The sequence below is a fragment of the Oncorhynchus gorbuscha genome, linkage group LG06 (assembly GCF_021184085.1).
Source record: "Oncorhynchus gorbuscha isolate QuinsamMale2020 ecotype Even-year linkage group LG06, OgorEven_v1.0, whole genome shotgun sequence".
In the NCBI taxonomy this organism is placed as follows: Eukaryota; Metazoa; Chordata; class Actinopteri; order Salmoniformes; family Salmonidae; genus Oncorhynchus; species Oncorhynchus gorbuscha.
Genome location: NC_060178.1, coordinates 67,722,232 through 67,982,419, shown reverse-complemented (window position 1 = coordinate 67,982,419; position 260,188 = coordinate 67,722,232). Strand labels below are relative to the sequence as shown.

General features: G+C 42.6%; 4 protein-coding genes and 1 pseudogene across 5 annotated transcripts; 2 read left to right on the top strand and 3 right to left on the bottom strand.

Annotated features, from left to right (window-relative positions):
* Positions 1 to 17,068: 17,068 nt before the first annotated feature.
* On the top strand, positions 17,069 to 76,314 carry LOC124038259 (E3 ubiquitin-protein ligase NEURL1-like). Its single transcript, XM_046353892.1, has 6 exons — positions 17,069 to 17,560; positions 26,901 to 27,148; positions 27,649 to 27,970; positions 62,078 to 62,779; positions 72,825 to 72,992; positions 73,470 to 76,314. Exons 1-6 carry the CDS (start codon positions 17,446 to 17,448, stop codon positions 73,712 to 73,714), a joined length of 1,800 nt encoding a protein of 599 aa, XP_046209848.1. The 5' UTR covers positions 17,069 to 17,445; the 3' UTR covers positions 73,715 to 76,314.
* A 10,757-nt stretch (positions 76,315 to 87,071) lies between these two features.
* LOC124038258 (SH3 and PX domain-containing protein 2A-like) lies at positions 87,072 to 185,020 on the bottom strand. Its single transcript, XM_046353891.1, has 14 exons — positions 184,598 to 185,020; positions 180,248 to 180,328; positions 168,729 to 168,804; positions 167,800 to 167,876; positions 166,255 to 166,346; positions 157,844 to 157,875; positions 116,065 to 116,193; positions 100,897 to 101,010; positions 98,642 to 98,725; positions 96,617 to 96,734; positions 96,133 to 96,485; positions 95,986 to 96,035; positions 90,475 to 90,594; positions 87,072 to 89,833 (listed from the first exon to the last, which is right to left on the bottom strand). Exons 1-14 carry the CDS (start codon positions 184,667 to 184,669, stop codon positions 87,932 to 87,934), a joined length of 3,300 nt encoding a protein of 1,099 aa, XP_046209847.1. The 5' UTR covers positions 184,670 to 185,020; the 3' UTR covers positions 87,072 to 87,931.
* An 11,313-nt stretch (positions 185,021 to 196,333) lies between these two features.
* Positions 196,334 to 204,756, top strand: LOC124038257 (glutathione S-transferase omega-1-like). The gene is made up of 7 exons (XM_046353890.1): positions 196,334 to 196,488; positions 196,586 to 196,637; positions 197,340 to 197,448; positions 197,569 to 197,791; positions 199,037 to 199,138; positions 203,666 to 203,772; positions 204,212 to 204,756. The coding sequence occupies exons 2-7, from the start codon at positions 196,610 to 196,612 to the stop codon at positions 204,360 to 204,362; spliced, it is 720 nt and encodes a 239-aa protein (XP_046209846.1). The 5' UTR covers positions 196,334 to 196,488; positions 196,586 to 196,609; the 3' UTR covers positions 204,363 to 204,756.
* Positions 204,757 to 205,891: 1,135 nt separating this feature from the next.
* Positions 205,892 to 208,883, bottom strand: LOC124038729 (annotated as a pseudogene).
* A 4,891-nt stretch (positions 208,884 to 213,774) lies between these two features.
* Positions 213,775 to 228,623, bottom strand: LOC124037228 (tumor necrosis factor receptor superfamily member 6-like). Of its 2 annotated transcripts, none has more exons than XM_046351894.1 (9): positions 228,476 to 228,623; positions 226,659 to 226,803; positions 226,280 to 226,414; positions 223,434 to 223,551; positions 215,610 to 215,683; positions 215,382 to 215,477; positions 215,139 to 215,182; positions 214,377 to 214,395; positions 213,775 to 214,270 (listed from the first exon to the last, which is right to left on the bottom strand). In XM_046351894.1, the coding sequence occupies exons 1-9, from the start codon at positions 228,512 to 228,514 to the stop codon at positions 213,951 to 213,953; spliced, it is 990 nt and encodes a 329-aa protein (XP_046207850.1). In that variant the 5' UTR covers positions 228,515 to 228,623; the 3' UTR covers positions 213,775 to 213,950. The 2 variants fall into 2 exon arrangements, with proteins under 2 accessions (XP_046207850.1, XP_046207851.1); XM_046351895.1 differs by having other exon boundaries at positions 226,659 to 226,772.
* Positions 228,624 to 260,188: the final 31,565 nt, after the last annotated feature.

The following is a 260,188-nucleotide window of genomic DNA, read 5'->3' as shown; positions in this document are numbered from 1 at the left end:
TGTCCTACACAAATAATATTTTGGGAAAAACTGAACATTTGCTATCTAACTGAGTCTCCTCATTGAAAACATCTGAAGTTCTTCAAAGGTAAATGATTTTATTTGAATGCTTTTCTTGTTTTTGTGAAAATGTTGCCTGCTGAATTCTAGGCTTAATGCTATGCTAGCTATCAATACTCTTACAGAAATGCTTGTTTAGCTATGGTTCAAAAGCATATTTTGAAAATCTGAGATGACAGTGTTGTTAACAAAAGGCTAAGCTTGAGAGCAAATATATTTATTTCATTTCATTTGCGATTTTCATGAATAGTTAACGTTGCGTTATGGTAATGAGCTTGAGGCTATAAATAGGATCCCGGATACGGGATTACTCGTCGCAAGAGGTTAACTTAACCAGGAACTGACTTGGAATAGACTCCTGAGCCATCCCAGCCTCCAACTGGGCTACCTGCGCTACCAGTCTAAGGTTTTGTTGGCGCTGCTCCACAAGTGCTTGCTCCTGGAGAGCCTGTTGCTTCTGCTGGCTGATGATAAACCACCAGATAATCCATGGTATTCTCTGCACGTTCAACCCCACGGCACCCAAAGCTACTGAGATGCCCACATTCTCCACCATATGTGGTAAACTGCGGGGTGTTGGGTTGAGCGTGCAAAGATTAACCCTGAGACAGGGAGGTTCTAGTCAGAAAACACAACTTTACTAGGCAACAAAATAAACATAAAATAACGTACTGTAGATTTGGCTAGGTCCTTATTCTCAGGTTCTGCTCCGTGTCTGTCTCACTGTTCCCTCTGACAGTGTGCCATGGTGCTCGCTTTATGTGGCTGCACAGCTGGTTGGCACTCTCCCCTAAATACTTTGACTTGGAGCCATCAGTGTCAGGGTGCCCAGCAAGTGTACTCCCAGAAGTGGGAGCCAACGTCGCGGCACGTACCTCACCTCTATCACCAACCTCCGGGGTAGACCTCCCGGGATACCACAAGAGAAAAAAAACATAAGCATGCCTATGTTAGTGCAAGGTGAGCTACATACAGTGGACTTCCTATCAGGGCGCTACGTCTCAGTGCTAACAGTATCACTGGTTCATAGGCACATGATTACTGTATACAATAGCTGTGGTATCAGCAGAGGCATTCAGGGCAGTAAGAGTGACATAAATTAGGTTACTTACATTGTGTCTTCCAACGCACCTGGGATAATGTACATTTGCTGAAGCATTATGACAACTCAGCGACACAATGGTATGGATTAAATGAGCTGTGCTTGGGTCATTGATAAGTCATTGTCTCAACAAAGCATTATAATGCTATGAAAGAACCCAGGAACCCAAATGATTTGGTTGGATCACATCCTCCTTATAATACTAGCCTTGTTACAATCACAGAGGTGCATAGTATACATTTTGCAACAAAACCCATATTAATACACATCTAAAATCTGAGAGCAATATTTTACACACACGCTGGACGTAATTAAGTTCAACACAACCTACAGTTGTAATAAATAGGCCTGCATGTCCTTCATAAGTCTCTCCATCTTTCTCTCTCCGATGTATGATGGAGTGGAAAGATTGCAATGTCGTAATTGTGTTCTCTGTAGATGTCACCCGAGCACTAGCATACATCCACGCTGACAGTAAAAGTAGACACTAAGTCTTGTTTTTTTTATTGTTATCATAACATCAGAGATGAATTTTTTTTAGGATTTAAATGAATGACCTGTCAAACAACAGGCTACTGTACCACTTATTCACTGGAACAGTAGCCTACAATTGAAAATGATCACTAGAATAAAAATATGCTATTCCTTTTTGTTTTTCTTAATATGTGGGATATTTTAAACGAAGACACACATACCCCCACTCCCCTGACTTTAAAGGTCTACCCCTATGTATACTTTGTGTGAGAGTGCCAAAATATGACATTGTAGTGACTTTGGTCTTGGCACATGATGATATTACATAACCATTACTATATTACCTGAAGAGCAGCTGTTGACACTAGAGATCAACCGATTAATCGGAATGGCCGTTTAAGTTTTCATAACAATCGGAAATTGGTATTTTTGGGCGCTGATTTTTTTTATATACCTTTATTTAACTAGGCAAGTCAGTTAAAGAAAACATTCTTATTTTCAATGACGGTGTCACGCCTTGGTCATTGTATTTTGTGTTTTTGTTATATGTTTCGGTAGGCCAGGGTGTGACATGGGTTTATATGTGGTATTCGTATTGGGGTTTGTAGTAATTGGGATTGTGCATGATTAGGGGTGTGTCTAGTTAGGCTTGGCTGCCTGGGGCGATTCTCAATCAGAGTCAGGTGCTTGTCGTTGTCTCTGATTGAGAACCGTATTTAGACAGCCTGACTTTCGCGTTGTATTTTGTGGGTGTTTGTTCCTGTCTTAGTGTTGTAGTCACCAGATAGGCTGTAATAGGCTTCACGTTTCGTTTGTTGTTTTCATATACAGTTATTTCATGTACCGCGATTATTTTCATTAAAGTCATGAGTAACCTACACGCTGCATTTCGGTCTGACTCTCTTCATACAACAGACGAACGTCGTTACAGACGGCATAGGAACGGTGGGTTAACTGCCTTGTTCAGGGGCAGACCGACAGATTTTCACCTTGTCAGCTCTTACAGTTAACTAGTCCAACGCTATATCCACCTGCCTCTCGTTGCACTCCACAAGGAGACTGCCTGTTACGCGAATGCCGTACAAGCCAAGGTAAGTTGCCAGCTAGCATTAAACTGCTTATAAAAAACAATCATAATCACTAGTTATAACTACACATGGTTGATGATATTACTAGTTTATCTAGCGTGTTTTGCGTTGCATATAATCGATGCAACGCTGGGGGATGATTTACATTTAAAAAAAGCATTTGTGAAAAAAGCAATCGTTGGACGACTGTACCTAACTATAAACACTAATGTCTTTCTTAAAATCAATACACAGAAATATATATTTTTAAACCTGCATATTTAGCTAAAAGAAATCCAGGTTAGCAGGCGATATTAACCAGGTGAAATTGTGTCACTTCTCGTGTTCACTGCACGCAGAGTCATGGTATATGCAACAGTTTGGGCAGCCTGGCTCATTGCGAACTAATTTGCCAGAATTTTACGTAATTATGACATAACATTGAAGGTTGTGCAATGTAACAAGAATATTTAGACTATGGAATGCCACCCGTTAGATGAAATACCGAACGGTTCCGTATTTCACTGAAATAAACTTTTTGTTTTCGAAATGATAGTTTCCGGATTCGACCATATTAATGACCAAAGGCTCGTATTTCTGTGTGTTATAATTAAGTCTATGATTTTATAGAGCAGTCTGACTGAGCGATGGTAGGCAGCAGCAGGCTCGTACGCATTCATTCATGCATTTTGCCAGCAGCTCTTCGCAAGCACAGCTCTGTTTATGACTTCAAGCCTATCAGCCTAATGGCTGGTGTAACCGATGTGAAATGGCTTTCTAGTTAGCAGGGTGCGTGCTAATAGCGTTTCAAACGTCACTCACTCTGAGACTTGGAGTAGTTTCCCCTTGCTCTCCAAGGGCCGCGGCTTTTGTGGAGCGATGGGTAATGCTGCTTCGAGTGTGGCTGTTGTCGATGTGTTCCTGGTTTGAGCCCAGGTAGGGGTGAGGAGAGGGACGGAAGCTATAATGTTACACTGGCAATACTAAAGTGCTTATAAGAACATCCAATAGTCAAAGGTACATGAAATACAAATTTTATATAGAAAAATAGTTATATAAATACTGTATTAACTACAACCTAAATCCTCTTACCTTGGAATATTGAAGTTTCATGTAAAAGGAACCACCAACTTTCATATGTTCTCATGTTCTGAGCAAGGAACTCAAACGTTTGCTTTTTTACATGGCACATATTGCACTTTTACTTCTCCAACACATTGTTTTTGCATTATTTAAACCAAATTGAACATGTTTCAGTATTTATTTGAGGCTAAATTGATTTTTTATTCATGTATTATATTAAGTTAAAATACATGTTCCTTCAGTATTGTTGTGATTGTCATTATTACAAATAAATAAAAATCGGCATCAGCTTTTTTTGGTCCTCCAAAAAAAAAATCATGATCGGTCGACCTCTAGTTGACACTGCCAGCACTGTTGACACTTCTTGGTGACCCGTAAACCAAGCTGTGTGTAGCCTCAATGAACATGTTCTGGAACTCTCCTGTTCCTCAATGGCTCCCAGGCAGTCAGTGACAGTAATTAGTCTTTATTACTATGTAATAACTAATGTGTCCACTTCAATCAAGCAGTTAACATGTACAGTCAGAGTAGGACTCATTAGTAAATTGATTACCTCAAGCGACTTGCCTGAGATACTAAGGCTGATTTTATACAGGCAGCTCAATTATATTTCTTCCACTAATTGGTCTTATGACCAATTAGATTTTCTCCCGTGAGATATTTTTCAGAGATGATCTGATTGACCAAAAAGGCAATTACTGAAGAAACGATCAGAATTGGGCTGCCTGTCTAAAGCAGCCTATTAGAAAGTAACAGTTCTGGTTGTGACTTAGTCATGTGTGCATACAATCCCTATAGCTATTACATTTACATTATGAGATTACCTATAGTACTTTAATTCTGCAATAACATGGTTCTATCTAGCCTGGTTTAAGTATTTATTGATTGTAAATGTTATTTCATTATGAACTCCACCTAATTCCTTACCTTTATACTTTAGCTGTGGAGATGAGCTTTAAGACATTTGTTTCGACATATTTTAAAATCAACAAATTGGCGCGAAACAACACAAATCGCCAATGACACATTCTCAGAATGCCAAAATATGTTTTATAGTATGTACATTTTACATTTTTAATTTATGGATTGTTTTAGTTTTGTAAGCTAGGCCTATTGAATTATTTCCTTTATGACTCAAACCTTAGCAGTCATATTGATATTGTTCCTAATGATCAGTGCTTTAGTTCTTATGTTGGGGTGGCAGGGTAGTTTAGTGGTTAGAGCGTTGGACTAGTAACCAGAAGGTTGCAAGTTCAAACCCCCGAGCTGACAAGGTACAAATCTGTCGTTCTGCCCCTGAACAGGCAGTTAACCCACTGTTCCTAGGCCATCATTGAAAATAAGAATTTGTTCTTAACTGACTTGCCTAGTTAAATAAAAGATGGAAATAAAATGTTGCTGTCCAACAGTTCTGAATTTGGATGCACCCATCTGTCCACGTTTGTCTGTGCAATAACCTTTTGTATTTAAAAGTTTTGGTGTGTGTACTAGGCTAATTGATTTAATGTTACAGCACTTTGGTTTCACTAATAAATATTTTGAAATGGAACCAATTGATCCGTTTCTGTCTTGAGTCCTTTTTAAACAGGACAAATGGCCTGTATAGGCTATAGGCCAGCTAATATGAAAACTATTTTACACAGTGATCCTTCAGCACCAGGATTGGGTGATTACCATCAGGTTTTGGGTAAACTGGAATGTGCTTTTTTGGCAGGATGCTGTCCATGGTGGGCTTTATTACCTATTCTCTCTCATTCACTTCTCCTTTGGCTGAGTGGATCTAGCTATTTACTGTATGGGGGAAGCGGAGGTTGTGCTCTTACCATCTGGCTTGTTGTCCTACTTTGAGTGAATGGAAACATCTGCAGAGTGGATGGCACACAAGCTAAATTGCACTGAACCATCGTATCTCTTAGGAGTTCACTTTCTGACAGCCTCACACTTGAACACATTCTCAAAACAGAAGAGACCAAAGGAGTGCTGAACATAATGTATTTTGTTCTTAAGATTTTTTTAAATCATAATTTGGACCAGGAGTCAGTCAATATTTTGTCTTACTTTTTGTCATTCAGAACTGGTTCAAAACCTAAGAATGTCAAAAATGATCTGCATTCAAATGAATATGATGTGAAAAAAATTACACCTTGTGACACCTATTTAAATCATGGACAAAAGTTCAAGGAGTCAGGATTTGGCCAGGGTTGTTCCGGTTTTTGGTCACTAGATGCCCCCATTGTGCCTTTTGACCTTTTGTTTTCCCTTGATCCCCATTATTATTTGCACCTGTACCTCGTTTCCCCTGATTGTATTTAAACCCTTTGTTTTCCTCTGTTCTTTGCTCTGTGTTTGTATGTTAGCACCCAGCCCTAGTACTCTTGTTGATCCCGGTGGACTCTCTTGTGGAATTCTGTTTTTTGTTCTTGTTTATTTGTTTTTTGAGTATCTTTTGAGGCTTTTTGTGCTTTACCTTCCACCTTGTGGATTTACCTTTTTTGTCTTGGAGGATTACCTTTGTTCTTGTAGGATTCCTTTTGAGGTTGTGGAGTTACATGTTTTCCTGAAGTACTTCACTTTTTACTTCATTAAATACACCGTCTCAAGTACTGCTGTGTCTGCCTCATCTTCTGGGTTCTGCCGACTATTCGTGGCTCAGTTGGTTAAGTGACTGTTTCTCACTCCGGAGGCCTGGGTTCGTAACCGGGTCCTGACACAAGGACTGTTTTTCAGGGGACTATCTGTTGGGTTCGAGACATATGGTACACACAGCTATTTAAATGCAAGCAAATCACTTTTGGGGAAGAATATGCAGCCATTCCAAAATTGCTCTGACATTAACGAACTGAATACAAATAAGATACAGTTTCCACAGGGTCAGCACTGCATTGTACAGGGCATATAGTTAACTATTGTAACGGCGTTCGTCTGTTGAACGAGGAGCGGACCAAAATGCGCCGTGTTGGTTACTCATGTTCTTTAATGAAAAATGAACGATACATGAAATAACAATAATATACAAAACAACAAACGAAACGTGAAAACCTATACAGCCTATCTTGTGACAACACAGAGACAGGAACAATCACCCACAAAACACACAGTGAAACCTAGGCTACCTAAATATGGTTCCCAATCAGAGACAACGAGATCACCTGACTCTGATTGAGAACCGCCTCAGGCAGCCAAGCCTTTGCGAGACACCTCTACTCAGCCGCAATCCCAATGACTACTAAAACCCCAATACGAAAACACAACAAAAATAAACCCGTGTCACACCCTGGCCTGACCAAATAAATAACGAAAACACAAAATACTAAGACCAAGGCGTGACAGAACCCCATAGGGGAGGGTCCGGGTGAGAGTCTGTCCACGGTGGCGGCTCCGGCTCGGGACGTGGACCCCACTCCAAGTCTTAGTCCCCCTGTAACGTGTCCTTTGATTGGCGACCCTCGCCGCCGACCTAGGCCTAATAACCCTCACCAAGGACCCCACTGGACTGAGGGGCAGCTCGGGACTGAGGTGGAAGCTCGGGACTGAGGGGAAGCTCGGGACTGAGGGGAAGCTCCGGCAGGTAGTTGGCTCCGGCAGATCCTGGCTGGCTGGCGGATCTGGAAGAGTCTGGCTGAAACGTGAAAACCTATACAGCCTATCTTGTGACAAACACAGAGACAGGAACAATCACCCACAAAACACACAGTGAAACCTAGGCTACCTAAATATGGTTCCCAATCAGAGACAACGAGAATCACCTGACTCTGATTGAGAACAAGCCTCAGGCAGCCAAGCCTATGCTAGACACCCCTACTCAGCTGCAATCCCAATGCCTACTAAAACCCCAATACGAAAACACAACAAAAATAAACCCATGTCACATCCCGGCCTGACCAAATAAATAACGAAAACACAAAATACTAAGACCAAGGCGTGACAACTATGTGCTTCCTAGTTATCACTTTGACACTATGCTATCTCAAAGATGCGAAATGGAGACAATGTGGTCCTTGAAGAGTGGATTTGGGCAGATTCTAAAACGAATTCACCATGCATTTTAAAACCATATCAAGAATTTCTGAATATTTCTGGGGGGCGATTCATCCATCTAAGCAACAGAAGCTTGTGACGAGATGACATATGATGTCGGCCCTTCAGGTGAGATATGACATATGATGATAGCCCTGCAGGTGCTGACAACCAATTTCTGAAAACATTTCATGTAGCTGAACATAGCTGCCATAACAAATGAGCACCAAATTCCTCACTTAAGAACCTCTCCTGAAAGTCACATTACTTGCTCTGAAAAACAGAGCCACAGCGAAACCTAAACCATATGCTGCTTGTGTGGTGTGTACTGTACAGCGCCTCATAGCTTATAATGGGAGCCGTGCTGGACGTCTTCTGGACGTGAACAACAAAGACATGATAGAACAGGAGGGCAGTCTGCAAAAAGCCTTGGTGAGAAATTAAGTCACCATGGATTGTGTGTCTAATAAGCGTCCCATTCCAGCTCCAGGGATGGGATATTTTGATATGGCGTCCCAATATGCTCTTACGAGTAATAGCATTGAAAAACATTGGCATAAATGAAAAGCCGTGTCCTTACGGTACAATACTGACAATGACCTGACAACAAGTGATTGCTAAATGACAAAATGGTCAACTGAATTAGGAAAAGGTTGCCCGTGCCAGTTTGGTAACAGAATGAAGGTTTGTGCTGTTTGTCATTCTGGTACCAAAATCTGCATCTGCACTGTTCAAGTAAATGTGTTTTGTACAATGTTCTGTGGGAATTGTTCAAAGTAGTCTTTGTTCTTAGAGTTGTATGGCTTGTTTAACGTTTTTGTTTGACATACATTTTAAAGTGAAAAATCTGAGTCTCAGCGTTACTCTGTTACAGTGCCCCTATCAAATACTCGGTTGCTTGTCTTCTGTCTAAATATTTTGACTTTGCAACATAGATCAACTGTCTGGCCCTGGGTTCCAGTTACCTTACAAGGAATGCCTCAATCCTGGCCCAGAAGGGAGCGTTTGTAAGCCACGTTTACTGACCTTTGTCATATGTGAACTGTAATAAGTCTCATGGCTGTTTACAGTGGCTACAGGAGAGATGTCTTACTGTACAGGAGAGATTCTAGGCAGTGATGTTAGTGATTAGGCACATTAAAGCAATACAGCACCTTCCCACCAATCACACTGGTTGCAAACTTAAACTGTTCATTGTTCTTGAATGTAACCTAATCCTAGTTCCTTTTCCACCCCTGCATTTCTAGTTTGGCTTTCAAACAATACAAGACACCTAGGATATATTTAGGAAATATCTAGTGTCAATCTTGCCTGCCTCCTCTCTTTTATATTTAATAGGATGGAAAGAGATGGGCCTCCCCAAGTGCATGAGTCACGCCACAGTCCCTCAGTTACCCACATCCAAATTCCATTGATGATTCATTTTTCCTACATTGCCTGGCTCACTGCAAGCCATCAGAGGCCAGACTAGATGAAGCCTAAAGTGATTAGTCTTGGGTTATAGACAGTCCATAGTGTCAAAATATTTAAAACTTTACAACTGAACTAAGGTGAAAAAACTAGATGTATGAGCGCTCAGTGAGTGAGAATTTAATGTAAGCAAGTTCAAATGTTCAGTGCAATTGACACACCGAAACAAAGATCAACACGACTTGTAAAAAGGGCAGTTAGTCACATCACAATTAAGCTAATGTTGAGCAAAATATAATCTTTGGACAGCAATGACACAGCCCTATTTCAACTTGAATGTGCCTCAGCATAATACCACAAGTATCAAACGGTTCTTGCAAACTTGTGAGCATTTGGCTTTTTATTTGTGACTGTCAACACATATTTTATGCCCTCTATTTCACCTCATAATTTGGCTGGAGGGCTGGGGTGAAAATTCACTGTCTCCCTGTTGAAGATCATATGATGCTCGTGTTGCTTTGTATTTTTTCACACATCTCCACAGAGCCGGGGGTTTCAAACCCTTGGCTGAATAGTGTGTTTGTTCATCCTGGTCCCTGCAAAACAGGGGCACGGCTTTCTCAGACAACACTGTCAAGAAGTCCAAGGGAGGCCCCATGCCAGCACACCCTACTTCGCAGCTGCTGCCAACAAATAATTTACAGGAGAGGGAAGTGTCAGTCAGTGCTGTATTAACAGTCCTAACCCTGAGAAAAAGAAGACATGAACCCAAACATCTAGGGGCATATATAGACCTCATTTTACTGGAACGTGGCTGATGAATATTGGCACTCAGGTTTTTCCTTGATGGGAAGAACAATCACAACTCAGGATACGACCCAGACAGCTAGAGTCACATATGTTTATTGACCCAAACAGGGGGCAGGCAAAAGACAGGTCAAAGGCAGGCAGAGGTCTGTAATCCTGGGCAGAGTCAATAAGGTACAGAACAGCAGACAGGCAGAATGGTCAGAACCAGGAAAACTAGGAAACAGAACTTGAGAAAGCAGGGAGACAGAAAAACACACTGACAAGACAAACTGGCAACAGACAGAACACAGGTATACAAACACTGGGGATAATGAGGAAGATGGGTGACACCTGGAGGGGGGTGGAGACAAGCACAATGACAGGTGAAACAGATCAGGGTGTGACAAAACAGAACATTTAGCTTCAAATGTTGATACATTTTTATTTCTTCACATTTTAGGCACAGCAATGTACACACGACGATAGGCCTACATGCAAATGTTCCAAATCAAATCACATTTTATTGGGCACATACATGGGTTTAGCAGATGTTATTGCGGGTGTGGCGATTTTGCTTGTGTTTCTAGCTCTGACAGTGCAGTTGTCATGTTTACTCCCGTTCGACGACATACTAACCACCGGTCCTGGCATCCATCATTACATGCACCTGCAGATCATCATGATACTCCCCTGGACTCCATTACCGTCCTGATGACCTTCCCTATATATCGGTCACTCCCTTGGGTCCCCTCCTCAGTCAGTACTGTTCCTGTGTTCATGTGTAAATGCCACTGTTATGTTGTCTCGTTTGTTGTTTTATTAAATTTGTCACCCGCTTCTTGACTCACAGCATCTTCGTTACAGCAGTAAAATCTAACAACTTCACAACACCTACCCAATAGACACAAATCTATGTAAAGGAATGGATTTAATAATATATGGACGAGCAATGTCAGAGCAGCATAGACTAAGATACAGTAGCATAGTAAAAAAATACAGTATATACATGTATTTTTATTTAACCTTTGTTTTACTACATAACAGTTTACTTACTCAGCTGACATCTTCACCCAGTTTACGCTCTCATTTACAATGCAAACCATAACGAATTACTATGGGAATAAATGGAAGAGGCAAGTGGAAGGTGGTGGAAAGTAAGGAACTTCTCTGTCGGCCCTGGAGGCCATTTGAAAACATGTTTTCACAAGGGCTATTAGCAGGACAATAGACATGATGTGGTCACAAAAACCCCTCTGACATTGGGTCCAGCATATCTCTTGATGATGACTGGGCTCGGGCCAACACGGGCTGCTTTATATAATTAACATGTATTTTTCCATATTTTCTAATTGTGTAGCCTACAGTGATACCTCTTGCACATCTCAGTGCAAGAGGCATCACTACAGTCCCTGGTTCGAATCCAGGCTGTATCATATGCGACCATTATTGGGAGTCCCATAGGGCGGCAAACAATTATCCCAGCGTCAACTAGGTTTAGCTGGGGTAGGCTGTATTTATTTTTAACTGACTTGCATGGTTAAATAAATGGTTATATTTACATTTTAAAAACCTCATCCAGCGAGGGTATTGTTGTCTTAGCAAGGGAGGAGAATTCTCCACCAGGGCGGACTGTGAGAGGATCACGTACAAAACGCAATGATATCCTTGGGCATGCTGTAGTCTTCAAATCTGGTGGATAAATTGTCTCTCAGCTGCTTAAAGAAATCTTCCATCACCTCTCTGACAATGCTCCGGCCTGGTCCCTCTTCCTGTCGTTTCTTCAGTGTGCTGAAGTGCAGTAGCCTTCCAGATGACAAGTCCAAATCAAACAGCTCAAGCTCCTAGTAAATGCTTCAAATTTCTCCATCATGTCCACAACTGTTTCCCTCTTCCTTGTAACTGCAAAGTTAATCCGTTTAAATGACAGAATATGTACGCAAAAAAATAAAAAATAAAAAAATAAAAATAAAGTGCAGCTTGGAGTTGACAATTCAATGTTTTTTTGTAGGGCCTCTATATGGGACGGGAAGGCCACTGCAGTTCTATGCTTAGATTCAGAATTAGTCAGATTGCAAATAATTCAAACAGCAATATTTTCATTGCAAATAAGACACTGGCTTGGCATTGGGAAAAGATGGAGATGAACATTCTCTGAAACTTAGATTTTCATTATCCACCTTTATTCTTGATATTTAATGAGAGCGACATTTTATCTTGCTATCAAGCAAATTGTTCTGAACAAATGTTGACGTTAAAAAAGTAGTGTAGCCTACAGCAGGCTACGTAGACCTGTTTTTTCTCACCAATCAACGCACAGAGAAATAGACTAAAATAACAATTGAATAGAGACAGTGATTTTATGTGCGTAATCAGATCAAAATTATCTTATTGTCACTGAATTTATTAGGTACTAATCATGTGTGTTAAACATGTTACATTTGTAGTGTAGGCCAATTAATTGTGCTAATATTATATACTTATGTTCTGGCCGGCCATCATCCAATTGTTATAATAGGATTTGAAGCAATAGCCTACCCGGTGTCAACTATTTCATCACCGTTTTGCTCTGTTCTGAGACATGCATGGGAACTGGTCTTGATAAATCAATTTGATTTTTCTTCCACTGAATCTCTGTTTGGGTATTGGTTAGCCTACAATTAGGGTGTGGAAATGGTCACGTTGTACAACGCCATATTTTCCTAATGGAAATGCTAAGGGTTTCCTTTATCATGGAATTGAAACACCGTAATATTAATCAAATTAATTAAGCTACATTTTAAAATCAATACTCATACTATGTTCTCACAAAAAAAAAATCTCTCGTATAGCCAATATTGAAGACTGTCAAATGATTCTCAAACTGCCCTTTGGTGGTCAAACTAGCACTAACTAGCATTAATGGCAACAATGGCTGACAAATAACGTGCCATAAAATTTTGCAGCAGCCCACCTGGTGGGCAGTAGGACACACATTTTAAAGGAAGAAGCACTGTATGAGATGAGTAATGCAAGATATGTAAACATTATTAAAGTGATTAGAGTTCCATTTATTAAAGTGGCAAGTGATTTCAAATCTAATTTGCAGGAAAACACATAAAATGCACACTGCACAGAGATGGAAATATCCATTAGAAATTTAGAAATAGGGGATTTCAATAACTATCATGGGTTGCTAATATGACTAGGATAATGCATTTGGCTGCTAGAAAATGAATGTTTACTTGAAAACAAATAGAACAGGAAAGCGCATAAGAAAAGGTCATTATAAAATAATTGCCTCCACGTTTCTATGGTGGGATTTTGGTTATTGGCTACTTTGAAGCAAGGTAAAACAAGCCTCATAATATGAAGTCCAGGTTTCAAACAATTAAGGAACAGAAAAAAACAGTGATGCTAATGATAGGCCAAACCCTCTTCTGGTAGATGAAAGGCTTCTTCTGCAATGGTATTATGGCAGTGCCCAAACATGCGTTAGAGGTGCATGCCACCACCTACTGTGTGGACTGTGTGTCAGCCTAGGGTTCTGGAGTGTGAATTCATTACACTTTGTAACAAAAAGGGGAGGGGAAAAGGACGGTGAAAAGAGATGAATGCCCTAACAACTAACCCTACACCCATTAAAAGCTCACCACTGTTCAACTACTTTGGCTCCATCTGATCCTAGGTCAGCCCGGCAGCCTGGGAGGACAGGACACTATCGCTCAACACACATTGTAACTCTTCTGCAGTAAAATTTCATACAGCCAAGTATTTCTTTGCAGCTTCCACCATAACATCTATTTTCTGTGATTTTACATTCCATTTCTGCGGTACAGTTGATTTCTATGGCTATGAACGCAAGTTACTCCTACCACTCTCTATTGGCCTCGACCTACTCACAGGGATTCTCTTAGGATCCCTTGCCCTGGACACATCTTCCTCTGCTGCGCTCTTCACTGCCTCAGCATACAACACCATCTGTACTACTTACATCCTGGCCAACCTCAACCTGCCTTTTTCCCCTCACTGGACAATTCTGATCTCCCGCACCATGAATTAACACAAATCTTTTCCCAGCGATACTACACATTCCTTAGTCTCATGTCCTCCTGCACACGTCTCACAAATAGGAGTCTCCTTCCTACACACTGCTGTTTGTCATAAAATTGGACATGTTTGTCATAAAATTGGACATGTATGGCACAAGAGTATACCCACTTCAGGCACCACTACACCACTGGTAATGTCGTATTATTATTCCATGCTAGTTTTAAGGGTATCCATTCAATTATCTTCAAAAGCGTGCCTAAACTGCATGCAGTGCAGATACATTTATTCCACTCCAGGCCATGTTGTTCTACATGTTTACAATGCTCATCCTATGATCAGAAAATGCCCAATCATATTTTCAAAGTCAAGTGATCAGGTGGCCTGTCAGCTATCACACTGTGTCAACAATAAATGTCATAGCCACAGGGGTCTCCATCCCACGTGAAAACATCCTCCAAGTGCACTGAGCCAAGAGTGTTTTTTTTTAACTTTCTAATAAATAAACTGCACAATCCATCAGAGCTCAAGTAAACATATTGTCAAGTAAAGACTGGATACATTTTTCTCTGATTTCCATCATGTCATTGTGCTTTGGATGACTACTGACAACAACAGTTGACAACAACTGGGTCGGCAGAGATGGCTAATGATATGCTGTTTCTGACAAACTCGCCTGTCAGTCAAACACATGTCTAATTAACCAGTATGTCTTCAACCAGTTGTATTAATACCACCGCTGCTACTAGCCAAGCTATGTACAGTATCTGAAGGCTGGCTTGTTACATGCATTATGTAATGGCTGAGGTGATAAAGAAAAGTCAGAGAAGTGCCCAGTGATGATGTCAACTTGGCATGGTTGGACCCAGACACTGCAGACCTACACTGTAATAAGTGCCTGACTTTCTTTGTCAAATAACCAACAAATCAATCCCAATGGTAACCAGTGCTCATCACTCCTACATTTAATGATTCAAGTCTACAAAAGCATGCGTGTGCAGCCTACCTGACTTGATTACTGGTGTTCACAACACAGCTCTGCTGTCTTGGTATCTTCAATAATTTTCTTCAGCTCCAGCCCGCAGCTAGCGGTATATGGGCATCGTAGTTGCTATACAGTCAAACCTGTCAAAATGCATCAGTGTTAAAAATGGGCTCACGTGAGCATAATAAATCCCAAAGTTGTGCACCAGTGTTCAGTCTGGATCATTTCTACTAGGCTACATATAGCTTAGCCTGGTATATACCTGACACAGTGAAAGTGCAACCCGAATTAGAGCTTGTGCGGAGGCCTTTTTCCATATATAGGCACACCCTATGATTGAATAAAATAAACTATATCTAGGCTACTGAGTTTGTTTGATGCTTTCAGCACTGGGATTAAAAATTAACCCACACTAATTATTAGAGGGAGCCAAAGATCAGTATAGCCTAACAAGAAAAATAAAAAAGTTCCCGAACCTCCAACTGCCCTAGGCCTACTTTGATGCGTAATCAGGTGATTGTCCTTACTCAAATATTGACAGGAGCGCTCCAAACAAAAGACAATTAAAAAATTAACAACTCGTAAATGGAAAGAAAGAGAAAAAAAAAAGTGTAGCCTAGGTTGTGCGCTCTGTAAACAACGTTTCTATTCCTACAATGACAACGGTAAGACTGTAATAATAATAAATATATTGAATGCATTAACTGAAATGACCGTAACCACACAAACATTGTATATTAGAAATTATGGGAATTAACAGTAAATTTGATACTGGGAATTAACCACTAAATGCGTGAATCAGACGGGTGTCTCGTGTGCCATACATTTGTTTTATATATTTGCCACTGCTCCAATAAAACAGTCTTGGTCGACCAACAGCCTATCAATCAACCAGTCGACTAAATGGGGTCAGCCCTATTAACACCGGATGCAGTTTTATATTTACACTGTTCATAAACACATGAATTAATGTCTTCATTAATATCAACCTAAAAATGTAGGCTGCGCGAGGCAATTGACATGCATTGTGGCTGGTTTTATCCATTCAACTTGTGCAGTAGCCCAACCAGTCGCAAGATGGCGGTATTATTCCTTTTACTGTAGTCTTACGTCCGACTTAAAATGTGCACAGTCGGGTATACACTCGTGTACACCTTGAACTGGCTCTTACATTAAACATCCTCCATTCAGGCTGTAAATGCTTCAGTTTCCTCCTCAACTCGATTGAATGGCTCGTTGGTGGAAAAAAAACCTGGCAAAATACGTGTACTGTCTTAATAAAACACCATTTTCCACCACCATGCCAGGGTGGCTAATTCTACTTCCTGATGTTGACCACTATGTTCAGCCAGGGGTAAGCAACAGTCACGCACCATCCGGAAGTTGTCTGAAAATCCGAAAATTGTGATGGAAAATTGTATTTTATTAACAGTATGAATATTTTGGCAGTTGTTTCCACAGATGAGCCATTAAAGCTAAGGAGGAAACTGACGCATTAGCAGCTTGAAAGGACGACACACTGGGCACATACATCAGTTCAATGTTTAGATTTTAATTTGGTTAAGATGTCAAATAACGTGAATTCAAGGTGAAATAAAAAACAAATGACCATGTCATCGGATTTAGGTGAAAGTAATACGAAATTCCATTGTGTTGATTACTTTTTGCAAATCCAAATCCAATCAGTTTTCCATGGTAATTCAACGTCATCACATTGATTACCTGTACTGGCATCCACCTGTACATATTTTTTTTTTACTGTTGCTCTTTAATTACTTCTTACTTTTATCTCTTATTCTTATCCATATTTTTTTAACTGCACTGTTGGTGAGGGGCTTGTAAGTAAGCATTTCACTGTAAAGTCTACCTGTTGCATTCGGCGCATGCGACTAATACAATTTGATGAGATTATTTTGGTTGAAGTGACGTTGAAAAAACTCAACCAGTTTTTGCGCAGTGGGTATGATTTATGATGCCGGCCAATGGGGGACAGGAGTGTATTGCTGGCTGTGCACGTTAGTCAGCCGTAAAATGACAAAATAATAATAGGGCCATCTTGCGGCCGTTTGGGCTACTTGCGCTGTAGATAAAAGTAACTTGGCGGACTTTTTCTGCATTTGCCAAAGCTGTGTAGGTCATCCATATTTCTTATAGGCTGTTTCCTTCCTCTCAATGCATAACTTGTTTTTGGTCGGGCTAGGTTTGTTCATACGCTCATTTTTCGGGGACCACAAAAGGTGTTGGAATTCTCCTTCGTTGAAGATATCGATAGCGCTAATTACTGAATATTCACTTTATGTGATTCTACGCTGCGGTGCTGCTATTTGAATCCGATGTGAATCGGCTGGGACAGCCACTACTCTCACGGAGGGTTAAGTGTTAGGACGTCTGTGAATCGGAGAGAACGAAATCGTGAATTATCCGATTATGTTATGTTGACAGCCAAGGAGCGCATGCCTCTGAATATTTTGTCTAACAAACCCAGAGAAGAGGAACTTGCCTTGTATTTAAACATGGGAGGTCAGATAACAAGAAATACCTTGTACGGTAAGGAGATTTTACATTTGAGGTGGAGGAATATTCGACTATAGATTGCATATATTTAGTAATCAAATCGTTGTTGTCAGAGCTACAACGAAAACCTTGTAGCAGAAATGGCAAATCGAGGATGGTTATACATTGAGAGTTAAGGGTCAGTAATGCACACATTTGGAGTCTGCAAGACAATTAGCGTAAGTTATGAATACTCAAGCTATGACTTCATGTGTAAATTGTATGTAAAAATGCATGCAAACGTTATCACACTTATAGCAATGCAATATTTTGTTAGCGCAGAAACGTGCATGTAGTCTAGATCAAGAATGAACTTCGTATTTGCAATTTGGCTGATGGTATTTATACATTCGGGAATAACACTCGACTTTGTTTCCCCATTAGGCATACTAGCTCTGACAGATAGTTACATACTTCGAGAAGAAAATGTACTTACTATGACTGATGTGGTTGTCCCTAGCTATCTTAAAATGAATGCACTAAATGTAAATCGCTCTGGATAAGTGTCTAAATGACAAATGTACATTATCTTTGGTTGACAAGTTGTTGTAATTATACAGCAACTGCCCCTTAAAACCAACTTCTCGTTTGGAAAACAGCCTATGTGGCATAGATGAGTCAAACATTTATTCTACCGATAAATTTACTGCGAAGTGTAAATAGGATAATTTGGTCGTTTTGAGACTTGTTTGTGATCGCATCACAACGTAAATGAAGGGTGTTATTATTATTATTTTTTGCCTATAGCTGGCAGCACACAATGAATAATACATTCGGAGTGCAGCTGCACGTGATCTGATCATATTGCCTGTGTTACATTTGGGTTGACTTGGAATATCCCTATGGGGCTAGTTAGGGACCATCGCCGTGACTTCAAACCAATTAAAATTGTGTGTGTATGTACATATCTCGCAACAATTTTACTGAGTTACAGTAAATCAATCAATTGAAATAAATTAATTAGGCCCTAATCTATTGATTTCACATGACTGGGCAGGGGTGCAGTCATGGGTAGGCCTTGAAGCGCATAGGCACACTCACTGGGCAGCCAGGGCCAGCCAACCAGAATATTTTGTTTCCCCACAAAAGGGCATTATTACAGTAAGAAATACTCCTCGGTTTCATCCAGCTGTCCAGGTGGCTGTTCTCAGAAGGTCCCGCAGGTGAAGATGCCTGATGTGGAGGTTCTGGGCTTGCGTGGTTAGGTGGTTGTGAGGCCAGTTGGATGTACTGCCGAATTCTCTAAAATGACATTGGAGTTGGCTTTTAGTAGATACATTAACTTTAAGGTCTCTGAAACAGCTCTGGTGGACATTCCTGCATTCAGCATGCCAATTTCACACTCCCTCAACTTGAGACATCTGTGGTATTGTGTTGTGACAAACCTGCACATTTTAGTGGCCTTTTGTCTCCAGCTCAAGGTGCACCTGTGTAATGATCATGCTGTTTAATCAGCTTCTTGATCTGCCACACCTGCCATGAGGATGGATTATCTTGGCAAAGGAGAAATGCTCACTACCAGATATGTAAACAAATGTGTACAACATTTGAGTAAAATAAGGTTTTTGTGCATATGGGAAATGTCAATCTTATTTCAACTCATGAAACATGGGACCAACACTATTTGCGTTTCTGTTTATGTTCAGTGTACAAATATTGAAACAATTTAATGAGATCCAAAGGTGTACAACATGAAAATATTATCTCATTTATATTGTTTAATTTATTGACAGTCCCTAACTATCCCCTGAGATAGGCTGTCTAAAGTCAAACCAATTTTGCCGTGGTTGCACACCAGCTGGCTGAAGCTAATTGGTGAAATAATTTGTCTAACTCTTCCCACCTGCGAACACAGACAACCAACTCACAATTGAATTCAGTCAGTTCTTGATGGAGCAAATCTAACCCTTTTATTCAGGCTACTTTTGGCTAATGTCCAGGATTAAAAAATATGCACTTGTGATGCTGCAAAACCAGTCTTCATTAAGGGGAGGCTATGCTTGTTTTTTTTTATTAAATAAAATTTGGGTAGATGCCAATTGTTTGTTTTTATGTTTCTAAATACGAGATTCACCTGCAAAAAAGGAACATCTCTTCTTCCATGGGCATTGTGCGCGGCACTTCCGCTCTCAAAATCTATGCTATTATCAACTGTGTTACCATTAAGACCTACTTTTTGTGGGTCTTGACCTCTCTGGGATCGTTCGGGATGCTAGCGTCCCACCTTGCCAACAGCCAGTGAAATTGCAGGGCGCCAAATTCAAACAGCAATCTCATAATGAAAATTCCTCAAATATACAAGTATTTCAAATCAAAATCAAATCAAAATCAAATCAAATTGTATTTGTCACATACACATGGTTAGCAGATGTTAAATGCGAGTGTAGCGAAATGCTTGTGCTTCTAGTTCTGACAATGCAGTGATAACCAACAAGTAATCTAACTAACAATTCCAAAAGTCTTATACACAGTGTAAGGGGATAAGGAACATGTTGGTCCCATTATAAAGATAAACTTCTTGTTAATCCAGCCACAGTGTTTGATTTCAAAAAGGCTTTACAGTGAAAGCACACAATGTGATTATGTTAGGGCAGCGCCTAGCCACAGAGAACCATACAGCCATTTTCCAGCCAAGGAGAGGTGTCACAAGTCAGAAATAGCATTCAAATGAATCACTAACCTTTGATCACCGGATGGCACTCCAAGGACTCCATGATAGACAAATGTGTGTTTTGTTCGATAAAGTTAATCTTTATTTCCAAAAACCTCATTTGAAATTGGTGTGTTATGTTCAGAAATGCATTGTCTCAAACATCTGATGAAATTACAGAAAAACATTGATGAAAGATAGTGTTATACGTAGGATTAAAGAAACTTCTTGTTAATCCAGCCACTGAGTCCGATTTCAAAAAGGCTTTACGGAGAAAGCACACCATGCGATTATGTTAGGTCAGCACCTAGCCACAGAGAACCATACAGCCATTTTCCAACCAAGGAGAGGTGTCAGAAATGGCATTAAAATTCATCACTAACCTTTTATCTTCATCTGATGGCACTCCCAGGTCTCCATGTTTAGACAAATGTTTGTTTTGTTTGATAAAGTTCATCTTTGTCCAAATACCTCTCTTGTTCGCGCTTTTAGTCCAGTAATCCAAATGCAGACAAAGTCAAAAAAAGTTTGCAGAAACATGTCAAACGATGTATATAATCAATCTGTAGGATTGTTTTTTTCATACATCTTCAATTATATTCCAACCGGACAATTCCGTTGTCATTAGAAAGGAAAGAGAATGAGCGTCACGCTCACGGCCACACGACTAAACTAAAGGCTTTCAGCCTGGCCACTTGTTGAAACGGCTCTTATTGGATCCCCTTTCACAATAAAAGCCTGAAACAACTTTTAAAGACTGTTGACATCTACTGGAAGCCTTATGAAGTGCAATCTGACCCCATAGACACAGGATATTGGATAGGCAATCACTTTTTTTTAAACCTTTTTTTCTGAGTTTTTTGCCTATCATGTGAGTTCTGTTATACTCACAGACATTTATTTTAACAATTTTGGAAACCTTCAAGTGTTTTCTATCCAAATCTATATGCATATCCTAGCTTCTGGGCCTGAGTAACAGGCAATTTACTCTAGGCACGCTTTTCATCCAAACTTCCCAATGCTGCTACCTATTCCAATGAAGTTAAAACCGCTCACACTTGTTTTTAAGGACACATCTCAGATATTGCTACTCATCCCACCTCAGCACAAGCGAGCTGATGATACAGGTAAATTGCCGAACCTGTCATCAGGGCTGGGAAATGCCAGTGCGACAGTTTTTACATTGATACTTGCGCCACCTTAGCACCAGCTGAATGTAAAGCCCATAATTTGTCATTAAATACAATATGGTTAATTTATTTGTTCTGACTTAATTTAAGATCATTGGTGTATATAGAGAACAATTCAACATTGTTAAAGTAGCCCAGGGATAGACATTTGAATTAGGCTTAGGCTGTATACTGTATACCGGGGTATGTGGAAAAAGCCACGGAATGGTTTTTCAATACCATCGATACCATGAACTATTTATTTTATTTTATATTTGTCACTACTTTAAGTAAATACTTTAAGTAAATACCTGCAGTCAATTTGTACAATACGTTCACATTATTATGAATTGTATGGTAGTTTGTTTACAAGCACACAACGAAAGTCACTCACTGTTGTGCAGCATGCGCCAGGGTGATCTAATTACAGTATCTAATTCACAACTAGATAACTGTCTAAATGCTCTGCAGCTGTGCATTTGGTTTGCTAATCTAGTAGCTATCTAGCTAAGTGGTTAGCTTCTTACAAAATCAAGCATTTGCTTGGTAACAGCAGAGAATCCCTTTCTGGATCAAGAGCCTTGCGGGCTAATATTTGTTTTGTGCGTGCAGCAAACTGTGAGTAGCATTTTTGAGTTGCTTGTATAGTTTAGGTCAGAAACTGTACAAAATGTTTGAAATGCACTCGTTAGCATTCTCTATGGGATTTTACATGTACTTGTTAGCATTGCTAACCTTCGGATTACAGTTTGAAAACGGCACCCCTTTTGTCCAGTGCAAGTATTACTGAAATATCCTGGTATGGCACAAGTTTGGTATGAAGGTATGCCAAGCTGCATACTGCCCAAGCCTAATTTGAATACCTCAAGGCACAAGTGTATACTATAACAAATAAGCATCATATGACAGTTCAGCTCAAACAATTCATTGGAGTTCTATTGGCAGCCACAACTTAAAAGAGATTCACAAATAAACAAACTATGTAAAAGCACATTTGGTTAATTTGCTGATGTCCTCTTCAAATTATGCTATATTTACATTCATGGATCAGGATATGGGAGTGTTTTCCCACTGCACAATATTTCTGCCTTGAAATTGAAGCAGCTGCAAATAGCCTGTGGTCTTAAATGCCTCATGATGCTCTGTTGCCAATATTAACACAGGAGATTGCTGAGGGAAGGAAGGCTCATAATACCGTTTGAAATGGTGTGAATGGAACCATGTTTGATGTGTAAGATACCATTCAATTTATTCCGTTCCAGCCATTACTCTGAGCCATTCGTCCCCAATTTAATGTGCCACTGGCTGCCTCTGCTGCCTAATTGATTTGTTTCCTGGGTAGTCTGAAAAGTTCTTGACCCCTAGAAGATATGAGCTGATGAGCAAGAATAACTTTCTGTTCCTAAGGGCATGTCTAGATTAGGCTATGGACACACACACACACACACGTTCACACACGCGTATCTTTTATTAGGCATGCAAACATTCTCTATTTGTTGATCCTTAGACATTTTGCTTTTCAGTTTAGTGTTGACCTGCTCCCTCACAATTACTAATTAATACTGTCTGTAGGTTGGTAAAGGACTGCTACCTGTGACTGATATGTTAATTTGACAATCAGCTAAATGAAAGTCAAAAAAGAACATGAGCTACATATGCCTCATTCCCACAAATGTGTCAAAAATGCATTATTTGGGATGACCTAACCAGAAATATCACCATGATAACTCTGTGTCCTTGGCATTGTAATGATTTGATGAGAGATGGGGGGGGGTTAACCAATGGGAGTAGCCTAACTGTTGATTTAGCGCTTAGTGTTTTACAAAATGCCAGATGTAAGAAGTAGATTGAGTCAATTACAGCGGCATTGAAGTATGTATGTGTCAGAGCCGTTTATTACCCATGATGCATTCTTTAATTTACTACAAGTCAGATACGCCCCGCAGTAGCTTTGTAGTAGTTTTTCATTTTTTATACACATTTGTGTTTCTGCTTGTTCAGGGAAAGGTATACAATATGTTTTTGGGATTTCTATTTGCTACTTCCTCTTAACATGTCCAAAGCTTTGAATAACACCTTGAATGGCAATCCTATTTTCTTGCTCTTAGTCATTGACTTTGTTTTTCCTGATGACTGCCTGCAACATGGTCATAAAGACAGTCATTCATGCAGCCTTCATGCAATCAATTTAACATTAGGCACATCCAGATATGTTGGGTTACACTTAAAGCTAACTGCTAGTCATCCTCATCATCACTACTGTGTCGCTTTCACCATCTCTCTGATGAGTATTTTAGCAGTCTTACGGTTCATCACCAAAGTTAATATCCTGGCTACCTATTCTTGGTAACTACCTTCTCAAGGGCCTTTGGAATCATGCATTTCACATTAATGACTCATTAATTTCCTCCCACTTGTAACTATTGTAGGATGAAAACGTAACATCATGACTATAACTTACTGTTCACTGAAAGAGCGAAACGAGGTGCAACATACTTGGTTTAAGGATCTACAATCACGCCTTACAAGGCCAATTAAATTTGCGCCTTGCTGGAAGCCCCACCTTCCGCAGGTGATAAGCATGAGGCTCGGATTAATTCCTTCATTTTAATACCGCTCTTCACCGATCACAGGAACGGGCAGGGGCTAAACAGGTGTTGTACCTCGTTTCCCTCTTTCAGGGAACAGTAGTTATAGTCATAACGTTACCTTCCAGTCAGTTAACTTTGGTACAACATACCATGGGGAAATAGTATCACGCCCTAAGCCAACGAATACTAAATGAAATGGCCCATGCCAGACCACCCAGACCTGACCCTGCAAGATTGTGGAGGTCTGGGTATTACACACAAGGTGCACTGCCTAGTGAATTTCTCCTGTTCCAGCTGGAGAGACGCTGCGAAGAGAGTGCCTGCCACGAGCTGGATTAGCTGAGGGATGCATCTTTCATGATCATCCTGCAGGGTACAACTGACACCATGGGAGCCTCCTGACAATAGGGTGTCTCACCCCTTGACCAGGGTCTGTAGGCTCAACAGAGACACTCGACATGACCGATTAGGCTGTGAGATGCGTGGAAGTTGCGCGACTAGCACTCAGTACTGGAAAGGCCACAACAACAATAGCCCCAGGGGAACGTTTTCTATCACAGAAGTCATCATGCCCTGTAGGCGTAGGCACTGGTGAAAACACACTGCGTGACACAGATGAAATTGGGTTAATCAGAGGCAGAACCTGGACACCCCCTATAGGGATAGAAAAGCGTGATTCACTGACTCGAGACCCAGAAACGGAATGTTCTGAGATGGAGTCGGGAAAGTTTTTTCCCAGTTTCCTATGAAGCCTTCAGACTGAGTATGGGACACCAGCATGTATGTGTGTAACACTGCTTGCCACCAGCCTGTTGACTGTAATAGCCGGTGGCTCGTGAGCATTCTGAGTTCATAGCCTGAGATGCTTACTAGGGACACAGGTTTGGAGCGGGGCGTAAAGTCTTGACCCATTTCCAGATCCAGGAAATACCACCTGTACCAGCCGTCCTGTATCTGACATAGAAATCACTCGGATTGCCTGCGTCTGAAGACTGGATGATATCCCCCCTCTCAAAATGGGCACTGAGGGCTTGAACAGTCAGTGTGATGACGCTGTAGAAACGCGGGGGACGCGCAACAAATTTCAGATGGTACCCCGACATCACTATACGCATAATCCAGAGCAACACTGCGCATGTGTGCCATTTGGTTTGAGCAGTCAAGTGCCATCTGAAGGGGTGCCACATTGTGGACTGGGAGAGATTTGGTTATTTTTCCCTTTACATCACTCTCTAGCACCATGTGTCTGAATGTGGAGAAGGGACACTTCATTGATCCCACATGTGGAAGACCCAACACTTCTGACACCTGTAAATACTTTGGAACTTTGGGTTGACACAACTGTGTTTATGCACCAAGGTTTGCCTGAAGCCTGGTCTAAGCTGGTTTCGGGGGGCTCCGGCAATCAGTGATGAACTCTGATTGGCAGTGCCTCTTGGGTTATTCTGTCACAACGAGCCTCACCCGGTTTAGGCAGTAAGATGGATCCAGTGGAAAACCTTAATTATAGCGGTACCAGTGTCACAGCACCTTTTAACCCAGCTGGAAAGGGATGGACTGCTCTGAAAAACTGACCCCCTTCTGTGATAACAGACGGGTGATTTGCAATTTAATCCTATTCCTAGTAATGGGGGGGGGGGGGGATATTAAGCTCTATTAGCCGGAAGTTATGCATGATTAAGCTTCTAAACTAGGCTAGCTAGCCTCTGACCACAGCACGGTCTGTTTAGAATAACCAAGCGACTTAACACTAGAAACGCATACTAAACAAATTAACTACCCAAACAATTCACCTTTAGGAAGCTGGAATAGCCAGCAGTAGCTAGCTCACCTCTGCGAGTTAGCTAACTTGGCTAGCACGCTATGCAGGGCATGTTAGCTATCCTGGTCTCAAGTCTACATAGGACCGGATCACTGAGAAGGGACCAGGACCCTTCTGAGAAGATACCTTGCTTAACCAAGGCAGACACATGCGGTGAGAAGATATCCACAGAACCTTGTCACCCTCTCTCCTTTGAGTAGTCTCCCATAACCGGAAACAGAGCACACAGGAGCCTGGAGACATAAGACTCCGCTGAGGTGCAGGCACCCGGGAGAGGAAGTCACTATCGGAAACACCAAGCCCCCTAAAGAATGCTACACTATTGTCAAGAGAACTTGTGCCGAGGACAAGTAGGAGAACAGTGCCTCACACTTATCACCTGTGGAAGGCGCGTCTCCAGTGAGGTGTGGATTTCATTGGCCTTATCAGGCGTGATTGTAGATCCTTAAACCGAAGTCGGGAGAGTGCTACTCCCCATAGTGTGTTGTACTGAAGTTGTCTGACTGAAAGGGAACATCTGCCTGTTTTCCAAATGTTGACTGTTCTTGCCAGAGTATTATCATCCGTGCTAACTGCTGCTCTCAAAATCTGTTATTTTCTCATGTAGATATATTCAAGACTCATGACCAAACCAGTGTCAAATTGGCAAGATGTGGAATAGCAAAAAATATAGGTGTTACAGGAAATTGCCTATTACAGAAATGACCTAATTTTGTACGAGTTTCTCGCAGCTACACAATTCTTTCTGCTTACCAAGCAGCTCTTATCCTTGTGTTTTTATCTGAGAAAATCGAGATGACTAACATAACTATATTTCATTTTGTTTGCACTCCTTGATATGATTTCTGAAAATGGAGCTTGAGTTAAATGCTTACTAAAGGCACATACACCCAGTCATCACCAATTGAAAAAAGGAAGTTTTGATTGTGTGTGTACTGCTGATGCATTGCTATATTGACGTTGTGCATATTTATACAGTGGATGCCAGACAACAGCTGGAAGTATTTAGGTTCCTATATTTTGTTCAGTAATACTTTTCTGATCTCTTAAGTAATGCTCTTAGTTATATCTACAAACTCCCCCTATGCTTCCTGCTTTTCAGATTCTTTGGGTGGCCCCTTCCCCACCACGTCTCACCGCTGCAACCATAAGCCCACCAAGAGATGTCTGCCTATCCAGCAGTGTGGAGGCAGCAGGTCCTCCTTTCCACTGCTCTTCCACCCTAGTGCCAAGGGCTCCCAGATCATCATGGACATGGCCCAGAGGACCGTCAAGAGACAGGCCAGTTTCTGCAACGCCATCACCTTCAGCAACCGGCCCATTGCCCTGTTCGAGCAGGTCCGCCTCAAGGTATGGACAGACTGGGAGGTGGACCATGTTTATAAGCAGAAACTCCTTTATCTCTTTCTTTTAGTCTAACTGTTTTCCATAAATGTTTTTGTTTGTCTCTCTCACTATGTATATGTTGCCTTTATTACCCTGATTCTGTGTGGGCCAAAGCAGCATTGCAAACGTTTCCACTTCACCTATCAGTCCATCTATGTCTCGAAAGTGAACGCATGGGAAGCATTGCCATGTGAGCCGTACTGTTATCTTACACGGTGAAAGCAGTGTAAATGGAGGTTTTAAATGAGGTGAGACAAGAATAGCCAGATGATAAACAGACATGTCTATTTTTGTTGTTGTTTACCATTTTGTTTGTCAAAGTTTTAACATATGGCCAACCAGAATGTGGAGTGATAAATCTTAGACAACCACGACTAATGGAATGGTTTTTAGGTTATTCACCAGCTTAACTCTATTTGATCATGTTTTAAATGGTACAAAACCCTTTACCTGTTCTCCTCCAGATCACTAAGAAGCAGTGCTGCTGGAGCGGAGCCCTGCGTCTGGGCTTCACCTCCAAGGACCCGTCCCGCATCAACCCAGACAACCTGCCTAAGTACGCCTGCCCAGACCTTGTCTCACAGAATGGATTCTGGGCCAAGGCCCTGCCCGAGGAGCTGTCCAACGAGGGCAACATCATCTCATTCTGGGTGGACAAGAAGGGCCGGGTCTTCTACCGTATCATTGACTCTAGCCCCATACTGTTCTTCTGCGGGGTCCATGCCTCCGAGCCACTCTGGGCTCTCATAGACGTCTACGGCCTGACCCGAGGGGTCCAGCTACTGGGTGAGTTTCACAAGGAGAAAGGACAGTGTAATGGTGGCTTATGATGCTCCTGGCCATACATTGTTCTGTCTGATTTGAGATTGGTTAACAATTCAAATTCATTTTGATGAATTTCCCATATTGATTTGTGATGGCAAGTGGTGGTTAAATGTTAAAATGCAATGTGCCTGGTGTGTTTAAGTGCAGTTGGTTGTTTGGTGATGTCACTTTTTGTAATACTGCTCTACTTTTCCCATACACAATCAAATCAAAATGGTCCATTGGAAAAAAAGATAGGTTGCACAGATGTTAGCATAAAATAAATGGCACCATAGTGGGAATTAACGGAAATATATGCAAATTAATATAGCATTTAAATGTAGATGTTTTTTTGCATTGGATATGGTGGCGAGGCACTGTAGTAATGACACCATAGGCCTTGTTAATCTCTGCACCAGACAGGATTCTCTTACCACCATACTTGGGGTCCAACATGTATGCTGTGTATATGGGCTTCAGGCAGAAGTCTTCATGTTTTTTGATGTATTTCAGAACTGCAGTTTTCTCTGCTTGGAGCAACCATGAAATGGGTAGGGCACTACAAATTTCTTCTCTTACATCTGCAAGCAGAGTCTGAACATCAGACAGGATGTCATTGTCGCCCTCAATCTGTGCAACTTCTACTGCTATATGTTTTAGGCTGCTTACCGCTCTCTCCCAAAATACATCATCCAGGAGGATCCTCTTGATGGGGCTGTCCATCTCGGCAGACCGTGATATGGCAATTTCTTGGAGAGACTCCTTCCCCTCCAGGAGACTGTCAAACATGATGACAACACCAGCTTCAATGTGGTGTTCTTATTCTACTCACTTTGCTTGGTGAGATTGCTGCAATAACTTGATGACCCTTCACATACCTAACCATTTCCTTGGCTCTCTTGTAGAGTGTTTTCAGTGCCATGATGTCCTTGAGGAGCAGATTCAATGCATGAGCAGCGCAGCCAATGGGGTGATGTGAGGGTAGGACTCCTCTACTTTAGACCAAGCAGCCTTCATGTTCGCAGCATTGTCTGTCACCAGTGCCATTACCTTCTGTGGTCCAAGGTCATTGATGACTGCCTTCATCTCATCTGCAATGTAGAGACCAATGTGTCTGTGTCTGTGCTCTTGTAGAATACTGGTTGAGGGGTGGAGATGATGTAGTATGTTATTCCTTTCCCACAAACATTCGACCACCCATCAGAGATGATTGCAATACAGTCTGCTTTCTCTATAATTTGCTCGACCTTCACTTGAACTCCATGGGACTCTGCACCAGCAAATGAGTAGATAAACCATGTCTGGTTGTAAGGGTGTATGCTGGGTGACGAACATTCAGAAATCTCTTCCAATACACATTGCCTGTGAGCATCAGAGGTGAACCAGTTGCATTCACAGCTCGAGCAAGACATTCATCAGCATTTCTCTGACTACGTTCCTCCATTGAGTCAAAAAAAACTTCAGATTCCAGGCGGAACATGATCTGTTGCTATCGATAAGGTGTCTGATTCATAATTCTCACCTCAAATAGAAGTAGTGGGACTTTTGTCAGATATTGCTTGTTGCGAGCGCCAAAGGAACATTATGCACTTGGCCAGATGATTCTGAATCTTTGTTGCTTCTTCACATATGATTTGGCACAGTATTTGCAAATGTACACTGCTTTTCCTCCTACATTAGCTGCAGTGAAATGTCTCCACACAGATGGTGCCTGAGACATTTTCCTGTAAAAATGAGGGAGGAGGGGGGAACAAATACAATTCCATGTGCAGATAAATAGTTAGTTGGATTAACCTTTCTGGTGCATGCGTTCTGATAGCGACCCACCTTGACAACATCCGGTGACATTGCAGAGCGCCAAATTCAAACTACAGAAATAGTCATAATAAACATTCATAAAAAATACAAGCGTTATACATCGGTTTAAAGATGCAGTTATTTTTAATCCAGCCGCTTTGTCAGATTTCAAAAAGGCTTTACTGCGAAAGCATACCATGCGATTATCTGAGGACAAAAGCATGAAAAGCATGAAAAACATTTTCCAACCAAACAGATGCATCACGAAAGTCAAAAATAGCGATAAAATTAATTGTTTACCTTTGAAGATCTTCATCCTTTTGCAATCCCAAAGGTCTCAGTTACACAATGAATGGTCGTTTTGTTCGATAAAATCCTTTATATCCCAAAAATTCAGAAATATACCTGTTCCAACTCGCCCAATATGCCTACAAAGGATCTAATAAGTTACCTGTAAACTTGGTCCAAACGTTTTGTAAAATCCAACTTCCAGGTACCCTAAAATGTAAAGAATCGATAAAAGTTAAGATGGAATAAACTGTTTCCAATACCGGAGAAAAACCACGCGGAGCGCGCTCTCATTCACACGCACCAAAAGTGCGTGACACTTAGAAAGAATACGACTACTTCTTAATTTTTCAACAAAAAAAATCGAACAATTTCAAGACTGTTGACATCAAGTGGAAGCCATGGGAACTGCAATCTGGGTCCTAATAATTTGGCTTCCCCATAGAAAAGCATTGGAAAAGCCATTGACGTAAAAAAAATAATCCTGGATGGATTGTCCTTGGGTTATACTCAGACATTATTTTAACAGTTTTAGAAACTTTTGTGTTTTCTATCCAATACTACCATGCATATCCTAGCTTCTGGGCCCGAGTAACAGGCAGTTTACGTTGGGCACCTCAGTCATCCAAACTTCCGAATACTGCCCCCTATCCCTAAGAAGTTTTAAACAACTCCTTTGTAAGATAAATGTTTGAAAATGAAACGCGTATGGAAACAGGTGAATTAACAATCTTCAGTTAGCAGGCTCAAGCAAGCTTAAACCCACATGGTAGTAAAAACAAACGAGTAGAAATTGTTAACAAGTTTGAAATGATTTGCCGTAGGCTACTATTTACTAGTTAACAAAAAAGCATCTATGTCATATCAAATATATTCACCCAACCCACTATTGTAATCAAAACTTACCAGAAAGCATTGGCTCACAGTGTAGTAGTGTGGGCTCAATAGCATCTCATTAGTGTGCAAGCTCTTGAGAATCCGCCGTACATGTGTTGAAGAGTGCACTGCACATGTGATGAAAGAATGCACTTTGCATGCAGAGGATTGCAATTCCATTGAATGGGAGATACTTTAACCAAAATATGCCACAAGACCCAGATTTGCCTTGTGTATCCCACAAAAAAAGGTTCACTGTTATAAGTTAAACTTTTTAATGAATTTAAGCAAAATTCCCCAAATTCCAGGGCTTATTCCCATGGGAAATTTTCTGTAAATTTCCCAGAAAGTTTCCGACCCTTTGCAACCCTACCTGGGAAACGAGGCATCTATTCCGAAATGTTAACCATTCTGTTTGATGGGTTTACCGCAAACAGTTTAAACTCATTTCAAGAAAACTTTTCCCAGCCAACAGATTATTATTTTTCTGAAAATATTTCAAGTTGAAGAGATATTTGTTAAGTAGAGATTTGTAGTTGGCCTCCCGAGTGGTGCTGCGGTCTAAGGCAGTGCTAGAGGCATCCTTATAGATCCGTGTTCAATCGCAGGCTGTGTCACAGACCCATGAGGCGGTGCACAATTTGGCTCCGCGTCGTCCGGGATAGGGGATGGTTTGACCAGCTGAGATGTGCTTGTACCATGGTGCTCTAGCGACTCATTATGGTGGCCAGCTGTACAGCGTTTCCTCTGACACATTGGTGAGGCTGGCTTCCGGGTTAAGCGATCAGTACGGCTTGGCAGGGTTGTGTTTCGGAGGACACATGGCTCTCGATCTTCACCTCCCCTAAGTCCTTACAGGAGTTGCAGCGATGAGACAAGACTGTAACTACCAATTGGCTATCACGAAATTTGGGAGGAAAAGGGGTTAAAGGTACCATTAAAAAAGAGACTTGTAGTTAATGTTATTACCAGTATCTGAAGTTTTAACCAGCTCTCAAACTGAGTGTCTGAGTAGCCCTTTCTACTCACAGCTCTTGTCATCCCGTTTACGGTTTAGAAATGGAAGATTTTTTTTCAATGATATGCACCTAAATTGGAACGCAGTGGCTGTACAGTAACATGCTATACATGACGTCAGAGCTCTGGTTCTCCACTTCTGCTGTATGGGTTTTGACTGACAGCCGTTATAAACCTGAGTACCGCACGCAACAAAAAGATGCCCCCATCCCTCCCACTAATTAGGCTACTTTTGCTGTAAATCGAGGAGTATTATTATTATTTTTCTGAAAGATGAGATATTGAGGATTATAAAAAATACTGCTTTGATGTCATTCAAGCAAATCACACACCCGGGGGTCCAAATGTTCACTTTTCAATATTTTGTAACTGGCTAATATTGGCTAGCTTGTTAGCTACTTCCATACACATAATGAGAGAACACCTCACTCTGACCATTTTACCCGCCCTAGCAGAGCTGGTTATCTAGAGCGTTGGTGACTAACTGCTGCTGGCAACAATTTAATTACGCTTTTTTTGCCGACCATTTACTGACACCGGCCATATTAAACAGGTGTTTTTGTAAATTCATCAGTTATTCTGCGCTCTCTGGCACCCTCTGAGAGTGCTCTGAAATCGGTAGGTGGCCAGACTAAATTTAAGAAAGCACTGAAAAGATGACTTGCGTAATCACAAGTCATGATGTTAATTCCCTGCATGAATCTGCAGGTAGCTAACCAACCAAGATCAATGTTAGTCAGTTAACATTAGGTTTTAGCTAGTCAATCAAATGGCTCTTTCTGTCAAAATTAGAAACGTGTAATATCAGAAAATGTAGCTTGCTAGACTATTACCCGTATACATCATTCGTGGTTGGATGCGTCAGATGCCATGGTTGCCCTTAGTTTGAAGATGTAATCTGGAGATGGGTGCTTTCTCTATCTCCTTAGCTATCATACTCAACTCAGTTCTCCACAAAGTGGAGAACAACACTTATGCAGTTTTAATATACACACAAACAAACACAAAGCTGTGCTAAACAGGATTACCTACACATACTGACCAGCTCAACTAGACAGAAGCGTGCTATATGGCAGACCAATCCACACTCTTCTCTCGGCATGTCCAGGCCACCCATCAGCCAATCATGGCTAGCGGGAAGGTTGCTGTCTTTCTGTGGACAAACCAACTAGGCTCGTAATTTAACAATTTTATTTTATTAGTATTTGCAAATAGTTATTAAGGCATGTGAAAGTTCACATGTTCCAGAAGGCATTTCTGCCCAAAAACGCGTTTTGATTTTAAAAGCATTACGTTCAAACAGCTCTCCTGTGAAGTAGTGACCCACGACATATGCCTAGTTTCCTGAAACGAGTCACAATTAATGTAAAATGCACATAAAATCAACAGTGTAATGTTTGGATTCAGTCTTGTCAGGTGAACTGTTGTCCTAACCTTTTGGTCTGATAATTTCACCTCCAAAGAGTTATTTTCTTAATTGCTACTATGGGCATCCATTTAGTTCTTCTGTTAGAAACATTTCACTTTGGCCCTATCCATATACACTAATGGAAATGAGTCTAAGGGGTTAACATTGATAGGAGTGCAGTCTGATATTTGGAGCTGAAAATAGCCATATTACTGTCAAATAGTGCTAGTATACCTTCCTAGATTTTGCTTAATCCTTTTTGCTCTTGTTAGAGTACAATTCTGTTATTCACCCCTTGAGAAAATTCAAACAAAGTTAAGATGGAAATAAAACAACTTTCAAATTCCCGAAAACTTTAATCAACATGGGGTTGTTTTCAAGAATCGTTACCCTTAATAAAAATAAAACAAGCTCCCATATAGTGTAGATTAGTACCATTTAACCTAATTTCTGGTTGCATTAAGCTGACAACAAGAAGTGTGCTATCCTATTTTGGGCTGTTTGGTATCCAGCGCTAGAGTGCGACTCTCTGGAGTTCAGTGGCCTTGCTGTGAGCTGTGATGACACAAGGCACAAAGCTCTTGTTCCTCAACAGACGGAGTAGATGTGATGTCAGGAAAATGGCGTGACTGAAGTCATTTTCCCCGACGTGAAAAATGTAATGTTTTCCCTGGGCTAAGAAAGTGTAGGTTGTGTTTGTATTGTGGAAATCACTGCATTGGATCCCCTCTGGGCTTTGACTTTACCGAAACATGATCATATGCAATCAGGATTCTTTACAGTAATCTACAAAAAACTACATTTGAATTTATGTATTTGTATATATTTTTATGTCGAATGTAGATTCTGCCTACTGTAGGTTTCCAGAATAGCAGCTATCATAGCACTTAAAGGGATATTTTGAGTTATGTCTGACTTTACCATAGTCAGGCAAACACACGGATACCATTTTTATGTATCGACGTGCAGTTTGAAAGACTTAACTGTTTTACTTTCCCCGAGACCACCACAATAGTTTCCTTGGCCACATATTCCCAGATTTTCATAAAACAGCCACATGTGGTCCCTTGATCCTTCATCACCCAATTTTGCATGAGGCAAAAGAGTAGGCTAGGTGCGCTTCAATTAACTCGTTAGGTGTAGGGGTGTAGTGCTGCCGGAATGCACCGGAGCATCAAGCCGCCACTTCTCACAATGTTGCTCATTTGTGACTCGTTTCAGGAAACTAGGCGTGTGTCATCACTTCACAGGCATGAATGTAAACTTTTTTAAATTTATTTTTTAATCAAAATGAGTTTTATGGGAGAGATGCCTTCTGGAACGTGAACTTTCATGTGCCTTAGTAACTAACTTGTGTGCCATCGGTAAATAATAATAAAATTGTTAAATTACGAGCCTAGTTGGTTTAGCTACGGAAAAAGCCTGCAACCTTCCCGCTAGCCTGATTGGCTGAGATAATGAGTGGACTGGACTTCCCGAGAGATGAGTTCGGATTGGTCTGCCATGTAGCACGCTTCTGTCAATAACATGAGCTGGTCAGTATGTGTAGGTAATCCTTTCTAACACTGCTTTTTTTAAAGATATCACGTAGTAGAACTGCATAAGTGTTTGCGCTTTCTTTCTGGGGGCCACGTTTTGAAATCTGTGCAATTAGAGTATGATCGCTAAGGAGATGGAGTAATTTCTGGATTTTTATTTATTATTTTTTATTTTTTTACATTTATTTAACTAGGCAAGTCAGTTTAAGAACAAATAAATATTTTCAATGACGGCCTAGGAACAGTGGTTAACTGCCTGTTCAGGGGCAGAACGACAGATCTATACCTTGTCAGCTCGGGGATTTGAACTTGCAACCGTCCGGTTACTAGTCCAACGCTCTAAACACTAGGCTACCCTGCCGCCCAGGGTGATTGCAAATGGGGTCGAAAAGAGAAGAGAACATAAAGGTTGTTGTATAAAACACCTGTCTCCAGATTACGTCTTGGGCAACCATGGCATCCATGACAGAGATGGAGAAGGGTCCACCCATGTAACGGTTACTAACTCACTTGTGTACATCATTCTGGTCTGTACAATATACCTTATTTTAGCGCCCAAAACACATAATACTTCCAGATCAACTGTAGTATCAATACCATTGTAAAGCACAATTTCTCCCCTTTCCAACAAAAGCAATGACGAGACCTTCATGATGCCCATCTCTGTATGATTCAAGAAGGCAATGAGCTCTATCTGGTTTTTTAAAAAATGGCGGGTGGGGAAGCGAAACCTATTGCGTGATAGTGAAAGGGAGAGATGTCGTGTGGGGAAACAACTTTTTTCAGCTTTTTTTCACCCAATCTGTCCAATTTATCACCTCTAAAATGTAAATAAAATAGAGTTTATATAATGTCATTACATACCTATTTGAATCGTGTTGTTCGGGCAACGCTAAAGTTATCTTCAGGAGTAAACAGCGGCTGTCGCTGCTTTTGAGAGTCTTGATGGCTTGCAGTGATGATGCAAAAAATGACTAGCTATCCCCCCTTACCCTGTCCCTTTCTTATTTTTAAATGGCGAGAGAAGTGCTACACCTGGTGGAGAGTGGCTGTAAGACACAGATTGCGTTGCTTTATGTGTGCTGTACGTAGTAGTCACCAACACTCTGGATAACATAAAAATATTCTAACCAGCTCTGCTAGGGCGAGTAAAATGGCCAGAGTGAGATGTTCTCTCATTTGTGTCTGGAAGTAGCTAGCCAATGTTAGCCAGTTAGCTTGGGTGCTTAACTGCTGTTAGGCCAGAATGCTCGGATCAACCCTACTCCCCGACCAGAGCGTACAGAGCGAAACATCCGTTCGTAAATTCAGCGCAATCTGACAGCGCTGAGTTTTACAAACGCCTATAGCACACTCTGGCACTCCAGATTAAATTTCCAAACTCACCCCGTAGTATAAACCAGCATTTATTCTTGAAAGCTTTGGTTATTTAGGTCATGGCCTCCCATGTGAATCCTTACAGAGATGGGTGGGAGAGAGGGTTTGAACGATGCTGAATGGGTGTGGACAAAGAAGAGCACTCCAGTAGGTGTACCAAAAAATTCAAGGGCCATTTTCTCAAAAGTGAGGTTAAAAGTTCATCAACTTTCACAGCAGAATGACTTTCCCATTGTTCCTTAACTGTAGTGTATGATATACAATTTTCTAGCTCGGAGTCTCTACTTTTATCCCATGGAAAAAACATAATTTAAAATGTTGCTGCAAAAGACCGAATCAAGCCGGTCGGTCAAGTTTAGTCAACGTCTTAGAAGATCACATTGATTTAATTAATGTTCTGCATAACAGAACCAAATATAATAGCATAGGATAACGTTACCGTCTCATTTTTGGTTGGTCAGCTGAATAGTCCCCCAAACTTTTATGTAGCCAAAACTGCAAATGTCTTTAAAATATCATCCTCTTCTCCCACATTTGGGTATATTTCATGTGGTCACCCTAAATGGATAGCCTATCCATGACAAATTAACAGGCTTATCTAATTTTATCATGAGAGCAGCTAACTACAATTCAATCAAATAATGTAAGATCATCACATTTAACCACATTCCATTTTGTTCTGGTGTGCGTACAGTCTCCACTGATGGGACTTCTGTATATCCCTCAGGAAACGTCTCATCTTGACTTGTCAGTTCCATCCTCTCAACAGACCCTCTATAAAAAATATCACATCAAACTACTAACTTTCTGAGGTCTTTGGTTGAAATGTTTTCTATATTCAGGGAACTAGCCTTTGTTTCAATTGGTCCGGATCATTCAATTGAAGTTTGGAAGATAATAGCCGACCAGTAACTTGGTTTGTTATTGCAAATTTTGTGGTGATGGTAGAACGTCGATTTAACACAAGTTTCACCACACTTAGCTGCTAGCTAATAGCTTGAAAATACTTCCAATGGTGTCAACAATCTTCAGTCATGGCTGCGAGGTAAAAATATTGCCATTGATGAGCAATGTCAGTCTGTTGATGTACTCCTTCTTCTGTTGGGTTTGTCGTTGATGTACTGTTCTCACACTTACTTAATATCTAGCAAACATGTTCAAAACTGGCCAGCTGTGTAGACACTCATGCACAGCCAATCCTTGTTTGCACCGTCTCAGTGGATTAATTAAATGTATAGTTCAGAGAATTTTAAAAAAAGGAAATGTTTTTCAAACAACTATAATCAAAATATTAATTGTGAAGAATACTTTACAAAGTGCCCAGCTTTGGAGTAGTTAGGTCTATTTCCCTGCTTTGAGAGGAGCTGACTAGTAGATACCCAGAGTCCTCCAGTAGTTGCGCTAAGCTAACAATATGCTACCTTTTAACTTCCTTCAAACTGCATGCAAATATAAAATGGTATCCATGAGTTTGCCTGACTCTGGGTAAGTACAGTAGGAAAATACCCTAAATAAAGTATCCCTTTAAGCCTAGGTACTCTCATACTTGTCTACACTGACTACCCTGCTGCCCTTTCACAGCAGCCTTTAGCCCTAAGTCAACTTAAGGGTCCCTTCTCTATCCGTCTTCGTCTATAGCCTAAACATCACCATTTGAAGAGCATATATATATCTCAAAGTGTTAGTATTGCCCCGGCAGTTGGCCACAGTTCGAGCAACCCGTATTCCCTTAGATATAGGTCGGCCATATCAAAGTCTGCCCCAGTGATCTGGCACGTGCTCAGTTTCCTAACAAAGGGGACATTTTAATACTTAATGATGCCAAAATTCACCTGTTGTGCGTCAAGCTATTATCATACAATCTGTCAGGAGGTTGGTCCTGTAGGATAGGGGTGAGTTTAGTGAAAAAACAATGCTTTGGAGTACGTGATTTTGAGAGATGACCTTTTATTTGGTTGTTTAAGTAAACGTGAAAGAAATGGAACATTTGAGAAAAGAATGAGGACCATTTTCACATTGATCTCAAGGTTTATAGTTTATGGTGACTGTAAGGGATCTAAATCAAGAAATGTAAAGTTTTTGCGTGACATGGTGTGTAATTTGAACTAGTGTGACCAGTTCAATATCCTAAATCTTGTCCACCACTGAGGCGTAACCATCTTCCATATGCGTGACAATATCTTGACTAGTTTTCAACTAGTTTTCATCTTTCAACTTCAATCCAACTTTCACTCTGTATTCCAGTCAGAGATGTGCGCGGTCTTGGTGCATACAGTTGAAGTCGGAAGTTTACATGCACTTAGGTTGGAGTCATTAAAACTCAACCACTCCACAGATTTCTCGTTTACAAACTATAGTTTTGGCAAGTCGGTTAGGACATCTACTTTGTGCATGACACAAGTCATTTGTCCAACAATTGTTTACAGGCAGATTATTTCACTTATAATTCACTGTATCACAATTCCATTGGGTCAGACGTTTACATGCACTAAGTTGACTGCGTTTAAACAGCTTGGAAAATTCCAGAAAATGTCATGGCTTTAGAAGCTTCTGACAGGCTAATTTACATAATTTGCATCAATTGCAGATGTACCTGTGGATGTATTTCAATGCCTACTACCTTCAAACTCAGTGCCTCTTTGCTTGACATCATGGGAAAATCAAAAGAAATCAGCCAATACCTCAAACAAATTGTAGACCTCCACAAGTCTGGTTCACCCTTGGGAGCAACTTCCAAATGCCTGAAGTTACCACGTTCATCTGTACAAACAATAGTACGCAAGTATACCATGGGACCACATAGCCGTCATACCGCCTAGGAAGGAGGCGCGTTCTGTATCCTAGAGATGAACGTACATTGTTGCGAAAAGTGCAAATCAATCCCAGAACAACAGCAAAGGACCTTGTGAAGATGCTGGAGGAAACGGGTACAAAAGTATCTATATCCGCAGTAACACGAGTTCCATATCAACATAACCTGAAAGGCCGCTCAACAAGGAAGAAACCACTGCTCCAAAACTGCCATAAAGTAGCGGAATACTGTTTGCAGCTGCACATGGGGACAAAGATCATACTTTTTGGAGAAATGTCCTCTGGTCTGAGGAAACAAAAAATAGAACTGTTTGGCCATAATGACCCTTATATGTTTTGGAAGAAAAAGGGGGTGGCTTACAAGCCAAGGAACACCATCCCAACTTCGAAGCACGGGGGTGGCAGCATCATGTTGTGGGGGTGCTTTGCTGCCGGAGGGACTGGTGCACTTCACAAAATAGATGGCATCATGACGCAACATCTCAAAACATTAGTCAGGAAGTTCAAGCTTGGTCGCAAATTGGTCTTCCAAATGGACAATGACCCCAAGCATACTTCCAAAGTTGTGGCAAATGGCTTAAGGACAACAAAGTCAAGGTATTGGAGTGGCCATCAAGTCCTGACCTCAATCCCATAGAACATTTGTAGGCAGAACTGAAAAAGTGTGCGCGACTAAGGAGGCCTACAAACCTGACTCAGTTACACCAGCTCTGTTAGGAGGAATGGGCCAAAATTCACCCATTTTATTGTGTGCCGCTTGTGGAATGCTACCCAAAACGTTTGACCAAAGTTAAACATTTTAAAGGCAATGCTACCAAATACTAATTGAGTGTATGTAAACTTCTGACCCACTGGGAATGTGATGAAATAAATAACTGCTGAAGTAAATCATTCTCTCTCCTATTATTCTGACATTTCACCTTCGTAAAATAAAGTGGTGATCCTAACTGACCTATGACAGGGAATTGCTACTCTGATTTAAATGTCAGGAATTGTGAAAAACTGAGTTAAAATGTATTTGGTTAAGGTGTATGTAAACTTCTGACTTCAACTGTAAATGTAGCTGCATGTGTCTTCTCTTTGAGTAATCTGGTGCCTAGTCTTTCACGTTTGATGGATTGATTTTATGTCAGTTACATTAGTGTAACTGAAGCAGTTCCTCAGTACCAGCTGTAAGGAGACTGCTCTGTGCTATACATTCATTTCCCCTCATATTTGTTGTGAGGCAAGATTTGAGTGACATGGATAATAAATAGTAGGTAGTGGCACAATGCTATATACAGTATATAGTATGTGTAAGTAAATGCAGCACAGTAGAGAAGGGGTGGAATGTAGAGTTTAAATCACTGCCTGTTTAATTCTACATATTCGGTCACCATTTCCTCTAGGGACATGTGGTGATCTGTGACTTCGCTTTAAAATGTCACATAGAGAAACATTTCTGGTCAAATGTACAGCACAGTAGTGATTTATGTTGGATTAACCAATGATTTCAGACTTTTAATTTCATAACTTAACAAGATCTTGTTATCTGTTTTTATTACCAATGGTGGTGGTAATGTTTGCATTCCTGGGGTGTTATTACTCAGATCTCTGAGGACCTCTTTCTCTGTTTCATCTCAAGCTGCTACAGTATCAGGGGAGTGTAGCTCAGTAGCTATGGCCACCCATGTGATGAGTCAAAGGTGATCCAGAGGCTGGTCCGACTGCTTGAAAGCCGAGATGGTGTTGCATAACCAAGGAAGCTAAATGAATCTGCCGGAATCAAACTGAGCCTCGGGGTCCTCTAGACCAACAATGCTGCCCCTGCAATTTAAGTAAGATCTGTTACATCACTAGGCCCTCTTCCTACTCACAAATATCAATACAGACAGGCTTGGTTATTATACCGTTATGAGCCAGTGACGTTAAGTATACACTTAGCTAAGGCTAATCCAAAGCCCTATAAAAAGATTAAGAAAAGGTATCCTCTAATACAGTACATTATAAAACTGGTGGTTTAAACCCTGGATGCTGCTTGGACGAGCAGTGTTCCAAGCCGTGTTGTATTGGCCGTCACAGACACACCTATGGCTGCTAACCGTTCTATCTGAAAATTATCACTGCACTTCCATAAGATTATCATGTTCATGTTGTTGAATCATCTCTTGCATTTATCTCAAGTCGCACATTATTTCCTTTTGCCTGGAATTTTGTCTGGTACAGCCTGTCTGACCTCGGAAACAGTGTTGTACATATAAGTAGTGCCCAGACAAGACAACTTTTTCTGAGCCAGGCGAAATCACCCATCAACAACATTATCATGACATATCCCAGTAGAAAAAAAAGCTCAAACGAAAATGCTGCAGGTTTAATGTGTGACGTGACTGAGTTTGCTGAAGTTGGCTAGCTAGCAAATGACAAGAATGTTATACAGCGTGCATAAATGTACACGTGGTGTAACCTTTCTGAATTATACTAAACAAAGTGAAAGCCTAACTGTGTGTTTTGAGTGGAACTGCTTATGTATATTCACCGATACCAACTTGGGTGTTTCATACTATATCCAGATACATTAGGTTCTCGTCACTCTCCATGAGGTGAAATGCTGTATGTTCCGCAAAACTAAGCTCCTTTGCTAAGTGTCTCCACATTAACATTCACACTCATTCACTGCGCTTCAATTTTTGCCATATTACAATCATGAATTTTTGTACAGCCCCTATACACACTCAGTCTCTAATCACATTTTAAACGCTCAATCACTGAAACAGCAGGACATTTGCACATGATGTATTAGTGTGATCAGCAATTACAATTTTGTTCTTAGACCTCTCGAGGTTAAGATGTGTATTTGGGAAGATGTTGTTGCCTTTTTGTGGTAAATGTGTTCTTTGTTCAGGTTTTCTTTTAATTAAATGGAGTGTGTTGATTACTGTGAATAATATAGTCCATTATTCAAATATCAAAGCTTGATAAACCATAGACTAGAGTACAATATAAGCGCACTCCCTTAGAAATGCTTTAGTCCCCATGACATTGTTGCCCAGGATAATCTGCCGTTGTAACGAGATCAATCATTTTGACACAGTTTTTGGCCTATGCTGCTGGGATGCTACTCCTCACAACCAAACATTTCACACTGGACCTCCAACTGGACTAAGAGGACAAGTAGAATCTAGAATGTGGTATAGCCTTTCATCAACATCATACTATACACCAGGGATCCCTAACTAGCATCCCGCTGGTGATTTTATTTAGCATGAAAAAAATACTCATGTCATGCAATAAAATGCGAATTAATTACTTAAAAATCATGTTATTTTCTGGATTTTTGTTTTAGATTCCGTCTCTCCCAGTTGAAGTGTACATATGATAAAAAATTACAGACCTCTACATGCTTTGTAAGTAGGAAAACCTGCAAAATTGGCTGTGTATCAAAATTATTATTATTATTATTACTTGTTCTCCCCACTGTACCTTTGACTATTGGATGTTCTTATAGGCACTTTAGTATTGCCAGTGTAATAGTATAGCTTCCATCCCTCTCCTCGCTCCTACCTGGGCTCGAACCAGGAACACGTTGTCGTGTCTTTGGCTATGCCGTATTAAGTGATATGACATGCTATTCTATAAAACACTTTCTCTGTAATTAATATTACCTGATTGAGCTAATCATGTAAATGTAATTAACTAGAAAGTCGGGGCACCACGAAATAAGATTTATAGTGCTTTTATCTTCCGAATAAACTCTTAAAGAACTAGTAATGTTTTACATCAATAGCAGTCAATATTAATTGTCACCCTTTATTTCAATCTCATCTAAAAGTTGTAATTTCTTCGTTATCTTCACGAACCCTGGCTAACAATTTGAATCAGCAATAAAATATTGGGGTAATTATTTATTTACTAAATACCTAACTAATCACACAGAATTACATATACACAGAATGAATCATACCTTGATTACAAATTATATCATGAAGGAAAACGTCCCTAGAGGAGGGAACTTATATGACAGCTGGTTACACGAAGAAAAAGGGCTGGGTTTGAGTGAAAGAGCAGGAAGACTGAGGAACAAAGGGAGAAGCGACGTCTATATCATATCTTGTGCATTTTAAAATACCGCCCATTTCGAAAAGGAAAATGCAATAAATATTGGTGGTAGATGGAAGGCCGTGTTGCCCAACCGAGTCCTTTGAAGAATGTCTCAGGTGGTAAATTGGGTATGTTGTAGTAACGTTGTTGTGTGGTAGACTGGATACACTGTCTGTTCTTTCCTAGCCCACGCTTGCAGCTGATGTTGCTAACTCAAATGCTAGGAGGTATCACTTCTGTAGTGAATAAGAGGTCAAATTTCATACCATTCGCAACCACAGCTCACGCGGAGGTTGGCTTAGTTCTGTAGTTGACATGTTAGTCCTTTTAACGTATGGACCGTCATCCTCGGAACAGGAGGATACATTTTCGTCAAGGCTTTATATAGTGTGAGTATAACAGAACTGATATTGCAGGCAAAAGAATGAGAAAAATCCAATCAGGAACGCAGCGGTTTCTAAATGAGTCCCTTCCTACGCTTCCCTATTGAGTAGTGAATGGGATATCAACGAGATTCCTTTTTCTATGGCTTCCTTAATGTGTCTAGTATCACAAGACATAGTTTCAGGCATTTATTTTGAAAAAAAGAGTGTGTACAACAACATTGCGTCAGTGTCCACCTGATGGCTCTTTGTGTATTTCTTGCGCAAAAGACAAGAGGTAGCCATTTTTCCACCCGGTCTGTCCCGGTTGATATATTATCGAATAGATATTTGAAAAACACATTGAGGATTGATTATAAACAACGTTTGCCATGTCTGTCGCTATTATGGAGCTAATTTGGAATATTTTTCGGCGTTTGTGGTGACCGCAATTTCCGGTCGTTTTCTGAGCCAAACGTGAAGAACTAACGGAGCTAATTTTTGCCTACAAAAATTACTTCTCTGGAAAAAAGGAACATTTGCTATCTAACTGGGAGTCTCGTGAGTGAACATCCGAAGCTCATCAAAGGTAAACGATTTAATTTGATTGCTTTTCTGATTTTTCGTGACCAGATTGCCTGCTGCTAGCTAGGCATAATGCTATGCTAGGCTATCAATAAACTTACAAAAACTATTGTCTTGCTTTGGCTGTAAAGCATATTTTCAAAATCTGAGATGACAGGGTGATTAACAAAAGGCTAAGCTGTGTTTGAATATATTTCACTTGTGGTTTCATGAATATGAATATTTTCTAGTAAGATTTTTTTGTCCGTTGCGTTATGCTAATTAGTGTCAGTTGATGACAATTCTCCGGGATGGGTAGTTCCAACAAGTTAACACCCCGGCCGTCCTACAATCTAAGCAAGATGCCCTCAATCTTACACAAATTATCAATGAACCTACCAGGTACCACCCCAAATCCGTAAACACGGGCACCCTCATAGATATTATCCTGATCAACCTGCCCTCCAAATACACCTCTGCTGTTTCAACCAGGATCTCAGCGATCACTGCCTCATTGCGTTTATCCATAATGGGTCTTCGGTCAAACGACCACCCCTCATCAATGTCAAATGCTCCCTAAAACACTTTATAATCAACCTGGCCCGGGTATCCTTGAAGGATATTGACCTCATTCCGTCATTAGAGGATGCCTGGTTATTCTTTTAAAAGTGCTTTCCTCACCATCTTAAATAAGCATGCTCCATTCAAACAATTTACAACCAGGACAGATATAGCTCTTGATTCACTCCAGACCTGAATGCCCTTGACCAGCACAAAAACATCCTGTGGCGTACTGCATTAGGAAAGCAAAGAATAGCTTTTTCAAACAGAAAATTGCATCTTGTAGTACAAATTCCCAAATGTTCTGGGACACTGTAAAGTCTATGGAGAATAAGAGCACCCCCTCCCAGCTGCCCACTGCACTGAGGCCAGGAAACACTGTCACCACTTATAAATCCACAATATTTGAGATTGAGCATTTTTCTACAGCTGGCCATGCTTTCCACCTGGCAACCCCTACCCCGGTCAACAGCCCTGCACCCCCCACAGCAACTTGCCCAAGTGTCCGCCTTTTTTTTCACCCAAACTCCGATAGCTGATGTTCTTAAAGACCTGCAAAATCTGGACCCCTACAAATCAGCCGGGCTAGACGATCTGGAACCTCTTTCTAAAATTATCCACCGCCACTGTTGTTCAACGTCTTTCATATCGTCTGAGATCCCAGAAGATTGGAAAGCTGCGGCGGTCATCCCCCTCTTCAAAGGGGGAGACACTCTAGACCCAAACTGTTACAGATCTATATCTGCCCTGCCTTGCACATTCATACATCCCACTTAATAATATACATTGTATTTAATTGTTTCACTTGTACATTTTTTGTACTCTTTAATTTGCGTCTCTAGTCAGGTGCTAACTATATTTGGTTGTACTGTACTTGACAACGTTGAATCTAATCTAAAAGTATTCTCTTATTCTACAATGTAAATATATTGGAACTGAAATGTTTCCTGTATATAGTATGCTTATTTACTTGTTTATCATTTCTTATTTCATAATCATTGTCATTCATTATTGCATTGTTAGGTTTTGAGTTAGCAAGAAAGGTATTTCACTGTACTTGTGCATGTGACTAACTTGAATCTACTGAAGCACAAATTCGTATCACTCTTTTGGCCTAGACCTACTTCTCACTCTTGACCTATCATCCTCTGCTCTCTTCACTGCCTCAGCATACGACTGCTTCTGTTCTGCTCTGACTCTGGCAACCACAACCTGTCTCTCTTGCACTGGGCATTTCTGATCCCCAGCAACCAGTGGAGGCTCCTCGGAAGAGAAAGAGGAGGACCATCCTTAGTGAATTTCATAATTATAGTGAAACATTAAAGTTATCCATTTTAGGTAAAACTATGCTAAATATATTCACTTCACCAAATATTTGATTAAAACGCACTGTTTTGCAAAGAAGGGCTACAGTAGCTTCAACAGCACTCTGTAGGTTAGCACCATGGTGTAGCCAGAGGACAGCTGGTTTCTGTCCTCCTCTGGGTATTGACTTCAATACAAAACCTAGGAGGCTCATGGTTCTCACCCCCTTCCATGGACTTATACAGTAATGACACCTTCCTGAGGATGTCCTCTAACCTATCAGAGCTCTTGAACTGACATGTTGTTCCCCCCAATCTAAGGATCAGAGAATGAATATAGTACTGGAAGTATAAGCTACAGCTAGCTAGCACTACAGTGAATACAATGTGGTTAGTATTTGACTCTGAGACAATAGTTGAACAGTTTTTATCAATTTAATTTATTTTAAAATGGTGAGCGACTGTAGCTATTTTTTTTTCATTTAGCTAGCGAATGCAGCTAGCTAGTTTAGCCTACTATAACAGAGAGGGATGCTATTTTAGCTATCTGGCAATGTATAGTCAAAACTTGAACTCTTCCAAGTCAAGGTAAGCTTTTGGTTTTATTGCCACCGGGGCCTGCCAGTGTATGACACAAAGCGCCCGCTCCCTCTAAACGGAATCATGACAAGTCCACTTCGAGCTACCGTCACCGATTTTTAATAGTACCCAACTTCTTTTCTACCCAGCCTGAGACTACGTATGGATCAGCCAAAAGGCAAGGATCCACTTTGTCCAAAAATGTCACTCTCACTGGGCCCGAATCACCATCCTTTGCATGACCATCAGGTTGAGGCTCGACGGTTTTCACCACCCCTGCCACTACAGGTAATTAATCTTCACTCTCATCAGGTTCAATTTCTGAGCCATCGGAGAAGGCAGAATACGGTTTGTACTTGGTGCCATTCTTCCTCAACACACATCTTTCCTCTTCACTCTGCTCTTCTCCTTTTTCGCTGTCCATAACCATGTCTATCAGGGAAACTTTGGTTCCTTGCCTTTCACAGAATATTCTCCAGTTACACGATTGTCTGAGCCAGATAGTGGCTTGGTATGTAAAATCAGTAGTTTGATTTATTGATGATTTATACTGGTAAAGCTAAAAGAAACTGGAAGTTGGTTTTCAATGTTTGTACAGAATTCCCTGCTTGGTGACGTGGATGCGGGAGAGGGCACTCGTGGCAGATGTGCGCTCTACCCATATCTATGGTCATGTGAGGATGGCGGGCACTTGTGGCATGTGTGCCTTCTATATTTAACTCCATGGCAAGGTATTTTTCCCCTAGAGTCGATGTGCACACCCCTGTGAGATACTGGGGTGCAAAAATATAAAAACAATATGGAGATGAGGTAGTTGGGTGTGCTATTTACAGATTGGCTGTGTACAGGTATAGTGATCGGTAAGCTGCTCTGACTGCTGATGCTTGAAGATATGTCTCCAGCTTCAGTGATGCAAAAATGATTTTTATTTTTTATTCATTCCAGTCATTGGCAGCAGAACTTGAAGGAAAGGCAAACAAAGGAGTTTGCTTTGGGAGTGACCAGTGAAATATCCCTGCTGGAACGCGTATTACGGGTGGGTGTTGCTATGGTGACCAGTGAGCTGAGATAAGGTGGGAGTTTACCTAGCAAAGACGTATAGATGACCTGGAGTCAGTGGGTTTGGCAACAAATATGTAGCAAGGGCCAGCCAATGAGAGCGTACAGGTCGCAGTGGTGGGTAGTATATGAGACTTTGGTGACAAAACGGATGGCACTGTGATAGACTGCATCCAGTTTGCTGAGTAGAGTGTTGGAGGCTATTTTGTAAATGACATTGCCAAAGTCAAGGATCGGTAGGATAGTCAGTTTTACGAGGGCATGTTTGGCAGCATGAGTGAAGGAGGCTTTGTTGTGAAATAGGAAGCCATCTCTAGATTTAATTTTGGATTGGACATGCTTAATGTCAGTCGAAGGAGAATTTACAGTCTAACCAGACACCTAGGTATTTGTAGTTGTCCAAATATTCTAAGTCAGAACCATCCAGAGTAGTGTTGCTAGTCGGGCCGGCGGGTGCGGGCAGCAATCAGTTGAAGAGCATGCATTTAGTTTTACTAGCATTTAAAAGCAGTTGGAGGCCACGGAAGGAGTTTCGTATGGCATTGAAGCTCATTTGAATGTTAACAGTGTCCAAAGAAGGGCCAGATGTATACAGAATGGTGTCGTCTGCATAGAGGTGGATCAGAGAATCACCAGCAGCCAGAGCGACATCATTGATATATACAGAGAAAAGAGTCGGCCCGAGAATTGAACCCTATGGCACCCCTATAGAGACTGCCAGAGGTCCAGACAACAGACCCTCTGATTTGAAACACTGAACTCTATCGGATAAGTATTTGGTGAACCAGGCGAGGCAGTCATTTGAGAAACCAAGGCTATTGAGTCTACCGATAAGAATGCGGTGATTGACAGAGTCGAAAGCCTTGGCCAGACTGCTACAGAGTACTGTCTTTTATCGGTGGTGGTTATGATATTGTTTAGGAATATTACCCCTCTGTGGAAAGGTGAGACTCTTTAGTTCTAGGATGCAGACAGGCCTCACAGGACTTGTCTGAAGGTCCCCCTGTACCAGTTGAAAAAATGGATGGAAATAAGAGGTTAAATATCTTATCTCTCAGATATAGGACAGACACTTCAGAACAAACTTCATTTTATATTTTTTGGTGGGACTATCTGTTCTATGTAGTGAATCTGTATTTAAATGTGTTTCTATGGGCTAATAGCACTAAGGCCGTGTGTGTGTGTGTGTGTGTGTGTGTGTGTGTGTGTGTGTGTGTGTGTGCCCCCACTTGTCACAAACCGGCTCAAAGCCCGTAACAAAAGGGAGACAAGGAGTAATAAAATATATATTTATTAAGTAACTAAGTATAATATACAATGGTGTGTGTAAGTGAGTGTTTTGCATGCATGAATGTGATAATGCAGGGTGTTGAAAGGTGCCAAAGTAAACAACCAAAACGCCACCAAGAAACACAACAAAATCTAGAAAGGTGTCTGCATGGAGAGTCTCTTCCATGAATGTGGAAGAGGTCTATTTATCCTAGGACACACCTGTCCCAGGTGTTTCCCATGTAACTGACGACCCTCTCAACTCCGCCCACCGGAATCCTAATAAGGAAACAAGAACAAAGAGAGAATACGGCAGACAAAGTGGGAGGGTCGTCACAGCTAGCTAGTGGAAGTAACAGATCCAAGTCATTTTGGTGTACTCTTGTTAATGTGTTATTTATGTGTCAAACACGCTTTAATAAACTTTACTTGTTCTTTATATCTTACTCTGTATTGTTTCATTTTAATGGGCCTAGAACGTATATAACATTTAGATGTTAATTTAGACGTTAAGAATTTTCAATTTTTGCTAAGGTGTCTGTTCTGTTGCATTACTCAACTGTTGACCCAACACAATAGGTGACCTGTCACGAACCTGTGTTCTGGTTGAGTTGTTCCCCTCTTTAAACAGTAACTGACGTAGCCTGGTAGTGGACATTTTTGGCGAACCCTAGCCGGCAGGTGTTACTTCAATATACTAAGTTCATGTCCACAAAATCACTACAGTAAATACTACAGTCGTCTTCATAAACACTGAATAATGTAGTATACTTTTCATGTCAGCAAAGACACTACAGTGAAAACTATCGTATAGTAATACTACAGTCTTTAGAACATATACTAGAACCAAACCAAAATATTCTCGATTCACAATAACATTTTTTTTTTTACATTTCTTGTTAGCTGTAGAAGTGCAGTGACATGAATAAGTCACATTTTGCTCACACAATATGAGTAATGTTGGAGTAATCAAATAACCTTTTTTTTGTCCTCCTTGGTAATTAAATGATTAGCGGAAGGTGTGGGTCAGTATAGTGGTCTTCTTTCCAATATGGAATGAGTTCCAAGAATCTGAAACATCTGGCTTTGGGCCAGAGAATCCAACTTGATGCCCCAAGAATGATACGTACGCAGCTCCTCTTACATTTGACATTGAAACAGTTCATTGAAACACTCACCAGCCCGTTCACAAAAATGGAATGCTCCTATAGAGACAGTCACATGCCCATAGCTTGCTATTTAAAGCAGGCAGACCGGCATTGAGGCATTCAGTTACTGTTTGATTGAATGTTTGAATGGACCAATCTTTCCACTATTTTGTAGTTACTCTGTTTTCTGCCCGGTCCTTAAATGAAACGACACCAGTAAATTTGTCTAACTAGATTACTGATGCATTCATTCTATCGATGTAAGATATTCTTCTGTTGAGTGCTACTTTATTTAGTCTTCTTGTGCAATAAGTTATAACTGAAGAGAAGCTGCTTGTATCTAACTATAGTTGACAAACAAATGTTGGAAATTCTAAGTAGAAACTTCTATAATTTAGGGGTGAAAGTAGCCAGTTGTCTATACGGTCCAGTATGGAGTAGGCCTATCAGCAAAATTAATTCTGCTTGATCGAACTGCACAGGTAGCCTAATTTTTGAATTGATTTGACAATCGGATGAAAACCTCACGCAACACCCATGATGTGTGAAATAGAGCATCCACAGACCGTGAAAACAACAGTTTACAGGATAAGATGTTTACATGCCACAGTATCCTGTCTACGATCTGCATATCACAGGCATTTTATGCGGGTTTCTCATAACCGGGATACAAGCTTTTTCAAGTTATTTTATATGGGTTGAGAGATTTTATATTTGACCTGTTTCAAGAAGCTAGGTGTCTGTCGCACGTCACTACTTCACAGGAGAGGCATTTTGAATTTGATTATTATATTTTTGGGTGGCAGAAATGCCTTCTGTAATTTGAAAGTCACATGCCTTAATAACTTGTATGCCATCTGTAAATAAGAAATACAACCTTCCTGCTAGCAATGATTGGCTGAAATAATTGATGGGCTGGACATGCTGAGAGATGAGTTCGGATTGGTCTGCCATGTAGCATGCTTCTGACTATAATAGCCCACCCAATTTACCAACCTCATCCCCATACTGTTTTTATTTATTTATTATTCTGCTCTTTTGCACACTATCTCTACCTGCACATGACAATTTGATCATTTATCACTCCAGTGTTAATCTGCCAAATTGTAATTATTCGCCTACCTCCTCATGCCTTTTGCACACAATGTATATACTCTTTATTTTTCTTTCTACTTTGTTATTGACTTGTTTATTGTTTACTCCATGTGTAACTTTGTTGTTGTCTGTTCACACTGCTATGCTTTATCTTAGCCAGGTCGCAGTTGTAAATGAGAACTTGTTCTCAACTAGCCTACCTGGTTAAATAAAGGTGAAATAAATCAATAAAAAATAACATGAGCTGCTCAGTATGTGTGGATAATGCTTTCTACCACAACTTGTTTTGAAAGATATGAAGAACTGAAAAAAGTTTTGCTACTGCTCTCAACATAACACTATTCACTTCAGGGCAGCAATCGACAAAGATCAGTGGGATAAAGTTGAGGAAGACGATCGTGCCATGCTGATGCTCTCTGACTTGTCCGAAAATGAATCATACAATGAGGTAATCCGTGACTTAGGTAAAAACAGTTTAATTGAACCAGACATTGTAGAGTCTTCTGATGAAAGAGGTAGGGAAGAAACGGTGATCAACAGTGTCGTTGACAGAGTTTTGAAATCAGTGGAATGCTCGTTGAAAGCAGAGATTGTCAAATGCGGAGAGTTCAAAAAGAAAACGCAGAAGGCTGTTAAATAAAACACCTGTCTCAGGATTACATCTTCAAACCATCCTTGACAGAGGGAGAAGCATTCATCCATGTATATGGGTAAGTCTAGCTACATTTTGATGGTAGAGCATTGCGCTTGCAACGCCAGGGTTGTGGGTTCGGTTCCCACGTGGGACCAGTATGGGGGGAAAAGTATGGAAATGTATGCACTCACTACTGTTAAGTCACTCTGGATAAGAGTGTCTGCTAAATGACTAAAATGTAAGTTAAAGCGTACGGTTATTAGCAAGCTAGCTAACAATACGTGTATGATCTGTGTAGTAATATTATTGGTATCAGAAATGTATTTGCATTGCTAGTTATAGCCTAATATTAGCTAACGCGGAACCTAATTAGTTTGCTTTAGCTACCTGCAGATTCATGTATGGTAGTATTGCTGCATTCAAAACAACTGGGAACTCAGAAAAATACGAGGTGAAGTCATGACGTCAGTGATGATTTCAGGTCAGAAAGTCGAAGCTTTTGGAAGAGTTCTGCTGGCAGTGTTGTTGGAGAGCCAGTAGTCTCTGGTCTAAAAAGAATATGTGATTGGAGACATAGCCATGTGTAGGGTGCAGTCTTTCAGATGGGACGTTAAATTGAATCAATGGTCGCAAAAAAATCCCATGGCACTTATATGGTAAGAGTAGGTGTGTTAACCCCAGTGTCCTAGCTAAATTCCCAATCTCATACAATCATGGCCACCTATTCATCCCCAGCTTCCAATTGGCTCATTCATCCCCTCTCCTGTAACTATTCCCCAGGTTGTTACTGTAATTGAGAATGTGTTCTCAGTCAACCGACCTGGTAAAATAAGGGTTAAATCAAATAAATAAATGATCTCACTCTGGACGGAGCCGAGGCCCTCGAGTCATACATACGTACAGTTCACAAACACGTTTCCTTCACACGCTCTCTTTTGTACAATGAATGGGCTCTGCCTCTTATGTCAATCAACCCCTGGCCTGTGCCCAATTCTGCTCTTCTCACATATTCAATATGGCTAATTTTAGCCCAGGTTTAGAGGGCAGGTTAATTTTGTTCTGCTGCCTGTCCCTAAGCATGCTATGATGCAGATATTTTTGTATTAACCCAAGGTTTGTTTTCGCTGCTAAGGCTGTCTATGAGGCTGTCTCACTCAAGTTTGCAAATTTAGCTCAAGGGAGACTAGAGATGAAATGGTATGAAAATGTAATGTCACTATTATCAGTATTATCGCGGTATTGTTAAAATGTGCTGGAAATGTTCAAGAAGTACTGATACACACACTGAAATCATTTCACCAAGTTTTATATTGAAAACAACAAATACAATTAGCAGCACTATGTACTTTTTGTGTGCATAATATATCAAAATAAAAACATTAACATTAAAGATGGCACCATGTGGCCATGAGGTAAAAGTTTCCCTAGTGCAGGTTTTAATCAATACAACCTTAAGTAAGCAAATCAAATGTGCATATAAAGGCAACACAAGTCAGCAATGTGCATGTGAGAACAATACAACCATATGTAAACACATCCAATGTGCAGGTGTTGACATTAAAATAACACAAAATATGTCAACTAATCAAATGAACAGCACTGATTGTATGTCCGTTCTCTCCTTCATAAAGAAATGAGGTGCTGCTGGCCTAACATCCTGTATGTAGGCGTCTTTGTTCACTTGAGATTGAAATCTAAAAATGTCAGCATATTTACTTTGTCCAGTTTAAGTAGTGATCTGCGAGGGGAGACAAATGTGCCCACTGGCAATGAACACTCTTTCTGATGGCACGCTGGTTGCTGGGATGCACAAAAGCTTACTGGCAACCCTGGCAAGGTGAGGCAGCTCTGATGCATGGCCCCTCCACCACACCAGTGGATCCTCTTCTGCTGGAATGGGTGGCAGAGGCATTCCACTTTGTCTTTTGGGGTGGTCGGAATCTGAATCTTTACCTCAACAATGCAGCAGAGATGTGATCTTTCTCAGCAACCCAGAAAAGCCTTCTCCGATGCCGCTGTGGTGGTGGTGGTGGTGGTGGAGGTGCCTCTGGTGCTTTGTGGTTCTTCCCTGACTTGTGCAGCTGCCAGCTTCAAGGCTTCCTGGACACAGCTGTCAGTGTCAACTTTTGCAGCCTCAGGCTCATCTAAAAAGCTCATTTTTGAAGCGGGGGTCAATGAAACAAGCCATGTGCATGACTATCTTTGCCTTCTCTGTGGATCTGTTTGTTAAGGTCTTCTCTCATTACCCTTTTCATCTCCTTGGTCAGGGATGGCTCTGTATCCTTTTCTACCAGAACATCACAGGTGGTGTGGTCCAGGACAGGCTTGATGGCTGACAGTGTCGCTTGTGTGTCTGAAGCAAGCACATCTGTAAACTTGCTCAGAGGTTCAAGGAGCTGGCACAGTTGCTCCATGACACTTATGTCGGCATAAGATGCCATGTTCCTCTTTCTCCAGCCAGTGTCGCACAGACTGGCTGCTGTTGGCTGAGAAAACACTCAAGCATCCCATCGAGTCACCACATCATGGAACAGAGCGTTCTGTGGCATGTTGAGGGCACCTTGCTTTTCTCTCAGTTCTCTCCTTCTCTTCCAGCTCCGTGAGAAGCCTTGGACCAGATGACGGCAGGCCTTGACTGTTGCGTCAACTCTCTGAATTTTCAGGGCCTTTGAGATGGCCAGGTTCAAAATATGGCCGAAGCACCCAAGTCACAGATCTGGGAACTCTTCAAAAGCCTTGATCATGTTTGTTGCGTTGTCTATGGTTATGCAGACCAGGTCTTGTTTATCCCCCACTTTTCCAGCATATTATCAAAAAACTCTGTGAGCCGAGTGATCTGGGAAGAACTGTTTCCAGGCAGTTTGATTCCAGTTGCTTGTCTGGAGTGAGTTAATGGATAGTGAAGCTGATGTAGTGTTGACCACCCCCGCTTTCACTGGTCCAGAGGTCAGTAGTTGCAGCAAACCACCTTGAGACAAACTTTTTCCAACATCAGCTTTAACCTGGTTGTACAGGTTTGGGATTTGTCTTGGAAAATAATGTTCGTGATGGCACTTTGTAGTGAGGCACGGCAGCCTCAGAAAGCCAGGCCTCTCAACAATTTGAAATGGCATAGTGTCATTGGCAATGTAATATGAAAGGGCTGCAGTGAGGTCTTAAGCATTTTTTGATGTAGGTGTAAGCAGCCTGCCTTTTTTAAATACTTGCTCGGGTGTCTGTGTCACAACTGTAGAGGGACCCATAGCATCACTGGGTTTGCCTGCTGCACGCCCACTCTGTAAACAAGGGAATTGCAAATGTATTATTATTGGTGTTATAAGTATTATTCTCACACACACACACACACACACGGTCTATCTTCTGTGTTGCATTTGAGTGTATGCAATGACCCCATGCACAATTTACATAAATACAAATGAGTCTTAAGAAGGCAGTGATAGCAATGAGCCCAACAATTTACATTTACATTTAAGTCATTTAGCAGACGCTCTTATCCAGAGCGACTTACAAATTGGTGCATTCACCTTATGACATCCAGTGGAACAGTCACTTTACAATAGTGCATCTAAATCTTAAAGGGGGGGGGGGATACTTATCCTATCCTAGGTATTCCTTAGAGGTGGGGTTTCAGGTGTCTCCGGAAGGTGATGATTGACTCCGCTGTCCTGGCGTTGTGAGGGAGTTTGTTCCACCATTGGGGGGCCAGAGCAGCGAACAGTTTTGACTGTTGACATAAATGTAGGAGCCTTCTATAGGACTCTAGTGTTTCTCCTGTTGGAACACTTTTACAACCACTTTTACAACCAAGTCGACGACTGACGGATTTTAAATGAACAAAATCTGTTGGTTGAGTGACTAAACTACATAACGTGTTATCGTGTGCAATGGATGAATAGAGTCTGCAGACACATGACACATACAGCAGCAGAACAACGTGTAGTGTTTTTACAACAGTAGGTGACACTGAAAGCTTCAGTTTACATTATTGAGAAGCTATTAGCAAGTTAGACAGACAAACCGTGAGTTTTTCAAACCAAGGTAATCAAACACGGTTTTAATGATACTTACAATTTGAAATGCTAATAGTAACCATTGGGAATTTTCCCATGGAACGGTAACCGTTTCATCCCTAAGGGAGACTATGTATTGGTGTTGAGCACAGCCAAATCAAAGGGGAAATGGTTGGTGCTTCAGAATGTCTGTTCCTTCAGTTGCAGCATTGGCCATCTCTATACCACCCAAACACATCCCACATAAACAGATGTTTATCATATACTCTAGTATCCTTCAATCGTGTAGTGCTTCCTATAGACATTTGTGGAATACTGTACTAGTCCTGTAATTCTTACTTTCGAATGGTGTAGTATACTGGAGAATAGTATACTATACCATATATTGTATCCCTCAAACTTGTAGTGCTAACTATACACTTTTGTAGTATACTGTGTAGAATAGTATACTACACACTGTACTATCCCTCGACCACATAGTGGTCCACTTACTTTAGGATTTTAAGATCGATTTGACGCTAGCTTTATTTATGCTGATTTGATTCGAAAGTGCTGTCCTTGGGGAGCTCATGCTGGGGATTACCTCTGAGTTTCACCCTCGATCGAGTAGTCCTTAATATAGAATGTTATAGTATATTGTATAATATTATACTCCACACTGTACTATCCCTTGATTGACAGTTTAAAAAAAGAATACAACCACACTCGAATACAATTCATTTAGAAATGTTTCAAGAATAATACAAAGTTAATGTATTTCCTTTGTGGTCTTAGTTCAAACATGTTACCCATTTACAGCTAACACACATGAAACAATACTATTATATACTATGTTCTAAATACCACAGTATTCACTAGTGTTTTTTGCAGACTTTGTAGTATACTAGTGTTTACTTTAGTGTTTTTATAGAAATTACTAGTATACGATAGTATTCACTAGTGTATTGCAGTTATTGCTGTAGTATACTTTAATATCCACTGTAGTGTTTTGTGGACATGACTAGTATACTGTAGTAACACCTGTCAACTAGGGTTAGCTAAAATGTCTCAACTACCAGACAACCCCAGTTACTGTTTAATGAGGGGAACACCTCAACCAGACACAGGATCTTGACAGACCAACTATTGAGTTGGGTCAACAGTTTTGAGAAATGCAACGACCAGACAACACCTTTAGAAAAAATATCAAATGTTTATTAGAGTTGTAATAAGTTAACATTAGACACATTATAGCTAGGTCAATTAAAGGGAAACAGTACAGTGTCAGATATAAAGAACAAGTTACATTTGATTTAACCTTAGAGGATTAGGTTGACTTGTTTGACACACATAAATAACACGTTAACAAAAGTACACCAAAATTACTTAGATCTGTTTCTTGCAATAGATGGCTTTCTGATATACAACAGTGCTTTCACAGAGCTTTAGCTGACCAAGTTCACAAGATGACCAAAAACAGTGATAAACAATACTGTTCTACTGATGGTTAAAAAAAAATAAGTTAACCTGCCTGGTGTGTTCCTTGTTCTTCATGATGCTCTCTGCGCTTTTAACGGACCTTTGCGTCTATCACAGTGCAGGTGCATTTATACGGAGACTTGATTACACACAGGTGGATTGTATTTATCATCATTAGTCATTTAGGTCAACATTGGATCATTCAGAGATCCTCACTGAACTTCTGGAGAGAGTTTGCTGCACTGAAAGTAAAGGGGCTGAATAATTTTGCACGCCCAATTTTTCAGTTTTTGATTTGTTAAAAAAGTTTGAAATATCCAATAAATGTCATTCCACTTCATGATTGTGTCCCACTTGTTGTTGATTCTTCACAAAAAAATACAGTTCTATATCTTTATGTTTGAAGCCTGAAATGTGGCAAAAGGTCGCAAAGTTCAAGGGGGCCGAATACTTTCGCAAGGCACTGTACTATGGAATTCCAGGTAAAGAGCAGGCTGAGGCAGAAATGCAGTTCAGTTTAAGAGTCTTTATAGATGCAGGGAATGATTGACAGTTGGTCGGCTTTGTTTGGAGTATGGTTGATCTAAAGGGAAAGGTGGGAATAACAGCAATGAACATATACAGTGGGGCAAAAAAGTATTTAGTCAGCCACCAATTGTGCAAGTTCTCCCACTTAAAACGATGACAGAGGCCTGTAATTTTCATCATAGGTACACTTCAAATATGACAGACAAAATGAGAAAGAAAATCCAGAAAATCACATGAATTTATTTTCAAATTATGTTGGAAAATAAGTATGGAGAAGAACCTGCATTGAATGGAGGCACCCTCGAACCTGCCCGTATAAATGCCTTGCTATAGAGCTATATAGAGGGTACACCTGCCATAATTACCCTCCCCCACATCCACGTCACCTACTGTAGCAGGGAATTCTGTATAAAGCTTAGTCTTTTGGGGTATTATTAAGCTACAAGCTTGGCACACCTGTATTTGGTGAGTTTATCACATTCTTCTCTGCAGATCCTCTCAAGCTCTGTCAGGTTGGATGGGGAGCATTGCTGCACAGTTATTTTCAAGTCTCTCCTTGGTAGAGCATGGCGCTTGTAACGCCAGGGTAGTGGGTTCGATTCACGGGACCTCCCATACGTAGAATGTATACACACATGACTGTAAGTCGCTTTGGATAAAAGCGTCTGCTAAATGGCATATATTATATTATTATTATATTAGATCGGGTTCAAGTCCAGGCTCTGGCTGGGCCACTCAGACATTGAGACTTGTCCTGTAGTCACTCTTGTGTTGTTTTGGCTGTGTATTTAGGCTTGTTGTCCTGTTGTAGGTGAACCTTTACCTCAGTCTGAGGTCCTGAGCGCTCTGGAGCAGGTTTTCATCAAGGATCTCTCTTTCTCTTTGCGCTGTTCATCTTTCCTTCGATCCCGACTAGTTTCCCGGTCCCTGCCACTGAAAAACATTCCCACAGCATGATGCTGCCACCACCATGCTTCACCGTAGGGATGGTGCCAGGTTTCCTCCAGACATGACACATGTTATTCAGGCCAAAAATGTTCTGAGAGTCCTTTCGGTTCCTTTTGGCAAACCCCAAGCGGGCTTTTACTGAGGAGTGGCTCCCGTCTGTCCAATATACCATAAAGGCCTGATTGGTGGAGTGCTGCATTGATTGTTGTCCTTCTGGAAGATTTTACCATCTCCACAGAGGAACTCTGGAGCTCTGTCAGAGTGACCATCAGGTTCTTGGTCACCTCCCTGACTAAGGCCCTTCTCCCCCAATTGCCCAGTCTGGCTGGGCGGCCAGCTCTAGGAAGAGTCTTGGTTGTTCCAAACTTCTTTCATTTAAGAAAGATGGAGGCCACTGTGTTCTTAGACCATCAATGTTGCAGAAATGTTTTGGTACCCTTCCCCAGTTCTGTAACTTGACATAATCCTGTCTCGGAGCTCTATGGAAGGTTCCTTCGACCTCAATGGCTTGGTTTTTGCCCTGACATGAACTGTCAACTGTGGGACTTTATATAAACAGGTGTGTGCCTTTCCAAATCATGTCCAATCAATAGAATTGACCACAGGTGGACTCCAATCAACTTAAGTAAATACATTTATACAAAACAGTTTTTGCTTTGTCATTATGGGGTATTGTGTGTAGATTGAGGGATTTCAGAATGCTTTCAGAAGGCACTGTATATCATCAGACAGCCAATAATACACTGCTTAAAAAAATAAAGGGAACACTAAAATAACACATCCTAGATCTGAATTAATTAAATATTCTTATTAAATACTTTTTTCATTACATAGTTGAATGTGCTGACAACAAAATCACACAAAAATGATCAATGGAAATCAAATTTGTCAACCCATGGAGGTCTGGATTTGGAGTCACACAAAATTAAAATTCTGGGGAATGGGCGGGCCAGTCATAGCATCAATGCCTTCCTCTTGCAGGAACTGCTGACACACTCCAGCCACATGACATTGTCTTGCATTAGGAGGAACCCAGGGCTAACCGCACCAGCATATGGTCTCACAAGGGGTTTGAGGATCTCATCTCGGTACCTAATGGCAGTCAGGCTACCTCTGGCGAGCACATGGAGTTTTTTTTTTAGCAGTGTACATACCCATATATTGGCATGTGATACAGTATTCAGTCAATCATAAATACTTATGACTAAGTCACATATGATCAAAGAGGGTCATTTCAAATACTATATTTATGATTGTCTGATATGTACATTACCCCCCCAGCAATCTCCTTTCCAAATTTAACGCAGAAACATGCACATTTAGATGCATTTATGTGACAGTATGTTTCATAAGTTAGTAAAGTGGATCTTGAATTCCATCAGAAGTACAGTATTTGTCAGTGTTTTGGGGCATCTTGTGAACTTGGTCAGCTGAATCTCTGTGACACCAATTTTTTTTTCTCCAGAAAGCTATCATGAACCTGTGTATAACATTCAAAATTACAATTGGAATGAAAAATATAGAATTTCGTAAGATGTTGTCTGGTCTGTTGCATTGCTCAAACTGTTGACCCAACTCAATCAGTGGCCTGTCACGAACCTGTTGTGATTGAGGTGTTCTCCTCATTAAACAGTAGGCGTAGTCTGGTAGTTGTGCCATTTTGGCTAACCCTAGTCGGCAGGTGTTACTACAATATACTACTGTCATGTCTGCAAAAACACGACAGTAAATACTACAATATTCACTACTGTTTTTGCGGACTTCAGTCCTTAGCACTACAGTGAATGCTATAGTATTTAGACCACACTATAATATAGTATTTTTATATGGGATAGTTCAAATGGCTACAGAGGACATACTGTACTTAAGGTCAATGTTAATGTGACTTATGTAAAGTTGGGTCATGTTTATACACGTCACTGCACATACATAAACACACTCAGTGGCCAGTTTATAAGGTACACCAGCCCGTTTGCTCCTACAGACAGTGAGTCACGTGACCATGGCTTGCCATATAAAGCAGGCATCAAGGCATTCAGTTACTATTCGATTGAATGTTAGAATGGGCAAAGTGAATGACCTAATCCACTTTGAGGGTGGTATGATCGTTAGTGCTAGTTGTGCCGGTTCCTGTATCTCAGAAACGCCCAGCCTCCTGGACTTTTCATGCACGACAGTGTCTAGGGTTTAGTGAGAATGGTGCAACAAACAAAAAACACCCAGTGGGCAAAAACAGTTTGTTGATTTGGTCGAAGGATAACGGCGCAGTACAACAGTGGTGTGCGGAACGACATTTTGGAACACAGCAGACATCCACACCGGGTTCCACTCCTATCAGCTAAAAACAAGAATTTGCTCCAATGGGCACATGATCAACAACACTGGATAATTAAGGAGTGGAAAAACATTTATCTGATCCGTCGAATCCTGGTTCCTGTTGCGCCATGCTGACAGAGTCAGGATTTGGCGTAAGCAACATGAGGCCATAAACACATCCTGCCTGGTGGCAACGGTACAGGCTGAGGGTGTTATGGTGTAATGGTGTGGGTAATGTTTTCCTGGCATACAATAGGTCCCTTGATACCAATTGAGCAATGTGTCCATGCCCCAGAGAATTCAGGCTGTTCTAAGGGGGCAAAGGAGGGTCTGACTCTGTACTAGATGAGTGTACCTAATAAACTTTCCACTGAGTGTATAGCTTTTTGAAACATGTTTATGCATGTTGCTTAACTTGTAGTGGCATGAGAAGACACTGTACTAACCCAAAGACTTGCACATTAAAGCATTTTAGTTCCCCTACTTAATTCTGGGTGCACTAACATTCGATGAGAACTGTTTGAGATTGATAAATGCTTTCAACAGAATGGTGAGCTATATGGAGTCTGAAAGCCTAGTTAATGTTATCTGTGTAGTGTGTGGAACAGCTGGAATGTTTGGTCTCTGATATTGTGTAGAACTGTCCCGTCCAGGGCACAGCTGAGCTTTTTGGTCTTTGTAGTAGGGACAAGTGAACTGCTCATTCAGTCAATGTTATGTAACGCTATTATGTCTATTTAATTCTGATATGGACATTACCCCCCAGCAATGTCCCTTCCCACTTTAACGCTTCTATTTCTAAACACATAAACATGCACATTTAGCTATTTGTGCATTTGTGACTATGTTTCATAACAGTGAGTAAAGTAGATCTTGAATGCATAAGAAAGACAACTGAAAAGCTTTAGGCAAACAGCTCATAATACTTATATTCCAATGTTAAAAATAAAAAAAGACACTTCAGTGTACAAATTCGTGCATTGTACTAACATAGAAAGCTTTTTTTACACACCAAATTTATAAGATGATTAACCATTCTGCTTTTGTGTCTCTCTATCCCGACAGACAGTGAGATGTTGCCTCTCGATTGCCTGCATCCTCACTCCTTCACCGCGGCCCACCGGGCGTCCTTATGGCGGGACCCAGACGACCCTCGCCTTTCTATCAGACTGTGTGACCTTCGCCACCAGCACAAGGAGGAAGAGGAGCGCCTGCACCCCCTTAGCTCCACCTCCTGTTCCATCCCCCAGAACTCCCTCAACTCCCAGCAGTGCTCCCTGCTCCCCTCGCTCCTTGACAGCGATCTCCACTTCCACCCACTCCGAGGTGCCAACGTCAAAGCCCTCGATGAGAACACGGTGACCCGGGGCATGGAGCACCGCAGCGGTAACGAGAGGACCTTGGTGTTCACCAGCCGGCCTCTGTGTTGTGGAGAGAGTGTGTTTGTAAAAGTGACGAAGGCGGGTGGCACTCGTCTCGGGTCACTCTCCTACGGCGTGACGTCGTGCGACCCGGCCGGGCTTCGGCCCAATGACCTGCCATACAGCCCGGAGTCTCTGGTCGACCGCAAGGAATTCTGGGCGGTGTGTCGGGTAGGGACCCCCCTGCATAACAGTGATATCCTGTGTTTCGTGTTGAACGTGGAGGGAGAGGTATTTCTGAGCCTCAATGGGATCAACGTGGGGATGCAGGTGTGTGTGGACAACTCCAGACCTCTATGGATGTTCTTTGGTCTGCATGGAGACGTTACACAACTCAGGATCCTAGGTGAGTTCATTGGAGGGTTTGTGACACTGAACGGTTTTGTAAAATTGTTATGATAATTCAATACATAATTCTGTTAAACTCATGTCAGAGTTAAGGCATTGTGACAAGTGCATCAAGTGAAATTCCAGTATAAACTAAGGCTTCATTATGTGTTAATACAATGCTAATCTGTTTTCACAAAGTCAGCCTCATGTAATCGACTCTAGCAAATTCATCATATTAATCTTTGGTGAAAATCTTTATCTGAAAATCTTTATCTGAAAATGGTGAGACTTTTCAGATAAAGTATTTTTTCCCCATTTAAGAAACAACTTCAGTGTCTGATCCTTGAATGGCCTGTGGAGGATAGATTCCTATGTACCAAAGTAATTCAATTATAGGAAAGACGATAGTTTAGGTTTTGATTGGCCAACGCATTTTAAAAGGGAATTTTTTTTCCCCCTTTTCTCGTTCAATATCCATATTCTGGAAAGTCATTTTGGACCACCGCTGTGAACTCCATTCCCATTTTGTCACCAGATGTCACCGAGATCGGTCAGCTAGTTTTTTTTGCAAAAAAAGGGGGTTGCATTTATTTGCATTATCCAATAGGCACTTTTTGAAATGGCCTCTGAGAAATGGGGAATCCGATTAGTCTGGATAGAACGGTATTTCTTCATCCTTGTCCTGTGGACCCAAAGGGGTACACGTTAGCAATGGCTGAAGGTCTTCACTTGAATGGGAACTGCTATCTTTGGTTGCGGCTGTAAGTTTGGCTTTTGCAAATTTCAAAATACAATCACGTGAAAAAATGTACAGTTTGGAAAGTAAAATGCTGTCCTTACTAAATGTGTAATATTAACATTTGATGAATAAAATATTTAATCAGCCTTCCTCAAATGAAGGGGATGATGACACAATCTTTGTGAGAGGAAGGGTAACTGATTTAATTGGTATTCAACTCTTGGCTCAGTCATTTCATTCAGGGTAAGTGGAGTTAGCCTTGAGTTAGCCTGTCCAAGAGCAGGTTTGTTCTGAAGGATTACCTGGCTAAAAGGTGAGCTACTTTCATGGTACTGGTTAACCCAAGTTGAACTCAGAGCTGATCAAACTATTGGGCTCAGGACGAAATCCTCTCTCAGACCTGTCAACTTTGTTCAACTTTGTAGAGTACCAGACGCACGTTCATGCTCGCGCTGTTTGTGAGTCTATAGAAGCATTGCCACTATAGCTAATACTGGACACACATTCATTCTTCATCGCGCAGTCTCCTAAACTCCCGACTCCATTTAATGCCAAGATGTTTATTTATTTTGTATTATACTTTTGTAATGCTTTTTGTGCCGTGGATCATAATTAGTCTATCAGGTTGCTTGATCCTCGTAATGTTACGTGGAAAATACAACTAATGGGACGCAGAATTAAATGTATATCATACTCGCACAAAACCAGTTGTTTTTCGTATTTGCCATTTAATTTCTTTCACTAGCAAATGCGAGTGAACTGCAGGTACTTTACAGCCCACTGTATGTCCATCTTATGTTAGCTTGAAACAATTAGTATTTACCTTTCCACAACACAGAGTCGAAAAGGGATTTGTCCATGTGTTTGCGTACAGCTGACAGTAGGCAAACTCAGCATCACAACAAACAGGAGGGGCAGACACGGCTACGTCGAATTATGATGTATTAATCTCCATGTCCATTGGCACAAACTCCGTACATGTCTGTGTTGCAGCTCGAGAATCGGGATGTTAGATTGCTCAGTGGATTTATTTTTGATTTAAAAAATCAGGTCCTATTCATTTCTGCGTACTTTAACTCAGATCTTGTACCTGCGTACATGGGTAGAGAATTGCATAGTTGTTACTCAAAATGCGTGCATGTTGGCAGGTCTGCTCTCTGTCACCTTCTTCTCAGTCCCACCGCTACAGCACTGTGCACCCAGTCACCCCCAACAAGCTTATCTCTGTGTCATTCATTCACACACATACAGACACAGAGGAGACATAACACTATCTTCAAACAATTAATAAACCAATCAGTAATTAGGAATTGATGATTCACCATAATGAGATGGTGAGAACTGAATGACTCTTAAGTTCTTCAGGCCTTTGCAGGCTGCATGATTTAGCCAGGATGATAAGTGTGACGTGATAATGGTAAAACGCTGAATGTGACGTACAGGCAAAGGCCTTTAGCATCACTGAGATAGTTGTACTGTAGCGTGATGTCAAAAACAGATGGAGACATGCTCGCCTTTCTGTGCCTTGACAGTTTTCAATTGTATTTATTTTATTTTCTGGTGCCCGCAACAAGGCAGTCCAGTATATTACCCTCTAACAGTCTTGAATAATGGTTACATTAACTACATTCGCTTGTAACACTGTTCACTACATTCGACAAACTCGGACAATAACAAAGGGGCACAATTTTACATCATCCCATATTACAGTACACTCCATTAGGCCCCATTAACTTCCATTAGCCCGCTGTGTGTTGCACCTGGAACTGATGCCAGTCAGTGGGTATTCCCGGTCTGTGAGTGTTCTTCTACCAGTGCAGGTGGTCCTGTTCATTGATGGCCATGAGTGCTGTGGAACTCATTATACATAGCCTTCACACTGGGAGAGAGAAGGAGAGAGGAGGAAAGGGGGGGATAGAAAGGGGTGGGGGAATGAGAGATCAGGGCATGACAGAAATGATCAGTGAGAGATGAGCTATAAAAACAAAACATCCACTCACACTCCTGGTAACAGTCTGACTGCAGGTTGTAGCCTACCTCATTGTTGGTGATGTCTGATGCTTATCCTCTTCCTCTCCTCCTGTGATTGGTCAGATACCCAAACTCCTCCATGTAGCAAGGGATGTAGCGGGTCACCTCCTTCTCAAAGCGGGGATCACACATGGGGGTGTCACATTGGTGGGAGATGTACACATTATTACACACACCCACGTACATGGATACAAGTTTCCCGTATATATTGTTATTACAATATTGAGAAAAGCGTAAATGTACAAAAATAGATGGTTATTCTGTACTTACTTTGATTGGTGTTGTACTGTATTTTCAAATGATCTGTATATATATATATATATATATATATATATGCCTTGCAAAAGTATTCGGCCCCCTTGAACTTTGCGACCTTTTGCCACATTTCAGGCTTCAAACATAAAGATATAAAACTGTACTTTTTTGTGAAGAATCAACAACAAGTGGGACACAATCATGAAGTGGAACGACATTTATTGGATATTTCAAACTTTTTTAACAAATCAAAAACTGAAAAATTGAGCGTGCAAAATTATTCGGCCCCCTTAAGTTAATACTTTGTAGCGCCACCTTTTGCTGCGATTACAGCTGTAAGTCGCTTGGGGTATGTCTCTATCAGTTTTGCACATCGAGAGACTGAAATTCTTTCCCATTCCTCCTTGCAAAACAGCTCGAGCTCGGTGAGGTTGGATGGAGAGCATTTGTGAACAGCAGTTTTCAGTTCCTTGTCCTCTGCAAAACTCATCAGACTGATGCGAAATCTTCATACTGGCTGTATTTCTGCCTGATTGAACTGTGAATATGTCTGTGTGCATGCAGGAATACACAGGCACACACACACACCACAAATGACCGTACACACTCATTCCCTAGCTGTAAGTCCTCTCAGGTACAGACTAACACATCATGCCCAGTCTTTACACACCATGACAAGCTTAGATAGATGAGGAGGCCTTAGGGGGGAAAACCTGAATACAACTCCCACTTTTTGGTATTGAGGTGCCAGTCCCATGTATCAGAGGCAACAGGGTGATTATAGGACCAACCCATGATAAATAAACACTAGAATAACATGTCATAATTAATGACAAGATGCATGTGGAGATTTGCACTCATATTTGCAGTGATTCTCCTGTTTGTAAGTGGATTCTAGGGCCTGGAATTTAAGTAAACTACAATGTTCTACATTGTTAGGGGGGAAAAGTATTACTTTGAAGATGTTTTACAGGTTGAAACAAATCAGAACTCTTAAGATGTAGGCCTACATATTTGTCTGGTTTGCAAGCATGTTTAGTACTAGATGTTAATGGCTTTGATACTCTGTGGGAATACTTTTTTTTACAGAGCCTTGCATCTTTAGGCAATTTATTAGTTTGATATGAAGATTTCTATATAGCAGAAAACAGCTTGTAAGCACAGATGTGTGCTCTATTGTTTTATTAATAAGCTCTGTTGAGGCCAGGTTATTTGTCATAATGTCCTGAACCACCTGTTCCCCTGGTAGGCTTTGTTTTCTGACCAACTTGTTGTTGAGAATGATTGTGTTTCAATTTGTTTAACTATGTTAGCATAGTGTTTGAGAACAGGTCTTCAAAGACAAATGAAACAAGAAATGTGAAGGAACTAATGGAACTGCTTTGATATTGCGAGGTAATTTGTCTCCTATATTTTCCACTCTCCTCTCCTGGGTAGAGTGGGTTATTTCTGTTCTGCGTGGGCCCAGCAGCAGTGTCAGACAGTGTCATCATCCATCAGGGGGTGGAGGGGGGCTCCGCTAGCTGCTTATGATTCCTTCCATATGCATTATGAAAATATAATTGCATCTCGCATTGACATCACAGTTTCCATCCAGTTCTTACTCTCCTAACGGTGGCCGCCACTCACTATCTCCTCTCTCTTTCTCTTTCGCTACCTTCTTTCTTTCTTGCTCTCTCCACTCTTATCACTCTGACATCACCACCTCTGAAAGTGGCTCTTGTCCATGGTCGTGTGTTGTTGGATCTGTGAAATGAAGCAGATCACTTTTGCATGATCGTGGTGCGTGAATATCTTAATTTCTTCTTGTTTGTATGAGCTCCAAAAGAGTACTTATTTATCTTCATTCCCATTGCAGCTCCACACACACATGCTACAATACATTCATGATAATAAAATCATGGTGTACTGTAAGTACAGTGGCAAACTTCAGATAAGATATCATTTAATGCCATTTAGCACACACTATTATCCAATTGACTTAGTCATGCGCGTATAAATGTTTTACATATGGGTGGTCCCGGGAATCGAACCTACTATCCTGGCATTGTAAGAACCCTGCTCTACCAACTGAGGTCTGATAAGGTTGTGGTGAAAGGCGCTGTGCATACACTACATCATTGTTTCTCAACTCCAGTCCAAAAGCACATTTTTGTTGTTGCCCAAAACAAACTGACCTGACTCAACTCATTGAGGGCTTGAGGATTAGTTGACCAGTTGAAAAAGGTGTGCTTTCCCAGGGCTACAACAAAACTGTACTGTTGGGGGTACTCAAGGACTGCAGTTGGGAAACACTGAACCACAGTGGATTTAGCTGGGGCCGCATGCAGACATCCCAGGCTGCATTGCATACTCCTAGGCCCTCAGATGTTGTCCATTCCAGATAGAGGGGCCAGGAATCCATTCATATGATGGCAGGATCTGAACCCTGTCCTGGATGAAAGGGTTTAGGAATACACATGAAGGGTATCTTTCTGTATGATCTCCTATTAGAGGTGACCAGGATGTTACCAGACAGCTGTGCAGCCGGTCTGTCACACAGGTCACGTTAAGTAGATAATGATCATATGAGGACGCTTGCAAGCAAACTTGTGTAATTATAGTACTCTACCACAATGTCACTGAATGTGTTGCTAGTAATGCTAGTGATGTATGTGGTTCACACGTTTTAGAGAAGATACTGTATATCTGCAAACTTTACATTGATCCACTTGAAACCAAACATGTTTGAGTGTAACCTTGGTTGATACATAACAATAAACAAGTGCTTGACTTGAACTGAAATAGGTGCCGGTATTCTTGTTGGGTGCCGGTACTGTTTGTATTTAGGTGCAGGAGCTCCACAATAATTTTGATATAATATTCTATGTGGATTGAAACTGAGACCCCACCAGTAAGGGTGGTCCAACTAGATAGAGATGGGAACGTATAGGGGCGCCCCCTTGTCAAGGCTCTATTGTATCAGAGTCACTCAGTTTTAGACTCGATTATGTACATTATTGTCATAGCAATAGGGTTTACGAGAATGTGTTTCAAACTTTCTTTTAAAAAAAATGGCCGGTCTCGTTGAGTGAAGTACAGCTGTTGCGGTTCTTTTTCACCTTCGGGATTGAGGTCAGGTATCTATTCCATTTCAGGGAGACTTAGGGTACGGGATATAAAAATAGGGAACAAATGGGGTAATGTGTGGGTTGTGTATGCTTACTGCTTGCAAACTGACGGTGTTGTTTCATTTGGCACATAAGTGATACCAGTGTAAGAGGAGTTTTATGGCAGACATAATGTTTAAACAGGTTTCTAAATTAAAACATCTTATTGGTGGTACTGTTGCTCTCACCGTAAAGTTTAGGACCACCATGAAATTATATAATGTTTAAAAAAGTGATTGAGTCTATATTGGGCCTATATGGATTTCTAGCTCGTTTTGTGTCCTATAAACTCTGTTTATTATTTTTTTAAAACATGACAAAAACATGTCATTGAAATTACAGTCGTTTGTGGAATATTAAGTTTCTACATTGTGTAAAAGCACTACCTATTTAGATGCATTACATTGAACATTGTACACTGTCTCTTTAAGAGAGTTCAGTTCATTCCTATGATAAGGTCATTGATTTCCTGAAGAAGCTTTCCCCACACTGTTCATTCTGTACTGTCTTTGCTATCCCTTTTCCTTTCTTTCTTTCCCCCTAAACATTTGGTTATACTGGTACTTGAGTAACCAGGTTGTTAGTTAGCGAATAATGTTACATGACTGAACACGGTGTAAACAAATGCCTGTGAGTGGTTTTGGAACAGCCCCTGGAATGGTTTATGAACGTAAGAAAGAAAAAACCATTTCAACAGTTTGTGCTGGAAACAATCAGTTTTCGCTGTATTAATGGTGCAACCATGACAGTAATGAATCTGTACTTCACTTTTATATTTTTTTTATCTTTATAGGTCACTCAAAAACAATAGTACAATGAAGCCTAATCATTACAAAAATTATTACCTGGTTGATTATTTTTGTAGATGCACGGTGATCCCAAAATAAAATGTCGGGTCAGACAGTATAGTATTTCGTAGCATATGCAACCAAAATGGTTGCACTTTAGAGCCCTGTGTATAAACAACAACAAAAAATTGTGCCATTAAGATATAGCCCACTAGGTCTGTGGATTTGGAAATGTCATAGCTATTCTCCTCTGATGCCAATAGGAGGTCTGATGCCAAATAGGGCTGCTGGTGCTGCTGTTCAGAATGGATGGATATGGCACAGGACAGACACTGCCATGGCCAGAGGGATTGTAAATGTGGTGGGGGGAGGAGCACTTCTTGGTGAGACTACAATACCTCAAGGGCTCCTGATTCACTTATAGATGCACACAAATGCAACCATACATACTGTAGACTGGGGTCCGGGGACACAACTGATTGGCTCAAACTGACAACTCAACTGATTGGCTCAAACGCATAAAGAAGGGAAAAAAGTAAGTAACTTTTAAGGCACATCTGTTCATTGAAATGCATTCCAGGTGACTACCTCATGAAGCTGGTTGAGAGAATGCCAAGAGTGCAAAGCTGTCATCAAGGCAAAGGGTGGCTACTTTGAAGAATCTCAAATATAAAATATATTTGGATTTGTTGAATACTTTTGTGGTTACTACATGATTCCATGTGTGCTATTTCACTGTTTTGATGTCTTCACTGTTATTCTAAAATGTAGAAAATTGTGAATAAAGAAAAAACATATTTGACAGGTACTGTGTATATATAAACAAACAACTTTAGAGGGGGCCATACAATGTAATGTGTTATAATTAATCTGCAATATAGCCAACAGACTATCAGAGATTATCATGAAATAGACACAAATTACTTATTACTTATTCCAATTTGTGTCTACCACACAATTTCTTCATAACACATTTGTGTCCAGTACACGACTTTCTTGATGTGGCGAACGTTAGCTAGGCTAGGGGTTAAGGTTAGGGGCAAAGTTCTGTATGAGAGTCAGGGGTCAGTCTGATTTATGGAGATATACAGTTGATCTCGGAAGTTTAATAATAATTTTGCACGCCCAATTTTTTCAGTTTTTGATCTGTTAAAAAAGTTTGAAATATCCAATAAATGTAGTTCCACTTCATGATTGTGTCCCACTTGTTGTTGATTCTTCACAAAAAAATACAGTTTTATATCTTTATGTTTGAAGCCTGAAATGTGGCAAAAGGTCGCAAAGTTCAAGGGGGCCGAATACTTTCGCAAGGCACTGTATCAACATAACCTGAAAGGCCGCTCAGCAAGGAAGAAGCCACTGCTCCAAAACCGTCATAAAAAAGCCAGACTACGGTTTGCAACTGCACATGGGGACAAAGATCGTACTTTTTGGATAAATGTTCCCTGCTCTGATGAAACAAAAATATGGGGATGGCAGCATCATGTTGTGGGGGTGGTTTGCTGCAGGAGGGGATGGTGCATTTCATAAAATAGATAACATCATGAGGCAGGAAATTATGTGGATATATTGAAGCAACATCTCAAGACATCAGTCAGGAAGTTGAAGCTTAGTCGCGAATGGGTCTTCCAAATGGACAATGACCGCAAGCATACTTCCAAAGTTGTGGCAAAATGGCTTAAGGACAACAAAGTCAAGGTATTGGAGTGACCATCACAAAGCCCTGACCTCAATCAATCCTGTAGAACATTTGTTTACAGAACTGAAAAAGCGTGTGCAAGCAAGGAGGCCTACAAACCTGACTCTGTTACACCAGCTCTGGAATAGGCCAAAATTCACCCAACTTATTGTGGGAAGCATGTGGAAGGCTACGCAAAACATTTGACCCAAGTTAAACAATTTAAGGCAACGCTACCAAATACTAATTGAGTGTATGTAAACTTCTGACCCACTATGAATGTGATGAAATAAATATAATCTATAATAAATCATTCTCTCTACTATTATTTTGACATTTCACAGTCTTAAAATAAACTGGTGATCCTAACTGACCTAAAAAATGAATTTTTACTCTGATTCAATGTCAAGAGTTACGGAGCCTACGGAGCTGTGAGGGGAACGGCACCTCAGTACGTCCAGGCTCTGATCAGGCCCTACACCCAAATAAGGGCACTGCGTTCATCCACCTCTGGCCTGCTCGCCTCCCTACCACTGAGGAAGTACAGTTCCTGCTCAGCCCAGTCAAAACTGTTCGCTGCTCTGGCTCCCCAATGGTGGAACAACCTCCCTCACGACGCCAGGACAGCGGAGTCAATCACCACCTTCCGGAGACACCTGAAACCCCACCTCTTTAAGGAATACCTAGGATAGGATAAAGTAATCCTTCTCACCCCCCCCCCTTAAAATATTTAGATGCACTATTGTAAAGTGGTTGTTCCACTGGATGTCATAAGGTGAATGCACCAATTTGTAAGTCGCTCTGGATAAGAGCGTCTGCTAAATGACTTAAATGTAAATGTAAATGTAAGAATTGTGAAAAACTGAGTTTATATGTATTTGGCTTAGATGTATGTAAACTTCTGTCTTCAACTGTAAATAGAACATATAAAAAAGATAAATGGATAGCACACAAACATAGATCGTATGCTATCCATTTATCCATGTATCCTCTGACATGCACTGTCAACTGTGGGACCTTATTTAGATAGGTGTGTGCCTTTCCAAATCATGTCCCATCAATGGAACTTACCACCGATGGACTCCAATCAAGTTGTAGAAACATCGCACGGTTGATTAATGGAAACAGGATGCACCTGAGCTAAATGTTGAGTCTCATAGGAAAGGGGCGGAATACTAAAAAAAATATATATATACTGTTTTTGATTTTTAAGTATGCAAAAAAAGTCTAAAACTATTTTTACTTTGTCATTATGGGGTATTGTGTATAGATTGAGGATTTTTATTTATTGAATAAAACATTTTACAAGCCTGTAACGTAACAAAATGTGGAAAAAGGAAGGGGTCTGAATACTTTCCAAATGCACTGTACATGAGTTCAGAGCAGTTTGTATGTGACACAGTGCTTCTCTGTGCCCTCAGGCTCGTCTTTGAATGCAGACCCTCAGGTGCCATCAATTCCCAGCTCATCATCCTGCACCCCTAACACCCCAACACTGCGCTGCAGCGACAGCTCCGAGCCCAACCTGAACATCAACCTCAACACCATTCTCAATGCCAGCTTCCCACCAGCCTTCAGCAGCTCCACAGGTGAACCCTCTTTCCATTACTACCTTCTCACTCACCAGGTCAGATGTAATCCCGGTGTTTTATCTCTCTCTATTTTTCTCTTTTCTCTTCTTCCTCCTCTCTATCTCTTGCTGTATATCATTTCCCACCTTTGTTTATGGCAGCAATGTGACCAAGAAGGGCAACATTAGCTGCGTTTAACACATTTGTTGAGAGTTTCTTTTGACCGCGATAGGCAGGAAATGTGATATGTATACACAAAAGGTCACACAGCAAGCTGATACATGTTATTATAGTTTAGTCCCTCTCAAAAGGAACAACATGAGTTATATTGACTCAATATCCTGCAAAGTGTAAACATAGAAGATATCTTTTCAGAGAAGATGCAGTATAATTAGTCCGAAATTGAAAAACGCCTACTAGGAGAAGTACAGTTTCCAGGCTATACGGTATGACAATTATCCACCTAACACTAAAACCTATTCCATTGTCTCCCAGGTACGACTCCCAGCTCTCCATTCTCCAGCCACCCAGAATCCTCCACTTTCCAAGTGTGCTCGGGCTCTTGGAGTGACGAGTGCACCATCTGTTATGAGAACGTGGTGGACACGGTGCTGTACGCCTGTGGTCACATGTGTCTCTGCTACGCCTGTGGCCTCAAACTGAAGAAGATGGCCAACGCCTGCTGTCCGATCTGCAGGAGGACTATCAAAGACATTATAAAGACCTACCGGAGCACGTAGGTTCGGCCTGGCTGTGTAACACAGTGTCTTATTCACCGAGATCAAAGTAAACATTGAGGCCTATCAGTGCATGTAGGGCTGACCTGTCTGTGTCACCTATGGCTCAGCTACAGGAGGTTTTTCAAAGACCACCAGAGACATACTGTAATTCAGTCTTATTGGAGCATGTAGGTTTGGCCGGTCTCAGTATGGCTCAGCAACACTGAGATTCAGCATCATCCTGTTGACCCGTCAAAGATATCAGAAAAACATGTTGGGGCATAAAGGGCTGGCATTTCACCATTACCTGTCTACTGTACAGTGGAGGCTGCTGAGAGGCAGACTGCTTATACTAATGGCTGGAATGGAGTAAATGGAATGACATCAATTGGGGAGCATGGGCTTGTGGTAATGTTATGGAAACCATTTGTATGATGTATTTGATACCACTCCACCTATTCTGCTCCAGCCATTACCACCATCCTGTCCTCCCCAATTAAGTTGTCATCAACCTCCTGTTCTACTGTACCAGGTATGTGATAGACCATTAAAGATATTATAACAATACACAGGAAGAGGCCATGCTGGCTTCCACTGTGTCACTGTATCCCAGATACTGGATTGGACTATCATGGAGGTGGACTTAACCAGGAGGGATCTGGCTCACTCACTGCAAAACAATCATCTTTCACCCCACTGGTGGTGGACAGTGATGCATGTTTTGTTGTTTTGGCTCTGTACTCCAGGATTTTAAACGATACACTGACTGTTAGGTTTCTGGTGTAGACTTGTCAGCTTTAATTTGAGGGTATTTTCATCCATATCGGGTGAACTGTTTAGAAATTACAACACTTTTTGCACATAGTCCCCCCATTTTAGGGGACCAGTAAGTATAGGGACAAATTCACTTATGTGTATTGAAGTAGCAAAAATTCGGTGCCATATTCATAGAAAGCAATGACTACATCAAGCTTGTGACTCTACACATTTGTTGGATGCATTTTCTCTTTGTTCAGGTTGTTTCAGATTATTGTGTGCCCAATATAAATGAACGGTAAATCGTTTGTGTCATTTTGGAGTCCATTTTATTGTAAAAAAAAAACAATATAATGTTTCTTAACACTTAAAGGTAACCTTGTCCCGAGGATAATTGCTAGAGAACCAGCTGTTAGAGGAGATTATGATAAAGGAAACAGGATATCTTTGTCACATTTTGTCTCTTTAGTTAGAAAGTCTCTCTGATATTTTGCCTTCATACTGTGTTTTTGCTGTTTACACAGGAAACTGTATTCACACATGTGGAGGTCAAGGATCTAGCTACAGTAGCTGGTTATTGTTGCACAGTATGTGAGCTTTAGACTTGCATTGCAATCATTTAAAACAAGCTATTTATCTAATCATTAAGTTTTCATACTAATACAGTGTTTTTAATCTATAATGTTTCAAAGACAACAATGGTCAGGTACAAGCCACTTTTCAGGTTCATAAAACAAGGTTGAATTATATGTACATTTTCTTTAAATGTGTTTTTTCATGGTGTCAAAATGTGCCATCTGATCCCTCACTATGGGATAACTAACTATCTTAGTTTGAATATTATAGAAGAGTGTTCGTGTGTGCCTTTTGGAGAAGAGAACTTGTTACAACACTGAAATGTTCAGGCAAATGAATATTCAGGTGCATATTTATCCCAGTTCACTTTTACATAGGAATGAAGACTTGCATCCAATCACACATCCCATCTAGTGATGTAAAAAAAAGATGGTGTTTTAAAGCCAACGTTTGAGTATGTGTAATATGTACTCTATGTATGAAGTTATTCAGCGCTATTAATAGAAACTGTTTAACACAAGCCTCTGTCATTGTATTGTATAATAGTGGATTAGTCTTGCGCTTGAGAAGTGGTTTGCCTTGACTTTTCTACTGGTTCAGTTTTCTCTGACCAAATTAGGACATACAGAGAACAACCATGATACATGTTAACAGAGACAATTATAATAATGATTTTGTGTTGTACTGTATGATAATTATTTATTTTTTCAATCATATGAATTATCACTGTGTTTGTTCTTTTGACATTCTGTAGACAAGTATTTTTCTATTGTTTAATTTCCACTGATCTACTAGTGTGGGTTGAAATAGGATTTTCCATAGCCGAACATTACTTTTTATCCAAGTCGCACCCACAGACACTTAAATATCAATTTTTCATCCTCTCCAACTTTAGAAATGTTCAATCTTATATTGCAACATTGTGTTGTTTTACTGAAACACGCACATAACGCACCTCGCTTCATCCCATTCTTTTATTTTCAATATCTATAATCATAAAATGGGACCAAATATTTAAAGGTACAAACACACGAGACAGGGTAGAAGTATTGCTTTTTGAAGCAAAAATCAGGTCATCTTTCTTTACTACTTTTGATTTGTTATCATTTTGTCAAAACATCCCTCTGTGTAAAATAATGAATAATAAAATAATACTTTTCTGACTTGCAACATTATGTTCACTGTGTGAGTCAGATGGACGTGACACCTCAAACTTTAAGTTAAAGTAGTTCCAAGCAAATTCTAATGTGCCTACACATTACACATACAGTACGTATGAAATAATATGCATCATAAGATTCTATAGCTACAGTGGGGCAAAAAAGTATTTAGTCATCCACCAATTGTGCAAGTTCTCCCACTTAAAAAGATGAGAGCGGCCATAGTGGAGTTTGGAGTGTGACTGTTTGAGGTTGTGGACAGGTGTCTTTTATACTGATAACAAGTTCAAACAGGTGCCATTAATACAGGAAACGAGTGGAGGACAGAGGAGCCTCTTAAAGAAGAAGTTACAGATCTGTGCGAGCCAGTAATCTTGCTTGTTTGTAGGTGACCAAATACTTATTTTCCACCATAATTTGCAAATAAATTCATAAAAAATCCTACAATGTGATTTTCTGAATTTTTTTTCTCATTTTGCCTGTCATAGTTGAAGTGTACCTATGATGAAAATTACAGGCCTCTCATATTTTTAAGTGGGAGAACTTGCACAATTGGTGGCTGACTAAATACATTTTTGACCCACTGTATATTAGCAATGTCAGTTTGTCAACTTACTTTCATGGTTATTACATTTGCAGCGATGCTGAGGTTTGCTAATCCATTAGTAGACAAGTTAGATATGATTGTACCAAAGCCGAGTTTTCATAACTGCTGGTTACATCTCTAATGTAATGTGTTGAGTGCAATCTACAATGTAGAGTTTTGTTAATAGTGATTCATATCTACACCTTTCTTGCTTTTAAACATTAAAATAGATCCGCAACATTAGGGCAACACTCCAAAAATATAAATAACATCCATACACAATCATGCTGCACAGTAGTATTCTGGTCTTCAGTCTGTGCATGTGAAATACAAAGCAGAGGGCTACAGTAAACAGTCATAACTCACACAGAGACTGTTTAGAGGGGAGGCATGTAGACCTGGCCAGAGTGAACATCATCTGTTATTTACTACCATGCCTTAGCTAGGTTGGCTGCACTAGTGTTTTATACTGCAGTCTAATATGCATAAATAAAGCCTGTGATGGCTGGACATGAAACAAGCAGCGGCAACCATTTTTCATGGACCAAGTTTCTCAAAAGTGAGGGGAGACACAGCCACCGTGTGTAAAACTGACATGGACACAGTATATCTCTCTTTTCTACATACAGACTTTCCATTTAGACCTCTGAATGAACCTGGGCCTCATTCAAACATACCGGTAAGTTAATGGTTTTGGTGGCAGACATCTGAGTATTATTCCGATTTTTTTTAACCCACCCTTTGGGTGCGGTTGTTGGTGAATTAAAGTAAACTGAATTGAAATTGTCTCACTATCAAACACTTATCAAAGCTGTGCACTGTTGGTTCAGTGTAATTGTTGGACATTTGAGCTAAAAAATATATAGTAGTCTCCAAATGTGTATTTCATTAGCATGTCCTTGTCCAGTATGTAAAGCTGTTGTCAATTCCAGGTTCATAGCTGTCTTAAAATAGTTATGTTGATATCAAAATTCTGTATCAAACAAGTAAGCCATAATCTAATGGTATAGTGTTGAAACAAGGATTTGAGAGTTACATTTGGACTGAGCTGTTCTAGAGTGCTTATGCTGCCCCCTTGAGGATATAGGATTGTAACAATCAATCAAATGTATTTATAAAGCCCTTCTTACATCAGCTGATGTCACAAAGTGCTGTACAGAAACCCAGACTACAACCTCAAACAGCAAGCAATGCAGGTGTAGGAGCACGGTGGCTAGGAAAAACTCCCTAGAAAGGCCAGGACCAAGGAAGAAACCTAGAGAGGAACCAGGCTATGAGTGGTGGCCAGGCCTCTTCTGCCTGAGCCGGGTGGAGATTATAACAGAACATGGCCAAGATGTTCAAATGTTCATAGATGACCAGCAGGGTCAAATAATAATAATCACAGTGGTTGTCGAGGGTGCAACAGGTCAGCACCTCAGGATTAAATGTCAGTTGGCTTTTCATAGCCGATCATTCAGAGTATCTCCACCATTCTTGCTGTCTCTAGAGAGTTGAAAACAGCAGGTCTGGGGCAGGTAGAACGTCCAGTGAACAGGTCAGGGTTCCATAGCCGCAGGCAGAACAGTTGAAACTGGAGCAACAGCACTGCCTGGGGACAGCAAGGAGTCATCAGGCCATGTAGTCCTGAGGCATGATCCTACGGCTTATGTCCTCTGAGAGGAAGAGAGAAAGAAAGAGTGAGAGAGAATTAGAGAGAGCATACTTAAATTCACACAGGACACCGGATGAGACAGGAGAAATACTCCAGATATAACAGACTGACCCTAGCCCCCCGACACATAAACTACTGCAGCATAAATACTGGAGGCTGAGACGAGGGGTCAGAGACACTGTGGTCCCGTCCGACGATACCCCCAAACAGGGCCACCCAGACAGGGTATAACCCCACCCATTTTTCCAAAGCACAGCCCCCACACCACTAGAGGAATTTCTTCAACCACCAACTTACCATCCTGAGACAAGGCCGATTATAGCCCACAAATGTCTTCGCCACGGTACAACAAGCCACGCCAACCCAGACAGGAAGATCCGCCACACCAACCCGGACAGGAAGATCACGTCAGTGACTCAACCCACTCAAGTGACGCACCTCTCCGAGGGACGGCGTTGAAGAGTACCAGTAAGCCAGTGACTCAGCCCCTGTAATAGGGTTAGAGTCAAAGAATCCCAGTAGAGAGAGGGGAACCGGCCAGGCAGAGACAGGAAGGGTAGTTTGTTGCTCCAGTGCCTTTCCTTTCACCTTCACACTCTTGGGCTAGACTACACTCAATCATAGGACCTACTGAAGAGATTAGTATTCAATAAAGACAAAGGTTGAGACCGAGTCTGCGTCTCTCACATGGGTAGGCAGACCACACCATAAAAATGGAGCTCTATAGGAGAAAGCCCTGCCTCCAGCTGTTTGCTTAGATATTCTAGGGACAATTCGGAGGCCTACATGTAGGTATGTACGGCAGGACCAAATCGGAAAGATAGGTAGGAGCAAGCCCATGTAATGCTTTGTAGGTTAGCAGTAAAACCTTGAAATCAGTCCTTGCCATAACAGGAAGCCAGTGTAGAGAGGCTAGCACTGGAGTAATATGATCACATTTTTTGGTTCTAGTCAAGATTCTAGCAGCCGTATTTAGCACCAATTGAAGTTTATTTAGTGCTTTATCCGGGTAGCCGGAAAGTAGAGCATTGCAGTAGTCTAACCTAGAAGTGTCAAAAGCATGGAATCATTTTTCTACATCATTTTTGGGCAGAAAGTTTCTGATTTGCACAATGTTATGTAGATGTCCTTGAAAAAGTTTTGATATGTTTGTTAAAAGAGAGAGCAGTGTCCAGAGTAACACCGAGGTCCTTCACAGTTTTATTTGAGACGACTGTACAACCAGGATTAATTGTCAGATTCAACAGAAGATCTCTTTGTTTCTTTGGACCTAGAACAATCATCTCTGTTTTGTCCGAGTTTAAAAGTAGAACATTTGCTGCCATCCACTTCCTTATGTCTTAAACACAGGCTTCCAGAGAGGGCAATTTTGGGGCTTCACCATGTTTCAGCTGTGTGTAAAGCTGTGTGTCATCCGCATATCAGTGAAAATTTATATTATTATGACATCACCAAGAGGTCAAATATATAGTGAAAACAATAGTGGTCCTAAAACAGAGCCTTGCGGAACACCAACATTTACAGTTGATTTGTCAGAGCACAAACCATCCACAGAGACAAAATGATATCTTTCCCGACATATAAGATCTAAACAAGGCCAGAACTTGTCTGTGTAGACCAATTTGGGTTTCCAATCTTTCCAAAAGAATGTGGTGATCGACGGTATCAAAAACAGCACGAAGGTCTCGGAGCACGAGGACAGATGCAGAGCCTCGGTCTGACGCCATTAAAAGGTCATTTACCACCTTCACAAGTGCAGTCTCAGTGCTACGATGGGGTCTAAAACCAGACTGAAGCGTTTCGTATACATTGTTTGTCTTCAGGAACGCATTGAGTTGCTGCTCAACAACTTTTCTAACATTTTTGAGAGGTATGGGAGATTCGATATAGGCCGATAGTGTTTTAAAAATTTCTGGGTCAAGGTTTGACTTTTTCAAGAGAGGCTTTATTACTGCCACTTGTAGTGAGTTTGGTACACATCCGGTGGATTTAGATCCTTTTATTATCTTCGACATAGGAGGGCCAAGCACAGGAAGCAGCTCTTTCAGTAGTTTAGTTGGAATAGGGTCCAGTATGCAGCTTGAAGGTTTAGAGGCCATGGTTATTTTCATCAATGTGTCAAGAGATATTGTACTAAAAAACTTGAGTGTCTCCCTTGATCCTAGGTCCTGGCAGAGTTGAGTCCGTGATTTGCTTTCTAATAATCATGATATTTTCCTCAAAGAAGTTCATGAATGTATCACTGCTGAAGTGAAAACCATCCTCTCTTAGGGAATGCTGCTTTTTAGTTAAATTTGCGATAGTATCAAAAATAAATGTTGGATTGTTCTTATTTTCCTCAATTAAGTTGGAAAAATAGGATGATCGAGCAGCAGTGAGGGCTCTTCGATACTGCATGGTACTGTCTTTCCAAGCTAGTCATAAGACTTCCAGTTTGGTGTAGCGCTATTTCTGTTCCAATTTTCTGGAAGCTTGCTTCAGAGCTCCGGTATTTTCTGTATACCAGGGAGCTAGTTTCATATGTTTTTAGGGGTGCGACTGCGTCGAGGGTATGGCGTAAGGTTAAATTGAGTACCTCGGTTAGGTGATTAACTGATTTTTGTACTCTGACGTCCTTGGGTAGGAGGAGGGAGTCTGGAAGGGCATCTAGGAATCTTTGGGTTGTCAGAGAATTTATAGCACGACTTTTGATGATCCTTGGTTGGGGTCTGAGCAGATTATTTGTTGATATTGCAAACGTAATAAAATGATGGTTCGATAGTCCAGGATTATGAGGAAAAACATTAAGATCCGCAACATTTATTCCACAGGACAAAACTATGTCCAGAGTATGACTGTGGCAGTGAGTAGGTCGGGAGACATGTTGGACAAAAGCCACTGAGTCGATGATGGCTCCAAAAGCATTTTGGAGTGGGTCTGTGGACTTTTCCATTTGAATATTAAAGTCACCAAAAATGTGAATATTATCTGCCATGACTACAAGGTCCAATAGGAATTCAAGGATACATTGAGGAACGCTGTATATGGCCCAAGAGACTAGTAAACAGTAGCTATAAAAAGTGATTGAGTAGGCTTCATAGATTTTATGACTAGAAGACAAGACATAAACGTCATTTTATTTGTAAATTGAAATTTGCTATCATAATTGTTTGCAACACCTCCCCCTTTGCGGTATGCGCAGGGGATATGATCACTAGTGTAACCAGGAGGAGAGGCCTCATTTAACACAGTAAATTAATCAGGCTTAAGCCATGTTTCTATAAGGCCAATCACATCAAGATTGTGATCAGTGATTTGTTCATTGACGATAACTGCCTTGGAAGTAAGGGATCTAACATTAAGTAGCCCTATTTTGAGGTGTGAGATATCACAATCTCTTTCAATAATGGCAGGAATAGAGGAGGTCTTTATTCCAGTGAGATTGCTAAAGCGAACACCGCCATGTTTAGTTTTGCCCAATGGGGGTAGCTGAGCTGACTACACTGACTATGCTAGTGGCAGACTCCACTAAGCTGGCCGGCTGGCTAACAGCCTGCTGCCTGGCCTGCACCCTATCTCATTGTGGAGCTATGGGAGTTAGAGCCCTGTCTATGTTTGTAGAAAAGATGAGAGCACCCCTCCAGCTAGGATGGAGTCTGTCACTCCTCAACAGGCCAGGCTTGGTCCTGTTTGTGGGTGAGTCCCAGAAAGAGGGACAATTACCTACAAATTCTATATTTTGGGAGGGGCAGAAAACAGTTTCCAACCATGATTGAGTTGTCAGACTCTGCTGTAGAGCTCATCACTCCCCCTAACTGGGAGGGGGCCAGAGATAATTACTTGATACCGACACATCTTTTTAGCTGATTTACACGCTGAAACTATTTTGCGCTTGGTGACCTGTGACTGTTTCATCCTAACACCGTTGGAGCCGATGTGGATAACAATATCCCTATACTCTCTACACTCGCCAGTTTTAGCTTTAGCCAGCACCATCTTCAGATTAGCCTTAACGTTGGTAGCCGTGCCCCCTGGTAAACAGTGTATGATCGCTGGATGATTTGTTTTAAGTCTAATACTGCGGGTAATGGAATCACCAATGACTAGGGTTTTCAATTTGTCAGAGCTAATGGTGGGAGGCTCCACATGGTTTACTTGGTCTGTGGAGGCATTAGGTATCCTATTAGGTACGATTCTGATAACCTCAGTAAAAATGTTCTCAGTTTACAGCTAGTGACCGGGGAAAACATTTTGTAGCGCTAGTTGGCTGCACCTGCGCCAAAACTACTGTATTTCTTAGCTTGTGCTCAATCTTCTTTTTAAATAGTGAGCCAACATGTTTTCAGCACTTCTATTTCCATGACTGATTCAAAACATATTTTCTCATGGCTCTCTCTCATCTCTATGCAGCAGACATACTGCAGATTGAGCAACAGGTTTTGAACATTGAAATCGGCGAAACGTATCAGTGTCTTCGGAAAGCATTCAGGCCCCTTGACTTTTTCCACATTTCTTTATGTTACAGACTTATTCTAAAATGTATTAAATACTTTTTTGCCTCATCAATCTATACACAATACCCAAAAGCAAAAAAAGCAAAAATGTTTTATTTTATTTATTTTTTACAATTTTAGGAAATGTATTAAAATTAAAAAACTGAAATGACATTTACATAAGTATTCAGACCCTTTACTCAGTACTTTGTTGAGGCACCTTTGGTAGTGATTACAGCCTTGAATCTTCTTGGGTATGACGCTGCAAGCTTGGCACAACTGTATTTGGGGAGTTTATCTCATTCTTCTCTGCAGATCCTCTCAAGCGCTGTCAGGTTGGATGGGAGCATCGCTGCACAACTATTTTCAGGTCTCACCGGGCTCTGGCTGGACCACTCAAGGACATTCAGAGACTTGTCCCGAAGCCATTCCTGCATTGTCTTGGCTGTGTGCTTAGTGTTATTGTCCTGTTGGTAGGTGAACCTTTGCCCCAGTCTGAGGTCCTGAGCACTCTGGAGCAGGTTTTACTCAAGGATCTCTCTGTACTTAGCGCCATTCATTTTTCCTTCGATCAGGACTAGTCTCCCAGTCCCTTCCGCATAAAAATATCCCCACATCATGATGCTGTCAACACCATGCTTCACCGTAGGGATGGTCCCAGGTTTCCTCCAGACATGACGCTTGGAATTCAGGCCAAAAGTTCAATCTTGGTTTCATTAGACCAGCGAATCTTGTTGACTTTTACTGAAGAGTGGCTTCCGTCTGCCAACTCTATCATAAAGGCATGATTGGTGGAGGGTTGCAGAAATGGTTGTCCTCATCTTCACAGAGGAACTTTGGAGCTCTGTCAGAGTGACCATCGGGTTCTTGGTCACCTCCCTGACTAAGGCCGTTCTCCCCCGATCGCTCAATTTGGCCGGGCAGCCAGCTCAAGGATGAGTCTTGGTGATTCCAAACTTCTTCATTTTAAGAAATGGAGCCCACTGTGTTCTTGGGGATATTCAATGCTACATAAATGTTTGTTAATGTTAAATAAAAATATTGGCAAAAATTTCACACAGCCAGGACAAGTCTCTGAATGTCCATGAGTGGCGCAGACAAGAGCCAGGACTCTTCAAAACTTGATTGCTGACATTTTGGGACTATATCAACAATGGACTAATGAAACAAATACCAAAATGCTGTCATGTTGTTGCTAGCAGGCAGGTTAGGTTGTATCAACATCCAATCCAGTAGGGTCAATACGAAACTATAGTGAGCTTCGGCTGGTCAACAGCAATGCAATATTATGGAGTAAGCAACACAAATTCAGCTCAGAGAGTAATGCACAAGATCAGATTCTTGCAGAGAAATCCACTTAACTACTGAGAATCATAACAGCCTCATTACCTAAAATGAAGACAGCCAGTCAATCTGTTGCATCTCTTTTCTTCACTGCGTTGAATAGTACGATGCGTTAAGGTTTGAGGCACTTTAGTTTGCATTACCCCCAAGGTGTCTCATACCTTGAAACATACAGGATGAAGAAATTAAAATAATCATAATTCATTCTGTAAAAGAATGACATCTTTAAACAAAATGCACACTGAGGTAATGCAGAAAGTGCATTTATTCACAATTAATTCATTATTATTGTTCACATGTAATCATAAAATGAACGTTCTCTCTGCTGAATAATATAAATAACATTTCTGTAATGTAGCAAGCTCTACAACTAAAGTTCGATTCCATACTGTCCAGCAGACAATGACAAAGGACACTTGTATGTAAAATAAAACTGGCAGAATAGGATCATTCATTGGAACCATATTTCAGCAGTCTTGAACATCAGCCATAAGAGGGCCAGCTTCATTAAAATAAATTGAGAATTTTGTGCTTGGGCAAGAGAGTATGCAATGTGACCTATCCATTGATAAATCAGTTCTATTCCATTTTATGTAAAACAGGGTAAGATTATCTCAATGTAACTAGATGTTAGTTCAAAATAGGGAATTCATTACTTGAAATACTTTATTTAAAAAGTTATGTAGCTAGAATATATGTTCAAACATAAAACATTTATACTACACAGAATTATTAAGAGTACACCTTTTTAAATACTGTATGTGCCTCCTTTTCAAAGGGGCAAGAGTATCAAGTCTTTCCCCATATGAGTTATGAGTAGCACCAGGTGGGTCATTGTTTTATGCATTTGCACTGCTGCCTGCAAGCCCCTTGTGGTATGAATAAAGGATTTTAAATGTAATTGATTTGTTCCCTCTCAGATAAGATCACAATTTAGAATTGCTATTCAACACATCGCTGGGGTTTGGTTTTGAAAGCCAATGCAAAGCCTCAATTCCAATATTCAAGTGAAATATTCCTTGCTCTGGTAAATTAAATGGAATAATGGAAGTGCATAAGCAGCTCATCATTTATTTTTTATTTTTTTCAACCTAGCAAACACCTTAAAAGGTAGTTAATGAACATTTACGGTTTAATAGACGATTCTGAAGAGCGAAAAAAAATTGCTGATTTACCACTCCTTCTAATATACAGTAGGCTGACTTATTTTGTCACAAGACCAGAGCAGAAATACACTTCTAAGGTGGCGAATGATACATACTGTACGTATAAGACATTAGGTAGAGTGTCATCAAGAAAATCATGAAACATTGATAAAGAATTACATTAAAGCTACAGTCAGCAACTTGGGAATCTGTTTAATTGTTATTTCAATTCTTCATATTTTGATTCTGGAAGAAAATTCTTATAAATGCCTTCAGCACAACTGTCTGTCTTTGTCATAAACCAAAATTGTCCTAGCCCTATCCCTCAGCTGTTTATTTTTGTTTTTCAAATCTCCGACTGTAGCTTTTAAGAGGTTTCAAATGACTTACATGCTGTAATGAACTGATAGAACACATTCACAAAGCTCTACAACAATATGCCATACACACATTAGCCATATGAAACAATATTACATGAAATATACATTAAGCTTCATAACAAAGTGACTTAAAAACATGCACAAGACATTCTGCAGATGACATTTAACATATGAGAAGGTGTAGCAACAGACCTTTTAAATACAACATACAAAACATTTCAAGATAAATGTTTACAAAACATTTTAAACATGCAAAAAGCTTTAAAGGTCCAGTGCAGGCAAAAACTACATTTTTCTGTGTTATATATACAATGCATTCGGAAAGTATTCAGACCCCTTGACTTTTTCAACATTTTGTTGCATCATAAAAAAAAATCATTGTCAATCTACAAATTATACCCCATAGTGACAAAGCAACAAAAGGTTAAGATATTTTTGCAAATGTATTAAAAATAAAAAACAGAAATATTACATTTCCATAAGTATTCAGACCCTTTAGTCAGTACTTTGTTGAAAAACTTTTGGCAGGGATTACAGCCTTGAGTCTTCTTGGGTATGAAGCTACAAGCTTGGCACACCTGTATTTGGGGAGTTTGTTCCATTCTTCCCTGCAGATCCTCTTTAACTCTGTCATGTTGGAAGGGGAGTGTTGCTGCACAACTATTTTCAGGACCACTCAAGGACATTCAGAGACTTGTCCCAAAGGGTCGCGCGCTGGAGCAGGATTTTATCAAGGATCTCTCTGTACTTTGCTCTGTTCATCTTTCCCTCAATCCTGACTAGTCCCCCAGTCCCTGCCACTGAAAATCAACCTCACAGCATGCTGCTTCCACCCCCATGCTTCACCGTAGGGATGGTGCCAGGTTTCCTACAGACGTGACGCTTCACTTGGCATTCAGGCCAATGAGTTCAATCTTGGTTTCATCAGACCAGAGAATCTTGTTTCTCATGGTCTGAGAGACATTAAGGTGCATTTTGTCAAATTTCAAGCGGGCTGTCATCTGCATTTTACTGAGAAGTGGCTTCCGTCTGGCCACTCTACCATAAAGGCCTGATTGGTAGAGTGCTGCAGAGATGGTTGTCCTTCTGGAAGTTTCTCCAATCAAGGAACTCCAATCAAGTTGTAGAAACATCTCAAGGTTGATCAATGGAAACAGGATGCAGGTGAGCTTAATTTCGATTCTCATAGCATAGTGTCTGAATTCTTATGTAAATACGGTTTTAAAAACCTGTTTTTGCTTTGTCGTAATGGGGTATTGTGTGTAGATTGCTGAGGATTTCCTCCATTTTAGAATAAGGCTGTAACGTAACAAAATGTGGAAAAGGGGAAGGGGTCTGAATACTTTGCAAATGCACTGTATATATATTTACACACTATGATGTTGGAATAATACTGTGAAATTGTAAAATAATATGATAATGCCCTTTTAGAGTAAAAGCTATTTGAGTAAATGAGTTAATAAACCAATTGCTATTTGCTAACAAGCTATTTTTGTTTATTTTTGACTATTTTAATTGAAAACAATCACAGTAAGCTACTTATTTTTACCCAGAAATGATTTGATATTGATATAAAAAGGGCTGCGTTGGACCTTTAAAGAAGAAATCATTTTAAAAAACATTATATGATCAAATATCATTAGAAGTGAATAATTTGTAGCCCATTGGAGATCATTAAGTAATGTTATCATATCACAAAATCTCACCATGATCAGCCAAAGCTGTCCAAAGCTCTTCCAATGGTGTCCAAATCCCATTATTATTCCATTTTGGATTAAAAAGCACATTTCATCAAATCAACCACTTTGTTTAATTATTTTGTTAAATATTTGATTGATCTTTTGCTGATTTTAATGCCAAAGGTATTTGTTCCAACCCCCGGCTGTCTGTGAATAGATAAAATCCTGTCAAAAAAGTATACTTTGAAGTATTTTCTTTGTCACTTCAGATTATAATAATAAAATGTCAAGTAATTAATTATATGCAGGATTGGTTGGCCACCCTCAGTTTAGAAAACACAAAGTATACCACTTCAATGATACTATAAATGGTCTCTTCTGATTTCCATCTTTACACTGTAAAAAAACAGTGTCTTTCCATGTCCATTTCCACTGTCTTCCATGGTCTCTGACCTGATTGCACATGCACTGAATATTAGTGTGTCACTAGCTCTTCCTTTCCAGGTAATTTGAGGGGACCCAGCCTTTTCGAGGTCGACCTCCGTCTAGGATCTGGCAGTACCACCACCCATTAGGGTTCCTCTCTAGAACCTCCAGAGTCGTTCCTTCGGGGAACCCCATGGTCTCCTCATCACCATGGTAATCCGCTATGGAGACATACACCTCACGGAGGTTGTTGTGGATGAGGTGGGTTTTGGGTTTCACCGTGGAAATAGGTAGACCGTTCCTCTGAGTCCCCCGGCCCAGTGATTCGGAGCTTCCCGTGCCGGGTCTGTTCCGGTTTGCCATGTTACCATTCGACACTGGGCACCGTGGGGTAGTACCAAAGGAAGCGTTGCGGCGCAAGGTGGGACTAGAGCGTGGGTGGTCAGTGGAATTGAGTGACTCACCCCTCCTAAGGGAGCCTACTGGGTTTGGCCCGTCGATGATTGGCTTGGAGATAAAGACCGACTGAGGCCTGACCACCTGCTGCTGTTTCAAAACGTTCTTCTGAGAGCCATTGAACAGGCCAAAGGGCTTGGAGGGGATGGGTGGTATGCTCCTCTTTAGGCTCTGGTTGATGTTGTTCAAGGCCTGGACTCTCTGCTCATTCTTCTCCAGGCTGTTGGACTTGCTCAGGCTGCCCAGTTTGGTAGGGGTGCCATCGGACTCTGACCCAGCTTTGTCGTCTAGCTGCCTGACAGGCTCCAGGTAGAAGGTTGGAGCCCAGCCCTCAATGTCGCCCAAGCGGACGTACCACCAGCCGCTCTCCTGCTTCTCCAGCACCTCCACTTCCACCCCGGAAGGGAAGCTCATCTCTGAGTCCTGGACCTTCTCATAGGCCTCTGTGGTGCGGTAGAGACTGCAGCCCTCGTCTGAGTCTCCCCGGCTGCCTTTAGAATAGATGGAGGAGATGTCGGAGGTGCTGTGGGAGGACACAGAGTCCTCAGAGGAGATGACAGAGGCTGTTTCAAAGTCTTCTCCTCTGGAGCCCTTCTTCAGCTGGCCTGTAGGCCTAAGTTGTCTCCGGAGGCTGCCGATGTCCATTTTCTCTGCACTGGAGGCCTTGGCCAGCTGGGGCTTAGGCCTGACCAATGGCTTAGGTTTGGTGGAGGACTTGGTGGAGCCCATCTTGTGCTCCTCTTTGTCCTTCTTTGGCCTGGACTGCTTGGAGAGATCTGGTTTGGACTCTGTAGAGGCAGGTTTGGAGCTGGATGCCCCGGTCTCTGCTTTGGTTTGAGACAGGGACCGGCTGCCGTTCAGCTGGATAGTCTTCCCTTTTCTCCTTGCCCCAAACATGGAGTGAGAGTTTTCAGCTTTGCTAGTCTCCAACGGGGCACTAATCTTCAGGAAGTCTGAGTCGCCACTGGATTGTGTATAAGGCATCTCTCTGAAAGGCATGAAGCAGTCATTCTCATAGATACACTCCTCTCCCTCAGGCTCCTCCTCTTCCTGCCCCACGTCCTCGGACGACTCGCCCATCTTGAAGGAGGCGCTATGGAGAGAAGAGGACGGAGATGGCTTGGAGGAAAGGTGAGAGCCCTTCTCTGAGGAGCTATCCTCGTTCTTCCCATCCGCTGAGGACTCATCTGTCCTGAGGAACTCAAACTCTGACTCCAGATCAAACCCAATGGCAGGAATATCATATTCTGGCTCCTCGTACACAGGCCTTCCGGGAGATGCAGGGGATTCTGGAGCCTCGGATCCAGGAATGCTGGTAGGGACAGTCTCCTCAGAGTCCTGCTTCTTGACGGGTGGGGCTGGGGGTGGGACTTTGGGCCGGCTCAGAGTGCTGGTTCTGCGGTTTAGGTTGGGCTTCTTTCGTTTGTCGATGTAGGAGCAGGGAGCCCAGCCCTCTTTCTCACCAATCTGGATATACCACCAGCCACCAGAGTTCTTCTCGATTACCTACAAAACAGAACAGAGAGAATTTATTGGTAAGAATAGGCATCATCAGGACTCCCAGGTGGCGCAGTGGTTTAAGGCGCTGTACTGCAGCGCCAGCTGTGCCATCACAGACTCTGGGTTCGCACCCAGGCTCTGTTGTAACCGGCCGCGACCGGGAGGTCCGTGGGGCGATGCACAATTGGCCTAGCGTCGTCCGGGTTAGGGAGGGCTTGGCCGGTAGGTATGTCCTTGTCTCATCGCGTACCAGCGACTCCTGTGGCGGGCCGGGCGCAGTGCGCGCTAACCAAGGTTGCCAGGTGCACAGTGTTTCCTCCTACACATTGGTGTGGCTGGCTTCCGGATTGGATGCGCGCTGTGTTAAGAAGCAGTGCGGCTTGGTTGGGTTGTGTATCGGAGGACGCATGACTTTCAGCCTTCGTCTCTTCCGAGCCCATACGGGAGTTGTAGCGATGAGACAAGATAGTAGCTACTAAAACAATTGGATACCACGAAATTGGGGAGAAAAAGGGGTAAAAAATACAATTAAAATAAGCCACAGTATCTGCAGTATCTGTAAATTTCAAGAATTTAACTGAACAAGGTCAAAAACAATAACACATTGGACATACATGCACTCCAAAGTATAGATAAAAGAAGCTTACATCTGCTTTCTGCCCTCCATTAAAACTGATGCCATCTGAAATGACGGACTGGAACTCTGCAATGGTGTAGTACTCTGCTTCAACAGTAGGGGGCTCTGGTGGCGAGGGTAAATTGAATCCCTGAGTGGAAAAAATGTTACAGCATTATGTGAATTGCACAGCTGATACTGTTAAAAGGAAACAATAATAATTGGCCAGAGTTCAACTTCCAATTTAAAATAACGATCCTGTTAGATGTCGATTTCCCCCTAAATAGACATACCCAAAAGTAATTATTTATCATGAGAAGGCCATAAAGAATAACTAGTAATGCTGCAAGAAAGATTACAATCTCATCATTCTTGTAAATGTTTTTATAAATTGCCTAATGTACTCACTTTTTAGGACAAAAGCACAAGTACATAGTAAAAATATGATCAAAATATTAAAATATGAAATTGAGGATAGGTCTTGAAATGACTCAATAGGAATAGGACTAGGTCAACAAGTTGAGGAATAGGCCTTGAAATGACTCAAATACTTTCTAAATATACGTAGTGTTAAAAATCCTCTCCCCCTGAGTATAGAGTTGCTTACATTTACTGAAAGTCTGCTGCAGTGGGAAGGATGCTCTCCCCCTCTGCCTTGGAGGAGTGAAGTGTCTGTTTACAGGTCACACCTCTGACCTTTCATGGGACCCATGACCCGGTCCACCTTGACCTTGAGCCAATAGGAACTTTAGGCCGGAACTGATGTAAGGGCGGCAGGTTGCCTACCGGTTAAAAGCATTGGGCCAGTAACCGAAAGGTCGCTGGTTCGAATTCCCGAGCCGACAAGGTGAAAAATATGTCAATGTGCCTTTGAGCAAGGCACTTAACCCTAATTGCTCCTGTAAATCGCTCTGGATAAGAGCATCTGCTAAACACACAAAAAAAAGTTATAAAAAATGATAAGAATCAGGCCCATCCCGGGGTCAAAAGTCAGTTTAATTTTTCCAGTGAAAGGAGTAGGCTACTCTACCACAACTGGACATTTCTATCGGCTCTTTTCTGCAAAGGATTCTAAACTCTGAACCTCCCTGGTGTGATATGAATGCGTCGATGATGAGTAAGTGATTCTCTTCACCCACCAGGTCATGTACATAATGTTGTTGAGGGTAAGTCGCTTTTTACAATGGTTATTAAATGGCTGATACTTTGTACTTATACTTTACATTTTATTATTGTTATTTAAATGGTAAAGTGTTTACATTGTTCTTCTGTGTGGTTTGTAGATTATTAGAGAATTTCGGCAATAGCCATGCAAAAGTATGTGGACACCCATTCAAATAGTGGATTCACCTATTACAGCCACACCAGTAGCTGACAGGTGTATAAAACCGAGCACACAGCCATACAATCTCTATAGACAAACATTGGCAGTAGAATGGCCTTACTGAAGAGCTCAGTGACTTTCAACGTGGCACCGTCATACTGTAGGATGCCACATTTCCAACAAGTCAGTTCGTCAGATTTCTGCCCTGCTAGAGCTGCCCCGGTCAACTGGAAGTGCTGTTATTGTGAAGTGGAAACAACAGCTCAGCTGTGAAGTGGTAGGCCACACAAGTTCACAGAACGGAGCCGCCAGGTGCTAAAGCGTGTAGGGCATAAAAATAATCTGTCCTCAGTTGCAACACTACCGAGTTCCAAACTGCCTCTGGAAGAAATGTCAGCACAAAAACTGTACGTTGGGAGCTTCAAGAAATGGGTTTCCATGGCCGAGCAGCCGCACACAAGCCTAAGATTAACATGCGCAATGCCAAGAGATGAGGCTGGAGTGGTGTAAAGCTCGCCACAATTGGACTCTGGAGCAGTGGAAACACGTGCTCTGGAATGATGAATCAATCTTCACCATCTGGCGGTCCGACAGACAAATCTGGGTTTGGCGGATGCCAGGAGAACACTGCCTGTCCGAATGCATAGTGCCAACTGTAAAGTTTGTTGGAGGAGGAATAATGGTCTGGGGCTGTTTTTCATGGTTCCGGCTAGGCACCTTTGTTTCAGTGAAGGGAAATCTTAACGCTACAGCACGATATGCTAGATAATTCTGTGCTTCCAACTTTGTGGCAACAGTTTGGGGAAGGCCCTTTCCTGTTTCAGCATGACAATGCCCCCGTGCACAGAGCGAGGTTAATACAGAAATGGGTTGTGGAGATCGGTGTGGAAGAACTTGATTGGCCTGCACAGAGCCCTGGCATCAACCGCATGAATTGGAAGACTGTAGCTCCATCAATGTCAGCATCACTTCCAATCCCCCGTATATTTTTTTGCAAATATATATAAACATATACATATATACATACATAAATCATATTTTTACATTAGTTATCTTGTTGTTATTAGTTGTTATTATTCCCAACCTTCAGCTTCATTCGACCCCTCCCATCTATCTTTTAACACCATCCATATTGGATTCATACTGTGCTGTGATGTTTCACAAAAGTTCTGAACCTTTCTATTCTCATAATTTTTTACAGATTGTAAATAAAAAATATACACTTTTGCTAAAAGTATTATATTATTGATCGATTGACTATGACTTTTCAGATCACCCAGTAGTGTTATCTGCAGAGTTAGCTCCAGGTAAATGTTGCAATTCTTCAGCCATTCCTACATCTATGACCAAAAACAAGCTTCATATGGACAGTAAAAAATGGTTGATTCTGTCTCTTCACAGCAAAATCTGCAGAGCTGGGAAGATTGTATCCCCCATTTATAACATTCTACTGGTTGCAATAATTTTGTATAATAATTCAAAATGAACAATTCTAAGATTTCAATCTGATGTCGTTTTGTGTACCAGTTCATAAACACGTACCATGGAATCCGTACGTCGAAAATCTCTTCGTAACTATTTTGCAATCTATATGGCACAACTGTCAATTTGTTGGTCCTTAAATGAAACTTCTATACTTTTTTATTTATCACAATTTTCTTTAACCAATTATGGTCTTTAATGCAGGGCCGATAAACAAGTTCCCTACTTTTTCCCCCTTCCCCCTTCCCCTTTCCTAAGTTTGGGTAGAGGAGTCATTTCCATACATTTAAGTTAGCCTGTAAAGTCTAATGCTTCAATATTTAATAATTTCTGCCCTCCGAATTCATATTCATTATATAAATAGACCCATTTAATTTGAACTGTTCGCTAGGGGTAGGCAAGACCATAAGCAAATAGGTAAACTGGGATATGACTAAAGAGTTAATCAGGTTGATTTTTCCACAAATAGACAGGCATTTTCCTTTCCATGGTAGCAAGATATTATCAATTTTTGCTAATTTTCTATTAAAATATATTGGAGGGAGATCATTTATTTATTTGGGGATATGTATACCAAGCATGTCTACTTCACCATTAGACCTTCCGGAGACACCTGAAACCCCACCTCTTTAAGGAATACCTAGGATAGGATAAGTAATCCCTCTCACCCCCCCCCTTAAGATTTAGATGCACTATTGTAAAGTGACTGTTCCACTGGATGTCATAAGGTGTCATAAGGTGAATGCACCAATTTGTAAGTCGCTCTGGATAAGAGCGTCTGCTAAATGACTTAAATGTAAAAATGTAAATGTAAACTACACGGTAATGTAAAAGATGTATTTTTAGTTATCCAATACATCATTTAGTACATGATCATAATTTGTTTGTAATCCAGAGAGGTTAGAAAAAGTATCTAAATCCTCTATGAGGCTGTGGAGGGATTCTAATTGTGGATTTAAAAGAAACCATGAATGATCAGCGTACAATGACACTTTTGTGTTTAAACCCTGGATTTCTAACCCCTTGATATTATTGTTGGATCTGATTTTAACAGCTAACCTTTGGAGGGCCATAATAAATACATATGCCGATAGTGGACAACCTTGTTTTACTCCTCAACAGTTTCAAACTTTCAGAAGTAGCCATTATTGTCACGACATCTACCGAAGTCGGTTCCTCTCCTTGTTCGGGCGGTGTTCGGCGGTCGACGTATCCGGTCTTCTAGCCATCGTTGATCCATTTTTCCATTTGTTTTGGCTTGTTTTCACACTCACCTGGTTTCAATTCCCTAATTACATGTTGTATGTTCTCTCTGTTTCCCCCATGTCCTTGTTGGGAATTGTTCATTGTAAGTATGTGTGCATTGTGTGACTGGTGCGATACGGGTTTGGTGCCCATGTGTTTGTTGTTTTTTGTATGCCGGTAGTTATGTTTATTAAACGGCTCTGGCTATTTACCAAGTTCTGCTCTCCTGCGTTTGACTTCCCTTCCACCAGTTACACACCCCTTACAATTATTTACTGTTTTACACCGTGGATTATTATACATGATTTTAACCCATTATATAAGAGATTCTCCAAAATTGAAATGTTCCAGGCATTTATATATAAACTGCAGTCGTACTTTCTCTAAAGCCTTTTCAAAGTCAGCTATGAATAGCAGGCCTGGTTTCCCAGATTTTTCAAAGTGTTCTATTGTTTCCAGTACTTGTCTTATATCATCTCCAATTTATCGTCCATGTAAAAAACCTGTCTGATTAGAATTCATATCCGACAATACCTTTTTAATTCTATGCGCTATACATTTTGCTAGAATTTTGGCATCACAACACTGAAGTGTAAGAGCGTCAGACCTTCTTGTTGAGTGTGCAATAATCTAGCATTTACATAGTAGTGGTTAAAACATGCTAATAACTCCTGCACTTGTTTGTTTAGTTGATGTCATGTGCAAATTCCCTTAGAATGGGCCCCTATGGCCTAAAATGGCGGTTGTCTAACAGCCTGGCTGTTATTTTACTGTTACTGCTGCTATTGTTGCTGGGGTTTATAGCCATTATCATTGCACTCTATGAACAATTTATATCATGTTTACTGCTATTTATAAGTTATTATTGCTGGTTTATAGTTATTACCTTTGCACTTCATAAGACAATTATACACTGTTTACCACTGTTAGCTAATTGCTAAGGCTAATGATGCGCTATCATTACTTAATGCTAATTTCTTGATTAGTACTGCTAGTCATTTGCCATTACTGCTAATTTCTTGATTAGTACTCATGCTAATTGATTTATGCATTTGCCATTACATCCTAGTTTGTACTAGAGCTAAACCCTTGCTGCTAGATGTTATTGTCATTATGTTACTGTATAATATGCCATATTTCTGCTTATGTCATTATTACTCATCATCTGCTATTACACCGTAAACCTTTTAACACATATTTCCCGTTTCTTTGCATTTCTCAGTCCATCACCAGTTGGTGGTCTGAGGCAATAAAAGTTTTTCCATGTAGTAACAATCAAATTATAAACCGACCTAACCATCACCAGTTGGTGGATTCAAATTATAAATGACTAACTACTAGATTCCACCTTCCTCATAACTGTAAAATGGATATGATCATATTTAGTGAGAGTACAAAATTGGCATAATCTTCTGTACAGGAAAATTATGATCACCCCCTAATTAGGGGACTTTACATCTATAGAGGATTTATGATTTGTTTCATACTGACCAGAGTTGCATCTCTGCGAGGAGGTGGCTTTTGTCTGAGGATTGGGGAGCCTAGAGAGAACAAAATTTGATAGATATAACATTTTGTGAGTGTATTAGTTTAACAAACCGTTATAACTTTCAATTCAGTCTCTGAATGACAACTCACCGATCTCTATTCTGTGAGGAGTGATGCGGGCTATGGCTGGTTCTAGTTTGCCCTTAACATCCACCAGTGCGGCACCAGGGCTGAAGTCCGAGCTAGAGCACGGTATGGGCAGGCTGATCTGCCTCTTGACCAGGGAGGGGGTGGTTAGGGGGTTGTCCTCTGGCTGGCCGTCTGTCTGCACGTCCTTCTCACTCAGGGCCTTCTTGTTCAGCAGGTTGCTGATCTCCATGATGTTGCTGATTATCTCCACCGGGCCAGTCAAAGGGGTCTTCTTATTACTACTACGGGGAGAGAAGTCCTCCATCACCTTCTTCAGGTAGGAGGCCGGGGCCCAGCCCTCCTTATCCTGGTACCTGGGGAGAGGAAGAGAGAATGGAAGGAAAGGCGTGGGAGGGGTGGTCATGAGTGAGAATAACCATAATTGAGAGACAGTATAAACAGGCAACCGTTTATATTGTGGTTGGAGCACAAATCATGGCCTTACCTGATGAACCACCAGCCCTCCAGGTTCTTCTGGATGACCTCCACGATGACTCCTTTCTCAAAGGCGATCTCATCCTTCCCCTCGCTGGTGTATGGCTGCACCGTCATATACTTCTCCTCTGTCGGGCCACAGAGAGGACGTGGGAACACAGAGACTTATGTCAGTTTCAAATGTCCGATACTGCTTCAAAAACAAAACGTTACTCGAACAAATGAAAAATATGTCAACGTTTTATCGGAGGAACTGTAACGATTGTAGAAACACCTCTGCGTGAGTGAAAGTAAATAAAGACATACTGCATATAGGCTTGAAGTATAGAATTCTGTGGACTTGATGACATTTCTGTGTGTAGTTCTGATGTGATTGATTCTGTCAGATCCACAACGATATCCAGCATTTTACCATCAAAGGCTTTAAATAATCGGGGAAACTCTAATTAACAATATGATGTCCCTCACTTCATACTGTAAATGTCTTCCTGCAGGAACTGATAATCACATTGCCTTTATGTCATGATTGCTAATTACACACTGATCTCTTGAAATGGTGAAAACAGTTCTAATGACAGAGTGGACTAATGGTGTGGTAGCGGTCAGCCTCTGTAAACTTCGCAGATGATAGAGAACAGAGATGCCATCTTGATTTGTAATTTCCCAAAAGGCCAGAGTACTTCCTGTCATTAAAGACCAGAGGTCTCATCTCATCACACCGTAAAACACAGACAGGCGGAGGGAACACAGCCCAATGGTGTAGAGAGGAGATGTCCTATTTGCATGCTAAGACTGGAATGACTGGATTCCTATCTGATATCTAATAACTCTCTCCTTTCCTCAACTCCTGTTGAGTCTCAATCAGGGATTTATAAGGACTGAATAAGGATGCAGTAAAAATGTTTTTTACTTGCAAAGAAATAGGACGATGTAGGGCCTTGTAAATAAAACCGAAAAGGCCACTTCCTGAATGCTTTGTTTTCCCCTGCACTGACTTATGGGACTTCCAGTCTCTCTGTTTAAGGCTTGGTAGGGCACTCCCTACAGGGGCCTACAGTCGGGGGGAACCTATGAATAAGATATTATGTTAACCACAACATGCATCGCCTGCATAACTTTTATAAACAATTTTCCTGCAGTCAGCGCTATTTCTGCTTTTTTCCCCACAGGCAAGATTTAGTTCTTGCAGTTGAAAAAGTTATTTTTACTCCAGAGGCTAGTCGTTTTCTTGCGCGCTGTGGACACTGTTGCCAAGCACAAACCTTGGGCTGGACTCAAATAGCCTATCCTCACTCCGCTGTCAGCAATCCAACCTGCATACCTTGTCAAAAAAAACTGTCTCAAGGCAAGTGTAATGTGTGCAAGCACAAACACTTTCACTCTTACTCCAACAGATGAATACAATTCTTCATTAGTCTGATCCAGACCTGCTTGCTCTAAACATCTCTAGTTGATAAACGTCTGGCTTTTTAGCTATTTTGAAAAGTACATACAGTATGTGTACATGTTTAATTTGGCTTGTAACAAAGCCAACTAAAGTGGCAAAATATTGAATGCGGCCTACCAACTTTTAGATTGTTGTGATTATATAGCTGTAATTCAGAAAAGATTGGAGTTGCACATAGCCATTAATTAAAATAAACCGCTTACATAACACAATCTCTTCCAACACTACCGCATTCAAGTGCAGAAACTGAGTAACAACAAGATGGTCAATGTTTTCCGATGTTTATCTTCTAGCAAAAGGTCAAACCTGCAACTTCTGAAAACCACCATTGTGGATGTAAAAACCAATTTAGCATTGTAATGACATGTCTGGACTGTTAATTATCTGGTTTAGAACGATGTTAGTGGTTATTGGGTGTGGATCATGATGGTGTAGAAGACAGTATATGACACAAACCAAGACATTAGGCATCAGGTATGAAAGATAAGACAGGACAAGGTACAGTGGGTTCAGGAAAATGGGACATCAGAGAATAGAAGGATGAGCAGTGAAGGAGGAGGAGGAGTTTGGCGCCCTGTCTCTGATCACCTCGGCTCTGCTGCCTGCTGACCATTCCCCCCAGGGTCCATCTCCGGTCCAGCCTCTTCAGATGGGCCTTACGGTGCTTAGTGACTGACCCACGCACATGGTGACGAGACACATACACACACACAAATTGGCAGATAAACAGAAAAGACACACTGTACAAACAACATGGAATCAACTAAAGGACCGACTTGAGTTACTTACATGGCGAACATGGAAACTACAACACCACATTACATTAGAAGGACTGGTGGATGAAGCGGGTGAATGCACGTTATACAGGAAATGTAAACTATGGACAGATTCTCTGTGGCTTGTAATTACTGCGGTTATTAGCATGGTTTTCCCATCCTGTCCTGCACGAGCATCTGGGGCACACATTGCTGCTTGGGAATGCCATCCAATTAATAGACCAGCTGAATTCCTTTGGCAGCAGCTCTATGCCAGGTCTGTAATTGTTGATTGTTTTTGTTAGTTAAATGCAGGAGATGGGAATGATCTTTTGTCACATGCCAACACTATAAACGGCAGGGCTTATAAAAATATCTAATTAAAAAAAAAGCTTCCCATTACTAAACCAGAGCACTAATCTCGAAGATGAACAGGCAGTTCAGATTTCAGGGCACATGTACATTTATTGAAAAAAAGGAAATAAAAGAAGTCCCTGTTCAAAAATATACAACAACTGACCCACATACTCCTCCAGAACACTAATGTCAAAAAATCATATCCATTGTGATAACCATTATATTGAAAATGATGACCATTATATTGGATGAGTCAATCTAAGGCCTATTATAGGTATTACAGAACTTATGAAAATAAAAACAAATGATGAAATATGACCACCCTAAGTAGGAACATGTCCAAGTGTTATTCATGAATGTGACAGTCTTCCCAATAAGGGAAAGATTCACCATTAGACTGTCATAGCCTCCTAACATCAACATCTTCAGCTAAAGCCATATTCAACACAGAAAAAAAAGAAACGTCCTTTTTTCAGGACCCTGTCTTGCAAAGATAATTCGTAAAAATCCAAATAACTTCACAGATCTTCATTGTAAAGGGTTTAAAACACTGTTTCCCATGCTTGTTCAATGAACCATAAACAATTAATGAACATGCACCTGTGGAACAGTCGTTAAGACACTAACAGCTTACAGACAGTAGGCTATTAAGGTCACAGTTATGAAAATTCAGGACACCAAAGAGGCCTTTCTACTGACTCTGAAAAACACCAAAAGATGTCCAGGGTCCCTGCTCATCTGCGTGAATGTGCCTCAGGCATGCTGCAAAGAGGCATGATGACTGCAGATGTGGCCAGTGCAATACATTTTAATGTCCGTACTGTAAGATGCCTAAGACAGAGCTACAGAGAGACAGGACGGACAGCTGATCGTCCTCGCAGTGGCAGACCACGTGTAACTACATCTGCGCAGGATCAGTACATCCGAACATCACACCTGCGGGACGGGTACAGGATGGCAACAACTGTCCGAGTTACACCAGGAACGCACAATCCCTCCATCAGTGCTCAGACTGTCTGCAATAGGCTGACGCAGATTTGTAGGTTTTAATGCAGAATATAGCAGCATTCAACCATTGCACAGACAGAGCAACATTCATCAATATCTTCTAGTTTTGTTTCATAATCAGTCTGTATAAACTGACATGATTTATCTCAGGGCCCGGAATAATTATCTTCAGACATGACTTGGCTAGTGACTGACTGACATAAACAAACTCCTCACAGCTCAATCCCTACAGTGAACCAAACATGCACCGCTTTCATTCGTTTACCATCCTAAACTCCAAGGAGGTAACCTCGTTTTAGTATTGCATTGAATTTCTACACTGATACTGTAGAGTACAGTACGTCACTCAGTGCACCTCAACCCGGAGTTGTGGCTTAGGCCCTGACACTCCTTCTCCAGGGTATTTATTCAGGGCTGACTCTGGAGCTTGTTCAGGGGTGTTTATAGTGGCAGCAGCACAAAGAAGGTTGTTCACACTGGGGGAACGTTAACGTCAGTCGTTGGTGGTTCGGGGGTGGTAGTCAGACTACTGTACCCATCTACAGACGGGGGTAGTGGGGGTACAGCGGTCTTGGAGGTTGTGGGATATTGCACATCCACAAATTTCACCCAGTTGCTGGAAGTGACAAAAGCTAACGTCGTCTGTTTTGTGGTGCAGCTTGTATACTGTATTCTGGATGTTGAGGTTTTCTTCCTGTATTCACAGCGGTGTGGAGCTCTTACCTTCCCTGGACTTGGAGGCGCCCAGCTCCAGGTCATCTCGTGTGTTGCTGTGGGTATTCAGATATGTGGCAGGGACCCAGCCCTGCTCCTCCGCTGTACTGACAAACCACCAGCCTGGGGGCACAGAGAGAGGGATGTCAATTGAGATTTTGTTTGGTGCTTGTCAACTAGGACAGCATCTTTCAGTATGGTTTATAATCTTATAAATGACTTTAGAGAAGTGTTCCTCCTCCATTTCAGGAATAATGTTTGTTCTAGTTAATAGACCGTGATTCAAAATGTTCCTTGGATGACTAGGGTGGTTGAAAGACTAATGGATATGGAGAAAACATGAACTTTTCTCTATCACCGACAGGTTCTCTAATCAAAATCAAATAAAAACTAATGTTATTAGTCACATGCTTTGTAAACAAAAGGTGTAGACTAACAGTGAAATGCTTACTAATGGGCCCTTCCCAACAATGCAGAGAGAAAATATAAATAATAGAACAATTATAACATGTGGATATAATAATAATAACGCAAGGGTTATAAATATGTCATGTGTGGAGCATTTCATAAAGAAAACAGTGTAGGCCTAATATAGAGTAGTTAATTTAATAAAAATGTATACAAAATAAAAAGGCAATTTCCCCCCTCGCCTTTCCGTCGGCTCACTCTCGCTCCAGTTACTACTTAAATCAGATGCACGAGTAGACATACATAATTACACATGTCTATATCCATGAATTCATCAGACTCTAGGTAAGTAAGTAGGCGTAGGTAAGGTGGTTGTTATCAGCTTTGTACAAGCAACTGTCTCGTGAGCGCTCAGCCAAAGGGAGCAGTTGCTAGGATATTCACACACTGAGCGGCTGTATCGCATTAGTGGAAACCACGACTGTTCTCAAGGCATAACTGCCGGTTTTGACTTGCATAAGTGACTTTTCACAGCAGGTTAGGATAATTAACGTATCAGGTTAGGATAATTAGGTTAAGGTTAGGAAAAGGGTTAGGGGTTAGCTAAAATAGTCCCTGATGCGACTCGAACATCTAGCTACAACCTAGCTTGCCCTGCGAACAGTCTTGGTTTCCACTAATGCGATGGTGCCACAGAGCGGGGACAGACGGACGAGCAGCTAACAGAGGAAGTTATTTATGATTTATGCGCTTAAAAGTTAGAAATGGGAAGGGAGTGATTTTATCGGGATGGGACAGGAAATTTACAGGGTTATATAAATGTTGCGGGATTGGGACAGCACAGGAAACAAATTGACAGGACAAGAGGGGACAGGAATGACTTTTCACTCCTGTGTCATTCTCTAGTATACACTACCCTCTATTGGCAGTTGCCATACCAAGAGGTGATGCAACCAGTCAACATTCTCTCAATGGTGCAGCTGTAGAACCTTTTGAGGATCTGAGGACCCATACCAAACCTTTTCAGTCTCGTGATAGGGAAGAGGCATTGTGGTGCATTCTTCACTGTGTTGGTGTGTGTGGATCAAATCAAATCAAATGTATTTATATATAGCCGATACAGCTGATATCTCAAAGTGCTGTACAGAAGCCCAGCCTAAAACCCCAAACAGCTAGCAATGCAGGTGTAGAAGCACGGTGGCTAGGAAAAACTCCCTAGAAAGGCCAAAACCTAGGAAGAAACCTAGAGAGGAACCAGGCTATGTGGGGTGGCCAGTCCTCTTCTGGCTGTGCCAGGTGGAGATTATAACAGAACATGGCCAAGATGTTCAAATGTTCATAAATGACCAGCATGGTCATATAATAATAAGGCAGAACAGTTGAAACTGGAGCAGCAGCACGGTCAGGTGGATCATGAACATTTCTTAGTGATGTGGACACAGAGGAACTTGAAGCTCTCAAACCGCTCCACTAAAGCCCATTAATGTGGATGGGGGAATATTCGGCCCTCCATCTCTTGAAGTCCACAATCAGCTCATTTGTCTTGCTGACGTCAGGGAGACGTTGTTGTCGTTGTTGACTGCCAGGACCACACTGACTTCCTCCCTATAGACTGTCTCATCGTCTGTGATCAGGCTAACCACTGTGGTGTCATCAGAAAACTTAATGATGGTGTGTGAGTCAAGCGAGGCCACACAGACGTAGGTGAACAGGGAGTGCAGGAGGAGACTAAGCATGCCCGTGAGGGGCCGCCGGGTTGAGGGTCAGAGTGGTGGATGTGTTGTTGCCTACCCTCACCACCTGGGGGCGGTCAGTCAGAAAGTCTAGGATCCAGTTGAAATGGGAGGTGTTCAGTCCCAGGGTCCTGAGCTTAGTGAGCTTGGAGGCCAATGGTGTTGAATGCTGAGCTGTCTGTCCCCGCTGGTGCTGAACAGCGTTCCTCTTGTACAGGTGGAAGAGGGCAGTGTGAAATGTAATATAGATTGTGTCACATGTGGATCTGTTGGGGCAGAATGTGAATTGGATTGGGTCCAGGGTGTCTGGAATGATTTTGTTGATGTGAGCCATGACCAGCTTTTGAAAGCATTTCATGGCTCCAGATGTGAGTGCTATGGCGCGATAGTCATTTAGACAGGTTAACTTGGCATTCTTGCGCACAGGGACTATAGTGGTCTGCTTCAAACATGTAGGTATTACATATTTGGTCAGGGACAGGTTGAAAATGTCAGTGAAGACACTTGCCAACTTGAGTACGCATCCTGGTAAACCATCTGGCCCTGCGGCCTTGTGAATGTTAACCTGTTTAAAGGTCTTGGTTCAGTGTTGCTTGCCTCGAAGCAAGCGTAGAAGGAATTTAGCTCATCTGGCAGGCTCGCGTCACTGGGCAGCTTGCGGATGGGTTTCCCTTTGTAACCTGTGATAGTGTGCAAGCCCTGCCACATCCGACAAGCATCAGAGCCGGTGTAGTAGGATTCAATCCTGTATTGAGGTTTTGATTGTTTGATGGCTCGTCAGAGATCGTAGCGAGATTTCTTTTAAGCATCCGGATTAGTGTCACGCTCCTTGAAAGCTGCAGCTCTAGCCTTTAGCTCAGTGCAAATGTTGCTTATAATCCATGGCTTCTGGTTGGGATATGTATGGATGGTCACTGTGGGGACGACATCATCGATGCACGTATTAATGAAGAAGGTGACTGATGTTCTAAACTTGTAAATGTCATCGGATAAATTCCAGAACATATTCCAATCTGTGCTAGCGAAACAGTCCTGCAGCTTCATCCGACCCCTTCCATATTGAACGCGTCACTGGTACTTTCTGTTTAAGTATTTTTTGTAAGCAGGAATCAGGAGGATAGAATTATGGTCAGATTTGTCAAATGGAGGGCGAGGGATAGCTTTGTATGCGTTTCTGTGTGTGGAGTTAAGGTGACCTGGAGTTTTTTCACCTCTCTTTCCACAGGTGACATACTGATAAAAAATGAGGTAAGACGGATTTCAGTTTCCCTGCATTGAAAACACTGGCCACTAGAAGCACTGCCTCTGGAAGTGCATTTTCTTGTTTGCTTTTGGCCCTATACAGCTTGTTGAGTGCAGCCTTAGTGCCAACATCGGTTTGTGGTGGTAAATAGACAGCTACAATATATAGATCAAAACTCTCTTAGTAAATAGTATGGTCTGCAGCTTATCATGAGGTATTCTAACTCAGATGAGCAAAACCTTGAGACTTTCTTAACATTAAAGATTGCACACTATATGTTGTAAACAAAGAGACACACACCTCCCCCTTAACCTTAACCGAAACTGCCGTTTGGTCTTGACAATACATAACAAAACTGTTAAATGTATATTAACCATGTTCAGCCACGACTCCGAGAAACATAGAATATTACAATTCTTCAGATCCCGTTGATAGGATAGTCTCGAACAGTGCTCGTCCAGCTTGTTCTCTAGTGAAAAGAATTGAGGGTGGGAGGAGTGTTTACTTACTCGCCGTCTTAGTCTCGTCAGGGAGCTCGCTCGTTTGCCTCTCTGGCGTCGCCTTTTCCTCTTTCGAATCCCGGGGATTAGGGCATGGTCCGGAATGAGCAGTACATCCACAGCTGTTGACTCGTTGAAGTAGAAATCTTTATCCAAATCGAGGTTAGTGATCACTGTTCTCATGTCCAGAAGCTGTTTTCGGTCATAGGAAATCACACGAAACAGCAGAATTGATCTCGAACTCGTTAGACGGCAGCTATACAGCTCTGCAGCGCCATCCTAGCCTTAAAGCCAACAGCATCAAAGGGAGGACAGTGTGGTTTTGGATGTCCTTGTGATGATTTAAATCTCAAATTTAGCCTCGTTACCCCTGAAAACGGTGGGACGTAACTGGTACAGTAGCTCAAATCTCCATTATCATTGTCTTGCTTGATATGATTGAATTCCTTGGGATATGACTGCATTATTCAGTCAATTGGATTCTAGACAAAGGTCTGGGTGAAAGATACAGTATTGAGCATGCATACACAGGACAGCTTCATCTGAAAAATAAAGTAAGAAAATATTGAAGTTTGAAGTGCATGGGAATAAATGATTATTAGATTAGCAGTGAGATGTACGTTCCAAGGCCTTGTGAGTCATTTCATGCTTCACTTGGCACATTTGAGTCAATTTCAGTCACTCAGTGGATGTGAAATAATACACAGACCAGTGTTTTCAGTGCCTGAATGGCTACAGACAGTAACCTAACACCTTGATCGTTGCACCAACCCCAAGGGCCAGTTTTTCAAGACTTTTTTGGGGGGGGATCAGAATGATCCGGATTCTGTAATCCTATTTCATGCTATCCAGGATCAGATAAATCTGGCTGTTTATAAGCCGTTTTTTCCCCAGAAAATAATCGTATAGGACCATTCTGATCCAGATACCACAAAATCAAGATCACAGAATCCAGTTTTTCAGTGTTTTAAACAGGCCTACACCATGCCATCTACTGGACAGGTTGTGGTACTATTTCAACCTGGGCAAACAGAAATGAGTAACTACAAAAATATAAACGCAACATGTAAAGGGTTGGTCACATGTTTCATGAGCTGAAGAAAATATCCCAGCAATTTTCCACACGCACAAAAATCATATTTCTCTCAGATTTTGTGCACAACTATGTTTACATCCTTGTTAGTGAGATTTTCTCCCTGACCAGAAAATCCATCCACCTGACAGGTGTGGAATATGAAGAAGCTGATTAAACAGCATGATCATTACACAGGTGCACCTTGTGGTGGGGACAATAAAAGGCCACTTTAAAATGTGCAGTTTTGTAACACAATGTCACAAGTTGAGGGAGTGTGCAATTGCCATGATGACTGCAGGAATATCCACCAGAGCTGTCGCCTGAGAACCATAAGCTGCCTCCAACGTTGTTTTAGTGAACTTGGCAGTACTTCCATCGGTCTCATAACTGCAGACCACGACGGCCCAGGACAACCACATCCGGCTTTTTAACTTGTGGGATCGTCTGAAGAGGGTTGGTGGGGGGGGTTGCTGAGGAATATTTCTGTCTGTAATAAAGCCCTTTTTCTGGGGGAATATTCCTTCTGATTGGCTGGGCCTTTCTCCCCGAGTGGGTGGGCTTGGCTGCGTGTTTGGGTGGGCCTATGCCCTCCCAAGCCCACCCATGGCTGCACCCCTTAACAACATTACGACCAGGAATATGACTTTCCTGAAGAGGATCCTCTGTTTGGCCCACAACCCAGGACAATAGATTGGATGCCAGCAGGCGACCTAAAACAACGGCGCAGCAGAAGGGGCAGACAGAGCGGTCTTCTGGTCAGGCTCCGTAGACGGGCACATCGTGCACCGCTCCCGAGTATACTACTCACCAATGTCCAGTCTCTTGACAACAAGGTAGACAATATCCGAGCAAGAGTGCAGAGACTGTAACGTTCTTTGTTTCACGGAAACATGGCTCACTCGAGCCACGCTATCGGAGTCGGTACTGCCACCTGTTTTTTTCACGCATTGCGCCGACAGAAACAAACATCTCTCTGGTAAGAAGAAGGGTGGGGTGTATGCCTTATGATTAACGGGACGTGGTGTGATCATAACAACATACAGGAACTCAAGTCCTTTTGTTCACCTGACTTAGAATTCTCTTCGGTCATAATCACAGTCGTGTATATTCCCCCCCAAGCAGACACATAGACGGCCCTGAAAGAACTTAATTCGGCTCTATGTAAAATGAAAACCACATATCCTGAGGCTGCATTTATTGTAGCTGGGCATTTTAACAAGGCTAATCTCAAAACAAGGCTCCCTAAATTCTATCAGCATATCGAAAACAGCTTCTATCTCAAGGCCATCAGACTGTTAAACAGCCATCACTAACATTGAGTGGCCAACATACTGACTCAACTCTAGCCACTTTAATAATGGAAAAATTGATGTAATAAATGTATCACTAGCCACTTTAAACATTGCCACTTTATATAATGATTACCATCTACTGCATCTTGATGTAAAAAATGTATCACTGGCCACTTTAAACAATGCTACTTTATATAATGTTTACATACCCTACATTACTCATCTCATATGTATATACTGTACTCTATACCATCTACTGCATCTTGATGTAAAAAAAATGTATCACTGGCCACTTTAAACAATGCTACTTTATATAATGTTTACATACCCTACATTCCTCATCTCTCTCATGTGTATATACTGTATACCATCGACTGCATCTTGCCTACGTCGTTAGGCCATCACTGATTCACGTATTCTTATGTACATATTATTATTCATTCCCATTACACTTGTGTGTATAAGGTAGTTGTTGTGAAATTGTTAGGTTAGATTACTTATTAGATATTACTGCATGGTCGGAACTAGAAGCACAAGCATTTCGCTACACTCGCATTAACATCTGCTAACCATGTGTGTGTGACAAATAAAATGTGATTTGATTTGAGATGCATTTATTTGACACTTAACATAACTTACCACATACCTTACTGCAGTCAATTTAACATAATTAACCTTTGGATTTGAGATGTAATAAATTTTTTGAAGCCTCCTAACCTTAGTGACATTGACATGACTTAGTTGTAGTGCCTGTCACCTTTCCCAATCCACCTTGAATGCACCCTTCTAGTGGGATCAAAATATGCATGATTTTTGGGATCAAAACAATCCTAATCACCTACAATTCCTGATTAAAGATCAGATTGGATGACCAAATCCCTATCCCTATGTCAATTCTAACATGAAATCCTATCTGATAGGGGTAATCCAATCAGGTAACTTTTTGAAAAACCAGCCCCTTGGCTGCTGCCACATAGGCTTTTCAACACCATTTCTCTGTCGCCTAGCTCTGTAGAGGTCATGGCTGTTCTCTGCAGGAGAGTGAAATGACAAAACCCCTCGAAAATGGGCCTTCTGAATGGAGCAGCAGTCTCAGGCACTACATTGCAGTACTTGAGGTGTCACTACAGACACGGTTTTGATCCCGGCCTGGGGCACAGACCCATGAGGCGGCGCACAACTGGCCCAGCGATGTCCGAATTAGGGGAGGGTTTGGCCGGACGGGATATCTTTGTCCAATCGCGCTCTAGCGACTCTTGTGGCTGGCCGGGCGCGTGCATACTGACATGGTCACCAGTTGTACAGAGTTTCCTCCGACACATTGGTGCGGCTGGCTTCTGGGTTAAGCAAGCGGTTTGTCAAGAAGCAGTGCGGCTTGGCAGTGTTGTCTTTCGGAGGATGCATGGCTCTTGACCTTCGCCTCTCCCGAGTCCGTACTGGAGTTGCAGGGATGGGACAAGACTGTAACTAACAATTGGATATCACAAAAAATGTATTACAAATAAACCCTTGCAAACCGTCTCTGTGATGTGGCACTCCACGAATGCTCTATTTGTTGTGGAAAGCAGAATCCAAGATGGCCAACAGCTCTTCACATCCCCCATTATGAAGACTGAAGTGTTCACTGGAAATGCAATCACACATGCTTCAGCAGCAGTTTTAAATGTTACTTTTGATTGACTTTGTGTGGGTCTACATACTAGAAGGCCTTGCTGTTTGGACCTGGCCCTGCGCCCCCGCATTGGCAAAGGCTCAAGGCCCTAACAAGCCATGTAATGTGTTACATTTTTACACCAAGGCTGTGGCTTCATACAAACCCGGTGCCAAGAAATGAAATGGAGAACGGAGAGCTAAAATAAATGTCTACAGTACTTTGGACTGGAGCCTTTCAACTGCTGAGGTGTGCAGTATCTCCCTGACAATGCAGAGTCTGGAGTGTGTTATTGCGCTTATTACATGGAGTGCAACATTTTATTTGTGAGAATTCCCTCTCAAATGTACTATTTTTTTCGAAAAAGGTTAGCTAGCATTCTTTGGACACGAGAGTGCGGTTAACTTTTGACATTAACGTAACCCCCACCACTCCTCTGACTGTTGCCGAGTCACTATGCCACATAGAACAAGTATTCCCATAATGCCGATGATGACAGAACTATAATATTAGCCTCAGTCTGCTACCCACCTGGCTAGCCAGCTATAGTAGTAGGAAAAATGTAATGGCTTTGCCTCTTCCTCTTTGTTGGCTGGCTAAAGTTATTGTCACTTCACTTCGTAAACAACAGGTGTAGACTAACAGTGAAATGCTTACTTACGGGCCCTTCGCAACAATGCAGAGAGAGAGCAAATAGATAAATAATAGAAAAGTAATAACATGTAATAATACAAGTAATAAATACACAATAAATAATAATAACTTGGCTATATACATGGGGTATCAGTACCAAGCTGATGTAGAGGGGTACGAGATAATTGAGGTCTTGCTAGCTAATATGGGAAATATGGAAATAAGGTATACGAATGTGGTACCTTAATTTGAAAGCACATTTGAAGGTTAGACATATGAATATACATTATGGCCACTTTAATAAGGCAGCCACACACCCCACCGAATGTCGATCTGCTGTTCATCTACCATTCGTTCGCTGAGGTGTGTTTTAGGGACCACTCACCGGTGGGTGTCCGACATTTTCATGCAATTCTACACGTAGAATTGGTTTGCAAATTATAGCTGGCAATCTGTTCAGAGGTGCTAAGCGGTTAAGAGCGGTTAAGGGCAGTTAAGAGCGTTGGGCCAGGAACCAAAAGGTTGCTGGTTTGAAACCCCGAGCCGGCTAGTAGAAAAATCTGCCTATATGCCCTTGAGCAAGGCACTTAACCCTAATTGCTCCTGTAAGTCACTTTGGATAAGAGCAGTGTAATGGCTAAATGACTCAAATGTACATGCCTGCGTGTCTGTCCCTTAAGACGTTTGAGTAAATACACTCTGTTATTGATGGCTATGACTACCTCTACTTTATTTTTCAACCTTGTTCTCATATGGTAGGGGCTTAGGCTGAGTTCACTGCACCTCAAAAGAGGCAATACAAGTATATTTCCTTGCCAATGCAGGTTTATAAAACACTGGCATGAATTACAGAGAACCTGAAAATTGTCTCTGGTCTTTCAGTAATGAATAAATGTTAATATACCAGTGCTACAACTGTTTTTGTTGCATTTTCTTGACCAAATTAAAGGTGTTTTGGCAACATACCATCACACAGAAACATACATTTAAAGATGAACCCCCTGAAAATGATTTGGTGACATGTATGAACATTTGGAACTGAGTAGACATACAGCTGTTGAAAGGTGAGATATCCACGTTTTCCGTATCCCAGAATGTGTGTGTGTGTGTATATGCATGTGCATTTTTTGTGTGTATTATGTATAATTTGATACATTGACCAGCAGGGCTGGGACTAGACCCAACACGGAGGAAGTGGAGAGATATTATACGACTACACCTACATCTGTCTATCTACCATATGTCTGTCATCTCCATTAACATCCTCATCTGTGTCTGTGTCTGTGTCTTCTGCAGCTGTACGAATCTTTATCATCTGTGTCTCAAGTCTGCGTTACTAGCTGTGCTGAGGAAGTAAATATTATTTCCTTTCTATACTGTAGTTCTCAAGAACGAGCTTTTAAGGGAAATTGCAAGGATCCATTCAGTGACAGATAAACAGAACAAACAACATTCACTTGAATTAGGAGCAATTTCATAATGTTTATGTTCAGGTCCATGCAGTGCTTTTCTCCTCATCTAATCACTGAGTTAACAATACAAAACTACATATGTGATTGCACTGCAAAGAAACCATGATACTCAGGACAGGACAAATAAATGTTGTAAGTTCATTTTTGACATAGCCAACAGAGTTTACACTGGATGTACTAAATTAAAGGATGTGGTTGCCAACTATCTAATTAGGCTTTCGCCTGGATGAAATGTCGACGTCAGTCTCATTTACACAGCCAAAAACACTAACAAACACTTTTGGAAAAAAACGTTTCTTTGTTTTGTTTACAGAGAAAATGAATCATAAAAAAAAACGACGATAATTATGTAAGCCATGTGTGTCGTAATTTGGCTCTAGGGTGAAAAGGAAAGTGGTACAGTAAGGATGGATATTCCTTGAAAGGAAAAAGTGGAGCAAGTGAACAGATGTTTGGCTCAGACTTCAAAGTGATAAAGCTTTACTCATATCCCCTCTGCCCCTGTCTCTTTCTAAGAGGAGGGGGGGGGCAAAATAGAGGAACCTATCTGTTGATGAGGGCCTGAGCCCTATTTGTCTCCCCTGCAGTACCTGATGTCTGGAAACACTATATCAGGTTCAGCACTCCGCAGCCTCCATATTACTGTAATCAACAACACATTTATTGCTCAACACAAAAATGCGAACAGGCCAGCAACTTTCGATTTTCTTACTGTGAATGTATACCATATGTACTCATCTAAACTACAACATGCAATGTTTTAACAAAGGATTGAGGTGCCTCAGGCTCTACTGTGCTGCATGTATTTTATTTATAGATATCAAAAGTCTCACATTGAATCAAACAGCCTGTCTTTTAACTGCTACTGAAACACAAGTGTTACTTACTAAAACAAGTTTTTGTGTTTTGGGGTCAGTCTTTGAAATATTAGCCCATGCTACAGATGTGATATGAAGATTACAACCTGTAGCGTGACAAGCATTTCTCTGGGCTTGAGATGATGTGGAATGCTGAGCCTCAGCACTACTGGAGATATCTGATCCCACTGGAAAGCACTGCAGGAGAAACCCCCATTCATTTCAAGTTTCTGTATTTATAAACACTGTATAGAGTACAAAATATATAAAGTTCAATACATTCAATTCCAGTTTTCATAAAATATGGGGACCAATTTCCAGCGATGGTTCTGTTAAGCTTGGGAGGCGAAAAAGTACTAATGTTGACCTAAGGATCAGCCAATGCAGCCCCCTAGAGTGTGAAAGGATCCCCTCTAGAGTGTGAAAGGATCCCCTCTAGAATGTGTGCTGACCTTTCTAAAGCTACGTACTTCTGCAGCCCTATGCTCTAGGCAGCACAGATGGCGTGCGTGGGGCGCCCATAAATGATATTTAACTTGAATTATTATTCCTAAATGAGAGGCACCACACGAATCCGTTGTTTCATGTCCATTGTCTGGCCATAGCATAAGCTTGTTCCCAAATGGTGTTAAACAGCTCCTTATTCACATCTCCTCTTCCTCATGAACACTGATCTACAGTATCTGAGAGGATTTAAGCGCAGAGAGAAATACATGTTGGAAACCCATCGAGTACCTCCTCAACGTATCCATGGTCCATCAAGAATGAAGGGAGACAAGAAAAGAGAGACAAGGAAAATCATTGGGACAGAGCCTTAACATTTAAGCCTAAAATACCGTACAAAGTGTTCCCAGAATTCACCACTGACTGACGCAGGCTATTGGTTTATAGACGAACACGCATGCAGGGTGGTACAGGGGAGCTATGGGGAGCCTGAGGGGCAGACAGACCCAAGCTGCTTCCCTCTCCGACACAGACATTCCTGGAGTTAATTTGTCAAATTACAATTTAAAAAGACGATCTAGGAGTTGAGCGGTGTAAACGTACACTGGTCAGAAGCGATTTAGAGGGATATTATTTGGGTTGGACTGGGCAAGGCTAGCCTAACATTGCCCTTGAGGTGTAGAGTAGTTAGCATACCTCTAGAGGGAAATGTGATGACAAATGTTTTACTCTTCCTATGCATTTCGATAACAAGAAAAGTTCAACTGTAGACAAATAAAAAGGATGGTTCTTAATTGACCCACCTGGTTAAGTAAAGGTTCAAAAGTGGTGTGCTATCTTAGCTTAGCCCTGGTTATCATCTCTATAACACACTGTAAGTTGAGGAGGCATCCTGGAGGATCCATTAAGCCATTATAATGAACCAACCTCTCTGAACCGCTAACTTTGGCAGGAAAGGGCTTTTTCCATATTCCCCCTGACTCTCTCCCTGCCCCACACTCCTCTCCTCTCCGAAGTCAGTGTCTCTCTCTGGCAAGCTCTGACCTAACTCAGTAGTGAAGTTATACAGAGGGATTGCGATCAAACAAATACAAGAAACTGCAAGGGCATCAGGGGTAAAACATTTATGGAACACTGCTTTTGAGTATCCTGAAAAGTGGCAGCTGATTTTCTTGCAACTCTGTGAAAATGACATAACCAAATATATAGATCTTGCCCAATTTCTCTGCCATTGATGAGTCCTGGCAGTGCAGCATTCCTGGCCTTTTACAAGAATTGTATAATATAAATATCAAAATAAAAATACACGTTGCCATTCTGAGTTATGTTTATTTACAAGGTACAGTACCTGATCTAATAACCAGGAACAACCTCTCACCAAAACATGAATTATCATCAGCTATGACACTGACTGAAGGCCAATATGCAAAAGCAGTATCAACAAACCAGTGCAAATGAAAATAATGGTTTGGCCTGGAAAGGGACATGGAAAGCTGAGAAAGCTGAACGTGCCTACATGAACTGACTTAGATTCAAAGCCCCTGTCAGAAGTATATTATCTAATCCAAGGTAAGGAAATGTGCCATTCCTTTAGTGCAATGGGCAACTTTTGCATTAAAATTGTTATCCTTGGGTATGGTAACAGTGAAATCAGTTAGATATTTACATTGTACAAGAAAAGTACATAGAGTTACTTACCAAAATGCTTTCTACATTCAAATTCGAGAACCATCATGGTAAGTAGAGCACAAAATAATAGCTCTTACACCATGCATACACTACACAGTCATAAGGACAAATTCCATTCTAAGCCATGTTCTTCATTGGACAAATGAGAGCTCTGTAAGAGAAGCATAGTACCATATCAACACCATATTCACACCATTTAAAGAATTCCCCAAGTCTCTATAAATACCTGAGCACCTTTTGTCATTTGACAGCAAAGCACTGGAGACATTTAAGCAGTTCTGGGTTCATAAAAAGTACATATCTAACTTCTTCAGCACTGAAAGTCTGAGCTTCAGAAATCAACCTCAGATGCCATAAAATACACAAACTTATTCTGGGAGAGATGGATGCTGAACTAAACGGACTGAAGTATTTTACGCGCACCTGTAATCCTTAGAATTGGCATGAGGCTTAGGACTGATGTCACCCACATTGCAGCTTAGCCTTCTTCCATGCTGTCCAGGAGGTGTCATGGCTTCAGCTAATGCTAACCATGCTGTTGAACACAACAGGCTTCAGCTAATGCTAACCGTTCTGTTGAACACACCAGGCTTCAGCTAATGCTAACCATTCTGATAGACACCACAGGCTTCAGCTAATGCTAACCATTCTGATAAACACTACAGGTTTCAGCTAATGCTAACTGTTATGTTGAACACTACAGGCTTCAGACAGTGCTCTGATGGGTTTTGATTTAGCTACCTCTGCAATACTTGGGAGTCCCCTGCCTACAGTGCTTGAGTTGTTGATGACAAATACCATCTATACAGTACTGGTTGTACACCTATGAATCAGACAGTGATTCAGTTAGACTTGCAGGTGGGTGAAGTCTCTGACCAGTGACATATTTACTCTGTAGTCATCTAAATGTACTGCAGCCTTCAATAGCCCAGTCACCAGCATCATCCATCAAGCTCTATGCTTATTATGGAGGAAAGGACTCAAGTCAAGGCCTCGGGCAGAAGGACTTCAAGGTGTTTGGAAATATGCCTCAAAGTGACTCCCTAGTGGGCTCAAATCCAACTGGACCAAGAAGGAAAAATAAATGGAAGAACTCGACGGTTGGGTAGAGACACTTCAAAGCAGTCTGAGTCAATTGACTCTCTTCCTTTAGGCCTCTATGGCATGGGGTTTTACTCACACCCAATGTGAAACCTAAGTCAAATTGCTTTTCTGATCACTGTTTCCCTCCTCTTTGAAGAACACATGAGTCACATTACTGCTTCACTGTCTGGGAACACCATTTAAGCCAGGACGTCAACCTCTGTTACTGAGCCTGTCTCTTGCTCTAGAGGCTTTGGAGATGGAGATGACAAAACTTCTTATTTCATTCTACTGAAGGGAAAGGAAAACCAGACAGGTTTCCTTATGCTGCGTCAGCTAAAACTGTGGTTCAGTTAATGGTGAGGTGTGTTTGTATGTTATAGCGCAAGAGTTAGTGAGTCTTAACTGGGTCAAAGTGTATAGGCAAAAGTAAACACAGGCATATCAAGTAAGACCATCAACATATGTATACAGGACTTTATAAAGAGTAGACCATTTCATTGATTCTACTGGAGGGCATGATATGCATAACAGTCAACAGACTAAGCTCTGCAAAACATTTATCACCTTTCACTGTGAAAAAGCCAAATTTAATCAATCTCAACAAGGGCCAGATGAAGATTATTTTCAGTTCCTTTTGAGGATCAGCTCCTAGCACTCCATTTTCAGAGGTTAAACAGCTGACTCAGGACCCCGTGCAGCTGGCATATGTAAATCGAGCATGTCTCTCTGTCTTTCCATTAAAGTGAGCTGGATAATTAATATAGGAGTCTGGGAGACATTCCTCCTACAGAAGGCAACATTCTGGCCCCGGCCTAAACCAACAAGGGTAAAAAAAAAACAGGCCTCTCTGAAGGCCAAAGTGAGCCTCCAGGGCTAAGGCACAGTTTGAAAGCTGTGGACATAAAGGGAGAGCAGGGGGGGAAGGGGGAATTATTGGGGATGAAGAAAAGACCATGACCCCAGACTGAGAGGTGAAAATAGGAATTCTCATCTGGATGCTGGCTGGAAAGTATGCATGAATAGGTGTGCATCACTGTGTGTGTGCGTGCGTGTGTGCCTGCATGCATGCGTGTGTGTGTAGGTTGGTCACTCACCACTCTCACTCTTATCGATGACGTCTACCAGTTTGCCGGCCTGCAGGCTGATTTCTGCCGGCTCCTGCTTCTCATAGTTGGCCACCACCATGTACTGCTCCAGTAGCATAGGATCGGCACCATCCAAACCTGGGGTTGATGGGAAAAAACACGCTGTCAGCCAGCTCCCGGTCATGGGTCCGCGAGAGCGACCACCGGGCACCCTCTGCGCCATAGGCCAATTTGTCAGTAGACCTCAGCCAATGAGAACACACGCTGGGCTCTGTGCATTTTCCCAAGAGTCTGGCCATATAGCTGGAGAGTCAAAAAGGAACGCCTATTAAACTGAAAGTCTCCCAAAATACATCAAGCAGTTTGCTGAAGAGAATCCATTCTAAGCTGTCGGGGGGCCTCATCCATAGTCTAAACTTGAGATAGAAAAATAGGAATGGATGGAGAGAAAAAGAGGAAAGCAATAGAGAGAAAGAGTAAGAAAGAGCAGGAGCAGCGGCCGGTTGTCGATAGTGCAGCGGGAGAAAGGAACGGTTTCCCCTGGAAAATAAACAGTCTGTTAAAAAGCCTCCTTCTCCTTGTTGGGGCTGGAGCTGGAGGAAGAGTAGGGGGGGTTGTGTACGCCAATCATAAGAGTCGACACTGAAGGCCTTAAATAGAACCAGATGAGTGGGCTGGAGTTGAGCTCAGGAGGCCGGGCCTCGGCTGCTGTGAAACACTAGAGCACAGGACTTTCATTTAGTATTGCCAATGGAAAGCTTCTTTCCTGGCCTCGCTGGGTTAACCATATTAGCACCAGCAATGACTTAGTTTTGACAATGTTATTCAGCAGGACCATTCCACTGGGCACCGACGTCAGTTAAACATCGAGTCTTGACTTACATTTTGTTTAGTCACGTGAATTCAACGTGAAATAAAAAATAATAATAATGTAATTGGATTAGGTTAAATGTTAGGGTTATGAAGTTCACTTACGTCGATGGCTTTTTTTTAAATGTGGAAACAACGTTGATTTAACCAGTTTTTGTCCAGTGGGGTACATTGATCAAACGTCCAAGAATGTGTCAGTATTATAGATGAGGTGGCTCTTATTAAGCTGTGACCCCAAACATTGCTTTATTTTTTTTTCATACATCTACTGTATCTGTCTTTTGTACAAACTGTGCAGTCCATGTTGCATTACATGGTAGTGATGTTTATGATGTGAATTTCAGAACATAAACCAGTTTGCAAAGAGTAAAGCACACTTAAATATACATGGACTGGTATTGTACAAAAAGCCAAGCCATAACCTCAACATCAAAAGGAAAAAACACAAAGGTCATTGGGGATGTTTCTCATTTTCAAAAACAAAGCACCTGTTGCATGAATTTAAAACAGTAAATAAACTAATTCAACCACCTACCACTGCACACTAAACCTTAAAAAGTCACTCCAAAACATCTCCAGCTGCAGCCTAGAATGAACTGAGACAACCCAGTTTAGCAGCATTACTAACACATGTCAGCTGTACCCTAGAATCAGACACTGCTGAGATGGATTTCACACATTACTGATAGCTCAGACTGGCCACAGAGTTTCGTAAAACGGAGAGGAGAGAAATGATTCACAGATCACAGAAGAACACAGTATATACATACTATGTATCCGGAGTCAAAACCAGGATATCCTTTGGTCTGAATTCCAAGCTGCTTCAATGCTTGCCTGAGTAATAAACTATAAATTAACTGCCAACAGACAGTTCAAGTATATGGATACTAAGATGGAGGATACAGCACAAATGCTCTGTAGTACTCATTGTCAATGTACTGTTTCTCTCTTAGCTGAGATAAATTACAGTATTTAGTGAAAAATAAATTAGTTAGCTGAGTTCCTGTATCACATAATCAAGAGAAATGTCTACAAAACAAATGTTATAAACTAGATGAAGCCAACCATGTCCAAATTAAAACATTATTCAACCTGTGGTAAACTCAGTGTCTGGAACATTGTACAGAGAGCTCTATCTCACAAGATGGAAAATAGCATGATTCCAGTCCAATAAATACTATTAGATAAGAAGAGATTGAGTAAAAAGAGAGGACCTGATGACAGCTGTCAGACTAAAGATGAACATTTACGTAAATTAGGATTATGTTCCCACTATATGCTGAGGGGCAGGTATCACAAATGTCAAAGCACGAATAATTCATCCGGATGAGCTCAGCTTCAATAGCATCCAAAATACTAAACCTGCCAACTAGTAAAGTTAAACCAGTGTGGTTCCTTCTGTGGTTTATGCTGCTTTCTCATTATTTGCACAGGGTTCTTTGCTCACCGCGAGGTTGTGTGCAGAAGCCTTGGAAAGTTAATATTAGTTGAACTTTGAGTGCAGGAGTGCAACCCCTTGCAGTGTGATCCACTTACGGGTGGAAAACAATGACTTGTGCTACACATAAAGTAATGTGAAGCCTGCTTTAGAAATGCAAGGCTTTGGTTTTCCTTTCAGCATAGCTGCCATAGATGAATGCTCAAGATTATACATTCAATGATGCTGAGGCCAAAACTCATCCAATGCATTTTTATAACCTGTTGGGAATGGTCAGAACGATGGTGGGCCACAGAGGCAGATGAATCCCATCGCTTAACACTAGAAATGACAAGGAGATCATTTTGACCCAATATGAATGTAAAATTGCCCCCCCTCCGTCCTTTACTCTTCTTAAATAAGTCTATTTAACACACGAACAGTATGTTGTTAGAATTTATATGACAAACATAATGTGTTACAAGCAGTTCTAAGAGGACAAGAGATGATCCTGAGGTTTCCAAAACACTTACCATTGCCAAATAACTATCAAAATTGATATTTAAAAATATCCACTGTTACATGTACCCCATGCTTGAGCACGCGGCAACAGCTAGCCTACTTTTTTCAATCTTTACAAATGAGATGCCACTGGCTTTGAGTGAAGCCAGAGTGTTTTTGTATGCGGATGACTCAACATTATACACGTCAGCTACTACAGCGACTGAAATGACTGCAACACTTAACAAAGAGCTGCAGTTAGTTTCAGAGTGGGTGGCAAGGAATAAGTTAGCCCTAAATATTTCTAAAACTAAAAGCATTGTATTTGGGAATAAAACATTCACTAAACCCTAAACCTCAACAAAATATTGTAATAACTAATGTGGAAATTGAGCACGTTGAGGTGACTAAACTGCTTGGAGTAACCCTGGATTGTAAAACTGTCATGGTCAAAACATACTGATATACAACAGCAGCTAAGATGGGGAGAAGTATGCCCATAATAAAGTGCTGCTTTATCTACTTAACAACACTATCAACAAGGCAGGTCCTACAGGCCCTAGTTTTGTCGCACCTGAATTACTGTTCAGTCGTGTGGTCAGATGCCACAAAAAGGGACTTACTGTAGGAAAATTACAAGAACAGAACCGGACAGGACAGCACTGCTGGCCATTGGATGAACACGGAGAGCTAACATTAATGACACGCATATCAATCTCTCATGGCTCAAAGTAAAGTGGAAGAGAGATTGACTTCATCATTACTTCTTTTTCTGAGGTGTTGTCAAGCTGAATGTACCGAGCAGTAAATTAAAATACACACATGGAAACCCCACGAGACATACACCCAGAGTTCTCTTCACAGTCCCCAAGTCCAGAACAGACTATGGGAGGCACACAGTACTACATAGAGCCATGACTACATGGAACTCTATTCCACATCAGGTAACTGATGCAGCAGTAGAATCAGATTTAAAAAGCAGGTAAAAATACACCTTATGGAACAGTGGGGACTGTGAAGCAACACAAACATAGGAATAGACACATTCATACACACACGTGATAACATACACACTATACACACTCGTACACATGGATTTGCATTGTAGATATACGGTAGTGAAGTATGGGCCTGAGGGCAAACACTTAGTGTGTTTTGAATTCTGAAATGAATGTATTGTAATGTTTTTTTTTAAATTGTATAACTAACTTTATGTTGCCTAATGTTGCCTTAGCGGCAGCTAATGGGGATCCATAATATGGAACAGCAAGAACTGTGAAGAAACAAACATAGGCACACACACACACACACACACACACACACACACACACACACACACACACACACACACACACACACACACACACACACACACACACACACACACACACACACACACACACACACACACACACACACACACACACACACACACACACACACACACAAGATAACATACAGTTGAAGTTGGAAGTTTACATACACCTTGGCCCAATTACATTTAAACTCAGTTTATCACAATTCCTGACATTTAATCCAAGAAAAAATTCCCTGTCTTAGGTCAGTTAGGATCACCACCTTACTTTAAGTGTATGTAAATTTCCGACGTTAACTGTACATATCTGTATTCCCAGTTATGTGAAATCCATAGATCAGGGCCTAATGAATTTATTTAAATTGACTGATTTCCTTACATGAACTTGAACTCAGTAAAATCGTTGAAATTGACGAATGTTGATTTTATATTTTCGTTCATTGTAGTTTAAAACTTTCCATTTTCACATACTGAAAAGGTGTCATGCATATTGCATTTTTTCTGCTACTGATTGATTTTGGAAGCACATTCCCATATCTAATCGAAAGCTGCTATCAATGACGAAATGAGTATGACGTCCAGGCATTTTTAAGTATACTCAATTGTCAAAATGTCACATACTATACAAAAAAATAGTTGCATACTCAAACGGCCTACTGTTTAGGATGTGTTATGCAGGTGAATGAGGACCCAAAAGCGACTTAACAGAAACAAGTTTATTCAAGTCCAAACAGAAAACGACAAATCCTGAATCCTTAACAGGAAATGTCCAAACGGGGAATAACAGAAATCCTCTAGTCTGTAGAGGGGAATAACAGGAGAAGCGGCCACAGACTGCAGGTCGCTTCGGGTAGGCGCAGGCCGTAGCTGACAGAGACACCTGCTCACACGCAGCATCTGATGAAGGCAAAAACATGACAGGACGGAACGAGTACACAGGCTGTGGACAGACTGAGACACAGCAAGTGCAGGAACAGGACCAGGAGAGATGCGGTGGCTGGGGACAGACTGAGACACAGCAAGGGCAGGAGAGATGCGGTGGCTGGGTACAGACTGAGACCCAGCAAGGCCAGGAGCAGAAGCAGGAAGAAAGTTACCGGACTTAGTCTGCGCGCAGTCCGAACAAGCAGCCACGAAACGGCGCGTGTCACGCTCCTGAGTAGGCCACCAAAAACGCTGGCGAATAGAAGCAAGCGTACCCCGAACGCCGGGGTGGCAAGCTAACTGGGCAGAGTGAGCCCACTGAAGAACGGCCAGACGAGTAGAAACGGGAAAGAAAAGAAGGTTCCTAGGACAAGCACGCGGTGACGGAGTGTGAGTGAGTGCTTGCTTTACCTGTCTCTCAATTCCCCAGACATTCAACCCGACAACACGCCCCTCAGGGAGAATTCCCTCGGGGTCGGTAGAGGCTACAGAAGAACTGAAGAGACGGGATAAAGCATCAGGCTTGGTGTTCTTAGTGCCCGAACGATAAGAAATAACGAACTCGAAATGAGCGAAATACAGCGCCCAACGAGCCTGACGCGCATTAAGTCGTTTGGCAGAACGGATGTACTCAAGGTTCTTATGGTCAGTCCAAACGACAAAAGGAACAGTCGCCCCCTCCAACCACTGTCGCCATTCGCCTAGGGCTAAACGGATGGCGAGCAGTTCGCGGTTAGCCACATCATAGTTACGTTCCGACGGCGACAGGCGATGAGAAAAATACGCGCAAGGGTGGACCTTATCGTCAGTATGGGAGCGCTGGGACAGAATGGCTCCCACGCCCACCTCTGACGCGTCTACCTCGACAATGAACTGTTTAGTGACGTCAGGTGTAACAAGGATAGGAGCGGATGTTAAACACTTCTTGAGGAGATCAGTACAACAATCATACGACCGGTGAGGAGGAAGGTAGCTCAGGGAGGTGGCTCTGGACCGACCACCCATGAAATGTATGCACACATGACTGTAAGTCGCAGATAAAAGCGTCTGCTAAATGATATATATAAGGGAGGTGGCTCTCCGACAAGACCTGTCATGATATTCCTCCGGCAATCCTGTGAAGAGGGAAGAGGGAGCAGAAGAAACAGGAGGAAAAGCAGACATTAAACATTTCACATGACAAGAAACGTTCCAGGAAAGGATAGAATTACTAGACCAATCAAAAGAAGGATTATGACACACTAGCCAGGGATGACCCAAAACAACAGGTGTAAAAGGTGAACGAAAAATCAAAAAAGAAATGGTCTCACTATGGTTACCAGATACTGTGAGGGTTAAAGGTAGTGTTTCACATAATATACTGGGGAGAGGACTACCATCCAAGGCGAACATGGCCGTGGGCTCCCCTAACTGTCTGAGAGGAATGTCATGTTCCCGAGCCCAGGCTTCGTCCATAAAACAGCCCTCCGCCCCAGAGTCTATTAATGCACTGCAGGAAGCTGCCGAACCGGTCCAGCGTAGACGGACCGGCAAGGTAGTACAGGAACTTGACGGAGAGGACAGAGTAGTAGCGCTTATCAGTAGCCCTCTGCTTACTGATGAGCTCTGGCCTTTAACTGGACATGAAATGACAAAATGACCAGCGGAACCGCAATAGAGACAGAGGCGGTTGGTGATTCTCCGTTCCCTCTCCTTAGTCGAGATGCGAATACCCCCCAGCTGCATGGGCTCAACACCTGAGTCAGTGGGGAAAGATGGTAGTGTCGGGGAGAGGGGGGACACAGTTAACGCGAGCTCTCTTCCATGAGCTCGGTGACGAAGATCTACCCGTCGTTCTATGCGAATAGCGAGTTCAATCAAAGAATCCACGCTGGATGGAACCTCCCGGGAGAGAATCTCATCCTTAACATTAGCGTGGAGTCCCTCCAGAAAACGAGCGAGCAACGCCTGCTCGTTCCAGTTACTGGAGGCAGCAAGAGTGCGAAACTCTATAGAGTAATCCGTTATGGATCGATTACCTTGACATAGGGAAGACAGGGACCAGGAAGCTTCTTTCCCAAAAACAGAACGATCAAAAACCCGTATCATCTCCTCCTTAAAGTTCTGATACTGGTTAGTACACTCAGCCCTTGCCTCCCAGATAGCCGTGCCCCACTCCCAAGCCCGTCCAGTAAGGAGAGATATGACGTAGGCGATACGAGCAATACCCCTGGAGTACGTGTGGGGCTGGAGAGAGAACACTATATCACACTGGGTAAGGAACGAGCGACATTCAGTGGGCTCCCCAGAGTAGCACGGTGGGTTATTAATTCTGGGCTCCGGAGACCCGGAAGCCCAGGAGGTAACCGGTGGATCGAGGCGGAGATTGTGAATCTCCTCCGAGAGGCCGGAGACTTGGGCGGCCAGGGTCTCAACGGCATGTCGAGCAGCAGACAATTCCTGTTCGTGTCTGCCTAGCATCGCTCCCTGGAACTCGACAGCAGAGTAGAGAGAATCCGTAGTCGCTGGGTCCATTCTTGGTCGGGTCCTTCTGTTATGCAGGTGAATGAGGACCCAAAAGCGACTTAACAGTAACAGAGTTTATTCAAGTCCAAACAGAAAACTACAAATCCTGAATCCTTAACAGGAAATGTCCAAACGGGGAATAACAGAAATCCTCTAGTCTGTAGAGGGGAATAACAGGAGAAGTGGCCACAGACTGCAGGTCGCTTCGGGTAGGCGCAGGCCGTAGCTGACAGAGACACCTGCTCACACGCAGCATCTGATGAAGGCAAAAACACGACAGGACGGAACGAGTACACAGGCGAACAGCAAACATCAAACAAGGATCCGACAAGGACAGAAGCGGAAACAGAGGGAGAAATAGGGACTCTAATCAGAGGGCAAAATAGGGGACAGGTGTGAAAGAGTAAACGAGGTAGTTAGGAGAATGAGGAACAGCTGGGAGCAGGAACGGAACGATAGAGAGAGAGAGAGAGAGAGAGAGAGAGAGAGAGAGAGAGAGAGAGAGAGAGAGAGAGAGAGAGAGAGAGAGAGAGAGAGAGAGAGAGAGAGAGAGAGAGAGGGAAAGAACCTAATAAGACCAGCAGGGGGAAACGAATAGAAGAGAAAGCACAGGGACAAGACATGACAATCTATGACAAAACATGACAGGATGCAAATATGGGTATTCAGACACGGCCAGTGTAACTTCACAAAGACAAAAATAGGTTCATATGATAATGTACAGTATATTGAGTAAAATATACTTAATATCATAAAGGTACATTTGAAGTCGGAAGTTTACATACACTTAGGTTGGAGCCATTACAACTCGTTTTTCAACCAATTCACAAATTTCTTGTTAACAAACTATAGTTTTGGCAAGTTGGTTAGGACAACTACTTTGTGCATGACACAAGTCATTTTTACAACAATTGTTTACAGACAGATTATTTCACTTATAATTCACTTTATCAGAATTCCAGTGGGTCAGAAGTTTACATACACTAAGTTGACTGTGCCTTTAAACAACAGAAAATTATGTCTTGGCTTTAGAAGCTTCTAATAGGCTAATTGACATAATTTGAGTCAAATGGAGGTGTACCTGTGGATGTATTTCAAGGCCTACCTTCAAACTCAGTGCCTCTTTGCTTGACATCATGGGAAAATCAAAATAAATCAGCCAAGATCTCAGAAAGAAAATTGCAGACCTCGACAAATCCTTGGGAGCAATTTCCAAACGTCTGAAGGTACCACGTTCATCTGTACAAACAATAGTACGCAAGTATAAACACCATGCAGCAGCCATCATGCCACTCAGGAAGGAGATGCATTCTGTCTCCTAGAGATGAACGTACTTTGGTGTGAGAAGTGCAAATCAATCCCAGAAGAACAGCAAAGGACCTTGTGAAGTTGCTGGAGGAAACAGGTACAAAAATATCTATATCCTCAGTAAAACGAGTCCTATACCGACATAACCTGAAAGGCTACTCAGCAAGGAAGAAGCCACTGCTCTAAAACCACCATAAAAAAAGCCAGACTACGGTTTGCATCTGCCCATGGGGACATTGATTGTACTTTTTGGAGAAATATCCTCTGGTCTGATGAAACAAAAATAGAACTGTTTGGCTATAATTACCATCATTATTTTGGAGGGAAAAGGGGGAGGCTTGCAAGCCGAAGAACACCACCCCAACCGTGAAGCACGGGGGTGGCAGCATCATGTTGTGGGGGTGCTTTGCTGCAGGAGGGACTGGTGCACTTCACAAAATAGATGGCATCATGATGTGGGAAATTATGTGGATATATTGAAGCAATATCTCAAGACATCAGTTATTAAAAGTTAAAGCTTGGTCGCAAATGGTTCTTCCAAATGGACAATGACCCCAAGCATACTTCCAAAGTTGTTGCAAAATGGCTTAAGGACAACAAAGTCAAGGTATTGGAGTGGCCATCACAAAGCCCTGACCTCAACCTTATCGAAAATCTCTCCTGGAAGAAGCTAGCTAGCTTACAAAGAATAACAACAAAAAATATCTAGTTAACAGAAGAAAGGAAGACAAAATAAGGACAAAAGAAGGACAGAAGAAAAAGGAAAAGAAAGAGGACAACATAGTGAAACAGTCAGCACTTCTATTGCAACTTGTATTTCGTCGTCCTAACGTAGTCTACACTGCTATCTGCCCAGCAGCTAGCCAGCTAGCATACGTCCACCATCTACCGAATAGCAGCACTGTAAAAACTATTACACTCAACTGAACGACTTGATTAGTGTAGTGTTAGCTAGCTACATAGTTGTCTTTGCTGTCTTCGTATCCAAGATAATTGTGTAGTTTAGAGCGTGTAGTCTTAGAGTGATTATCTTAATTTACTGAGGTTAGCTAGCCAGCTATTTGTCGTCCTTAACGTAGGAGACACTGCTAGCTAGCCAACAGCTAGCCAACGTCTACTGAATAGAACTTCCGCACTCAACAACCCGGTCGCATTCCGCTTCGCTCCACAGGTAGTATCACATTTTTCATTTCATTTCATTACAGCACAACGGTTTGATTTGTTTGATCATAGCTAGCTACATAGCTAGCTACATAGCCGTCTGTGTATCAAAGATAATTGTTGTCGTTCTTTTAACGCAACGTAACGTAATCAACACTGCTAGCTAGCCAGCTAGCCCCCGAATAGCAGCACTGTAGAAACTATTACACTCAACGGAACAACTTGATTAGTGTAGTGTCAACAACGCAGCCACTGCCAGCTAGCCTACAAAGTCAACAACGCAGCCACTGCCAGCTAGCCTACTTCAGCAGTACTGTATCATTTTAATCATTTTAGTCAATAAGATTCTTGCTACGTAAGCTTAACTTTCTGAACATTTGAGACGTGTAGTCCACTTGTCATTCCAATCTCCTTGCATTAGCGTAGCCTCTTCTGTAGCCTGTCAACTATGTGTCTGTCTATCCCTGTTCTCTCCTCTCTGCACAGACCATACAAACGCTCCACACCGCGTGGCCGCTGCCACCCTAATCTGGTGATCCCAGCGCGCACGACCCACGTGGAGTTCCAGGTCTCCGGTAGCCTCTGGAACTGCCGATCTGCAGCCAACAAGGCAGAGTTCATCTCAGCCTATGCCTCCCTCCAGTCCCTCGACTTCTTGGCACTGACAGAAACATGGATCACCACAGATAACACTGCTACTCCTACTGCTCTCTCTTCGTCCGCCCACGTGTTCTCGCACACCCCGAGAGCTTCTGGTCAGCGGGGTGGTGGCATCGGGATCCTTATCTCTCCCAAGTGGTCATTCTCTCTTTCTCCCCTTATCCATCTGTCTATCGCCTCCTTTGAATTTCATGCTGTCACAGTTACCAGCCCTTTCAAGCTTAACATCCTTATAATTTATCGCCCTCCAGGTCCCCTCGGAGAGTTCATCAATGAGCTTGATGCCTTGATAAGCTCCTTTCCTGAGGATGGCTCACCTCTCACAGTTCTGGGCGACTTTAACCTCCCCACGTCTACCTTTGACTCATTCCTCTCTGCCTCCTTCTTTCCACTCCTCTCCTCTTTTGACCTCACCCTCTCACCTTCCCCCCCTACTCACAAGGCAGGCAATACGCTCGACCTCATCTTTACTAGATGCTGTTTTTCCACTAACCTCATTGCAACTCCCCTCCAAGTCTCCGACCACTACCTTGTATCCTTTTCCCTCTCGCTCTCATCCAACACTTCCCACACTGCCCCTACTCGGATAGTATCGCGCCGTCCCAACCTTCGCTCTCTCTCCCCCGCTACTCTCTCATTCTTCCATCCTATCATCTCTTCCCTCTGCTCAAACCTTCTCCAACCTATCTCCTGATTCTGCCTCCTCAACCCTCCTCTCCTCCCTTTCTGCATCCTTTGACTCTCTATGTCCCCTATCTTCCAGGCCGGCTCGGTCCTCCCCTCCCGCTCCGTGGCTTGACGACTCATTGCGAGCTCACAGAACAGGGCTCCGGGCAGCCGAGCGGAAATGGAGGAAAACTCGCCTCCCTGCGGACCTGGCATCCTTTCACTCCCTCCTCTCTACATTTTCCTCCTCTGTCTCTGCTGCTAAAGCCACTTTCTACCACTCTAAATTCCAAGCATCTGCCTCTAACCCTAGGAAGCTCTTTGCCACCTTCTCCTCCCTCCTGAATCCTCCTCCCCCTCTCCCCCCCCTCCTCCCTCTCTGCAGATGACTTCGTCAACCATTTTGAAAAGAAGGTCGACGACATCCGATCCTCGTTTGCTAAGTCAAACGACACTGCTGGTTCTGCTCACAATGCCCTACCCTGTGCTCTGACCTCTTTCTCCCCTCTCTCTCCAGATGAAATCTCGCGTCTTGTGACGGCCGGCCGCCCAACAACCTGCCCGCTTGACCCTATCCCCTCCTCTCTTCTCCAGACCATTTCCGGAGACCTTCTCCCTTACCTCACCTCGCTCATCAACTTATCCCTGACCGCTGGCTACGTCCCTTCCGTCTTCAAGAGAGCGAGAGTTGCACCCCTTCTGAAAAAACCTACACTCGATCCCTCCGATGTCATCAACTACAGACCAGTATCCCTTCTTTCTTTTCTCTCCAAAACTCTTGAACGTGCCGTCCTTGGTCAGCTCTCCCGCTATCTCTCTCAGAATGACCTTCTTGATCCAAATCAGTCAGGTTTCAAGACTAGTCATTCAACTGAGACTGCTCTTCTCTGTATCACGGAGGCGCTCCGCACCGCTAAAGCTAACTCTCTCTCCTCTGCTCTCATCCTTCTAGACCTATCGGCTGCCTTCGATACTGTGAACCATCAGATACTCCTCTCCACCCTCTCCGAGTTGGGCATCTCCGGCGTGGCCCACGCTTGGATTGCGTCCTACCTGACAGGTCGCTCCTACCAGGTGGCGTGGCGAGAATCTGTCTCCTCACCATGCGCTCTCACCACTGGTGTCCCCCAGGGCTCTGTTCTAGGCCCTCTCCTATTCTCGCTATACACCAAGTCACTTGGCTCTGTCATAACCTCACATGGTCTCTCCTATCATTGCTATGCAGACGACACACAATTAATCTTCTCCTTTCCCCCTTCTGATGACCAGGTGGCGAATCGCATCTCTGCATGTCTGGCAGACATATCAGTGTGGATGACGGATCACCACCTCAAGCTGAACTTCGGCAAGACGGAGCTGCTCTTCCTCCCGGGGAAGGACTGCCCGTTCCATGATCTCGCCATCACGGTTGACAACTCCATTGTGTCCTCCTCCCAGAGCGCTAAGAACCTTGGCGTGATCCTGGACAACACCCTGTCATTCTCAACTAACATCAAGGCGGTGGCCCGTTCCTGTAGGTTCATGCTCTACAACATCCGCAGAGTACGACCCTGCCTCACACAGGAAGCGGCACAGGTCCTAATCCAGGCACTTGTCATCTCCCGTCTGGATTACTGCAACTCGCTGTTGGCTGGGCTCCCTGCCTGTGCCATTAAACCCCTACAACTCATCCAGAACGCCGCAGCCCGTCTGGTGTTCAACCTTCCCAAGTTCTCTCACGTCACCCCGCTCCTCCGCTCTCTCCACTGGCTTCCAGTTGAAGCTCGCATCCGCTACAAGACCATGGTGCTTGCCTACGGAGCTGTGAGGGGAACGGCACCTCAGTACCTCCAGGCTCTGATCAGGCCCTACACCCAAATAAGGGCACTGCGTTCATCCACCTCTGGCCTGCTCGCCTCCCTACCACTGAGGAAGTACAGTTCCCGCTCAGCCCAGTCAAAACTGTTCGCTGCTCTGGCTCCCCAATGGTGGAACAAACTCCCTCACGACGCCAGGACAGCGGAGTCAATCACCACCTTCCGGAGACACCTGAAACCCCACCTCTTTAAGGAATACCTAGGATAGGATAAAGTAATCCTTCTCACCCCCCTTAAAATATGTAGATGCACTATTGTAAAGTGGCTGTTCCACTGGATGTCATAAGGTGAATGCACCAATTTGTAAGTCGCTCTGGATAAGAGCGTCTGCTAAATGACTTAAATGTAATGTAAATGAAAATGTGTGGGAGGAACTGAAAAAGTGTGTGCAAACAAGGAGGCCTACAAACCTGACTCAGTTACACCAGCTGTGTCAGGAGGAATGGGCCAAAATGCACCCAACTTATTGTGGGAAGCTTGTGGACGGCTACCGAATAAGTTTGGCCCAAGTTAAACAGTTTAAAGGCAATGCTACCAAATACTAATTTAGTGTATGTAAACTTCTGACCCACTAGGAATGTGATGAAAGAAATAAAAGCTGGATACTTGGATTAAATGTCAGGAATTGTGAAAAACTGATTTTAAATGTATTTGGCTAAGGTGTATGTAAACTTCCCACTTCACCTGTATATTATCGTGTGTGTGCATATTGTCTCTCCTTGCTCGGTAGCTTTAGTACACACATGTGACTTACAGTGTATTCTCCAACTCCATCATCTGAAGCAATTCAAATGAGATGCAGTAGCTAAAATGTATTTGATAGATTGAAGGAGTATGTTTTAGTGTGCTGGAAGTAGTAGCCACACTAGGGTCAACAAACTGAGATAAATGTTGCTTTTACACAATATATACAAAAGTATGTGGACACTCCTTCAAATTAGTGGATTCGGCTATTTCTTTTTTTATTTTACCCCTTTTTCTCCCCAATTTCGTGGTATCCAATTGTTAGTAGCTACTATCTTGTCTCATCGCTACAACTCCTGTACGGGCTCGGGAGAGACAAAGGTTGAAAGTCATGCGTCCTCCGATACATTTACATTACATTTACATTTAAGTCATTTAGCAGACGCTCTTATCCAGAGCGACTTACAAATTGGTGCATTCACCTTATGACATCCAGTGGGACAGTCACTTAACAATAGTGCATCTAAAACTTAGGGGGGGGGTGGGGTGAGAGGGATTACTTAACCTAAACAACCCAACCAAGCCGCACTGCTTCTTAACACAGCGCATCCAACCCAGAAGCCAGCCGCACAAATGTGTCGGAGAAAACATTGTGCACCTGGCAACCTTGGTTAGCGTGCACTGCCCGCCACAGGAGTCGCAGATGACCAATGAGACAAGGATATCCCTACCGGCCAAACCCTCCCTAACCCAGACGACGCTAGGCCAATTGAACGTCGCCCCACAGACCTCCCGGTCGCGGCCGGTTACGACAGAGCCTGGGCACGAACCCGGAGTTCGGAGTTCGAACCCGGAGCACTCCAGTGCTAGCCTCTCTACACTGGCTTCCTGTCAAAGCAAGGGCTGATTTCAAGGTTTTACTGCTAACCTACAAAGCATTACATGGGCTTGCTCCTACCTACCTCTCTGATTTGGTCCTGCCGTACATACCTACACGTACGCTACGGTCACAAGACGCAGGCCTCCTAATTGTCCCTAGAATTTCTAAGCAAACAGCTGGAGGCAGGGCTTTCTCCTATAGAGCTCCATTTTTATGGAACGGTCTGCCTACCCATGTCAGAGACGCAAACTTGGTCTCAACCTTTAAGTCTTTATTGAAGACTCATCTCTTCAGTGGGTCATATGATTGAGTGTAGTCTGGCCCAGGAGTGGGAAGGTGAACGGAAAGGCTCTGGAGCAACGAACCGCCCTTGCTGTCTCTGCCTGGCCGGTTCCCCTCTTTCCACTGGGATTCTCTGCCTCTAACCCTGTTACGGGGGCTGAGTCACTGGCTTGCTGGGGCTCTCTCGTGCCGTCCCTGGGGGGTGCGTCACCTGGGTGGGTTGATTCACTGTTGTGGTCGGCCTGTCTGGGCCCCCCTTGGGTTGTACCGTGTCGGAGATCTTTGTGGGCTATACTCGGCCTTGTCTCAGGATGGTAAGTTGGTGGTTGAAGATTTCCCTCTAGTGGTGTGGGGGCTGTGCTTTGGCAAAGTGGGTGGGGTTATATCCTTCCTGTTTGGCCCTGTCCGGGGTGTCCTCGGATGGGGCCACAGTGTCTCCTGACCCCTCCTGTCTCAGCCTCCAGTATTTATGCTGCAGTAGTTTATGTGTCGGGGGCTAGGGTCAGTTTGTTTATCTGGAGTACTTCTCCTGTCCTATTCAGGTGTCCTGTGTGAATCTAAGTGTGCGTTCTCTAATTCTCTCCTTCTCTCTTTCTTTCTCACTCTCGGAGGACCTGAGCCCTAGGACCATGCCCCAGGACTACCTGACATGATGACTCCTTGCTGTCCCCAGTCCACCTGGCCATGCTGCTGCTCCAGTTTCAACTGGCCTGGGCCCTAGGACCATGTCCCAGGACTACCTGACATGAGGACTCCTTGCTGTCCCCAGTCCACCTGGCCATGCTCCTGCTCCAGTTTCAACTGTTCTGCCTTACTATTATTCAACCATGCTGGTCATTTATGAACATTTGAACATCTTGGCCACGTTCTGTTATAATCTCCACCCGGCACAGCCAGAAGAGGACTGGCCACCCCACATATGCTCTCTCTAATTCTCTCTTTCTTTCTCTCTCTCGGAGGACCTGAGCCCTAGGACCGTGCCCCAGGACTACCTGACATGATGGCTCCTTGCTGTCCCCAGTCCACCTGACTGTGCTGCTGCTCCAGTTTCAACTGTTCTGCCTTATTATTATTTGACCATGCTGGTCATTTATGAACATTTGAACATCTTGGCCATGTTCTGTTATAATCTCCACCCGGCACAGCCAGAAGAGGACTGGCCACCCCACATAGCCCGGTTCCTCTCTAGGTTTCTTCCTAGGTTTTGGCCTTTCTAGGGAGTTTTTCCTAGCCACCGTGCTTTTACACCTGCATTGTTTGCTGTTTGGGGTTTTAGGCTGGGTTTCTGTACAGCACTTTGAGATATCAGCTGATGTACGAAGGGCTATATAAATAAATTTGATTTGATTTAATTTGGTGGCACAGCTGGTGCTGCAGTACAGCGCCCTTAACCACTGCGCCACCCGAGAAGCTGGATTCGGCTATTTCAACCAAACCCTTTGCTGACAAGTGTATAAAATCGAGCACGTAGCCATGCAATCTCCATAGACAAAACATTGGTAGTAGAATGGCCTTAGTGGAGAGCTCAGTGACTTTCAAAGTGGCACCATCTTAGGATGCCACCTTTCCAACATGTCAGTTCATCAAATTTCTTTCCTGCTAGGGCTGCTCCAATCAAAATGAAGTGATGTTATAAGTGGAAACGTTTAGGAGCAACAACGGTTCAGCCGCGACGTGTTAGGCCACACAAGCTCACAGAACGGGACCACCGAGTGCTGAAGCGTGTTGCGCATAAAATCATCTTTCCTTGGTTGCAACACTCACGACCGAGTTCCAAACTGTCTCTGGAAGCAACGTCAGCACAATAACTGTTCATCGGAAGGTTCAAAGAATGGGTTTGCATGCCTGAGCAGCTGCACACAAGCCAAAATTCACCATACGCAATGTCAAGTGCCAAGTTGTCTGGAGTGATGAATCATGCTTCACCATCTGACAGTTCGACGGACTAATCTGCGTTATGCCAGTGCCAGGAGAACGCTACCTGCCCGAATTCATAGTGCCAACTGTAAATGCAACAGCATACAATGACATTCTAGACAATTCGGTGCCTCCAACTTTGTGGAAACAGTTTGGGGAAGATCCTTTCCTGTTTCAGCATGACAATGTGCACAAAGCAAGGTCCATACAAAAATGGTTTGTCAAGGTCGGTGTGGAAGAACTTTACTGGCCTGCACAGATACCTGACCTCAACCCCATCGAACACATTTGGGTTGAATTGGAATGCAGACTGTGAGCCAGACCTAATCACCCAAATTAGTGCCCAACCTCACTAATGGTCTTGTGGCTAAATAGAAACAAGTCCCCGCAGCAATTCTCCAACATCTAGTGTAGCTCCCTTCAGTAACCACGAGCACAAACGTTCCTTGATTTTAACTGGCAGCTTTATTCTATAGTTTTAGTCAGAATTATCACCTTCCACGAGAACTATAAAGTAAATGAAAAATTCAGTTAAGCACACTCTTACAACCTTATCTTACGAGTGACTTATTAGCTTGGTATAACTCTGAAGTGCTTACATACATAACAGTTTAACCGGCGTTATAACGGGTTCAGATTAAACACATGAATAAAGGAACAAATACCTCATTGGCTGCTTATTACAGAAGGGAGGAAATCAAACTTCACACGTATTATTCCTGGCATGAATTCACACCTCATCCTAACATACACTCTTCAACCTTTATGAACTACACCCGATGACATGAAAACTTAGCTAACGCAGCGCAGGATTGCCTTCCCTCCAAAAGTGTGTTGCTACAATAAGGATCCCCGTTACAACAGTATTAGCTATGTAGTTCCGCTTGTATTATCATTTCCCCCGCACAGCGGACACATAAACAATTCAAACAAAAGACATAACCTGTAAGTCTAACTCAGTTACACTCCCACCAATCACCGGTGATTTCTGTGAAAGGGGTCTGCAGGTTTCTTGATCGGCTTCCAGGAGGGTGACTGTCTTATGGATGGGCCTATCCAGATAGGTGGGTTTGGTGATGCGTTTACCTCTCTCATCGAGGGTTGAGTCGCTGATCAGTAACTTGAATCTTCTCACCCGGCCATCCTGTCCCGGGTACACTTCTGTAACCTTTGCCAATTTCCACTGGTTGCGTGGTGCAGTATCATCTTGCAAAATGACAATGTCATTAATCCTTGCGTTTCTTCTGTCTTTACTCCATTTCTGCCTGTGTTGGAGGTTTAATGTGTTGAATACGGTTAGCTACAAAGACGTGGAATCTTCTGGCTTCATTGTTGATGTAGCCAAGAACTACCTTCGAGTCTGTCCAGAAGTATTCCTGTAGACCTTGTATCTCTAGCTCCTTTTTGAGCATGTCACTTGTTCGAACAGCTACCACCGCTGCTGAAAGTTCCAGTCGTGGTATGGTCGTAACCTTGGAAGGGGCGACTCTCGACTTCGCCATAACTAGGGAGCAATGAACTTCTCCTGCGGTGCTAATTGTTCTGAGGTATGAGCACTCTCCATAACCCAAGGTACTAGCGTCGGAGAAGTGATGGAGCTCATAACTCTACACCTCCTTGAAACTTGATGACAAGTAGCTTCGTTGGATCCTTTCTTCAGACAAGTTTTGTAGACCTTGGAGCCAGAATTCCCACTGGGAACGTAGGTCATCTGGAAGGGGGTCATCCCCTTTGGTCATCCCCTTTGGCACCCTTTGGCACGTTCTTCCTTGGGAATTGTGGCTATAACTTCCTTGCTGTTAGAGATAAACTTGTGCAACCGAAGTTTGCCGATGCTGCAAAGCTCTCTTGCTTCTTTCCCCAGCTGGGCCGCTTCAGCTTCAGACGATACGCTCGTCAACCCATCATCACCATAAAAGTTCCTTTCTATGAACTGGATAGAGACTTCTCGCTGAAGCTTCCTCGTCCTTCGGCAGCAAGATGTTTGAGACCATAGTTGGCGCAACCAGGAGATGAAGCTGCGCCAAACAAGTGGACCTTCATACGATACGCTGAGGGTTGAGACTCTAGATCTCCGTTCTCCCACCAAAGGAACCGTAGATAATCTTGGTCTTCTGCTTTCACATGAAACTGGTGGAACATGCACTCTACGTCACACATGATTGCAACTGGACCCTTACGAAAACGACAAAGGATGCCCAGCAATGTGTTTGTCAACTCTGGACCGGTAAGGAGATGATCATTCAAGGACGTCTCTCGAAACTTAGCTGAGCAGTCAAAGACTACTCGCATCTTCCCAGGCTTTTGTGGGTGATAAACTCTATGGTGCGGGATGTACCATGCTGGATGCTTATTAATTTCCTCTTTAGAGACCTTCTCAGCATCTCCACAAGCTATAGTCTCTTCCATGAATGCGGTGTAGTCATTGTAGTACTGCTTGTCTCTCCTTAGCCTCCTTTCCAGGCACTTGAGTCGGTGAACTGCACATGTTTTATTGTTCGGCAGATTGGGTCCTTCTTCCTTAAACGGCAGCGGCATCTCATAATGTCCATTGTCCTTACGTCTGATGCCCTCTTTCATTTTCTTCAGGAACCGGATATCCTCTTGAGATATGAGGTCCTCTTCTGCAGCTCTCTCGTTGAAGTCAGATTCAAGCGTCTTGATAATGTCCAGTGTTGTGATTACCTCTTACATGTGTTCTACAAACATAGTGTACTTGATTTGTGAGGTTGGAAGAAGATTGAAGGCTTGGCATCACCTGTCTAACAATAATCCGATGACTCACTCCAATAGGGTCGCCATAGTTGATACATGGATTTCCATAGCCGACTATGCTCCAGCCAAGATCTGTTCTCTGAGCAAAAGGCTGATTTCCCTTACCAGACACAATTTCTCTTGGAAGGAGAGCCTGGGAGCAGTTGTAGCCAATTAAGAGACCGACATCACAGCTCTGTTGAGAAGCAATCTCCTCTGCAATGTGTTCAAGATGAGACCATGCTCTTGCAGTCTCTGGAGTAGGAATATGATCTCTGTTTGCAGGAATAAACTCTCTCGAGTAGGTCGTTGGCAGAGGGATTTTCTTGTCCAAGTAAAACCCTCTAACCTGCAAACCAGACAGCTTCTGGCAGGGCACAGTGGTATTTCTTGAAGCCATTGTAGAGAGTTTCAGTTGGACTGGCTCCTTCCTTGTATTGAGAGCCATTGTTGTCTCTTCAAGGATAAAAGTGGTGTCGCTCTGGGTGTCAAGAAGTGCATACACAAGAACTTCACGATCTGGCTCACTTGTGGTTGACACCCATACTGGAATGATTGTGGAGGTGTGAGTGTTAATGTCCCTTACGACACTGTTAGCCTCACTTGACGCTCTTGTCCCCTTATCTCGTGGGGGCTCTGTCTTCCTTTCCCTTAACCTTTCTTTAGTACGCTATTTGTGCAGGCAGGATGGATGCCTCCTCTGACACGTGTCGCAGGTGTTCCTGTTATCACAATCTTTCGATCGATGCCCAGGCCTTAAACAGCCAAAGCACAATTTATTCTCTTGAACAAACTTCTGTCGCTCTGCGGTGGGCTTATCCATGAACTTCCAGCATTTGTGGAGACTGTGACCTGACTTCTCACAGAAGACACAACTAGTAACAGTATCTTTTTCATCAGAGTTAGTTGCTAATACCCTTGCTCCGGGGTTTTGAATCCTTGGCGTCTTAAGTTTCCCATCTTCACTTGGTTTCAAAGGATGAAGGGATGTTACAGGATTGCAAGCAATCTTGGCTTCTCTCGTGAGAAACTTCACAAACTGACTGAAGCTAGGAAAGATCTCCGTTTCTTCTAAGATGTCTGTGACCTTTCTATTCCATCTTGAAGTTAGCCAATCTGGAAGTTTAGCGAGGATCTTTTGGTTTTCATTACAGTCATTAAGCACCTCCAGGCCCTTATTCTGAGACATAGCAGCTTCACAGCTGCGAAGAAAGTCTACAAGGTCTCTAAGTTCAAGACTGTCCTTGGATCCTATCGTAGGCCATGCATTGAGCTTATCTCTGAAAGACTTGGCGATGAAGAATTTGTTTCCGTACCTTTCTTCAAGAATGGTCCAAGCAGCATGGTAGGCTGATTCTGTTCCTAACATAAAGTAACTTTCGATGGCTTTCTTGGCAGGCCCACCGACATATTTTCTTAAGTAATATATCTTCTCAGTTGTTGGTATGTTCTTCCTGTCTATCAAAGTCTGAAAAGAGACCTTTCAGTCAGTGTACGAGAGAGGCTCTCCATTGAATGTTACTGGTTCTGGTATGGGGAGGCGGCTTTCACTGATTGCTTCCGCTAGTAACCTGAACATGGTCTTGGTGCCATCTTCTTGCTGTGTGCTTGTCACAACATGTTGTGGTGAGAGACTGTGAAATGAGCCACTTCTGTGCATGACTTCTTTCACAGATTTGCAGTTAGAGAGTAGTTCTCTCTTCTCGTCCTCTGAGTTTTCATCTTGCTCATACACTTGCATTCGCGCCTTGGCAGCATTTAGTTTCTTGAGCACTTCTAGGCGCTCTAACTCTCTACGCTTGTCTTCTAGTGTCCTTCGTCTGGCAGCATTTTCTACCTCTAACTTGACTCGCAGCATAGCTTCTTCTAAGCTGCGTTTCACAGCCTCAGCTTCTTGCTCCGCTGTCCTCTTCTTATCTTCATCTTCGAGTCGCTGAAGCTCTTCTAGTTGGCGTTCTTGCTTAACCATTACTTCTAAAGCTGCTTGGTTAGCAGCAACTTCCGCCGCAGCCTCTTGTCTCTTGACAGATGACACGCTTGAGCGTCTGGAGTTGACCTTTGAGTTGCATTGAGACTGGGAGGAAGCACTTGAGGGCTGATAGTTGAGACTTGACTTAGGTGAGAGTTCGGACATGCACAAGGAATTGCTGTCCTTCCAGTGCAACTCTATCTGGTTACTTTGACCTTCTTCCCTGCCTTTTAAATGACACCTTACAGTCTTGATAATAGACATTGTAACTGCTTCACAAGTATCAACTCTGCGTCGTATATCGTTGTCGGGAATGTCGATTTGACGCAAATTTACATAGACAAGGTTTAGCTCTGTAGAGGTATGGCTAATCTTGTTTAAGAGGTCTTCTAGTAGGTCTTCAGAGCAACAGCCTGTCAGTGACAGTTTTGCTTCCTTTACCAGAGCCTTCCACTTCTCATAGCTGACCCTGAAACGATGTTGGAGCTGTCTCCACCTTTCGTCGCGCAGTTCTCTGCCCTTTTCAGTTAACCTGCGGACCCTCTCACCTTTTCGTGGCTCTTGTTGTGCTATCTCATTAGCAGCCTCTGTATCATCATTCACTGGCCGAAGTGACTCCACACCAGTCTGGGCCTCTTCCTGCTGTTCTGTTTGTTCTGATGAAGGCTCAAAGTTTGCGAGGTGTTGCTGCAGCTGCTCAACTTGACCCACCCCATCTCTATCACCTTTAGTGAAACTACCTCTTTCTGACATTCTAAATCAAGTCAAATCAATTCTAGCTAAGGTTTGGATAAGTGAGTAGGTAATTTATACTCTAATTCACTGTAATTTATACCTCAGTACGTGGTATAAACATGTATAATGCTTGAAACAAAGGCTTGAACAAACACCTTACCAAACAATTACACTATTAACTTACAGGTGAAAATAGAATTAATAGGTGTACGCTGACCCTTAATGTTTGTGACTATATATATTTTTTTAGTAAGTATCAAATAATATTTTTCAGTAATACACATACCAGCGATACATTAAGATAGAAAGAGCAAATGCATAATACCAGAGTCTTTATGAAATAGACAACTATCTCCAGTCCTTACGAATTGTAATCTTAAAGTGTCTTATTAGCTGTTCAGAAGGCTAGGACCACCTTCAAACACCTTGACTTGTACTTGCGTGTCTGACTTTCCTGTTAGTCTTGACCTTATGTTGCCTCACGATGCTTCCTTATGTGGAGATTTTCTTCTTAGTTTTCAGGTAGGTGCAAAACTCTTATCTGGCAGATGACAGGGTCTACCAGGATTTGGGAATCTTGTAGACATTTTACAGCTGGATGAGATTCTTCTTTCTCTCTTGCTCGTGAAGAGCATTGAGTTCTCACTGTAGCTCCCTTCAGTAACCACGAGCACAACCGTTCCTTGATTTTAACTGGCGGCTTTATTCTGTAGTTTTAGTCAGAATTATCACCTTCCGTGAGAACTATAAAGTAAATGAAAAATACAGTTAAGCACACTCTTACAACCTTATCTTACGAGTGACTTATTAGCTTGGTATAACTCTGAAGTGCTTACATACATAACAGTTTAACCAGCGTTATAACGGGTTCAGATTAAACACATGAATAAAGGAACAAATAACTCATTGGCTGCTTATTACAGAAGGGAGGAAATCAAACTTCACACTTATTATTCCTGGCAAGAATTCACACTTCATCCTAACATACACTCTTCAACCTTTATGAACTACACCCGATGACATGAAAACTTAGCTAACGCAGCGCAGGATTGCCTTCCCTCCAAAAGTGTGTTGCTACAATAAAGATCCCCGTTACAACAGTATTAGCTACGTAGTTCCGCTTGTATTATCATTTCCCCCGCACAGCGTACACATAAACAATTCAAACAAAAGACAACAACATAACCTGTAAGTCTAACTGTCAGTTACATCTAGTGGAAAGCCTTCCCAGAAGGGTGGAGGCTATTGTAGCAGCAAAGGGGGGGGACCAACTTCATATTAATGCCCATGATTTTGGAATAAGATGTTTGATGAGCAGGTGTCCACATGCTTTTGGTCATGTAGTGTATGATTGATATTAGTTTCCCCACCCTTCCTTGAATCTCAGAATCTCAACAATGTTAGTGTCTAGACTCTAGACTACTGTGTTTACATGTGGTACAGTATGTGTGTGTGTGTGTGTGTGTGTGTGTGTGTGTGTGTGTGTGTGTGTGTGTGTGTGTGTGTGTGTGTGTGTGTGTGTGTGTGTGTGTGTGTGTGTGTGTGTGTGTGTGTGTGTGTGTGTGTGTGTGTGTGTGCCTGCCTGTGGTGCCTGCCTGCCTGCTAAGGTGCCTGCGTGCCTTCCTGCGTGCATACCTCAATTAAATAGCCATATTTGCCACTTTCTGTTTACATCTCTCCTCACACAGATTTACATTGAGTGTACAAAACACTAGGAACACCTTCCTAATATTGAGTTGCACCCCCTTTTGCCCTCAGAACAGCCTCAATTTGGGCTCCTGAGTGGCGCAGCAGTCTAAGGCACTGCATCTCAGTGCTAGAGGTGTCACTACAGACACCCTGGTTTGAATTCAGGCTGTTCCACAATGGTCCCGGATTGAGAGTCCCATAGAGCAGCACACACTTGGCCCAGTGTCGTCCAGTTTTGGCCTGTGTAGGCCGTCATTGTAAATAAGAATTTGATCTTTACTGACTTGACTAGTTAAATAACGGTTAAATAAATGTAAAAAATGGTCAGGGCATGGACTCTAAAAGGTTTCAAAAGCCTTCCACAGGGATGCTGGCCCATGTTGATTCCAATGTTTCCCACGGTTGTCAAGTTGGCTGGATGTCCTTTGGGTGGTGGACCATTCTTGATACACAAAGGACACTGTTGAGCGTGAGAAACACAGCAGCATTGCAGTTCTTGACACACTCAAACCGGTGCACCTGGCACCTACTAACATACCTCGTTCAAAAACATTTGCATATTTTGTCTTGCCCATTCATTCTCTGAATGGCACACATACACAATCCATGTCTTAATTGTCTCAAGGCTAAAAAAAATCCTTCTTTAACCTGTCGCCTCCAACCCTGTTCCTGGAGAGCTCTAACTAACCGGTTCTAACTAACCTGATTCAGTTTATCAACCAGCTAATTATTAGAATCAGGAGTGCTAGATTAGGGTAGGAGAGGAAACCCTACAGGACAGTAGCTCTCCAGGGACAGGTTTGGAGATCCCTGATCTACACTGACTGAAGTGACATAAATAAAGTAGCATAGCTTTAACCTGGTCAGTCTATGTCATGGAAATGGCAGATGTTCATAATGTTTTGTACACTATGTTTACATGATTACATTATGCATGTTCAGTATTTATTATGCAACATTTCCTCACCTGGGATTTGAACTCACAACGACATCGTGGTTCATGCAACACCAATCTTCCTGCTATGCCACCATGTCCGTGACAGGTATCAATTAATCTGACTATTCTCATTAATGATTGTATTTAGTTGTCTAATGTTGGTGGGGTATTTAACCTATTTTAATGATATTAATTCTATGATATTAATTATATTGATCATAGAATCACTATGATCAATATAATATTTTCATGGATCAATAAAATATTTCTTGAGTGCATTTTTAACAGAGCTGATATTTACTTCCAAGTACATTCACCCTATTGCTTAAACCTATCAAGTTGTTTCAGATCTACACAAATGCCTAGGAAGGAGGTTTTATGTTTTCTTCTGGACAGGGTCTAATTATAATGGCCCAATAAGCACATGCCCTACAGCAGTGGTCACGAACTGGTCGACCATGGTCAATCTTCATGGCATGCCTAGTCAATCCCCAAACATTTATGTAGAAAAGCCAACGATAAAGGATGTGATAAAAGGCTTGCGCCCCTTTTTTTAAATTCCTGTTGTGCTGTTGCAGTAGGTGCACTTGAGTCAGGAGCCCAGAGCACCGGGTAAGCAAAGTATTCCCATTTTGAACCATTGTCTGAAAAGACAAACTCTGCTTACCCGGCTGACCAGTAGATCTGTGGCTAAATCGAGTGTGCCTACTGCGCTGGCCAATCGGAAAGCTCAAATCACCATGCATACAAAGCTTCCATGACCCCGTCCACAGCAAAGTTTAATACTAGCCTACGTAAGGTTGAATAACTTTTAAAACCATGACCAGAGAGAGACTGTCAAAGAATACAGCAAAGAGCTGCTGTTTTTATGAGTAAGTTCATGTTTAATTGCTTATTCAGCACTATCAACCCTGTTCTTAGTCAACACTATTACAAAACATAAAACACGCATCTCCCTACTTCCATTCGCGCTGCAGCTGCAATGAATGAGTAGCCAAGTGTATAGATAGCCCAGCATTTTTATTATTACTAGCAGATTGTCTTGTCTCTTTTAAAATCGAGGAATATTTATATCTGGTCATAGGAACAACCTGAACGGTCATCCAACTCAGAATTACAAATCAGAAACTCTGGCATCTTTCTAGACCTTTGATTTTCTGAACTGAAGATCACTGACATCATGATTTGACATTCCTAGTTGTCTTGAAAGCACCATGATCATCTGATGCAGTTACCATCAGTCCAGTAAAATAAAATAAAAGCTAATTATTTGAAAATCAATGCTCACCTGTGTCTTGCAAGTGCTATACCAACTGATCTAAATTGTAATCAAAGCTCAAGTTTTGAAATATAATATGGTCTGAGAAGAACATAATTGGCAGGCCAGGCATTATAGCCAATATGATGTGATAATGTACTAGGCCTACTGCACAAACCTCATTCTTACAAAAAAATGATTAGGTTAATTAACATTTTGTAAGTCATGATCAAAAGAAAATATGAGTGGTAAATCTTGACTTGCTTTTTGACTGTGAAATGGATCTTGACTCAGAAAAAGTTGGTGACCACTGCCCTAGAGATGTACCTTATTGGGACAGTAGTTAGGACATTCATCACTGGTGCTGTTGGCCTGGTTCATGTTTGATGTAGTGTTTCTGGACAAAGAGATCAATGCTGCCTTTGCAGAGATATCATTTTACAAAAATGTTATCTTTCTCCTCGATTAACAAAACATAAATGGAAGCATTTCCACAAGGAAAAGGTTAAGTGGGGTAACAACCATAGAGAACGATAGAGGCCTCTAGTGGCCAAAAGCTTGTTTTAGCATGGGCAGCACCATTGAGGGATTCCACCAACGTGCCTTGAACGCTGTCTTTAAGGAGCATTACATATGAAACAGTTTGCTTACTCATTGCAGACAGCCTCAGATTTATCAGCCTCTGAGGCTGCTATTGAATCTCATCAGCCTGCCAGATAAAGCATTTTGACTGCTAATCTGCCAGCAAATCAAGTCAAATTTCAAATCAAATCAAAGTGTATTCGTCATGTGCACCGAATACAAGAGGTGTAGACTGTACAGTGAAATGCTTACTTACAAGCTCTAACCAATAGTGCAAAAAAGGTATTAGGTGAACAATAGGTAAGTAAAGAAATAAAACAACAGTAAAAAGACAGTGAAAAATAACAATAGCGCGGCTATAAAAGTAGCGAGGCTACATACAGACACCGGTTAGTCAGGCTGATTGAGGTAGTATGTACATGTAGACATGGTTAAAGTGACTATGCATATATGATTAACCGAGAGTAGCAGTAGCGTAAAAGCGGGGTTGGCGTGTGGGTGGCGGAACACAATGCAGATAGCCCGGTTAGCCAATGTGCGGGAGCACTGGTTGGTCAGCCCAATTGAGGTAGTATGTACATGAATGTATAGTTAAAGTGACTATGCATATATCATAAAGAGAGAGTAGCAGCAGTGTAAAAGAGGAGTTAGCGGTTGGCGGGACACAATACAAATAGTCTGGGTAACCATTTGATTAACTGTTCAGGAGTCTTATGGCTTGGCGGTAAAAACTGTTGAGAAGCCTTTTTGTTCTAGACTTGGCACTCCGGTACCGCTTGCCATGCGGTAGTAGAGAGAACAGTCTATGACTGGGGTGGTTGGGGTCTTTGACAATTTTTAGGGCCTTCCTCTGACCCCGCCTGGTGTAGAGGTCCTGGATGGCAGACAGCTTAGCCCCAGTAATGTACTGGGCCGTACGCACTACCCCCTCTAGTGCCTTGCTGTCGGAAGCCGAGCAATTGCCATACCAGGCAGTGATGCAACCAGTCAGGATGCTCTCGATGTTGCAGCTGTAGAACCTTTTGAGGATCTCAGGACCCATACCAAAACATTTTAGTTTCCTGAGGAGGAATAGGCTTTGTCGTGCCCTCGTCACAACTGTCCTGGTGTGTTTGGACCATGTTAGTTTGTTGGTGAAGTGGACGGTCAAGGAACTTGAAGCTCTCAACCTACTCCACTACAGCCCTGTCGATGAGAATGGGGGCGTGCTCAATCCTCCTTTTCCTGTATCATCTCCTTTGTCTTGATCTCGTTGAGGGAGAGGTTGTCTCGTAGTTGTCGGTGATCTGGCCTACCACTGTTGTGTCATTGGCAAACTTAATGATGGTGTTAGAGTCGTGCCTAGCCGTGCAGTCATGTTTGAACAGTGATTATCCCATCCCCCGTCTCCGCAGGAGGCGTTTTACCTTTTGGTAGGCCGCCTAGTTAAATAAAGGTTAAAAAAAATATGTTTTTTTAAAATCCCCAAACTGTTGACACAAAATTGGAATGACAGAACTGTATAGAATGTATGCTGTAGTGTTAAGAATTCCCTTTGCTGGAACAAAGGGGCCTAGCCTGAATCATGAAAAACAGCCCCAGACCACTAATCCTCCTCCACCAAACTTTACAGTTGGCACTACGCATTGGGGCAGGTAGTGTTCTCCTGGCATCCGCCAAACCCAGATTTTTACATCGCGTTTCCGCTGCTCCAGAGTCCAATAGCGGTGAGCTTAACCTCACTCCAGCTGACACTTGTTGAACTTAAGCTTGTGTGTGGCTGCTCGGCCATGGAAACCCATATCATTAAGCTCCCGATGAACAGTTCTTGTGCTGAGGTTGCTTCCAGAGGCAGTTTGGAACTCTATAGTGAGTTTTGCAACTGAGGACAGATTATTTATATGCACTGCGCGCTTTGCACTCTGCGGTCCCGTTCTGTGAGCTTGTGTGGCCTACCACTTCATGGCTGAGCTGTTGTTGCTCCTAGACGTTTCCACTTCACAATAACAGCACTTACAGTTGACCGGGGCAGCTGTAGCAGGGCAGATATTTTATGAAATGACTTGTTGGATCCTATGATGGTGCCATGTTGAAAGTCAAAAAATGTTGAAAATGTTGAAAAATGTTGAAATGTTGAAAGTCTGTAAGGCCATTCTACTGCCAATGTTTGTCTATGAAGATTGCTTGGCTGTGAGCTTGATTTTATACACCCGTCAGCAACGGTGTGGCCGAATCCAATACTTTGAAGAGGTGTCCACATAATTTTGTATATATAGTGAATGTTCTGCTTGACATTAACTTTAAAGAACTTGCAGACTTGTTTTCGAGTTGCTGTGCGTTTTGTTGCCAACCTATTTTGCTACCTGACAACTTTACGGTTTTTACTTTTTAATTACCGTTTATATATATATATTTTTTTTTCCTAAACTTTTTCACTTTACGGACGCTTTATCTGGACACGATTCGTCAGGACCTCCAACAGCCGAAGCTAAGTAGTAACATTAACATGAAATCTTCTAGTTGCAGTCGCTGTACTCGCTTTACGGCGAGGATAACTGTGCTACAAGCCCAGCTTCAGACGCAATCGTTAGGCAAAATTTCAGTGTAGGAAAGGATGAAACAGCGTCTGTGCAACCAGTAAGTACAGATAGTAGTATAAATCCCCTGGCACAGTCCCCGCAGCCGGACAACTTTCTCACGGTTTCTGGAAGGAAATGCTGTAGGAACGCTCAACCAGTGTCGCTCATTCAGCCGACAGAAACTTTCAACCGGTTTTCCCCATTAAGCAGCGAGTCGGAGTCAGAGGCCGAGTCTTCTCTTGTCTCTACTCCTCTCGTTACGGGGTCTGAGATGCCGAAGCTTCCCACCATTAGCTCTGACAAATTGAAAACTCTAGTCATTGGCGACTCCATTACCCGCAGTATTAGACTTAAAACGAATCATCCAGCGATCATACACTGTTTACCAGGGGGCAGGGCTACCAACGTTAAGGCTAATCTGAAAATGGTGCTGGCTAAAGCTAAAACTGGCGAGTGTAGAGAGTATAGAGATATTGTTATCCACGTCGGCACCAACAATGTTAGGATGAAACAGTCAGAGATCACCAACATAGCTTCTGCGTGTAAATCAGCTAGAAAGATGTGTCGGCATCGAGTAATTGTCTCTGGCCCCCTCCCAGTTAGGGGGAGTGATGAGCTCTACAGCAGAGTCTCACAACTCAATCGCTGGTTGAAAACTGTTTTCTGCCCCTCCCAAAAGATAGAATTTTTAGATAATTGGCCCTCTTTCTGGGACTCACCCACAAACAGGACCAAGCCTGACCTGCTGAGGAGTGACGGACTCCATCCTAGCTGGAGGGGTGCTCTCATCTTATCTACCAACATAGACAGGGCTCTAACTCCTCTAGCTCCACAATGAAATAGGGTGCAGGCCAGGCAGCAGGCTGTTAGCCAGCCTGCCAGCATAGTGGCGTCTGCCACTAGCACAGTCAGTGTAGTCAGCTCAGCTATCACCATTGAGACCGTGTCTGTGCCTCGACCTAGGTTGGGCAAAACTAAACATGGTGGTATTCGCCTTAGCAATCTCACGAGGATAAAGACCACCTACATTCCTGTCATTATTGAAAGAGATCATGATACCTCACATCTCAAAATAGGGCTACTTAATGTTAGATCCCTTACTTCAAAGGCAATTATAGTCAATGAACTAATCACTGATCATAATCTTTATGTGATTGGCCTGACTGAAACATGGCTCAAGCCTGATGAATTTACTGTGTTAAATGAGGCCTCACCTCCTGGCTACACTAGTGACCATATCCCCCGTGCATCCCGCAAAGGCGGGGGTGTTGCTAACATTTACGATAGCAAATTTCAATTTACAAAAAAAAAATGAAGTTTTCGTCTTTTGAGCTTCTAGTCATGAAATCTATGCAGCCTACTCAATCACTTTTTATAGCTACTGTTTACAGGCCTCCTGGGCCATATACAGCGTTCCTCACTGAGTTCCCTGAATTCCTATCGGACCTTGTAGTCATAGCAGATAATATTCTAATCTTTGGTGACTTAATATTCACATGGAAAAGTCCACAGAACCACTCCAAAAGGCTTTCGGAGCCATCATCGACTCAGTGGGTTTTGTCCAACATGTCTCTGGACCCACTCACTGTCACAGTCATACGCTGGACCTAGTTTTGTCCCATGGAATAAATGTTGTGGATCTTAATGTTTTTCCTCATAATCCTGGACTATCTGACCACTATTATATTATGTTTGCAATTGCAAAAAATAATCTGCTCAGACCGCAACCAAGGAACATCAAAAGTCGTGCTATAAATTCACAGACAACACAAAGATTCCTTGATGTCCTTCCAGATTCCCTCTGTCTACCCAAGGACGCCAGAGGACAAAAATCAGTTAACCACCTAACTGAGGAACTCAATTTAACCTTGCGCAATACCCTAGATGCAGTTGCACCCCTAAAAACTAAAAACATTTCTCATAAGAAACTAGCTCCCTGGTACACAGAAAATACCCGAGCTCTGAAGCAAGCTTCCAGAAAATTGGAACGGAAATGGCGCCACACCAAACTGGAAGTCTTCCGACTAGCTTGGAAAGACAGTACCGTGCAGTACCGAAGAGCCCTTACTGCTGCTCGATCATCCTATTTTTCTAACTTAATTGAGGAAAATAAGAACAATCCAAAATTCCTTTTTGATACTGTCGCAAAGCTAACTAAAAAACAGCAGTCCCCAAGAGAGGATGACTTTCACTTTAGCAGTGATACATTCATGAACTTCTTTGAGGAAAAGATTATGATTATTAGAAAGCAAATTACGGACTCCTCTTTAAATCTGCGTATTCCTTCAAAGCTCTGCACAACTCTCCCAGGACCTAGGATCAAGAGAGACGCTTGACGCTTGTTTTAGTACTATATCTCTTGACGCTTGTTTTAGTACTATATCTCTTGACACAATGATGAAAATAATCATGGCCTCTAAACCTTCAAGCTGCATACTGGACCCTATTCCAACTAAACTACTGAAAGAGCTGCTTCCCCTGTGCTTGGCCCTCCTATGTTGAACATAATAAACGGCTCTCTATCCACCGGATGTGTACCAAACTCACTAAAAGTGGCAGTAATAAAGCCTCTTGAAAAAGCTAAACCTTGACCCAGAAAATATAAAAAACTATCTGCCTATATCGAATCTTCCATTCCTCTCAAAAATTTTGAAAAGGCTGTTGCGCAGCAACTTACTGCCTTCCTGAAGACAAACAATGTATACGAAATGCTTCAGTCTGGTTTTAGACCCCATCATAGCACTGAGACGGCACTTGTGAAGGTGGTAAATTACATTTTTATGGCATCGGACCGAGGCTCTGCATCTGTCCTCATGCTCCTAGACCTTAGTGCTGCTTTTGATACCATCGATCACCACATTCTTTTGGAGAGATTGGAAAACCACATTGGTCTACAAGGACAAGTTCTGGCCTGGTTTAGATCTTATCTGTCGGAAAGATATCAGTTTGTCTCTGTGAATGGTTTGTCCTCTGACAAATCAACTGTAAATGTTGGTGTTCCTCAAGGTTCCGTTTTAGGACCACTATTGTTTTCAATATATATTTTACCTCTTGGGGATGTTACATAATGGGGATGTTACATAATGTTAACTTTCACTGCTATGCGGATGACACACAGCTGTACATTTCAATGAAACATGGTGAAGCCTCAAAATTGCCATTGCTAGAAGCATGTGTTTCAGACATAAGGAAGTGGATGGCTGCAAACGTTCTACTTTTAAACTCGGACAACACAGAGATGCTTGTTCTAGGTCCCAAGAAACAAAGAGATCTTCTGTTGAATCTGACAATTAATCTTAATGGTTGTACAGTCGTCTCAAATAAAACTGTGAAGGACCTCGGCGTTACTCTGGACCCTGATCTCTCTTTTGAAGAACATATCAAGACCATTTCAAGGACAGCTTTTTCCCATCTACGTAACATTGCAAAAATAAGAAACTTTCTGTCCAAAAATGATGCAGAAAAATTAATCCATGCTTTTGTCACTTCTAGGTTAGACTACTGCAATGCTCTACTTTCCGGCTACCCGGATAAAGCACTAAATAAACTTCAGTTGGTGCTAAATACGGCTGCTAGAATCCTGACTAGAACCAAAAAATTGGATCATATTACTCCAGTGCTAGCCTCTCTACACTGGCTTCCTGTCAAAGCAAGGGCTGATTTCAAGGTTTTACTGCTAACCTACAAAGCATTACATGGGCTTGCTCCTACCTATCTCTCTGATTTGGTCCTGCCGTACATACCTACATGTACGCTACGGTCACAAGACGCAGGCCTCCTAATTGTCCCTAGAATTTCTAAGCAAACAGCTGGAGGCAGGGCTTTCTCCTATAGAGCTCCATTTTTATGGAACGGTCTGCCTACCCATGTCAGAGACGCAAACTCGGTCTCAACCTTTAAGTCTTTACTGAAGACTCATCTCTTCAGTGGGTCATATGATTGAGTGTAGTCTGGCCCAGGAGTGTGAAGGTGAATGGAACGGCTCTGGAGAAACGAACCGCCCTTGCTGTCTCTGCCTGGCCGGTTCCCCTCTTTCCACTGGGATTCTCTGCCTCTAACCCTATTACAGGGGCTGAGTTACTGGCTCTCTCATGCTTACCCTGGTAGGGGTGCGTCACCTGAGTGGGTTGATTCACTGATGTAGTCATCCTGTCTGGGTTGGCGCCCCCCCCTTGGGTTGTGCCATGGCGGAGATCTTTGTGGGCTATACTCAGCCTTGTCTCAGGATGGTAAGTTGGTGGTTGAAGTTATCCCTCTAGTGGTGTGGGGGCTGTGCTTTTGCAAAGTGGGTGGGGTTATATCCTTCCTGTTTGGCCCTGTCCGGGGGTGTCCTCGGATGGGGCCACAGTGTCTCCTGACCCCTCCTGTCTCAGCCTCCAGTATTTATGCTGCAGTAGTTTATGTGTCGGGGGGCTAGGGTCAGTTTGTTATATCTGGATTACTTCTTCTGTCCTATTCGGTGTCCTGTGTGAATCTAAGTGTGCGTTCTCTAATTCTCTCCTTTTCTCTTTCTTTCTCTCTCTCGGAGGACCTGAGCCCTAGGACCATGCCCCAGGACTACCTGACATGATGACTCCTTGCTGTCCCCAGTCCACCTGACCGTGCTGCTGCTCCAGTTTCAACTGTTCTGCCTTATTATTATACGACCATGCTGGTCATTTATGAACATTTGAACATCTTGGCCATGTTCTGTTATAATCTCCACCCGGCACAGCCAGAAGAGGACTGGCCACCCCACATAGCCTGGTTCCTCTCTAGGTTTGTTCCTAGGTTTTGGCCTTTCTAGGGAGTTTTTCCTAGCCACCGTGCTTCTACACCTGCATTGCTTGCTGTTTGGGGTTTTAGGCTGGGTTTCTGTACAGCACTTTGAGACATCAGCTGATGTACGAAGGGCTATATAAATACATTTGATTTGATTTGATTGAAACACCAAAACTTGCTAAAAAGGTTCTCAGAAGGTATTTTCTAACTTAGATAGTTAAGAGAACATTCTAACAAAAAAATTGGACACTCAAACATTAGGGGAACATTACATGTAACAGTGCAAAAATGTTCTCTCCCTAGAATTGTTAGCTGAGTTGACACTCAACAGCTGTTTAGCATTGAAACTCATCAGCCAGTCCCTTTTCCTTATTTAGTGTCTGTTGGTTTCCTTTCATATTTTCTGGCACACACTGGTTATTATGAGACGAAGACTCCATTGCTTTTTTTTGTGTGTTCCAGCTAGCTGCCTGCTGCGGGGTTAGGAGGGGTTGGTTCCATGTCGGAGGCCAATGTGACAAATTGTCACTGTCAGAAACTGGGAGGCTTGGCTTTACGCTGACCCCTGAGTAGAACTCCCGATGGAGTCATCTACTTCTGCAAAAAGTAACTGAATCTGTCAGTGCACACACTGACTTTGTGGTTGAAGAGACTAGTCAGTTTATAATGCAGTTCTGCTACTGCTGTATGTATTTCAGAGTTAGTTAGCCAAATATCCATACAATATCTTTATAAAAAAAATGTAAGAATGGTGCAAATGTATCTCTCGCATTGTCTAACCCTAGAAAATGCTATTATAAGATTGTAGTTACACTCAAGTAAGACTGAGTTAATTAAATCCTTCAGGTGCTATTGCCTTTGAAACATGTGAATAAAAGCCCAGTATCTGGGAAGCAGGATTAGTCAAAGAGCTCAGTATTCAATGGCTGTTTATCAAGCAAGGGTAGTGTGACTGTTGAAACAGTCCACAGTTGTTTAAGTGGGAGAGAAGCACACATGAATCTACATTCAGACTAAAATCTCACAACTAGCTAGCCATTTACCCCTGTGCGCCCCTTGACCCTCCACACACAGACCCGATCCCACACACACACACAATTCCATTCTCTATATGCCCCTGAGCCCCACAGCTTCAATAAAGCCAGCACGGCTGTGCACACACTCCTCCGGTCCATGCGAAACACTGAAATGGTTTCCATTTGCCACGTAAACCTCCTCTCCATCTGCTTTTCACATGCACAGTGCCTCCAAGCGCTCCGACACTCTTTTCCACTCTCTCTCTTTCTGTGTCTCGCTCCCTCACTCTCCTTCTCTCTCCCGTCTCTCTCTCTCTGACTCCGACTCTCTTTCCCTTACTCACTCTCTCTGACTCCCGCTCTGCCTCTCATACTCTCTCTATCTCTCTCCACTCAGTCCTGTTATCCCAAGTAACACAGTAAAGCTGCTCACAGACAAACAGCTAACTTTATTAACTTGTGCTGAGTTGGACAAGTGTAAGTTTTATTTTAGTAAATAGTGTTTCAGCCTGAACTGTTCTTTATCATAGTTATTTCAAAACAGTTTCCAAACAGTGTGTTCACTTTCAAATAATTTTCCTGTTGGGACACAATAGAGCTAGCGAACACATTCAGGTCTTACTTCTGAGTAACATTGTATTCTAACAATAGAACTACAATACCTGCTAGTTTCAAGTCTAGTTGTGCTGTGACCATGAGGTGTTGACCAAACCTCACGTGCTTAGTCAGCCACTGTACTGTATGCTGCTCTATATAGAGTTAGTGTAGAGGACAATAATAGACAGAGCTAGACAATGTAAACAGTTCAGATATACATGAACAACCTGTAAGGTATATCCTGTTTTGACCCATATAGAGCCACAGATCTAAAGAATGAAGTGGACTCAAAATAGGGCTCTTGACTTACCTGTACCCTTGCACATTGACTCGGCACCGGTACTCCTTGTATATAGGCTCATTGTTGTTATTTTATTGTGTTACTATTTTTTCTTTAGTTGAGCAAATTTTTCATACTTAAAAAAAAAAATGCACCATTGTTGGTTAAGGGTTTGTAAGTGACCATTTCACGTCAAGGTCGACACCTGTTGTATTCGTCGCATGTGACAAATACATTTGCATTTTATCTGATTGTAGGGGAGGTCACAGTTGGAGAACAATTACTGAGGTACAATCCAAAACCTTACTGAAACCACATGAAGGAGCAAATCATTGGGCAAGTAATATATTCGTAACTAAACAGTGGTTTTTAGTGACATCTATTCTTTATCTTAACATCATAATCAACAGAGTACATTTTTTGGGTCATAATCAGGTACCCAGTGGTTTACCGCTGCTGAGAAAATTCACCAGTTCATAATTAAATAACATAACTTGAAACTATCGAACCCTGGATAAACTGATATTGAAGAAAGACATTCAAGATATCTGGCGGGTGGGTGAGGGGATGACAAGCCACTGAGAGAGAGAAAAAAAACAGAGAGAGAAAGAGGGAGGGAGAGAGCGAGAGAATAATGACGATGCTATGAATGACTGATTGTCTACGTCAGAGTATAAGATAACCTGTGATTTCTGCAGCATGTGCATGCCAGGTAAACATTGGTAGCCAGTCTGGCTAAACCATGCATTAACCGGCAGCAGTTTGAAGGCCTGGGACAACATTTTGCTGTTGGGGCACAGTTTCAGTAAACTCTTAGGGGAGACCAACATCATGTAATTATATAAACTGCAGCTCCAGCACAGATTCACCACAGACTCGCACACTCGCTCCGCTGTCCTGGTTTAATAAAGTAATACCAATATCTCAGCAGTTAACCCTGTGTCTTGGTGTGCCGGAGGCAGATTTCAAAAGGAGATATGGTCACTGAGCTGTCTATTAAGACTAAGATGGAGAAGCTTTGACTAGACTTGGTTGACAAACTATTAGCATCTTGAGAGATGAGACTTTTCCTCCAAGGCTATCAATCTTAATCTAAAAGATGGAAAATGTTGTTTACAAGGGACAATAATATGGGACCCATTCATTAATTCATCATTGTTCTTCTACTGTAACCATTTAAAATGTATCGGAACAGCAACGTTTACAACTGTGAATAACCTATAATTCCAGCCTCCGATTCCTGGAAGAACTGCAATACGTAGCATGGTCTGAATGTAGGTGACGACAGAGACACACACCTGAAATAAGGCAAGCTTTCCATTTCATCATGTCAATGGAATTCACTGATACGTAAAGGCACAATACCATAGAGTATAGAATGAAATTGGGTTAGAGTCTCGTTTCATTTCGTGGCAACTTCAAGTGTGTTTTCCTATCAGAAAATTAGGTTATCAGTAATGAGAAATTCAGCTGTACTATTTTATGCATAATACTCTAGGTCTAATGTATGTGTAAAGTACATTTTCACAGAATGTTTGTGTCAAATCCATGGCAGCTTCATGAATCACTGAATCATTTAACCTCCCATTTTGTCACCTGGTAGAAGAGTCTAGAATTCTGAAGACTCAAGTACACACACACACACACACACACACACACACACACACACACACACACACACACACACACACACACACACACACACACACACACACACACACACACACACACACACACACACACACACACACACACACACACACACACACACACACACACACACACACACACACACACACGGTCATACTACAGCTGCTAACAGACACACGGTCATACCGCAGATGCACAGCTGCTTCCCCAGCCCCTCTGGATCCTCTGTATAACCACACCCACGCCCATATCCCCATGCACTGAGCCCACTCACTGCCTCAACAGCCAGCACCCTACCCAGGCACAGCCAATACACAGCATAGCTGTACAAACAGGTGCTCCATTCCACCCAATGCTGTTTGCTTAACCCTTTCATCACAATGAGCCATGTATGATTTGGCTGTGTGTCTTAAGCAGAGACTTGATATGTTATCGTGAGCTGAGTTGGTCTTGTTATACACTTATGACATTATACAGCTTTGGTCAGCTGTCGGTGGAAAGGCTATGGACTCCCAAGAAATGCTTTACTACTGTCTGCCTATTTGGTTCAAAGACATACAGAATATGCCTACACACATGCATGCCAACAGGGATACGAGACACAGACACACGCACCTACCAGTCTAATTTCAATAATGGACTTACATACATCATCACATAGGCTACAAGACCTGTTGCAGCTAACTTGATAACTAACCAAAGTAATACAATACTGTAATAACTTAATCGAAATAGAACATACTACCACTGAAAACAAATATTACAAACAGGACACCTTGCAATGTAACAGACCGGAGCAGAAAATATGCACCTCTATATTTAATGCTGTTCAATATAGAGAGAAATTAGCCCAGCTAGCACATTTGGTTCCTTGGAAATTGTGGGAACGTACATTTTTGGTGTCCCATTGGTTCTGGTAAACGAAGCCACAAGTTTCCTAATTTGGTCAGGGGGCCCTGAGATAGCAGATGACAGTAAAATGTGTAGAATTCCAGGAAATTACCTTTAAAACTGCAACAACAAAAACTTTCTTCATGACAAAAGTTGTGTAATAGCATTACAAAACTGCAACTTTTTCTCACCATGGCAAAACGTGTTAAAATGCAGTAAGTCATCTGAATCCCCCCCTCCCACAATTAAGTCAAGTGCCACGGGCCCCAAAAGCGCTAGTCTGGCCCTGCCTGGGAGGTTTTATGTTCTGAAAATATAAATGCTAGGTTATTTGAAGGTAATTAAATAATGTACTGAGAACATGTTTCAGTAACACTTTAAATAACTCTGCTAATCTAGGTTAACTGTTTTTAACTCCAAGCACAGATAGGCATAAGTCATGTAAACAGATGTCTTTTTAATTGTGGCACAGCATCAGTGACATTCAAACATATGATCTTCTGTTCTCAATCCATGGAAGTAGTCCACTGCGCCACAGAGTGGAGCTGGCATATCATGTTGTTTTTAAACTCATACAGTGGCTTGTGAAAGTATTCACCCCCCTTGGCATTTTTCCTATTTGTTGCCTTACAACCTGGAATTGAAATAGATTTTTGGGGGGGTTTGTATCATTTGATTTATACAACATGCCTACCACTTTGAAGATGCAAAATGTGTTTTATTGTGAAACAAACAAAAAAATAATACAAAAAATGAACTTAATGGTGCATAACTATTCATCACCCCCAAAGTCAATCATTTGTAGAGCCAACTTTTGCAGAAATTACAGCTGCAAGTTTCTTAGGGTATGTCTCTATAAGCTTTACACATCTAGCCACTGGAATTTTTGTGCATTCTTCAAGGCAAAACTGCTCCAGCTCCACGTTGGAAGGGTTCTGCTGGTGAACAGTAATCTTTAAGTTATACCAAGATTCTCAATTGCATTGAGGTCTGGGCTTTGACTAGGATATTCCAAGACATTTAAATGTTTCCCCTTAAACCATTTGAGTGTTGTTTTAGCAGTATGGGGGTCATTGTCCTGCTGGAAGGTGAATCTCCGTCCCAGTCTTAAATCTCTTGAAGACTGAAACAGGTTTCCTCTCAATAATTTCTCTTTATTTAGCGCCATCCATCATTCCTTTAATCCTGACCAGTTTCCCAGTCCCTGCCAATGAGGTGTTGGGTTTGTGCCAGAAATATAATTTCCTTGATGGCCAAAAAGCTCAATTTTGTCTCATCTGACCAGAGTACCTTCTGCCATATGTTTGGGGAGTCTTCCACGTGCCTTTTGGCAAACACAAAACGTGTGTGCTTATTTTTTTATTTAAGCTATGGCTTTTCTGTACACTCTTCCGTAAAGCCCAACTCTGTGGAGTGTACGGTTTAAAGTGGTCCTCTGGACAGATAGTCCAATCTTCACTGTGGAGCTTTGCAGCTCCTTCAGGGTTATCTTTGGTCTCCTGGTTGCCTCTCTAATTAATGCCCTCTTTGCCTGGTCCGTGGGTTTTGGTGGGCGGCCCTCTCTTGGCAGGTTTGTTGTGGTGCCATATTCTTTCAATTTTTTAATAATGGATTTAATGGTGCTCCGTGGGATGTTCAAAGTTTTGGATATTCTTTTATAACCCAACCCTGATCTGTACTTCTCCACAACTTTGTACCTGACCTGTTTAGAGAGCTCCTTGGTCTTCATGCTGCCGCTTGCTTGGTGTTGCCCCTTGTTTAGTGATGTTGCAGACTCTGGGGCCTTTCAGAACAGGTGTATACATACTGAGATCATGTGTCAGATCATGTGACACTTAGATTGCACACAAGTGGACTTTAATTAACAGATTATATGACTTCTGAAGGTAATTGGTTGCACCAGATCTTGTTTAGGGGCTTCATAGGAAAGGGGGTGAATACATATTCACGCACCACTTTTCTGTTTTTTATTTTTAAGAATTTTTTGAAACAACTTATTTTTTCCATTTCACTTCACCAATTTAAACTATTTTGTGTATGTCCAAGGGAGATGAACACTTTTTCAAGGCTCTTTACAAAGCTTTTAATTTTAGAATATTCAAAAAGACCCCCTTTCAAAGGAACAAGCACTCATTAAGATCAGGTGAGGCCAATTAGTGGGTGTGGCCAACATACCAGAACACACTTAACAAGATGGAGCAGAGTTTCTCAAACGAATAATTTGAAAATGGTGTTAGAGAATCTTTGAAAAAAATGTGCTTGGTTCATAGAACCGGGGTTACTTCAATAACCTTCGGTAGCTGCTAAATTTGGTTACAATAAACAGTGGTTTCTGTTTTCTTACTTCAAATGTGGCTCTATCCTTGGAACCATTTGAGCTGCAAAATATTACGACTCCATCAATGACAGATAAGATTCTTAGGAACACGTACAATATGTTTTCCTCTAAAATTCCCACAAGCCACGCAGGACTCATTAGAACAGTGTGGACAAGAAATAGTTATTTTCTACACAGAAGATCATACAAAATTATTGCCTGATGATTTTCTGAATTTACCAATAAGTTTGATGCATTTCACTTCAAACCATACTTCCTTCAGATTGATATACTTTCAAAGTCCTTGTCAGAATGATTTGTAATAGACATTCATAGCCCCAATTTTAAAAAAGAAAACATCCGCCGTTGATTCCATAATTGTTTTTACATGTTGGAGTCTTAATTTGTATATCAATATCAAAAATGGGGTTGTGGGCCAAAAAAAGTTTAGGAACCCCTGAGATAGAGGATATAGAGAGTTTTGTTGATCTGTTTTTAAATAACATTCTTAGAATGATCTTTGAACGTTACTAATGGTTTCTTGTGGTTTTGAGGAAATTTTTCATCGTGTTCTGAGAACATGACTTTAAATCCAAGAGGAAACCTGCAGAAAATGCTATACTGAAGTACTGAAATTCCCACCTAAGAAACATACGGTTCTCAGAACGTTATGTGCTGGCTGTCCTGAACCATTCACAAGAACTTTGTGGGAAGGTTGCATGCAAAATAGCCATAGCACAAACATGCTCTCACCAAGCTCTAAGAAACATATGGTTCTCAGAACAGTATGTGCTAGATGGGATGGTTCTCAGAACATTATGTGCTAGCTGGGAGATGATTTGTCTTACCTGATTTGTGTTTGGTGGATCCCCCATAGTCCCTGAAAAAGAAGCAACACCAAAGAGTCATGGTAAGTGTGTGACAGGGAGCCAGGGCAAAGCGGGAGCATGCTGTCCCACACAGGACTCTGTACCCTACCAGCTACCAGCCTAACCCTGATTTAAGAATGCACACACACAGACAGGCACCCCTCACAGAGCAAGCCAGAGAGAGAGAGAGGGAGAATGAGGGAAATAGATAGAGGGAGATTGCTGTGTGTACATTATGTGTAAGAAAGAGTGAGAGAAAGTGAGTGGTTTTTGATTTGAGTATGTTTATTGGTGAATGTTGGGTATGTGATTGTGTGTGCGTTGTGCGTGTGTCAGTGAGAGAGAACACTGCAATGAAATGGACAAGCCTGATCTTAATGAGTGCTCGTTTCCTTTGAAATAGGGTGTTTGAATAGACTAAAATGGACAGTAAAAAAAACATGGTATGCTAGCTCCATCCTGGTAGTGGACTAATTTCATAGATAAAGAACAGAAAATAATAGGCTCAAATTTAACTGACGCTGTGCCACAAGAAAAAAGAAATGTGTTTGCATGATTAATGCCTAAGCAAATGAATTTCCATGTGTCATATCTGTGCTTGGATTTCAAAACAGTTAAACTAAGCTAGTAAGTAGTAAGACATTCTCAGAACCTGCCTGCAATCTAAAAATGTACGTTCCCAGAACAGGCAAAATGTTCACTACCGTTCTCAGAACGTTTAAAAAAACTTCAGTTTTACCAGTCAGGAAACTTATGGCCTTGTTCTCAGAACCAATGGGAAACCAAAAACGTACATTCCCACAACCAAATGTACCTGCTGGGGTACCTCGGAATATTTTGTATTTATCATTTAACTAGGCAAGTCAATTAATAATAAATTCTTATTTACAATGACAGCATACCCCGTCCAAACCCTAACAACACTGGACCAATTGTGCATCTCCCTGAGACTCCCAAACACAGCTGGTTGTGATACAGCCTGGAATCGAACCAGGGTCTGTAGTGACACCTCTAGCATTAGACCGCTGCGCCACTCAGGAATCCTGAATATTCAGAGTAATTTTCTGAAACACACAACTAGGCAGAGTCATATTTTATATGGTGCCTTAAGAGACATGTAAATAGTTACCTTGGCACTCATTAAATCTTACGTAATTTTTTAAATAACAACACAATCAGTTGAAAAGACACTTCCATTTAAAGTTGCACTATGCAGAAATTGCTCGGCCATTTCCTGGTTGCTAAAACTCGAATAGTTTGCCTAATTTCAGTCTGTTACAAAATAAGCTATTATAGTGTAGATAATCATTGTACCATCAAAACCTCTGTGAAATATAGTGTATTTTCCATAACCCAAAAATGTGTTGTTTCAGCAGTTTTGAAGCTGGTGTACAAAACCGAAAGTAAAAGACACAAAAACAAAACTTAAGAACAGGAATCATAGAAATAGCAGACATAGAACAACAGAGCTACCTAAATCTATAACTCACATTTCTATGTGAATTTGGTCAGGTTGCCCAAAAAGATACAAATTGCCACTAACTGTTACATGCAATCTACATACATGCATGCATATTCTAAACATTAGATCCAGATGAGATGCCTGTACACTACTGAATAACAACTATAACACTCCTACTGTAAACATTTTATAACTTTAGATTATCAAGGGTGAGAGATGAAATAATCGTATATCCAGCTCGTTTTGATTCCCAGCTGACATAGTATGTTTGTGTTGCAAAAAAACAACGACCCACAAACATTCTAAGCAAGACAACTTGTACTGTATCACAAATGAACAATAGCTTTTTGGAACCACTTTATTAAAGTTTATCCTGACTTAGTGACCTAAAGAGGACACATTTTACTGATATGGAACAAGCCAAGTACTAATAAGTAGCTAATTTATAGTTGATTCATAATTTGTGTGTTGAGGTAGTTGATGTAGTTAAGGTTACAGTATGCAGCTACAGTATAAGTTCCAGTTGTACACCTATCTTAAACGCAACCCCTCTCCCTAACATACTGTACACATCAAGAATCACTACACCACTTCAGCCAATTCTTTCCTGAGGGCCACTCAGGAGAATAGAGCAGTTCTGTTGGACGGTTGGGCTGCTGGCCTCTGGAGCTAGCTGTTTATGGTTCTGGGCCGTAGTGGCATATGAAACGCATTACTATGGAGGTCTGAGGGTGGGGTAGAGGGGCTGGGGAGCTTTGGGGGTAGAAAGTTGGGGTGGGGGGACCGGGGGATGCTGGATCGGCCAGGCTTGCAAGTAACCCGTACCTCAGAGCTGGAATAATACACTTCCCAGGAGAGGAATGTGCGCACACTCTCTGGCTCAACACACTCCTACCAACAGTAAAATCGAATAGATGTGGGGAAGTTGAGGGGAGAAATATGTCCAAACACTATTAACATGTTAAGACAGTGTGCTAGTGCTTTCTGCAGTGAAGTGAACCTTTTGCTGACTGGAAAGGGCATAGACATACAGTACACACACACACACACACACACACACACACACACACACACACACACACACACACACACACACACACACACACACACACACACACACACACACACACACACACACACACACACACACACACACACACACACACACACACACACACACACACACACACACACATATACAAACTCGAAACAATCGTCTCTCACCACGCTCTCCCTCATGCACACCCTCACACACACAAACATTCACTGTATGGGTGGGGGTTTTAAACGTATAATTAAATCTGAATCAGTATGGGCCCATCCTGAGCTGAGAATAACCAGCTGTTTGTATCTGACTGCAGCTCAGTCTTTGTTGGTGGGCCCATTAGACATGGAATGTGTGAGATATTAGTCTTTTGCACACAGTTTTCAGCCAGTTGGGTTTCAGCCCAGAGACTGAGTCCACTCGAGGTATATGGTAAACAAATACTGCTGTCCGTAACCATAGTCTGCCCCCTGCATGAGTAACCCCTGGTTCGAGGTCAAAAGTAATTGGACAAGAAGTCATTATAATCAATGGAGAGTTGACCTACCCACAGAATCATGCAGTGTGTGCGGTTGAGGGAGGGGGGATGATAAGTGAAGACAAGCATACATTACAGAGTCAATGAGGTATAGAGTCAATGACACCTTCATTTCCAATTAGGCAAAAGCCCCTAGACAAGGGGTCCCCAGTTACATTCAGCTGTGGGCCTATTTTTCCTTGAGCGAATGGTCGGAAGGTAGTTATATATCATTTGTACTCCTCAAATTGACCGCAAGAATCGCAAAAATATATAGTATTTGACATAAACGGAATCATTTTAAACTTTGATTACATTAGGGTACGATCAGAAAAGCATATTTAATTATCCGTGGGAATATTTGGGAACAGATTTCCTACATTGAAATCAATTTGAGCTGATTTCCTGGTGATTTTACAATATTTTATGTCCAACAATTAATTTTATTTATTTATTTTTGCTCAGAAATCTTGTGGGGGTCAAATAAATCACCCGCGGGTCACCTATTGGGGAACCCTGCCCTAGACAATGGAGTTACTGAATGGAGTTACACTGAACATAAACACTCAACATGTCAGTGAAGGTAAATACACTACTGAAATCAGTCCCAATCCTACTCTCCTCTTCCATCCTATCATCTCTTCCCTCTGCTCAAACCTTCTCCAACCTATCTCCTGATTCTGCCTCCTCAACCCTCCTCTCCCTCCCTTTCTGCATCCTTTGACTCTCTATGTCCCCTATCTTCCAGGCCGGCTCGGTCCTCCCTCCCGCTCCGTGGCTTGCTATCACCAATGCGAGCTCACAGAACAGGGCTGAAATCAGTCAATTGGAATAAAACAAAAATTCAACATGAGGGGCGCAATTTCAACTGTTTTAGTGAAATAGAATTTCCCATAACCAGACTGGGCCAGGCCCAGCCAATTTACAGTGGGCCTGGGAGGGCATAGAACCACAAAACCCAAATAAGGGCACTCATCAGGCCCTATAAGGGCACTGCGTTCATCCACCTCTGGCCTGCTCTCGCCTCCCTACCACTGAGGAAGTACAGTTCTCTCCTCAGCTCAGTCAAAACTGTTCGCTGCTCTGGCTCCCCAATGGTGGAACAAACTCCCTCCACGACGCCAGGACAGCGGAGTCAATCACCACCTTCCGGAAGACACCTGAAACCCCACCTCTTTAAGGAATACCTAGGATAGGATAAAGTAATCCTTCTCACCCCCCCCCTTAAAATATTTAGATGCACTATTGTAAAGTGGTTGTTCCACTGGATGTCATAAGGTGAATGCACCAATTCAAATGACTTAAATGTAAATGTAATGTAAATGGAATAAATTCATTAGGCCCTAGTCTATCAATTTCCCATGACTGGGCAGGGGCGCAGCCATGGTGGGCCTGGGAGGGCATAGAACCACCCACTTGGGAGACAGGCCTACTCACTGGGGAGCCAGGCCCAGCCAATCAGAATGAGTTTGTCCCCACAAAAGGGCTTTATTACAGACAGAAATACTCCTCAGTTTCATCAGCTGTCCGGGTGGCTGGTCTCAGATGATCCCGCAGGTGAAGAAGCCAGATGTGAAGGTCCTGTGCTGGCGTGGTTACACGTGGTCTGCGATTGTCAGGCTGGTTGGATGTACTGCCAAATTCGCTAAAACAACATTTGAGGCGGCTTATGGTAGAGAAATGGTGGATATTCCTATAGTCAGCATGCCAGTGGCACACTCCCTCAACTTGAGACATCTGTGGCATTGTGTTGTGTGACAAAACCACACATTTTAGTGGCCCTTTATTGTCCCCAGCACAAGGTGCACCTGTGTAATGATCATGCTGTTTAATCGGCATCTTGATATGCCACACCTGTCAGGTGGATGGATTATCTTGGCGAAGGATGTAAACAAATTTGTGCGCAAAATATGAGAGAAATAAGCTTTTTGTGTGTATGGAAGAGCTTTTATTTCAGCTCATGAAACATGGGACGAACACTTTACATGTTGCGTTTATACTTTTCTTCAGTATAGTACTATGGTTAGATGAGTTTGTTAGCTCAATGTCAGAAGTCAGCATATCTGCTTTTTGGCCTACATTTACTCAAACATCTAACTTATTGTATGTTCTGTGCGTCACTCGATGTACTGTTTCTGTAAAACCCTTGTTCAGAAACATATTAGGTGGCTCCCTCTTGTGGTAGTAAAGCACCTGTATTTCTGGTTACTGTATACTGCTTGAGTGGTGCATTAAGGTTACTAAACCAAAAGAGGGCAGTGGAGGGAAGGCAATTGCAACAGTCCAGATGCTTTCAGTCTTAGAAATTAGCATATGACTACAACAAATACAGTGGGCACCCTTTGGATTTGTTCACATTTTGTTGCGTTACAAAGTATGATTAAAATACATTCTACGTCTCTGGATGGCAGAAAGGAATGATGTTGCTGTTTGACTAACATAGCAGTAACTTCATTCTGTCTTTAAAAAAAATGTGTATATATTTTTTATTTCACCTTTATTTAACCAGGTAGGCCAGTTGAGAACAAGTTCTCATTTACAACTGCGACCTGGCCAAGATAAAGCAAAGCAGTGCGACACAAACAACAACACATGGAATAAACAAACGTATAGTCAATAAAACAATAGGAAAAATATATATATACAGCGTGTGCAAATGAGGTAAGATTAGGGAGGTAAGGCAATAAATAGGCTGTAGTGGCGAAGTAATTACAATTTAACAATTAAACACTGGAGTGGTAGATGTGCAGAAAATGAATGTGCAAGTAGAGATACTGGGGTGCAAAGGAGTATTTAAAAAATAAAAAATACAAATAAAAATATGGGGATGAGGTAGTTGGAAGGGTTATTTACAGATGGGTTATGTACAGGTGCAGTGATCTGTGAGCTGCTCTGACAGCTGATGCTTAAAGTTAGTGAGGGAGATATGAGTCTCCAGCTTCAGTGATTTTTGCAATTTGTTCCAGTCATTGGCAGAAGAGAACTGGAAGAAAAGGTCATTGGCAGCCAAAGGAGGAATTGGCTTTGGGGGTGACCAGTGAAATATACCTGCTAGAGCGTGTACTATGGGTGGGTGCTGCTATGGTGACCAGTGAGCTGAGATAAGGCGGGGCTTTACCTAGCAAAGACTTATAGATGAACTGGAGCCAGTGGGTTTGGCGACGAATATGAAGAGAGGTCCAGCCAACGAGAGCATACAGGTCACAGTGGTGGGTAGTATATGGGGCTTTGGTGACAAAACGGATGGCACTGTGATAGACTGCATCCAGTTTGCTGAGTAGTGTTGAAGGCTATTTTGTAAATGACATTGCCAAAGTCAAGGATCGGTAGGATAGTCAGTTTTGCCCCTTCTGGATTTGCGCATTTGGGAAACTTTCTCCTTCCATGTCCTTTTCTGATAAAGGCACCTCCACTAGCACCATGTGCACAGGTATAATTCTCTTCCACCATCTTCCCTCAATAGGCTATCAGAATAATACCTATATTTCAATATGCAACCATGAACATGGATCAATAAGCGCTCTGGTGCGCTGCTCTCCTTTTAACAGTGCCACTATATAATTCATACGCACAATTCAAAGAATTAGGCAGCGGAGATTGGAAATCGGATTCTATGCATTCAATCCATTGTCCAAATAAGTCACTCCAATAGAAAACCTTCCATTACTTTGTATGCATGATGAATGTAGACATACACTTAAATGTAACCATTAATCCATCAAAAAGCGTGTGCACTTGTTAGACTACTTTTACATACCAAAGTGTGTCTTTTCTAGGCTGTAGTCTTGAGGCCGAGTGAGTCCTTTGTTCCTTGGTTATGCATCTTTCCAAACAATCCAGTTTTTCAATTCCAATTAAGTCTTTTGACCATGTTAACCATGCTGTTTGTTTCTTTAGTTTAATGATCAAAATTCATTTTTGTATACAGAAGAACTACTATTTTTCTAATTGAATCAAACACTGGACATTGGATTTATATGCTTCAAGACGAACATTTCACCACTCTCCATTGTGGCTAAAGGATTCAAATGGAAATTCTATTGGGACAATTATATTGGACAATTCAGCAACTACATTCAGTCAAGAATCCTGGTACCTCTCGCAAATCAGACATTTAATATTTCTTTAAGCATGGTCAAGTTAATAATCATGCTGTGGATGTTATCGTAAAACACCCAGACACAACAAAGATACAGTCGTCCTTCTGAACTGAGCTGTAGGACAGGAAGGAAGGTGATTTTAAAACAGCATCAGAATTGAATGGCTGTAAAGGGATAAAACTGAGGATGGATCAACATTGAAGTGACTCCAGAATAATGACCTAGCTAAATGACATAATGAAAAGAAGAATACAAATATACAGAATCAAATATTCCAAAACATGAATCCTGTATGCAACAAGGCACTAACGTAATACTGCTTAAAAGCACACCAAAGGAATATACTTTTGGGGAAAATCCAACACAACACATCAATGTTTAACTGCCCACTGGGCACACACTGGTTGAATCAATGAAATGATGTTGAACCAATGTGGAATAAACATTGAATTGACATCTGTGCCTAGTGGTTGTCTGCTTATTTTCAAGCATGGTGGTGGCTGCATCATGGTATGCTTGACATAGGCAAAGAGTAGGATGTTTTAATGATAAAAAGGAATGGGATGGAGCTAAGCACAGGCAAAATCCTGGACAAAAACCGCCTTCAGTATGCTTTACACTTGACACTGGGAGAGGAATTCACATTTCAGCAGGACAATAACCTACAACACATGGCCAAATCTACAGAGAAAGAAATTACTAAATGCAGATGTAAGTTTCCACTTATCAAATGTCCCTTGACATCAAATACCAAACCCTATTGGTATAAATCTGAGGATGATAAATGAATTATAGTAATGCCATGTCTGACCTGAACTTAACCACCATAATACCATTGAACAATAAGCACTGCGCTGGGATCAGATGTCACCTCCCATGTATCATCATTAATAAAAGCCCAGAGCCTGGTTGACCATCCATCATCTATGTGACATGAGGTCACTTGAAGATCAATACATGTCAGTGTGTGTGAGAGACGTCTGCACCAGCTGCCAGTGCTCTGACACATGCACACACACACATATGAGCAAATAAAACATATGCTTTGTATTATCATATTAACCTAAATTAAACATGTTTATTGTTGTACTTGGGGGCAGTGTTTGATACCTTAAAGTACAACTGAAAAGTACAACATGAAGAACCTGGTAAAAAGCAAGAAATTGAGAAATAGATGCCCTTTAAAACCTGACAATATGTGAGATAGCCATGTGTTATTATTCAGTGACTACTGTAGGGAAAGATCGCCAGGTAAATGATACTCACTCTTTAGGAGGGTTGATGTCCTCAGCCTTGGTTTCAAAGAAACTCAGCACCTCCTCACTCTGGGAGATCTGGTTAGGGAGCCTCATCACAGCCTAGAAGGAGAGAGGGAAGGAGTGTGAGAAGGAGAGTGATGGAAAATATTATAATTGTGAAATAGTATAATGATTATTCACAATGACAAGACTTCATAACACATCATCAAGATAACTATCAGCTAATGTGGTCACATGTACCCTGAATTTAATCAACTGACTGACTCCATATGTGGAATCCTTCCACTATATCACAAAAGGAAAGTGTGTGTGTGTGAGATCACCAGATCATCAACTAGGAACATCAACCAAGGGACCATTATTTCTTGAGAGGATGGTCAGGGGACCGAAACATAATTACAAATTATTTGTAGACTGCAAATTCACCGCAAGAAGCCCAAACAGATATAATATTTGACTAAAATATAATAATTTCAAACCTTGCTTAAATTTGAATATGATCACATGCGTGTATATCTCTCTATGATGCATGGGAATACTTTTTCTGGTGGTTTAGTCTTTTATGTCCAACAAATATATTTCTTAAAAAACATACATATTTAGTTATTTATTTTGCTAACAAAACCTGGAGGAAAATAAAAATCATCCACGGGCCAAATTCGGCCCGCGAACCACCAGTTGGGGAACCCTGGTTTACAGTAAGGCCCTGTTACTCAGCGGCTCAGAGGATGAAGGGGAGGTATGGAAGACGAGAAGGGGAAGGAAAAGGGATCAGAGCCTGGAGCAGGGATAAGACAGAGGAAAACAGATGGAGGATGATAGTACCAGAACCCTTTCTGACAGGACTACAACTGTGTCTGCTTTGAAAAGTACTTTCGAAATAAACCATTTGCATACACAATGAATATGATGCATATGATACTGAATTAGGGACATACAGTCTTTATATTTGGTGTAAGTCTGATAATTACATGTTAGAACTTTAAACAAGTGTCCCAGATCCCAGAAAGCCTGAAACAAATGAGGTCAGGTGACCATCTCACATGCTGAATCATCCCGTTCTACGCATCCTGTGTTTGAACTGTGTGCACCTATAGATGATCTCTTACGTCTATTTCTCCGGTTTTCTATATAAACCCACTGTATAAGGAAATGACATACTGTAAGAGCAGATAGAGCTAGACTTTCCAGTGAATACTGCTGGTGGAGAAAACATGCTCAAAAGACATTCAAACTAAACAATTTATTAAAGAAATGACTGGACTGTGTGAGATGTGGCTACTTAGTAGGCTATAAATAATAAAAAGACTTCTTGCCATTCATTGAAGGGTGACTGCACTTCCTGATTAGGCCTCAATTCAAGATTTGGTTCATTGAGAAATGCTAGCGGCCATGACTGAATTCAAACGTGGGTTGGTTTCAGGGTGTGGTTTGACATGGGTGTCTCGTATGTGTGTTCACAGGTGGGAAGAGTTAAAGAGCAGTTGGCCTTTAAAGCAGCAAGCAGTACATCATTTACAGCAAAGAGAAAAACAAGATACTTGTTTCTTACTCTGCAGTAGTCATTAAGATGCTTCAACCTTTTCACAGCCACGTCTCTGACTTGACTTCGCCGAAATAAGAGTTTACCTGTAAAAGAGATATAGAACTTTGAGTTGTCATTGAATGTGCTGTTTCTAAATGTACCACCAGGTGGCATAACACTAGCCCAGACCCAGGCATTCGGCAGTGGACTTTTTAAGAAACGGTCTGACATATTATGTAGTAGGCCTATTCTAAATAGTATGTGCTACTCGAGACAAGATTTCATGAAAAAGACAAATGTAAAATATGTGTGAGTGTGTCTGTCTTTCTGTCTCTCTGTCTGTCATGATAACAGTAAGACGACCGTTTATTTTAGAGTGAGGAAGTGCATAGAGCCCACTCCCTGGGTAGGTTTTACAGGGTGGTGTAAACAATACTATCCAGACGTTTGAGTGCTGTGCAGCTCTCTGACAATGGCACTCTTCACTACTCTGGGGCATGCTGAGGTTATCAAATTAGCCTCCTACTGCCATGCTACAAGCACACCACAGCCTTATTCAGCCAGTTGGAACAGTGGACTAAAACTAGAAATGTGCTATGTTAGAACAGACCAAATGATAGAGAAGCAGGTCCTTTCTGTGTGTTCTTGCATTTCATTGCATTTTGTTTCAATGTGGTGTCAAACCACCACCTCTAAAATGCTGCTGTTCAACATCTAGTTTTGATTTACATTTGTTTCAGTTTCCTACTAACGTGGATTGAATGTGAAATCAACAACAAAAACACCACATCATTGGATTTAGGTTAAAAGTTGAAAGAAAAAAAGACCACTACGTTGATGACTTTTTGCAAATCAAATCCGTTTTTCACATTGATTAAATGTCATCACATACATTTTTTGGGTTGAAATGATGTGGAAACAACATTGATTAAACCAGTTTTTGTCAACATGCTCACCTGGTAAGAAGGGAATTATTCTCTTTTTGGGGTCCTTCTGCCCTCCCTCCACTGGGAACTTGTCCAGGATCTGCATCTGAAAATAAAAAGAACGCAATGGATATCTTAACTTGTGTCTTCTAAAACTAAAGGATGGACACTTGTGGCAAACATCAAGATAACAGTTTGAATGAATACAGTCCTACGTGCTATGTTTTTTTTTTTTGTATGGTCAATGTTATTTCAAACTTAAATCGATTACTGGTGGTAATAAAGTATATTTGATAGTTATGTGACAGACAAAGCCAAGGGAGCTCAAAGTGGAGGAATGTAGATGAGATCATTGGAAAGAGAAGCACTTGGTGGTCCTGACCTCTTACAGACAACCTCCCAATTAAATTACTACAAATGTGGGCTGTATATACAGACTCTGAAGAGCTACTACGTACCAGTCACCAGACACAGGCCCACTTTGATCTCTTATCTCACTCACAACAGTCATCTGAATCTGTGTCTATTAGTGTAGGTAGCCTAATCGCATGAAGAGTTCTAGACATGTTAAACCTAGTCTCAGAGACAGTCCTCTACCCATGATCATTGAGTCGTTTCACTGAGTAAAACGGAGTAACCGAATATTATAATTGAGTTAGGGCAACAGGTGTGCATTTAGGAGAGGCCACCCAATGGTTCACACGGGTTGAATCAACATTGTTTCCGCGTCATTTCAATGAAATTGAATAGACGTTGAATTGACTGTGCCCAGTGGGCATTCTGTATCAAGTGATATTTTATGGCAAGATCACAAAAACAATCATTCTGCTGTACATGCGTGGATGCCTGCAAGTTTGCTTACGTGTATTTGGGTGTGTGTGTACGTACCGTACGAGTCAAAAGTTTGCACATACCTACTCATTCAAGGGTTTTTCTTAATTTTACTATTTTCTACACAGTAGAATAGTCTGCTGAAGAGGATAAATTCATTGGTTACCAGAACCTCAGAAATTGCAGCCCAAATAAATGCTTCACAGAGTGAACAGACACATCTCAACATCAACTGTTCAGAGGAGACTGCGTGAATCAGGCCTTCATGGTTGGATTGCTGCAAAGAAACCACTACTAAAGGATACCAATAAGAAGAAGAGACTTGGGCCAAGAAACACGAGCAATGGACATTAGAACAGTAGAAACCTGTCCTTTGGTCTGATGAGTCCAAATTTGAGATTTTTGGTTCCAACCGCCGTGTCTTTCTGAGATGCAGAGTAGGTGAACGGATTATCTCTGCATGTGTGGTTCCCACCATGAAGCATGGAGGAGGAGGTGTGATGGTGCTTTGCTGGTGACACTGTCTGTGATCTATTTAAAATTCAAGGCACAATTAACCAGCATGGCTACAACAGAATTCTGCAGCGATATGCCATCCCATCTGGTCTGCGCTTAGGGGGACTATCATTTATTTCTCAACAAAACAATGACCCACCAAACCTCCAGGTTCTGTAATGGCTATTTTACCAAGAAGGAGACTGATGGAGTGCTCCATCAGATGACCTGGCCTCCACAATCACCCAACCTCAACCCAATTGAGATGGTTTGTGATGAGTTGGACCACAGAGTGGAGGAAAAGCAGCCAACAAATGCTAAGCATATGTGGGAACTCCTTCAAGAGAGTTGGAAAAGCATTCCAGGTGAAGCTGGTTGAGAGAATGCCAAGAGTGTGCAAAGCTGTCATCAAGGCAAAGAGTGGCTACTTTGAATAATCTCAAATATAAAATATATTTTGATTTGTTTAACACTTTTTTGATTCCTACATGATTCCATATGTATTATTTAATAGTTTTGATCTCTTCACTATTATTCTACAATGTAGAAAATAGTACCAATAAAGCAAAATCCTTGAATGAGCAGGTGTGTCCAAACTTTTGACTGGTACTGTTTGTGTCTGTGTTCATAACCGCATCTGGAGTGTCATTGGCATGAATAGATGAATGCATTAATTGGTAAGTGTGCGAACATGGGCATGCCTAAGTGTCAAGTGTATATCTGCTTGCGTCCCGCTCACCGACTTTCGAGTTTCCTGGTCTAATAAATCATTGCAGTGTGCTAAAGTAAACCAATCCACATTGGAGTCCTACAGTAACAAGCCTGCTCAGCTCCAGATGTGGTCCTGCCCTGCCCTGCCCTGCCTTGTTCCAGATATGCTCTAGAGAGGGACTGATGCTGTGAACAGTAAGCCCAAAATCACATGCGTATCTAGGCCAGGGGACTGGGCCAAGGTCAAAGTGGCCAAAGGAACCAGGTCCATTAACAATCCCAGGCTAATATGGGCAGAGCCATTATATCTGGTTTGGTAGTTTGACAGGGTTAAAGAAAGAAAAATGTCCGTAACTGGTGATTTAATCAGATGCACAAAAATGCTAAATTTAGATCAGAGTTGGATCTTCATCAGGTCATGAGAGAGTTTCCAGCTAAGGTTTTTTTAAATTCTATTTCTCTACTGCTGTTGCTGAAACTTTAAATCTCTTTTGGACATTGGTATTTCCCTCTCCTTGGAAAATGGAATGCGCTCAATCTTATCCTTTGAGGTAGAGCTCTGCTACCTGACCAGAGACCGACATTATACATCGGGTTAGGGCGGGGAGAGAGATTACTTTACAGAAAATCTGAGTTTAGAGTGATGAAAAGGAGCTAACAGCTAACTGCTCTCTCATGTCTCGTCATTAATCAGCTCAAATGGAGCTGATGCTATGGATACCAAAAGACCCAGAGCCGCCATGAGCAGAATGCATGCAGAGCGAGCAGTGCGCAGGGAGCGTGTGACAGACAGAGAGGATCTAATGGATTTACTAATGAAGGAAGATATTTCTGATTTTGGGGCAGATCCGGGTACTAGGGCTGTGGCAGTCATGACATTTTGTGAGCCAGTGATTGTCAAGCAAATCACTGCTGGTCTCATGGTAATTGACTGTTAATTAACATAAATACATTTAGCATCTCCTGGCTTCCACTCATAGCTTACAAGCCACTGATGCAGACCTTTAAAGTAATAAATAAAGTAATAAATCAATTTAATATAGTCTAAACCATCACAATAAATCCATTATTTATTTTAGACTCGTCTAAAGAAATATCATATGAAGAAAATGTAGTCTATTTCAGAAGAAACAATGTCCTTATGTATAGCCATATCAGGGTCCAACATAAGTGACTAGGCATGTGCAGCACATCACTACTTCACAGGACGAGCATTTGAACATAAACTTCATTTTTATCAAAATGCGTTTTTTGGAAGAAAATATATCTGGAAAATGTGAACTTCCATGTGCCTTAATAACAAACTTGTTATCCATAAATACGAATAAAATTGTTAAATTACTAGTTGTGAGGGAGATATAAGACGCCAGTTTCAGTGATTTTTGCAATTCGTTCCAGAGCGATGTCATTGATGTATACAGAGAAAAGAGTTGGCCCGAGAATTGAACCCTGTGGCACCCCCATAGAGACTGCCAGTGGTCCGGACAACAGGCCCTCCGATTTGACACGCTGAACTCTGTCTGAGAAGTAGTTGGTGAGGCAGGCGAGGCAGTCATTTGAGAAACCAAGCCTGTTGAGTCTGCCGATAAGAATGCATTGATTGTAAGAGTTGAAGGCCTTGGCCAGGTCAATGAAGACGGCTGCAAAGTATTGTCTCTTATCGATGGCGGTTATGATATCATTTAGGACTTTGAGCGTGGCTGTAGGTGCACCCATGACCAGCTCGGAAACAAGATTGCATAGTGGAGAAGGTACGGTGGGATTCAAAATGGTCGGTGATCTGTCTCAAAAGAGACAGATGGTCATAGACCTTCATAAATCTGGTAATGGCTACAAGATGATCCTTGAAAACCTCACGGATAGAGGAAACAAATGCATTTTGCCCCCCAGGATAGTGAGGAGGATAGTGAGAGAAGCAACAAAATCCCCAAGAAATGCTGTGAAAGAATTGCAGGCCTTGGTGGTGTCTTGGGGTCACCAGGTTTCAAAAAGCACCATCAGACGCCACCTCCACATCCACAGGCTCTTTGGAAGGGTTGCCAGAAGAAAGCCCTTTCTGACCTCAAGACACAGATGCAAGCGCTTGGAGTTTGCCAACCGTCATTTAAATTATGACTGGAAGAAGGTGCTCTGGTCAGATGAGACCAAAATTGAATGTTTTGGTCAGATACAGCATCGGCATGTTTGGCGTCGAAACAGAGATGCATACAAGGAGAGTGACCTCATACCCACAGTGAAATATGGAGGGGGGTCAGTGATATTTTGGGTCTGTTTTAATTCCAGAGGTCCAGGGGCACTGGTTAAGATTGATGGCATAATGAATTATACCAAGTATCAGGCAATTTTGACTGACAATCTGGTTGCCTCTGCCAGAAGGCTGGGACTTGCCATAGACAATGACCAGAAACATACCTCAAGATCCATACAGAAATGGTTCTGTGACAACAAAATCAATGTTCTGCCATGGCCATCTCAGTCGCTGGACCTCAATCCAAACGAAAACCTGTGGGCTGAGTGGAAGAGGGCAGTTGATAAGCGCAAAGGATCTTGAAAGGATCTGCACAGAGGAATGGTCCAAAATCCCTCCAAATGTGTTCCTTAACCTTGTCAAACATTACAGGAAAAGACTCCATGCTGTTATCCTTGCCAGAGGTGGTTGCACTAAGTACTAAATGAGGAGTGCCAATAATTATGAAACCTTGATTTTGGGGATAGAATCTGTTAAGAAGCCTCTTGGACCTAGACTTGGCGCTCCGGTACCGCTTACCATGTGGTAGCAGAGAGAACAGTCTATGACTAGGGTGGCTGGAGTCTTTGACAATTTTTAGGGCCTTCCTCTGACACCGCCTGGTATAGAGGTCTTAGATAGCGGGAAACTTGGCCCCAGTAATGTACTGGGCCATTAGCACTACCCTCTGTAGTGCCTTGCAGTCAGAGGCCCGAGCAGTTGCCATACCAGGCAGTGATGCAACCAGTGCTCTCCATGGTGCAGCTGTAGAACCTTTTGAGGATCTGAGGACCCATGTCAAATCTTTTCAGTCTCCTGGGGGGGAGTAGGTTTTGTCGTGCCCGCTTCACGACTGTCATGGTGTGCTTGGATCATCTTAGTTTGTTGGTGATGTGGAAACCAAGGAACTTGAAGCTCTCAACCTGCTCCACTGCAGCCCCATCCATGAGAATGGAGGCATGCTCGGTCCTCTGTTTCCTGTAGTCCACAATCAACTCCTTTGTCTTGATCACGTTGAGGGAGAGGTTGTTGTCCTGGCACCACACAGCCAGGTCTCACGGCCACCTTCTCCATATATATAGGCTGTCTCGTAGTTGTCGGTGATCAGGCCTTCCACTGTTGTATCATCTGCAAGTTTAATGATGATGTTAAGAGTCCTGCCTTGCCGTGCAGTCATGAGTGAACAGAGAGTACAGGAGGGGACTGAGCATGCACCCCTGAGGGGCCCCTGTGTTGAGGATCTGAGTGGCGGATGTGTTGTTACCTACCCTTACCACCCGGGGGCGGCCCATCAGTACAGGATCCAGTTGCAGAGGGAAGTGTTTAGTCCCAGGGTCCTTAGCTTATTGATGAGCTTTGAGGGCACTATGGTGTTGAACACTGCGTTTTAGTCAATGAATAGCACAGGTGTTCATTTTGTCTAGGTGGGAAAGGACAGTGTGGAGTAAAATAGAGACTGTATCATCTGTGGATCTGTTGGGGCAATATGCAAATTGGAGTGGGTCTAGGGTTTCTGGGATGATGGTGTGGATGTGAGCCATGACCAGCCTTTCAAAGCACTTCATGGATACAGACGAGAGTGCTTCGAGTCACTGTGGGGACAACATCATCGATGCACTTATTGATGAAGCCAATGACAGATGTGGTGTACTCCTCAATGCCATTGGAGGAATCCTGGATCATATTCCAATCTGTGCTCGCAAGACAGTCCTGTAGCTTAGCATCTGATTCATTTGACCACTTTTTTATTGATCTAGTCACGGGTGCTTCCTGCTTTAATTTTTGCTTGTAAGCAGGAATCAGGAAGATGAATAATGGTCAGATTTGCCAAATGGAGGGCAAGGGAGAGCATTGTATGCATCTCTGTGTGTGGAGTATAGGTTGTCCAGAGTTCTTTTCCCTCTGGTTGCACATTTAACATGCTGATAGAAATTTGGTAAAACTGATTTAACTTTCCCTGCATTAAAGTCCCGGCTACTAGGAGCGCCGCCTCTTGGTGAGCGTTTTCTTGTTTACTTATGGTGGAATACAGCTCATTCAACGCTACTTGGTGCCAGCCTCTGAGTTGGGTGGCATGTAAACAGCTACAAAGAATACAGATTAAAACTCTTTCGCTCGGTAGTGTGGTCTACAGCTTATCATTAGAAACTCTACCCATCAGAGATGATTGCAATACATTCTGCTTTCTCTATGATTTGCTTGACCTTCACTTGCACTCTGTTGAACTCTACATCCAGCAAATGAGTAGATAAAGCATGTCTGGTTGTAGGGGTGTATGCTGGGCAAAGAAAAATTTACAATGACTGCTTACCGGGGAACAGTGAGTTAACTTCCTTGATCAGGGGCAGAACGACAGATTTTAACCTTGTCGGCTCAGGGATGCACAAAGTTTGCTGCTACAGTGTCTTTAGATGTTTTTGTCAGATGTTACTATGGAATACTGAAGTATAATTATAAGCATTTCATAAATGGCAAAGGCTTTTATTGACAATTACATGAAGTTGATGCAAAGAGTCAATATTTGCAGTGTTGACCCTTCTTTTTAAAGACCTCTGCAATCCGCCCTGGTATGCTGTCCATTAACTTCTGGGCCACATGACTGATGGCAGCCCATTATTGCATAATCAATGCTTGGGGTTTGTCAGAATTTGTGGGTTTTTGTTTGTCTACCCACCTCTTGAGGATTGACCACAAGTTCTCAATGGGATTATGTTCTGGGGAGTTTCCTGGCCATGGACCCAAAATATCAATCTTTTGTTCCCCAAGCTACTTAGTTATCACTTTTCCCTTAATGCAAGGTGCTCCATCATGCTGGAAAAGGCATTGTTTGTCACCAAACTGTTCCTGGATGGTTGGGAGAAGTTGCTCTCTGAGGATGTGTTGGTACCATTCTTTATTCATGGCTGTATTTTTAGGCAAATTTGTGAGTGAGCCCACTCCCTTGGCTGAGAAGCAACACCACACATGAATGGTCTCCAGATGCTTTACTGGTGGCATGACACAGGACTGATGGTAGTGCTCACCTTGTCTTCTCCGGACAAGCTTTTTTCCGGATGCCCCAAACAATCGGAAAGGGTATTCATCAGAGAAAATGACTTTACTCCAGTCCTCAGCCGTCCAATCCCTGTACCTTTTGCAGAATATCAGTCTGCCCCTGATGTTTTTCCTGGAGAGAAATGGCTCCTTTGCTGCCCTTCTTGACACCAGGCCATCCTCCAAATGTCTTCGCCTCACTGTGCGTGCAGATGCACTCACACCTGCCTGCTGCCATTCCTGGGTGTCTGGTTAGACTGTAGACTCACATTAAGCATCTCAAATCCAAAATTAAATCTAGAATCGGCTTCCTATATCGCAACAAAGCATCCTTCACTCATGCTGCCAAACATACCATCGTAAAACTGACCTCCTACCGATCCTCGACTTCGGTGATGTCATCTATAAAATAGCCTCCAACACTCTACTCAACAAACTGGATGCAGTCTATGACAGTGCAATCCGTTTTGTCACCAAAGCGCCATACACTACCCACCATTGCGACCTGTACGCTCTCGTTGGTTGGCCCTCGCTTCATACTCGTCGCCAAACCCACTGGCTACAGGTCATCTACAAGTCTCTGCTAGGTAAAGCCACGCCTTATCTCAGCTCACTGAACACCATAGCACCACCCACTTGTAGCACACGGTCCAGCAGGTATATCTCACTGGTCACCCCCAAAGCCAATTCCCCCTTTGGTCGTCTTTCCTTCCAGTTCTCTGCTGCCCATGACTGGAACTAATTTCAAAAATCTCTGAAGCTGGAGACTCACATCTCCCTCACTAGCTTTAAGCACCAGCTGTCAGAGCAGCTTACAGATCACTGCACCTGTACATAGCCCATATATCTACCTACCTCACCCCCATACTGGTGTCTATTTATTTATTTATTTTGCTCCTTTGCACCCCAGTATCTCTACCTGCACATTCATCTTCTGCCGATCTACCATTCCAGTGTTTAATTGCTATATTGTAATTACTTTGCCACCATGGCCTATTTATTTCCTTACCTCAATTGCACTCACTGAATACAGACTTTTTGTTTTCTTTTGTTCTACTGTATTATTGACTGTATGTTATGTTTATTCCATGTGTAACTCTGTAACTCTGAGATGATCTGATTCTGCTCCAATGCCTCAACCCAAAATAAGGCAACAATGGGACCTGTAGAGGAGTTTCCTTCCAAGTGGAGAGTGAAGGGAAAGCGGGCCAACTTGCATATGCCACAATCCCCCAGTGGAATGTCATGATCTCTGTGTTATGTCTTCTGTGATCCAAGGGTGTGGAGCGGGGAAGTTTATTTAGGGTAGAATCTCTGTTTGACTCAGGGTAATTTCTGCGTAGCTCAAAATGTGTGTATCAAACCATTTCCCTCAGCCACACAAATAAAATGATGTTGTAGGAATGCTCAGCATCATTTTACACCCAACAATATTAAAGCCTTTATTGAGCTAAATTTCAGGAACTGGTGAGAAATGTGATGACTTATGTGTTTTACACTCAGCAAAAGATGAGGGAAGAGTCAAGCTGATTTGAAAAATGGTTTCTAGTGATTTATGATTGCATTCCTGAGGAGCACTAAAGAGGTCTGATGTGTGCTAGAGAGTTTGGCAACATTAGGAGTAAGTGTACGTAAACCATCACCATACTTCATCTTAAATAAAAATCACTAGCTAAGCTAGTAAACACTGGCTAACAATACTACACAGCTAGCTGTCAGGAGCTACTGCATCTTGAAAACAGACAACAAACTATGACAGGCAATTTCATAAACACATGAACAAGTGTGGCTTCACGTTACAACTGTCTACACACCATCCACAAAGTATTGAGCTGAGATGTAATTATTTCTTAATAAAGTATATTATGATTCCTTGGCGAGCCAGAGAGTGCAAAGCAGGTTCCCTGCAAGCGTCTATCTGAACAGTGTGATTGAGCTTAAAGGGCAGAGAACAGAGATGAGCTTCAAATGAACTGTAGGTGTTTGTTGGCACCATGGCACAAACACTAACTCAAACAAACAGGGTTTGTTTCTACTTAGCAGAAAACAAGAATTGTAGAGTGATCAGATGAGCCACTAGAAGATTTCATAGAATAGAGAGGAATTAAGGAGTGGATCATGTACACTAACTATTGCTAGATTTCTACAACATTAGTAACCCTAAATAAGGACAATAACATCTCATAATATTACAACCGGCCGTGACCAGGAATCCCATAATCCCATAGCACAATTGGCCCAGCGTCGCCTGGGTTAGGGGAGGGTTTGGCTGCCCTTATCTCTCTCTTTCATCATCTTTGGTGGTCATTTCACTCCCCAGTGGCCTTCCCTCATTCCTGATCATGACTTCCCCTTCATTCCACCCAGTGCATGTTGGGATTGGGCATGCCGTCTCCTCAGCTGGATACTATACCCCCATGGAAGTTGCAAATATCACTGGCCTGGAAGAATGACTTCCAGGAGACTCAATCACTCCATCAGTGTTCAGTGTTTTCATCTACAGATCTATAAAGCACACCAGCAAGAGTAGCAGCTGCTATTGCGTCAGCTAATGGGGATCCTAATAAAATACGAAACACCAAGCCTGTGTGAATGTATCATTCCCAAATTGGGATACAATAGAATCAAGCTTTAATCTTAACTGGTTCCGGAAAAACACAAAACATTGTTCAGATGAGGATTTGGAGATGTTGGTGACGATAACTAACCCTGTTAGCTGTAATGTTATAATCATGGTTGTGAGTGACAAGTGGAGAATCCATTTTGTGGATCATCCAATGACTCTGCCCTTCTTGCTGTACCTGGTCTCACAATGATAACCTATACATCTGTATCATATACTTTCAGCCAGTGCATTCAATATGAGGACTAAACAACACCGTAACTGATTAATGGACCATACAGTATGACTATGTTCAAAGACCTATAAGGGACTTGTAAAAGGCAGTATCTCCACCCATTCCTTGTGTGGACAGCTGTTGACCGTTTCTCCTCACTGATTAGCAGAGACAGTGAGCCAGAGCCAGCAGCAGTGATCTCTGGACAAGACTAATATTTACAGACACAGAGACGGGGGAGAAGCGATGTTTCCATCAAACAGAGCAGGACAACAGAATTTTCCTGGCTATTACCAAGTGCCCCTGGAACAAAGGGTTTCCTCTGCGGCCTTCATCACGGTCATGAGACCTGTAATACAGTCTGGCTGGACATAACAAGGTTTTACTGGCCATAATGGGGTTGTCTGACCTATCTACCTCACTTTTGAGGCAGCAGCAGGTAGCCTAGTGGTTAGCGCGTTGGACTTGTAACCGAAAGGTTGCAAGATCAAATCCCTGAGCTGACAAGGTAAAAAATATGTTGTTCTGAAGGCAGTTAACCCACTGTTCCTAGGCTGTCATTGTAAATAAGAATTTGTTCTTAACTGACTTGCCCAGTAAAATATAAAAAGGATAAGAGCCTCTTCCAACTGTGAAATGCAATGTAATTAAAGTGTAATGAGAGAGTATCAGACAGGGTTTCACAGAGACTTGATGCCGATTTATGCACATACATCCACATTTTCTTCCTACCATTACAGAGACCGGAGAGCCCACCCTGTTCAGAGCTGTGGTGGGCTCTTTATGGGTTTCAATTGGAATGTTTGGGATCAGAAGCCCAAGAAGTTTCCCTCAAGGGCATTGATGTCCCTCCAACCGATTAAGGGGCAACTTCACCCCACAGCCAATCTCTCAGCCTGAGGTAATTCTTTCCTCTCTCACGACTAGTCTGCAGGACGTATGACACGTGTGCAATGGGATTTTCCCTACTTCAGTCAGGAACCAGTGGTCTTCAATGGGACCATTCAGTTGGGGCTTCCCCTGATTGAAACGTAATGTTGTGGGAAATACACTGAGAGCATTGAGGTTTGACTCCCCATTGAGCAGCAGATGGTCATCACAAAAACATGTATGTTGGTCTCATCTCATAGAGAACCTCATAGCAATGTTTTTTGCAACATATTGCAATATATCATAAGTATTATCATCCATTTAGAGGGCAGCAGGAAATACATTGAACCTCCATGGACAGGGTTGAAAAAAGGTGAGGAGGAAATGTATGCATGGTAAGGAAAATAGCTCTGTGAGATGCTATAGCATACAGATTCACAGTTTTTAATGCAAGTTCACCTTACTATAAGTTTAAGATGATTGAGTGCATGATCAAACAGATACTGGGGAATGGTTCTACATCATTGTTCTATGGTGAAACTTACCTGGAGATCAAAAAAAGTGCTGTATCTCCTGTAGATGACATGAGAGGTGGAGTCAGAGTATGTGACACTGATGAGGTACACCTACGGAAGAAAACACACAAGGAAGACTTATTAACAACAAAGTACCATTCATCAAAGACACATAATATCACTTAGTTTTGACTGTCCCCAAACTTACATAGAGCATTCCCTTCAGACTAAACTTCAAGAGGTCAGTAGAGGTCAAGTTAACTCATTAGGCCTGTCTGTCAGCACACACCTTATTTGAATCCTGTGTGGGGTCATAGAGGTGGTCAACAGGTTTTAACCATTTGCCACTTTATTCAGGGTTTGAAATTCAAACAACTCAAGGAAATAATCCAATATTTACACTTCATTGGCTCTTACTTTGATAGTAACTCCAGCTAGTTAGGTTACATTTCCGAGTATTTTACAATCTTGTTTTGTCAGACTCTAGTCTACAGCCATGGCATAGATTCCACAGGGGGCTGTTGGCTATAACTATATGGCTAGAGTGGGAGCTCTCCCTGGCACTCACTATGTGCCACAAACACTTGGGCACACCCTTTCTTCTTCTGCAGAAACATATGCTAATTGTTCTGCATTTGCATGCGAGTTTTGAGTGTTGTTACACATGGCTACAATCTGTAAAAATGTAAATGTCCTACATGAAATCAAGTCTTGATTTTACATCATAGTTCACTACAGAAACAATGTGCTGCAGGGTGGAACAAGTTCCTGTGCAGTTAATTGAGTGTTGACGGCATGACCAAATGCCTTGGATTATGGCTTTCGAAAACAGTGTCTTAAAGTAAATACAGTACCCTTTGAGCATGTCTACGAGAATGCATAGAGAGTACATTTTGAGCTGTGCAGTTCACAGTAATGTCAGTTCAGACTAGAGGTTGACCAATTAATCGAAATGGCCGATTAATTAGGGCCGATTTCAAGTTTTCATAACAATCGGAAATGTACCTTGTCAGCTCGGGGATTCAATCTTGCAACCTTACATGCTGACCAGACCGGACACGTCTGGTCCGCGCGCCAACGAGCGTCTGCGACACCAAGGGCTAAAATAGAACTCATTCCTATTTCTGATGCAGATCGCTCTGAAAGTCCTGCCTCTCCCCTCTCCTTATTGGTTTACAGAAGCAGGTACCCACGTGCCATCTCCTCATTGGTTATACCCACGAGGGTGACTGAAAGAAGAACTGTTTTGCCGGTAGTTGTGGTAATACAATTAGATGTGATCACCATATAAGTTAAACGATGAAAAAGCCTGGAAGGAGGAGAGATGACTCGAAACTATTTGTTTGGCCGTTTTATGTGTGGATTAATTGTCGGAGTAGAGGTCCTTGTGCATTTCAGGTAAAATAACAACTCAATGTTTATATCCCAGGACATATTAGCTAGCAACAGCAAGCTAGCTAAATAGGACAAATTAACGTTAGCTAGCAAGTGCAAGCTAACTAGCTAAATTGCCATACATGTTTAATGATTTTCGACCTGTCCAAAAATTAATGTAATTGGTTCAGTTTGTTTTGATATTTTAACCTGTGTGTCGTGATCGTGTTTGGTGTGGGGGGGCAGCATACATTTATGCACGACAGTGCACGATGGCACACGAGCGCAGCCGATTTGGGTTCCGTGTTACAGTTAACTAGTCCAACTCTCTAACCACCCGATTACATTGCACTCCACAAGGAGACTGCCTGTTACGCGAATGTAGTAAGAAGCCAAGGTAAGTTGCTAGCTAGCATTAAACTTATCTTATAAAAAACAATCAATCAATCATAATCACTAGTTAACTACACATGGTTGATGATATTACTAGTTTATCTAGCATGTCCTGCGTTTCATATAATCGATGCGGTGCATATTCGCGAAAAAGGACTGTCTTGCTCCAATGTGTACCTAACCATAAACATCAATGCCTTTCTTAAAATCAATACACAAGTATACATTTTTAAACCTGCATATTTAGTTAATATTGCCTGCTAACCTGGCTCGTTGCGAACTCTGTGAAGACTATTTCTTCCTAACAAAGATAGCCAACTTCGCCAAACGGGGGATGATTTAACAAAAGCGCATTTGTGAAAAAATCACAATCGTTGCACGACTGTACCTAACCATAAACATCAATGCCTTTCTTAAAATCAATACACAGAAGTATATATTTTTAAACCTGCATATTTAGCTAAAAGAAATCCAGGTTAGCAGGCAATATTAACCAGGTGAAATTGTGTCATTTCTCTTGCGTTCATTGCACGCAGAGTCAGTGTATATGCAACAGTTTGGGCCGCCTAATTTGCCAGAATTGTACTTAATTATGACATAACATTGAAGGTTGTGCAATGTAACAGGAATATTTAGACTTATGGATGCCACCCGTTAGATAAAATACGGAACGGTTCCGTATTTCACTGAAAGAATAAACGTCTTGTTTTCGAGATGATAGTTTCCGTATTCGACCATATTAATGACCTAAGGCTCGTATTTCTGGGTGTTATTATGTTCAAATTAAGTCTATGATTTGATAGAGCAGTCTGACTGAGCGATGGTAGGCAACAGCAGGCTCGTAAGCATTCATTCAAACAGCACTTTCGTGCGTTTTGCCAGCAGCTCGTCGCTGTGCTTCAAGCATTGAGCTGTTTATGACTTCAAGCCTATCAACTCCCGAGATTAGGCTGATGTAACCAACTTAAAACTTCTTACCTGGGAATATTGAAGACTCCTGTTAAAAGGAACCACCAGCTTTCATACGTTCTCACGTTCTCCGCGCAAGGAACTTAAATGTTAGCTTTTTTACATGGCACATATTGCACTTTTACTTTCTTCTCCAACACTTTGTTTTTGCATTATTTAAACCAAATTGAACATGTTTCAAGTGTTCATTCAGTATTGTTGTAATTGTCATTATTACAAATACATATATTTTTTAATCGGCCGATTAATCACTATCAGCTTTTTTTGGGTCCTCCAATAATCGATATCAGTGTTGAAAAATCATAATCGGTCGACCTCTAGTTCAGACACCTCATTTGTTCGTATGACATACATTTAGTATATTTATTATGGCAGTGTTTTGGGCCCAACATGGTACTGCTGAATGTACAATACAGATGTAGGATTTTAATTTGAGCCAGTTTGATACAGTAGGAAAATAATACTGCAGCAACAGAAAATGTGAATAATAGATACATTTTTCATAAGGTAAAATCAAGTCCGAAATTTCAAACTGGAAATTCCAAACTTCAGATGCCTTTTTAAACCTGAAATACACTACATGTTTTACATTACCTGCATTTCAGGAATGTTCTCCTGGAACAGGGTGATCAAATTAAGATCCTACATTTGTAAAAAATAAATAAAAATACGAATAAAAAATCACATTCCTTTAAAATAATAATGGGTTGCAAACTTGCAATAAAATCCAACATGGTATCTGACCATATCCACATCACTCTGCATGCAAGTCAGCATAATATCTGCATTCTCAAGACTTTGTCAAAGGTCAAATTCTACAAAATATTTCAATGATGGCTGGATATTAAGCAAAAACGCCTGCCATTAAAGCTAGGGTATGTGCATACTGTTATTACGTATTCTTAGTAGCTAAAAGCTAAAGGATATAGGACTTTATCCAAGGCAAGTGAAACAAAGGGTTGTCAATACTTGTCATTGTCCCATTTGATTCATATATAGTATAGATCACTTTGTCATTTTAACAACATTTCTTTTTGGACTTATCGCCAAGTTCAGCGGTAGTACTGTAGTTTCCAAGGGCTCTCCCAGTTCTTGTGTCCAGTGTCCCTCTCTTGCCCGTGCAAGGAAGTCACACTGGAACCTTGGACAGAAAAGACAACTGTTTGCTTCTTTCCTCTCTATAAAACAGGATAAACATTTTTCAGTGTCTTAGCTCATAGACAATGAGATTTGTTGTATGTTTTCCTCACTGGACTTCCCAGGCTAGCAGCATCTCCTAATGTGACACCCCAGGGGGAAGGATTTGCACTGGGCTTAGGGACCTCAGGGAGGACTGGTTACATTGATCCTCTCTCTGCTTAATTAATTAACTCTGCTTAATTAATCCTATTGGACCTGGTGGACTAATTTATTTTCCTCCATAGAGACTAGCATTGTTCCCACTTGTCCCAGTGCATTAAGTCTACAATATGGATAACTGAGGTTCTTACTTATTGACAGAAGAATGACCACAAAAGTATAATAAAAGAATAAACCTGTGCACGTATTGACAGTAATAGCTCAGACAAAACTTCAATGCATTGTTTATGATCATGAAGCACAAGCCAAGTGTCTGGCACTGGCAGAGACAAATAGAGTACTCACGTAATGTTTAGAGGGATTCCGCTTCTTCTGTACATCCATAACTTTCACTTCAAGGACCGTTCGGACTTGCATCTTGAACTTAAAAAGTTATCATACAATCCTGTAATCCAGCTGGCAGAAAATGAGCAATGTGGGGGCTCCTCTTATTGTCAAAAAATAAAGTTTCAGCAGGTCAAGCTATCAAAGCTCAAATCTTCCTATATAGACAATGTAGGCCAAAATAAACCTCCATGTTTGTCAAGTAAAATTTGACGTAGCAATGCACGTATTGGAGCGCTCAGATCCACTACATACATACAATCAATGCAAGTTGCCAGTTTCCAGTCGCCGGTTATTTTTGCTGAGCAAGAAAAACTGTGAACAACACACTGAACAGAGTGAGGATGGCGGATTCGCGAGCGCATAATGCAGAGCACTGCTCAACTTCAGCCCTCCTTGGAAGAAAAGTAGGTTGGACCTTCTGTTCTTCGGTATCATGGTGTTAGCACATTTTGTTCGTGCAAGCCGCGGTAATATGTGTTCAGTCCCGTTACATTTTGTGAAATAAAACATAAAATTGATGATGCAAAATTGTAATAATAATAATAGCTGCACCACCAACTACTCCTACACCTACAGTCGGGAAGTTTACATACACTTAGGTTGGAGTCATTATGTATGTCCTGCCGTGCTACGGTCACAAGACGCAGGCCTCCTAACTGTCCCTAGAATTTCGAAGCAAACAGCTGGAGGCAGGGCTTTCTCCTATAGAGCTCAATTTTTATGGAATGGTCTGCCTACCCATGTGAGAGACTCAGACTAGGTCTCAACCTTTATGTCTTTATTGAAGACTCATCTCTTCAGTAGGTCCTATGATTGAGTGTAGTCTGGCCCAAGAGTGTGAAGGTGAATAGAAAGGCACTGGAGCAACAAACCGCCTTTGCTGTCTCTGCCTGGCCAGTTCCCCTCTCTCTACTGGGATTCTCTGCCTCTAACCCTATTACAGGGGCTGAGTCACTGGCTTACTGGTGTTCTTCCATGCCTTCCCTACTCACTGACGTGATCGTCCTGTCTGAGATTTAAAAAATTCCGGTGTCCTGTGTGAATTTAAGTATGCTCTCTCTAATTCTTTCTTTCTCTCGGAGGAGGACCTGAGCCCTAGGACCATGCCTCAGGACTACCTGGCCTGACGACTCTTTGCTCTCCCCAGTCCACCTGGATGTGCTGCTGCTCCAGTTTCAACTGTTCTGCTTGGGTTGTGCCGTGGCGGAGATCTTTGTGGGCTATACTCGATTCAGGATGGTAAATTGGTGGTTGAAGGTATCCCTGTAGTGGTGTGGGGGCTGTACTTTGGCAAAGTGGGTGGGGTTATATCCTGCCTGTTCGGCCATGTCCGGGGGTATCGTCGGACGGGGCCACAGTGTCTCCCGACCCCTCCTGTCTCAGCCTTCAGTATTTATGCTGCAGTAGTTTATGTGTCGGGGGGCTAGGGTCAGTCTGTTATATCTGGAGTATTTCTCCTGTCTTATCCGGTGTCCTGTGTAAATTTAAGTATGCTCTCTCTAATTCTTTCTCTCGGAGGAGGACCTGAGCCCTAGGACCATGCCTCAGGACTGCCTGGCCTGATGACTCCTTGCTCTCCCAGTCCACCTGGATGTGCTGCTGCTCCAGTTTCAACTGTTCTGCCTGAGGCGATTGAAGCCTGCCCTGTTCACCGGACGTGCTAACTGTCCCAGACCTGCTGTTTTCAACTCTCTAGAGACAGCAGGAGCGGTAGAGATACTCTGAATGATCGGCTATGAAAAGTCAACTGACCTTTACTGCTGAGGTGCTGACCTGTTGCACCCTCGACAACCTCTGTGATTATTATTATTTGACCCTGCCGGTCATCTATGAACATTTGAACATCTTGGCCATGTTCTGTTATAATCTCCACCCGGCACAGCCAGAAGAGGACTGGCCACCCCTCAGAGCCTGGTTCCTCTCTATGTTTCTTCCTAGGTTCTGGCCTTTCTATGGAGTTTTTCCTAGCCACCGTGCTTCTACACCTGCATTGCTTGCTGTTTGGGGTTTTAGGCTGGGTTCCTGTTCAGCATTTTGAGATATCAGCTGATGTAAGAAGGGCATTATAAATCAATTTCATTTTTTAACCACTCAACAAATTTGTTGTTAACAAACTATAGTTTTGGCAAGTCGGTTAGTACATCTACTTTGTGCATGACACAAGTAATTTGTCCAACAATTGTTTACAGACAGATTGTTTCACTTATTATTTACTGTATCACAATTCCAGTTGGTCAGAAGTTTACTTACTGCTTTACCAATAGCACACTTAATTATCAACTAATTAAGTTTGATCAATTGAGTCAGGTGTGGTAGTGCTGGGTTGGAATAGAAGCCTATACACCCAATATTTTTAAACTGTATTTTTGTTTGCAGAATTTGCTAACTTGGGTACACATGATATACAACCCATGATATACAAGGATGTACCCTTACTCTCTTAGGACATTCATTGGGAACTCTTCATCTGCAGACAGGGTTTCACAGCTCTCTGTATCTGAGTACAGAAAGCATCACAAAGAAATAGGTTGCATTATACTCAAATTAGACAGCACTGAATATTATGTTGCTATATCTTACTGTCCTCAGTATCTCACTAGGGACTGGAACTGGAGAATCTTTTCATAATGTCCACCCACAAAGGTCCCTGCCCAATTCAGAGTAACCTACTGTCCCTTCTCTGCTGGAACTGCTAGCTATTCCTTTCACACTCTTCCATGGCTGTTAGCTAGCTAGCTTCAAACACATTTAGAGTTACAACAATAAATACATAAAGATAACTAGCTAATATGAAGTTAGCTAGCTGGTGATATTGAATTTACTTAGCTAGCAATACAGTATGTAAAGCTAGCTAGCTAGAGATCAACAGCCAATCTGACAGAGCTTGAAGAATTTTAGAAAGAATAATGGGCAAATGTTGAACAATCCAAGTGTGGAAAGCATTTACATGCTGACCAGATGGCTCGCACACGTACGTCCGCATGCGTCATTGCACGCATGTTGATTTTGTCCACCCACACCAGACGCGTTCAGGACATGCAGGTTGAAAGATCAAAACAAACTGAACCAACTATATTCATTTGGGGACAGGTTGAAAAGCATTAAACATTTGTGGCAATTTTGCTGGCTAGCTTGCTGTTGCTAGCTAATTTGTCCTGGGATATAAACATTGGGATGTTATTTTAAAATAAATGCACAATGTCATCTACTCAATTAATTCAAAGATAAAAAGGTAAAAGTTTCTCTTCCTACAAGCTTCTTACTATTCTTTGGACTTTATATGCCAGTTGGCAACCAACTTTAAGGTGCATTACCACTACCAACTGGACTGGAGTGTGGACCTCAGAACATTTTTCAATCACCCATGTAGGTATTAAGTGGCTTGCGAAATAATTCAACCCCCTTGGAATTTTTCCTATTCTGTTGCCTTACAACCTGAAATTAAAATCGATTGTATCATTTGATTTACACAACATGCCTACCACATTGAAGATGCTAAGAAAATGGTGTGTGAAACAAACAAGAAATAAGACAAAATAAACAGAAAACTTGAGCTTGCATAACTATTCACCCCCACAAAGTCTGTCCTAGTCTCAAATCTCTTGAAGAATGAAACATGTTTCCCTCAAGAATTTCCCTGTATTTAGTGCCATCCATCATTCCTTCAATTCTGACCCGTTTCCTAGTCCCTGCCGATGAAAAACATCCACACAGCATGATGCTGCCACCACCACGCTTCACTGTGTGGATGGTGTTCCCGGGGTGATGAGAGGGGTTGGGTTTGCACCAGACATAGCGTTTTCATTGATGGCCAAAAAGCTCAATTTTCGTCTCATCTAACCAGAGTACCTTCTTCCATAAAACCCCCAAATAGCGTCTATGATATGGAAGTCTGTAGCTTCTTTATTTCAGCTTCCAGAGTCTGGAACAGAAAACACATTCAAATACATCTCTACAATGTGTTTACTTCAAATGACTTTTTCCTCCAGGACAATCCAGTCTAATACATGTTTATCATGTTAACTGTACATTGATTGAATGTTAATTAAAACTGGGTATTCAATTCATAGTCATATCCATATTTAAAATGAATTAATATTTCATGTTGACCACTGCACCCACCATTTCATCCAGAGCCCTCTCTCTGATATTGTCACTAAGGAAGAAATATAGTAAGCAGAATGTCAGTTTCAATGGGTGCCTGTCACGCCTTGGTCTTAGTATTTTGTGTTTTCTTTAATTATTTGGTCAGGCCAGGGTGTGACATGGGTTTATGTTGTTGTATTTCGTATTGGGGTTTTTGTATTATTGGGATTACGGCTGAGTAGGGGTGTTGCATAGGCTTGGCTGCCTGAGGCGGTTCTCAATCAGAGTCAGGTGATTTTCGTTGTCTCTGATTGGGAACCGTATTTAGGTAGCCTGAGTTTCGCTTTGTAATTCGTGGGTGATTGTTCCTGTCTCTGTGTAGTTTCACCAGATAGGCTGTAATTAGGTTTCACGTTCCGTTTTGTTGTTTTGCATTTTGTATAGTTATTTCATGTGTCGCTTTTTCTATGAAAGTCATGAGTAACCATCACGCTGCATTTCGGTCCGACTCTCTTTCTACAAATGAAGAACGACGTTACAGAATCACCCACCACGGACCGAGCAGCGTGTTAACAGGCAGCAGCGAAGAGAGGACGTTATGGACAGCAGAGGCTTGGAGTATACGACGTGGGAGGAAATAGACAGGTGGGCGGCCGACCCAGAGAGAATGCCGGAGCCCGCCTGGGATTCAATGGAGCAGTGCGAGGAGGGCTATAGGCGAATGGAGTCGAAAAGAAAGACACGGCGGCGCAGAGCGAAAACCGAAAGTCACCCCCAAATATTTATTGGAGGAGGGCTCAAGGAGAGAGTAGCAGAGTCAGGAGTCAGACCTGAGCCTACTCTCCCTGTTAATCGTGAGGAGCAGCAATATAAGGACTTCTGGTCTTGGGAGATGATATTAGATGGAAAAGGACCCTGGGCGCAGCCGGGAGAATATCGCCGTCCCAATGAAGAACTAGAGGCGGTTAAAGCGGAGAGGCGCTGGTATGAGGAGGCAGCACGGCAACACGGATGGAAGCCCGAAAAGTGGCCCCAAAAAAATATTGGGGGGGGGGTCTTAATGGGAGTATGGCTATGCCAGGTAGGAGACCTGCGCAAACTCCCTGTGCTTACCGGTGGTCTAGAGAGACCGGGCAGACACCGTGTTATGCTATGGAGCGCACTGTGTTTCCAGTGCGGGTGCATATCCCGGTGCGGTTCATACCAGCCCTTCGTATTGGCTGGGCTAGAGTGGGCATCGAGCCAGGTAAGCTTGGGCAGGTTCGGTGCTCAAGAGCTCCAGTGCGCCTGCACGGTCCGGTCTATCCAGAGCCACCTCCACACACCAGTCCTCCGGTAAGCAGCTCCCCGCACCAGGCTTCCTGTGCGTGTCCTCGCTCCAGTATCACCAGTGCCAGCACCACGCACCAGGCCTTCTGTGCGCCTCGCCTGTTCAGCACAGCCAGAGCCTTCCTTCCCTCCTGCGCTGTCGGAGTCTCCCGCCTGTTCAGCGCTGTCGGAGCCTTTCTCCTCTCCTGCGCTACCGGAGTCTCCTGTCTGTTCAGCGCTATCAGAGCCTTCCTTCCCTCCTGCGCTGTCGGAGTATCCCGCCTGTTCAGCGCTATCAGAGCCTTCCTCCTCTACAGCGCTGCTGGAGCGTCCTGCCTGTTCGGAGCAGCCTGAGCTGCCAGTCTGCAGGGAGCTGTCAGTCTGCAAGGTGCTGTCAGTCGGCATGAAGCAGCCAGAGCTGTCAGTCTGCAAAGAGCTGCCAGTCTGCAGGGTGCTGTCAGCCTGCATGGAGCAGTCAGAGCTGTCAGTCTGCATAAAGCAGCCAGAGCTGTCAGCCTGCATGGAGCAGTCAAAGCTGTCAGTCTGTTCGAAGCAGCCAGAGCTGTCAGTCTGCATGAAGCAGCCAGAGCTGTCAGTCTGCAAAGCGCTGTCAGTCTGCAAAGAGCTGCCAGTCTGCAAGGAGCTGTCAGCCTGCATAGAGCAGCTAGATCCGCCAGTCAGCCATGATCTTCTAGATCTGCCAGTCAACCAGAGTCTTCCAGATCTGCCAGTCAACCAGTCTCTTCCAGATCTGCCAGTCAACCAGTCTCTTCCAGATCTGCCAGTCAACCAGTCTCTTTCAGATCTGCCAGTCAACCATTCTCTTCCAGATCTGCTAGTCAACCAGAATCTTCCAGATCCGCCAGCCAGCCAGGATCTACCGGAGCCTACTACCTGCCTGAGCTTCCTCTCAGTACCGGGGTTCCACTCAATACTGGGCTTTCCCTCAGTTCCGGGCTGCCCCTCAGTTCCGGGCTGCCCCTCAGTCTCGAGCTGCCCCTCAGTCCCGAGCTGCCCCTCAGTCCCGAGCTGCCCCTCAGTCCCGAGCTGCCCCTCAGCCCCGAGCTTCCCCTCAGTCCCGAGCTGCCTCAGTCCCGAGCTGCCCCTCAGTCCCGAGCTGCCCCTCAGTCCCGAGATGCCCCTCAGCCACGAACTGCTCCTCAGTTCTGTGGGGTTCTGGGTGAGGACTATTAGGCCATGGTCGGCGGCGAGGGTGGATTATCCCAGGACGCGAAGGGGAGGAACTAGGACATTAATGGAGTGGGGTCCACGTCCCGAGCCGGAACCACCAACATGGACAGACGCCCACCCGGACCCTCCCTATGGTTTTGAGGTGCGTCCGGGAGTCCGCACGTTAGGGGGGAGGTTCTGTCACGCCTTGGTCTTAGTATTTTGTGTTTTCTTTAATTATTTGGTCAGGCCAGGGTGTGACATGGGTTTATGTTGTTGTATTTCGTATTGGGGTTTTTGTATTATTGGGATTACGGCTGAGTAGGGGTGTTGCATAGGCTTGGCTGCCTGAGGCGGTTCTCAATCAGAGTCAGGTGATTTTCGTTGTCTCTGATTGGGAACCGTATTTAGGTAGCCTGAGTTTCGCTTTGTAATTCGTGGGTGATTGTTCCTGTCTCTGTGTAGTTTCAACAGATAGGCTGTAATTAGGTTTCACGTTCCGTTTTGTTCTTTTGCATTTTGTATAGTTATTTCATGTGTCGCTTTTTCTATTAAAGTCATGAGTAACCATCACGCTGCATTTTGGTCCTACTCTCTTTCTACAAACGAAGAATGACGTTACAGTGCCCAATAAAATAATATTAACATCAATTCACACTGGATTTGTTTTGAGAAAACAGCTCACAGTTTTCACAATTTATCAGTGAGTGAGTAAGACCTTGATTGTGTTAGTAATGGTTAATTAGCTGTTAGAATGACCTGTTAGAATGAACATTAAATAAGTGGGAGATGGGAAAGATTAATTTGGGAGAAGGTAGGAAGCAAGTGACATAGTCCCTTGGCAGCCAGACGTTTTTGTTTCTTCTTTTTCTTCTTCTCCTCTTCCTTTCTCTGTTTTGGGGTGAGGTTCCAACTGCATGTACCTAAATGAAACCATGTACACATGTTGATCAGGGGCTCTACCCGGGGCAGTCCCGTTTGTTCTCTTATATACAGACAAGTTATATTTGCATGATTTAGCTCATTCATCATTCATAGTTAATTCAACATTAACGTTTGTTTCCTTCATGTTACCGACCAATACTGGGTCATGCATTTGACAGACCAATACCTCACGTGGCTTCTTCTCTCTAAGCTGAGACCTTGAACCTGAGATATCCCTTTCTCAAAACAAGGTTCTGGGCGTACTGCCAAATTGAACACAGAAATTGGTTATTAGAAAAGCACATGAATAGAACACAGAGATTGGTAGAAAAGCACATAAACATTTCCATCGCAGTACTTTTAAAATTTTATATGGAGTAGGGGAGTCACCAATCATAATTTGATGTGAAGTAACTTGTGATTTGGTGGAAATACAAACCATTAAAAAGGGGGACAAAAAAAATTCACACTCTAACTCATATTGCTATCAGCTCATTCAATCTTCTTCATACTCTCCATTCTATGATGATCATCCTGCTCCTGCTAGTCCGCTCCTTCATGGAGTTTCTTTTTATTTATTTTGATCTATTTTTGTAATATTTTTTTAATTTTCCCCCGTTAGCTAGTATCTTGTCTACAACTCCAGTACAGGCTCGGGAGAGACGAAGGTTGAAAGTCATGCGTCCTCCGATACACAACCCAACCAAGCCGCACTGCTTCTTAACACGCGCATCCAACCCGGAAGCCAGTATGTTGGAGGAAACACTGTGCACCTGGCAACCTTGGTTTCTGTACAGCACTTTGAGATATCAGCTGATGTACGAAGGGCTATATAAATAAATTTGATTTGATTTGAAATTTGATTTGGTTAGCAAGCACTACGCCCGGCCTGCTACAGGAGTCGCTGTTGCGCTATGAGACAAGGATATCCCTACCTGCCAACCCCTCCCTAACCCAGACGACGCTAGGCGTCGCCCCACTGACCACCCGGTCACGACAGAACCTGGGCGCAAACCCAGGGTCTCTGGTGGCACAGCTGGCGCTGCAGTACAGCACCCTTATCCACTGCGCCACCCGGGAGGCCTTATGGTGTAGTTTTTCACCTCATGTTCAGAGTGGCAGGCCTGAGGTATCATTGTGTGGCAGGCCGTTGATATCAGTTCTGTGTTATATTCAAATAATGTTGTGTGACACAGCACCCAACATTTCTTCAAAAATGTTTTCTGCCTTGCTACAATTCTGGGCATGATCGTTTCACACTATAACGGATAAAGTTCATCGAGATGTCGCAATCACCAAGTAAAAATGTGCCAACAGCAACACAGCTGTTTTGTGATTCAGTTATTGAAATATTTGTTAAATGTCAAGGGCATCACCACACCAGTACTGGAGTATAAAGTCTCACAACCAGTCTTTGAATTAGATTGAACTTAGTTCACACGATATGTCAATATGTCATACTGAGAATTGGCTTCTCTGATGTCATCACACTCTCCTGGGATTTGCCAGCAACGGTCCTTTTTAGCCTTCATGGAGACACAGAGAAATACATAGAAGAAAATGTACAAATAAAAGTAGTTCAATGCATTATAACAAGAGAAAGGTTCTCCTTGTAATAGTAGAAATTGTGAAATGTTTTATAATTATTTAACAATCTCCCAATGTTTATAAGTCAAGCTGGTGTCAAATTTCACATCTACATGAACTATAGTGCTCTCTGGTGTTCAACACTGCATTGCATTCAGACTTGACCCCGTTGCTTTACCTGAGTATTGTACAGAACAGAGAGCCATCTTTCAGGACAGTGGTGATCATGGTCTGGCTGCCTGAGGTAAGGGGGAGTGTCCTCACCCCTCCCAGCCAACACGGGTGGCACTGCATTTGAACACTGTACATGACAGTTACAACATACTCAGGTTAATAGTGTTATGAGCGGTTATAACATAAACCTAATGTGTTGTTATCATTCCTTTGTTCTCATAGATTTGGTCTTTTAAGATTCAGTCTCTTAAGAACAATACTACATGTACAAAACAGGAATGTTTTCATGTTTATTTTTTTAAATTCTGAGTTATATAAAGCTGCATGTTATATTGAACACGAGTGAAGTGAAACAAGGTCGTACCAGGCTGGAGATCTCGAGGATGCGCAGCAGTCCTTCTTGGTATACTTGGCCTATAGGGTGACCCTCTACCTCCTCCTCTGGGGTCAAATGGACCACTTCCTGGTCAGAGTACCTTTCTGTGGTCTGGAAGACAGCCATGGCACAATAGACAGATTTATTGTGATAGGTTTATCTGAATGTTGTTGGTAATTGTGTCATATTTGATCATGAGTAATTTTCTTCTCCATATTCAGGAAAACTATGTAATCACCACAGATGTAGCAGGCTGTTTTCATGTCAACAAATTCAACAATTTGGCTTGTCAAACACTGAGCCCACCAAAGAAACAAAACACTCAGGTTAGGCTCCTCATCAGTAAGGGGCTAGGCCTCCTTCTAAACGGGCATACACTCTTAGAAAAAAAGGTGCAATCTGGAACCTAAAAGGGTTCTTCGTCTGTCACCATACGAGAACCCTTTGAAGAACCCTTTTTGGTTCCATGTAGAACCCTTTCCACAGAGGATTCTACATGGAACTTAGCCCAACCAGCCGTCAGATGGCGTTATGACAAACAACGTAAAATGAATAATAACGCCATGTGTCGGCCAGATGGGCTACATGGAACCCGAAAGGGTTCTACCTTGAACCTTGAACCTCCTACATAAAACTAAAATGGGTTCTCCTATGGGGACAGCCTAACAACCTCTTGTTTAAAAATAATAATAATCTAAGAGTGTAGCTTGTAGTTACTGTAGCTGGCAGCCAAATTCATAACAGCTGTAACGTTAATGTATTTCTAGTTGTTGAGAAATCCTGCCCTAACAACTAGCTACTACAACTTCCTTTCTACACCTACCCCTTACATGCACTGAAACCATTGGTTGATTTCTAAATTGGAGCTGAGACCAGACAGGGTAGTCATGTGCGCTGACTCCAGTGCTGCAGTGATGAGCTTAAGGATGTATTGTAAGAGGTATCGCAGTGCTTGTACAGGGTGAGACAGAAGGGGGTATTTGTGATGGTGCCCTGGGTACCAGCTCATGTGGGAGTAGTGTCACATCTGCTCCTGCCACACCCCCTAGTGGTCATCCGGTGTCTCTTTGACCTGCAGCCACTCCTCTAGTACACCCCCCCCCCCCTTCTGTTTGTGTGTGATTGTGTGGCTGGAGCCAGAGCGGATCCTCACCAGCTGCAACCCGTTCCATAATCAAGACCTCTACAAATACTAAGTCCTGCCACTTCCACTGTGGCAGATTGTAATTGCTGTTCAGTCAGTCATGCAGCTAGCTATTTGTTATTATTTAAGATCCTGCTGTGCCTGTTTCCTTGCCTGATGCTGTTACTCACCATCACTCCCTTGGATTCCCCGCCAGACCTGTTTACCCTGTCCCAACCCAACTCATTCCAACCTCTGCCTCCATATCTGGTTTCCTACAACTCATCTGAGCTTCCCTGGATCTGCACTTCATCTCTCCCTGTGTTAAAATAAATATCTTGGTTCATTCATCCCTGTTCCCTGGTCTGAGTCTGCTCTTGGGTTCCCCTGTGCTGCTCATCCTAACAAGTAGAGGGGAATGAGGAGGTGGATGTTATCGCCAAGCAGGCTATTAAACATCCTAATGCTGCGATGGAATTGTCCATCAGTAAAGCAGAAGCCAAGGAGTTGATTAAAAGTTTTTTTTTAAGTGGTTAAAAACAAATGGCAAGAGTTGTGGAAAAGGGAGGGAAATTGAAGACCCCTGTATAAGATCCAGGAAAACGTGGTGGCAGGGAAGTCACAAGGCTGAGACTGGGACACAAGTCTCAATAGCAAATTGTAATTGGTGGAAAAACATCTGACTGGGAGGTGTGATCATTGTCAGGGGGAGAGGGAGACAGTGGAACACATTATTTTTCAGTGCAAGCAATATGGGAGGGAAATGGGGTTGAAGAGCTAATATTAAGTGAATTGCTGGGGAAATATTCAGGGATGTACAGTATTTATGTATTTGTTTCCTTTGGGAGATGAGAATATTGGGTAGGATTTAGACCTTCCCTGTCTCTGGTCCACACTCCAGTCCAGTTGGTGGCGGTAAATGCACCTTAAAATTGGTTGCCAACCGCCATATAAAATACACAGAATAAGAAAAAGCAAAAGCAGAAGAATAAGAAAGGAGTTCTAAATTCGACACGCACAGGGAAGTAAGTTACTCAACACAGACCTCGAAAACCTAACAAAATAATACCAGAATAGAACGTTACTGAAGAAAATACCTTGGTAAGTATTAAATTGTACAAAACATGTGAACAAAGTCTTTGCATTTTATGTTTGTATTCAAGAAGTGTGCATGAATGTGTCCCTTTGTTTCATTTAGAGACAGAATAATTGCTCATCTACCATGGCCTCTGAAAAATGTTTTGCGAAAGGTAAGAAAGACTTTTAAAAATATATTTGGCATGTGTTGTCATGGCTAGGCTATTCGTTGGAGCTAACGTTAGCTGTATTTTCTACCCTTGTCGTTGACTCATTATATTGGTCATTCTACGAATAGAATGCCTTTTGTCAAAAATTACTATTTATTAAAATGGTATATTCTGTCATAAAGAGCACATGTTCAACTTTGTCCCATCTCAAGGGGACAGAGTTGACGATTTCATATTTCAGGGGGAATAGAAGCTTGGTTCAATGATATTTTGCACAGTCATGACAACTGAATGTTTTTAAATGGGAACAATTGTAATAGGCCATCTACTTCTGGTTAAGGAGGGGCTGTTTACTTTACACGATATCTTGACGTATGACCTGATTTTTGCCTGGCATTTTGCAAAGTCACCATGATCGTGATGTGCTTCCTGTTGCCAGGTACTCTTAGTTCTACAAAATTACTCTCACTGGATTATAGGGCTCTTGGTTCATAGTATCACTGCAAGGGCTTTAAACATTATATTCACAAGATCATGTAAATACACAACCATATCTGATGATGACAGCCAGGATCAAGTGGGAAAGAGTAGAACACACATCCCATGGCTAGGCCTATATGCTGAATAGTAAGGGATCTGCAATAAACCAAATCTTAGATATTTATTGGGTTTAATGAGTGGACATTATTTCCTTTTATTAAACAGGAAGCGCTGCTCCTGGCCTGGTTGCCAAAGGTCAAATCAGGCTCTACAGTATGAGGTTCTGCCCCTTTGCCCACAGAACCAGACTAGTACTTCATGCCAAGGGGATCAAGTAAGTTGCTACCAGTACCAACAGAATTTTAAGGAGTTACTGTCATTTTACACAATAGCCTCCATAAATTTCACTAAGATAATATTAATAATAATCAAGTAACTTTTAATTTTGCCTTAGGCATGACACTGTCAACATTAATTTGAAAGACAAACCTGAGTGGTTCCTTAAGAAGAACCCTCTTGGCCTGGTTCCAACATTGGAGACTTCGAGTGGTCAGGTGATCTACGAGTCACCAATCACCTGTGACTACCTGGATGAGGTTTACACAGACAAAAAGCTGCTCCCAGCTGATCCTTTTCAGAAGGCCCAACAGAAAATGATGCTGGAGAATTTCTCCAAGGTATGCTTAGCTCTCAATACAATAATATTTTACACTCTGTAAAGGAAACCATGAAAGTATTCCCTTGACTTTTGTCACATTTTGTTACATTACAGCCTTATTGTAAAATTTCAGCACACTTTTTTTCCCCTCTTCAATCTACACACAATACCCCATAATGATAAAGCAAAAACAGGTTTTTGGAAGATTTTGCAAATGTATTAAACTGATATCACATATAAATATTCAGACCCTTTACTCAGTACTTTGTTGAAGAACCTCTGGCAGTGATTACTGCCTTGAGTCTTCTTGGCTATGATGCTACAAGCTTGGCACACCTGTATTTGGGGTGTTTCTCGCATTCTTCTCTGCATTCCTCTCAAGCTCTGTCAGGTTGGATGTCAGGTTGGATGAGGAGTGTCACTGCACAGCTATTTTTAGATCTCTCCAGAGATGATCGATCGGAATCAAGTCCGGGCTCTTGCTGGGCTGCTCAATTACGTTCAGAGGCTTGTCCCGAAGCCACTCCTACATTGTCTTGGCTGTGTGCTTAGGGCCCTTGTCCTGTTAGAAGGTGAACGTTTGCCCCAGTCTGAGGTCCAGAGCACTCTGGAGCAGGTTTTCATCAAGGATCTCTGTACTTTGCTCTGTTCATCTTTCCCTCGATCCTGACTAGTCTCCCAGTCCCTGGCGCTGAAAAAAGAATCCCTGCAGCATGATGCTGCCACCATGCTTCACCGAAGGGATGGCGCCAGGTTTCCTCCACACGTGTCACTTGGCATTCAGGCCAATGAGTTTAATCTTGGTTTCATCAAACCAGAGAATCTTGTCTCATGAGCTCTACGTAAAATTCCTCTGACCTCATGGCTTGGTTTTTGCTCTGCTCTAGACAGGTGTGCCTTTCCAAATCATGTCTAATAAATAGAATTTACCACCGGTGGACTCCAATCAAGTTGTAGAAACAATTTTCTAAAAACCTGTTTTCGCTTTGTTATTATGGGGTATTGTGTTTGTGTGTGTAGATTGTGGATTTATTTTGATACATTTTAGAATAATGCTGTAACGTAACAAAATGTGGAAAAAGTCGAGGATCTGAATACTTTACGAATGCACTGTATGTCTCCGTCACTTCACTACATAATGATAGCTTATTTTTTTGTGCTTTGTCTTTTGCTTTTGAACTTATATATAGATCCAGATACTTTACCAACACTACAGTTTGGAGTGCAAATACATTTACCTTTATTCTAAATATATATTTTACAGGTAACACCATATTTCTACAAGATACCAATGGGGAAAAAAAATGGAGAAGACATTTCAGTGCTGGAAGGGGAGCTGAAAGAGAAATTTGTGAAATTGAATGAAGTAAGTCACTACAGACCAGGGTTTCCGTTATGATAATGTTGCACTGGCCATTTGATGGGCAGCATTTTAATTTACTGGACATTTGAAACGTGATGCGTGTCCTTACCGCACTCTTTGAAGACATTAGAATAACTGTCCACATTTACTTTTCCTCCTTGTCCTCAAGATGAGTAATGAACCCCAAATAACTAACCTATACATAAGCAGCGTGTGAGTTCCATGTTTGGGGAAGCAAATTTCCACTGTAAAAATTCCATTCATCATTGTAGCTGTAGACTTATGTAAAATAGCCTAATGTGATTAGTAGAGGCCTGGGCTATAGGCTATATCAGATACGTTTTTATTGCACGGGGAAAACTCATTTCATGCCATTCTACTACACTTCATATGACTGGAGACATTAGCAGAATATTTTTTAATAAAACAAATTGCAGGGTAGCTTACTCTGCTGACACTGACAAACTGGAGGAAGGAATTGTTTTCTTAAGTGGCACTGACCCAACAATGATAGAGTGAATGTGCACACTCACTGGGGATATGGCTGACGCTCTCCGCTGGTGCCAATAAGATGGGCCATGTGTCAAACGCATTCCACCAACGGCCGAGTGTCTGCGGGTTTTCTCTCCTCCCTTTACTTGATTGAGGAATTAAGGTCAAGAATTCGTAAGGAAATTCCCTCACCTGGTTGTCTAGGTCTTAATTGAAAGTAAAGACCCAAAACCATCAGACACTAAGCCCTCCATGGAATGAGTTTGACACCACTGCTATAGGTCTACTGTTGTTCGCTCAATTGGGTTGAGACTTTATAATTAAAATGATTTTTTTTTTTTCTCATTGTCTTCTCTTTACAGCAATAGCCATTTGCTTTCCTAACTGTGTTTTCCCGCGATTGAATTGTGAAATGTTGCGATATGCCTATTTGGGCCTCCTATTTTTCACTAACAGTCGCAACTCAACAATTATTTGGTATTCACTATGTGCACACTGTCTAATTTGCGACCTGCCTTTCCTTCTGACTGCAGTCAATACGATTTTAAAACAATCCACAACCAGGCTAGGGGAAGCTAATGATCCTCTGTGGCCAAATCACGCTTTAGTAGCCTATTTTGAATGATTTGTATTTATTTCTGTGTGGTTTGGAGTATGCTAATTAGGTTATATAATTTTGTAATAATCTTTAATTCAATTTACTTAGGGAAAGCTTAGCTTCCCCTAGCCTTATGGACACACCGCCTAGGTCAATCTACTAAAATTTTACCTATTCTGTTGGTCAGCTTGTCAAGAAAGATATCGCCCAAACTGACTCTGGAACAGATCACAAATTCACACAACTAGTAGGCCTAGGCTAGATGAAAAAAATATATATACAGTATATCACGAGTACACTCCTCACATTTTTGTAAATATTTTAGTACATCTTTGTGACAACACTAAAGAAATGACACTTTGCTACAATGTAAAGTAGTGAGTGTACAGCTTGTATAACAGTGTAAATTTGCTGCTGTCCCCTCAAAATAACTCCACACAGCCATTAATGTCTAAACCGATGGAAACACAAGTGAGTACACCCCTAAGTGAAAATGCCCAAATTGTGTGGCCACCATCGATTTTCCAACACTGCCTTAACCCTCTTGGGCATGGAGTTCACCAGAGCTTCACAGGTTGCCACTGGAGTCCTCTTCCACTCCTCCATCTCCTCCATGACAACATCACAGAGCTGGTGGATGTTAGAGACCTAGCACTACTCCATCCTTCTGTTTGAGGATGCCCCACAGATGCTCAATAGGGTTTAGGTCTGGAGACATGCTTGGCCAGTCAATCACCTTTAACCTCAGCTTCTTTAGCAAGGCAATGGTCGTCTTGTAGGTGTGTTTGGGGTCGTTGGAATACTGCCCTGCGGCCCAGTCTCTGAAGGGAGGGGATCATGCTCTGCTTCAGTATGTTGACATTCATGGTTCCCTCAATGAACTGTAGCTCCCCAGTGCCGGCAGCACTCATGCAGCCCCAGACCATGACACTCCCACCACCATGCTTGACTGTAGGCAAGACACACTTGTCTTTGTACTCTCACCTGGTTTCCGCCACACACGCTTGACACCATCTGAACCAAATAAGTGTCTTGGTCTCATTAGACCACAGGACATGGTTCCAGTAATCCATGTCCTTAGTCTGCTTGTCTTCAGCAAACTGTTTGTGGACTATAGGAAAAGGACTGAACAGGCCCCCATTAACATTGATGGGCTGTAGGGGAGCGGGTCGAGAGTTTAAGTCCGTGGTGTCCACATCACCAACAAACTATAATGGTCCAAACACAGCAAGACTGCTGTGTAGAGGGCATGACTACACCAAAGATTTGGCATGGGTCCTCAGAACCTCAAGTTATACAGTTGAACTATTGAGAGCATCATGATTGGGTGCACCTCCACCTGGTATGGCAACTGCTCGGCATCTAACCCTAAGGTGCTACAGAGGGTAATGTGTACAGCCCAGTACATCACTTGGTCCAAGCTTCCTGACATCCAGTACCTATATACTAGGTGGTGTCAGGGCAAGGCCCAAAAATGTGTCAGACTCAATCACCCAAGTCCTAGACTGTTCTGTCTGCTATGGTACGGCAAGCGGTACCGGAGTGCCAAGTCTAGGACCCAAAGGCTCCTTAAAATTGTGGAACTCCTGCACCTAAATATAAACAGTACCAGCACCCAAAATGATTACAGGTTCCTATTTCAGTCCAAGTCCAGCACTGATAAGAAGTGATCAGCTCTGCCTATATTATGACATTTCCACTGGATCAGAGAATGACATTTTTTGCTTTCATGCTGAGGGGTTATCGAAAGAGAGAGATGTGTGCACATCCTTACTCAACATTGACAGGAGCGCTCCAAACAAAAGACAATGACTAAATTTGACAACTCGTAAATGGAATGAAATAAACAAACTTTCTCACAAGTGTAGGATAGGTTGTGCACTCTGCAAACTGTGTTCACTCAGACCATGAGAATGGGAAGACTGTAATAATAATATTGAATGCGTTAAAATAATTACCATAACCAAAGCAACAAACATTGCTGATGACAAATTATATGAATTAACGGTAAATGTAATGGTGAATTGATATAAACTAACAATCAAACACAGACAATTCTCACAATGAAGTTATGAATTTGACATCTACATTGGCCATGCAGCAATTACGGTGATATGGCCTCAGCAGAAGTCAGGGCATTCATACTTATTGCGCTTCATGGAGCAGTATAGAGCTGTTGTCAAGGAAGTGAGTTTGGGCGGTACATCCTGTGTAAACACAATCATGTCAATGCAGAGCTATACAGAGCCCTCCACATTCTACACAATTTGAGATGTGCATGGCGATGCGCTACAAAGCTCAATTTGGCCTCTGTATGCCTCTGGAGGCTCCGTAATTGCATCACACCCTCCATATGGTGCCTCAAACCTCATTTTCAGATCAAGCTTAAGTTGGCTTTTAGTCTAGGCCTCCGCAATGAATTAGTTCACTGAAATATATATATTTGTTACTGCTTGACTAACACAATCTTGGTTGACCAACAGCCTAACGACCAGTTCACTAATTGGGGTCAGCCATAATATGTAGTAACATGTTCAGGTCTCAAACAATGATGTAGCTACATGTTTTAAAAATGCCCACTGCCTCCAGCTCATTGCGAAGTGGTGTGTGTGTGATGCACTTAAGCCTGCCTACTGTTGCCTAAGCATTTGAATGGCGAATTGGAAGCACGCTTCAATTACCAGTTGAGAAATAAAAAGCAGCTCTTTTTAATCATGGCCAAAAATATTTGTAAAATATGATTGCGTTTAGAATTGTTGCACAATGATTGATTGGTCTTATTTTTTTTTTTATATACATATATTTAACCTTAATTTAACTAGGCAAGTCAGTTAAGAACAAATTCTTATTTTCAATGACGGCCTAGGAACAGTGGGTTAACTGCCTGTTCAGGGGCAGAACGACAGATTTTTACCTTGTCAGCTCGGGGGTTTGAACTTGCAACCTTCCGGTTACTAGTCCAACGCTCTAAAAAGTAGGCTACCCTGCCTGCCGTCTTTGGCCAATATAAAAGCTCTCTGACAGATTTTCCACTCAGCATCTGTCTGTATGCTGTGTGCGTGTGATAAATAAGATACATAAAGAATATAGACACACACACACAACAATTTAATTCTACTAAATTATGCAAATGAAACCATGACTGGGAAAATGCATTTCCATCAATGCATTTTCTTCTCCCGTTTATCTGGTGGTAATTTTATTTATAGGCTTTTTTTATTTATTTTTACTGCCAAAAGCCGGCTACTACCGGCTAGCAGAAACCCTGCTAGATATAAACATTAACAATATATTACTACTGTTTTAGGGATTTACCTTGATTACATCCAGATTGAAATGTTTTGAAAGTTTTATCAATTTAAGTCAATTTATTATCTTAATAGTTTACAATAAAATGGCATTATTCATGTATCTCTAAAATACTGATCTTTTTTTTTCAGGATCTTGTCAATAAGAAGTCCAAGTTCTTTGGTGGAAATGCAATCACAATGATCGATTACATGATGTGGCCGTGGTTTGAGAGGCTGGAGATCTTTGAGTTGAAGCAGTATGTATCCATTCTAAATTAAATATCATTCTTTTCTTTCAATTTAAGGCATCTCAACCCTTGAAATCCATAGCTATGTGGGAGTTGTGGAACACTCTTGAGACCTAGGCACGTAGAGCCAAAGCGTCTCAGAGAAGGAGTGCTAATCTAGCACCATGTCCTCCCTGTCCAAATGATTTTATTCATTATGATTTAAAAAATCCAAAATTGATCCTTACTCTGAGATGCTTTGTGACTGACTGCTGGCCCTAGTCTAAGAATAGCTGTCAACAAAGTCCTCCGCTTTATTGCATCACTCTAATAGGGTTTATGAGATCGATTAGTCCTCCTCTTGCTTGTGAGATTTAGTTTGGTTCCCAACCAAAGTGCACTTTGAGTGACACAGACTCATTAGCCCCATTTCCAAAATGCAAATAAATGTATCCTCTCTAATTTCCAGCTGTCTGGATGGTACCCCTGAGCTGAAGAAGTGGACAGAGCATATGTCCGAGGATCAAACTGTCAAAGCCACCATGTTCCCCACTGAGACCTACAAGGCATTTTACAAGACCTACGCAGACGGGAAACCCAATTATGACTATGGCCTGTAGATATGTGGCACTTAACCCTTGGCCGTCCAGTTATCGGATTTTTAAATTACTCTAAATGTTTATTCCTGCTCAGGTAATTCGGGATTTAGATGTACATGTCAATACAGTTGTGCATCTCATAGAAAACTTTTCTGAAAGGTTATTTCTGTCTACAAAGTCAAATATATTTTCTGTTTATTTTTCATATGGAACATGTATTGTCTGATTACCAGTGTTTTGAATGGACACAATACAATGTAGAATGACTATGTGGTAGATCATAACAAATGTTGATGGAACTATTTGAATAATGTCTTATGGTTGATTTCAATAATGCATTGTCCACACACACCGTTTTTTTTTTTACATGTAAACTATATCAATATCTTTATGTAATAAAGACTGCACAACTAGAGTCTGATATTTTTATGTTGGTGTCCTGAAATCTGGAAGTTAAATTGTTTTTTTGATAGTCATCTCCATTATTTTGTTTTCACCACTAGTCCTGACATAAACCTATACTGTTCTTGGACAGGTCTGTGAATAGAGGGTGGAGTACTACCGTGGAATAACATAATTGCTTTGTGGAATTACAATTGCCACTGTCTTGCCTGTCAAGTAGCTAAATTTCAACGCAAGTAATTGAGCCAATCATACAAATGGTCAAGAATGCCTTCAAGATTTCTGAATAAACACTGCAAATGCAACATGCAGCGATTCTAAAAGTACACTGTGTTAAAATAGGCAAGTTACAATATGTTCGTTTTAATGTTTAAGGACTCTTGGAAGATGAGGACTAAAAGATACAAATAAAATGATAAGTACCTATACAACTTAATTTAAATGAAAATTACATATTGTTGAATACAAATTATATTTTAATGTGTATTCCACTCATCCATTTCAAACCATGAATTTCAATTTGCCGAAGACTAAACAGAGGGGATTTGTTTCCTTCAGTTACGTTTACCTCAACCTTACAATTTAACAGCTGCTGTGTACAACGTAACTGCCCGCAACCGCAACGCTCTCCAGAGGGTGGTGCGGTCTGCCCAACGTATTATTAGGGGCAAACTACCCGCCCTCCAGGACACTTACAGCACGGATGTCACAGGTAGGCCAAAAAGATCATCAACCACCCGAGCCACTGCCTGTTCACCCCGCTATCATCCAGAAGGTGAGGTCAGTACAGTCAATCGTGGAAAATTGCGAGATTATGTTATAGTGCTTGAAAGATTATATAATCTTTGTATTGCATTAGAATGGTTGTTTTATTCGACAGAATAGAATCTGTCGACTATTGTGTGTTCAGTGTTCCACTGAGGATGGACCTCTATGAGATAGCACTGACAGAGGAAATGTATGATGTCATTAGCAAATAAAACCTAAAGAGCATTTCAGATAGTGAGGTAATGTTTTGGTACTATGAAGTATCAAGAATGAGATTAGAACCTCGTCTTAGAGACCAAACTGAACAATAATTTATTGTGAATGCTATCTGGCTATGGAATACTCCTCAAGTAAAAGTCTTTCTTTGTGAACAGTTCCGATTATCTGTGGTTTGTCATGTCGACTAGGGGGTGGATCTTTGCTATAAAAGATATCAGTTGCCATTATGTTGACCACTCTCAACTTTTCATTAGAGATACTGAAATGTTGAAAGTCAAATGCTATTGCAAAAGTTTAAAATAATTAAAGACAAAGTTTAAGTATAACTCTGACGTGTGGGTGGTTTATAACTCCTCATTTAGTAATACAGGAAATTACCACGACAAGGCGCATCAAAGCTGGGACCGAGACTGAAAAACAGCTTCTATCTCAAGGCCATCAGGCTGTTAAACAGCCATCACTAGCACATTAGAGGCTGCTGCCTATAGGCAAAGACTAGAAATCACTGTCACTTTAAGGAATGGAACACTAGTAATAATGTTTAGATATCGAGCATTACTTATCTCATATGTATATACTGTATTCTATACTATTCTATGGTATCTTAGTCACTTAATCATGTTTACAAATCTTGCTTTGCTCATCTCCTATGTATAGTGGCTTGCGAAAGTATTCACCCCCCTTGGTATTTTTCCTATTAACCTAAATTAAAATATATTTTTGGGGGGGAGGTTGTATCATTTGATTTATACAACATGCCTACCACTTTCAAGCTGCAAAATATGTTTTTATTTGAAACAAACAAGAAATAAGACAAAAAAACAGAACTATTCACCCCTCCCCCCCAAAGTAAATACTTTGTAGAGCCACCTTTTGCAGCAATGACAGCTGCAAGTCTCTTGGGTTGTCTCTATAAGCTTGGCACATCAAACAACTGGGATGTTTGCCCATTCTTCAAGGCAAAACTGCTCCAGCTCCTTCAAGTTGGATAGCTTCCACTGGTGTACAGCAATCTTTAATTCATAAGACAGATTCTCAATTGGATTGAGGTCTGGGCTTTGACTAGGCCATTCCAAGACATTTAAACCACTCGAGTGTTGCTTTAGCAGTATGCTTAGGGTTATTGTCCTGCTAGAAGGTGAACCTCTGTCCCAGTCTCAAATCTCTGAAGACTGAAACAGGTTTCCCTCCAGAATTTCCCTGTATTTAGCGCCATCCATCATTCCTTCAATTCTGACCAGTTTCCCAGTCCCTACCGATGAAAAACATCCCCACAGCATGATGCTGCCACCACCTTGCTTCACTGGGGATGGTGTTCCCGGGGTGATGGAAAGGGTTGGGTTTGCACCAGACATAGCGTTTTCCTTGATGGCCAAAAAATTTTATTCTCATCTGACCAGAGTACCTTCTTCCATATGTTTGTGGATTCTCCCACATGCCTTTTGGCTAACACCAAATGTGTTTGCTCATTTTTTTCTTTAAGCAATGGCTTTTTTCTGGACACTCTTCTGTAACGCCCAGCTCTGTGGAGTGTACAGCTTAAAGTGGTCCAATGGACAGATATTCCAATCTCTGCTGTGAAGCTTTGCAGCTCCTTCAGGTTTATCTTTGGTCTCTTTGTTGTCTCTCTGATTAAAGCCCTCCTTGCCTGGTCCATGAGTCTCTTAGCAGGTTTGTTGTGGTGCCATATTCTTTCATTTTTAAAATAATGGATTTAATGGTGCTCCGTGGGATGTTCAAAGTTTCTAATATTTTTTTATAACCAAACCCTGATCTGTACTTTTCCACAACATTGTCCCTGACCTGTTTGGTCAGAGACTGAAAAACAGCTTCTATCTCAAGGTCATCAGATTGTTAAACAGCCTTCACTACCTCAGAGAGGCTGCTGCCTACATACAGACTTAAAATCATTGGCCACTTTAATAAGTTGATCTCTAGTCACTTTAATAATGCAACTTTAATAATGTTTACATATCTTGCATTACTCATCCCATATGTATATACTGTATTTTCATACCTATTGCATACCATACCATATCTATTGCATCTTGCCTATGCCGTTCGGTCATCGCTCATCCATATATTTATATGTATATATTCTTATTCCATCCCTTAGATATGTGTGTATTAGGTAGTTGTGGAATTGTTAGATTTCTTTTTAGATATTACTGCACTGTCGGAACTAGAAGTACAAACATTTCGCTACACTCACAATAACATCTTCTAACCATGTGTATGTGACCAATAACATTTTATCTGATCTGAAGTGTATTCAAACTCGTACTTGTGAAAAATCTGTCCCCAGGCTTTTGTCAAAGAGATCAGGAACCATGTCATGACCTGGTCCCTGGCCATAGAAGGGGTGTTATTGGAGCACAGAAGGTCGTACGGGATGTGGTCAGCTATGGGCTTTTCATTTTTGCCATGCAGCAAGCATAGCATGTTTTCACCCAGGTTGGCAGAGCCACAGAGACAGCCGTCCTCATTCTACCCAATCCATGTCACCTTGACCTGCCACAGCCCTGCATGTCCAGGGGCACATCACTAGTGGGGCTGCACCACAGCTGAAAGGAGTACGCCTCCAGTGGGGTGAAAAGGACAATGAGAACCCACATCAGGGGCTTGCTCACCCTCCACGACTCATAAATGCTCCCAACGCCCAAAGACCCCACCTCCATGTCAGCCTACCTGTCACACAAACGTCTCAGGGACTTCAGCAGGTCTTCAGTGAAGCCCTCAACAAATTCCTGCAATCTCCAGTTCTCATGAGCCGAGGTGTGGATTGATCTCTCACAGAAGCTGATTAGGACTCCCATATTGAGCATGAGGGTCTTGGAACTGATGGAACCACCCTCAACAAACCCATCCTCATCATCAGCGTAGTGGTTTCCATGTCTGCCAGATCCTGCCGACACACCTCGATAGAGAAGATGACCAGTGAGATGGCGCTCCAGAAGTGCCAGTCGTAGCCATCCTTCGAGCCAGGGTCCTGCTGCTCCTCCTACAGCCACACTTGCTCCAGCTCAAGCCTCTCCTCATGTGGGCCAGCAGCACATCATCCTGCTCTGGGAGAGTGGTCATCTCCTGGTGGAACAGCAGCGGGTGGTTCAAGATGGCCGCTGCCACCCCCACAAACACCCACACTATGGCCATTGCAACTTTTATATTGGATATCATAGCCCTTCAGCTTGGGAGCTCTTTTAGGTCTTCAAACAAGTTGCTGTTGAGTATTGCTTTTGTGTCATTTTTGCTGTGCATTGCAAGGTGATTCAGTAGAATAATGAAACACAATCATGCGTTAACTCTGTGAACCTTCTTGAGGCAGCAGTCTGCCCCTCTAAATATAAAGAGAGCCGAGTGACTCACTGTTGACACAATATTGAACTGTGGACCCTGAAAGAAAGTAAGATAACCTTTTGAAAATGTGTTTTTGAGGGAATGCAACCTTTTTCGATAACCAAACATAGCACTGATTGCATTGTATCTGTCAAGAATTTGCTTCCAGTAAATGATTCAAGGAAAAGCCTTACAAACTGATTTGGCAAATGCCCATTTCATTTTTACTTAGTGTCAATGATAGTCAAAGATAATCACTATTGTAGTGGGGTATTAGGTCAGATGATGTATCCTGAAAGGGATAAATAGCTGCACAGTTCATGTAACTTTGACTCTTGTAATTTCTTCATGAAACATTTTGGTTGTGTTTACAGTAGATAGGAAGGAACCACAAAATAAAGAGAATTGAAAGTAGGTAAGCGCCTTTTCAAAATGTTCACATTTTTTATAGAACTTCAACATGAACTAAAATTACAAGCATGTACAGTGAAATGCCAAATAAACTGTTAGCCTTTGAGATGTTGAACAACTATTTGCACTTCCCCTGTAAACTGCAATGTAGCATACCATTGATACAACTGCCTATATGCCATGAAGTTGTGTCATCTTGACTAATGAAAGTTGTTAATTAACGGTGGATTTAGTCTGTTCCTTGAAATCTCCCTCAGACTAAATGTATGAAAGTTGTAGAGCAAGGAAAAACATAATGGAGACAAACATTGTAGGCCTATACCATGTCAACATTTTTGAATTTTTTAATTCTCCCATGACTGACTTTATTTGGCTATTTTACATCATTTGGCCTGCATTTCAACAGAATAGCATACAATGCAGCGCACATTTATAAGAATACAAGAGATGTGAAGTGGAGTTGTCAAATACTGTTAAAGGCTATAGTTGTTGTATTTTTCAATAAAATAGGGCCCATCTTTATGACTACAGTAGACATCACCTGACTTACATGGGTATAAACAAAATACATTGACTTAATGGAAAACAATTCAACAAAGACCTTTGCAAAATTAAAATAGCTGGCTGCATGACAAATATAAACTGCCTACAACCATACACCACCCAGTGGGCATAGAACATGACAAAAGACGTATTTGTCGAGTTGAAATCTGGTCGGGACGTCTTATATCCAGATCACAACCAGAGTAACCCATATTTTTCATGACGTCTTTATGATGTAAGCATCGAGGAAAAAGCTAAAAGAAAATCCTCGTCAGAAGGTTCGCAACATACCTCAACTTGCACCACTTCATCTGTAGGATTGGTTGTAGGAGGCGTGGCAACACACACACATCAACTTTGCAGGTCCATTCAAAGACATATTGTTTCTTGTGTCCGTGGATGCGCATCGCAAGTTAGTGTCTGCAGCTAGAGTCCCAAGAAACTACCTCAGTGGACCGAAGTGGGTTCATGCTAAACTCATTTCTCAGACTAGTCCTGTGTACTACACTGTCCAGAATGCAGAGGACGTCATCTGGAAAAGGCACACAGATCAGTTAAGTTGAGTATAGCAACACCAAAAGAACCACCAGTTGTAAGAGGATCAAAACTATTACTGGGTGACACCCTGACCCAGCAGTTGTCACCTAGTTGCTCAAAGTACCTTCTCATGACTGTTGCTCATAATGGTGACAATTTAAGTAGGAGGTGAGGAGATGTGGTGTATTGGGTATGCGTTGAGGGGTCATGTTATAGATAAATGGTTGAACTGAATTAAAATCCACAGCCAGACTATTCGATTCTACCAGGGCCTGTCTGCAAAGCTGAGAAAAAGACGCATGGATTACATCCCGATCAGACAGTCACTGGAGGAAAAGGGGATTAAACCTCAGCTCCGACTTCCCAGCAGTGCTGTGGGTATGTAAGGGAGGTATGGAAGGGAAGGTAAAGGATGGAATTCACATGCGCCGAAGAAGCCCAAATCAAGCTGCAAGAAACCTTTCCAGTTCAGCAAGGAGAGTCCCATTTACTGAGAAGAGAATGAAGTGGGAAAAAGCGATGAGCACAATATAGGCTAGATCCAATGATGCCTAAAACCAGTTTATCGTAAATTGAGACAATATTAATTCCCACTCCCCCAAAATAATCTACACTAGACTTTCCCAAGCAACTGTTCTGCTCAATAAATTAATGATAGAAGTATCCGATGCCAATGGGCTACATGGACACCGATGACAATACAAATGGGATGATATAGCATGTATGTCAATAACTTCTATATGTGTGTGTGTGTGTGTGTGTGTGTGTGTGTGTGTGTGTGTGTGTGTGTGTGTGTGTGTGTGTGTGTGTGTGTGTGTGTGTGTGTGTGTGTGTGTGTGTGTGTGTGTGTGTGTGTGTGTGTGTGTGTGTGTGTGTGTGTGTGAGAGTGTAGGTAAATGTTTGTGTGTCTGAGAGGAAGAGAGAGTGGGAAAATATGAGAGGTTGGGACGAGCTGTCATGTTTTGTCTTATATTGTCTTGTCATTTTGCTTTCCCTTCTGTTCGTTTTCCCCCTGCTGGTCTTATTAGGTTCGTTCCCTTTTTTCTCTCTTCCTCCCTCTCTCTCTTCTCTCTATCGTTCCGTCCCTGCTCCCAGCTGTTCCTATTCCCCTACTCAATCATCTAATCTTTTCACACCTGTTCCGTATCTTGCCCTCTGATTAGAGTCCCTATTTCTCCCCTTGTCTTCCGTTTCTGTCCTGTCGGATCCTTGTATATTGTTCGCCGTGCTGTGTCTTTGTCTCGCCCTGTCGTGTCTTGTTTCCCTCAGATGCTGCGTGTGAGCAGGTGTCTGAGTCTGCTACGGTCGGTGCCTTCCCGAGGCAACCTACAGTTTATGGTCGAGTCTCCAGTCTGTCCTCGTCACTACGAGTGGAATTAGTTTTTTATGTTTTGTTTTCTGCTCTGATTTGTCTAGGAGTATTGCCTATTTCCTTTACTGGAATAAAGACTCTGTTTTCGCCAAGTCGCTTTTGGGTCCTCATTCACCTGCATAACACGAGCTTGGCTTGGGTGGGTAAGGGTGGGCAAGGATGGCCAAGAATGAGAAATAAGGCCAAGCTTGGCTTCGGTTGACAAGGATGGGAGGTTGAGAGAAGCTTGGCTTGGCTGGTGTAAAGGGGAGAGAAATTGGGGAGGTAGAGAGGGATACATTTGACTTGGGAAAGAGAGAAGGATTTAACTATTCTAATGTACAATTTTATTTTATTTCCGTTTGCTACCTGCAAACCTGCTGACACATTCAACAGAAACAGTGTTCCCCAAAACAAAAACAAACACAACTCAGAACCTTTGACATTGGACAGGAAGTTATTGCCAGAAACTACAAGAGCCCAAACCAGAAATTGCAAGCTGGCGAAATTGTGTCAAAGACAAGACCCTTGACCTACACTGTGAATGTAGGCCCCAACATGATCCGGCGCACAAATGTGGACCAATTACTTAATGCAACAGCTCAAGGAGTCACAGCACAGGATGAAGCTGCTGATGGCTTTATCTCATCAGGACTCGGATGAGCTTGTCCCTGCAACAACAGAGGTCTTACCTGTTACTGATGAAACTGAACCTCAAGAGACTGTTAAACCCAGCTATACTGGCATCTTGACTGGCATGAACAGTACTACAAAAATGTGATTGGTCACATAAACATGGTTAGCAGATGTTAATGCAAGTGTAGCAAAATGCTTGTGCTTCTAAGGCACTGCATCTCAGTGCTGGAGGCGTCACTACAGACACTGGTCAAATCCAGGCTGTATCACAACTGGCCATGATTGGTAGTCCCATAGGTTGGTGCACAATTGGCCCAACGTCGTATGGGTTTAACCGGTGTAGGCCGTCATTGTAAATAAGAATGTGTCCTTAACTGACTTGTCTAGTTAAATAATGTAAGATATGTAAACATTAACAAAGTGACTAGTGATACCTTTATTAAAGTGGCCAATGATTTGAGTCTGTATGTAGGCAGCAGCCTCTCTGTGTTAGTGATGGCTGTTTAGCTGTCCCACCTCTTAATTGTGCATCTGTAAAAGTTTGTGAGGGTTTTAGGTGACAAGCCAAATGTCTTCAGCCTCCTGAGGTTGAAGAGGCGTTGTTGCCTTTTTCACCACACTTTCTGTGTGGGTGGACCATTTTGGTTTGTCCGTGATATGTACGCAGAGGAACTTAAAACTTTCCCCTTTCTCCACTGCTGTCCCGTCGATGTGGATAGGGGGGTGCTCCCTCTGCTGTATCCTGAAATCCAAGATCATCTCCTTTGTTTTGTTAACGTTGTGTGAGAGGTTGTTTTCCTGACTCCACACTCCGAGAGCCCTCACCTCCTCCCTGTAGGCTGTCTCGTCGTTGTTGGTAATCAAGCCCACTACTGTTGTATCGTCTGCAAACTTGATGAGTTGAGTTGGAGGTGTGCATGGCCATGCAGTCATGGGTGAACAGGGAGTACAGGAGGGGGCTGAGCACACACCCTGAAAGTCCAGGAACAATGGTGACCATATTGATGCAGTCTGGGCCAACAGCCTTGCAAGGGTTAACACGTTTAAATGTCTTACTCATGTCAGCCACGGCGAAAGAGAGGGGGGGGGGGGCCCGCAGTCCTCATCGGTGGCACTGTATTATCCTCAAAGCAGGCAAAGAATGTGTTTAGTTTGTCTGGAAGAAAGACGTCGGTGTCCATGATGTGGCTGATTTTCTTTTTGTAGTCCATAATAGCCTGTAGACCCTGCCACATACGTCTTGTGTCTGAGCCGTTGAATTGCGACTCCACTTTGTCCCTATAACAACATTTCACATTTTTGATTGCCTTGTGGAGGGAATAACTACACTGTTTATATTCGGCCATATTCCCGGTCATCTGTCCATGGTTAAAGGCAGTGGTTTAACCATACTGTACATACAGTATCTACACCTGTCCTGATCCTGAGTTTTTCCCTGTGACGCCATCCCCCTTGTTGCTGATGATAGCCACGATATCCTCTGCCTTGACCTTTTTCTTCATGCGGAGTAGAGTCTGGACCAGTGTCTCAGAGGCTGTGGTCATCCCCTCCTTCTCCACCCAGGCCCTCAGTAGGCTGGAGCATTGCTCCTGGGAGTCATTGGGAAAGTTCAGCTGGTGGGATTCTATGTCGGCATGTGTCATCCCACTGCACTCGGCCACCTGTTTCATGTCCCTCCACCCCAAGGTCTTAGCGATGTCTGGGAGGTGTGGCCAGAGATTAACACCTGAAACCAAAGAAGAAAGAGGGATTATGGGTAATTCTTCGTTGGAAATAACATACATAAGGTTCAAATTAGCACACATCAGTAGTAACATTGATGATGTTCTTACCTCTCAGTGGCTGCATTTCCTGCAAAAAATAAATACATGTAAAACACATTCACCATTGATATTTAACTCACTAATTATAATAGGTATATATGTATGTATATGTAACAGTGATGTAGCACTAGAGATGCATGTCTGTGTTTTAAGCGGTGGCTGTAGTCAGGGACAGAGTGGAGTACTGTGACACTTTCAAGAAGCCGGTGTTTGGAAGACATATTGGCACGGGTGTTGTTAGGCCCAAGACGAAGTCCACAATATATAGTCCCTACACAAATATAGGGTTACTATCCAAGCCGGCTGGTCGTTTGTTCTAAATGTTCCATTGCCATACTGGCTGGCAACATTCCTTTCACTTGCTTGCAAGCTAGCCAACTACGGTTAATTTACAGTCACAAAAACAGTGCAGACAGCTGCATTTGCATTTATTTAAGCTGTTTTCTACGAGGATACATCCATGAGTTAATGAGGCGCGATTTTGCCTGGCATAGAAAATGTGCTCTCATTAGGACAATGTTGTTCAGAGGAGCTAGCCAACAACACAGCTAACACAATCACTTCAAACTGAAGCTGGGAAGACTGCAAACTAGCTGCACTTTGTTTCGTTTCTTTGTATATATCAATAAAAATGTCAGATGGAACAGAGTAAATAGGCATTTTAATGTCATAGATTTAGCCAGTGATAACTTGTGGAATAGACACCGACTGGAATGTGCTTTTAACCATTCAGGTTTAGACCCACCCCTTGTATAAATTTAAGATATTTACCTCTGAACTCCGGTTGGGCAGTTCTGTCAAACCACCATTTGGCCCTAAAAAATGAAATTGGAGACATGTCAATGCTATTTCAAGGACGACTCAAAACCAGATACTTTTGGAAAGGGAGCTTTTCAACAAGCCAGACTTCTGTGCTCTTCAAACACTTTACTAACTAAATTAGAGAAGAACCTCTTCTGCCCCCTTTTGGTGATTTAGCATAGCCTACAACTGTCAGAATGACCAAACACTTACCAAAACAAAATTTATTCTTTCGCCACAGGCAAATGATCACAATCAAAACAACAAGAAGAACAGTAGTCAGGACAAATCCTACTGCCAAATTGCTTCCTGCAAGAAAGGAAAATAAAAGCCTAATGTTTAGATAAAAAAAAACTTATAACATTCATACTGTAAGTGAAAGAACATCTTCCAAATAATTTTAAAGCATTGAAATGTTATGGTTTTGCTCAATTCCCAAACCTTGTTCTTTGAAGGCATGGCATATGGTGTTGTTGGTGGCGCTACAGGCTACCTTGATGCCCGCTTCACTGCATCTTCAAGAGAAATTAAAAGATTTGATGTGGAAAGGTGTCACTCTAGTCTATAGCTTACACCAGATTTAATGATAGCACTTTACTGTAGGTGTCCTTATTCATGCATTCTTTATCATGTCTATCTTAATCCTGGTCTTGGGGACCCAAAGGGGTGCACATTTTTGTTTTTGCCTTAACATTACAGCTAAATAAAATGATCAACTCTGCATCAAGCTTTACTGATTTGAATCAGGTGTGTAGTGCCTAGGCAAAAACAAACATTTGCACCTCTTTGGGTCCCCAGGACCTGGATGAAGAAACACTGATATAGCACGTTACATTTGTCATATGATGTCATACATTTCAAACAGTTACGAGTAACGGCATTTTTTTGCCAAGGAGGTATTAGCCACGCAATTTGACATCAAACTAAGATGCTTGGTGCAGTATTTCTCAAGTGAAAACATTTGCTAGTCGTAGGTCGTTGAATGACAACAAACACTTCATTAAAGAATCCCTACTGTTGACCAATCACGCGTAGACCTTGGCAAACAAACTTCGACTAACCTCATATGTCCCTGTTTCGACTGGGAAGCATACTTTAAACTTTATAGACAACTGTTAATCCTGTTGTCATATGCTCTAATGTCAACTGTTAATAACAATGGCTATTACACAGTCTGCCTAACAACTTATGTCATATGTTTTTACATGCTACACAAGTGTCTACACTTCAGATGTTATGATCATGCGTTATATCACATTATTACATTGACTGGAACGATGGGTGTCATAACCGTGTCGTATGCCATTAGAGAGTGTGCACAAACACCTTAAAGATGGAATCCGCAGTTGTGGAAACAGCGCCACTGTCTGCCCCACCGCCAATGTTATTGTTTTTGTTTAGTTGACAAAGCAGAGTTGAGAAGCTACGTGATTTTAAAAAACGGTACATTTCTGCTGTTTTATCGCACGTGCAATGATGTCCAAAGGGGAAAGAAATCTGTAACTTCTTTGTTGTTGTAATGTCGCAAATGAACATGGCAGTTTCACCATTAAAGATTCCGGCTTTAAGTAATGTGATATTCTATTGTGGTGTTATAAAACAGTAATGAATGTCTTAATATGTCAGAGTTGAGAGTATCACAAAACCATTTTGGATCTCTAAGAAACGTGTATATTGGAGCACTTAGGATTTGTTTTTTTTAGACAACAAGATAAATAAACTGCTGAGTTGTACAACTTGGGCCACATCCAGATTTTAAAAAACATTATTATAATAACAACAACTTGCCAAAAAGCACAACAATTATGAAACTAAATGGAGGCAAATATAATTCTACAACAAAATCACAAAAGGAATTGTGAAAGCTGTGAAGAAAGGAAGATGTGCAGGTTAAAGTAACAATGTACAGTATACTATGAAAAAATAAAGCAAATAGTAACACAATAAAATAAGAATAACAAGGCTATACACAAGGAGTACCAGTACCGAGTCAATGTGCAGGAATACTAGGTAGTTGAGGTAATGTGTACATGTACATTTACATTTAAGTCATTTAGCAGACGCTCTTATCCAGAGCGACTTACAAATTGGTGCATTCACCTTATGACATGTAGGTAGGGGTAAAAGTAAATGGGCATTCAGGATAGATAATAAACAGAGTAGTAGCAGTGTAAGTGAAGTGTGCCTATGTGTGAGTGTGGCGTGAATATGCATGTGTGTGTGTGTGTTTTGTGTTTGTGAGCGTATATAGTGTGTGTGCGTGTGTGTGTTGGAGTGTCAGTGTAGTGTCAAATCAAATAAAATTTTATTGGTCACAAACAGTACACGTGTTTAGTAAATGTTATTGATAAAAACAGCTCCAACAGTGCAGTAATATCTAACAAGTAATATCAAAACATGTCACAACAATACACACAATAAACACAAATCCAAAGTAAAGGAATGGAACAAAGAATATATACATTTTTGGATGAGCAATGTCGGAGCATCAGCCACTAAGATACAGTAGAATAGAATACAGTATATACATATGAGATGAGATGAGTAATTCAAAATATGTAAACATTATTTAAAGTGACCAGTGTTCCATTATTAAACTGTAATTTAAAGTCTATGTATATATGGCAGCAGCCTCTAAGGTACCTACTGATGGCTATTTAACAGTCTGATGGCCTTGAGATAGAAGCTGTTTCTCGGTCCCAGCTTTGATGCACCTGTACTGACCTCGCCTTCTGGATGATAGCGGGATGAACAGGCAGTGGCTCGGGTGTTTGTTGTACTTGATTATCTTTTTGGCCATCCTGTGACATCGGGTGCTGTAGGTGTCCTGAAGGGCAGGTAGTTTGTCCCCAGTGATGGGTTGGTCAGACCTCACCACCCTCGAGAGCCCTGCAGAATGCGAGTGGTGCAGTTGCCATACCAGGCGGAAATACAGCCCAACAGGATACTCTCAATCGTGCTCAATCTGTAAAAGTTTGTGAGGGTTTTAGGTGTCAAGACAAATTTCTTCAGCCTCCTGAGGTTGAATAGGTGCTGTTGCGCCTTCTTCACTACACTGTCTGTGTGGGTGGACGCTGAGGAACTTGAAGCTTTCCACCTTTTCCACTGCGGTCCCGTCGATGTGGATAGGGGTGTGCTGCCTCTGTTGTTTCCTGAAGTCCACAATCAGCTGCTTTGTTTTGTTGATGTTGAGTGAGAGGTTGTTTTCCTGGCACCAGGATCTTTTGGGGCGGTAAGCAAATTGAAGTGGTTCTAGAGTGCCAGGTAAGGTAAAGGTGATATGATCCTTGACCAGTCTCTCAAAGCACTTCATGATGGCAGAAGTGAGTGCTGTGGTGCGATAGTCATTTAGTTCAGTTACCTTTGTATTCTTGGGTACAGGAACAATGGTGGACATTTTGAAGCATGTGGGGACAGCAAACTGGGATAGGGAGAGATTGAATATGTCCGTAAACACTCCAGCCAGCGGGTCTGCGCATGCTCTGAGGATGCGGTTAGGGATGCCGTCTGGGCCGGCAGCCTTGTGAGAGTTAACACGCTTAAATGTCTTACTCACATCGGCCACGGAGAAGGAGAGCACACAGTCCTTGTTAGCAGACCACGTTGGTGGCACTGTGTTATTCACAAAGCGGGCAAATAAGGTGTTTAGCTTGTTCGAACACACCATCGGTGACCACGACATGTTTGGTTTTCCCTTTGAAGTCTGTGATTGTCTGTAGACACTGCCACATACGTCTTGTGTCTGAGCCGTTGAATAGCGAATCCACTCTGTCTCTATACTGACGTTTTGCCTGTTTGATTGCCTTACAGAGGGAATAACTACACTGTTTGTATTCGGCCATATTCCCAGTCACTTGGCCATGGTTAAAGGTGGTGGTTCGCGCTTCCAGTTTTGCGCGAATACTACCATCTATCCACGGTTTCTGGTTTGAGTAGGTTTTAATAGTCACAGTGGGTACAACATCTCCAATACACTTTCTGATAAACTCAGTCACCATATCAGAGTATTCATTAATGTTATTCTCTGAGGCTACACGGAACATTTCACAGTCCGTGATCAGATTTGCCAAAGGGAGGGTGGGGGAGGGCCTTGTAGGTATCCTGGAAGTTGGAGTGAAAGTGGACGAGTGTTTTAGCAGTGCGAGTACTACAGTCAATGTGTTGATAGAACTTCGGTCGCGTTTTCCTCAAATTTGCTTTGTTAAAATTCCCAGCTACAATAAATGCAGCCTCAGGATACGTGGTTTCCAGTTTGCATAAAGTCCAGTGTAGTTCTTTGAGGGCCGTCATGGTATCGGCTTGAGGGGAATGTGAACTTCTCATCTTTTCCTTTCCTCTCTACTTACTGGCTGTGGTTAATCTCTACCACACATGTGAACTCCTCGTTTACATTCAAAGATTCCTTTCCTCGCTTCCTTGCTCCTTTCTTCCTTTTCTAGCTCCCTTTCCTTCTTCCTTTCCTTTACTTTCTACTAGCCGTGGTTAATCACTACCACATACATGTGAACTCCATGTTTTCTTTCCTAGATTCCTTTCCACTTTCCTCACTCCCATTCCTTTCCTCCTTTCCTTTCTACTGGCCATGGTTAATCCCTACCACATTCACGTGAACTACTCGTGTTCTTTCTTAGATTCCTTTCCTCCTTTCCTCACTCCCTTTCCTAGCTCTGTTTCTTTCCCTCCTTTTCTATATTCCTTTCCTCATTTCCAGCTTTCTTTCCTTCCCTACCTCCCTACCACCCTTTCCTCTCCTCTTTTTGCAAATGCAAAGCTGTCACAAATCATGTTCTGCCCCAGAGCAGTTTGTTTCATTTGTTGTAAAAATATATATATATAATCCTAACTACGTATGTATGCACGTATCTCGGAGATCCTGAATGTTTTTGTGATAGTATAAGCACCATCATAACTTTTATAACACCTCAAATTAATGTCTCTTTACCTAAGGTGTCTGTGCACACTCTATAACGGCCTATGGCATGGTTATGACACCCATCATTCCATTCACTGTAATAATGTGACATAGAGTTTGGTAAATTATATGGGTCTTTCTGTAAACTAGGGTAACAGTGAGGATTTCCTAAACTGGACAACTTCCTACACTTTCAAATGTGTTCATGTCCTTACATTATTCACAAGTTGATTTAGAACCTATGTTCCATCCTTTTTGTCCAAAATCGTGTCAATCGTGAACCCTGTAAGAATCCTGGATCTAGCTGTCGAACTGTTTTTTTTGTATAGAGATCTCATAAATGCAGTGTAACTATGTAACATTTTGTCCTTATGTTACGGAGGGAAAACAGCTTTTCATGCGCACACAAATCCAAAATAATATATGCATTGCAGAATGGAATGCTTCTAACCGGAAGAGTCACCTTACCTTGATAGTTAAAACTTAAATCGATACTGTCATTAATGTGGTTCTTCAATAATTATGCATAATACTTGTTGGATGGGAATTTGGTGTCCATCTGATTAGTTACGGCGTGATATTTTCACACACTGTCATCTGATCCAGGAAGGAATTTTCAGAACGACAGTCAAGTGACAAACAGCTGTTTGTCATACGATGCAACAACAGCCCAAGTCCTGGAAAAAAGGTGTTCGCCAGAATATTTTGGTGTTTCATTCGTTATGCCAGTGAAGACAGTTGTGCCTGGATCCATTTTGGATATAACAACCCTAGTGAATTGATGTTGTCTGCTTGATTTACAGCAGGGTCTCGTTAGATTTAACAGAGAACGCAGCAAGGTAATAAGTTAAATGTTTTCAAATGTATTTGTGCCTCGGATTGGACACCGGGTCTGCAATTTTAAACAATACAAGGGGCTTGAAGTTGCCAACTTGAACTTGGAGCTCAGAAATTCAAGGACTAGAATAGGCCTATCTAAAATCAGACATTTCCTCAATCTGGTGCTTAAAAAGTAAGTTGTAATTATTGTAGTCAATTTATAAATTATCATGCTGCCTTATAATTATCCGTGATTACATTTTCAATCAGTTTTTGTGAGAGATGTGGCCACTTTCATTTGTTTCCCGGCGCTTCAATTGAACAGTGTTGTGCGGTAAAGCCACATACAGTTATTATGAGGAAGGCAACAGCTAATGCTGGCTTCAAGTTGGCTTTCCATACAAATCTACCCATTAAAAAAGAAACCTGGTGTTTGGTCACTTTCTCATGATAAAAACAGAAATTGTGAGTTTCAAATGGTGAGCTTAATGCTACTGCTATTCATGGATTTCCTATGTGTGCCTGCGTCGGCCACAACAATCCCCATGCATGCATCCATTTAGTCAGGAAATGTCTACATTATTCTCACATATTTAAGAATGTAATAATAATTTACAAGGCTTAAAATAATCGCTATTTTTAAAGTGGTAATGGCATACTTAAATTTTATTTTTGTTTTAAACAAAAACAAACCCAAATGAAACTGCCTATTTCTCAGGCCCAGAATCTAGAATATGCATATAATTGCCAGATTAGGATAGAAAACACTCTAAAGTTTCCAAAACTGTCAAATCAAAATATTGTCTGTGAGTATAACAGAACTGATATTGCAGGCGAAAACCTGAGGAAAATCCAACCGCAAGTGCTGTTTTTCCTGAAAGCTCTCTTCGCTCCATTTAAAGGGATATCAACCTTTTCCTTTCCTTTTCCTATGGCTTGCACGTGTTGAGAACAGTCTTTAGACATAGTTTCAGGCTTTTATTTTGAAAAATGTGCGAGAAAGATCACATCGTGTCATTGGATGGCTGTTTTGCATAAGCAACAGCTTGGAGCAGACATTTTCTCTCTCCTATTGAAGAAGTTACAGTCCGGTTGAAATATTATTGATTATATATCGTAAAAACAACCTGAGGATTGATTATAAAAAACGTTTGACATGTTTCTACGAACTTTACGGATACTATTTGGAATTGTCGTCTGCCCCGTCGTTATCGCTCGAGCCTGTGGATTTCTGAACATAACGTGCCAACCAAATGGAGGTATCTATATTAGGCCATATATAAATTAAACAATTGTATAACATTGATGTCCTTGAAAAGTACAATTAAGCACTTGAAAAAGTCCCTGAAAGTCCTTGAATTTGACTTTTTGACAGGCATTGACAAACATGCTCAACGGGTGACATGTCTGGTGAGTATGCAGTCCATGGAAGAATTGGGACATTTTCATCTTCCTGGAATTGTGCACAGATCCTTGCGACATGGGGCCGTGCATTATCATGCTGAAACATGAGGTGATGGCGGCTGTCACGTTCTGTCCATCGTTCGTATGTGTTTTCCTTGTTTTAGTGTTGGTCAGGACGTGAGCTGGGTGGGCATTCTATGTTGTGTGTCTGGTTTGTCTATTTCTATGTTTGGCCTGATATGGTTCTCAATCAGAGGCAGGTGTTAGTCATTGTCTCTGATTGGGAACCATATTTAGGTATCCTGTTTTGTGTTGGGTTTTGTGGGTGATTGTTCCTGTCTTTGCACCAGATAGGGCTGTTTTTGGTTTTCCATGTTCATTGTTTTGTAGTGTTCATGTTTATCCGTTTTTGATTAAACATGAGTCAAATTAACCACGCTGCGTTTTGGTCCTCCTCTACTTCACCACAGGAAAACCCTGACAGCGGCAGATGAATGGTACGACAATGGGCCTCAGGTTCTCGTCACGGTATCTCTGTGCATTCAAATTGCCATCAATAAAATGCAATTGTGTTCGTTGTCCGTAGCTTATGCTTGCCCATACCATAACAGTCCTGGTGGACGTTACTGCAGTCAGCCAATTGCTCACTCCCCCACATCTATGGCATTGTGTTGTGAGACAAAACTGCACATTTTAGAGTTGCCTTTTATTGCCCCCAGCACAAGGTGCACCTGTGTAATGATCGTGCTGTTTAATCAGCTTCTTGATATGCCACACCTGTCAGGTGGATGTTATATCTTGGCGAATGAGAAATGCACACTAATAGGGATGTAAACAAATTGGTGCACAAAATCAGAGAAATAAGATTTTTGTGCATATGGAAAAAAAATTGGGATCTTCTATTTCAGCTCACTATACACAGGACCAACACTTTACATGTTGCGTTAATGTTTTGTTCAGTGTATTTAAACTACTTATGACAGCTTATATGTTTATATAGCTGTTATAAAGACTTAATTAAAGCATTAATAAGGACACCTAGAGTAAAATTTTACTGATTTAACCATGTGACTTTAACATTTAGAAAAATATATTTTGATAGTTATTTGGTTAAAGTATCTTGAACTTACATGGTACATGGGTAGCAGGCCCTGCAGTGCTCCTTCCCCTTGTTACAGTAGTGGCCCTGCTGGCATCGACATACTGAGTCCTTGAAGATGGTGCATCTGTCCTCCACCTCCAGATTGGCTACGAAAGACAAACATCACAGTGGCAGTACATTGGCAAGGTTGGGTTACGGATGTAACCTTGTTTTTCTGAGTAGTGTACCGGGTGGCAAAATGACCTATGGGAACTACTTCACGTGATGTGATTGATATGCTTAATATCAAAGATGTTTACAGTCACACCACACCCTTAGTGCACCCACGTGACCTCAATCCACACCCTTAGTGTACCCAAGTGACCTGTCACTATAAAAGGCGGTATGGAGTGACATTCTGTCTATTACTTAGATCCGTAACCCAGCATTTACTTTTGTGATATCTTATGGTTCACCGAGTTGCGGCTGAAAGACAACATGAATAACATAAAACTGCCGTGTTTTACACTTTTTCGGCGTGATAGAACAGCGGCCTCTGGTAAGACAAGGGGTGGCAGTCTATGTATATTTAGGAACAACCGCTGATGCATGAAATCTAAGGAAGGTTTTGCTTGCCTGAGTTAGATTATCTCATGATAAGCTGTAGATCACACTATTTACCAAGAGAGTTTTCATCTATATTCTTCGTAGCCGTCTATTTATGACCACAAACCAATGCTGGCACTACGACCACACTCAATAAGCTGTATACGGCCATAAGCAAACAGGAAAACGTTCATCCAGAGGCAGCAGGGACCTTACTGCTGGGAAACTTAAATTGTAGGATGTGGCAGGGCTTGCAAACTATTACAGACTACAAAGGGGAGTACACAAGCTAAATTACTTATATGCTCGCTTCGAGGAAAGTAACACTGAAACATGCACGAGAGCATCAGCTGTTCCGGACGACCAATGAGAGAGTAAGACCTTTAAACAGGTCAACATTCACAAGGCCTCAGAGCCAGACGGATTACCAGGACATACTCTGAGCATGCGCTGACCAACTAGCAAGTGTCTTCACTGACATTTTCAACCTGTCCTTGACTGAGTCTGTAATACCAACATGTTTCATGCAGACCACCATAGTCCCTGTGCCCAAGAACACTAAGATAACCTGCCTAAGTGACTATCGACCCGTAACACTCACGTCTGTAGCCATGAAGTGCTTTGAAAGGTTGGTCGTGGCACACATCAACACCATTATCCCAGAAACCCTAGACCCACTCCAATTTGCATACCACCCCAACAGATCCACAGATGATACAATCTCTATTGAACTCAACACTACCCTTTCCCACCTGGACAAAAGGAACAGCTCTGTGAGAATGATATTCATTGACTACAGCTCTGCGTTCAACACCATAGTGCCCTCAAAGCTCATCACTAAGCTAAAGACCCTGGGACTAAACACCTCCCACTGCAACTGGATCCTGGACTTCCTGACGGGCCGCCCCCAGGTGGTAAGGTTAGGGAACAACACATCCGCCATGCTGATCCTCAAGACGGGGGTCCCTCTGAGCTGTATGCTCAGTCCCCTCCTGTACTCCCTGTTCACTCATGACTGCATGGCCAGGCACGACTCCAACACCATCATCAAGTTTGCCTATGACACAACAGTGGTAGGCCTGATCACCGACAACGATGAGACAGACTATAGGGAGGAGGTCAGAGACCTGGCCGTGTGGTGCCAGGACAACAACCTCTCCATCAACATGATCAAGACAAAGGAGATGATTGTGGACTACTGGAAACGGAGGAAGGAGCACGCCCTTCTCATCGACGGGGCTGTAGTAGAGCAGGTTGAGAGCTTCAAGTTCCTTGGTGTCCACATCACCAACAAACTATCATGGCCCAAACACACTAAGACAGTTGTGAAGAGGGCACGATAAAGCCTATTCCCCATCAGGAGACTGAAAAGATTTGGCATGGGTCCTCAAATCCTCAAAAGGTTCAACAGCTGCACCATCAAGAGCATCCTGACTGGTTACATCACACCTGGTATGGCTGGCTGACTGCTCAGCCTCCAACCGCAAGGCACTACAGAGGGTAGTGCGTACGTCCCAGTACATCACTGGGGCCAAGCTTCCTGCCATCTAGGACCTCTATACCAGGCGGTGTAAGAAGAAGGCCCCAAAAATGGTTAAAGACTCCAACGACCCTAGTCACAGACTGTTCTCTCTGCTACCTCACGGCAAGCGGTACCAAAGCACCAAGTCTAGGTCAAAAAGGCTTCTTAACAGCTTCTACCCCCAAGCCATAAGACTCCTGAACAACGAATCAAAGGGCTGTTTATTATCTATGCATTGTCACTTTAACTCTACCTACATGTTCTTATTACCTCAATTACCTCGACTAACTGATGCCCCTGCACATTGCCTCTGTACCGGTATCCCCTGTATATAGCCTAGCAATTGTTATTTTACTGCTGCTGTTGAATTATTTGTTACTTTTTATTTTCAATGTTTTAGTGATCTATTTTTTTACTTAACACTTATTTTTCTTCAAACTTCATTGTTGATTAAGGACTTGTAAGCATTTCACACATTCGGTGCATGTGACAAATATCATTTGATTTAATTCGATTTGAAGAAAAGACAGTGAACAAAAGACAGCATGCCACGCCACACTGTGTTCTTTAGTGACAGGTCAGTAAGGGTGAGACGTGACTGTAAACATCTTTGATATTAAGCATCGCAATCATATCGCATGAAGGGAAAGGAGTTCCCATAGGTTGTGTGGCAACCCTGTTCCAAAAACAAAAGAGAACCTAATTTGCTACAGTAGGTAGGCCTACCTATAAGGTGTCAGTTCTACCTGTTGTGTGTGTAGGCCTACCTTTAGGGTCACAGGAAGTGCAGGGCTCACAGGAGTCCAGAGAGTTGGGGTCACTGTTGTAGGTCCTGTCTTCCTCACAGTAAACACAGGTCCCATCCTCTGGGCTCACACTGCAGTGGCTCTCCAGATGTTGGCCTATACACATAGAGTACATAATCAAAGGGAAAGACATAGGCCTACATAGCATACATTAATTTTATTCATGCATTTTGCAGGCGTTGACTACGACAGTGCTTGTTAATTAATCAACATTTCAGTTCTCACTCCAATGTAAATGTGCTTGCGCAATTATTATGCTATTGACCTGTCATGGTGGTGACCAAAAGAATGCTAACGTGAGATAGTTCGATACAGATAATGTTAAACATTAGATGCTTACCAGCCGCACAGAGACAGCATGCCATTCCCTCATGCTGGTAAGTGCCATCTTGACAACTCTGCCTTTTGGTGCGCAATTTGCTAGTGATTAAGATGTCTTGGGAACTCCGCTCTGCTTTGAATGGTGTAGTTAAACGAACCGTACACTGTTAAATGCAATTACATTATGGAGTGTTATTATAACAGACAGCAGTAGGCAGTTACGGTAGCTGCATGCATGCGTGTGTGTGTGTGTGTGTGTGTGTGTGTGTGTGTGTGTGTGTGTGTGTGTGTGTGTGTGTGTGTGTGTGTGTGTGTGTGTGTGTGTGTGTGTGTGTGTGTGTGTGTGTGTGTGTGTGTGTGTGTGTGTGTGTGTGTGTGTGTGTGTGTGTGTGTGTGTATGTGTGTGTGTGTGTGTGTGTGTGTGCACGCGACTTATCAGTGATTTAAGTATGAAAACATTGGAAGGTCAATTATTATTATTAAGGAATGTGTGGTAAGTGTAACATAGTAAAGGTAAACCTGTACTAATTTGTGGATGTCCATCATCCATTTCGTGTAATATGTTATGAATTACAATTCTTACAATATTTAAAAAAAAATGTGCCATATGTTAAATATGTTGTGTTTACCATGCTGCTACTCACTGTTTATTATCTATACATAGTCACTTTACCACTACCTACATGTACAAATTACCTTGACTAACCTGTACCCCTGCACATTGACTCGTTACCCCCTGTATATAGCCTCCTTATAGTTATTTAGTAAATATTTTCTGAACTCTCTTTTTTTAACTGCATTGTTGATTAAGGGCTTGTAAGTAAGAATTTCACGGTAAGGTTATATTTGGTGCATGTGACAAATCAAATTGGAATGTTTTTTTATGTTAACTAGCGTTAGCTAGGTGGCTGAAGTTAGCTAGGCTAGGGACTAGGGTTAGGGGTTAAGGTTAGTGTTAAAGCTGCAATATGTAACTTTTTGGGCGACCTGACCAAATTCACATAGAAATATTAGTTATAGATCTGTCATTCTCATTGAAAGCAGGTCTAAAAAGCTGTATCTGTTCTATGTGCACTATTTCTATGCTTCCCATTCATAAGTTTTGTTTTTGTGTCTTTTCCTTTTGGTTTTGTACACCAGCTTCAAACAGCTTAAATAAAATACAATGATTCTTTATACTATACTTGCTTGTTTTGTGACATAAACAGACATTAGGCAAACTATTAGAATGGGCAGAGAGATTTCTGCATATTGCACATAAAGGAAAACTCCAGCCAAAAACTATCTTCTGGTATTTATTTCATTAGTCCATTGATATAGTCACAAAATGTTTTGCATGTCAGCAATCAAGCTTTCAAGATATACAACTTTCAAAATACAGAAATACAACTGCTATAGTGCATTTTGTAGTTACAAAGTAGCTACAAAAGTAGTAAGTAGTTGCAAAGTTGCTATTTATTTAAAATTATAAAAGGTGTCCTTGATCAGATTCGAATACGCAACTTTTGTGTTGTTATATTTACATCTAGTCTATGAGACAAGGCTGGCGTGGCATGTCCCAACAAGTCAAAATCAAAAGTGAAACTACTTCAGCACGGACAGTTTAGGAACTTTTACCTGTCGGTTAAATAAAAAATATCAGATATTTATACATCGTGTTTGATAGATGTATATACTGTATTTCATCCATGCAAGATACCAGAGCAGAGTTGAGAATGACTTGACAAATATAGCTGTGAGAGTTAGTTTAGCTAGCCCAAGTTCTGACAATAATATAATATCTGAGTTTAACCTATACAAAGTATGTCAACAATAACATGTCGATAGTCAACTCACCAAAATGCACAGGATATATAAAAAAGTATATTTGTTCATTTTCGAAATGGATGCCTCCAAGAAGAGATTGCTGCGCCCTGTGTGGTGTTTGCAATTGCAAATCTGCCCTCTGTTTGAAGTTTGGAGGAATTACAGAAAGTACCTTGACCACGATTGCACACTGACAGTCAAATTGCTGCATGTTCGTAGGGCGCATAGACAAGCAATGCCGAACCGGAAGTGCGTGAGGGTTTTATTCTAACCGTTTTATTCAAGAAATACATCCAGTAAAAATGTGTTTCACCATTGAAAAATGGTTATCTTATGAGATACATACAATGACTTGTTGGAGTAAGTTTAGTAGATACTGAACATGTATTGTATTCATCATTGTTCTATGAGACAGACCTATCTCTCCATGTAGCACTAGGGGGAGCGAGTGGCCTTTGCGCGGGACCGCCTAAATTGCTCCTCTTTTTACACATTTTCTGGGTCCGTTATTGCAGCGATCCGTCAGGACTGGATGTGTGTAATGGTCATTTTCCAAGCACACCAAGCTCCGAGGCAGATTGTTTCATATCATAGTGTCAAGTTCTCGTTCTACCATGCAGTGCAATAGAGATCATTGCTTGGTGATCTTCAAAAACGGTAAGGACTTATAGGAACTGCATCTCAGTGCAATATGTGTGCGTCTCTGGTTCAAATCCAGACTGCATCACATCCGGCTGTGATTGGGAGTCCCATAGGGCGGCGCGTAATTGGCCCAGCGTCGTCCGATTTTGGCCAGGGTAGGCCATCATTGTAAATAAGAATAAGCATTTGTTCTTAAAGGACTGGCCTAGTTAAATAAAGGTTAAACAAAACATATTAAAAAAACAGTGTGTTGTCTGCATTTCAAAGTAGTGACACTCATCAGTTAACCATGTGGTCCAGAGACTTTCTTCAAATCAGGTGGTAAGGAAAAACTCCTGGTCCTATACCAATATTAACAGTTATCATCAACCCTGTCCATACATTAATAAAGGTTGATGCAATCCAGTGATCCCTACAGACCAACAGTCTGCATACTATATGTATGGAGTAATCCCTACTGGTGATGCACAACATTGATTGTCACATCAATCAGAGTTACCACACTATCTTTATCAGAGATGTGCAGTATGCATGTGCATTTACTGTAGCCATGACTCTAATCACTATATCACATGCTATCACAATAGAGATGTAATGATCATGCTGTTTAATCAGCTTCTTGATATACCACACCTGTCAGGTGGATGGATTATCTTGGCAAAGGAGAAATGCTCACTAACAGGGATGAAAACAAATTTGTGCACGGAATTGGAGAGAAAGTTTGTGTGTATGGAACAATTCTGTGATCTTTTCTTTCAGCTCATGAAACATGGGACCAACACTTTACATGTATCCGTTTATATTTTTGTTCACTGTAAATAAAAAACTGAGCTACATGGTATCACCCTTGCCATTCAATAGTTTATTGCCATTTTTGTGAAAGGGAAAGCAGAGAGATAGACCGTGAACGTGAGAGAGAGGGTGAGAGGAAATGTGCTCATTCACATTGGTTTCCTGTGAGTCCCATTCAGATAGATGTGACAGAAGGGAGTGGAGGCTATTTGTGAAAAGTGTACAATGTGTGGGATCCCTGAAAGCATACTGAAATAATGGATAGTCCAAGAGTGATCAGTCAGGTTTGAAATACAGAGTAGACATGATAAGTGCACAGTGCACGTCTCCTCTCTCCACCTTCGGCTTCCCCAGCTCAAGACTCCACTTCTCCTCTCGCCCCATCCCCCGGTTCCAGCGCTCACCATCTTGCGCTCCCGAGGGATTATGATGGAGCGGCGGCGGGGTGTCACGGGTTCTTACAACAACTGGAACTATACCTGGCACCGTGAGACCCACTCCCTCGGGAGCGGAGAGGGTGAGTGTCCTCGTCTCCTGCCTGACGGGTCGTGCTCTGGAGTGGGCAAACGTGGTCTGGCACAGACTCAGCGAAGGAGCACTACCCGGAGTTCACCCGCCGCTTTTGTGCCGTGTTTGACCACCCTCCAGAGGAACGAGCCGCGGGAGAGCGACTGTTCCACCTTAGGCAGGAGAAGAGGAGCGCCCAGGATTACGCTCTGGAGTTCCAGACCTTGGCCGCTGGGTCTGGGTGGAACGACAGGGCCCTTATAGACCACTACCGGTGTAGTCTCCGGGAGGACGTCCGCAGGGAGCTAGTGAGTCAGGACAACACTTTCTCCCTAGATGAACTAATTGACATGTCAATCCGGCTGGACAATCTGCTGGCTGCCTGCGACCGTTCGGAGAGGGTCCTGTGCGTTCCACCACCCAGCACCCCCGCTCCCATTCCGATGGAATTGGGAGGGGGCGTGCTGAGGGGTACTGGAGGAGGCTGCCCCTGCACCAGCTGTGGTCGGAGAGGACACACGGCCAATCGGTGCTGGGGGGGCCCGTCTGGGAGTCGATGGCAGGCAGAATGCTTCTCGGTCACCCCAGGTGAGTCAGCACCAAACTCACCCAGAACCCCCTGTTGGTCACATGTTTGTCTTGATTTTTTCCCCACTTCCCAGCATAAGGCGCTAGTCGATTCAGGTGCAGCTGGGAACTTTATGGATCGCGGACTCGCCATCAAGCTGGGTGTTCCGGCCATTAGAGTCAGGGTTGGTCAGGGAGGCCACGGTTCAACTGGACATGGTGACGCAGGGGAATCATGGGGAGCATATAAGGCAATTTATTATCGATTCGCCTGCGTTTCCAGTGGTGCTGGGGATTCCCTGGCTGGCTCAGCACAATCCTAAGATTTCGTGGAGACAGGGGGTTCTCCAGGGGTGGTCAGAGGAGTGTTCTGGAAGGTGTCAGGGAGTTTCCATCGGTGCCACGTCGGTGGAGAGTCCAGACCAGGGTTCCACGGTGCGCATCCCCCCCGAATATGCTGATTTGGCAATCACTTTCAGTAAAAAGAAATCAACTAAATTACTACCCCATCGACCGGGAGGGGATTGTGCGATAGATCTCCAGGTAAACGCTGCGCTTCCCAAGAGTCACGTGTACCCATTGTCCCAGGAGGAGTTGGCTATGGAGTTGGCTATGGAGACATATGTCACGCAGTCTCTGGGACAGGGGTACATTCGGCCCTCCATCTCACCCGTCTCCTCGAGTTTCTTTTTTGTGAAGAAAAAGGAGAGAGGCTTGCGTCCATGCATTGATTCTAGAGGTCTAAATGCCATCACAGTGGGGTTTAGTTACCCACTACCTCTCATCGCTACAGCGGTGGAATCATTTCACGGAGCACAGTTCTTCCCAAAACTGGATCTCAGGAGTGCGTATAGTCTGGTGCATATTCGGGATGGAGACGAGTGGAAAACCGTGTTTAGTACCACATCGGGCCACTATGAGTACCTCGTCATGCCATATATGTTAAAGAATGCTCCAGCCGTCTTTCAATCCTTTGTAGACGAGATTCTCAGGAACCTGCACGGGCAGGGCGTGGTTGTTTATATCGATGACATTCTGATCTATTCCGCCACACACGCCGCGCATGTGTCTCTGGTACGCAAGGTGCTTGGTAGGCTGCTGGAGCATAACCTATACGTCAAGACTGAGAAGTGTGTGTTCTCTAAATGAGCTGCCTCCTTCCTGGGTTATCGCATTTCCACCTAGGGGGTGGTGATGGAGTGTGACCGCATTAAGGCTGTGCGTAAATCGCCGACTCTGACCACGGTAAAGGAGGTGCAGCGGTTTTTGGAGGTTTATCCGGGGTTTTGGCCAGGTAGCGGCTCCCACTACCTCACTGCTGAAGGGGAGCCCGGTGTGTTTGCGGTGGTCAGCAGAGGCGGACAGAGCCTTCAATAGGTTGAAGGCTTTGTTCACGGATGCACCCGTGTTGGCGCACAAAACAAAGCATATGTTTGATCTTTGCAAAGTGGTCAACGAGGGCTTTAGCATTTCCATAAAAAGGCTTGTTAAATTCTCTTAACCTCTTGAACCTCTGGGGGCAGTATTTCATTTTTGGATGAAAAACATTCCCGTTTTAAACAAGATATCTTGTCACAAAAAGATGCTCGACTATGCATATAATTGACAGCTTTGGGAGGAAAACACTCTGACGTTTCCAAAACTGCAAAGATATTGTCTGTGAGTGCCACAGAACTAATGCTACAGGCGAAACTAATATGAAATTTCATACAGGAAGTGAGCCAGATTTTGGAGGCGCTGTGTTCCAATGTATCCTTATATGGCTGTGAATGCGCAAAGAATGAGCCTACACTTTCTGTCATTTCCCCAAGGTGTTTGCAGCATTGTGACGTATTTGTAGGCATATCATTGGAAAATTGACCATAAGAGACTACATTTACCAGGTGTCCGCTCTGTGTCCTCTGTCGAAACTATTGCGTATTCTCCAGGTGCGTGCATTTTTCCATTTTGAACAGAGGAGAAACCAAACTGCAACGAGTGATTTATCATCGAATAGATATGTGAAAAACACCTTGAGGATTGATTCTAAACAACGTTTGCCATGTTATTACGTTTGCCATATTATGGAGTTAATTTGGAAAAAAGTTCAGTTGTAATGACTGAATTTTCGGGGGGTTTTCGTAGCCAAACGTGATGAACAAAACGGAGCGATTTCTCCTACAATATAATATTTTTTGAAAAACTGAACATTTGCTATCTAACTGAGAGTCTCCTCATTTTTATTTTATTTTTTTATTTCACCTTTATTTAACCAGGTAGGCTAGTTGAGAACAAGTTCTCATTTGCAACTGCGACCTGGCCAAGATAAAGCATAGCGGTGTGAACAGACAACACAGAGTTACACATGGAGTAAACAATTAACAAGTCAATAATACAGTAGAAAAAAGGGGGAGTCTATTTACAATGTGTGCAAAAGGCATGAGGAGGTAGGCGAATAATTACAATTTTGCAGATTAACACTGGAGTGATAAATGATCAGATGGTCATGTACAGGTAGAGATATTGGTGTGCAAAAGAGCAGAAAAGTAAATAAATAAAAACAGTATAAAAACAGTATGGGAATGAGGTAGGTGAAAATGGGTGGGCTATTTACCAATAGACTATGTACAGCTGCAGCGATCGGTTATCTGCTCAGATAGCTGATGTTTGAAGTTGGTGAGGGAGATAAAAGTCTCCAACTTCAGCGATTTTTGCAGTTCGTTCCAGTCACAGGCAGCAGAGTACTGGAATGAAAGGCAGCGTTGTGTTGGCTTTAGGGATGATGAGGTGTTGGCTTTAGGGATGATCAGTGAGATACACCTGCTGGAGCGCGTGCTACGGATGGGTGTTGCCATCGTGACCAGTGAACTGAGATAAGGCGGAGCTTTACCTAGCATGGACTTGTAGATGACCTGGAGCCAGTGGGTCTGGCGACGAATATGTAGCGAGGGCCAGCCGACTAGAGCATACAAGTCGCAGTGGTGGGTGGTATAAGGTGCTTTAGTGATAAAACGGATGGCACTGTGATAGACTGCATCCAGTTTGCTGAGTAGAGTGTTGGAAGCCATTTTGTAGATGACATCGCCGAAGTCGAGGATTGGTAGGATAGTCAGTTTTACTAGGGTAAGCTTGGCGGCGTGAGTGAAGGAGGCTTTGTTGCGGAATAGAAAGCCGACTCTTGATTTGATTTTCGATTGGAGATGTTTGATATGAGTCTGGAAGGAGAGTTTGCAGTCTAGCCAGACACCTAGGTACTTATAGATGTCCACATATTCAAGGTCGGAACCATCCAGGGTGGTGATGCTAGTCGGGCATGCGGGTGCAGGCAGCGATCGGTTGAAAAGCATGCATTTGGTTTTACTAGCGTTTAAGAGCAGTTGGAGGCCACGGAAGGAGTGCTGTATGGCATTGAAGCTTGTTTGGAGGTTAGATAGCACAGTGTCCAATGACGGGCCGAAAGTATATAGAATGGTGTCGTCTGCGTAGAGGTGGATCAGGGAATCGTCCGCAGCAAGAGCAACATCATTGATATATACAGAGAAAAGAGTCGGCCCGAGAATTTAACCCTGTGGCACCCCCATAGAGACTGCCAGAGGACCGGACAGCATGCCCTCCGATTTGACACACTGAACTCTGTCTGCAAAGTAATTGGTGAACCAGGCAAGGCAGTCATCCGAAAAACCGAGGCTACTGAGTCTGCCGATAAGAATATGGTGATTGACAGAGTCGAAAGCCTTGGCAAGATCGATGAAGACAGCTGCACAGTACTGTCTTTTATCGATGGCGGTTATGATATCGTTTAGTACCTTGAGTGTGGCTGAGGTGCACCCGTTACCGGCTCGGAAACCAGATTGCACAGCGGAGAAGGTATGGTGGGATTCGAGATGGTCAGTGACCTGTTTGTTGACTTGGCTTTCAAAGACCTTAGATAGGCAGGGCAGAATGGATATAGGTCTGTAACAGTTTGGGTCCAGGGTGTCTCCCCCTTTGAAGAGGGGGATGACTGCGGCAGCTTTCCAATCCTTGGGGATCTCAGACGATATGAAAGAGAGGTTGAACAGGCTGGTAATAGGGGTTGCGACAATGGCGGCGGATAGTTTCAGAAATAGAGGGTCCAGATTGTCAAGCCCAGCTGATTTGTACGGGTCCAGGTTTTGCAGCTCTTTCAGAACATCTGCTATCTGGATTTGGGTAAAGGAGAACCTGGAGAGGCTTGGGCGAGGAGCTGCGGGGGGGTGGGGGGCGGAGCTGTTGGCCGAGGTTGGAGTAGCCAGGCGGAAGGCATGGCCAGCCGTTGAGAAATGCTTATTGAAGTTTTCGATAATCATGGATTTATCGGTGGAGACCGTGTTACCTAGCCTCAGTGCAGTGGGCAGCTGGGAGGAGGTGCTCTTGTTCTCCATGGACTTCACAGTGTCCCAGAACTTTTTGGAGTTGGAGCTACAGGATGCAAACTTCTGCCTGAAGAAGCTGGCCTTAGCTTTCCTGACTGACTGTGTTTATTGTTTCCTGACTTCCCTGAACAGTTGCATATCACGGGGACTATTCGATGCTATTGCAGTCCGCCACAGGATGTTTTTGTGCTGGTCGAGGGCAGTCAGGTCTGGAGTGAACCAAGGGCTGTATCTGTTCTTGGTTCTGCATTTTTTGAACGGAGCATGCTTATCTAAAATGGTGAGGAAGTTACTTTTAAAGAATGACCAGGCATCCTCAACTGACGGGATGAGGTCAATATCCTTCCAGGATACCCGGGCCAGGTCGATTAGAAAGGCCTGCTCACAGAAGTGTTTTAGGGAGCGTTTGACAGTGATGAGGGGTGGTCATTTGACTGCGGCTCCGTGGCGGATACAGGCAATGAGGCAGTGATTGCTGAGATCCTGGTTGAAGACAGCGGAGGTGTATTTGGAGGGCCAGTTGGTCAGGATGACGTCTATGAGGGTGCCCTTGTTTACAGAGTTAGGGTTGTACCTGGTGGGTTCCTTGATTATTTGTGTGAGACTGAGGGCATCTAGCTTAGATTGTAGGACTGCCGGGGTGTTAAGCATATCCCAGTGTCCAGGGCACAGCTGGGAGCTGAGGGGGGTCGGTAGCAGGCGGCAACAGTGAGAGACTTATTTCTGGAGAGAGTCATTTTCAAAATTAGTAGTTCGAACTGTTTGGGTATGGACCTGGAAAGTATGACATTACTTTGCAGGCTATCTCTGCAGTAAACTGCAACTCCTCCCCCTTTGGCAGTTCTATCTTGACGGAAGATGTTGTAGTTGGGTATGGAAATCTCTTAATTTTTGGTGGCCTTCCTGAGCCAGGATTCAGACACGGCAAGGACATCAGGGTTAGCAGAGTTTGCTAAAGCAGTGAGTAAAACAAACTTAGGGAGGAGGCTTCTGATGTTGACATGCATGAAACCAAGGCTTTTTCGATCACAGAAGTCAACAAATGAGGGTGCCTGGGGACATGCAGGGCCTGGGTTTACCTCCACATCACCCGCGGAACAGAGAAGGAGTAGTATGAGGTTACGGCTAAAGGCTATCAAAACTGGTCGCCTAGAGCGTTGGGGACAGAGAATAAGAGGAGCAGGTTTCTGGGCATGGTAGAATATATTCAGGGCATAATGCGCAGACAGGGGTATGGTGGGGTGCGGGTACAGCGGAGGTAAGCCCAGGCACTGGGTGATGATGAGAGAGGTTGTATCTCTGGACATGCTGGTTGTAATGGGTGAGGTCACCGCATGTGTGGGAGGTGGGACAAAGGAGGTAACAGGGGTATGAAGAGTGGAACTAGGGGCTCCATTGTGAACTAAAACAATGATAACTAACATGAAAAACAGTATACAAGGCATATTGACATTTGAGAGAGACATACAGCGAGGCATACAGTAATCACAGGTGTTGAATTGGGAAAGCTAGCTAAAACAATAGGTGAGGCTAATCAGCTAGCACAACAAACAGCAGGTAAAATGGCGTTGACTAGGCAATGGGGCCGACAGATAAAACAAACAAGCAGAATGGAGTACCGTGATTAATGGACAGTCCAGCGTGCATCAGCTATGTAGCCAAGAGATCAGTGTCCAGGGGGCAGCAGTGGATGGGCAGGGAAGCTGGACTGGCGAGTGTTATCCAGGTTAAAAAAACTAACAATGACTAAATAGCTTGTAGCTAGTTAGCTGGTTAGCGTCTGGAGGTTCTTGAGTGTGTTCTAAAAATTAAAAATAATAGCGATTCCGTATCACATTGGGTGAGGTAGGTTTCCGGAAGGTATAAAAAAAATCCAAATCAAAAAGAGATAGAAAGTAAATATGGGTCCAGAGAGTGTTTGGGACGCGGCGATTCAGACGGTTAGTAGGCCTGTGCTGACAAGCTAACAGTTCGTAGGCCCGGGCTAGACAAGGTAGCAGTTAGCGGACCGGAGCTAGACAAGCTAGCGGTTAGCAGGCCGAATTAGCAAGCAGGGAGATAGCGAGGGCTAGAGAGTTCGCCTTTGGGGACGTCACGATGGGGTGAGTCTGTTTATTCCTCTTCATGCAGTGACATCGATAGACCGGTCGAGGGCCCGGGTATTGTAGCCCAGGAGTATGCTACAGGTGCTCTGGCCGGGCTAGCTTCAGGCTAAGTGGGTGGAAACGCTAGCCAGGGGTAATCATCCGGGGGTTGCAGTTTAGCTAGATAGCTAGTTGTGAAGATCCAGCTGAAAAATGTTCCGTTTGCGGTGGGAATCCGGGAATGAAAAATAAATAGGTCCGTTGTGCTCTGGTTAGAGTCGCGTTGTTCGAACTGGCGAGAGCTTTCCGGGCTAAAGGTTAGCTGATGACCGGTTAGCTGAAGGCCGCTAGCATAGCTGGTAGTTAGCTGGCTAGCTTCAGTTGAGGGGGTTCCGGTTCCGAAGTAAATATAAATACTTTAGGAAAAATAGCTACATTGGGTGAGGCAGGTTGCAGGAGAGTATTTGGAAGCTTAGGTTTAGCAAAAATTTTTTAAAGAGGTATGCGAAGAAAAATATGTAAAAAAAAAAAAAAGAAGCAATATATACAGGGACAGGACGGCAAGACGACAGGACGACTTACTGCTACGCCATCTTGGTAGAAAAAAAATTGAAAACATCCGAAGTTCTTCAGGTAAGGTAAATGATTTTATTTGAATGCTTTCTTGTTTTTGTGAAAATGTTGCCTGCTGAATGCTAGGCTTAATGCTATGCTAGCTATCAATACTCTTACACAAATGCTTGTGTAGCTATGGTTGAAAAGCATTTTTTTGAAAATCTGAGATGACAGTGTTGTTAACAAAAGGCTAAGCTTGTGAGCCAATATATTTATTTAATTTCATTTGCGATTTTCATGAATAGTTAACGTTGCGTTATGGTAATGAGCTTGAGGCTATAATTACACTCCCGGATACGGGATTGCTCGTCGCAACAGGTTAAACTATAATTTTGGCCTGGAGAACTTCCTTGAAGCAGACATCCTGTGGGATTTGATGGTTTTTTCCAAGAGTATCAAATTTCCGCTTTTTGTAGTTTCACTGATTCTTGGATGTGCAGACTTAGCTTTGTGCTAGTGTCACGACTCCCACCAAAGGTGGCTCCCCTTCCCGTTCGGGTGGCGCTCGGCGGTCGTCGTCACCGGCCTAATAGCTGCCACTGATTTACAACTGTTATCAATTAGGTTATTAGTTGGGCTTTATTAGCCAGCTGGCCCGCCTGCTAGGTGTGCAGCAGTGAGGTAATGGGAGCCGCTACCTGGCCAAAACCCTGACCTCTCTCTAGCATTCATAGTGGAGGTGGACCCCGAGGCTGGGGTGGGTGCCGTGCTGGGTACCGTGCTATCACAGCGCTCAGGTACGCCACCAAAACTCCGCCCCTGTGCTTTCGTTTCGAGGAAGCTCAGTCCAGCGGAGCGTAACTATGATGTGGGGGACCGGGAGTTGTTAGCAGTGGTCAGGGCTCTGAAGGTGTGGAGACAATGGCTTGAGGGGACTAAGCACCCCTTTCCCATCTGGACCGACCACCAGAATCTGGAGTATATTCAGGCAGCTAGTAGACTGATCCCACGTCAGGCAAAGTGGGCCATGTTCTTCACCTGATTCCGGTTTACTTTGTCATACAGACCGGGCTCCCAGAACGTAAAGGCTGACACACTGTCCTGCCTTTACGACACGGAGGATCGGTCCACCGAGCCTACTCCCATCCTTCCAGCCTCGAGGCTGATGGCACCAGTAGTATGGGAGGTGGACTCGGGCATCGAGCGGGCGTTACGGGCGGAGCCCGCACCTCCTCAGTGTCTGGCTGGGCGGAAGTACATGCCGCTTGGTGTCCGGGACCAACTGATTCGGTGGGCTCACACCCTACCCTCATCGGGTCACCCTTCGCTTCTGACGTTAGGGTTTATGTCTCTTCCTGTTCGGTGTGCGCCCAGAGTAAGGCACCTTCCTAGAGGGAAGTTACAACCCCTCCCCGTTCCACAACGGCCATGGTCTCACCTAGATCATCACGGTTTCGGTGATTGTGGATCGGTTCTCTAAGCCCTGCCGTCTCCTTCCGTTGCCCGGTCTCCCTACAGCCCTACAGACTGCGGAGGCATTATTCACCCACTTCTTCCGGCACTATGAGGTGCCGGAGGACATTGTCTCTGATCGGGATCCCCAGTTCACGTCCTGGGTATGGAGGGCGTTCATGGAGCGTCTGGGGTCTCGGTCAGCCTGAACTCCGGTTATCACCCCGAGAGTAATGGACAGGTGGAGAGAGTGAACCAGGAGGTGGGTAGGTTTCTGCGGTCGTATTGCCAGGACCGGCCAGGGTGGTGGGCGAGATACATCACCTGGGCTGAGATGGCCCAGAACTCACTACGCCACTCCTCTACTAACATGTCTCCATTTCAGTGCGTGTTGGGGTGCCAGCCGGTCCTGGCACCATGGCATCCTAGTCAGACCGAGGCTACTGCAGTGGAGGAGTGGGTGCAGTGCTCCAAGAAGACCTGGAGGGCCATCCAGGAATCCCTCCAACAAGCCAGTGGACGGCAGAAGAGGAGTGATGACCGCCACCGCAGTGAGGCCCCCGTGTTTGTACCGGGTGACAGGGTCTGGCTCTCGACTGGAAACCTACCCCTCCGCTTGCCCTGCCGGAAGCTGGGCCCGCAGTGTGTAGGGCCCTTCAAAGTCCTGAGGAGAATAAACAAGGTGTGTTATCGATTACAACTCCCTTCCTATTATCGTATTAAACCCTCGGTGGGGGACATTTTGGATCCGTCAATGTTGAGGGATTTGCATCGACTCCATCCGGATCACCTTGCGCCTCGCCCTGCAGGTCGCTCTCGAGGCCGGTGTCGGCGGGCTGCGGGAGACACATATGGGGGGTGGGGTACTGTCACGACTCCTACCGAAGGTGGCTCCCCTTCCCGTTCGGGTGGCGCTCTGCGGTCGTCGTCACCGGCCTACTAGCTGCCACTGATTTTTTCCTCACCCTCCTTGTCTGTTTATTAGTTACACCTGTTATCAATTAGGTTATTAGTTGGGCTTTATTAGCCAGCCGGCCCGCCTGCTGGGTGTGCGGGATTGTTTCATGTGTACTCGTTGTACACGCATGTATGTCACGGTTGTTTGTGTACGTGAGCTGTTTTCTGATACTGTTTAGTTCCCCTGTGTTTTGGGGTATTTGTTTTGAGTGGTGTCTGTTTTCACCTGGTCGGTGTATAAAGAAGTCGCCTACTCTGAACTCTCTGTCTCCTGCGTCTGACTCCTTCCTCCACTACACCCCGGGCATTACAGCTAGCCTACAATTCTTATGGACCTAGCTGTGCAGCTGATGAACATTTGTAATCAAATATCTATATACATTTCTGTAAGGAAATATTTGTAATATTTTCAAGCAACCAGATCTGTTGGATAATATTGTATATGCCCTTGGCAGTTCACCACAGATGTTTGCCTGATGAAGGCGGACATTTGATATTAATTTTGTCAATTGACAGTGACATCATGGCTACAAGGTCAGATTAATTGTAGCATCTCATCATCAGCTTTAAGCACAAGCTGTGTGTATGTGTGTTTGCTATAGCCACTACATATTCACCCTGAAAGATTACCTTTAGGTAGCCGACACAGACATATCATTTAGATAGTACTGTTAAGCGGAGTGGAACAGGGGACCCCAAGAGCAGACTCTTGGGATGAAGTAACCAAGGTATTTATTGAAACACGGGGAAGATGGAGTGCCGGCCAGGGGAAGCTTGGGTGGGTTGCAGGAAACCAGGTGCTGAGGCTGAGGCTGGAGCGAGAGGGGTTGGGACAGGGTAAGCAGGTCCGGAGGGGAATCCAAGGCTGTAGTAGAGTGGTGAATCCAGGACAGAGTAGCAGGATGACGAGACGTGGAACTGGAGACACTGGACCAAAGTCAGAACGTGCAGAACTGCAGCAGAGATGAAAACAGCGTCAGGCAAGGACAAATATGATCTAATAGTAGCAACGGCTAGAAACGCAGACTGACCGAGCAGAGATTACGATCTGGCAGTGTGGAAGTGGCAGGGCTGAGTATTTGTAGAGGTCTTGATTATGGAACAGCACAACTTTCTCTGCCCACACAATGACACACACACAGAGAGAGGGAGAGGGAGAGAGTACTGGGGGAGTGGCGGCAGTTCAAGGAGACACAGGATGAGCAGTGGAGGGCATTGCAGGAGCAGATGTGACAAGTACTTGACTTATGTTTGAAAGAAACAGCATTTAAAGAGTCCAAACACATACTTAGACCTCTAATTTACCATTAGGGTTGGGGATTCTGCCACTATGGGCTGTGAGGCTTTCATCCCAGACAATACCTCTCATTTATTCAAGCCAAATGGAGACAGAATTAGTTCAACACAGGCGTTCATTTCATTTCCTGGAGGAGATTTTCCTGAATGAGTGATGAATGTTTCTCATAAACTTTTGAAAGTGTAAAGTCTAGCTAAATTATCTGTCTGTGTTCCCCTAACAGTCTTCTAGGCTGAACAGTAGATTTGGTTCCCAAGCCTCCCACTCTTTGAACAAAGGGTTCCAAAAGGGTTCTTCGGCTGTCCCCATAGGGCAACCCTTTTCGGTTCCAGGTAGAACCCTATTTGGTTCTAGGTAGAACCCTTTTGGTTCCACCTTTTGGGATCCATGTAATACACTTTCCAAATAGTGTTTTGCATTGAACCCAAAAGGGTTCTACCTGAACCAAAAAGGGTTCTTCAAAGGGAAAGGGAAGGGGGAAACGGGGATACCTAGTCAGTTGTACAACTGAATGCCTTCAACTGAAATGTGCGGGGGGTTGCCTTAATCGACATCCACGTCTTCTGCGCCCGGGGAACAGTGGGTTAACTGCCTTGCTCAGTGGCAGAATGACAGATTTTGGGTTCTCCAATTGGGACAGCTGGAGAACACTTTTAAGTTCTAGATAGCACCTTGTTTGATTCCAATGATGCAACAGAATTATATTTTTTTGTCTCTCGCACTAGCTTTGCTATTGCACAGAGAGGGATGTATTATTTAAGCTTCGTTCTCTTTCAACTAAGCTATCGATGTTACCACATAATATTAATGGTAATACATGTGGTATTATGCTCACATTGAATAGCCATCATAATTTAGCAGCCTTTATGACTACACTGTATCACTACTACTATTACTACTACTACCAAAGCCCACTATCAACCTCAAAACATCATTCTGTCAAATGTTTGCAAAAAGTTATGCTTCAACCAATTGATGCTTGTCAACTGGCTCCCTGCAGGCCTTGCGGTGCCAATAGGAAAAGATGAGCTTCAACCAATTGATGCTACTTTCACTACATTGCAGTCAATGGGAAAATGTGAGTGACACAGGGTTGACGCTTATGTCAATACATTGCAGTGAATGGGAAAATGAGAAACATCGACCAACTGACGGTTCTGTTAATACATCGCAGTTACTGGGAAAAGATGAGTGTCACACAATTGATACTTATGTCAATTAAGTGGTAATGCCCGAGAAGCCGGTGTTTGGAGGATATATTGGTATAGGTGTTGTTAGGCTGGCTTCGAGGACACTATCACTTTTATACAACGGGTTACCAACATATTCAAATAATGATTGACATATTTTCATTCAAATTTAGATTTTGATTCATTTATTCATACTATTTAATCCTTCCACAAGATATAGTCCCGACACAAATCTAGGGTTGCTACCAAAGTCGGCTGGTCGTTCATTCTGTTACCAGAGACACGACCCAGTTGTTCAGTCTTATTGTTCTGTATCTATGGACGCGACCCAGCAGTCGTATGTTCCATTGCCCTACTGACTGGCAATGTTCTTATCCCTTGCTTGCTAGCTAGCCAACTACGACTAACTTACAGTCACGTAAACAGTGCAGACAGAATAACAACTGCAGCTGCATTTGCATTTGTTTAAGCTGTTTTCTAGTTTATTTATTTATTTGGATACATCCATAACAATGAGCTAATGAGGCGCGATTTCGCCTGGCATAGTTGTTCAGATGAGCTAACCAAAAACACAGCTAACACATTCACTTCAAACTGAAGCTCAAAACACTGCAAACTAGCTGCACTTCGTTTTGTTTGATCTTTTTACAATGGGCATTTCTTTGTATATATCCATAGAAATTATGCCAGCTGACTCATGATTTCAACTGGCTGAGAAAAGCTGCCTGCCTGTCTGTCTCGTCCCGAATCGTTCATTACTATGGGACAGCTGGATATCGAATTTTAATATTGAAACAATGTTGCAAATTTGGGTGAGACAGACAGCTTTAGACAGACAGGTTTATACAAATCTCCTTGTTGAAAATTAAATGTTAGTTCAAAAGAAATGTGAGATTTTTATAGTGGAGATCAAGTTTATAAATTGCTTGGCTGGACTGATGAGACAGTGGATTTTGCAGTCAGATGGAAAATAGTTATTTTAACATCATAGATTGAACCGGTGGTAATTTGTGGAATAGACACTGGCTGGAATGCTGTTTTAACCAATCAGCATTCAGGATTAGACCCACCCATTGTATAATACATTGCATTCAATGGGAAAAGATGAAAAGACAAGACACGTAGGCAGACTCTCACACTCTCTCTCTCTCTCTCTCTCTCTCTCTCTCTCTCTCTCTCTCTCTCTCTCTCTCTCTCTCTCTCTCTCTCTCTCTCAGCATTGAGACAATTGAGGCATAGATTGTGTACATTTACATTTACATTTAAGTGATTTACAGACGCTCTTATCCAGAGCACTTACAAACACATTCACCTTATGACATCCAGTGGGACAGTCACTTAACAATAGTGCATCTAAAACTTAGGGGGGGTGGGGTGAGAGGGATTACTTAACCTATCCTGTGTGCCATACAGAAGGTGAAGACACAGAGGCAAGACACAAGACTTGAGTGCATTTGAACGGGTATGGTAGTAGGTGCTAAGTGCACCGGTTTGTGTCATTAACTGCAACGCTGCTGGGTTTTTCACACTCAACAGTTTCCTGTGTATCAAAAATGGTTCACCACCCCAAGGACATCCAGCCAACTTGACACAACTGAGGGAAGCATTGGAGTACACATGGGCAAGCACCAACCCCCCTCCCTTCCTTCCTCTCTCCCTCCCCACTCCTCTCATCTCTCTCTCCCAAATGTCTGTCTGTCTGTCTGTCTGTCTGTCTGTCTGTCTGTCTGTCTGTCTGTCTGTCTGTCTGTCTGTCTGTCTGTCTGTCTGTCTGTCTGTCTGTCTGTCTGTCTGTCTGTCTGTCTGTCTGTCTGTCTGTCTGTCTGTCTGTCTGTCTGTCTGTCTGTCTGTCTGTCTGTCTGTCTGTCTGTCTGTCTGTCTGTCTGTCTGTCTGTCTGTCTGTCTGTCTGTCTGTCTGTCTGTCTGTCTGTCTGTCTGTCTGTCTGTCTGTCAGATGCAAATTTACCAATTTGCATCTGTGTCACCAACTTATTTGCCATGGATGCAATGTATTGACTTATGTGTCAATGCCCTTGATACATATTTTGTCCATCAATTACCTGTCTGTGGCGGTGGGAGAAAAGAGGAAGAGAGAGGAGGGAAATTGAGATGAAAAGGAGGGAGAGAGAATGGAGGGGGGAGGAGGAGAAGAGGGGGAGAGAATGGGGAGATTGAGGGAGGGGGAGAAAGAAAGTAAGAGGGTTAAGGAGGGAGGGGAGAGAGAGAGTCAACAGGCAGACAGGTGGGAGAGAGGAGGAAGTGAGGAGGGAGAAAGAGAGCGATAGAGAGGAGGGAGATAGGACAGAGAAAGAGAGAGGAAAGAGAGAGGAAAGGAGAGAAAGATAGAAGAGGGAGAGAGAGGGGGAGAGGGTAGATGGGGTGAAAAAGGGGGAGGGAGAGAGAAGAGGAGGGGGTAAAGAGGAGATAGAGAAAGAGACAGAGGGAGGCAAAGAGAGGGAGGGAGAGAATAGAGAGAGATACTGGGAGAGGGGATTAGAGAATAGAGAGAGTGAAAGAGATAGAGAGATGTCTTTCTGTGTATGAGTCTCATTTTTTCACATTTTCCCATTGAATGCAATGTATTGATTTCAGCTTCAATTTGTTTACACCCAACTTTTCCCATTGACTGTGATGTATTGACATAAGCATCAAGTGGTTACACTCATCTTCTTCCATTTGCACCACAAAGCCTGCTGGGAGCATGGCCAATTGGTTGAGGCATAACCTTTTGCAACATGTGACAGGATGACATTGCCCTACGATACAAAAGTATGTGGACATCCCTTCAAATTAGTGGATTTGTCTATTTCAGTCACACCTGTTGCTGACAAGTACATAAAACCGAGCAAACCGTCATTCAATCTCCATAGACAATAATTGGCAGTAGAATGGCCTTTCTGAAGAGCTCAGTGACTTTCAACGTGGCACAGTCATAGGATGCCACCTTTCCAACAAGTCAGTTCGTCAAATTTCTGCCTTGCTAGAGCTGCCCTGGTCAACTGTAAGTGCTGTTATTGTGAAGTGGAAACGTTTAGGAGCAACAACAGCTCAGCCGCGAAGTGGTAGGCCGCACAAGTTTACAGAACAGGACCGCCGAGTGCTGAAGCGCGTAACACGTAAAAATCTACCCGGGTTTCCGTCCCCAAGTCCGGGTCGGGCGAGGGGACGGAAACTAAACTGTTTCATTGATGCTGTTGACCAATACCACTGGTTGCTGCGGAAAAGGAGGAGGTCAAAAGGAGGGTGAGTGTAACCGATGTGGGGTTACGTCCGAGGGGACGGACGAAAGCTATACTGTTACACAAGCATAAGATCACCATGCGCAATGCCAATCGTCAGCTGAAGTGGTGTAAAGCTCACCACCGTTGTGCTCTAGAGCAGCGGAAACGCGCTCTCTGGAGTGATGAATCTCGCTTCACCATCAGGCAGTCTGACTGACGAATCTGGGTTTGGCGGATGCCAGGAGAACACTATCTGCCCGAATTCTTAGTGCCAACTGTAAAGTCTGGTGGAGGAGGAATAATGGTCTGTGGCTGTTTTTCATGGTTCGGGCTAGGCCTCTTGGTTCCAGTGAAGGGAAATCTTAACGCTACAGCATACAATGACATTCTTGACAATTCTGTGCTTCCAACTTTGTGGCAATAGTTTGGGGAATGCCCTTTCCTGTTTCATCATGACAATGCTTGATTGGCCTGCACAGAGCCTTGACCTGAACCCCATCAAACACCTTTGTCATGAATTGGAACGCTGACGGCGAGCCATGTCTATCCGCGCAACATCAGTGCCCGATCTCACTAATGGTCCCTGCAGCAATGTTCTGACATCTAGTGGAAAGCCATGCCAGAAGAGTGGAGGCTGTTATTTCAGCAAAGCGAGGACCAACTCCATATTAATGTCCATGATTTTGGAATGAGATGTTCAATGAGCAGCTGTCCACATACTTTTGGTCATGCAGTGTATCATGTTTGCTACTACTACTACTACCACTACCATTATCACTACCACTACTACTAGCACTAGACAATCACAAAGACAGGTGAAACAGATTAGGGCGTGACACTGACAGGGCCTGGCTACCCAGGCCCATCCATGTCTATGCCCCTGATGAAAACAGCTCATGATGATTTGGACTAAAAAAAGTGGTTTATACCTTTATACCACTGGTATTTACAGGAAGTGCACTCTCCTACATGAGTGCGCTGGGATTATGATTGTGGTCCTTTCAGAATCATGAACCTGACACACACTAAAGGCCTATTGGTTCGCCACTCGGGAGCCGAAGTGTTAACAAGTGAATGTATACAGTAGATACCAGTGGAGGCTCCTCAGAGGAGGAAAGGACAAAATGTGACAAAATGTTGACAAAATGTTCTTGAACATTCTCTAACTGGTTTGACATTGGGAATGTTCTCAAATAGTTCAGAGAACATTAACAAACAATATAAATGTTAAATGTTGGTCCCATGTTTCCTGAGCTGAAATAAAAGATCCAAGAAATTTTCCATATTCACAAAAAGCTTATTTCTCTAAAATGTAGTGCATAAATATGTTTACATCCCTGTCAGTGAGCATTTCTCATTTGCCAAGATAATCCATCCACCTGACAGGTGTGGCATATCAAGATGCTTATGAAACAGTATGATCATTACACAGGTGCACCTTGTGCTGGGGGCAATAAAAGGCCACTCTAAAATGTGCAGTTTTGTCACACAACAAAATGCCACAGATGTATCAAGTTTTGAGGGAGTGTGCAATTGGCATGCTGAATGCTGGATTGTCCACCAGAGCTGTTGCCAGAAAATGTCATGTTAATTTCTATAACATAAGCCGCCTCCAACGTTGTTTTAGAGAATTTAGCAATTAATTTAACCGGCCTCTCAACCTCAGACCACGTGTGCCAGTGACAGCCCACATCGGGCTTTTTCACCTGCAGGATTGTCTGAGACCAGCCAACTCGACAGCTGATAAACTGTGGGTTTACAAAACCGAAACATTTCTACACAAACTGTCAGAAACCGTCTCCGGGAAGCTCATCATCCTTAACAGGGTCTTGATCTGACTGCAGTTCGGCATCGTTACCGACTTCAGTGGGCAAATGCTCACCTTCGATGGCCACTGGCATGCTGGAGACATGTACTCTTCACAGGTGAATCCCGTTTTCAACTGTTCCGGGCAGATGGCAGACAGCATGTACGCGTTGTATGGGCAAGTGGTTTGTTGATGTCAACGTTGTGAACAGAGTGACCCATGGTGGCGGTGGGGTTATGGTATGGGCAGGTATAAGCTACGGACAATGAACACAATTAGATTTTATCAATAACCATTTGAATGCACAGACATACTGTGATGAGATCCTGAGGCCCATTGTCGTGCCATTCATCCACTGCCATCACCTCCTGTTTCAGCATGATAAAACACAGCCCCATGTTGTATGGACCTGTCCACAATTCCTGGAAGCTGGAAATGTCCCAGTTCTTCCATGGCCATGTCACTCATTGAACATGTTTGGGATGCTCTGGATCGATGTGTAAGACAGCATGTTCCAGTTCCCGCCAATACTCATTGAAGGGAGTAGGAAAACATTCCACAGGCCACAATCAACAGCTTGATCAACTCTATGCAAAGGAGATGTGTCGCATTGCATGAAAATGGTGGTCACACCAGATACTGACTGTTTATCTGATCCACACCCCAAATTGTATGACCAACAGATACATTTATGTATTCCCAGTTATGTGAAATTCATAGATTGGGGCCTAATTCATTTATTTAAATTGACTGATTTGCTGATGTGAAATGTAACTCAGTCAAATCTTAGAAATTGTTGCATGTTGTGTTAATATTTTTGTTCAGTATAAATTCATTGTTCCAAGATTTTTCTAAGAACATTAAGAAACTGGTCCATAGAAAAACAGAAGAAAACATTAGTAATTTTCAGAGAAACTTCTAAGAATAATTTTAAAAAAACATACATTCCGTTAAACTGTCAACAAAACTCTCGCTATCCTCTATCTTGTTAAGTGTGTTCAGGTGTGTTGGCCACACCGGATCTTAATTGTTGCTTGTTTCCTTTGAAATGTGTCTGTTTGAATAGATAAAAATGAAGAGTTTTGTATGTGCAAAAAACAGCACACTAATTCCATCCTGGTGGCGCAGCAGACTAATTCCATTGACAGAGAGCAGAAGGTTATAGGTTTGAATCTCACTGATGTCACAATAGAATGTATTTGCGTGTGTCCTATCTGTGCTTTGATAAGTTTGCAGTATTATTGAAACATTCAATTAAACTTAAGTAAGTTATTAAAAAACCTTAAACTGAACTTGTGTAATTCAGAAGTGTCAGATAGAACCTTAAGGCTGAACCTAGACTGACATTTCAGAGCCATTTGGTTCTATCTGCGATTACTTTAGGCACCTTTTAAGGTGGAGACCTTAATGGGCTATAAATTCACTACAAAACAGTTCTGAGATATGGGATGTGATAACTTTGATGCTCAATATCTCAGAACTACGTTTTGCTCAGAAAGAACACAAGGTCACTAGTTGCCACTGTTTGCCTGCATTGCACCCCTGCCTGCCTGATGCCCTCACATCTGGTTTAAATTTGAAAGATTATGTTTTAATTAACCTTTATTTAACTAGGCAAGTCAGTTTAGAACAAATTCTTATTTACAATAATGGCCTAGGAGCAGTGGGTTATCTGCCTTGTTCAAGGGCAGAACAACAGATTTTTACCTTGTCAGCATGGGGATTCGAACTAGCACTGGGGACAGTGGGGAAGTGGAGGTGCATGTTGCAGAGAGAGCTGATGTTGCACAGCACATAGAACAGGAAAAGGACATGTTGCTCCATGACCACAGGAAGTGACCTCAGAGGAACTCAAGAGCAAAAAGAGCATGTTGAGTGGAGTACTTTATGTGCTGAAACCACATACACACACGTACTGTACACATGTACAGACACACAAAAACATTCTATCTAACACACACACAAACACAGAAATAAATCTGCAAAGCTGGCTGTAGACGGTATGTCTGTACAGAGATTTTCCGGCACCACTTCTAGTGGTCGGTCTAATTAAAGCTGAGTGTGTCCGTACTCTGCTGAGGGATTTGACTGGGAACATTCAGTCAGTCAGTCAGTCAGACTGAGAGTGTCTGGAGGGAAAGACAATGGAGAGAGGAGAGTGAATAGTATACCTGTTTAACAACTGGCTATGACTGCTCTGACTGCTGTAGAGAATAATCCCAGCTGAATATCCCATAGAGATGGATTCATCGGGAGTAGTGGTATCGGAGAAATCCGTTTAGGGACTTAATGCAAACTGAACAGAGGCAGAATGAGCTAAGCCGGTGTGCCTGCAGCTGCACCGAACCCTAGTAGACTTGGCATGTCATCAGACTGTCCTCACACTCCTTAAAATCTCTACTTGCACAGGTCTTGTGTAGCTAGCGTGTGACCCTGAGACCTGAAGTAGTGTCACCCCTAGCCAACCAAGGCCATAGTCCAGCTATATGTCAAACACACATACAGTATATACAATGCAGTTAGAGGAGGAAAATAATAAAGTTAGGTGCATGGGAAATTAAATCTGATAGTAGGATGTTCTGGAAAAACATGTCATATTTAGGTATTATTGTGACTACATTCTTATTACATGAAATAAAGTTCAGACCAGATCTTTTATTTCTCCCTCACTCATTCTCAATCACACTCTCTATCTGCATGCTCTCTCTCTCTCTCTCTCTCTCTCTCTCTCTCTCTCTCTCTCTCTCTCTCTCTCTCTCTCTCTCTCTCTCTCTCTCTCTCTCTCTCTCTCTCTCTCTCAACTTCTCTTGCTCACTTCCATTCACATACACATTCACGGAGCAGTGCAGCTCCACACTACTACTCTTGACTATCCGAGAACAAAAAAACAAAACAAATGACTGGCTTTAGAAATGCAATTAAGACTGAGAAGAAAGTTAATCAAAAATAATTGGAATAGAATATTTCAAATCACGTTGAAGACAGAGATGATAGTGTATTTGAGAATAATAGTGTATTTGAGAATAATACAGTAATATCACAAAACAGTACCATTTGGACCATGCACATTTTTACATTTTATTTCAGAATTTGTATTCCTTTTATGTTTTACTATAAAAAGGAAATATTAGACTTGTAGAAAAACATGTTGGCCAAGCTCCAGCACTTAGTTAGATCATTATAAACACATTTTCAGTGAATCAGCCATATGACTTTAATTATCTTCATTTTAATAATATTTACATTTTCATAAAGCTATTGTGGCCCCTTGTCCAACCTGTCCATTTGTTCTGGTCAAATTATAAAGAAATAGCACATTTTGAAAACAACGTGTGGTTCTATACAGAACTTAATCTAACTTGCACCTTATATTTCTAAACTGAGACAGGTATTGATATTTTATCCAAGTTTATAATTGTGTGGTGTTGGTCGTGTCAAACTCTTTAAAATAAATTTCAAATGATTGATATTTGACAATGTAACTGAATTAATTTGAACAAGATGACATGATAACAGGGTGGACCAAGGTTTAACAGGGTGGACAGCTATAACGGGACAGAACATAAATGAATCCCTAAATATTGAACACTGAATAGACATCTACATAGTAATGCATGTAGTAACAACATTGGAACTGCTATTTAGTTACATATTCACTGTGAAAAACAACAACACAAAAATACATTGCCGGTACAAAATAATTGGAATTAGCAATTAAACACATTCCTGTCCCTCTCTTCCTCTTCCCCTCTTTCCATCTCCCCCCCCTTTCACCCCAAATGCTCTTCCACATACTTCCAGGTGGATTTTCTCATCTGTACAGATCGTTTATTAACAGCATGTGGCTCTGGCATCAGAGAAATGATCTGTCCATCAGAGTACCAACAATTATCTTCCTTTGGACTTGGCCAGAAGAATGTGTTGATGCCATTCCGGCGCATGCACTTCACCTTAATGTTATGTTCCTCTACAGGGTATCCTTCATGGTCGTAATTGACAACACACCACTCCCCTACGTGATTAAGTTCAATGGTGCCAGGTCGCCATGTGGTGTCAGCCTTGTCATGAGATGCAGGGAGCTGGTTAGATGCTGCAGGGTCACCCAGAGTTGCCTCTTTGAGCTGAAAACAAGGACAGTCCAACATGCCACTATCCGTCTTGCACAGACAAGTAATGTCCCTGTATTTTATCTGGCCTGGTGAGACACTGATGACCTGATGAATCTTCATCGTTCCTTTCATGGCATCTAAGGCAGGCATATGAGGTGAGAAGAGATAGCATATGATACGATATAAAGAGTAACAAATATCTTATACATTTCAATAAAAATGTATGTGTGTATGGGGAGGAAGAAGGGTTACCTCTGTAGACTGCAGCAATGGACTAGTCTTGGCCCTGGCTCTGAGTATTCTTTTTGAATCTCTCCATCTCTTCTTTCCTTTCTGAACGCTGCACTCTGTCACTGAGTTCAGCTATTGCCCTCTTCTTCCCAGACTCTATCTTTCCTCCATTTCTCTCCTTCTTTCTGGGTCAGCATTACGTCGTTCTCTGTATTGCCGCTGTCTTTCAGCTGCGCTAAGAGGAGGTGCCATTCCTTCAGAAAGACCTGATTCAATTGATATGTATTTATTATTAAAATACTATACATGCTATATATACTTATAATTATGTAATAACATTTATGAACAAAAACATATTTTGCAACACATTACTGCAAGATATCCATTTCTCCACCCTGTTGGGTGCATGTCCACCCTGTTACATGTACATGGATAACAGGGTGGACAATAACAGGGTGAACATTTTGAGCTAAAATGAGCAACTATGCTCCAAGTGATCGTGATGAGGCTAGGATAATGGCTGTCGCTTGAAAAGACATGTTCCTTGTTTGACAAATATATTATGAAATGTCTTTTGTATTTTTGCTTAACATGGTGGACATGTTATGCTTTCCCACATCACATCACCAACATATAATGATGAAAATGGAATAGAATGAAATCTAGATACTCACCAGGTTCACCACAGTTGTTTTCCTGCCAAGAAAGTTACATAATTTTCTGTTTGTGATGTCATTGTAGAAAATATATATTTTCTTAAAGTACCACTAACCACAATGTAACAGGGTGGACAACAACTTTGAGGACATACAGAAAATAGTCAATATTCTTATAAAAAGTGCAGCATTTAACATAAAAATACTATACATAAGATAACATTTAATGAAGAAAATGTTCAAATATATATTTTTTTATGTATAATTTTATTCCTAATTATTCTCATTGAAGTTGATTTAGCAGCACTTGGGACATTGAAAAATTGCCTCCAACTTTAATAAAATAAAATCTAAAATGTGCTTTGAAGTCTATGTCATTATGCTTCTATTATCATGAAGGCATACAAATGATAACACTTTTGAAATTTGATCCAGTGTATATTTTGTTATATACAATTTTTAATGATTTAATATAATATAATATAATATATGCCATTTAGCAGACGCTTTTATCCAAAGCGACTTACAGTCATGTGTGCATACATTCTACGTATGGGTGGTCCCGGGGATCGAACCCACTACCCTGGCGTTACAAGCGCCATGCTCTACCAACTGAGCTACAGAAGGACCACTACAATTTATCGGAGGACAAAAAAAATAACACTTTTAGTGATATTGTCCCAGTAAAAAAAAACATGTAATTGTGAGCATAAAGAAAGCCAATGGCTGTAAAAAGTCCTCATTTATAATTGAGAGGTGTCACGTCTGTCTGCATAACACGTGTTGCCTCATCATTGCATTATCCTCCTGCGTGTTTGGTTTTCAGAACATTAATAGGTTCCCTATCAGTTGTGTTGCTGCTCAGGCTCAGATAAGAGGCATTACTTGCCATTGAGTTGCTTAGAAACCATGTCGGGTCACATACTGTGTGTGGCCATTTTGTGTCAATTTATGGTTAAAATACATCTTTGAAGATTAGCGTAGTAAGGTTGTTGTGTGTTAGAATGTTTACATCTAACAGACTGAGTATGTACTGCTGCTTTACATGACTATTTTTATCTTTAAGTGGTATTCACACACGCACACATACACATGTGATAGATAACACAAGGCCTCTATTCACTGACATATCAACCCAACCCCCACCCCCCATACACACACACATATGCACAACCGTCTCACTACACAAAGGAACCGTGCATGTGTGCAGTCTTTCCCATGCGCACACGCAAACGCAAACGCACACACACACAGCTGGCTGCTGGTCTGTCTGACCTATTTAGTTGTGTGGGCTGCTCTAATGGAGAGAGCTGGCCCTGGTGGATCATAGGGATGCAGCTGATTTGCATTTCTGCCCTGTAAATTCCAGATGGCACAGGATGTCTGCAAGAGAACTGGAGCGGTCCCTCTTCAGTCTACACACTCTACACATACATATACTGTATATGTATAATATATGTATGCAGGGTCCCTATCCACATACTACAATACTTCACTAAACCAGCACACACACATACATGCACAGAAGGGGTGGAAAGAGTTTACACCCTGTGCTCTTGCGCTATTCATGCCCAATAGGAAGGAAGTGAGGAATCACACTCATTTATTTGTGGTCGCGGGCATTCAAGTGCAGGTCTTAAGAATTCCTCTTTTGCTAGTTCTTTTGTTCTCTCTCACGCTCTGCTAAAATCACAGAGGAAGTGAACAGAAATGAAACCGCAGCACATTGTCATGTACACCGAGTGTACAAAACATTAAGAACACCTACTTTTTCCATGACATTAACTGACAAGGTGAAAGCTATAATCACTTATTGATGTCACTTATTAAATCCACTTCTATCAATGTAGATTAGTGTTCAACCATATCGGCCACCAAACATTTCTGTAAAAACAACAAAGTCTTTTGTTTTGTTTTTGTTGTTGTCGGTAGGTGACCTTGATTCAGCAGCCTTAGTTCCAGAAAGGCAAAGTGTTCCCATTTTGAACCATATGATTTGTCTGAAGGTAGAACTCTGACTACCCGGCAGGCCCAGAGAGCAAATCAAGTGCACCTTTAGGCCTACCATTGGCCAATTAGATAGCTCTGATCATCGTGTCTGCACACCTCGAGCCATAGGCTATAAAAAAAAAACTCCCCAAGGAGGCCAGTTCGTATTTGGCTTGACACCAATCAAATCACTTCCTAAGCAAAACGTACTGTTCAGAAAAACGTGTCTGTTTCTGGTCTGGTTGTGTTGATGTCCTGCAGTAGCTAGCTTGCTAAATTCTCTGTACAGACAAAATGATTATGATGGAGATTCTGATGTAACCGTGAATGAATATGTTGTGCCACTGGCCTGAGACAATTGAAGTTCAATATGTAGCCTAGATGTAGCCAAGTAGGTTCACTTTAACTAGCTAGCTAACTTAACTGGTTCATTGTTACCCATGCGAGTAAGGGAAAGGGAAAGGGGGATACCTTGTCAGTTGTACAACTGAATGCATTCAACTGAAATGTGTCTTCCACATTTAACCCGACCCCTCTGAATCAGGAAGTTAGGCTTGCAAGTATTTTAGCTAGATAACTTTTTACAACATAAACTTAAAGTGTACTGTATGATAGATCCATAGACCATTTGGCCAAGATGAAAGAGAGGAGGTGTCATGTTTTGTCTTATATTGTCTTGTCATTTTGCTTTTCCTTCTGTTCGTTTTCCCCCTGCTGGTCTTTTTAGGTTCGTTCCCTTTTTTCTCTCTCCCTCCCTCTCTCTCTTCTCTCTATCGTTCCGTTCCTGCTCCCAGCTGTTCCTATTCCCCTAATCAATCATTTAGTCTTTCCACTCCTGTTCCCTATCTTTTCCCCTGATTAGAGTCCCTATTTCTCCCCTTGTCTTCCGTTTCTGTCCTGTCGGATCCTTGTATATTGTTCACCGTGCTGTGTCTTTGTATCGCCCTGTCGTGTCGTGTTTCCCTCAGATGCTGCGTGGTGAGCAGGTGTCTGAGTCTGCTACGGTCAAGTGCCTTCCCGAGGCAACCTACAGTTTATGATCGAGTCTCCAGTCTGTTCTCGTCATTACGAGTGGAATTGTTTTTTATGCTTTATTTACCACTCCGATTTGTCTAGGAGTATTGCATATTTCCTTTACTGGATTAAAGACTCTGTTTTCGCCAAGTCGCTTTTGGGTCCTCATTCACCTGCATAACAGAAGGATCCGACCAAAGAATGGACCCAGCGACTACAGACGCTCGTAACACTGCCGTCGAGATCCAAGGAGCCATGCTCGGCAGACACGAGCAGGAATTGTCTGCTGCTCGTCATGCCGTGGAGAACCTGGCCGCTCAGGTTTCCGACCTCTCTGGACAGTTCCAGAGTCTTCGTCTCGTGTCACCTGTTACTTCCTGGTCTGCCGAGCCTCCGGAACCTAGGGTTAATAACCCACCTTGTTACTCCGGGCAGCCCACGGAGTGCCGCTCCTTTCTCACCCAGTGTGATATTGTGTTCCCTCTCCAACCCAACACATACTCTAGAGAGAGAGCTCGGGTTGCTTACGTCATATCACTCCTTACTGGCCGGTCTCGAGAGTGGGGCACAGCTATCTGGGAGGCAAGGGCTGATTGTTCTAACAATTACCAGAACTTTAAAGAGGAGATGATTCGGGTTTTTGACCGTTCAGTTTTTGGTAGGGAGGCTTCTAGGGCCCTGGCTTCCCTATGCCAAGGTGATCGATCCATAACGGATTACTCTATAGAGTTTCGCACTCTTGCTGCCTCTAGTGACTGGAACGAGCCGGCGCTGCTCGCTCGTTTTCTGGAGGGACTCCACGCAGTGGTTAAAGATGAGATTCTCTCCCGGGAGGTTCCTTCCAGTGTGGACTCTTTGATTGCTCTCGCCATCCGCATAGAACGACGGGTAGATCTTCGTCACCAAGCTCGTGGAAGAGAGCTCGCGTCAACGGTGTTTCCCTGCTCCGCATCGCAACCATCTCCCTCCTCTGGCTCAGAGACTGAGCCCATGCAGCTGGGAGGTATTCGCATCTCGACTAAGGAGAGGGAACGGAGGATCACCAACCGCCTGTGCCTCTATTGCGGACTTGCTGGACATTTTGTCAATTCATGTCCAGTAAAGCCAGAGCTCATCAGTAAGCGGAGGGCTACTGGTGAGCGCTACTACTCAGGTCTCTCCATCTAGATCCTGTACTACTATGTCGGTCCATCTACGCTGGACCGGTTCGGGTGCTACATGCAGTGCCTTGATAGACTCTGGGGCTGAGGGTTGTTTCATGGACGAAGCATGGGCTCGGAAACATGACATTCCTTTCAGACAGTTAAACAAGCCTACGCCCATGTTCGCCTTAGATGGTAGTCATCTTCCCAGTATCAGATTTGAGACACTACCTTTAACCCTCACAGTATCTGGTAACCACAGTGAGACTATTTCTTTTTTGATTTTTCGTTCACCTTTTACACCTGTTGTTTTCGGTCATCCCTGGCTAGTATGTCATAATCCTTCTATTAATTTGTCTAGTAATTCTATCCTATCCTGGAACGTTTCTTGTCATGTGAAGTGTTTAATGTCTGCCATCCCTCCCGTTTCTTCTGTCCCCACTTCTCAGGAGGAACCTGGCGATTTGACAGGAGTGCCGGAGGAATATCATGATCTGCGCACGGTCTTCAGTCGGTCCCGAGCCAACTCCCTTCCTCCTCACCGGTCGTATGATTGTAGTATTGATCTTCTTCCGGGGACCACTCCTCCTCGGGGTAGACTATACTCTCTGTCGGCTCCCGAACGTAAGGCTCTCGAGGATTATTTGTCTGTGTCTCTTGACGCCGGTACCATAGTGCCTTCTTCCTCTCCGGCCGGGGCGGGGTTCTTTTTTGTTAAGAAAAAGGACGGTACTCTGCGCCCCTGCGTGGATTATCGAGGGCTGAATGACATAACGGTTAAGAATCGTTATCCGCTTCCCCTTATGTCATCAGCCTTCGAGATTCTGCAGGGAGCCAGGTGCTTTACTAAGTTGGACCTTCGTAACGCTTACCATCTCGTGCGCATCAGAGAGGGGGACGAGTGGAAAACGGCGTTTAACACTCCGTTAGGGCATTTTGAGTACCGGGTTCTGCCGTTTGGTCTCGCCAATGCGCCAGCTGTTTTTCAGGCATTAGTTAATGATGTTCTGAGAGACATGCTGAACATCTTTGTTTTTGTCTACCTTGACGATATCCTGATTTTTTCACCATCACTCGAGATTCATGTTCAGCACGTTCGACGTGTTCTCCAGCGCCTTTTAGAGAATTGTCTCTACGTGAAGGCTGAGAAGTGCTCTTTTCATGTCTCCTCCGTTACTTTTCTCGGTTCCGTTATTTCCGCTGAAGGCATTCAGATGGATTCCGCTAAGGTCCAAGCTGTCAGTGAGTGGCCCGTTCCAAGGTCACGTGTCGAGTTGCAGCGCTTTCTAGGTTTCGCTAATTTCTATCGGCGTTTCATTCGTAATTTCGGTCAAGTTGCTGCCCTCTCACAGCTCTTACTTCTGTCAAGACGTGTTTTAAGTGGTCCGGTTCCGCCCAGGGAGCTTTTGATCTTCTAAAAGAACGTTTTACGTCCGCTCCTATCCTCGTTACTCCTGACGTCACTAGACAATTCATTGTCGAGGTTGACGCTTCAGAGGTAGGCGTGGGAGCCATTCTATCCCAGCGCTTCCAGTCTGATGATAAGGTTCATCCTTGCGCTTATTTTTCTCATCGCCTGTCGCCATCTGAACGCAACTATGATGTGGGTAACCGCGAACTGCTCGCCATCCGCTTAGCCCTAGGCGAATGGCGACAGTGGTTGGAGGGGGGACCGTTCCTTTGTCGTTTGGACAGACCATAAGAACCTTGAGAACATCCGTTCTGCCAAACGACTTAATGCTCGTCAAGCTCGTTGGGCGTTGTTTTTCGCTCATTTCGAGTTTGTGATTTCTTACTGTCCGGGTAGCAAGAACACCAAGCCTGATGCCTTATCCCGTCTTTTTAGTTCTTCTGTGGCTTCTACTGATCCCGAGGGGATTCTTCCTTATGGGCGTGTTGTCGGGTTGACAGTCTGGGGAATTGAAAGACAGGTTAAGCAAGCACTCACGCACACTGCGTCGCCGCGCGCTTGTCCTAGTAACCTTCTTTTCGTTCCTGTTTCTACTCGTCTGGCTGTTCTTCAGTGGGCTCACTCTGCCAAGTTAGCTGGTCATCCCGGCGTTCGAGGCACTCTTGCTTCTATTCGCCAGCGCTTTTGGTGGCCGACTCAGGAGCGTGACACGCGCCGTTTCGTGGCTGCTTGTTCGGACTGCGCGCAGACTAAGTCAGGTAACTCTCCTCCTGCCGGTCGTCTCAGACCGCTTCCCATTCCTTCTCGACCATGGTCTCACATCGCCCTAGACTTCATTACCGGTCTGCCTTTGACTGCGGGGAAGACTGTGATTCTTACGGTTGTCGATAGGTTCTCTAAGGCGGCACATTTCATTCCCCTCGCTAAACTTCCTTCCGCTAAGGAGACGGCACAAATCATCATCGAGAATGTGTTCAGAATTCATGGCCTCCCGTTAGACGCCGTTTCAGACAGAGGCCCGCAATTCACGTCACAGTTTTGGAGGGAGTTCTGTCGTTTGATTGGTGCGTCCGTCAGTCTCTCTTCCGGGTTTCATCCCCAGTCTAACGGTCAAGCAGAGAGGGCCAATCAGACGATTGGTCGCATACTACGCAGCCTTTCTTTCAGAAACCCTGCGTCTTGGGCAGAACAGCTCCCTGGGCAGAATACGCTCACAACTCGCTTCCTTCGTCTGCTACCGGGTTATCTCCGTTTCAGAGTAGTCTGGGTTACCAGCCTCCTCTGTTCTCATCCCAGCTTGCCGAGTCCAGCGTTCCCTCCGCTCAAGCGTTTGTCCAACGTTGTGAGCGCACCTGGAGGAGGGTGAGGTCTGCACTTTGCCGTTACAGGGCACAGACTGTGAGAGCCGCCAATAAACGTAGGATTAAGAGTCCAAGGTATTGTTGCGGCCAGAGAGTGTGGCTTTCCACTCGCAACCTTCCTCTTACGACAGCTTCTCGTAAGTTGACTCCGCGGTTCATTGGTCCGTTCCGTGTCTCCCAGGTCGTCAATCCTGTCGCTGTGCGACTGCTTCTTCCGCGACATCTTCGTCGCGTCCATCCTGTCTTCCATGTCTCCTGTGTCAAGCCCTTTCTTCGCACCCCCGTTCGTCTTCCCTCCCCCCCGTCCTTGTCGAGAGCGCACCTATTTACAAGGTACGTAGGATCATGGACATGCGTTCTCGGGACGGGGTCACCAATACTTAGTG

Coding starts and splice junctions, on each gene's coding strand:
- LOC124038259 (XM_046353892.1), top strand. CDS start 17,446: ATGTTGACAGCCAAGGAGCGCATGCCTCTGAATATTTTGTCTAACAAA. Junction 17,561..26,900: donor AACAAGAAATACCTTGTACG/GTAAGGAGATTT, acceptor CCTGCTTTTCAG/ATTCTTTGGGTGGCCCCTTC. Junction 72,993..73,469: donor AGCCTTCAGCAGCTCCACAG/GTGAACCCTCTT, acceptor ATTGTCTCCCAG/GTACGACTCCCAGCTCTCCA.
- LOC124038257 (XM_046353890.1), top strand. CDS start 196,610: ATGGCCTCTGAAAAATGTTTTGCGAAAG. Junction 197,792..199,036: donor TGCTGGAGAATTTCTCCAAG/GTATGCTTAGCT, acceptor TATATTTTACAG/GTAACACCATATTTCTACAA. Junction 199,139..203,665: donor AATTTGTGAAATTGAATGAA/GTAAGTCACTAC, acceptor TTTTTTTTTCAG/GATCTTGTCAATAAGAAGTC.
- LOC124037228 (XM_046351894.1), bottom strand. CDS start 228,514: ATGAACAAATATACTTTTTTATATATCCTGTGCATTTTG. Junction 223,552..226,279: donor CACTTCCTGTGACCCTAAAG/GTAGGCCTACAC, acceptor TGTCTTTCGTAG/CCAATCTGGAGGTGGAGGAC. Junction 215,684..223,433: donor GCCTGCTACCCATGTACCAT/GTAAGTTCAAGA, acceptor TTTCTCTTGAAG/ATGCAGTGAAGCGGGCATCA.
- LOC124038258 (XM_046353891.1), bottom strand. CDS start 184,669: ATGCAAGTCCGAACGGTCCTTGAAGTGAAAGTTATGGATGTACAGAAG. Junction 167,877..168,728: donor AATAATTCCCTTCTTACCAG/GTGAGCATGTTG, acceptor TCTCTTTTACAG/GTAAACTCTTATTTCGGCGA. Junction 89,834..90,474: donor ATGGAGGGCAGAAAGCAGAT/GTAAGCTTCTTT, acceptor TCTGTTTTGTAG/GTAATCGAGAAGAACTCTGG.